This window comes from Ornithodoros turicata, unplaced genomic scaffold, assembly GCF_037126465.1.
Source record: "Ornithodoros turicata isolate Travis unplaced genomic scaffold, ASM3712646v1 ctg00000838.1, whole genome shotgun sequence".
NCBI classification, from domain to species: Eukaryota; Metazoa; Arthropoda; class Arachnida; order Ixodida; family Argasidae; genus Ornithodoros; species Ornithodoros turicata.
The window spans coordinates 350787-594579 of NW_026999403.1; the positions used below are offsets into that span (position 1 = coordinate 350787).

Here is a 243793-nt window from a genome sequence, read left to right on the forward strand (position 1 = left end):
TCAGATTTGGCATTTCTTCCTCATTCCCAATATGTTGGGGAACAGTCTGAAAGAAGTTTGGAACAACATGTCCAGGCACTTCGAGTTAGACAAAGCATGTAATATCCGTTCAAATGGAAATCCCAGCGCCATGCACCTGTCAGCCAAAACTCAGTTAAACGCAGCTGCTTATCAATTACATATTTTGGTTAGCTAGTGTCCTAGATTGAATCCTGTGGTGTCTGCCCTCACCCTGCTTTGTGGAATCTATGGCTTTCCAGGATATGTAAAATGAGAGACCAGATGTGGTTGCTTGGGGTGAGGTGTCAGTCCTTGTCATCACAAAGAGGACACCACGTTCCCAGTTATCCACAGGTGCTCTCGAGTTACACAATCTGGTAGCCTGTGCTAGGCATAGAACCTTTAATTTCTAGTTGGATATCAATCCCACAAGCTCTGCAAGTACTAAGTCATCCAAAACAGTCCTGAGTATTCTGCCATTTAATCATGCAATTCATTCACTATAAAAGAAAAGGCAAAAGGCCAATATCACCACTTCAGCAGCATTCGTCAACGTTGAGCTTCGCTCTGTCAGGTCCACAGGTTCCCAAAACTCCACTGCAGCAGCAAGACTTTCCAAGCCATCTGTGCAAAGTTTGACCTAGAAGACTGACAGAAAAACTAGGCAGGAACAATATTACGTGTACCCCATTATTATAGACTTTCACTGTGCTTTTGTGTAATTACTTAAAGATTACTCAGCAACGAATCTGGAAAAAGTTTAAAACAACATGTCCAAGTACTTTGAGTTACACAAAACATCTAATAGAAGTCCCAGCGCTATTGCACCAGTCAGTCAGACCTCTGTTAACCACAGCTACTTATGAATTTCATGAACTGGTTAGCTAGTGTCCTGGATTGAATCCTGTGAAGTTCACCCTCACCCTGGTGTGTGAAATCTATGGCTTTCCAGGATATGTAAAATGAGAGACCGGATGTGGTTGCTTGGGGTGAGGTGTCAGTCCTTGTCATCACAGAGGACACCACGTTCCCAGTTATCCACAGGTGCTCTCGGGTTACACAATCTGGAAGCCTGTGTTCGGCTCTTAATTTCTAGTTGATGTCAATCCCATAAGCAAATTGCAAGTGTACTACCTCATCCAAAACAGTCCTGAATATCCTGCCATTTAATCGTGCAATTAACTCACACTAAACGTATACACTACAACTCTATACCGTTGGTTTCATCAGGCACAACCTGAAGCCTCACTCTGTCAGTCTTGAGCTAAGCCTACATTAGCCTAGTTCACCCTAACTGGAGTATGCATCTTCCATGTGGGACCCCACCCCATCAGTCATATCTCCATCACCTAATAAAAGCAATTCGGAAGAGGTAGACTCTTTGTTCTCTCAAACTATTAATAATTCTAACATCCCTGCTCTAAAGGCCTCAGTGAACGACCCCCCCCCCCCCCTTAATGTTGAAGATTCTTCCACAAGTCCATTTACTCATCCCTCCTTGTGAGGCACTTGCATCCTGGCTGCACCACATCTCTCACTATGTCTCAACCGTCCCATGAAAGTCAGCCGTCCCACTACTCGTGTACTTCATGTTATATTCGGAATCATTCTTTCCACCAAGTGGCAGACTGAAATGACCTTCCCGAAACCCTCGTTCTCATCTGTGATCCCATCATTTTATGCTAGCTTGTATTTTTTTTTTCTCTTCCGCTGAATCATGTGAATTGTACATTGCGTGTTTTATGTGCATATCCTGTTCCTTCAGTTGTCGTTGATTTCTTCTTTCTTTCGTCAAATAATATGTACCCTTCTTGTAATGCCCACTTGGGCACTTGAAGTCATAAATAAACAAAAAAATACTAACGAACACATCTACATCAGCATGCTCTTGCTACAGCAAGCCACTTGACGCTGAAAAATCCAAGCAGAACAATTAATATACCACATTACAGAAATATAGGAAGGCTGAAAAAGATCTGTAGGTTGGATTAGAACACACCACGCCCAACTACCCCCTAACCTAGACGTACGGTAAATATGTATTGATCGGCAATACGTAAGGCAAGTAAGCGCACCATCAACGCTCTCTCATTTCATTCTCTGCAATCATGACTGAAACCGCATCTTAAGATGGGGATGTTTGCGAATATTAATTGGCAACACATCAGGCGAATAAAATGACACAGACTCAATAATTCACACACACACATAATCATTATGGTTTCTACCTCGTTTCTACCTAGTTTTTTTTATTGCGTAAATGTTGGTCCTGGAAAAGAACGTGCGCGAGCTTAACTTCTGCCTCATTTGAGGTGAGGTTCAGAAACACGTGTGTCACTTTTGTTTTGTATGCAAAGAGTGACGGGCGCCTAGCAACGTGCTAAGCGACCCGCCGCGGCCACACGACTGCATAGGTTCCCCAAGCCAGGACCAGAAACTCGTTAATGACTTAGTCCAAGTCACGAGTGCCACAAAATGGCCGACAACATCTCGTGCTGACGTGGAGTGACCAGAGCAGCCGAGTGACCGAGTCCGACCTAGATGGCGCTACTATACAGCAGTTCCAGCGGCGGGTGGTCCGTCCCGCGGCGGCACGTCTGCGACGTCCTGTCCCACGACGTAGTGACTTACCGTTGCGTCACCCAGGCGTATACACCGCCAGAGGGGAGAGAGAGCGCACGAGTGGAATTGTGGGAGTTGTGTGCGGGGGGGGGGGATTAATCTTAATTCCGCTACACAATGGTGTAGTCTAATTGTACCGATAATTTAAATTAATCCAAATGCCACTCATTGCCCTCTCCTCCGATTAAAGTCTCGCTTTTCCTATACACAGAAAGAAAAACACCCTACACAAAATGTCCCTATCGGTTAATCCTATGAACGTTTCCTTCGGAGAAACGGGCGTAGAAAACGTTACACCTTATAACAGCCTGTAATCCATATGTACTCACGAACAAAGGACACCCCAGGACCGCCACCGCCGCGGCCTGTCTTTATACAATCATAAGAGCTAACCGGTCGCACCCGCCCACTCTCTTCACCAACCACCTCAGATTCCACTAACTATACCTGGTAGCGCACCTGACTATAACCCAACCCCAGTGGGCGGGCCCGGTGGTCAGCGATGGCGGTACTTTCCCAGCCCCGTACACACTCATTTCGAATACTTACCAAAGTAACGACTCGCGAAGGTGCTTCTGATCGGAGTACCACGCGGTGAAGCTATCAGAAGCTATATTAGGGGTTCCGCAACATCATTATACAAACAATATATGGACGCGTACATAACACAGATCTCCCCCACTATCCCCGTGCCGTGGCCTGTTCGTGCAAATGAGATGAGCTAAGATTAGATAAGCTATCCCTAACATTATGGCTTGATCATGGAGCGATGTCAATCGCGTATCAGCCTGAGCTCCAACCCAGCAAAGATACGCGCCTATATAAGTGCCTTAAAAAAAGCACACTGTAATTAATAGCTGAGCGAGACACGTACAGTCATCACACACCACGAGCCTTGCACGCCTATGAGATGGTTAAATTAAGTTTTTTTTAATAATCATTTTTGTTTAAATGAACACTGACAGATGGACGTTCTTTTGGTTGGCGTCAACATCATGCAAGTCGGCTTGACAGCACTTCCTACAATGTCTCACTGCAACAGTGACGTGAAGCCGCCTTGCAGAACGCGCTGATGTGAAACCAAAATGCCAGATAACGTTGACGTAATGACTGGAATTGGCACGTATTTTACTTCCGTGTTCAAAACTAATCAAAGCAACATACACGGAATGGTGCAAGGCTCGTGTTCACAACACTGTGCCCAAGGTGTTGCTGTTCTAAGCAACAGAATTCCTAAATTATGCGAAAAGTCCCTATAACAGCACCTTATTCATGGCTAAAGGTAACCCTCTCGACCCTACCTGATGACCCCTCAGTGGTAGCATTCATATAGCAAGCATCAGAAACACCCCTTTACCAGAGGTTCTGCTACATTATGGCTATAATGCATTACGCATGCTATTCAATCACTGCTGTGGCGCTAATAGTAACCATTACTAGTCAAAAGATTGCTTGTCTGCTTCAGTTCCTCCTATAGGTTACAACAGGACTGGAAACTTGTTCTCGTTCAGCAATGCAGCTCCTTGGACTCCAATGCACCATCGCGCCTAACTTGACTAAACTACCGCTCACAGCAGTGACACTGAATTAACTGCAACCACGTTAAAGTGATCTTATGGAGAATCTAAGGCATCTTCGTCGTAGCCTGCAGCACACCTGGGTCGCTGTCGTCGATGTGGAACCAATACGGACTATAGACTATATAGCCTATACCACGTTTTAGAACCATATAAGCTATTCTATTCTAAAGGCTATCCTATACACTAGTCTAAAAAATAGTTCCTTGGCTGTGCATTTCAAGAACCCAATAACCCCCATCGTAGTTATTTGGTTTTTTATGTAACAAGGGCAACTATCCGATCGTAGTTACCACTCGTATAACGTTATCACGAGACAGTTATTTTACGCAATTTGAGTAATTGATACATAGCCATTGAATACATCTTTCATTGAAAATTTAATTTACATCGAACTATTAGCAGACTAAAAGCTCACGGCGCCACTTGATAAACGCGCCAAGTAATCGCCAACAAGCTCCTAAAAATGCACAGCATAGAAACACACACAAGGGATGAAATAACGAAGTCCGCTAAGCTAAATGCTCGACACCTCAGGCACAGTGAAAAAGAAATGGAAGGGCTCCGATAGGTTAAACCTATCAGTGCCCTTCAAACACACACACACACACACTTGAACAATCCTGACAGTGGAGAGAACGCAGAGCCAGAGAGGTATTCCATTGTTAATTTAATCGTAATTTATTTAAGAAGCTGAAGTATTACATTTGAATTAAATGATATAAATATAGACGTTCCAAACTGTAACTCGCACAGACCGAAAGCTAAGATACCCACCCACAGATGTATTTCACGTCCACGGCAATCCCACCCTCACAAGCTAGACAAAACACTCCTATCACTTAAGCACAGAAGACAGTATGAAAGCTGACATACACCCTGAAAGGTGCGAGAAAGCCCGCAGTGTCTTTCAGCCTCCGCATCTCCACTAATGCTACGGCTAAGTACAAGACAAGGTCCACTTACCCAAAATTCTATGCGAGGCGAGGCGAGGCTCGTCAAAGTCAGCACTGCACTGCACTTCACTGCACCACACCACACCACACCACACCACAAAGCCAAAGTGCATAGTTCCTTAGCGTTTGTGCACTCTCACATCATTGTATTAGAACCACTGAAGACTCGAAGATCCCAATGTTGAAGTAGTCGGTGACAGCTGCTTGCAGTTCTGTGTCCTAGCTGTTGGGGAGCCCCTGGATGTATTTGCAGAGTTTAGCTCCTGCTTTCTTGCCACCATCCCGTAACACAGTTTCAATCTTTCTGCGGAACGGTCGGATCTTTTCCGCCACCATTTCATTTACTTTGTTTTCTGTAGGTATCTTCCGCTGTGCAGTCCTGCTTCTTCATCGCATTTCGCCGTTGTCTGTTGAGTCCTTCCCTTTCCTTAATTGCCACTTTAAGTTGGGCATCAAACGATGGCTTGTGTTTCCTCCTCTTACGTTTTCCAGAGGTCTTCTTGCCGCCGTGTTTTCCAATAACAAAATTATTCGTATGTGTGGGGTCGACTGCTTGAGAAATCCTCGAGCTTCTTCGTTGTGGTTTTTCCAGCGCGGGTCTGTTTTCTTCTCTTTCATTCAGCTAGTTGTCCAGGGGCGTAGGGGCGTTATCGTTAGCCTTACCCTGTTGCGCTAACTGTCACAACTGTACAAGCAGTCGTCAACGTCCATGCTCAGGCTATATCCCTTTGTTCGAAAAGAGGCTGCTGCTTACCAGAATGTAATAGACTGTAGAGGGCGCATTTCCCCTGAACCCTCTGTCTGTCCGCGGCAGAGGTTTTCCAGGTTGAAGATAGTAAGATGTTCGCTCAGGGCGCAGTGCTTATGCTGTTTCTTTCCAGTCCAATTCGTAATGGCGATTAAAATTGCCCATGAGTTCTACAATGTTTCTTGGGAGTTGTGTTTGTTCCATTTCGAGGGTGTCACTCTGGAGGCATTCGTATATGTCGTCATTCCAGGTCTCATTTCCTGTCGCCATATGAGCTACTCCTACTGGAAAGGTGGCTCCTGTTGTTGTTTCACGCCCAAAACTGGTGTGCATGACAAGGTTTTCAGTCAGCTCAATGTATAGTTTAGGGACCTCGCTTTATTGCTGTGTCTCGGTTTGGAGAGTGTTGTGCGGCCTTCTGACAGCGGTTTCCCCACTGTGGGACAAGCCGCGAGCAAGCCTTGGAAGCCCGGCGACACGCAGTGAAGGTCATCGTCACAGCCGCGACCTTTAGGATGGCTATCCACAAAGGCGAAAGTCGTTTTGATGCTCCACTGGACGAGGTCGTACGAGAGTCGTTCCCCGTTGAGGGAACAAAGGAAAGATGCCTTTAAAAAGCTGAAGTCAAGGACAAAAGGGCAGTCTGCCCTGGAATTGGGAGAGAGAGTGACGGACGGAGCAGAAAGCGATAGCGGAGAGCGGACGGAAGTGACCAAGACTCACTGTTCTTGGGGCCCTTTGTTTTGTTTGTGCTGTTCCTCCTCCGGGTTTTGCATCGTCGCATTGTTTGGAACTCAGCCCGCAGGCATTCATGGCACTGTTTCATCATGATAAGTTTTTTTTTTTTCTCCTCGGTACATGAAACCTACCCCACCTCCTTGTAAAAAAACGACGCCGACGAAGTTGTATCGCGGACCACACGCATCTTCCATTCGATTCATGGCCATTAAAGAAGCACAACGTCTGTGACCAGTTGTCCGATTGCTTACACTCCTCTTACTGCTCTTTTGACAAGCCTTGTTGTCCGTTGTTCCCAATACAGGGCCAATCATTACTTAGGTGTGGTATCTCTGGATTTCATAGACGCGATTCAATTAGTTCACATATGGCTATGTTCTCTGTTCGACCATTTAGCTGTAATCCTTCCAACTTCCTCAGGTTACCTCCTTGCAAATTTAGAGTTGCTACGTTTATCTCTTCTGTGCCCTTTAGTCTCCTATAGTTGCAGTTGCGTTTCTTTGCTGGTGGGAGGGGAAATTCCTTGCTGGTGCCTGTTTCAGTGTTTGTTACGATCTAGTGGCATCACAGGGGCTCTGGCTGCCACCGGTATTTCCATTGTGGGACATAGTAGTCCTCTCTATGGACTCTGCCCGACCTCGGGTTGGATTCTGTGGACTCCAGTTCCCAGTGGTAACTCCGTTGTTGGACATGGTAGTCCTCTCTGTGGGATGCGCATGTTGAGTGCCACGGAGCTACTGCTGTCCACCTTCTGTCCATCCGAGGGTTTTCTGCTGGTCTTCTATCGCCTCTGCATGTATGGCGTGTCGTGTAAAAAAAAAGGCCTACTCCAGTGGGTGAGGTGTTCTGTCACCATTTCGACACCTTCAGGTGAAATATGAACGTCCACTAAACCGAAGGCACGTGTGCTGCGAAGGATGTGGTAATTGTTCACGAACACGATTTGTGGGTTGGCTTTCGACGCTTTCATTAGCTCTAGGTTGAGCATCCTTATCCTCCGCCATATTTCCTCCCCTTTCCTTAACATGCGCAACAACAAATGGCATTTAACGAGCAAATGCCCAGTCTTCCGTTCACCACGTGCTCCGAAGCCGGTCTGTAGGAAGTTGTCCCGTACATAAAGGACACCTTGAACGTTCTTGCGGCCGAACCCACCTCCTCCTCCTCCTTCGCATTCAAGGTGCTGCGTAACAATACCACACTGGACAGGACTGTGTCCTCATTGCTCCGATGAGCTGCATGTGTTTGTGCAGATGACGCGAGCGATTATCGATGCAGTCTCATGTGGACTATGGTCCAATTGGTCCAATATATGGTGCAATTCAGATCGCAAATTGCTCTAAGGTCTTGTATGCCCAGGTATATTGGGGCAATAGCTTCTTTGCATGATGCCCCAAGGAATGACACTCCACAAGAAATCAAGATGCCCTTGTGGTGAACAACATGCTTTGGTGCAAAGGTAAGAGCCATCCTATGAGGACACAGGCAAATGGGGAGTTGTCAAGCTTGTTTGGTCCTTTGCACCTATAGCGCTCTGAACTCTCTCAGTAAGGGTGTCCTTTATCAAACGAGAATTCCTAAAGCTGTCTGGCTTTATCGACGGCTGCCATATTTCGATCAGTCAACTCAAAGTACTCTGCATTTCTGATGCATGTCCCAAATGCATTTGCAATCTCTGCTTAACAGAGACACTGTCGTGCATATCAGCAGCGCCACCAAAGAAGAAGTCCATGTTTGTATCTCGAGGAAGCTGCGATTGTTTCTTTGTGCTTGGGTGGCTCAGGCATTTTGCTGCTCACTTTACGACGGGCCTCCGGAGCACAGTCCAGGAGGACACAAACTCTTCCTCGCAAGCTTGGTGACACGCTCGGAAAAATACTGCCTCGCCTTCAGCTTCTTTCGTTCCAGATTTCTAAAGGCTCGCATTAGCACGTTTAAATAAGGTCCACGAATCAGGGAAGTCCCTTTATCTTCGTTACAATGAGATAAAGGTTCAGGGGAAGCCTGTGAAAGAAGCAAGTGTAGACGACATGCCATGTTAATTCTAGTTACTGAAATGACATAGCTTCTCAATCAAGACCTGGGCATCCATGTACGTGCAAGGTAAACCCCTGAAAGTCTTCCAACATGTACAGCACATGTTGGTATCTCGCTATACAAATTTTGAGGCTTTCCAGAGTACGCAGAACGCGAGACAGAATGTGGTTATTGGGAGCAGGGTCGATCCTTGCCATTACAAGGAGGACGCCACTTTCCCAGTCGACCACAGCCGTCCTGTGAATTACGCATCCTGGTCAGCTCGCACCCAGCGTTGAATCGTGGGGTATCTACCCAATGTTAACTCTGAATGTCCTGCACATTGTCCTGCACATTACTACTGTTTTGGGTATTGTCTGTGCATCTGCAAGCACTGCACTATCCTGTCCAATATTGTGATGAGCATTCTACAATTACTCTAATCATGAAACTGGACAGCTACAAGGAAGAGCAAAAACAGATATCACCACTTTTGAAGAATGTGTCCACGCGATGCTGCCCTTCGTACAATGCACAGCTTCCGAGAACATATCTGCAGCAGGATTAGAAAAGGGGATCATGGGTGTCGCTGCGCTTTGCAACTCGGGTATATCCTCCACCTCCTCATTCGAGATCCTGCCAAAGAACACCATCCCATTCGGGGAAGGCATATCCTCGTGGCTACTTGAGTAGTTTCATTTTGTGCAGAGGCCATGATTGATGACTAGTGCAGACCACAGCGTTTTCTGTACAGAACCTTCCTCAACATGGCTTAACCAAAGCATGTCCACAGAATGATGAGATACCCTGTGGTGGTACTTCAGTGACAGAGTGCGGCATGTGACAAGTTCTCAGACTTGTGCCCCTTTTGATGGTTGCAGCCAAGCAGGTATCTAGCCAGGGGGTCCCCGATCGGGGAAGGAGCGCATCGGTCCAGCACTGGCCATATTGAAACATGATGGAGAAAAACTTTTGTGTATCAATGCACAATGTTGGAAGCATATTTCGCAGACTGTTGAATGCTGTATGCACAAGCTGTCTCACACCGCCTCAACGAGGAGGAATCAGTTTTGCGGCGTGTTCTTGCTTTTTCAACATGTCCCTGATGATGGCAACAACTTGTCTCCAATCCACAGAATTACAGGCAGGAAACTGTTCCTCCCATGCACACTCAATGTTACGTACTTAATTCCGCTCTCGTGTAACAAACAATGCATGTACCAGTACAGGTCTGTCCGTAAGTGAATGGCTGTCACAGCACTGCTGCACTCTTTGTAGACTTCAAAACAGCATTGCCTCTCCTCTGCCAACTACTCTCCTCTTTCTAACCAGTCTTCATTCAAAAGGTGTCAAACAATGTTCAGCAAGGATCACCCAGCCTCCTTTTAAGTGAGGTCTCTTTTCCTTCACGATTTGGGGGACTAACTTCCTGGAGTGGAGGACCTGTAACACGAGCCAGTTGCAGTTGAACGACATGAGGTTGAGGTATGTCCATTTGTTCTTTGCTTTCTGTCATCATGCTTGTTCCTGTGATCGGCATATGTCACATTTGTAATGGTGCAATTCTGTTTTGTTAATCCATCTGTTGAGAAGTGCAGGTGGTTGCATTTGGTGCAGATAATGTGGGGCAGGGGCTTTTTAACAACTATTTCATGTGTTGTTGTTCTTGTCCACCTTCTCTGCTGCTTCTGTATCACCATGTCAGGGTACTGACTACTCCTTTCCACACTGGTGCAGGTGAGAAACAGTGCACACTGGTCACTGAGAATGGTCCATGATGTAAGGAAGTCGCATAGATCAGCAGTGATAATGTAGCGAGCCGCACCATCTGCAATGCTATCAGTGCTCGTTCGCTTTCTTGCGCCAATAAATGCAGGGCGCATGGGCCGGTTGGCCAGTTGTTCCCACGGATTATTCTGAAAGCAGTCTCTTTCGTGGAACACGCTATCTACAATACCACTTCTGGCGCTGTGCCAGATAAAAACTGTCACACAGAGATCCCCTCAGCTACCAGAGGACTCTGCAGATAATGCCCAATATATCGAATGTTGCTTCCAGGCAAAGCGGCAGAACTCTTGGCTTTACTTCATCCGACATGGCCTGTGGGAATCTTACATATTGCTCGATCATTTCACAATCCAGTCCTCTCTTCGGCAATAGCTTTACATGCCCAGGTTGGGTGGTCGTAGAATGCGGAGATATTAGTATATTTCTATGATGGTAGCATTCTGCATGGTACGACGCTTGTTACCGTGGTACTTGCTGAAGTTCATCCACAGTCCATGGAAGTCTTGCTACTGCTGTACTTATTCAGTGCTTAAACAAGTGACGTAACAGTGGGTCCAAAACAATGCTCCTGCACAACATTCCCAAGACCCGAGATAAGGCGACAACTGATGCTACTGCTACCAGCAACTGTGGCCAACATTTTGGCAAGCTATCAACACCTTTGTGCTTGGTGCCTGACTTGCTTGCTATGGTGCAGTCAGTGTTGAAGCTCAATGTCCCTACTGTAAGACAAACCAACCATCTGAAAGCACGTTGATTTGACCCTACACAGAACGGTCGATTGTCATGGTTGGAGTTTTTATATAGTCCAAAGTACGGCAATGCATCCTTTCCTCGGCTTGCAGCATCATATGTGATGGCCCATCGTTTAACACATGCCAGACCAGTACATCCTCATGTAATCAGCTGTAGGGTCATCCTGCACATGGAGAAGGCGTAGGGTTATGATCTCCGTAGTATGTTAGCTGTTACCGCAGTTTATATTTCAGAGTTTGATTTGGGATTTCCTGGCGCAAAGATATAACCGTAGTTTACATGCAGCTGTGCTTGCCATGAAATGCATGCTACTTTGCGATGTCTCCCTGTTTCTCGTGTCTGTGTTCGCTTGCTCTGTACAGCATGCTACCTTCATTGCTGCTTACTTTTCTGAAGAGTGTCGTAAGAGTATAGTCAAAGTGCTCCTCCTGCACAAAGTCAGTGATAGTTATGAGGCCAGGCAATAACTGTTGCCATTGATGGCAGCGACAGTAATTGACAATTTCCTCGAGTTGGACGACATCCATGTGCTAACAGCCGGACTTGTTGATCTGACGGGGAGGGCTGGGTTCTACGAATGGAAACTTGTTCGCTGCCTCCTATTGAAAGGAAAGTAGGACCGAAGGTCGTGTCCCTTTCAGGAACCATCGTAATCTCCCGAAGACCGTGGCTTTCGGGCGCCAACCTTGTTCGCCCACTAACTTCGAGAGTAGTTCAACCCTACTAAATTGGTGCCTCTGTTGAAGACTATGACGTCAGTTGTTTACAAACAAAGAGAGGTGCATCGGTTAATTGCGCTCTGGTTGCAAGAGCGACTTATTACGGTGAGGATTTCGATTTGCAGGGGAGCGGTAGAATGATCCCCTACACAACAGGGGCGGTGCAAGGCATAATCACTGGCATCTCCCAGAATGTGTGCTGAGCTGGCACATATGCAGCATCAGGGCAAAAGACCTGAAACCACAGAGACTAGTAATGGAGCATGTTGCACAATGAGGTCGTTGATGGCCAGGTGGCAAGAAAATGGTGATGAACTGGTAGTTGAACGTCGGCATTGATAGTACACGCGAGTGGTTGAAACAGGCTGAACTGAAAATTGCTCATTGTCTGCTTCACCGAACCGTAGTCGCTATCGTCGTTCCATAGTGGTTGCAACAGATGCATTTTCCGTGACTGTACCATGATTCTTCTGCACTGTGTGTAGACCACGTAGACATCAGTATGAATTCCTGTTCGTTTCGTTAAGCGTCCTGGGAAGCATAACTCAAAACTGATGCAAACTATTCGAAAGAGTGTTGTTGCAAGGGTTCCTTGCAAGGTTCTTCAGTCTTTTTTAGGGGGGCATTGCTGGGAGCACTGTCTTTGACTGCAACAATGGCACATTAAGTATTCGGTTGCCGACGAGCTACTTTCAAGCGAATCTTTTCGTTGACGATTAGGAGGCACGGATTAAGAGTGTGGTCGTGGATGTCCTGACCCTTCTATTTCTGTTGTCACACGGTGCTTCGATTGACAGTAGACAGTGCATATAGTGCGCTGCAAAAGACAGGACAGGCCACCCCTTCAGAAAAATTTCGAATTCATCCCGGCTGGTCGATGTGGTCCTGCATGGTCAGACCTCTACGGTGACTAACACTTCCTTCTCACTGTCGCAATTTGTCCACAGGTAGAACGGCTTTTCAATATGAAGTCCCATGAACAGCAGTCTATGGTGTCCTTGACCCTGGTAAGAGGGTACTGACTGTTCCCCTTTCAGTTACATCTAGTTTTTGGCTGTCGATGCAGAAACAAGCTGAAATTCTTGTTGGCAAGGACAATGAGTGTCAAGCACAGCATCGATGGCTTACGAATAATTCTTTTGGAACGCTTATCGATCATGGTGACGTTGAACTACCTGTGTTGTTCAGCATGAGGAACACTGAAATGCTTCCTGCATGTGGGAGACTGCACCATAGTTGTAATGCTGTGCTTCACAAAATTGCAGCAGCATAAAAGGTTTGCCAGTGACATAGATGTCTCTATTTCTCGTATAGGGTAATGAGAGAATTTCTTGGCATTCTAGAGCTTTGTCTTCTGGCAACAAGCATGACTGAGTAGGCGTCCTTTGTTGTTGCACTTTCAGCAGAGGAGTCTGGTTACTATGGTGCAGAGCTCAAAAAGGAAGCAGAGTACCTTTCCATACTACGTTGGTACTGCAGGTCCCACAAATTGTTTGCAAGGGCTCAGACACTGCGTCAAATTTGTAGAAGGCACCAGCATCGAATACTGTCTCCGTTACTCCCTGGAGGAATCGGTCGATCCTTTTTTGCCTCGACAGAGTCCGCTTTGCTGCAAGTCTGGTCTGTAGAATGTCCCGCAAGCAGTGGAAACTCTTGTAAATATAGCATCACATTTGGCATTTCTTCCTCATTCTCAGTACAGTCTGAAAGAAGTTTGAAACAACATGTCCAGGCACTTTGAGTTAGACAAAACATCTAATATCCGTTCAAATTGAAATCCCAGCGCCACGCACCCGGCAGTCCAAACCCTGGTAACCGAGGCTGCTTATGAGTTACAAAGTCTGGTTAGCTAGTGTCAAGGATTGAATCCTGTGTGTGTGGAATCTATGGCTTTCCAGGATATGTAAAATGGGAGACTGGATGTGGTTGCTTGGGGGGAGGTGTCAGTCCTTGTCATCACAAAGAGGACACCACGTTCCCAGTTATCCACAGCTGCTCTCGAGTTACACAATCTGGTAGCCTGTGTTCCGCATAGAACTCTTAATTTCTAGGTGATGTCAATCCCACAAGCAAATTGCATGCACAATGCAAGTGCTACCTCATTCAAAACAGTCCCGAATATTCTGCCAGTTAATGATGCAATTGATTTACTATAAAAAAGAGCAAAAAGCCAATATCACCGCTTCAGCAGCATTGATCGACATCAGCGGACCACGGGTTCCCAAAACTATCGCAACAGCAGCAGGACTTCCCATGCCACTACGTGTACCCGATTATTATAGACTTTCTCTGTATTTGTGTACTTACTTAAAGGATAGTTATTTTAGCAATGCACAAGACTGCACTGCCTAATTTTGGTATGCCTAGTGCCACAAAATAAGCAGCTGATTAAGTGTTTTTAATTGTGGCCAGGTTCACCACTGCTGAGGTCATCCTAAAAATATTAAGCAAAACAATGGTGGTGTAAGCCCACCATAGCAAAATCTTCATCTTCATCAGTGACCTGCCTAGCAATATTAGCTCATATCTAATTGTTTGCTGACGACTGTGTCTTAACACGTAAAGTCTCCCGCTGATTCCAATCCTCTGCAGGAAGACCTAAATGCTATGTCCTCATGGGGGCTTCAATCAGAAACTTCGCCTTAGCACTACTAAATGTTCTTATCTTCGTTTCTCCCAAAGTAAGCACTCTAACCAGAAATGTTAACCTTTCTCTGGCACTCTTATCGCTCTTGCAACTTCGTACACCTTGGTCTAATTTTAACGCAAGGTTTGTCCTGGAACGAGCCCATTAAACGTAGCCCTTCTCTGACAACTCTACCGTTGGTTTCATCAGGCACAACCTGAAGCTTCACTCTGTCAGTCTTAACTAAGCCTACATTACCCTAGTTCACCGTATACATCTTCCATGTGGGACCCTCACCCCATCAGTCATATCTCCACAACCTAATAGAAGCTATTCGGAACAGGTAGACACGCTTTGTTCTATCAAACTATTCAAATGTCTCTGCTCTAAAGGCCTCACTGAACGACCCCCCCTCTTGCTTTACGTCTAAGGTTCTTCCACTTGTGCCTCTTCCATGAGTTCATTTACCCATCCCTCCTTGTGTGGCACTTACATCCTAGGTGCACCACATCTCTCACTATGTCTCGACCGCCCCATGAAAGTCAGCCGTCCCACTACTCGTATACTTCAAATTATATTCGGAATCATTCTTTCCACTAAGTGGCAAACTGAAATGGCCTTCCTGAAACCCTCGTTCTCGTCTGTGATCCCATCATTTTATGCTACCTTGTATTTTTTTTTCTTTCCCACTGAGTCATGTGAGTTGTACATTGTGTGTTCTATGTGTATATCCTGTTCCTCCTTTTGTGGTTGATTTCTTCTTTCTTCTCTCAAATAATATGTACCCCCACGTAATGGCCACATGAAGTCATAAATAAACAAACAAGAATATTAATGAACACATCTACATCAGCAGGCTCCTGCGACAGCAACTACAGCCACTTGACGCTGAAAAATCCAAGCAGAACAATTAATATACCACATTACACAAATATAAGGAGGCTGAAAAAGATCTGTAGGTTGGGTTAGAAAAAAAAAAAAAACCACGCCCAACTACCCCCTAACCTAGACGTACGGTAAATATGTATTGATCGGCAATACGTAAGGCAAATAAACTCACCCTTAACGCTCTTCGATCTCATTCTGTGGAATCAGTAGGAAATATGACTGTGACAACGCATATCTTATAACATCTTAAGACGGGATGTGTTGCGAATATTCATCGGCAACACATGAGGCGAATAAAATGACACAGACTCAATAATTCACACAGACACATAATCATGGTTTCTACCTCGCTTCTACCTAATTTTTTTTATTGCGTAAATGTTGGTCCTGGAAAAGAACGTGCGCGAGATTAACTTCTGCCTCATTTGAGGTTAGGTTCAAAGACACGTTCGTTTTGTATGCAAAGAGTGACGGGCGCCTAGCAACGTGCTAAGCGACCCGCCGCGGCCACACGACTGCATAGGTTCCCCAGGCCAGGACCAGAAACTCGTTAATGACTTAGTCCAAGTCACGAGTGCCACAAAATGGCCGACGACATCTCGTGCTGACGCGGAGTGACCAGAACAGCCGTGTGACCGAGTCCGACCTAGATGGCGCTACTATACAGCAGTTCCAGCGGCGGGAGGTCCGTCCCGCGGCGGCACATCTGCGACGTCATGTCCCACGACGCAGTGACTTACCGTTGCGTCACCCAGGCGTATACACCGCCAGAGGGGAGAAAGAGCGCACGAGTGGAATTGTGGGAGTTGTGTGCAGAGGGGGGGATTAATCTTAATTCCGCTACACAATTGTGTCGTTTAATTGTACCGATAATTTAAATTAATCCAAATGCCACTCATTGCCCTCTCCTCCGATTAAAGTCTCGCTTTTCCTACACAGAAAGAAAAACGCCCTACACAAAACGTCCCTACCGCTTAATCCTATAAAAGTTTCCTTCGGAGAAACGGGGGTTAGAAAACGTTACACCCTATAACAGCCTGTAATCCCTACGTACTCACGAACAAAGGACACCCCAGGACCGCCACCGCCGCGGCCTGCCCTTATACAATCATAAGAGCTAACCGGTCGCACCCGCCCACTTTCTTCACCAACTACTTCCACTTAGTAGTTATAGTTAGATTCCACTAACTATACCTGGTAGTGCACCTGACTATATCCCAACCCCAGTGAGCGGGCCCGGTGGTCAGCGGTGGCGGTACTTTCCCAGCCCCGTACACACTCATTTCGAATACTTACCAAAGTAACGGCTCGCGAAGGTGCCTCTGATCGGAGTACCACGCGGTGAAGCTATCAGAAGCTATATTAGGGGTTTCGCAACATCATTATACAAACAAAATATGGACGCGTACACACACACACACATATCCCCACTATCCGCGTGCCGTGGCCTGTTTGTGCAAACGAGATAAGCTAAGATTAGATAAGCTATCCCTAACATTATGGCTTGATCAGCGATGCAAATCGCGTATCAGCCTGAGCTCCAACCCAATGATACGCGCCTGTAAGTGCTGTAAAAAAGCACACCGCAATAGCTGAGCGAGACACATACGGTCATCACACACCACGAGCCTTGCACGCCTATGAGATGGATAAATTTAAAGGCATCTTTCTTATTTATTCATTTTTTAAATGAACACTAAACAGATGGACGTTCTTTTTGTTGGCGTCAACATCATGCAAGTCGGCTTGACAGCACTTCCTGCAATGTCGCATCGCAGCAGTCACGTGAAGCAGACTTGCAGAACGCGCTGATGCGAATCAAAATACCAGATAACGTTGACATCATGAATGGAATGGTGCAAGGCTCATGTTCACAACACTGTGCCCAAGGTGTTCCTGTTCTAAGCAACAGAATTCCTACAATTATATGCGAAAAGCCACTATAACAGCGCCTTACTCGTGGCTAAAGGTAACCCACTCGAGCCTACCTGATAACCCCTCAGTGCTTGTAGCGTGCATAGCAAGCCCTTTACCAGAGGTTCTGCTATATTATGGCTATAATGCCTTACGCATGCTATCCAATCACTGCTGTGGCGCTAATGGTAACAATTATTAGTCATAAGATTGCTTGTCTGCTTCAGTTCCTCCTATAGGTTACGACAGGGCTGGAAACTTGTTCTCGTTCAGCAATGCAGCTCCTCGGACTCCAATGCACCATCGCGCCTAACTTGTCGAAGCTACCGCTCACAGCAGTGACACTGAATTAACTGCAACCACGTTAAAGTGATCTTATGGAGAATCTAAGGCATCTTCGTCGTAGCCTGCAGCACACCTGGGTCGTCGTCGATGTGGAACCAATACGGACTATACAGGCGTGCCTATACCACGTTTTAGAACAATATAAACTATTCTATTCGAAAGGCTATCCTATACACTATTCCGAACAATAGTTTCTTGGCTGTGCATTTCAAGGACCCAAAATACCCGATCGTAGTTCTTTGGTTTTTTATGGAACAAGGGCAACTATCCGATCGTAGTTACCGCTCGTGTAACGTTATTACGAGACAGTTATTTTACGCAATTTGAGTAATTGATACATAGCCATTGAATACTTTAATTGAAAATCCAATTAACGTTGAACTATTAGAAGCCTAAAAGCCCACAGCGCCACTTGATAAACGTGTCAAATAATCGCCAACGAGCTCCTAAAAATGCACAGCACAGAAACGCACACAAGATAGGACATAACGAAGTCCGCCAAGCTAAATGCTCGACACCTCAGGCACAGTGAAATGGAAGGGCTCCGATAGGTTAATCCTATCAGCGCCCTTCAAACCACACACACTTGAATACACATCTTCAACAATCCTGACAGTGGAGAGAACGCAGAGCCCGATAGGTATTCCACTGTTAATTTAATCGTGATTTAAGCAGCTGAAGTGTAGATTACATTTGAATTAAACGATATAAATACAGACGTTCCGAACGATAACTCGCACAGACCGAAAGCTAAAATACCAACCCACACACTTCCACGGCAATCCCCCCGCACGAGCTAAATAAAACACTCCTATCACTTAAACACATTAGACAGTATGAAAGCTGACATACACCCTGAAAGGTGCGAGAAAAGCCCGAAACGTCTTTTCAGCCTCTGCATCTCCACTAATGCTACGGCTAAGTATAAGACAAGGTCCACTTACCCAAAATTCTATGCGAGGCGAGGGTTGTCGTCGAAGTCAGCACTGCACCACACCACACAACACACCACCACACACAAACACAACGCCAAAGAGCATCTTCCCTCATCGTTTGTGCACTTGCACATCATTGTATTAAAACTATTGAAGACTCGAAGAACCCGATGTTGATGTAGTCGGTGACAGCTGCTTGAAAGGAAAAAAATCTCGTTAGCTAGGTGCAATAGACTTGACTACACGAATACGCGTAAGTGATTAGCACAAACTTGAAAAAAAATGAAAGCAAGCTACTATGTCATGCAGGAAGAAGTTTGCTAAAAAAAAAAGCAGAAAAAAAAAGCGCAAAGTACACGTGGCAGAGCGAGCAAAAAAAAGTTTCAGAAGCCAGCACATGTAAGTGTCATACATCCCAAACGGAATTCCAACCCCCTTCCTCCACCGAAATGAATAAAATAAAGCAATTGCCACGGAAGGGTAAATGACGAAGTTTACGAATTATACGCCAAATCCAACACGCCTCGGGAGGAAAAAAAAAAAAGAGCATGAAAAAAAAAAAACGAAAGGAGAGAGGGAGTTGAAAGAGATGAAGAGAAACTTTCGACCACTCAGCGTCGTTCTTCACCAAAGTCCGCCATCAAGTACAATCAAGGACGCCATGATGACGTATGTCTTTTGAAATGGTAACGGACAAGAAAAAGCGTCCATTGCCGCCTACAATGCAATCCCATGCATTGATAGTGCATTTGAAATGCGACGGGGAACATTTTCTGGGCATAAGTAGAAGAATTCAGAGGCACATCTTGTAGCAGAAACCAGGGTTCTCGAATGCGCGACCCGAACCTTCGAGAACTCAAAATCTACGCACGTTCGACAAGCGCAATGCAACGCGTTCGCAAATAAAATCCAACACGAAGTTCAATATTAATTGCTCCTTACTCTCATAAAACATCACCTGAAAGGGGTGTCGAAAGTTCTCTACCAAAAAAGAACAGGCGCAGTAGTATAAACTCAGCACTGTGAACCAAACACTTTACCTGAATAAGGCCGCACATCAGCAACGTCCGTCCGCGCGGTCAGCTCTCGGAAGATCATCAGATTGGGAGAGGGAAGTCAACGCTGTTTATATAGTTAAGGACTGCGTCATCTGGTGGCAAGCCGTGCAACTGACAAACAAAGATTTAACTAACGAACTATTCGTACTGTCATTGCTGTCATTACCTAATCCGTCAATAAAGGAGACAAACTATAGCTTTAGTTGAACAAGTGTTTTTGTATTTCGCAAAGCCTACAGCCAAAAACGGTGACGAACTGCCGGCTGGCTAGGGAAGAAAAAAAATCCCCATTACCAAAAAACAAGTGGCACAGCATACATAACAGGAAAACAATTATTTTGTGTCCAGGAAAGATTCCGGGCTTACGATTTCTTTTTCACAGAAATCCCAGATAATAAACGAACTTTATTTGATACAGACAACGACAAATTACGCATCAGATTAATCGCAGGAGCGACATAAATTTCCAACCGATCATACTCGGTCAAGTTCAATTCGTTGATAATTGTACTTCAAATTTCCTCTTCAAGGGCTAAAGGCAGACGGATAGTGCTCGTGAATGTTCCTCGGTTGTCTGTTGCGTGCCTTCCTGCACTGTAGCACCTTAGGACACTGTATTGGTGCAAAAATACATCATTTTAGTGCTTCATGTTTACAGCTCTGGCGGTACCCTACGCTAGGGAGTGATAGTTTTACGACATAACCCGTCGAAAGGGGCATTTACAACCATAGGCCGAGGAAGAAACACACCCCGTGACTTTATACCGAATGTTTCGACAACCAAGTGTCAGTGTATGACCAATTCGTTCACCGATCGAATAGCGGTGAGCAGGGGGCCCACCTTGGCATCTGGGGATCATCTAGGGGAAGCTAGCCAACGGCTCGCGATAGGACTTCAGTGTTTTGGTACTGTTCTGGAAGCGGCTGTACAGGACGTTGCGCTCGGGACGACAGCCCAAGAGATTAAGTAAAGTGAAAAGCAGGTAAGTCTTCTGCTGTGTATGTCATACACGTTGCTCTGAACATCCGAAACTACGTTCCGGCTGCACTCGCAATATGGCTACTTACCTTTACGAACAGAGACCATATCTACAAATACACACTTAGCATCGAATTGCTGAACAACAACAACTTTATTTAGACGATTGAAACATCGACTTGCTGCTTGCATTCGATATGTACAGGCGACCAGCTTCGATCAGCTGACAGTGCTACACACACACCACACGTATACAGTAGAAGCAGCACGTCTTTTCAGCCGAACGTTCATCAGCAGCACGAACGTATTAAACATGAACTGTGCAACTTATGTATATGGACCACACGCCATACATGTCCGTAACGGAAACACAAACAACAGCACTTCAAAAATTTCTAGCTCCGGCACATGGCGTTCGTCCTTCTCGTCCGCGCGTGTACCGTGGTCGTAGATCACGTGACACGCTCTAGGTGCGGAAACGGAAACATAAACAGCATGCCTAGGGCGAATTGTGCTTCACCTTTTCCGGCTAAACGTAGCTAAGCGGAGGCGCTGGGTTTTGGGGGAATTCTATTAACTTGCGGAAGTGTTATAGAAGCAATACTGCTTGGACGGCTGATCCAGTGGACGTTTGATGGGTTGTATATCACGAAGAAAGCGTTGGAAATATTACTGCTAGTATTACATAGGAATATGGGGACAAAGTGAAGCACCCCCCCAATGATCTCCTGTGATGCATGGAGATGGGCGGTGTGTCTGGCAGCGGTTTGGATCGTCTAGAATCGCAAGCATCCGATGAGGGGGAGTCATTATTCTAGTTACTTTGCAACATATTTATGCATAATTGATTTTTTTACAATGATTTTCACTCCGCAATACGTTCCACGAAGCATCTGTATGGCATTGAGCGGTGTACAGACGTGCACAGACGGAGAGAGGACAGCAGGAAGGAGTGGCAGACAGGGGGGGTTAGCATGCGTCCGATTTCAAGTCTGTAACCCGGTGGGGTGGGTCGCTCTTGAAGCATTGCGGGAAGCCGCGATGCCACCGTGATCATGAGAGGGGAGCAGACCTGATGGATATTTGGATTAGTACACGTCCTGGGCTGACTTCACTGGGAATTGTGCCCCAGAGGTCCCTTCAGCTCTCTTCAGGATGCACCCAAGGATATAACGTTGTGAGTGCGCATGTCAAGGATGCTGTCTGGATGCTGCGCGCTTCCTTGGCTATAAATCAGAGAGGGACAAAAAAAAAAAAAAAAAAACTTGGATCACGTAAGTATGGTTTCAACCGAGGGGTGGCATTGGCGGACATCGCGTGCCACTTTCTCGTTTTCGTGCGCGAAAGGGTGTCAGCTCTCTGGTGCAGCTCCTGAATTGCCCGGATGTATATTCTAGAAGGCTCTCGTCACTATGCTATACGTTCGGGCAAGGAAGACGTAAATTGGAAGTGTTGTTTTAAAGGGTTATTACTTTATTACAATATTGCTTTAAACTGGTAATTTGGGGTTCAATGACGTGAATTAGAAGACATTATTACATTAAAGAATTACTACTTTATTACATTAGTACCTTGAACTGGTAATATGGGGTTGGAAGACGTGAATTGGAAGAGATTAATACGTTAAAGGATTACTACTTTATTACGTTATTACTTTAAACTGGTAATTTGGGGTTCAAAGACGTGAATTAAAAGACATTCTTATTTTAAAGGGTTATTACTTTATTACATTATTACTTGAAACTGGGAATTTTGGGATTGGAAGACGTGAATTAGAAGACATTACATTAAAGGGTTACTACTTTATTGCATTATTACTTGTAAAAGGAACGTGAAGTTTGAGAAAACGAGTGAAAAAATAAATATAAATAATAAATAAAGATAAATAAATAAATAAAGACAGATTGGCTTTGTGTATCCTAAATGCGCGTATTAAAATCGTTCTCCACTTCGTAACTACGAATTACGTGAAGCTATGACGAAGGTGCTTTAATGAAATTACTAGCAACGGGTTGTCCTCAACTGTGACCGTAATCTTAGTAACTGGGAATTGTATTCGCTACTTTTTATTCGTCGCGATGTGATTGGTCGCTTTCCGGCGCAGGAAGTAATTGTATAAGGCGGAGCAAAGACGCTCCGCCCGACGGCGCGGTGCCAGTCGTCTGTGGAAGGGATGGAGGCGCACAGACAACGATCAAAGCCTCCACGCCTGCAAGCAACCAATAGGGAACACATAGCCTGTTGCTGCGCAGAGGGCTGACCACTCTAAATCCATAATAAGGAAGGAAGGAAGGCTGAACAATCGCGCGAGGTGGTTTTCACCGATGTTTTTCGATGGCTCCGATGTACGAGGCGATGCACACGGCGAAAAACGTTTTACGGTGCATTTTTTTAAAATATATATTTGCACATCGCACCGTCCCATGTAGGTGTAGGTACGATTTTACTGGAGATTATACTTCAAAACACTATAATTTATATCGAATATTTTAGTGAAATATGAATAGATAATATAATAGATATAGATAACAAATATTTTATCAAACATTTACGGTTATATACAAAGGAAAAATGGAGGAAGCTATATAGATCTGCGTGAATAATATGTTGATAACTTGAGGGATGGGCATGATCGCGTTATTAAGCGTAATATTTACGAGCTTTTATCTTTCATATTGTTGTTTTATACTATTATACTTCAAAACACTATAATTGATATGGAATATTTTAGTGAAATATGAATAGATAATATAATAGATATAAATAACAAATATTTTATCAAACATTTACGGTTATATACAAAGGAAAAATGGAGGAAGCTATATAGATCTGCGTGAATAATATGTTGATAACTTGAGGGATGGGCATGATCACGTTATTAAGCGTAATATTTACGAGCTTTTATCTTTCATATTATTGGTTTATGCTATTATACTTCAAAACACTATAATTTATATCAAATATTTTAGTCGAATATGAACAAATAATATAATAATAGATATAAATAATAAATATTGTATCAAACACAGTTATATACGAAAGAAAAATGGAGGAAGCTATATAGATCTCGTGAATAATATGTTTATAACTTGAGGGACGGGCGTGATCACGTTATTAAGCGTAATATTTACGAGTTTTTATTTTTGATATTAGTTATTTCTACGTAGTATTTATAATTTACATACGATCTCTGGGACTATATGCCTTACCGGCGGTCCATCACCCATCCTCCTCTGGGCCTCTCCAAGTTGGGGGGGGGGGGGGGGCGTAAGTCTGGGGAAGAGAAAACCTGCTTGCTCGGTTTCGGCGACTTCGTATTGTGAGTCACCGTCTGTCACTTCCCGTTCGTTTCCTCCTCGAGCTACCCCCCTCATACGTTAGCATAAGATAAACATAACATTAACATAAATGCGGAGTGTGACAAAAAGGCGTACGCCTCCCGTTTTCAACCAATCGTGCGAAGGAACGGTGATCATGGTTGTGTAGGAGCGTGCTGTGCGGTGAAGTTTCGATCTCGCACTGTGCGGGATCTGTACTGGAGGACGATGGAAGACCTCGTTGCGAAGAGCTGCATCCTTTGACCTTGACCTGTTCGGAATGATTTTCTTCCTATACGCTCAGTTCCCGGCCCTGAGATTTTTAAAAAAATATTTTGTGTCCCAGTCCATTCCTGAGTGCCATTCCCCCACAAGAGGTATCTCTGCGGGTCTTTGGGAACTGCAAATAAAAAAGAAAAGTCATCATGTATCAAGTCATCAGCAATCATACATTAATATTAAACGTGGAAAAGGGAGAAGGCGTAGGTTAGCTGGTGAAGCGTGATGATGGGAGGAACACCCCGAGCCACGGAAAGAAAGAAGACGACGAAACGTCAACACAAGCTTTCAGAATTTGTGTCGTCTCGTTCTTCGTTCCGTGTGTCAGGGTATTCCTCCATCATGGTATCTTAATAATATGTCATGTCAATGTTAATCAACACGAAAAGTAATCAGCTAGCTTCAGTGGCGGATCCAGGGAAAGAAAAAAAAAAAGAAGAAGAACGCTGGGTTACACCTCCCCTCCCCAGTTACGCGCTTCGACAAAGAAACTGCCCCCCCCCCCCCCCAAAGAAAACGAGGGTCTGTATTCACCACTGGCTAGCCTGTGTCTTACGTACACTCTTAAAAATGAACTTCACCGCGTAGCACGCTCTTAGCCAACCGTCATCTCGAATGATATCGTTATATGCCCTGATTTGTTGAAAACGGGGGGCGTACGCCTTTTTTGTGACAATTATGAACGGCATAAGTGTCACAAAAAAGGCGTACGCCTCCAGTTTTCAACAAATCGGGGCAGATAACGATATCATTCCAAATGATGATTGGCGATAGGAACGTGCTATGCGGTGAAGTTCATTTCTAAGAGTTTAGTAGTGTCTCCAACATGAAATCTTGTGTGTAATAAAGCCGGCTTCACCGCTGGTTTTCCATCAGCATTCCGTCAGCTTTTTGGACGTCGACTGTACACGGACACATCACATCAGATTAGGGTGTCGAACCAAAAAATCTACCGGTTCGGTTCAGGTTCCGAAGTTTTGGTTCGGTCCCGGTTTAGTTACGAAGCTAGAACTGGTTCGAACCGGTTTATTCGGGTTCATAACGGTTCAGCGCACTGCAGAAAAAGTCGCACCAATATTATCTGGTAATACGTCGGCGTGTGCAAGCATAGATTTATTTAAAACATACATTTGAGTTGAGGATAACGCAAGCAAGCACGCACGCACGCGCGTTGTTGAACGCAAAGTGGATGAAGTAAGAAAATGTTAGTAAAATAATTGTACATCTTTCGTAGTATAGTACCTGTGGTGGCCAGATCGCCATAGGCCAAAGTAGGCGAATCAAGGGCGCAAAAAAACAAAAAATAAGTTTTATACTACAAAGTGAGAAACACGCCAGTCACACCGGGACAAACCACCGTGAGGCAGTTTTTAGCTCTCGGTGTCCTTCACAACTTTCATATCATCCTTCTCCAAGTGCCTTACGAAATAAATAAATGAATAATATAAATAAATAAATAATAATTATAATAACGCTGAACCGGTTCGGAACAGCACTTTCAATTAATTCCGGTTCGGGAAAAAAATATGGTTCAGTTGCGATTTTCGGTTCGGTTCCGGTTACTTCTCTTTGATACGTCTTCAAGAAAAACTAGATGCATGGAACATCAGCGCACATAGCATTTCACTTGCACAAATCAAATTCAAATTGATACTCTCATCTTTCCTGTTGGGAATATAAGACACGAAGAAAGGGGCGAAATTGGCAATCAAAAGCATGATACACAGATTGTGCGAGTCCATGGCGTCCATGCAAATCGTGCGACCCCACTTGTCGGAGTCGTGACGTAAGAGAGCCATCGTACGTCATCGACTTTAGCGAGCCAGAGTAGAGTCGCTAGAAATTTAGAATGAGATTCGTGGTCCTGACTGTGAGGTCACGTGAGCCGCGCTGCGACCCTCGAGTTGATGGTGTACAATAAATGAGCGCACCCCGAAGCAAGAAGCCGAATCCAAAGCCTAAAATACGTCCAAAACAAGTCAGTTCTACGTCGGACGGTCATTTTATCCCTTTGGTCCATTTTGCCCTTTTGGAATTGCAGCTATGAGCATTGCTATGAATGACTTTCACAGATTGCATGGTAATATTCAGAATGTGTTTAAAGCATTTTGATGAAATGTAACGAAAGCATAGTGAACGTGAGCTGCAGTGTCCAAATGACGGCTGTAACCACGCGATCGTCATTTTCGTGCTCCGCTACGCTGCCTTGTTCCAGTGATTTCCCCAGAAATTCACTGCTGAGGGGGTGCCGAGCTTTCAAGGGGGGGGGGGGGGGGGGGGGGTATGCTTGGTGAAGGTTCCACTTACGAAATTTTTCTTAGACACGGAAAGAATTGTGGCACAATGGTGACATATCTGCGGAGCTTTGCCGTTTTATTTGTACATGCGTTACAACACAGTACAGTAGAACACAGATTCATTATGAGCGGCATTTCAACATTAAGATGCATAATCGCACGACCGACAAAGAAAAAAGACTTTCACCTTTGCTCACGAAACTCAATGAATACCTAGCAACCAACAGTGAAGACCTCAGACGAAAAAAGTAGAATACCTCGCTTGATTGAGTTGGGCGCAAATGATTCCTTGTGATCCACATTGAGTTTGCATGCCCGAACGCATTTTTTCTCGTATGCGCGTACTATATGAATGGAACAGTGATTTTCAGATGAATTTGGACAAATGCATGGTAGGATCATCTGCATCACTGTGGTCCTACAGCCCAAGGTTGATAGTACAGGATGTAATTCGCTGCGCCGGACTCACTACTAGAATGTGTTGGTGGCCGAGTTGGGTGGTGTCACCTGAGAAATTTCAGGGGGGGTGTTTCAAAAATGCAGGGAGGGTGTACACCCCCCCCCCCCCTGAGGGGGGTGTAGGGAAATCCCTGCCTTGTTCGCGTGTTATTGATAAATGACGATGAGGCAGGAAGTATGCAGTCCATAGTGATGGTATGTTCTATGTCATGCTGAAGACTTGCACTCTGTCTGGGGATTCCAATGGCTATGCTTTCCAAGCGGATGTCGGCATCGTTGTATACACACACTGAAGTCGCACAACAGCCTGCAGTCCCCCACTGGATCCCGTTACGATCTGCTCATGGCCACAGTTGCCTCGTGGTGCGAAAATTTATTCGTTCTATTTGCGTATTTCAGCATATCAGAAGAAACAGTCACTGATCCCGCCACAGAGTGTCCGAATGAGCAGAGTCCCAGGGAATTTGTTCACCTGGCAGCTGACAGAACCGTTGAAAGCCAAGCGGTATGTTTGGGGCTGCAGAAACTTGAGCTAGAATTTTACAGTGCTGCAGTGGCGTATCTAGAGGGGACAGCGCCCTTGTCAAGCTGCGCAATTACACCCCTGCCGCAGCATATCCCCATGATGTTGTTCGCGATAAACATGGAACACTGCTGGCTTGTCGCTTATTTTTTTTTTTATTAACCCAGAATACACGCAAAAACGACATGAAAAAGAAAAACAAATTGTCAAATTTGACGATTACAACACTATTTTCCGAGCCTTTGCTGCTGTGAGACTGTCTATCATATCATCGATGTCCATTTTTTCAGTGTGGTGCCTCTCTATGCTCAGTAGAGCAAAATCGCAGAGCCTTCTTTGACCCATGGTAGCTCTCAAATATGAAAGTATCAGTTCTAATTTACCGAAAGACCTCTCACAGCTGGCGAGTGGCCATAGAAACCGCTATCGTTAGCATCATCTGCATCGCGATACGAAGATTTCCGAAGTTGCTGTCGTCTCCACAACGAACAATAAATTCAGGAATGCCCTCAGGACCCGTTACCTGCGGGCTGGAACGACTTCACAGCAACATTCTGCAGTCTAAAATTTCTTCATGGAGTTGCCCCTGTGATGCGCACGCCTGCTCGCGTCACACTCACGATTAAATCTATCGACAAGAACTGTGTGGGTCCACGCTGAGGTGAGGAAAGACGAGACGGAACTGACAAACAATTACAAAATGTTTAATTCCTATCTATGAACATCGCATGTGCGTCGGGCTCACCACTACGATGCGGCGTGACCACTGCTTCATCGAGGCTGCTTGCTCTGGCGAAGGTAGGTAGTCGCTAACGTCGACATGTGGTGGCGAAGTTGGCCCAGGCTGGTTCCTGACGGGGGGACCGAGGATGCAACGGCGGAGTAGGCTGGCGAACAGCCGGCTCGGAGCACACCAGTCTGGAGATCTTTACTGTTCGCTGGATGCCGCTCTTCTCTTCTCTCAAGGGTCCTTTTCCTCGCTCGAAAGCTCGGTCCCTTTTGTTTCCTGGCCACCCACTTGTTTGTCCTTCGCTCTGTCCTCCCAGGTGGTTCTCATTTTCCATTCGTTTTGGGTGCCGCCGCCGTCGGGTTCCGTCGACTCACTCGAGGTGATGGTTCCGCCAATTTGTTTCAGACGCGGAGTCTCGGTGGCACGCCGTCCCGTCGCCTCACCAGGAAATTGTCGTCTGGCTTTCATTGTACCTGTCCCCATCTGAGCATTGTTCGAACGTATACGGCGTCACGTATACCCATGGGGTTCGTCACATAAGGGTTCGTCACATCCGCTCACTCTCAGAGAAGAATTTTGTTGTAACAGACAAAATTCGTTTTCCACCACATTATGTTCACGCCACAAAGTTCATCACATAATTCAAGCACACCTGTAGCTTCCCGTACGCATCTGCGATGTTTCTTTTGAGTGCAATGCCACTCTTAACTATACAACTATATATAATGACGCAACCGTGTGGCTTTCCCGGTCTGATCGCTAGAACTATCTAGAATAGCACACAGTAGCACTACTGACCAATGGCAGAATACAACTCATATCATACATACTAAACACAACTCAAATGACGTACAGTAAGTTGCGCTGTTCCGTTCCCGTACCTCCATCAGATTGACCGTTATGGGGCGTCAGGCACGGGGCCGTGGCTCCGAAGTGCATATCGCGGAGTTGGAGGCACTACAATAAGGGCCGTTCTAGGCACATTCTGCGTCTCTGTGATCAAAGCTTCTTCTAAAAGAGCCTGCGTCAGTATATCAGGGGCTATTTCAAGGGGAGTAAAACCATTGCCGCTAGAGGGAACCTGGTAAGAGCGCTGGGGAGGACTGTTTTCTGCTGCAGCGTTGTTACTCCAATGTGGGTCATTAAATGGATCGTGTGCGGGCTTCATCCTGTTTGCATGTACAACTTTATCGTCACCCCGCCTGACATCTCGGATTTTGAATGTCACGTCGGAACACTTTTCGATCACGCGATGTGGACCGGTCCATTTTGGTGCCAATTTCCCACTTACGCCCGGCGCAACGGCTTCCACCCGCAGGTACACGCGATCGCCCGGCTGGTAGCCCACGTTCCTCGCCCCCTTATCGTGTCTCTCCTTCCTTGTTCTCGAAGCGTCCGTGAGACACGATGCCGCAATTTTATGTGCGATTGACAGACGCTGTATCAACTCCGCTCGGTAGTCCTCTAGTGTACCGTAATGAACTCGAGTTGACTCGTAAGCGACGTCAGGCACCACTGCTTCTCTACCGTGCAACAAGAAGTACGGGCTTTCCTTCGTTCCCTCATGAATGGCTGAATTGTACGCAAAAAGAGCAAATGGAAGCCAAAGGTCCCAATCTCTTTGGTCATGGGACACGTAATGAGACAACATTTTAACGAGAGTTTGGTTCAAACGCTCAACCGCACCGTTGCACTCTGGGTGATAAGCGGTTGTCTGCAGTTTACTTACACCCAGCAGTGAGTATATTTCGTTCATCAGCCGCCCCGTGAAATTTGTGCCCTGGTCTGTGAGCAGCTGCCGGATCACTCCATGTCGCAGAATAATGCCTTCCACAAATACTCTGGCCACTGTTTCGGCCTTCTGGTCGACCATGGGGAAAGCTTCTGCATAACGGGTCAGGTGGTCAACAAAGACCAAGATGTACTTATTTCCAGATGTGGTCACTGGTAGGGGACCCACGATGTCCATGGCTGCTCGCTCAAAGGGGTACCGCACCTCCCCAAATACCTGCATCGGAGCACGTTTTTGGTTTTTCGGGTCCTTCCTTAAACTGCACGATTCGCACGCGCGACAATACCTCGCAATGTCACCCCTCATCCCAGACCAGAAATACTGTTTCTGAACCTTCCGTATCATCTTCTTTACCCCCGGGTGCGCTGCATAAGGAGCATCGTGATATAACCGCAGCAGCTCCCCCACCATTGACCTCGGCGCGACTAGACGACCTTCCGATTTGCCAGCAGGGTCTATTTTCCGAAGAACCCCTCCTCGGTCAAGACAAAATTTTCCGGATGTTTTGCTAGGTGACGACTCACACACGTCGATAATCGGCCGTAGCCCCCCGTCTTTTCTTTGTTCCTCTTTCAGGTGCATTTGCTCCGCAGTGGGGATGAATATCTCCGCTTGACGGACAATGGCTCGACTTAACGCGTCCGCGTTCTGGTTCTTTTTGCCCGCTCTGTGGACGATTTCGAATTCGTACTCCTGCAGTAGGAGATTCCAGCGAGCAAGTCTCGAGTTAGGGTCACGCGCGCTCATTAACCATTTGAGGGGTTGGCAGTCCGTAATTATGGTAAAATGGCGCCCGTACAGATAGCAACGGAAATGACGAACTGCCCACACGACGGCCAAACATTCTTGTTCGGTCGCTCCGTATTTTTGCTCAGCTTCATTTAGCTGCCGACTTGCGTACGCAACTGGGTGCTCTACGCCCTCAAAAACCTGAGAGAGGATAGCCCCTACTGCGTACTTTGAAGCGTCCGTTGTCAATGAAAATGGCCTGGAAAAATCTGGAAATTTTAGAACCGGTGCTTCGATCAGCTTTTGCTTGAGGCGGTCAAACGCGTCTTGAGCTTCTGTCCCCCAAAAGAATGGTCTCTTTGTCGTCAGCTGCGTTAGCGGGCGAGCGATCGCCGCAAATTCTGCAATATGCCGGCGATAATAGGTAAGTAAACCAAGAAACTGCCTCACCGTGGTTTTATCGGTAGGTGTTGGAAAGTTTCTGACACACTCCACCTTGTCAGGGTCGGGTCGGACCCCCTCTGCTGATACTATGTGGCCCAAATATTTAACCTCCCGTTTCAAAAACTGGCACTTGGAAGGTTTCAGTTTTAGTCCCGAGGACCTCAATCGACCAAAAATCGCTTCTACATCCTCCAAGTGCTTCTCAAATGAACCGCTGTATATGATTATGTCGTCGAGATAGACGTAACAAGATTTTCCGAGTAAGCCTGCAAGCACTACATCAGCTGTTCTCTGCCATACTGATGCACTGTTAACTAATCCCATAGGCATTCGCTTCCACTGATAGTGACCGGATGGGGTGTTGAAGGCCGTTTTTTCCTTGTCCCGTTCGTCCATATCAATCTGCCAATATCCGGACGCCATGTCCACCACCGTGAAATATTTAGCGTTCCCCAATTGCGCTAGAGTTTCCTGGATATTGGGAAGTGGGTATGGATCCACCCTTGTAACCTTGTTTAGGTCTCTGAAATCAACGACAAAGCGATAAGAACCGTCTGGTTTTTGTACGAGCAGCGCAGGAGCTCCCCATGGTGAAGTGGAGTGTTCGATCACGTCACCCTCCAGCAGCTCGTTTACCTGTCTTTCCATTTCCTCACGCTTGGCATAGGGTATACGGTACGCCCTACGGAATACCGGTCGGGCATCCTCTGTCGGTATCCGATGTTTTACCGCTTTGCAGTGACCGATATCTGTACTGCCCCACGAAAATACATCCCCGTAGGTTTTAATTAGTTCAGTCAGGCATTCCCGCTCCGTTCCGACGACGTGCCCCAAATCAAACTTTGCAGCGATGTCTACCGCGTTAACCGCGTTGCAGTCTGAACGTAAGGGAGTCGATATCTCACCAATCTCGACGTCGACAAGTCTTCCCACTACCTTTTTTCGCGGAAGTTTTATCTCTTGTAAGGTAGTGTTGGCTACTCGTATGGGAATCGTACCGTCTTTGCGTATCTTTACTATCCCTGTCGCGACCCATGCGCCGGCCTCTATTTCCACATCGGACGTCTCCACAACCGCCACCCGACCTGCCATCCCTGGCATGGCGACTCTCGCTGTCAGGAGCGACTCGCTCATGGGCGGTAAAGAGGAGGTGCCGACCAGCCGAACCTTCACGACAGTTTCCGCCACGCTCGAACGTGGGACAATCTCCCCGCACGTATGCGCCGTCCAATTCAAAATCGGGACCTCCCCGTCTTTCATCTGCAAAACGCCTCTGCTTAACAGCAGATCGGCTCCCTGGTCGCGAAGGATGTCTTGGCCAATCAGGGCCGCCGTAGGAAACGAAATTTGCTCCGTGCATACAAAACACAGGGAATTGAAACTGTGGTTACCAACTCTGAAGGGTATCTCGTAACAGCCTACCGTTTCAATCTTTTCCCCTGTTATGCCGACCAACGTTCGATCGCCATTGCCCTCGCGGAATTTGCTTCGCCATCTCCTGTCTATGCGGTCTAGGACACATTCTTTTACTAGGCTGACCTTCGATCCTGTGTCAATTAGACACCTTACTCTGACGCCCCCGAGCTGGCATTCAATGATGGGACTTGTTTCTCCGCAGAATTTCACGATAACTTCCTGCTCTTCCCCTTCGTCTCGGACACCCGAAGGGGACGCGACTAGTTTCCCGAGTGGGTGACCTCCCTATCTGTGTTGTTGCCTTCCGCGGTTTCACGTATCCCAATCGTAGGATTTCCCGTTGCCTGCGGGGTGTATCGTTGTGGACAGTTACGAGCAAAGTGTCCGACTTTACCGCAGACGTAACACTCTCCGCGTCTTTGCCGAGGTGCTGAACGTCGTTCCGCCCCGCGGCTCCGTAGTGAAATGGAGGCCTCGAACATTTTCTCCAAGCGATCGAGTCGCGCCCTGACATTGTCTCTCTCGGTGTCTTCGACGCGGCGTACGGAGGGTTGGCATTCGCCTATTGTTCGTTCGTGCATTTCTTCTTTAGCAGCAATCTCTACGGCTTCCTCAAAGCTTGCGGGGTCACGCGAAAGGGTGAAACGCCGCACTGGATCCCTTAGGCCCTTCAAAAAGTGCGTAAGCAACTGCTCTTTTAGTAATTGCCTAGAAATCTCAGCCTTTTGCTGAGCATCGTCACCTTCGTAACTCACCAAAGTGGCGTTTCCTAGGTTGCGAAGTCTCGCGGCGAATGCACGCACGTCCTCCCCTGCGTTCTGCCTCGCTCCCGTGAATTTCTCCAATTTTACGTGCACAGGCTCTGTGTCAAAGCGTTTCTTAGCCAAAGCCTTGAATTCGGTGAAAGTTTTGGCTGCACTGACTTCATCGTCCTGCCACGCGAAGTTATATGCCGCGCCTACCATTTTGCATCTGGCGATACCTACAAGTTGATTATCTTGCCAACCTCCCATAAAGCCAACCTGCTCGAGGATGTTAAGGAAGTCTGTCAAACTTGGTCCCATACTGTCCCCGGTAAAAGTGGGAACCATGCTGCCTAACGCTAGCACACCAGCACCTACACCTACACCCACCGGGTTAGCCACGGGTTGTGCCATAGCGTCTCGTTTTTCCTCTCGTGTGAGGGTACAATGATCTCACACTTTCCTCAGCGATTTCATCCACAGAGTATATCCCACCGCTGCCACCACTTAATGTGATGCGCACGCCTGCTCGCGTCACACTCACGATTAAATCTATCGACAAGAACTGTGTGGGTCCACGCTGAGGTGAGGAAAGACGAGACGGAACTGACAAACAATTACAAAATGTTTAATTCCTATCTATGAACATCGCATGTGCGTCGGGCTCACCACTACGATGCGGCGTGACCACTGCTTCATCGAGGCTGCTTGCTCTGGCGAAGGTAGGTAGTCGCTAACGTCGACATGTGGTGGCGAAGTTGGCCCAGGCTGGTTCCTGACGGGGGACCGAGGATGCAACGGCGGAGTAGGCTGGCGAACAGCCGGCTCGGAGCACACCAGTCTGGAGATCTTTACTGTTCGCTGGATGCCGCTCTTCTCTTCTCTCAAGGGTCCTTTTCCTCGCTCGAAAGCTCGGTCCCTTTTGTTTCCTGGCCACCCACTTGTTTGTCCTTCGCTCTGTCCTCCCAGGTGGTTCTCATTTTCCATTCGTTTTGGGTGCCGCCGCCGTCGGGTTCCGTCGACTCACTCGAGGTGATGGTTCCGCCAATTTGTTTCAGACGCGGAGTCTCGGTGGCACGCCGTCCCGTCGCCTCACCAGGAAATTGGCGTCTGGCTTTCATTGTACCTGTCCCCATCTGAGCATTGTTCGAACGTATACGGCGTCACGTATACCCATGGGGTTCGTCACATAAGGGTTCGTCACACCCCCCATCAACATTACAGTCTTAAAAACTACCGAAGCAGCTACACTTCTCCTTCAGACCATCTGTGTTTGTGCCGTAACGCAAACCCTCGATATCGAGAAGGCATCCGAACATGACGTCAGTGTCACGCAAACGGGTGAATCCATCTCCATCTAGTCCTTCTCTCATAGTCCATCTCAAGTCATAGTCCATCCCTCTGCGAAGACGGTCACTCACTCACCATTTTTACCACCTTAGTTAGCGCTATGGGCGCCCCCCATGAAAACGGCGCCCAGGGAAAGTGTTCCCACCTGCCCCACCCTAGATACGCCTCTGCAGTGCTGCCGCTGCAAGTTACGGTATGTCGTAAAACACGCACAGCGTTCTGAAATCTCTAGCACGAGTCGAAACTTTTTCAGCAACACAAAGAGTTTAGTGCCAGTATACTTCCGCGTTTCAGGTCTGCCGACGGTGCAGAAATAGGGCAACCTCAAGGTCTCTGCAGTCATGTGCTGTTCATTATGTGGAGCAGAATGTGACTCGAAAGACAAAAAATATAGGTACCTCGCTGTATGGTTTCTTTTCCAATAATTGCGCTTAGAGAGGTTTGTCTTCAGTTCCAGAGAACGTCCTATGAAAGTGGCTCCTGATAAACTGCTCTGTGAACGAAGCAGTCTTTCGAGCAATGCTAAGTTTCCTTTCATTGCTCCTTTAATATGAACTTCAAGGGAAAAGCCATCATATCGCTAGAATTTTCCTTTGTAAAAAAGAACAGTGAAGAACAGAACAGTGTTCTGAAGCAAATATGTAACCAAAGCACACAGGATGGAAGTGCCCGTACTAGCGGCATAGCCGAGTGGGTTAAAGCACCCCCCCACCCCCACCCCCCAAGCATCCGGAGAAACATTAGGGCTCCTCCTTCCCTCCCCTGCTATGTGCATCGACAAAAAAAAAAAAAAAGAACTGTTTTTTTCCCCGAAGAGAGGGTCTGGGCAGATATGAGGAATGAGGTGCAAGAGGCAAAAAGTAAATGCAGATACTGGTTCTGGGTTCACCCCTGATTGCACAGTGTTCAGACATCGGTTGGCATTGACTGGATGTTAAGAAATGTATGAGCAGTGGAAAAGCATAATAAAGCCATGATAAAGCTCAATACGACTGTCTTAGACACCTTGAGGCTTGAGCTGTGTTTGCCTGCTGTGTGTTTCGACCTCAGAACCCCCATTAAGAAAGCATTATAAATTACTAGTACGCTGCTCGTGTTATATTTCAGTCATAATTGAGTTTATATGTGAATGTCCACATCATATAGTCAGTTTTTTTTATTGAATTATCTGCTTCAGTGAACCTTTATCATCAGTTGATTGATGGAGTCAGCTTTTACAGTAAATTAGTCAGTAATCGGTTTTAGTGCATCGTACATTGTCGTCTCTGAATACGTAAGGGGTAGTGTCTCGTATAGTCGCTGTTCTTGTAGATCTGTTGCAGTTGACTATAAATGGCATACCTGCCAAGTCTTCCGGTTTATCCGGGAGACTTCCAGATTTAGACCGGTTTGTACAGTTGTACGAACGAGAATCAAACCTCCCAGAAAACACAGCTTCCCCCGTATCTCTCAAAACAGCCGCTTTTTATCTGGCCGCATAGACCTTCAATCCAATCTCAGCCCCGTTGTCACTGCTATTGCTGCCGCTTTCTGAACAGTCAGTACGGCTTTCTGTAGTTTCCGGCTACCAGTGCAGGCAGTGCTGTCTATGGTAAGCAGTACGCGTGTGCTTGGCAAACTATGCACAAGAACGCGTGGTAAGCCGTAATGCCGTATGTAACGTAAGATGTGGAGTAGTCGGGCCTGGTTGAGAGCCGACTGCTTTGTTTGAGCTCTCTGGAAAGTTCGGACGCATTGCCGTGGTAATGCTTGGGATTCTATTCATATAGTGCAGCAGTGCTAAGTGCTAGCAAAAGTTCACTGTCGTAGTACAAAAAATTTAAAAAAGCAAGAAGAGATTGAAAAAATGTTTTGGTGCCTCAACGTTTTCACAATGCTCCTTGGCAAGCTATTTTGACACAGTGTCAGAGGTTTGTGGAACATGTTACGGCAAGGCCTACCCACGTGGCTTTTAGTAATGGGCGAAGTCAGCTGCTACAAAATTTTTCCAGTAATAAGTTGTGCCTGATAAACTGCTGGGGCAGTGTAGACGAGCGATTCTCAACTTTTGTTGTTTGAGGAAACCGTTGATCATGTCAGCACAATCTCAAGGAACTTATTACACTGGGGCAGCTGTGTAGAAGGGAGTGAGCGAACTAAGGTTTTCCCGGTGATTTTAATCCAAGCGCCATCGAAATTAATCCACGTGCCATGCAAACTTTATGGGGCATGGATTAATTTAGCTGGAACTTGGATCAAAATCGCCGGGAAAACCTGTAGATGTCGTACAAGTAGCAATTTTTGTTCCAGTTTAATTAAACATTCAATTATTTAATTAAATAATTATTTAAAGCTGATTATTTATTGCTTAGTTTTACTATGCTTACTACTTGTTACTTTCAAATTGAATTGTTTAGTTATAATTTATTTAACTGTTTACTGTTTTGTTGCAAGATATCGATTGGGGTTTGTCAGATTCATTTGACTGTTTTGCAGCACCCCTCAGATGACGCGTTGTGGGTTGTCACTGATGCTTGTACACAGAGTTCGAGGTAACTCGTTACTGTAACTAAGTTCATTTTTTGGTGACTTGTAACTTAACTCGGCGCTTTTGCGGCATGATAACTTTCAGAGGAACTCGTTTCTTTTTCAGGTAACTTTACCAAAGTAACTTAAGCTGAGTTCCAAGTTACTTGTAATTCACTTTTCACTTGCGTCCACATATTTTCTCGCTTTCTCTCCGGTTTTTTCATGCCATTTTATGGCATAAAACGTGATATTCAATCAATGACAGTATTCTATTCAGGAAGTAAGAACCGCTGCCATTGAAATAGGGCTGAACCATTGTGCGCCCTCAGGGGGTAAGCGTGTTGCACTCCTCCACAGGCAACTCAAGGGCTAACTCAACTGCTCATGTGCTCTGTACCTGTGCAGTGCTATTTTGTGTCCGAAGTAACTTGGAAGTAACTCGTCCTTTTTTTTAAGTAACTCCATAACTGCGAGTTACATTTCAGACTGAAGAACTTCGTTATTAGCTTAGTTACATTTTTCACGCGGTAACTTAACTCGTAACGAGTTCCTTTTGACGGGTAACTTCTCGATCAATGCTTGTACATCCCAAGTACACGTAGGCAGGAGATTAGCTCCGAAGTTTCGTTGAAGTAACTACAACTTTTCAAGTGGTTGTAACATACATTGTTTCGAAACACGAGAGAAAAGCAAAAAAGCACAGATAAATTGCCGGGTTGAGCTGCTTGTTGAGCCAACGTCCGTCTTTGCAAAAGCGTTGGCAGTGACTGTGAGCTGCTGCAACCTGGTCCTGCGATCTCGATGTCAATCCCACTAAAGATACAATGTTGAGCACGGTCCCTTAACAAGGCTGTTCCGAAGCGAGTCTTTCGCGGCTGCCAAGTTACACGCTCGTGTGCCGAACAGTGCGCGGAAGAAGTACGTGGAACCTCGGGACAAGGCTCACGGAACCCCAGTTGAGAAACACTGGTGTAGATGAAAGCCTAACGACGTCGTTCTTGCCTTCTATAAAATATCGAGTCTATTTCTCTGCAAATGTAGTGCCTCCCGCAAGTTTTGAAACCTCCCTAATTTGGTTTCCCCAGTCCTCTCCTCCCCTCTCTAATTTTTGAAATTTTTTTTTAAATATGAAATTAGAGTTGCAATCAAGAGTACTGTCTGGCTTTTTTCGATGACAACGACGGGAGCACTTCTCAACTTTCAATTTTGTAGAATTTTTAGGCGTTTCATTGTGTATGGTGCTGATATGACTGGAAAGGTTAGCTTTGAATACAACGAGAGCATGTTCTGCGCCATCAACCGTGTCAAACTGCATTGTCAGAAGGAGAGCCGCCGAGAGGGTGGGACAGTCGGGGATGGGGCCCGGGCCACTTGAGGGGTCTGCAGGAGATTTGTGCCCTCCCCCACCCCCCGTATCATTGCTTCCCGAAAGGTGTCTTTTTTTTTTTGTGCCCCTTCAGGCGGGCTCAGGGGGCTGTCGCCCCCCCCCCCCCCCCCCCCCTAGGTGCCAGCCGTGGTGTCGGTCGTCAGCATCTGCTTTCACAGACTGTTTTTGCAAATTTGTTTGCGATCGCACAGCAAATATATGGGGCAGCGAATGGCGACTCCTGCTGGAGATCTTGGCGGAGGCAGGGTTTCGATCCACGTTAGATGTCGCCCCACTTTTACGTCAAAGGGCTAGTCCAACATTGCAGCTCGTGTGGCTGAAGCCAATGTTCCAAAGTTGCTCTATACATAAAAAAAAAAAAAAATAGAAGAAGGAAGAAAGTAAAATAAAAAACAGCACAGATTAGCTCGAGAAAAAATTGACAAAAAGAAGATAGCGATCACGGGATCTGCGTAAATCAGCACTCCTCCTGTGGTGGTGTGCGATTGGAAAGCTTTTCATCACGAAAATTGATTGTTGCATGTAGCGATCTCTCGATCGTTCGTACCCGTCCGCCTTCCCAGCTTCGAGCTTGCGCTTGATTATAACCTTTTCCTGTGCACGCGAGGGAATCACGCATGTTGTTTTACTATCTGAAAGGGGGAAACAAATAAAAAATAAAACGCACAGCAGATAAGAAGTACGACTTCAAAACCGAAACCAGCTTTCAACTTGTTTACTTTGTACCGTATCGACGCTATCGACACAAATTGTGACCTGCTCATGGCTGCCGAAGGCTACCACGGCAAATGTACAAGCAACGCGACTGAACTAGAACCGCTAGAACGCCAAACGTAACTCATGTAGTGACACATGTGTTGTGTACAGTTGTGTACGCGTCATGGCTTCTGTCGTTGTCATGGTCGCCATGGTCGTTGTGCAAATTACGTCATAGTGATCACCTGACTTTTGCTCGTGCGCTGCTAATGCATACGTGCGTACTTTGTTAGTTGAAGAAAAGTGAAGGCATGTTTTCACATGTCTGGCGGTTTTTCTGCACATACTTTCTGAATGTTTTCGTTTTGTGTGTAGCCGGCCGGTGCGTCCTCGTCAGTGGTCCTCGTTCTCGCAGTTCTCGTTGCCCTAGCGGCAAAGGTCGTTACTCGTCACTCTCCTCGTCCTGTCGTACGTGAGGTCGGCGTTGTTGATAATGGCAAACGGTGAGAAGCCAATTTTTGCATTTCCGGCAATGCTTGCATAAACAATATCTCGTTTTCGTTAGTATTGCTTATATTACAGCTTTCGTGGGTTCAAGAAGTTATTGTATACGCGAAGTTCACAGATCTGTAGTTGCAGACGGCACTCGTCGGAAGAAACTCCTCCTTATCGTCTGTCTCATCGATAAGCTTTACATTCTTGGGCAGTTTTTAAGATTGCTTTTGTATTATTTTACGTTAATATTCGAAGCAGTTGTGAACATAAGCGCGTAGGCCCCAGGGGAAAGCAAATGTATCGTCTTGTTTTGCTTATTGCGTGCTGTAAACAAATTACGAAATATTTTTCCTCCTTCCGTTTTGCTTCTTTGCCGCATCCTTCTGTCCAGTTTTTCTGGATCAACATTCAGACAACTTTTGAGAGAGGGATGTGCCTGTGACTTTTTATTTATTTGTTTTTCTTTCTTCCAGCAAACCCTTACAGTTCCCAGGTGAAGAAACTTATAGTTGATGGCCAAGAATACAGATACTTCAGTTTGCCTGACCTTGGGGATGCGAGATACGGTAATATGTGCAAACAATATTTTTGTCGCTTTTTCACACGTTCACATCATACACAGTACACAAATTTTTCACATTCTTCATCTGCTGGGAAATTCAGCAGGTACATAAAGCGGTGAAACCTTTTGTTGACCGATTGTTGCACTTCTACTTTTTGCTCGCATTTTTCCTGTAAAAGTAACATAAATGAACCTTGTATTGTTCCCAAAGGGTTCCACGTTGATGACAAAGAACGGGCTTGCATGGGCGACAGTGGAACAGTCCACTTACTTCCGTCTCTCCTAATCGTTGGCCGCATCAAGGAAATATTACCCCTCTTGAACACTCATTGGCTCATGCCTCCCTTATTTGTTGATCCCTCCCTGGGACCTTACTGATAAGATAGCCTGGCAGAGAGTGCAGGGTTCTACATCTCAATTGTATGTATGTACGCCCAAACAACTGCCAATACTTCGCAAAAGGTAACGGTAACCTAACAAAATGATCTCATCGTAGTCACAGGTGTATGCTGTGTGTCAATCATCAGACTGGTTCAACACGAAATCAAATTAGGCGCATGGTGGAATGAAAGGGCCCACACAGCGAACACTGACAGCATGTCATTTTTGTTTTGTGTGCTCCTTTATTCAACTGTAGACCCCAACCAACATGCCTGTCTTTACACACCTAGCGCAAATCGGGTGCCTTCTGGGTACAATGTGACCAGACGTCCCAATTTAGGTCGGACAGGTCCTGCTTTTACGGTCGCAGTCCTGTGCAGCCTGCTTGTGGGACTGTGTTTTTGTCCTGCTTTCGCTTATTTTGTTGACCGACGGTCCCTCTCATGTTCCGCCTCTGGCCTAGAGGTGTCGCTGCATCAAGTCGAAGGGTGTGATTCACATTTTTTGTGCACTTTTGAACTCCCTCGCCCTTTCCGCTCCCCAATGTCCACCGTGGTTTCCCCCCACCTAAGTAGAGAGAGTTAGAAAATGCACAACCAAACAGTACGCTACTGGAAGGCATCTAACCATTTCGTTCACACATATAACATAATTTATGTCGTGACAAATGAAGCACTGAAGCCGCAATCTCCAATGAGCGGAGGAGTAAGGCAAGTCGTCAAAAATGCCTCCTGCCTCGTTGTAAGGGAAACGCAATGTAGGAGGCTATGTGGAGAGGGTGTGAAGAGAGTGAGGGTATACATTACAAAAAGTGCTCTGGACTAGTGCAAGGAGGCTGCCAACAATGCATGCGAAAATGCACCAGAGCGGTGTGAGCTGGATTCCTGCCACTGTTGCTCACAAAGTTGTTGTGTAACTTCCTCCTCTTGGGAATACTGATATGCAGCTGGTTTCATTAGAATATAATTAGACCCTGAAGTTTTCGGGTTTTATTTTTTTCCAAATTCGGGGGGTAAAATTCGGGTCAATCACTTGATGTCGAAAATTCATGCAAATTCGGGCGGAAAAATTACCATCAGACTGAATTTGGGGATAAATCGAACAAACGTTCGTTGTACGGCCTATCCAGAGTATCAGACGTTGAGATCAACCGTGTATTTTGTGAAAAATTAGTATGTCATTGCCGTGAGGTGCCTAGCTTAGGTGCAGTTTTGCGGGTAGAAATCAGGTTTAACCCTAAACCGGTGAACCTCGATTCGGTGTGCAAATTCGGGGAAAAATCGGGTTTAACCCTAAAACTTCAGGGTCTAAATATAATGTGTCTGTATTTTATGCTAGTTCCAGTTATATTATGGTGTCTTGTGTCTTCACACGTGTTTCTTCTTTCTTTTTTTTTCCATCTGTGCAGAGAAACTTCCGTTCTCGGTCCGTATTCTGCTGGAGTCCGCTGTTCGCAACTGCGACAACTTCCAGGTGAAAGAGCATGATGTGGAGAACATCCTGTCCTGGCAGGCCCAGCAGGGTCCCGTCGAGATCGCCTTCAAGCCTGCCCGTGTCCTTCTTCAAGATTTCACGTGAGTGGTGACCATACAGTGTGACTCCACGAGGTGCACAGGTATCGGCTTCAGTATCTGCAAGTATAGGTATTTATGTAAAATGCCAAATGTCTCCATGGTTGGAGCCACAAGCCAGAGCTCTCGGAGAATCGAAAATGGTCCGTTGTGATGCTTAATATCAGTGCAGTGCTAAGATATCCTGAATACTTATTAATAAATGAATACATTAATAAATTATTAATGCTTATTAATTGATCAATTGATAAATAGCTACTACTTATTAATGGATGAATCAATAAATAATTAATGCGCTAAATACAGAAAGTGATGAAAGGAGGTGTCATAATTTTTTGCTCAAACTGTATAAATTTTCTGCTGTATTCATGACTTCTATTATGTCCCATGATAAGAAAAGCATGTTTGTGTGGAAGATGCCACAAACTTTCTGAGAGCTGTCTTTTGCTTCCCCCTTTTTTTTTTTTTTTTGCAGAAGTTACGTAAGTTTACTCTCATATTTGTATCTGTATCTCAGACACAACAATGTTCATTCTCGATAACAAAGATGACATTATATATGGAATGGTTCCTCTGCTCCCAAAGGATATGCAAGAGCTAGCACCACAGCATGATGTATGACACGGTAGTTATGTTAATCGCTGATGTGAGCACTAACTCAGAATATGTTTCAAGAAACAGCTTTCTGTATAGTACATGTAGCAGTATTGGACTGTATTCGATCGAGTATTATTTGAAAAAATAACTACTGGATTCGAACCAAGCTTCCACGATTCGCACCGCCCTAGCAAAAATGCACGTGCGTGCATTCGTTGCATCCGTGTTTTTCTAGGGACCGTAATTGCGCAGTTCTAACGTGCCCTATTTTATGATGCGCACACACGTTTAGTCAAGAGAATCCAAAGGCTAACTACAGGTTTTCCCGGTGATTTTAATCCAAGCACCATCGAAATTAATCCACGTGCCATGCAAACTTTATGGGGCATGGATTAATTTAGCTGGAACTTGGATTAAAATCGTCGGGAAAACCTGTAGATGCCAGTTCTAGTGTGTCCGTGCAATGTGTGAGTTGGAACAGCCATTCCTGTTGACATGCATTCTTTTTTTCCTCTTTGTGATGATTTGTAGCCCAGGTGATTCACCCTGACTGTATTTTTGTCAAATTAAATTTGCGTTACTGTTCATGCACTAAAATTGAAAAGCTCGTGGCATTGCGAAAAGCACGGGGTATGTCACACTGTAATCTTAGATTTTTTGTGGTAGAAGTGTTTAGAAACACTGAAGTAACTTAAATAGTTGCGCATAATATGCAGGGGTGTACCAGCCGTGGTTGACTTTGCGGCCATGCGCGATGCCGTGCAGCGCCTGGGCGGCGACCCGCGGAAGATCAATCCCCTCTGCCCCGCGGACTTGGTCATTGATCACTCAGTCCAGGTGGACTTCTCGCGCACGTGAGTTGGTCTGTCTCTCTTGTGGGTTCCTTGCAGACGCTTTCTTTCTTTTTCTTTTCTTTACGGTAATTCATATATATATATTTTTTTTTTGCAAAAGAACCATCTTGGAGGGGATTTTTGAACGTTTCTATGTGAGCAGTTCGGGTGATACCCCTGTCGCACGGGCAGTCTTCAATGATCATTGAAACCAATGACCATTGAAAATGCGTGTAGTGACACCAAGTGTGTGACGTGTCAACTTCCCAAAGGGTATTGGATTCAACGTTCCCCGACAGGTTGGCATGTTACACGCTAGGTGGCGCTACACACACGTTCAATGACTATTGGTTTCAATGATCATTGAAGACTGCCCGTGTGACAGGGGTATCAAACACACTGTTTCGCCACTGTTATCAGCGGCATGGGCAGCAGTGTCCGCTGAAGACTTCTGCCTTTCTGTATCAGCTGGCTAGAAAGAAACCCCCCCGAGACTGAAAAAGGGAACAGATAGTTTTTCTTTCAAGAACTCTTTGTCTTCCCAATTTTTTTTTTCCCTAGTCTCGGGTTTCTTTCTGGTCAGCATGTACAGGCTCCCCTTTTACCTTTTTGTCTTAGCATTTTGTTTCCCGTGCCTTTAGCTCTGCATGGCTTGCAGAAACTGAGTCATCACATCCGCTACGTAATTGCGTACTTCCTAGTGCAGTGGTTCTCAACTGGGATTCCGCAAAACCTAGGGTCTCTGCCAGCATTCCTTGAGGCTCCACGAATGTGATTCTGTCGAGATCCTGCAAGTGATACTTGAGTCGGTATCAAATCCTGCTTTTGCCAGAATTGGTATACTGTAAAACCCTTATTGTTCGTGCACCCCTAATTTTTGCAAACTGATAACTTCGCAACGGTTAAGGTCATGAAAAAATTCTAAGCAAAAATTGACACTTGAAAAACTGCGGTATAATCGGAAACTTTATTTTCACCTTTTTTTTGCAAGTCACGTCGCCGCCAGCAATGGGGTAGAGTATCGCCCTGGTGATGAAACTCCCCCATCACAATTAAAACGAAGTTGTTGTTGTTTTTGGTTGCAAGTAAGCATTTGAACTAATTTTCAGCAAAAGCATGGGCAGCACCGCCTTAATTAGATACGCCAAGGGCAATTGAAGGTGTATCAATGTAAGGTGTGTACAAAGTGAGGCAACCAAGCCACAAACTTTAGTATCTAGATTTCACGAATTTTACTGGCCACGAATATGTGCCCTTCGCAAAAAAATTTGTCTCTCAAAATTAACGGGTTTCACAGCATATCCAGCTGTATCTAACATCTCGTTGTTGGCCTGCCAGGTCTGGTTGGATCTGCTGACAACCTATAGCTCTGAAATAAAGAATAAAATATAATAACAATAAATCAACCAAAATCAATAATTCTCCACTTGTATGGCATTCATCTCACATGATCCACTTCTTCACAGTTATGTCTACCATTGTGTGGTATAGAAGGTTTAGAGAAATCATGCTGGTGGAATCAGGTGTTCCTTTGCATAACGTAAGTTGAGAACCACTGCCCTAGTGCATAACACTGAATGCTTACTAATGCTGTAACATCACTGACATTTGACTTAGGGGCAAAGTGGCTTTATGAGCTCCTTGGGGGGTACTTGACAAAAATAGCATATGGCAACCAAGCACCTTCAGGCCCCAATGAAATTCGGGGGTCGTCACTGTGCATGGTCGGAGCCCAATCTGCCCCTATTCCAAAGCTTCTTAGTACTATGTAACCCAGACAACACATACTCTATAAACTCAGTGTGTTGTGCTCTCTCATCATACAGAATAGGAATGCTGGTGTGCTACTGCTCCCATTGCCTTCGCATCTTTCCTAGTGCATATAAGAGTGCCACGAACAACCCTCAGAGTGAACATCACGACTGCCCTATGCCATCTCCTAATTAAAGCCCGGCACAGCAAAACAATTAGCAAAAAGCCATGACTTTGCATGGCTCCATACCGTGACTAGATGAACAGTGCATTGACAATGTGCAGCGGGGCATTACATGATAAATGTCTTCAAGTTACAAATTGTTTTTAATTTACAAATTAATAGAGAAAGTGAACAAGTAAATATAACTAATGTGTTCAGTGCACGTAAATCAATACGTGCCAAATAAGGTCAGGTTATGTAGATCCCACGCAAAGAAAATTGCGTTTGTTTCCATTAGTGGTTCTACATTTTTTTTATTATTTATTTCAGATACTACTGGCCTCCATCTAGAGGCCCAAGTAAGATGTCAAAATCTGCAACACTTTCACTTTTGTAATATTGTTTTTGTGTTGTGACTAGGTACTATATTCATTGGCATTGTGCATAAGAAAATGTGGGGGCTGTACTCTCACCAAAGAACAGTCAGACAATCCTTTCATGATGACCAACTTCAGAGAGCAAACTCATTCTTTACTGAATGCCATTGGACGCCCCTGCAGGACTGTTGTAAGACTAGTGCAGAGATGAGAAAGCAGCCCCTGCCATTTTGTGACGGTCTTGTGTTCTCTTTCCAACGAGTCTTGAAATCTCTCGCAATTGTTCCCCCCTGTATGTTTCAGCGTGTTACGAAATTCACCCAACCCGGGAGGCGGGAACGCTTGCTCTACGTGCCAGAGCTGCAGGGGCAGGGGTGTGCGGGCAACGCCAGCAGGGAGTGCGTGCGATGTAGCCTCGCAGCTACGCAATTCCCCCGTGCCCCTCAGGCAGCACACGGCCCGGTTGCCCTCCCACCACCCACCTCTGCAGTCGGAACTGTGCCCCTTCCATGGGCTCAGGGCCCTTGGGTGGGTAGCTCTCTGTGCTTGCTCTTTGGTTTTTGCATGACAGGGGCAGGGGTGTTGCGGGACGCTGTGTTTATCGACGTCCTGGAGCCGAGCGTAAAACACGATCTTTAGCAGTTAGATGTTGTCAGACTGGGAGCCCTACTGCGATACAGTTGAGCCCGTTTACTATGATAACCCGTACTTACCTGTTTATTACAATAACCCGTACTTACGATAACCCGTTTATTACGGTAGCCCGATAATCGGAGTTTCACGAGCCCGTGTAACCTAATGTTGGTGGAACTTGTCCTGGTATGTTCCGTCCACGTGTTCGGGATAAAATGGCGACTTGCCGTCTCCCAGTAGATCCGTCAAACTCTGAACTAATGAAGGCGACTGCGGAGCTTTCGCCCGTGTGCAATATCGCTTCAGGAGGTAGCAGCCGTAGAATATAGATGTACAGGGTAAATTTAGCGAAGGTTACACATTTCGGTCATGTCATAAAAATACGAGATACAGTCAAACTCCTTTACAACGAAACTCAGGGGACAGCAAAAAAAATTCGCAGTAAAGGTATTTTCGTTAAAAAGGATGTCCACTATTGGACCTATAGGGCTCCAGCGGGACCGCAAAAAAAATTTGCTGTAGTGGTATTTTCGTTAAAAAGGTGTTCGCTATAAAGGAGTTTGACTGTAATGTCTCTGGGGGTTCAAACCCAGACGGATCAGATGCAGGGCTTAGAGGCGGCGCCACCTATACGTGGTGATGTGAACGTGAAGCAGACAGAGGGGAAAATGGCGGTTTGCGGGCGTTATAGCTATAGGAAATGCATGGGGTGAGAATTTGCTTTGCTTCTGCGTTTTTTCTACAAAGTGACAACGTTTGAAAAAAATATGGATAAAACTTATGGTGAATGACTATCAGTCTGCAAAGTTTGAAGCCCCAGAGACATCATCTTGTGTTTTTACGATGCGATCGAAATGTGTAACCTTTGCTGAATTCACCCTGTAGATGGAAGTAGAGGCCGGCATGATCAGGCGAAGATGGAAGACTTGCCCGTTAATAATGCTTCGACAACTCTTTCCGGCCTATTAGTTCTTAATTAAGTCGTAGTAAGGAAGTCGAAGTAAAGGAGGTTGCTTGCTCCCTTTCCACATTGTTCTCTCGCCCTCAAGTTTTCTTCTGGCCTGCTGCATGCATACTGGTGGTGGATTTTGTACTTGCGTAAAACCCCGTTTCAAAGTACTGCACCCATTAAAATGTGAGTTGGCAAAAAGACGCATGCTGCCACCCACACACCCGTTGGCGAATTACCCGTGGATGAGGCGCGTTCTAATGTAGTTCTGACTGTGCGAATGGTGATGACTACGGCACTGGACAACGAGCGATGGACGAAGTCGTCAATTTCAAAAGCTGCGGAATCTCGCGTGTTATCGACGGTTACGGTGTCCTTGGGAAAAGCTTTCGACACAAAGCTGTGTCAATTTAGAGCTAGATGAAATGCTTTTGCCCTCTCACCAAATGTGCGCGTTCAACGGTGTTCTACTTGTACCGTTCCATTTCGTTGACGTGATCCCGACCGGCAGTTTTCATGAGAGCTCGTGTATAACGATAACCCTTCTTTTACCAATCACTCTGATATGACGATATATTGGCGTTCCCGCCAGTATCGTTATAAACGGGCTCGACTGTACCTCCCTGTCGTTGCCGCCAGACATTTGTGCTCTTTGTGGTCCATCGTTATATTATCTAGCTGTTTCAGTTTGTATTGCTCATTAATCGTTGTGCAAAACAAGCTCTTGTGTCATCCCTTCCAAAATACTTCAGTTAGGCTCTCCGGAATTTGAAATCGGTAGTGTTAAGTAGCGACTGAATGGGATCTGAGATTGACAGGGCTCTCTTTTCCGTAGTGGTCCAACATCAAGTTCTTGTTGAGCCGTTGCCCCTGTGCACTGTAAAATACGCGTCACAATCGCTTTCCCCCGTAGCAGAAAATATCCCTATTTGTTCCCTATATCCTTCCCCCCTTCCTCCCTCCTTCATCCTCCTACATCCCTACATCCCCTGTGTGGGGCGGTAAACTTCCATCCATCATTGTGTCGCCTCTTGTGATGAATGCCGTGATGCCGGAACTTTGCAAAATGTGCCTCCTTCCTAATCTTGTCACATCCTTGTGGCCCTCTGGCCAACTTTTCTCTTGGCGTAATTATTTTTTTTGTCAGAGTAATTTCTTTCGCCCGAATGAGCTACAAAAATGTGAAATGTCGCAGTGCACAGGCAATTAGGGATGAGGTCAGTTCTCGGTATGCATGCAGACATGTCAGTTGTCCGGGGAAATGCTAGTTTATCGGGAATTACTCACTGTGGCGGTACTAACACGGTGGAGGTGTGGTGGCTTGAATTTGGATGTGTCTGCGCCTCAGTTGAACCAGTGTGGTAGTATGTGGTAGCAGTTTTGATGAATTGTCTGAACGTACTACAATTAGTTATGTGTATGTGTGTAGAGGTACAGTATTGCAATGAATACGCTGTGTTTTGCTCCAGGGCTGACGCACTACAAAGGAACCAAGACCTGGAATTTGAACGAAACAAAGAGAGGTTTCTCTTCCTAAAGGTAATCCTCGTAGTTGCTCCCTGTCCTTGTAGTACCTCCTGTTTCTAACATTTACCAAAGCTGTAACAGGAAAAACTTGTACAGTGTACAAGTTTCTTAGCAGATTTCTTAGCAAAAGTGTTATGTGCACAAGATATGCCATAATTTCTTCTGCTAGGGCTTCGTTTTCCGTGTGCCATTTCCATTTTCCGTGTTCATTTTCCATGAGCTTTAACGTGCATGCCGAGTTTTGTCCCAAATTTTGAGTGGAGAGGTACACTGTAAAATTGAGTACATGAGTAGTCTCCAAGCTTGTTTCCTCCATTTGCTGTGATTCAATTCAATTCAACTTTTATTTTCATGGTGCCCGTGAACAACCATAGTCTGAGTAATGGTGCACTGCACTAGTAGAACAAAACCAAGAAAAACATAATCGAGCGTCACACGAAGCATGACTATGATAATGTTATAATCCTAACAGCAGATGAGAAAACTTTGTTACCTGTCATATTACCCGTACTACCCCTACTGCTATACTATTACCCGTATACCCTACTGTCGTATTGATGATGAACATCATTAAGGTCAGTCATAACTTGCGTTAAAGGCCTCTGATTGTGACACATTCCAACATAAAAAACAACATGATGATTCAAGAAGTGCAGTAACACACTATAGCTTCTCTTTTTTATTTATTTATTTATTTATTTATGCGTATACGCTACACCGCCTTATGGCATTACAGTAGCGGGGTAAATTAACCAACAAATCAAGAAAGTAACAATATTGACAATATTCTCTTTGTTGCAGTGGGGCTCAAAGGCCTTGCAGAACATGATGATCGTGCCTCCAGGGTCCGGTATTGTTCACCAAGTGAACTTGGAGTTCCTGGCACGTGTGGTGTTCCACAGTGATGGACTCCTGTACCCGGACAGCTTGGTTGGAGCTGATTCTCACACGACCATGATCAATGGCTTGGGTGTTGTCGGATGGGGTAAGTGCGTCGCGGGGTCCTCCTGCATACCGTGACTTACATTCTTCAAATTGTCGTTTCCCATCAGCTCTCCCATTGAAACACATGCAAACACACACAGTTTTTTTTTTTTTTGTTGTACAGTCATCAGTGGAATGCCTTGCTCATGTAAAACAGTGGAATTTTCTTCCGGTCGACCCCCAAAATAAGAAAAATTTCACTTTTATAAGGTCGCGAGCACGACCCACGGAACACTTCTACCTCACACTTCTAAGGTCACCGTCCCGAGCCTTTGGGGTTAGTCACGCGGAGCGGAAGGATTAGTGAGTCACTGGATGCAAGAGGGTCTTTTCCTCCTCCACTTTTTTTCTCCTCCGCTTTGGCAGTCGACACTGGTTGTTCACTTTGGCTACAGTGATGGTGTCCACTGTAGCCACTGGTGTCCACTGCGTCGGGACGCATCTAGACATTTTGGACAAATGACAAAAAGGGGTATCTAATGTGATAAACGCATATCAGAGTAAAAGTGGGCTTGGCCGAGTCTAACCAAGAAACCTTAAAGCTCTAAGTATGCACTACCCTGCTCCGAAGAACTGATATCTACATTTCCTCTCGATCACTAAGAAAGTTTATAAAAGTGCGTAGGATTTGGTTTGGAGAAGACTGGGACAGTATTAGGCTATGTTACACAGTAGAACCTCTTTATAGTAACTCCTCTTGTAGTAAAACTCTGCTTATAGTAAACGAGAACTGTGGTCCCGATAGAATCCCATACATTCAATGGCACACCTGATATAATAAAACTCCTGATCTAGTAAAATTTCATCATGGTCCCAGAGTGTTTACTACAAAAGGGTTCTACGGTACGTATATGTTCTATTTACTATAATTTTATTTATAATTTACAAAATACCGATTAACTTATTACATGTTGCGAGTTTATCTATCTCAGGTGTTGGAGGTATTGAAGCTGAAGCCGTAATGCTTGGCCAAGCCATCAGCATGGTGCTGCCTCAAGTGGTCGGCTACAGACTCAGTGGAACCCTCAGTCCTCTGGCCACTTCCACCGACTTGGTGCTCACTATTACCAAGGCAAGATCATTGTCATCATTATCATATTATCATCAAGGCAAGGTCATGACATAGTCGTGAGCAGTAGCATGAAAAATCATCGGCTATGAGAGCGTACGGCTGCTATCTCTTTCAAAGTTAACTTTTTTTTCAAATCATCATTAGGCTGAAGGACATTAATGAATGCCTTCAAAAGCTCCGTAGTTACTGTGTGGGTTTTGTGTGTGATGTCTTTGAATGCTGTTGTTATTTTATTGTTGTTCAGTATGCTGCTGAATCTGTTTTCATAGTGATGCTGCCAACATATTGTTTACTTCAGTCCCTTTACTCAGATTCTTTTTCTGTGGAGACCAACATAAGTGAGCGTACCTTTATACTTGAAACGATACCATGTGTATGCACCCTATCATTTAAATTTTGTGCAATAAATTTTTGTACCCAAAATTTTGTGGCTATGTGCTCCAGAGTGCTCCAAAATTGCAGATTTGCATGCTCCGAAGTCTTGTTGCTGCAAAAATTGCTCCAAATTACTTTTTGAGAGTGGCATTGCTGCTTGTGAAAGTAGCGCGCTCTTTAGTTATAGGTCGTAATGATTATTCTTAGATTTCATAATATATGAACCTCTGAACATGAGTGAACATGATCATTTGATGTGTAAATGCTGGTGCACTTGTTATGTTGCAAGTAACTAATAGTACACTAGCGGTACATCTTTTCAATCGGTTTCAGTTGAGTGAAGTTTTCATGGATTGAAAGGCTCACAGAGATTCAATATTCTGAAGGTGCTAGAAGTCCGAAAGTAAATGAAGAAGTCTTTATTTGCAACAGTAGAATTGCATACAGTGTAATTAACAGGATTGCTAGGTCAAGCCTGTGATGCAATACGCAGTCAGCAGTTCAGTAGACCGTAACAACAAGATAGTTACATCATGTGCTCTGAACATTAAATAAGGTTACAAGTACAATTCCAGCACATAGAAATAACCTTTAAGAAAAGCACGACATGCAGCTTGGGGTAAGAAACCATTTAAACAATTCGTTATTGCATTTTGTGCATAAGATATGGCTTAAGTTTAGTTTGGATGGACGGTATAATTGGGTTCTTTCCCTATCGTTATAGGTTAGGTATTCCATTCCTTACAAAAGTGCACGTCATTGCACTGGAAATGTGCATGCACAGCTTTTGAAAGTTTTTATTCCAACTTTGCAGCACTTACGACAAGTGGGTGTAGTGGGCAAGTTTGTAGAATTCTTCGGTCCCGGCGTAGCGCAATTATCTATTGCGGATCGTGCCACCGTCTCCAACATGTGCCCCGAGTACGGCGCCACCGTGGGGTTCTTCCCGGTCGACAGCAAGACCCTCGACTACCTCCGCCAAACAGGTGAGCCCCCGGTCGCGGAGTAATGGCGGCATTCCTGCCTTCTTTCTTAGTCTTGCTAGACGTAATTTTACAGCTCTATATAAAAGTTTAGGGAACACGGCACTGACGTGTTCCTCCATCGGAGCGGCCCCCTGCTAAATATCGGGAAGAGATCGGGTGAGAGACGGGTGGCCGGCTATTTTATTCGTCTCTCACCCTTTGTTGTTTGCTGCAGTTTCCAGATAGGGCCTCGCACCATACTGTTACATAAACTTTTGTCCCCCGAGCTGTACGTAGTTAGGGAGTGACTTTTTCGGGTTAAACCCGATTCCGCCCGGTTATTCCCCCCTGAACTGACCTCCGACCAGTTCAGGTTAAACCCGATTTCTCCCCGAATTCCAGTCACTGTGAAATCCTCAAGCGACGTTTCTACTGAAGACTAACAAAGCTCGTGACGTGTAACACATGTAAGAAAGGCTCACTTACGTTCCCAGCAACACACCCGTGTGTGTCAACACTGTCTATGCCTTCGGGGATTACCGCTGGAAGGTCACGATCCCACAAAAAAAGAAAAAAAAAGAGAGATTAGGAAAGGACTTAATAGACAAGAGGAGAAACAAAAACACCCAGTAACACCCGAAGGCACGATTATCGCCCGATTTCTCCCCAAATTACATATTTAAAAATTGCGCCCGATTTTTTTACTCCCCGAATCACGAGAAAGGCATTTAACCCGAAAAAGTCGCTCCCTATACATACCGTGGATAAACTACTCTGGTGGAGATGCCTACAGTGATATCAGGGCTGGATGAGCATCAGTGCTGGTGGGGCTGACTTTTCTGTGCACCTATTACCCCTTTACTATAAAACCTGCAATGAAGGTTAACATTGATGCAAATACTTGTCTCGCACATTTAACGTGGAACGAAATGTCGCAACCCCTCTAAGGTTTCCTCCAGTTTTTCGGCCAAATAGTTGTTTGTGGTCTTTGATGAATGCGGCGTTATTACTGAAGGCCATTCTCACGGTTCTGTTGTCAGTGAGGGACAATGGAACGCAACGGATTCTGGGTAGGTCATGTTCGACGGGGGCCGTCCTATTAAAGCTGTGGTGGCATCGCATTCTATGTTTTTATGCGTCATGTTGGTTCGTAGCACTTATCTCTTGAAAACTGACCTCTTTTAATGTTGTCCCTATCTACAAGTTGTGACAATTCGTGTCTCATAGGTCGCGAAGATAAGGTGGTGAAGTACATGGAGGCGTATCTGAAGGCACAGAAAATGCTGAGGGATTACTCTGACTCATCTCAGGACCCTGTCTTCTCACAAGTGCGTTATTCATAGTTTCTGTACTACTGCGTAGACTGCATGTCCTATTCCCAATATAGTCTGTACCCAAGCAGCACAATATCTTGGCCCAATACTGGACCAATATTGGCAATGTTGGCCCGACATTCGACCAAGATTGGGCCAGTATTGCCAATATTGGTTCAATATTGGTTCAAGGTGTTATGCTGCTTGGGTATGTGTTTGGTGGGGAGGGGAGCTAGAGCTGTGTTAGCCCCAGTCTGTTTCCTTATTACATGATGTAGATGGTGCACACACAGTGCAGTGCAGTTGTAGTGAATGGAGTATGTACTATAAGTGCTATACTAAAATAAGTGCTACTAAAAGTGCTATACTGTCCTATCGTTAACCTGCATGTGACACAAATTCTGAAGCATGCTTCTTTTGATGTACGTACGCTTATATAAAGACAACCTACAGTTAGGACAGCATGAGAACTACGTCGCTTTGACCAATAAACACCTTTCTTGTTGTAGCCGTACATACACATTTTTCAGTGCTAGCAGCAATCTTTGGCTTTTCAAAAGTATTGTCTTGCTTCCGCGATGTTCTTTACAATGGTTTCACGGATATGCCTCACATTCTTTGCAGCACATGTGGGGGTTATAACGAATGGATTATATTTTTATTTCAAAATGCAATGCGCTACATTGACGCGATGCCGGAAATGTAGGAGGCTCCTTCATTCCAAAATATTTATTTATGGGCAAGTGGTATCAACGTCTCAGAGCTGAAAATAATCTTCTACAAGCTTACATTCGCTTCTTCAGCCACTACTCAATCAACATAGTTTACATAGTTGAGCCCAACCCAATTTGAGACAATTCCGCCTGTCATTCACACCTTTCTGTGTAACGTGAGTTTTGCACGCATCCACTGTACAGGTTGTTGAGTTGGACCTAGCCACTGTGGTGCCATCCCTAAGTGGACCCAAGCGACCACAAGACAGAGTCCCTGTGGAGAGCATGAAGGAAGACTTCTTGCAGTGCCTCACAAACAAGGTAATGGAAGGAACAATATTGATCTGGTGTAGTTAGGTTTCTCCACTCCTGCACAGTATATAATTAGAGCCTGAAGTTTTCGGGAAATATTTTTTTTCTAAATTCGGGGGGTAAAAATCGGGTAAATAGACGTGTGCACTAAATTCGTGCGAATTCGGGTGAAAAAAACTGACGGTATGCTAAATTCGTGGAGAAATCGGGGCTCAGTTACTCAAACTAACTGTAGTGATTTGGTACAAACTGTGGTGTAACCGCATTTGCTTCGAAAAAAGCGAGTTAATGCATTCCTACAGGCATCCTAGTGAGGGGAATTTACCAGGCAAAAATCGGGGTTTCACCCTAAAGGGTGAACCTTCAATTTGGGGTGCAAATTCGGGGAAGAATCGGGTAAAACCCTAAAACTTCAGGCTCTAAGTACACTGCTTTTGGGAGACTTGTCAGAGAGATCACAATGTCTTCAGTCGGCCGTTCTTTGTGAAAACTGTGTGAGAAACAAACCCTCAGAATGATCAGTGTGTCTTTGCCTGTTGCTGTGTGAAGTCCTGACCTCTTGCCTTTTTTAGTTTATTTATTAATGATTAGGGAGCGAATTTTTCGGGTTAAATGCCTTTCTCAGATTTAGGGGATAAAAATCGGGCACTGTTTTTATATCTCTAATTCGGGGAGAAATCGGGCGGTAATTGTACCTTGGGGTGTTGCCGGGTGTTCTTGTTTCTCCTCCTGTCTGTTAAGTCCTTTCTTATTCTCTTTTTTTCTCTTTTGCGGGGTCGTGACCTTCCAGCGGTAATCCCCGAAGGCATTGACAGTGTTGTCACACATGGGTGTATTGCTGGGAACGTAAGAGATCCGTTTTTACATGTGTTACACGTGGCAACCTTTGTTCGTCTCCTGTGGAAACGTCACATGAGGATTTTGTAGTGACTGGAATTCGGGAAGAAATCGGGTTTAACCCGAATTGCTCGGAGGTCAGTTGGGGAGGGGGGGGGGAATAGCCGGGCGGAATCGGGTTTAACCCGAAAAAGTCGCGCCCTATTTATGATCAGTACCAATTACGTAGTCTACAGATCTATGCATAGTGTTGCATAGGTGCATAATCTATGCAGTATCGTTATGTACAGTAATACATTATTATAAATCCCATATTATTATTTACATTAATGTTAATACTTTTATTCACTATAATTTATTGCACTTTGGTTATTAATTTTACATTTTCATGCCCTGAGGGTAATGGCTTAGCTTTGAACAGAAGAGCTGCACGCTGAACATCTTATTGCTGACTAACGTGCTGGGACTAACGTGTACTGGGAACAGGTTGGCTTCAAGGGCTTTGGCCTGAAAGCAAACCAGCTGGACTCTAGCGGTGTGCCGTTCAAATACGGCGGAAAAGAATATCACCTGCAGCATGGCTCTGTGGTCATTTCTGCCATCACCAGCTGCACAAACACCAGCAACCCCTCTGTCATGCTTGGAGCTGGTGAGTGCTACCTAGATCTGGAGCAAGTGTATTATGCACAGTTAATGCCGGTGCAGTGCAGTTTAATACAGTCAGTCCTCGATTTTTGAACAGTTAATGTTCCTCGAAAAAATTTTTCATAAATTGAGGTTTGGAATGAGGAAGATTGTCTCAGAGTTCATAAAAGACAGCAAAGTTCACTGCACACCTTTCATGATGCTGTTGCACTTCCTGCAAAGTCTTTGTTTTTTGGAGGGTACTGCCTCAGCGATTGACCTTCATGGGTGAGATCTGATCCACAGTGGAATTGAATGTAGTACTCTCGAAATTGTCAGTAGTGTTGCAAATTTTTGTAAATTTTTGCAAAAGTTGTAGCTCCATGTTCAGAGTGATGCAACGACCATGGACTTACCAAAGCATGGTCAAGTTTGTCATCTAGGTACAGCAGGCATTCATCAACTTCATTTATTTAATATTATCAAGTTAAAAGCTCCCAGTGATTTCCCATGGATTTCCATACACAAGGAAGTTTGTTAGTTTGAATGCAGAAGCAGTCTAAATCAGGTAATTGGTGTGTGCACCTAACCAGTGTACGTGCAAGCATGTTTCACCGTAAAGGACAGCAAAATAAAATTTGGGCTAGGGGATTCCTACGTAAGAAAATTGCAGAAGCAGTGTCTGGACAACACCAAAACAGCTATCTGGTCATTGGCATTTAATCCACAGAAGCCAGAGTGAAGAGAGAAGCAGGACTTTCCCCCACAGCAGTCCTTGTCCACTTGTTTGTTGTCTCAGTGTAGCTGAGTAACAGCACTTCTCGAATGTGTCAGTTGTTCCTAAATAGGATTCTGCTGATACACATTGCAAGCAGGAACAACAACAACAACAGATTATCATAACATAATTTGGCAAACAGAAGTGACATTGAGTTGCAGCTTTCCTAACCATTTCTTTGATTCGGGATCGAATTGATGGAGGTCCGCTGTTGTGCTTTATCCTCACGTAGTGTGCTCATGTGGTACATATGTCCTATGGTATCTACATTACCATTTAATAATAGGGCTGCTGGCAAAGAACGCCGTGGAACGTGGGCTCACGGTGGCTCCCTATGTAAAAACTAGTGTATCCCCTGGCAGTGGAGTCGTTACCAACTATCTCAAAGCATCCGGAGTCACTCCTTACCTGGAGCAACTGGGGTAAGGTCACTCGTTAGTTATGTGATTTTTGAAAGCCATACTGCTGAACTGTAACCTCTCAAGAAAAGAGGGAAGTAGGTCATTGTACAGGTCCTTCTACACGAATGCATGTAGCCTTCTTGCTTCCAGGGATCGGAACCGGAACTGAACCCGAACCGGAAAAAAAAAATCGTTATTTTCTGACGAACCCGAACAACTTTTTTGCTTGTCCTGGACCGAAACAGAACTGAACCGGAAAAAATTCATACGGTTACTGGTTGGGGAATCGGTTAAGAGGTGAAATCATTGTGCTACTGACCGACCTTTTTTTTTTCACTCACCTGAAACGGTCATCTCACACCTTTCTCTTACAACCGTGTACGCTCTTTCTTACGCTTTCATGTAGCAAAATTACCGCCCATGAACCGGTTAAACCGGGACCGAAAAAAGTAACTGTTCCAATCCCCCGTAAATGTCCCGACCGCTGAACGATTTTTTTATTTTTTTTGCCTGTGTGTGTGCGGGGTGGCGGTGTTCTCCCTGAGCTGAACCCGATCCAAACCGATATTCCTGAATGGGTTCAAGCTGATAATTTTCAGTTCAGTGGAGCTAAACCCGAACCGAACCAATATGCATGAACCCGAACCAGATCCGGACCGAAAAAAATACCAGCCCCGATCCCTGCTTTCTCCTGGTCCAGTGACATATTTCCCTCAGTTCTTGACTTTGGAGCGCCATAGCTTTTCCTGTGCTCGCAGTAGGATAACACACGAGTGTTCTCTCAATCCAGCTTTGACATCGTGGGTTATGGCTGCATGACGTGCATTGGCAACAGTGGACCTCTACCGGAGCCTGTGGTGGAAGCCATCGAGAAGGTAACACTGACGGCAGTTTGAGACCGCTGTGTGTACATACTGATTTTCCTCTGTCGTCTGCAGGGAGACCTGGTTGCCGTCGGGGTGCTGTCTGGCAACCGTAATTTTGAGGGCCGGGTGCATCCGCAAACACGTGCAAACTATTTGGCCTCCCCTCTTCTGGTGGTTGCATACGCCATCGCTGGCACCGTGGACATCGACTTCAAGACACAACCCCTTGGTGAGTTGGCACTGCGTTTGCGAAGAGGGCGGTTGCGTGTCCAGGCATTTGGGGCACTTGGCAAGTTGTCAGGACGTGCTTGAAGCATGCCCAGCACAGTTGAATGGGAATTAGGAAGTATAAGTGTTCAGATCCCATCACTGTGTCTTTTTCAGTGACAATTTTATTTTGTTGTTGCTATGCATTGGAGACTTCGGTGTTGTGGCTGTCCATTCGTGTGGTTCTTTTGACTTTGTCACTTTCCATCTGTTATACAGTCAAACTCCTTTACAACGAAACTCAGGGGACAGCAAAAAAAAATCACAGTAAAGGTATTTTCGTTAAAAAGGATGTCTATTATTGGACCTATAGGCTCCAGCGGGACCGCAAAAAAAATTTGCTGTAGTGGTATTTTCGTTAAGAAGGTGTGCGCTATAAAGGAGTTTGACTGTATCTTGTACTGCATAGGAAATTATTTTCGCGGAAGTTGAGACTAATGGTGGAAGTTGTCTATGAAAAATGGAGAACCACTCCAGATAGTCTGCATCCGTATGCTTGCAAACGTCATTCTTTGAGTCTGTGAAGCACACTGGAGCTATTTGTTTTTGTCAGTTTACTGCGTGTAAAACCACAGTGGCAAGCGCCTCCATTTGAACTGCTTATGTTGTGTCCCTCGACATCCCGCTGTGGTAGCTCGCATTCCGTGCTTTGTAGTGTCCTAAAACGCACCACTACAGGCTTGTATTTCATGACAACATGACAACTCGAGCTCGGGTATCTCGACGTAATGGATGTGTCAACGGTTTCTTAGACCATGGAATAAACTCTGGATAAACTCCAGGCCAGGACCAGGATAAACTCTTGCGTTCGTGCCTGAATCATTACAAAGATGTCACAGCCCAACCAGTGCAAAACGTTGACAGTGGAATGGGAGTGAATGCCAAATGTGAAGCAAAACAGCTGACATTCATCATAATGTTAATCTATAATATATCAATATAATGTACAATAATGTGTAATATACAATATATCAATAATAATGTTTTAATCTACATGTTTTTAATTGCTAGAGTAAACTGCCTTTCCTTTCACAAGATATCACTTATTCTGAGCTTTGTTCTCCTTGTAGGAAAGGGTTCAAAGGGAGAGGATGTCTACCTATGGGACATCTGGCCAACTAGGGACCAGATCCAGGTGAGGAGAAAATATAACTCAGTTATATTATAGTTAGGGCCTGACTTTTTAGGGTTAAACCCGTATCCGCCCGATATTTACCCTCCGAACGAAATCTGTAAAATTCGGGTTTAACCCGAATCTACCCGAAAACAACCGGGTCGCGTGGCACACTCATAAGTGTGCGTTAAAATAAAGTTTGATAACATTGCTAAACATTAGTTCCATGTTAAGACAAATTTTTATTAAACAAAAAGCATCACCCGAATTCCTGACGACAGAATATGCCGTAACGGGATTTAACCCGAATACACCCGAATTTTCACATGAAAAATATCACCCGATATTTACCCCCCGAATTTGGCCAAAAATAAAACCCGAAAAAGTCGGGCCCTAATTATAGTACATATATAACTAAGTATCCTATGTAGTACCTATAGATTATGGGATCAACACTTGTCACAATTTTCGTGAACTTTTGTAAAACCTTTAGGGCCACGAAGATAATCATACATGCAATTCTATATTCAAAATTTGAATCAAAGTGATGTCTCATTCAAATAGAACATGTTGGGATAGTTCTGGAGCTGCACAGGGTATAAAATATATAGGGTGTGAGTACTGCTACATATAAAGATCCGTATTCATGTATCGTGTATGTGTGCTGCATATCCGTACATATGCTGGATACACGTTTGGTTGGGTGTACAGAACTATCAATGTGGTTAAAAGCGCTAAAAGAGGAAAAGATGAATCACAAACACAGAGTGCCAACTCTCAACTCTTTCATCTTTGGTTTCTCTTTGTCTCTTTTAGCGCCTTTAACCACGTCGATGTACCAACAGGCACAAAAAGGCAGTCTTAAATTTATAGAGCTATTCACTCCAGTTAACTATTTGCTTTATATTTGCTTCTGGAACATAACTGTTCGTTTCGTATTTGCTCGAGTTTTTAAAAATTACCATTCACATGACCCTAAAAAACTGCTCCATTGCTGCGTACGGCTGAAGGGAAACGATAGCAGAGACGAGCTGACCACGTAAGAGTGTTACGTCATTAAATGTGGCGTGTTATCCTTAGGGCCTGACTTTTTAGGGTTAAACCCGTATCCGCCCGATATTTACCCCCCGAACGAAATCTGTAAAATTCGGGTTTAACCCGAATCTACCCGAAAACATCCGGGTCGCGTGGCACACTCATAAGCGTGCATTAAAATAAAGTTTGATAACATTGCTAAACATTAGTTCCACGTTAAGACAAATTTTTATTAAACACCCAAATACACCCGAATTCCTGACGACAGAATATGCCGTAACGGGATTGAACCCGAACACACCCGAATTTTCAAATGAAAAATATCACCCGATATTTACCCCCCGAATTTGGCCAAAAATAAAACCCGAAAAAGTCAGGCCCTAGTTATCCTGTACGTGTCCTTGCAGGAAGTGGAGTCGAAATTCGTCATTCCGAGCATGTTCCGGGAGGTGTACTCCAAGATTGAGGTAGGTGTAAGCTCTGCAGACTTTGTCTTTGTTTGTTGCCGCCTTGTGAACGCTTTGTGGACCTTGCAGCAAGGCAGCAAGAACTGGCAGAGCCTGGACGCACCTGAGACATTGCTTTATCCGTGGGATAGCAGCTCCACTTACATCAAGTGTCCGCCTTTCTTTGATCCCATGGTAAGAAATTGAAACTGGTCATGTTGGAGAACTGTAGAGAAGGCGTTACTTGTGTTTTTACGTGTATTTATACATAGAGCCTGAAGTTTTCGGGAAATATTTTTTTCTATATTCGGGGGGTAAAAATCGGGTAAATAAATATGTGCACTAAATTCATGCAAATTCGGGTGAAGAAACTTCCAGTATGTTAAATTTGAGGAGAAATCGGGCTCACTTACTCAAACTAAGTGTAGTGGTTTGGTACAAACGGTTATGGAACTGCATTAGCTGCCAAATAAGTAAGTTTGTGCATTCCTACAGAGATCCCAGTGAGGGCAATTTGCCGGGTAAAAATCGGGTTTCACCCTAAAGCAGCACCCTTCAATTCGGGGTGCAAATTCGAGGAAGAATCGGGTAAAACCCTAAAACTTCAGGCTCTATTTATACAACAATACCGCAGGCCCTATGGGGGGTCGCCTCAGCAGGAGCATTTAAAAAAAAAAATCCGAAACCAATTAATTACTGCAACAAATGACCCGCTTGGGTGGCAGATTTTTTACTGGGGGGGGTACTTCCTTACCTCATAGTATCGCTCAGCATCACATTCCGTTCACAAGGGTTCAGCGAACCTCAGGAGCTTGAACTCCCGCAAATGAAACCTGACTGTGTACGAAACCTTGCCTTTGACTGGCCTCGGCATCCGACCATGCCCGGCTGCACTGGACATCGCTGGTTGGCTCAACCGACGACCCAACATCAAAATAAATAATCAAATAATATAGTAATAAACCAATCAATCAATCAATCAAAATCATTGATTCACTTCTTGTACGACATCTTGTTCGCCCGACCCACCTCTCTATGGTTGTGTCCACTATTGTGCCTTAGAAGGTTTCTGGAAGTCTTGCTGGCATGATCACAGGTTCCCCGAAGTAACATAAGTTGAGAACCATAGCCTCACTTCGGTACACCCATATCTCATAGCTCATAGCGACTCGTCGTCCGACATTGACATCACGTAACATCACCCCACCCATCATCGCATCACCTAGCCTCACAGATTCCGAGAATGGAACGTCATCAGTTGAATCTTCCACCGAGTTTAGAAAGCCTCGTTTCACTTCAGACACGGGAACTTCCCCCGGTGACGAGCATCCAGGACGCCTACGTACTGGTGAACGTGGGCGACTCTGTCACGACGGACCACATCTCCCCTGCCGGCAGCATCGCGCGCAACAGCCCCGCCGCACGTTACCTGGCTGCTCGCGGGTGAGTTCCAGAGAACATTCCGGGAGTCTGCTGTGACGCGGTTCCGTGGCTATAGCCGACCACGATCCGAGAACGTGCAGACCCACACAGCCGTTCTATTTGGTGTCCTTTGCAGGCTCACTCCGCGTGAATTCAACTCGTACGGAGCGCGGCGTGGCAACGATGACGTCATGGCCCGAGGAACTTTCGCAAACATCAGGCTCGTGAACAAATTCCTGCAGGAACCAGGACCGCGTACGCTACACATTCCTTCCGGCGAAGAAGTAGGTCGCCCTTCCCATACTCCGATGTGTCGAACGTGTGCAGGATTTACAGCGTTGACCTCTCTGCCTCGCAGATGGATATCTTCGATGCCGCGGAACGTTACAAGCAAGACGGCGTTCCCCTGATCGTGCTGGCGGGCAAGGAATACGGATCGGGGTCTTCGAGGGACTGGGCTGCTAAGGGACCTTACCTTTTGGTATAATTCCCTTTCGTCGTCCCATTGTGCCTATGTTCCTCGCTATCAGTATGCAAAATTGTCATTCTGTTCCAACGTGCTGAACCCTGGCGTTCATGAACGCTCGATCCGTGCCTTTTCAGGGTATTCGAGCGGTGATAGCTGAGAGCTACGAACGAATCCACCGTAGCAACCTCATCGGGATGGGCATTGTTCCCCTGCAGTACCTGCCCAACGAAACTGCCGAGACCCTGGGCCTTACCGGCAAGGAGCGTTTCAGCATTCCACTGACGGAGAGTCTGACACCGGGACAAACCCTCACAGTTCAAGTGAGCACTCTTTTTTTTATTGTGTTTTTCTTCTTCTTTTTTTTAGTTTATTCAAAATATTGCATTACACAATCTCTGAAAAGATGTTTTAGGAGCGTAGTAAAACCCAGATAACCTGATCTGAAATCATGCAGTTCGCCATGCCCCATGTAAAGTTTGCCATAGAGATGGTGTATTTTTCCTGCTTGACGCGTTCATCAGTGCGTGTCCTAAGCATGGTACTGCGGAGACCACTTATAATGCGGCTTTTTCCGACTGCCAATATTATTCCCATAGAATGTAATGTACCCCTTTGTAGTAAACTCTCTGGGACCATGATGAAATTTTACTAGATCAGGAGTTTTATTATATCAGGTGTGCCATTGAATGTATGGGATTCTATCGGGACCGCAGTTCTCGTTTACTTTAAGCAGAGTTTTACTACAAGAGGAGTTACTATAAAGAGGTTCTACTGTATAGGAATATTGCAAGCTTTGCGCTCAAACTACGAGCCGTCGAAAAAGTGGCAGAGCCAAGGGCTCGTTTCCACGGATTTTCAGCAAATTTATTTCGGCAATTGCCATTGCATTGCGAATGGGATTGTGTGCAATACTGAGTAAAATGACCACGGGGAACCCATTTCCGCAAGGAAAATGTTAGGTTGCCTCGGGAAATTTCGGAGTTCAATTCAAGAAATTAACTTTCCGTCAATTGAAATGAAATAAAAATGTTACCAATATGTGGCAAAAGTTACTGGCAGAAAAAAATTCCTTGAGCGCATGTCTCTCCGGGGCCTACGTTTTTTACTATGAATTTCTATCATGGTTGGTGGACCACCCTGTATAATGGACCATCCCAATGTGGGATACCGGTTATAGTGCGGTCACCGACATCCTCCTCGAAGTAGGTGAAGGGCCGAACACATTTGCCAGCGAATTCCGAAGCGTGAATAACCCATCACAAGGGACGCTTCTGTTATCTCCTCGCAAGATTTGTGGAACGATCTTGTAGACAACAACTTTGTTTCTTCAGCGGACACTGTTAACGGACACCGATGAAGCGATAGTGCACCGTGAGGCGTGCATGCCGGAAAACAACTCGGATGGTTATCGGTACTTTACGGCACCAAAGAGGCGATAGACTGTGTGCACAAATTGAGGCACTTCTGTACCGAGAATGGATTGAGCAATGAGGGATTAAGTTGCCGAGCCGTTGTTGAGGACGCTATGGTGCGAGACATGGTCAGGAAGTTACGCCAGACTAGAAACATGGCGTTTTCCCAGGCTCCCTGTGAATGTTGAATAAATTGTTTTCGCTGCAAGGAACCTTCAAGCTGTTCAGTCCGGTTCACAACATGGTGTAACAGATAGGTAGGTGCTCGATCTCGGGCATGTATTGGCCCAAAAGTGTGATATTTGGTTATAGACCTTGTCGCGTTACTCTCAAACCGCTAGTCTCCGTACGCTCCCTAGCCTCGTTCCCAGCGACGACACAACAGGGGTGGCTGCCAAAATCTATCTTCCTATTGGGATGAATACTTGGGATGGGCCGCCGTCTTTAATGACTATGACTGACGATAACGTATCATTCCATATAACTAGACATACGGTAAACACCTGAGTAGCGTATCAACGTTCGAAAGATCGAGTAAAAAGAAGATTACTTGCTTCCGCGTGCGATATGCACAGCTGTTCACGTGAGGAGTGCTGGCCGATGTGATAGCTGTTCTACACCGGTTCCTGAGCAGGAGAAAATGAACCGGCACAGTATGACCACGAACGGAAACGAAAATGAACGAAAACGCGCACGAAAAAATGAAGGAGCTCTGCATACGGCAATCCACATGTGTACAGTTCGTGTGACTACCACAGGGTGGCAGCACTAATGGCGGCGCCCATACCTTGGATCGCGTTCTTGGTGTATAATGCGGTACTGCTTATAGTGCAGATTTTCGGCGGTCTCCACTGTACAATTTTACTGTGGGAGCCAGTACATAGATATGCATTTTCGAACCTGCTATTTTTCACTGGTAATAACCAGAAATGCCCCGAAGTTCCTTTCTCACTGTTCTTCCCCTCTTGACACGCTCACCGACAAGTTGGACCATTATCTATGGCACGCTTTACCAGTGATGGCCAGTAGTTAACTACATGTAGTTAAACTACTAGTTAAACTACCTGATTGTAGTTAAAAAGTAGTTATCAACTACTTGCAGAAATGTAGTGGCAACTACTAGTTAAACTACTATTTTAAGTAGTTCACTACAGTAGTTAGGTTACTGAAGGCACCAACTACTTCCGATTTTGCCGCAAGCTTTACGGCACGACTGTGCTTCCGACTTTTACCTTGAACTACTTGTATGATGAGAACGGAGGTGCAGAGCAATTGTGTCGTGCATGTGTACTAAATCTTCCCTTTTAATGCCTGTCTAGTGAAGCCTGTGAAATAATTCAGCAACTTAGTTTATTGCGTAGTCACAGAAAGAATCCCACCGCAAGCTTTGTATTTAACGATCGTAGCAATGGCTTGAGCCAAAGTTTATCATTGGTTGTGATTCATATTTAGGTGTCCAAGAACACTACGAGGGATTGGTGTTGATGGACAACGTTAAGTAGTTATAGATGTAGTTTTAACTGCTCCCCTGAAAAGTAGTTGAACTACTAGTTAAACTACTCAGTGGCAAAGTAGTTAGTAGTTATAGTTAAACTACTGTAGAAGTAGTTAGGGGCCATCACTGCGCTTTACGTGACACAGAGGCAAAGCAAAGCCACTGTATCCCATTGAGTTTTGCTGTCACATATTGATGAGCACTATTGTAGACAAAAGCGAGATGCGTTACATTCCCATTCTGCTCGTAGGTGAATGACGGCCGGAGCTTCAACGTCCTGCTACGTTTCGATACAGAGGTGGAGCTGACGTATTTCCGTAACGGAGGAATCCTACAGTATGTAGTGAGACAGATGTTGCCTTGATGGCTGGCATGGCGAGAGGAGCAGTCAGTAAAAATGCTCTTTGTTGTTTTTCAATGTGTTTGCCGTTTCTTTGAAGTTCTGATCCATGTGCCATTAAATGGCCAGTGGCATCACTAGGGGACGCGTCATCCAGTGCCGGAGCTCTTTGCGTCCCCCCCATTGATACACACGATAACTAAATCTTATCCCACACGCAGAAAAAGAAGCCGCAGCGAGAGAGTGTAAGCGGCGGCGCGTCACCCGGAGCGGACCACACCCCTCACATCCCCTTAGTGACGCCACCGCGCATGGCAAAATGAGATGACGTTTAGGATAGCTGGAAACTTGTTTTATTCGTCAGGCTGTTCATCAGGAACCACCACGCAAAATATTTTCGCCCTGCGACGAATAGACATCTCCTTGTTTGTAAACAAATGACGTCATAGTATTTGACAGAGCCACCAATTTGGTAGAGTTGAACTACGCTTGCAGCTAGACGCGAACAAGGTCGCGCCCGAAAGCCACGGTCTTGGAAGAGATTACGATGGTCCCCGAGAGGGACGCGACCTTCGGTCCTACTTTTCTTTCAATAAACCTCTACCCAAGAAACGTCATACCAAACAGATACCAAAACAGATCGGAAGGGGAGGGCTGGGTTCCACGAATGGGCAATTGTTCACTGCCTCCTATTGAAAGAAAAAGTGGGACCGAAGGTCGCGTCCTTTTCAGAGACCATCGTAATCCCCTCAAGACCATCGCTTTCGGGCGCGACCTTGTTCACCACTAGCTTTGAACGTAGTTCAACTCCACCAAACTCGTGGCGCTGTCGAACATTATGGGGTCATTTGTTTACAAACAGTGCCCTCCCCTTCCGATTTGTTTCTGTTTCAGTCTGTCTACCGACGTCATGATGACGTTTCTCTGGTAGAGGTTTATTGTCATTGTACAGTCAAATTTACAAAAGCGCTCGAAAGAAGCAGCCACGGCCGGCCAGCACGATTGGTTCACGTGACGTCGCCACGTCCCTGTGCCTTTTTTTCTTTTCAGCTCACACTCTGCTAAAAGCAGCTTGAGCTGCTCCGGTGTACGTCACAGGACATGATCTCCCCTGCTGACGGGAGAGGTGACATCACGACGTACCCTCCTCCTTTCCTCGTTCTCCGATGCGCTCTTTCCAAGCACAATGTTCAGATGGTGCAGTGAGCAAATAAAATGAGCTCCTGCGAAGGAACGGCAAGCGCAGGGGCCTCTGTTCGGCGCACCCTCCAGAAACCCTCCACTTCAAAGTATACGTGTGAACGGAGGAAGTCAGACGCGTATGCTTGCAGACCTGCTGACGTAACGTAAATTATAAGCCTCACCAACTCGCAAGCAATTATCTTTCAGCCGATGGCTTTGATTGATTTGATTCCATAGTGACAATACGCCGCGATGCGAAAATATTGTGCAGGACGACTCATGATGGACTGCTTGATAAATGAAAGAGAATTTCGAGCTACGGTAAACGTCACTTTTTTGCTCTTTTCGAACTGTGAAAACTCCCTTCGTAATTTTTTTCTTGTTTTGTTTTTGGCTGTGGACATTGTTACAAATTATTGCGCAAGAACGCCACCACATGACTCGTACAGCGCACTAGAAGTCGAAGATCATGCTTTCTAGAATCAGATCTTATACGCAAATGTGTGACTTGACTCGACATCAGTGGGGTATAGCTAGGCAGTGACTTTTTCGGGTTAAACCCGATACCGGCCCGAATACCAGTCACTATTAAATCTTTAAGTGACGTTACTGTTGAAAACGAACAAAGGTCGCCACATGTAACACATGTATGAATGAGTCACTGTGAATCACTGAGTGAATGAGTCACTTACGTTCCCAGCAATACACCCATGTGTGTCAACACTGTCTATGCCTGCGGGGATTACCGCTGGAAGGTCACGATCCCGCAAAAAAAAGCACACACAAAAAAAGACCGACATTAGAAAGGACTTAATAGACAAGAGGAGAAACAAAAACACCCGAAGGCACAATTATCGCCCGATTTCTCCCCGAATTACAGATTTAAAAATAGCGCCCGATCTTTACCCCCCGAATCTAAGAAAGGCATTCAACCCGAAAAAGTCACTCTCTAGCAGTGTTGTACGTAGCGCCGTTACTAGTAGCGGCGCTACCGTATCCGTTACTTTTTTCGGTAGCGGAGTAGAGATCCCGCTACTTTTTTAAACTGGTAACGAAAGAAGTACTTCCGCTACAAATTTGCGGTAGCGCAATCTTTGAGCGCTACCGCTACTTTCCGAGCTGGGGTGCGCGACAACTCGACTTCGACCTATCATCAAACCTCCACTCTGCCTGCCTTCGATCCAGCTGCCCGATATCACAACTCATTCTGGGAGACCGTGCAAATAGCCGAAAGGAGGGCACAGAGGCCGTTATCTTACAAAGAGGGTGTGCCCTCCACGTGTTCCCTATTTGGGATGAACCTTCTTGAAGATTGTTGTCTGCAAACTGACGTCACTCCATTCTGGAGCCGTCCTCGCTAGCTATGAGTCATGACATTGCACCACGTGCGCTCAGGTGCTTGACAGTTGCAATTTCTTGTCCGCTGCAATGGAGGGACCATGGCCTGCTACAGTACAAAACAGTAGCGTGGTGTTCAGATGTCTACTATGCGCCTCAGTGGGGAAGCTTTATCTGTGCGTCAAGGAAGTCAACGTCCAATTTGAAAAAGCACACCATGGTATGTTTACTAAAATCTGGTTCCGGGCAATCAGAGTTCTTTTTGTGACAAAGCTGTTGAGCCTTTTATCGGTAGACTTGCTTTGTGCTTTATTTGCTTTAGAGGAAGAGAAAAAGATATGCAGGATACCGAGTAGGCTTTAGTAAATCTGTAAAAAAACGGTTTTCAAAATTTTAGCCTTCAGGCAACCTACGTGTAACCTCCATTGGTCGTCGATTTATTATTTTGAGATATTGTTTTATTTTATTATTTTAAGACGTTTGAAGTACGTCATCAACGATACTGTTTGTTTCTTTCCTAAAAAGTAGCGCATGAAGTATCGCGTTACTTTTTACGGGTAACGGTAGCGGTATTCCGCTACTTTTAGGTACGTGTAACGATATCGGGATATCGTTACTTTTTGCTCAGGTAGCGCGTATCGGTATTGCGCTACCTTTTTCGGGTAGCGGGTACAACACTGCGTATAGCAGACGACATAGTGGCGAGTGAAAACCTCATAGCCTAACTACGTCGCAGTATGTGCCGGGCTGCTACTCCAAGGTAAGACATATTTGGGCATTCCTAATTTTGGGGGGCATTTATTTCGTGGACTTGCCTCGCTGCTCGAGGGCTGTTAGCCTGGGTGTGTTGCCTCACTCTTACCACAGATGGCGCCACAATGCCGTAGCGTTCGACTTAATCGTATCGCTTGGAGAAAATGTAACTTTCGTCAGTGAACATTACTAGATGCCACGAATTTTCGAAAGAAGCTTCAAAGCTCCAAAGTTTTGGATTCCTCCGAGTGTAGAGAAAGTCATCGGGAGTTGGCGTTTCTCTCCTGGCAACAGCGTGAGCGTTTCCGCTCCTCGCCCAACGTTGGAAGTTTCCCCGCAGTTATGAGGCGGAGACGGAAATCGACCTTAAAGTAGAAATACTGCCAGACTCACTGCAGATTGCGCACCCCACAATGTCGTACTTCTCAAAACTACATAGAAAGTACAAGTCCCAGACGTCGCCACACCGCCGCTAGTGTGGCGACGTTTGGGACTTCTACACATAAGTTCAACGTGCAGCCAAAGAGCTTCTGTTACTTTTCTTCCCTTAGAAAGTACAAGGGTAGTTCAAGGTTGACCAACAGTTTTCGTTCGAGAAAAATCAGCGAGTAAACGTAATTGACTGAAACTTTGGGAGGACGACGTGCAATCCTTCTTGGGTCAGCTGCTCGTGCACGTGCAGCAGCTATCATTGCGGCGAGCAGCGTGTCTGTAACTGTGGAACAGCGATGCATAATCGAGTCCCTTGTGCTGTGAAGGAGGACGTCAAAACATTTGAGGTTTTGCAGATATTACGGGCACAGTATGGGGAACAAACGACGTCAAGGGGAACAGTTTATGAATGGTGCAGACAGTTTGGCGACCGACGGGATACTGTGACGAATGAACCACATGGACACATTCAACCGACTTGAAGTCAGTGAACGTCGCGGGCGTTGAGCAAGCCATCCTCGAGAACTGGCGGGACATTGCAGTCCAGCGTAATGTTAGTGCCGGCAGTGTCGAGACAATCATTCACGAGCACTTACTATTCCGCAAAGTCTGTGCAAGATGGGTTCCCCGACAGCCACTCACCACACAGCAGCTCACTTGTGACCAGCAGGGAGCGCGCATGGCAGTGTCTGAGCAGCTGCTGAACCGGTTTCAATCTGAGGGGGACGAATTTTTTGCAATCAATCATCACATGTGATGAAACCTAGATGCATAATTTCAGCCCAGAGACAAAAAGAAGCAGCATGGAATAGCGACATAAGGCTTCGCCGCTGCCAAAGAAAAGAAAAATGAAGCCGACCGCCGGGAGGTCAATGGGTACTGTCTTCTGGGACATGCAGGGTGTCATCCATGTGGATTTCTTGCCGCAAGGGGTCACGATTAATGTCCAGTACTACACCACGTTGATAAAGGGTGCCGTGCCAAACGCAATTCACAAGAAAAGGCCTGGGATGTTGTCCGGAAGGGTTATTCTTCTTCATGACAATGCCTGGCCTCACACGGCGAATTTGTCGGTAGCATCCCTGGCCAAAATGCGCTGGGAGGTATTGCCCCATGCCTCTTACAGCCCAGATTTAGCCACAAGCGATTACCATTTGTTTGCACCTTGGAGGAAAGACGTTCTACATCAGAGGAAGCCTTGCAGAAAGATGAAACCCTGCAGTGGCTACGACAGCAGCCTGCTACGCCAAAGGCATCAAAGAGTTGCCACAGTGATGGCAGCGATGTCTAGGTGGGCACGCTGAATAACTAAAAAAGAAAGAAAGAAGAAAAAAGAACTGACGTAGTTTGGTGCGAATTTGTTATAATGTGAACAACCCTCGTAATTTTGTAACACTTCCGCATTACGTATAGGGAAACAACATTTTGGGACAATACACCGTGAGACACGTTGATTGCGGAGAAAAGAAAAAAAAATCGGTCAGATTCTGAAGACACAATACCTGCGGTAGGTTATCGCTTCCCTTTTTTTTTTTTTTTCCTTTTTAGAAGCATAAAATCAGCGAGGAGGAGGAGGAGTGTCGTTGGGAGGAACCGAGAGGTCTGCCTGCCTGAATAGGCGGCATGTTTCTCGGGAAGGGAAAGGTGGTGGAGAGGAGGAGAGGAAAGGGTGAAGTGGATAGCTGCGTCCAGGGGCCGACTTCAGAGGAACTGTGCCGGCAAACGCCTATTACACATCTGAGGGAAACCCAGGAAAAACCCCAGACGGCACAGCCGGCCCACGGATTCGAACCGCGGACCTCCCAGTCTCCAAGCGCACGCGTTACCGCTGCGCCACCGGAGCTGGTCATAAAATCAGCCATCATGCTTTTGTCAGCATTGAATGTCCTGGTATATTCTATACCACAACGGTCTCACCGAACGTACATACACTCGGTAGGAAAATGGGGAACTTGAAAGGCTTTGGCATGGGGAAAAGAGGAAGAGGCTGAACTCCCATCTGCCCCGTACCACCACAGCTTATCCAAGCGGTATCGCTTGAGTGCGAGGAGGAAAAAAAAAAAACACTTGGCAGAACATTTTTTCAGGTCCGCGGTAGCATCACCGCCGCATCGAACTTTCTTGGCTTTGTGAAACAAAAGCCTCAGGTGGTGAGCCGCCGAGAAGAACAGTCTCTATTGAAAATATCGACGGCGGCTCCCGGTCTGATTTCAGACTGGATCTTCCACTTTCTTGGTGTTTGTATTACTTGATCAAGATGCGATAAAATTCTGTTCCTCGAGGAACACCCGTGCCCCCAGTGCACGAAAGTCTGGAAAGTCCTGGAACGTGCTGGAAGGGTCGAGTGCAAATAGGGGTGGCCAGGTATAGGTGAAAGGCATTGAACAGACTCGTGAAACTAAAGAACATTGGTAAGACACCTACCGTCCACCCCTATTGCAGTCGACTTTCAGTACATTGTGCTGCTTGGGGATCGTTGCAAAGAGAGGCACGCATGATGAAGCAGATGCCGAACAGGAACAGATCTCAACCTCCCTATTTCGCAGCAGACTTTATCAAAAACGGGTTTGCGCTCGTCTCGGACTTGGACACCAATACACAGCACATGCGCGTTTGTGGTGGTAGTGACGATAGAATTGCTTGCCGTAGTCGGCCACGCTTAGGCGGTTAACGTCACGACTATATCGCAGGGGTGATTGTGCGTACCGGGCCGACTTCATAGGGGACATGCCGCCATTTGTCTTGAAGCGTCTGCGGAAAACTCAGGGAAAACGCCCAGACAGCACAGGTGGCGCCAGGATTCGTATACCCTGCCAAGTGTCTAAGAACCATCTCCCGTGGCCGTGGCTACGATGGCGGCATTCTACGCCGAGGCTGGGGGGTGACACTAGCGTTTGTGTAGGGTAAAATGTAGCCGCAGTCCCAAGTGTTGTGCGCGTTGACCTTTCATGATGTTCTATACGGTCCAAATGCCTTGTGCGTCTGTGCCGGCGTAGTGGCCGCTTCTGTTCCACTCTTAGCCTTCTTCGGATTAATGCGAGCAGTGCGACAGTCAGCGTGGACATGGCCTGAACCTGACGAAAGTACTCTTTTGCTGTGGTTCATTCCTGGATGCACAAAAGGGGCATGCAGTCATCTGGTAGTTTACAATATCGGTAAGTACCACTGTTATATCTTATATTAAGAGGGGTGGGAGTGGGGTGATGTAAGGGGAAAGTGCGGTCAGCCTGCTCTCAAGTGGCGGCTCGTTGCACCACCCAGGGGAAGGAGAAGAGGGGAGGATGAAAGAGGGAGGGAGGGTGGGGAGAGATGATGGTGGCACAGGAGAAGGAGAGGTGTGCTAGCCCTCTTGCTCTGGGATTAGGGTTAGTTCAGGAGGGCTACCCACCACAGAAAACATGCGAGCGTCCCTCAGTAGTCTTCATTGGGATGTTCCCGGTACCACGGTAACCGCCAGGATTATTGGCGAAGTTACTGATACGGGGTAGGGTATACAAGGGGATCAATGCCAAATCATGCATTTGGGAAAGGGAAACGAGGTGAAATCCTCCTCCCCTATCCGTGTATTCACACGAGCGACATTCCCCCAGAAGCGGAAGATGCGAAAAACGTCATAGCTTTCTGCCGTCACGTGATCGCGAGCGCTCGACGTCGTGTCTTAATGAGCACTGCTAACCGTGGCGAATATCCTGCTACACAGCCACAAGATATTCCGTAGCAGACGACAGGAAAACACGCTGGCGGTGTCGTCTGCTTAGTGTCGTCTGCTAAATGCGCAGTACGCCACTCCCGATATTGCGCACCGTGTGAATGCTCAACATAACACTGGTCGGAACTTGGTCTATGTGAGCAGTGTTTTCGCTTTTTCTTCCACTAGAATATTCTGTCAGGATGTCGCTCGTGTGAATACACGGTGTATGTGTAAAGTTCTCATACTGGTGTCAGCATAACGAGCGCGGGGCTGAGTGGATGCGCAATTTGTTCGCTGAAGGTGGCTCCGAGGCCATCCTGCGGAAGAAAGACGAATTATATGGCTAAGAGCTTTTCCGCGTACTTTCCAAGAAGAAAATATGAAGAAACTTGTATGGACTTCGATGACCGTAGGAGTATCGAACAATATACCCCGTATAGAAGCCCACATCGCAACTCAAGAGGAAACGTTTTGGGAAAATTATGATATCTAAACACCTTTGCAGTTGAATAGGATGATGAAATATCTTGCCGCAAGTGCAAAAAATCTGCAAATGTTTTTGCTCCACAACGAGTTTTGTAGCCCAATCATTTAATAAATACTTATATCATCCTAGTTATCTCATCTCTCCAGAGAAGGCGAAAGGAAAATATCGGTGACGACGGTAGCAGACAAGGGCAATATGAACAAGAAAAAAAAAAAAAAAAGAATGGCGAAGAACTCCAGATAGCTTGCGTGCTGTTACTTTGCATGCCTCTCGAAACCTTCTCGGGCATTCAGATTACATTGGAATCATAGAGGCACGCATTATCGGTATCGCAGACCATTTATCCTGGGTGGTTCAGTCAACCGCGTCTGCAGCGGTGTCTGTCGCAGACAAAGGTCCGTCCGTTTGAAATGTTTGCTGAGCCGATGACAAGTTGTTTGTTTTGGCGCCTGTATATACCCTTGGAGCGTGCGATAGCACTCGTCGCATGAGTTATAACGCAGACTTCAAAGGATGAAAACGCAGACAGGCCGACTCCTGCATTCTATTCTGATCGTCTGCGAGCGTCAAGTCACTGTACACTATACGAGCAGCATATGTCAAAGCCTATCCCTTACAGGGGGCGCTTCCGAGATATGTTCTCGCTTTTTTTTTTTTTTTTTTGTCTACGGCTCCAATATTCGAACGGTCTACGGCCTCTTTCAACTAACATGGACCAAGGCTAAAGTAAAAAAAAAACTGGCCACTCTCAGTGACATGAGAAATACGTCTGCGATAAAACTCACTCAGCCGATGCGTTTAGACTTGGGAGGAGTGAGCTAGCATGTCAGTTGAATTGCACCGAAATAATTTGCATGATCGCTACTGAGAGACTGCTTGCTGTATGAAGCTTTATTCGACCAATCAAAAATGCCATTTCACTGCTCCTTTAACCAGTGGTGGGGAGTACCAGAAGTACCAAGTACTCAAGTACTATACTGTCCTGATTCCTTCTTAGTGAGACATCGGCTGCTACGGACGTTACGTCAGCGGAGCGCTACTTATTGTATAATCATCATATCGATAAATATCGATAGCATATCGAGACATTTCTCGCGGATGTCGATATACATAGATAAGTATCGATGCGAGACAACGAATAAAATCAGTCTCGGACGGAAGTACAGGAAAGTAAAAAAAAAAGCACCTTTTTTGAATTTTTAAAGGGGGGCTGCTGCATGACGCTGAAAGTACAACTGATTGTCGCAAAAATACTGTCGAGCTTTCCACAGCTTCTCCTCCCTCGGCACAGTATGCATACGTGTGATAAAATATCGGTATGCATCAATAGGCATAAATAAATATCGATCGTTTTCTCGCGAATATTGATATACATTGATAGCATATATCGACAGTTTTAAATCGATGTGTATCGATATTCTGTTGTTGTTATCGGTATTTGTTCACATTGTAAATTTCGATATCTTCAACTTGTAGTAACCACGCTAAAAATAGCGTGCGTCCCAATACCCAAATCACGGATTGGGCTCTGGGCGTGTGGCTCACACAGCGACCCACGTAACAACCCACCATATCATTGGGACCCCCAAAGCTCTCAGGTACTGTAACGTGCACTTCAGCACATGCTATAAGGAAGAGCTATCACCACCATCCCTTGGCCAGACTTGTACAAAATACTGCGCAAAAGTATTTAAAATAGAGTACAAAATACTCAAAACTGAAAGTAATTTGAGTAGAGTACTAAATACTCTAAGAAGTATTTAAGATACTCTTTAAAGTACTTTAGTATTAGCAGTAAGTGAAACGCGTATTCTGAACGTGGCCTTACAAATGAAGGGAATAAACTTCATCAGCGATTCATATATTTCATTGGCAACGTCTTGGTGTCAAGTAATGTTTGGTGAACTTTGGTGAACCCAAGTGAACTTTGTTGATATGTTCTGACCCAAAACTTCGTAATCCCTCCTGTATGTCGGTTCGGGTCTTTCAACCTCTGGCACATGTTTATTGCTTTGATGACCAGTGAAATAAATGCCGGGATTATCGTGTACCTAATCCCCTGGTGATTCACCTGGCAATATGGATAGGAACGGTTTTCTGACGAAGTTGGCTATTGACAAGCAAGGCCAGGCTTGGGATCAGCCTATTGTACAAGAGGATAAATGACAGATTCGCGAATTCCCGAAAAAGGAAAAAAAAGAAGAAAAAGGGGGTTAAATTCCAGTGAGCTGAAAATCTCGGCACGGCGGGAAGCGTGCTGGATATGGCTTGACGAGGAAGGAAAGTATTTTGAGTACTGAGTAGCGAATACCGAAAAAAGTATTTTAAATACATTAAAAATACTTGTCGCAAAAAAGTATTGAGTAGAGTACTAAAATACCGGAAAAAGTATTTAAAATACTGTATTTCTATTTTGAGTACGTACTCAAGATACGTACAAGTCCGCCCTTGGCGTCTTTCGTCTTCGCGCTGTTCAAATGAAAACGTGTATCCGCGCCAACAGGACCCGAAAAATGAAGTTCTTCTCGAATCTCGTTACCCCCCCCCCCCCCTTTCGCGTTCTTCCTTAGCCTCCATGGGACTTTCATCCTTTATACATCCCCACCAGCAATGGGGCAGAGTATATCGCCCCCTGGCGACGAAACTCCCCATTCATCATCTAAAATAAAGTTGTTATTTTCCCGTTATCCTCTTCAACGTTCATCCCAACTCTCCTCATCCCTGTTTATGTCATGACGCTGTCCACGCGTGACCTCTAAAAACAGAAGAATCTCACCGTATACACCGAGAACTTCCATTCAGATCTTTCTCTTTCCTGGCTTGTTCCAAATGGGAGGCATACGTCTTTTTGTAGCAATTTGGGTACACGTTGATCGCCACAAAAAAAGGCGTTCGCCCGGCTTCGTCCTCAAATCTGAAGCGACAACGGTATTTTCCGGCGTCGGTGGTTCGTTGGTCGAGGGCGGGTGTTAGCCTATATAGCGACCTCATAGTAACGTGTCCAAACTCGGCAGCGAGTGCTCAGACAGCACCGTGGCAGAGTATACGGTTTGCTCCAGACATATCGTCCTTCGCGAGCGCTACTAAATTTAATATGCTTTTTTTTTTGTTCACACTGCGTTAGCGCCGCGAACCAACTGTGGCTATATATGAGCGGCGTACAAACGTGAACAAAAGGGGAGAGGAAATATGGGGGAGTTAATATGCGTCCTGGGCCAACTTCATGGGGTTAACTGCTCCTACATTCGTGTGGAAAATCTGCTTGAAAACCCAGGAAAAACCCTCAGACAGCACAGCCAGTGGTAGGGTTCGAACACACCACCACTTCACAGTCTTGAGCGCGGCCTTTTATTGGCTGCCACCAGCGAGCGGACGCTTTACCGTGTCTCGTGCTGAGTTTTAGCGGACCGTTGATAACGTGGATGGCGTCGAACCGTATCAACCGGAACCAATCAGTGGACAAGATTCTGAGTCACGCACCACTGCGATTGGTTCCGATAGGCACGATAACCTTATCAACGGTATACTAAAACTCACTACTATACAGCGCTGACGAACGATCACCCGTCAGGTGAGGAAACGGTCGTCTGACTGAACTTCGCGGAAGCCGCGGAAGGACATACGTCACATTGAGAGTGACGTCGTCGCGTGACGTGTTTCAGGATGCCGTGCGGATCATATTATGCTTCCTGCTCTCAACTCAACGTCCGTCGTTTATTACAATAGCGGTTACTTCAAATTTTCCGAAAATGACCCCGCTGTCCCGAATGAGAGTTTTTTGCAACTGCGTTTTCGTAATCACACTGTATACGCGACTGTCCTTTTGAGAAACAAAATGTGTAGCCATGCAGGCACAGTACACTCTTAAAAATGAACTTCACCGCATAGCACGCTCCTAGCCAAATATAATCTCGAATGATATCGTTATCTGCCCTGATTTGTTGAAAACAGGAGGCGTACGCCTTTTTTTGTAACAATTATGTACAACATAAGTGTCACAAAAAAAAAAAAGGCGTACGCCTCCCGTTTTCAACAAATCAGGGCAGATAACAATATCATTCGAGATGATGGTTGGCTAGGAGCGTGTTATGCGGTGAAACTCATTTTTAAGAGTGATATCACGTCACCATTGTTCGGGGTACACCTTTTGTGCTTCTGTCTTCTTTGCACGCATGCAGTCGACGATTTTTTTTTTTTTTTAAGTACCAAAAATGGCAGTTATCGCGTCCTCTTTGTCGTCGTGAAATTACGGAGTGAAGAATATGTATTACACTGTAATCACCGTCTTAGCGCCGTCCACCGCCACGATGTCTTCTGCATTCTTTATAAGAACCGACAGAACCGTTTTTTGGTGGCGCCCCCCACACATTGCGGGACGCTATTGCGCATGCTCCCGATAGGCGGGTCTTGTATGGCCGCATTAGGGATCCTGCGATTACCATTTGTTTTCGACGGATCCTCCCATGATGCTCAGGGAGACGCCTCCGGATCGATAGCACTCATGTCCGCTCCATTGGCTCGGCGAAGACGCCATGTTCGACTTTCTCGGAAAGCTCATGAATTCTTCCATCGCTTCTTTGTGGATCCCCGAACACGAAAGAGGCACGGGCGAGGAGGAAAGAATTCTGGCGTGATTCCTAAAGACCTTCAATGGCGTGATTCTTCAGCCGAGTTGAAGACTGCGAGAAAAAAACCCGGAGCACGTTCCAATGCTTATTCTTTCCGTCATATATGCAGTTTGGGTTATTGTGTAGAGGCTAATAAAAGCAGTCGTTAAAGGCTGCGGAGATAGTGAGATGCCCCCTAGCGTATTTTTTTTATTTGTTTTATATTTTTTTTCTGTTTCAGGAAACGGTATTGAAATGTGGGTAAGGAAAGAATGTTTGTTTGTTTGTTTGTAAAAAGAAAAAAAAACAAGGAGAAATTGAACTCGTCTCCCGACTTGTTCTGCTACTCCTAACAAAAATTATCACCCCACCCCACCCCCCAAAACTACTTCCCAGGTCCTCTACTCTCAAGTTCGCTATTCACTGTTCAGAAGTCCACTATCCACATGTTCACTAGAAGTCCACAATTAAACACTATTCACAATTATCCCAAGATCATGCACACAGGATGCTAGAGGGTTGTATCCATCCCACAGCTCTGGACAAATTTCACAAGTGCCGCCAAGGCAGCATCCCTCGTGTTCGGTGCCCAAAGTCCCAACACCTTCACTATATCGAAGACCCTGCTGTCTAGCCGATCAAGTGTAGCTTTCAGTGTAGCTCTTTGAGATGCATACCTAGTGCAGTGCATTATAATATGCTCACTATCCTCCACTGTTGCACAAACTGAACATAAAGTTGTTCATAAAGTTGTAAGGAAAGAATCTTTTCTAGATGTCCGAGGTTTCAAGCTGGGAATGGTAACGGTATTTTACCGATAATGGAGTGAGTGACGTTAGCAAAAACAGAGAGGCATTCTACCTTCCTTCATCACCCGAAACAGAAAGGAATCCAGTTATTACTGCGTCTGTTTTCTTGTCTAGTGCCCGTAGACTCCAAACATTCCTTGTAGACGCCAGAGAGGGGGGGGGGGGGGTGTCGAGGTAGCTTGCCGTTGTTGGCCGCACTCAAGTGGGCATCGTCACGACTATAGCCAAAAAAAAAAAGGAAAAGAAGGTGGGAGAAAGGGGAGTTGAGGACTTCAAAGTGATGTAGAAGCAGGATGACCGGTACTGATGGGACGGAAGCACACTGTAGGTGAGGGGTGCACTAGAGTGGTCTCTCCGCTAGGCCCGTTGCTTGGAGAAAGCGCACGAGGCCGCGAGTTTTTGAAAGTCGTTCCGCACAAGAACCTTCGGGGAAGAGGACGTCCGTCAGTATACCAGGCCTGGCGTGGGGAAGATGGGTTTCCCGCATGGCATGGTATGCACGGCATTCTGTCAGGATATGCGCAATTGTCTCCGGATGATTACAGTGTCCGCAACTGGAGTCCTCCCTGGAGCCGATCTTGCACAGTTGCGAGTTCGTGAACGCAGATCCTGTGCGTAATCGATGGAGCATTGTCTGCATACCACGGGGAAGATCTTTCGTGGGAAGAGAGGGTCGGTGATTCTGCATGAATCACCGATCCCAGACGCCAGAGAACTTGACCGCAAACCCCTCTCAGCGCCAACCACTGCTGATATTGATACAGTTATTGATACGGAAGGTTGGTAGTATGGGTAATGAACAGGAATGTTCTAGATGAACTAATGTAGCATCCTGATGAGAGTGTTTCGTGGCATGCGGAAAGCGAGCTCTGGATCAACTCTGCTCAGCATGGAGGGGGGGGGGGGGAGAATGTCAGTTGTCCATTGGCGGGAAATCATGGGTGTCACGAGGCGTCGAAGAACGGAACGACGGTCTCCTCTCAGCGCAATACTCATCAGTCTCCGAGACGAGAGAGCTGCTTCTGCTTCGCTGTCGGCCTGTTAATTCCCGACGATACCACGATGGTCTGCAACCTACTGGAGAACCCGCCTGAGACCTGAGAGAAGCCTGTGCCGTGCTTCATACACAAGTCGGTAAGCCATTAACAGATTCGTCACTAGGGGTGCTGATGAGCCTCGTATGCCAGAATTTTCAATAGCTTGCAGTGCAGATTTTGAGTCAGTGAAGACTGCCCATTCCCGCGGGGTAAAATCAACGATGTGTCGCAGAAAGAAAAGGATGGCATAGACTTCCGCAGCTGTTGATGAGGTTGGATGCGAAAGGCGTCGTCCTTGCACTACGTCTTCGGGTAGTATGACGAATGAAGGAGGACTTGTCATTTCTGGATGCGCCATCTGTGTACGCTGCTACAAACGTAGAAAACTGCTCGTCTACCAGAGCATAAAAATGGGCTCGAAGGACTTGAGGGGGAACCTGATCTCTTCGTTCCAGAAGGTTCCGAAGACTTACGAAGGTGGGTGGTACCGGCAGAGACCAGGGGGCTTCCAGTGGTGTTAAATCCTTAGCGAGGCCAGTGAGACTCTTTCGTGTCCTCTGCGCTACTCGATAGAAGTCACTTTCAGGACGGTATCAAATTTTCCTGAAGAGGGGGGTGACGGGGAATGTGCGCACGCAAACGGAGGAAGTTCACGTTTCACGTTCACGTAGAACCTCAACCGGGAGTTCACCAGCTTCAGCCAGGACTTGCCGCGTTTCAGCCATTCTTCACTCTTAGAAATGAACTTCACCGCTCCTAGCCAACCATATTCTCGAATGATATCGTTATCGGCCTTGATTTGTTGAAAACGGGAGGCGCACGCCTTTTTTGTGACACTTATGCGGTTCATAATTGTCACAAAAAAGGCGTACCCGTTTTCAACAAATCAGGGCAGACGACGGTATCATTCGAGATGATGGTTGGCTAGGACCGTGCTATGCGGTGAAGTTCATTTTTAAGAGTGTTGGAACTGCAAGGCAGCGACGAAGGCTTCGAGCAAACAGGGTCCGAAGGGCATTCAATGATGTTGCGTTTGTTGTGGAAATCCTGTGTGCAGGATTGGAAGGCTGTAAAGCACAGTCGTTCTCACCGAAGCCAGGTGGACTGCTAGAAGGCAGCGCTGATCACAGCCCCATCCTCTAAGCCAGGAAGATGTTGAATTGCTGGGAGCCGTGGCTGCGCTTTGGTTTCGAAGGTGCTGAATGTGGCGAGTCCAGCGCAGGTTCGTGTCCACCGCCAAGGAAGCGATGGAAACCTACAGTCTCTTCTTTGCACCAACCCGAAGAGAGAAATTTGTCATAGCCTTTGCGCGTGAAAGGGAGCTCGATGCACTTTTCTTGCGAAAGGTCCATCCCCAAATTGCGTGAGGTACAGATGTATATTATTTAAAGTCAGCTGCAAGCGGCGCTGAAGATTTTCCTTCAAATCCGTCGGAAGAGGTACGATTTCACCGAAGCCAAATTTTTTGTGTACACTCTTAAAAATGAACTTCACCGCATAGCACGCTCCTAGCCAACCATCATTGCGAATGATATCGTTATCTGCCCTGATTGGTTGAAAACGGGAGGCGTACGCCTTTTCTGTGACAATTATGAACAGCATAAGTGTCACAAAAAAGGCGAACGCCTCCCGTTTTCAACAAATCAAGACAGATAACGATATCATTCGAGATTATGGTTGGCTAGGAGCGCGCTATGCGCTGAAGTTCATTTTTAAGAGTGTACGTGTTAGGTACGCTGAAGTCAAAAATAGCAGAGCTGAAAGTTGCGCCTTTGCAGCTGCATTAGAGCAGTTTCTTTACCTGAGACGATAACGAAGATGGAATTTAAACGCTGGGATCAGAAACGGAAATAGAAATATCGGGTCTATATAGGGCATTTCGGAGCACGTATACATCTTGAAGCACGGACATTTCGGTGTTCTTTCTTCTCGGCGGAAGAATTCTTCGCGGGGTCATTTCCTGGGGTAGTTGGTTTCGGTTCATACTGTAACACTTTTCGCAGTAGCACTATAGTATGCGCATGAATGAAAAATTTGAATTAAACCGTGAGAAAGAAAGAACAACAATTTCTTACTCTGCACTCTTAAAAATGAACTTCACCGCATAGCACGCTCCTAGCCAACCATAACCTCGAATGATATCGTTACCTGCACTGGTTTGTTGAAAACGGAAGGCGTACGCCTTTTTTGTGACACTTATGCTGTTCATAATTGTCACAAAAAAGGCGTACGCCTCCCGATTTCAACAAATCAGGGCTGATAACGATATCATTCGAGATGATGGTTGGCTAGGAGCGTGCTATGTGGTGAAGATCATTTTTAAGAGAATGAACTTCACCGCATAGCACGCTCTTAGCCAACCATCATCTCGAATGATATCGTTATCAGCCCTGATTTGTTGAAATCGGGAGGCGTACGCCTTTTTTGTGACAATTATGAACAGCATAAGTGTCACAAAAAATGTGTACGCCCCACGTTTTCAACAAATCAGGGCAGACGACGGTATCATTGGAGATGATGGTTGGCTAGGAGCGTGCTATGCGGTGAAGTTCATTTTTAAGAGTGTTGGAACTGCAAGGCAGCGACGAAGGCTTCGAGCAAACAGGGTCCGAAGGGCATTCAATGATGTTGCGTTTGTTGTGGAAATCCTGTGTGCAGGATTGGAAGGCTGTAAAGCACAGTCGTTCTCACCGAAGCCAGGTGGACTGCTAGAAGGCAGCGCTGATCACAGCCCCATCCTCTAAGCCAGGAAGATGTTGAATTGCTGGGAGCCGTGGCTGCGCTTTGGTTTCGAAGGTGCTGAATGTGGCGAGTCCAGCGCAGGTTCGTGTCCACCGCCAAGGAAGCGATGGAAACCTACAGTCTCTTCTTTGCACCAACCCGAAGAGAGAAATTTGTCATAGCCTTTGCGCGTGAAAGGGAGCTCGATGCACTTTTCTTGCGAAAGGTCCATCCCCAAATTGCGTGAGGTACAGATGTATATTATTTAAAGTCAGCTGCAAGCGGCGCTGAAGATTTTCCTTCAAATCCGTCGGAAGAGGTACGATTTCACCGAAGCCAAATTTTTTGTGTACACTCTTAAAAATGAACTTCACCGCATAGCACGCTCCTAGCCAACCATCATTGCGAATGATATCGTTATCTGCCCTGATTGGTTGAAAACGGGAGGCGTACGCCTTTTCTGTGACAATTATGAACAGCATAAGTGTCACAAAAAAGGCGAACGCCTCCCGTTTTCAACAAATCAAGACAGATAACGATATCATTCGAGATTATGGTTGGCTAGGAGCGCGCTATGCGCTGAAGTTCATTTTTAAGAGTGTACGTGTTAGGTACGCTGAAGTCAAAAATAGCAGAGCTGAAAGTTGCGCCTTTGCAGCTGCATTAGAGCAGTTTCTTTACCTGAGACGATAACGAAGATGGAATTTAAACGCTGGGATCAGAAACGGAAATAGAAATATCGGGTCTATATAGGGCATTTCGGAGCACGTATACATCTTGAAGCACGGACATTTCGGTGTTCTTTCTTCTCGGCGGAAGAATTCTTCGCGGGGTCATTTCCTGGGGTAGTTGGTTTCGGTTCATACTGTAACACTTTTCGCAGTAGCACTATAGTATGCGCATGAATGAAAAATTTGAATTAAACCGTGAGAAAGAAAGAACAACAATTTCTTACTCTGCACTCTTAAAAATGAACTTCACCGCATAGCACGCTCCTAGCCAACCATAACCTCGAATGATATCGTTACCTGCACTGGTTTGTTGAAAACGGAAGGCGTACGCCTTTTTTGTGACACTTATGCTGTTCATAATTGTCACAAAAAAGGCGTACGCCTCCCGATTTCAACAAATCAGGGCTGATAACGATATCATTCGAGATGATGGTTGGCTAGGAGCGTGCTATGTGGTGAAGATCATTTTTAAGAGAATGAACTTCACCGCATAGCACGCTCTTAGCCAACCATCATCTCGAATGATATCGTTATCAGCCCTGATTTGTTGAAATCGGGAGGCGTACGCCTTTTTTGTGACAATTATGAACAGCATAAGTGTCACAAAAAATGTGTACGCCCCACGTTTTCAACAAATCAGGGCATATAACGATATCATTGGAGATGATGGTTGGCTAGGAGCGTGCTATGCGGTGAAGTTCATTTTTAAGAGTGTATGTGGGCAAAAAGTTGAGTGATTATGCACTCTAAAAAGGGGACTTCACCGCATAGCACGATGTGCGCCAACCATTGCCACGAATGATTAGGGTTATAACTTCTGATTCGAAGAGATCGAGAGGGAGGGCGTACACTTTTTTGTGGTATTTGAATAAATGATAATTGACACAAAAAGGCGTACGTCCCAGCTGTCTTCAAATCACAAGCCATAATCACAGCATTCGTGACAATGATTGGCGCACAGCGCGTTTTGCAGTGAAGTTCTGTTTTGTAGAGTGCATTACGCATTAGAGGCGTACGCCTTTTTTGTGACACGTATGCTGTTCATAATTGTCACAAAAATGGCGTACGGTTCCCGTTTTCAACAAATCAGGGTAGATAACGATATCATTCGAGATTATGGTTGGCTAGGAGCGTGCTATGCGGTGAAGTTCATTTTTAAGAGTGCAAGATATCAAATAGTTACGAACTTTTGCAAATGGTCACCTGAATGCTACAATCTACGTAAACACGTGATCTTTGCGAATTTGATGGGAGAAGGCGTAATGCACTCTAAAAAACAAAACTTCACTGCAAAACGCGCTGTGCGCCAATCATTGTCACGAATGCTGTGATTATGGCTTGTGATTTAAAGACAGCTGGGACGTACGCCTTTTTGTGTCAATTATCATTTATTCAAATGCCACAAAAAAGCTCGAGTCGTGACGTTGCCCACATACGTGAGGCCGACAACGGCAAGCCCTATCACCACCACCACCACCATTTTTAAGAGTGTGGGGAGTAAATTTCAGGGCCAGGGGACTAAAATGGGGGGTAATTGCAATCTACAAGGAACTAAAAGCTGGAATTACCCCCCGTGCAGTTACTCATTTTTTCTTAGTCCTCTCTATCTCACTCACTTAATTCAGGTGATAGTGGTGCTGATTTTGAGCAGATGGTGGCGGTCTTTATGCCACTGGTTGGTTGATGAGCAGAGCATCACCGTTTAGTATGCTCTGGACCAATCACTAGCTCCATACCAGCTCGCGTGGCTCAGTGATTGCTGGCCATATTACTTCGAAACTGGGAGGTACCCGGGTTCGAATCCCGGTGCCGGCTGTGCTGTCTGGGTTTTCCTCAGGCGCTTTCAGACATATGTCGGCACAGTTCCCTTAGAAGTCTGCCCAGAACGCACATTCCCCTAGGGTCAACGGCGAGCCCTTCCACGAGCATCACCACCACCACCACTACTCTAAAAGCAGAACTCCTTGTTCTTCTTCTTCTTCGAATAACTGGTTTCTGGACCTGGTCTCCCTGGTGGGCACATCCAGCTCCATTTCTTTTAAGCATCAGCGAAGACGTGTCTTGAACGTGCGACGCACTCACCCCAGCGATGAAAATAAGCAGCATGGAATGGGGACATAAGGCCTCCCGTCACCAAAGAAAAGTGAGATGCAGCCGTCTGCTGGAAAGTTCATGTGAACTGTCTTCTGGGCATGCGGGGTGTAATTCATGTGGACTTCTTGGAGCAAGGAGTCAGGACTAATGCCTAGTACTACTGCACGTTGACAAAATGGTGCCGCGCGAAACGCAATACGAAAGAAAAGGGACGGGATGTTGTCCGGAACTTGGTCATTCTTCTTCATGATAATGCCCGGACTCACACGGCGAACTAGACGGCAGTATCCGTGGCCGAAATGCACTGAGAGGTTTTGCCCAATGCCTCTCGCTGCAGGGATTTAGCCTCAATCGATTACAATTTGCTTGAGGGCTCCTTGGAGGGAAGACGTTCCACACAGATGAAGTCCTCCAGAGGGATGTCCTGGAGTTGCTCAGCAGCCCACTTCTTTCTACGCCAAGGGCATCAAAGAGTTGCCACAGCGATGGTAGCGGTGTCTAGATGCCCATGGTGAATACTTTGGAAAACCATCACCACCACCACCACCACCACCACCACCACCACCACCACCACCAGCAGCGTGACACCATAATCATACCATAATAAATCGCATGAAAACCTGGTGTGTATTACCTGATACGCGGGAGAAACGAACATGCATTCACGAGAGAACTGATGTTCTGAGGCTGGGAACAACATAGAAGGAGACAATCACATACAAGGCCTCAAGGTTCCTAAGAAATTAACGATGAAAGATGAAAGTCACTGAAAAGGTTAGCCAGCTGTAGGACTCGAACCCACATCTTCTGGATTACGCAGATGACGCACCCTGGAAGCGGCTGAGAAGGCTTGTTAGCTTAGCTCAATTGGTAGAGGCCTGGACCGGTAATCCAGAAGATGTGGGTTTGAGTCCTACAGCTGGCTAACCTTTTCAGTGACTTTCATCTTTCATGCATTCAAGTTTTTACTAAAAAGCGTTAGCACCTGTTTACATCTTACGATGATCGCATCACAGGTTTGTAGGTCCTGTACATGGCATCTGAGAGACGCAGGTCCAGCGACTGCGAGGTTTCCTCGTACGTCGCCTGAGGACCTGCCTTTGCCGTCCCCAGAGACGCGGAAACCCGGGGGGCGATGGCCGCAGCTCATTAAATTCAAATTCAAGTACTCTGGTCGAGGGAAGACCGTGCGTCACTACTTGCGCCCCGTCACCGTCATAACCCATTGGTAGCGAAACTTAGGTTGCCGAAGCAGAGAAACATCTACGTATATGTGTCGCGGTTTCTTTCTTCACAGTAAAGCCAACAGTGTCTTCGTCTCCCCCGTGGTCGCTCCCAATGCCATCTATCACCTCCTGCATTCCGGGACACCAGCGGCATGGCCGGGTGGGCTAAGGCGTCCGTTTGTTGGTGATAACCAAGGTCGTGCTCTAGACTGCGAGGTGGCGGGTTCGAATCCTACCGCCGGCTGTGTTGTCTGAGGTTTTCCCTGGGTTTTCCGAAGACTTTCCAGACGAATGTCAGCACAGTTCCCCCTGAAGTCGGCCCAGGACGCATACTAATCCCCCTGTCACCCCACTCCTTCCTGCTGTCCTCTCTCCATCTGTCCACATCTGTATGCCGCTCATAGCCACAGTTGCCTCGCGGCGCTAACACGCAATTTAAAAAAAAATGCATTCCGGGACTCAACGTTAAAGGAAACTGCGATGGACATGACGCTCAGCAGATACGCTCAGGGTACTGTTGTCTATACACTAACGGGTCCTTTACCCCTGACAAGTTATCATCTGCCTTCTTTATTTCGTCGGCCTCGCTGTCCCACGGATATCGCCTGCCACATCGCACATCTTCTACGTAGCCATCTTGTTGTTCCTGTGGTATGCACTGCGCGTGACTCCGCGCATGTGGACGGTGTACATCGTAGTGTAAGCCACACTGAAGGCAAGTCTGTGCATAAAGGGGCATAAACAGCGGGGCAAACTTCCTGGGAGTGAAAACGGCACTGTTGGATCCACGGAATACAACCAGGCCCTGTCCGTGATGTCCTGACGTTATTGATGCACCGCCATAGATTGAATCATCGCCGACAAGAAGGCTTCCTGTTACCTCGGGTTAACATATTTAGGCGCAACAGTCTGGAATTGCAGGGCAGCGGCTTCCGCTCTGTCAGCCTCTACATTTCCGCTTAATCCGCAATAAGAAAAACAGGACCTTCGGAAAAATAAAGGCAAACAAAAAGAAAAACAAAGGAAAAGGAAAACAAATAAATAAAAATAAAAACAAAAGAACAAAGAGGAAAACAAACATGAAACTGGTCACAGTTCACCCAGAAGGCCACAGGACCGCAGAAACTGGGCAAGTACCTTTGTCACCTGACTGTATTGTGTGGGGCCGAGCAGCGTAGCTAGAGATAAGTCCGAAACCGTCAGGCGAGCGATGCGCGACCGTAGGAGGGGACGATGTTGGTGGTAACGAGAGCAGTAGAGGAGTAAGTGCGGGATGTCTCCTTCAACATGACAGGTGGGGCAGTTGGGCGACGAAAGGTGGCCCATCTTAAAGAGGAGCAGTGGAGTCCGCGCCACATTCAATCGCAGCCTATGAAGCAGGGGGAAGCGATGCAGTTGCAGTTGCTGTGGGCTACAATTGTCAACTACTGTTAGAAAGTCCATGGAGCTGTCATTGGAAATCGTGTCATCGACCGCAGGCATAGACAGAGGGACCAATGAATGCTGTTACTAGACCTCCGTACGCAAGGTCCAGACGTGTATTCCTGGAACAGAAAGCTCTCGTCGCTGAGAAAGATCTCTTTGTCGATGCTTGGGGCAACAGTTTCCTGGCATACGCCTGTCTGCACGCGTCGCAGCTATTGCAACTGGCGCCCAACTCGTCAAGCCTCAAACCTTACCTCTCACGCATCGCCACTAACATACCAGAAACATTCCAGACGTGTCTTCTTTACAATCCATAGAGGGACCTTTAATTCCAATCAATGAAAAGGATCAATAAAGACAAAGAAGGTTACTTGCTGGTTTTGGAGTCTTCACTTTCACTGTAGTGCCTTCGTAGTTCCTTGAAGGGCCATAGGAGTTTACAACCCTTTTTGTCTGTGTTGTAATTTAATCGAATAAAAAATCGGTCTCACAGTTTGATCGATCGGTCAACTAATATAATTCAAGTCGTGTTTCTAGAGTACGGTGCATTAATCCAGCAGATCACGCTAAAGATCACCCTATACTGGCGTTTGGAGCAGCAGTGACCAAGAAGACGTCCCGTTTGCGGTCATGAAAACAGTCATGTCATGTCATAAATCATTTTGTTCCAGCACCTGAATCAGCAGTATGAATAGAAAGTATGGGCACGAAGGGTATCGTAGAAATATTTAAAAAAATATGTCATCATGTCTAGCGGTTCTCATAACTTTTCCTGCTGTAGTGTTATGCAATATATGAGCATCAGTAGTCATAGAAAGAAAAGTCGTAACTGGATTCAGTAAGTAGTCAAGAAAGGAGGAGTACTTCAAAGCACTAGTAGTCATTCGAGTCCTGCATGGTTGTGTTCACGAAAATAGTCATGACATCCCTAATACCCAGCAGTATATAGTGACGGATCACCATCGCATTAGTGATTGAATTTGCGGTACTTACATAAAGTCAAGTCATCGTTGGAAGCATGAAAGTAGTTATGAAATGTCGTAATGTCCAGCAGAAGTCACGAACGACCATTTATTGTAGTGCTCGAAGCAGTAGTCGTAAAACGTCACGTCATTGATGGGAGAATAGTCATGAAACGTCAGTTTCTGAGGGCAGATATCATGGTATATCTAGCCAACGCTGTCATAGGAGGCCAAGGCATGGTTACAATTACAGAGACCGGCATTTTGTATTGAATCTCATGGTCACGACAAACTGCATTATGAATGCCGCAGTTTCGATTAAATTGGACAATACTCGATTAAAATACGTGCGAACCTGTGCAGTTTTCTTTCCTCATGTGCAACGCAGTTCCAGACGCTCTGTGGGCTATGTATTGTCCATAGAAACGAATTTACTTAAAAAATTAATCTCGTCGTACTGCTTTTATCAGATAACGAAGACCCCTCCAGTATACTGACCCTCGAAGGGTAATAGACATTGCCGAAGGCCAAGAAAGAACTGTGAAGTCCATCTTTAGGCACCCTGTATAGTTTAAGCCTTCGTACCAGAAGACTGATTATGGTATATTCTTGTATTTTCTCTGGCGTGCCGTGCTCCTTCCTGTATGCTTCTCTGCCTTTGCGGGAAGAATATGCGCTAAATAAATCGTCCTTTCTCGACGTCTACTCCTTCCCTTCGAGTGCATTACCACGCATCGCGAACGGGACACTTACCCATGTCCCCCCCTTTTTTTTCTTTCTCTTCTTTCTCTCGTTCTCTTTCACTGTATCAAAGCGATGGGGGATGCGAAGAAGTTTCTCTTTTGCGTACATCGCGATCGATCGCCTTCGCTGGCGCCAGCGGTCGTCGCTGACGACGGCGTGGCGACGCCAACAGGACGCCGCCGCTCTTCGGGGGGAAGAAGAGCAATCTTTGGCCATAGGACATTAGCGCTCCGTTCTGTGCTGGCCAAGATCATGGTCACGTGGGTTCGTCAGAGATCTTTCTGTCCGGGTCGCGTTACTACCTGCGTCACAGGAAAAGTGCCTGCCGACCTTTCGATTTTCTGGTAGCGCAGATCGACGTATCGCTCACAGGAAGAGCTGCGGTAGAGCTGTTGCACCGCCACCTAGATAAGGAAAGCCTGATCGCTTAAAACACTTGACGATAGGTCGTTAAGAGTCCGCAAATCACGGCTGTGCTTTCGACGGCCGTATAGCCAGTGGGGAGCCACAATCAGCCGAACTGGCAGCCACTGGTAGCCAATGGAAAGCCGTGCTTGAAATCGTCTGCGGCGATTGACCGAAGCAGAAGACACGGCGACTTTATATGTTCGCGTGCCGAAGTGCGTGAAGGAGGCATTCAGCAGGTCTTTTGCATTCTGGGTATCTCTGGGTGGCGATGATTGTGGATTAATTTTACTAGTACACAGATTGGTGTACTCCACTTGTGTACTTAGTTCTGTTTCTCTCACATATTACAACACAACTTACTCGTCGCGCAGAACATACATGCACCTTAGAATGCCCTTCCCAAGAACTAATTTTGGTATATATAGATTTAGTTATTGCGGACCAAAAGCATGGAATGAATTACCAAACGAGCTTCGGCAATTAAATAACTTTTTCTTATTTAGAAAGCGACTACGAGCACATTTATTATTGTGACTGTTTTACTGTTTGATACTGTTGTCTCTAGTGATGCACGTCATTTAGTATTATTAAGGCTAGTCATTTTACTTTAGGTGTTAGCATTGTAGTTGAGATAACTATTACTGATGCTGTTAACTTGTCGTACATCTATTATTTACCTGTGGTTTCATTTTATTACACTTGTGCTGATAGGCTGACCCACAAGACATGTAACATAGTTTTCATATTGTTTGCTCACACGGGACTACATAACAGGCTGCGGCCTCGTAGTCCCACATTTCATCAGTGTAAGCAATGTGTCAGTAAATAAATAATAATAATTAATCTTGCTCTTTAACGGTAATCGAATCCGGAGCACGCGACAAACCGTATTTATCGTCACTCGCTGCGTGAGGAGGACGAGTACAGACAGCTTGTATGCTGCCACCAAGTTTCTGGTATCCTCGGCTTCAAATTGAAATTTTCGTGCATGAGTATTGGAATCTTCGAGGTTCCTTTTAGTCTTCAACGTTAGCACTCGCAAGAATCCGGACCAAAATGTAAAACAGGCCTCACACACGGAGACGTTTGGCGAAGAGCACCTTTGACCACTGCTCCGCGAATAACTTGATTTTCGTACGAGGACTATAATAGGTATTCCCTGTAGCCTATTATGAAATAACCTATATACTGGATACGTTCATAAACTTATAAGCGCATACAAATAGTTGTCCTTTTACAGGGGTCTCAGTGGAATTGACTTCTTCAATATGCCTGTCATAAACTGTGACTGTTATTACGTTGCGCAGTCCATCGACATCGCCACCATTCTGGACCGGTACCGAGCTCCCTTACAGCAGCTAAGTGAATAATTTTCGGCGTAAGCTTTCCATGGAGGAACCTTCAGTCTTTGTGGTCTTCTGTAATGCATTGGAGGTTATCCTGAGCCTGATTAACCGAGGACCTAGATGAGCCCCACCTTTGACCTACCCGCAAGCACCACTCGTTCCGTGCACTACTTCACGAATAACTGTCCGTATTTCGGTATTTCCGTAACTTTCGGATTTCTGGAACAGCAATAGTTTCCGTGACGCGTGAAATAGTCTATTCAGTGTGTTCGTTCCAAGGGACTACTTTTCTAATGCCTATACGTCTTATGGGAAGATTGAGCCGAACGCGCCCGCGCAGGAAGCCTTGAGGTATGCGTGTAGAAACAAACAACTTCGCCGAATAACCCATCTTTGTGTGTTGTGCGAGAAACCCAGACGACATCTTGACATGTCTATTGAATATTAGACCTAGAGGGTTGCAGACACCGCGTTTGGAGGAACATTTGCGCAAGCGCGGCGGAGGGAGTCTACAGACATCTACCGTAGAGGGCTCGCTGCATGACCCACAAATGTGGCAGGGGTGGGCAGTATTTAAATACATTGTAATGAAAATACTATTTAAAATATAAATAAACGTATTTATATTTTGTATTTCAATACAGACTCGAAAAGTGTATTTATGATTATATTTAAATACCAATTTTGGGGTGTTTATTTTTGTAAATACTGCATAAATACTCACTGACTCGTATCTTAAAGTTGCCTTGCATTTGACCTTTCGGGAAAAAGGGTGAGTTTGGGACGCAACTATGCCGTGCTTGCGCCAGCATGCGCATGCGACAAACCATTATAGATGGCAAGTTTCTCACTGTTCTTGCGGACAACGGTCGTGACTAGCTTGCTGTGCAAAGCATCTTCGTCAAATTTAATACGAGCATTTGTTCATCGGCACCTGCGGAGATGCTGTTCTCCTTTGCGAATCCGATTCGACGGCCGACAAGAAGATGCCTAAAAGATGCAGTCTTCGAGAAACTTCTCATATTAAAATCCATGATAATCTAACAAATAAATGCAATTGTCCGTTCCTGATTTGTTATGATCATCGTTATTTCTGTAATTCCAGATGACATTTTCTTTGCGGTATTTATGGTAGTAGTTACGGTATCTAAATACTGTATTTATATTTTGTATTTAAATACTCATGTTGAAAAGTATTTATGAAGAATATTTAAATACCCCTTTCAACAAAGTATTTTGTATTTATATTTAAATACTCAAAAAATGTATTTATGCCCATCCTGATGGGCATGTCAATGGACTGCGCAATGTAACAACTCCACAGTTTATGACAGGCGTAGTGAAGAAGCCAATTCTAGCAACCATTGAAACTTACGTACAAACGACGAGAGCTATACGTTCGTAATACATGGCGCCTGTGCGTGAAGCAGAGGTGGGCTTCACCAAACGCCTCCGTGAATAAGGTGAAGCCAGCTTTACATTTGGCCCGGATTCTTGGGAATGCTAACTTTGGAACCTAAAAGTAACCTCGAAAAATCCGATTATCCGTGCGCAAAATTCAATCTAAAGAGTGGCTGTGACACAATCAACGGTCAGTTATGACGCAGTTCAGAAGCGCGCATAGTAACACACCCATACTCCGGCTTATTGAACGTGTACGTTTGTAATCAGCTGTCACGTGAGCTACATTCAAGCTACAGTCATAAAAAATATTTTAAAATTAATTTAAATTATTACATTATTTAAAAATTATTCAAAAATGCGGCGGGTTAAACTGGTGTCTGGGCACCTTCATTTTGCTAGGGATGATGCCGATATTTGCGTTCTGCAATAATTCACGCTCGAGTATTGGAAAATACTTGAAAAGGTCAACAGCGGCAACATGCGCGGCGAGTTCCTCCAGGCTATCGGACTTTAAGAACAACTAGATCTGTTTCTAACATTACGCGTGGAGACATATCACCCGGTCATGTTCGTTGTTTCTACTTGCACGTATATTCAGATTCCCTCCGCCGTAACCCGGTAACTGACTTTTTTTTCTTTATTGTCCGTTTCCCATCTACAAGATGGCGGTGGCCCCAGGAAAAATGCTACATTTCTGTGACTTGAGAACAGCCTGGGGTCCGCAATATTACATGGCAGTGATGGCGAGAACACATGTTTTACGGCGATATGATGTATCAAAGAGGACAAAAAAGGAAAAGCACTTTTTAACACTGAGCATGAATAACACTATAAATAGGATTCACATGTATAGAAACGTATGGAAGCACTGACCTCAAAAATAGTAACAATAGCAGTAATAACAACGCAATAACACAATTTATGCCTCTACGTGCTGTGCCCAATACATGCGTAGCCGTTTCTTAGTGATCTTATTGAACTCGGGGCTTTCGAAATTGAAAACTATTGAACGGACGTACCCTATTGCGGTCTGGGTTTCTAATATTACACACAAAGGTGGATTATTCTGCTAAGTTACTTGCTTATCTACAAGCATAAAAACCGTATATCTATACTTTTCCAGCGCAGGCTCTTCATTTTCCCACAGGGCGTATGCGTTAGACTCCAGTGGAGCAAAGAAAACTAGTTCTCTAAGCTTCCAATTGTGTCTGTGTGTGTACTGTACGGGCTATATCACCAATACCAGATAGCATTCCTGTTACTCGAATGGAAACCAAGTTATTCGCGAAGCAGTGTTCGGAATACATGAAAACCCTTACAAAAATGGTTTTGGAGTTTCTGATGAGCCTGTGATGAGTTCATAATGAATCATCAAAAATACAACAGAAATGCAAGGTCTAATGTATTTTGACATCACATTATCATCAACAACTTTACAGAATTTTTACATTAACTTTTTAATGAGTGATGTACGTACAATTTTTATTGTGTCCGTGATGCGTGCAGTGTAGGCAATATCGCCAGACAACATGAAGTCATCAGAAATACTGCACGTAGACTAATCAGAAACCTATCATATACTAATTGGGAAAGCATTCAAAGCTTAGCAGAAAAACATCATAAACCAATGAGAAACTCACTCATCAAGTATGCATCAGAGAAGACCGACCAATTCTAAACATAAATTCATCAGAAATTCGTCACAAGATTCATCAGAAATTCTGATGGCTCTGATGCCAAAAGTCATTGACTTTTCAACAAAAAATCATTAAACATTTTTGTAAGGGAGAGGGCTTCACCTATCTCCTCTGTGACTTAGGCGAAGCCCGCTTGACATTTTCGCATGAATCCCCGTGAATGCTAACTTTGGGACCTTTGGAACGGTACACGCAACCAGATTACAAAGATGGTGATCAGGTGATGATGAGGAAATGTTGAGCTGACGGGAAGTCTGTAAGGACGACTCTTATTTTGTCCCTGGGGCGCGTTCCTGGCAGCGTGTGAGCACCGCTACATCTTGCAGGCTTCCCCTAATTAGGTGCACTCCGATAGAGTCCCGCAGAATGGCCTGTGGTGAATGCGCCTGCATCCTATATGATTAGGTGCTGCTCTCGGTAGCTTCGGTATAGTCCTTTCTGGCACACGGTACTGTCCTCAACGGTCCTCTTTCTTAGGGCACTGGCAAAGCTACCGAGGGCAGCGCTAAGGAATTGTTAGTGTTCGGAAAGTTCGTGCAAGCGGGTCCAGTCACAAGGCGGTGCCCGCTTGGCCAACAGCACGGCCATCTAAACCAGCCGACCACATAAATATATTGGCTGGTTGGTTGGTGGCGTGCTGAGCAGTCAGCTTGCCGGTGTGGCGCCATGTTCCTCGATGGGGGAGCGTGTTCCTTGGGCCGACTTCACAGGGAATTGCGCCGGGCGTCTGAGGAAGACCCACACTCTAAAAAACAGAACTTCACCGCATAGCACGCTGTGCGCCAACCCTTGCCACGAATGAGTGTGTTATCGCTGGTGACTGGAAGACAGGGGGGGGGGGGGGGCGTACGCCGGGGGATATATGAAAATTGACACAAAAAGGCGTACGCCCCTTGATGTGTTGAAAACGGAGGCGTACGCCTTTTCTGTGACACTTATACTGTTCATAATTGACACAGAAAAGGCGCATGTGAACTCTGATGTTTGTATAAGTATGGCCAATGCGAGCTGCTTTTTCATTGTGCTATGAACGTTTAATTTTATTTTATTAATACATTCCTATGTTGTGTGTTTTTATTGTGTACTGCTGGTAAGGCTTTAGGCTGTTAGTAGACACATATAAATAAATAAATAAATAAATGATGGTTGGCTAGGAGCGTGCTATGCGGTGAAGTTCATTTTGAAGAGTGCAGGACCACTCCCACTCTTAAAGCAGAACTTCACCACACAGCAGGGTGAACGCCAATCATTGCACAGAATGATACCGCTATCACTTCACTCACGATTTGTGGAAAGCGCGGTAGCGTACGCCATTTTTTTGAATTGCCGCCGTTGTGGCCAATGATGATGTTATTGCCGATAAAGACATTAACCTCCTCTCCCCCTTTGTGAACTGCCGGCCAAGCCGGTCTCATCACCACCACCATTACCACCTCCTTGTGAATTGCCTATTAACATAAGTTCATAAGCGTCACAAAAGGCGTGCGCCTCCCGTTTTTAGCCATTCAGGGGGTAGAACGATGTCATTCGGGATGGTGGTTGGCTAGTTCTTAGTTCTTAGAAGCCGGCCCAGGATGCACATTCCCCCAGGGCGCTAGTCATGACGTCGACCACCTCTGTGAGGCCGAAAAGGGCGAGCCTTTTCACCGCCAGCACCACCACCACTGGTACATACTCTAAATCAGGGTTGCGGAATGGGGCCACCAATTCCATTCCATTTCCATTCCGAGGAATGAAAATGTATGGTCAATTCCCATTCCTGGAATGGCTTAGCAACCCCATTCCATTCCTTTAATTCCACCAATAAAAGCATTAGGACCGGTAACAGTACTAGCTAGCCCAGCAGGAGATTGACATTACCCAGCACGGAAAAAGATACAAGGTTCTTCTTCTTCTTCTTCGTCCCGCGGAGAATGGCCATTAGCCCCAAGGGAGGTCGGCCAGGGCTATGAGGATGTCCAACTGTACTATGACTTGACGGTGACAATTTGGGTGGGGAATGTGAAGGTTGGTCGAGAATGTAATGGTTGAAGTGGTGGAGGTGCTGAAGTTCGCTTGTTTTGGCTCCATGGCACAAGGGCAAGCATCGTGCATGTCGTGGTTATTTGCATAATTGACATGTAGAGGCATTGCAGTATTCATTAGCAGTAGACATTGTAGTAGAGTCATTGTGTAGTAGTCAGCGTAGATGCGTGGCTGTGTGTTTGGCCGTAGGTTATTTCGCCCTCCTCCTCTCCTCCTCCTCCTCTTCATTGACATCATCATTACAGGAGTTTTCCACTAAAGTAACTCGTGCAAGTGATGTAGGGTTGCGGGCCTCACACTATAGTGAAGCCAAAACCTCCATTTTATTTTTTTCTTAAAACCAAACCAAACCATCGCCCTTGACCGTGTGGCACCCAGAGACCATTACATTCCAATTCCATTCCGCCTGCGAAAAAAAAAATGCCTAATTCCTTTCCCATTCCATTCCCAGGACAGTTTCCGCCATTCCATTCCGATTCCATTCCGGGCTTTGATAAATCTGGAATGATTCCGGAATCATTCCAACCCCGGAGTGGCAACTCCGGAACCCTGCTCTAAATCAGGGGTGCCGAAGTGGCGGCCCGCCTGGTGTTGCCATGCGGCCCTCGTGGCCCCCAAGCAAAAAAAAAAAAAAATAAATAAATAAAAATACAAAATTCGTCCCCACTTCTATGGACGGTCGCGGCGTTCTACTGAATACTGATATCAGTAGAACGCGGCGCGACCGTCCATAGAGCTTGGGACGAAGAAACCAATGGTGGCGAGCTACGAATCTCGAGTTCACGCAAACGTTATAGACCCAACATTAGAAAAGTTTCGCTCTCTCTGTACAGAACTCCTTTAATGGGTTTTAAACAGAAAAAAAAAAAAAAGAATGGCCCTAGTCACAACCCGGGTCCGGTAGGCCTGGTGTTAACCCGACCCACATCGACCAATGCCAGGTTCGCGTTTGGTCCGCGAACTAAACCTGACTAGCTCGTACTGGCCTGATCAAGACCTGCGTGTTCCGGAATCCGGGACATTCCGGTTTTCTTCAGGCAGGATAAAGGCAGATCCAGCCCGGAACCAACTGAAAGAGACCTGAACGACCCCGGATTCGTCTTGATCCGGCCTGATTAAAACCAGATCCGGGCTGATCAAGTTTGATCCGGAATTTTCGTACGGGGAGCTTTGTTTGGGCTCTGTACCCGTGCAATTTGTCTTGCATCGGTTAGTCATAGAAAATTGTTGCCGATGCGACCTGTAACAGCCGATGACTCCGATGTAACGAACGAGCCGATGACGAACGGGGCAGGTTGGTACATGACAAGAGCGAAGACGACGAAAGTAACACAATAACAACAACAAGTAAGTGATGTTTTTGCAGTGGGATGGACAGGGCGCCGCTGAGGCGGCACCCTGTCCCATTGCTTGCGGGGGAAAGACAGAGAGACAGACAGGGAACGTCGAAATTTCAGCTTGTAATCATAACCGTTCATCGCATGATTATTGGTTGAAAGTTCGACGTTCTCTGTCTGTGTCTCTGTGGTACTTTCGTTGTTTCCGCTGATGACTCTCTAACCCTGCCCCCTGCGTGGCTGATTTTTACTCGGTTGATATTACTAGTACATCCCTATACCAAAATTTCTGAGCACAACCTACATGTCCAATTTGTAATAGTGGTGCCTTCAATGCCACCAGAAACGGACCTGTTCAGTCGCACGCCTTGGTGATCTCCCGAGTGAAAGAAAGATTCTTCCAGTTCAGGATACTCAGTGAAACGGGGTTTTTTTTTGGTCGCCGTTTTCTGCAGCTGTGGACAACGTTCCTGATGATTTACAAATGGAACTGATTGACCTGCAGTGCGACGTAGCGATATATGAACAAATTCGCTGAAGCTGGTGCGGCTTCGTTTTATTGTTACGTTGGACGGAAGTATCCGGAGATACGTATGTTGTCGCAGAGAACAATGTCCATGTTCGGTACAACAAACTTCTAATAATAATAATAATAATAATAATTCGTGGTCTTACGTCGCAATACAACTGTATCAACATAGGTCTCCGAACAGTTGTTTTCTGTTGTGATGAATCTGATTAAGTCGAAGTTACGTTCTCAACTCCTCATATTCCTCCTCATACCCCTATTAACAATAGTTAATAACAATAGGTGCCAAGTTTCCTCAGCACACACAGCAAGTAAAAAGGAGTGCTGACCATGTGAATGAGTTTCGGTATTCGCGGAGCCCATTATCTCCACTTCTATTATTATCTACCCTCTTCGCTGTGAAACTTTCAGTGCAGGTTCACATACGGGCAAAGCACAGTTTTTTTTGTTCTTTTTTCACGTTTATTTGGGATGATAACTATAGGGAAGTTCAGCATGTAAATAAGGTATCAAGACGCAATTCTTACCGGATGGTACCCGATTAAGCGGGAAAGTCTGAGGCCAGCAGATCTCTCCTTAGATAAGCGCCAAACGACACAACCGTTGTGTCCGGCATCGTTTTGTTTCATCGCTGCAACGTCATCTATGGAAATCAGGATCGAGACCTTGCTTCTCCATCTCGAAATGAACGCGGGAGGATACGAGACATAATTCAGTTATGCTTGCTCGTAAAGTGGGGTTCTCTCTGTTCCCCTCCACTGTCTGTAACCCCCGTATGGGACCCCGTTTGTCCCCCCTCCCCCTCGTATGATTCCCCATTTCGCTTCAATACGCTAAGTGCGTTCGTTCTCAAAGAGGGGGCGCTGTGCCACTTCCGGAAATATGACAGCGCCTCGGCATGAAAAGAATAACGGAGCAGACGACAATGTGGAGGAAGGCGATTTATTTTTTTCAACGACTCCGGATTCCTGGGGTGACCGTCCTGTATAATGACTTTCAGTACTGTTCTAACGACTCGTTGGTGGTGAGGATGTTACAGTGTTGAAAGAGGGATAATAGCGAGGAGGAAAGTTCTAAGGCGTATTGGTTGAAAGTGTTTGGACCATTCAAGGAAAGCAAGGAATGAACTGTGAGAAAAGTGAAGAGACGAATCATGCCGAAAAATTAATACAGAGAGTACATAACGCCAGCAGCATTGACCTGCAGCAATGCTGTACGGCAGTGAGTCTTTTAGTAAGTGAGTTAATCGAAATATCCGAAATTAACTTAATGCTATTAACTTAACTAACATCTATTGCCGCATTCCGATCTCAGTAATAATTCGGTTGCAGTGACTGTATAGACCATATTTCCACGCTTTTTGGAGATATCCGCCCGGAGACGTCCTCAGGACATCATGCTTCTACATCAGCTCCACCGGCAGGCAGGCTCCTCGGCAGTAACACGTCACTAGAGAGAGATGGTGGTGATGGTGATAGGGCTTGCCGTTGTCGGGCTCACGTATATGGGCAACGTCACGACTGACGCCCTGGGGGAATGTGCGTCCTGGGCCGACTTCTGAGGGAACTGTGCCGACATATGTCTGAAAGCGTCTGAGGAAAACCCAGGAAAAACCCCAGATAGCACAGCCGGCACCGGGATTCGAACCCGGGTACCTCCCAGTCTCGACGTGACACTAGAGAGAGATGCTTCGTCATGGTGCTCATGGTCAGCGAATGCGGATGGCTTTCTTTCCCTCAAACAGGAACATGTCGCGCCTGTTCTGTCGTCCAAATGTCTTCGTCGTCTCACTAGCCTCAGCCCAACTGCACGGCTCTCCGAATGTTTCAACCAGGGATGGGTAACGGGCATGTTTTCATTACTGTTTCCATCTTTGTTACCGAAGTATTTCCCTTATGTAGATATTTTGCATATAATAGGAGTTGATGTTTCTGCCACTAGGAGACGTTCCACAGGTGTTCCTATCGAGCAGGAACTATTCGGATAACCTCGTCGACGCACACTATAAACTTGCTGTGGGGGAGGTCACCGCGATATGCGTCTCATGCGACACATGTGTCTGTCGTTTTCATCTTTTCGGGGTCCCTATATCGGTGGGAACACGTACGCACAACACTTACAAAAACGGCTGTTAACCTTTTGTTTGCATTCTACAGAATTCATTCAACAGGGAAAACAGGCATTCAGTAGACTTTCTATTGACCTCGTGTTTTTTTAAGTAGATTTTTTATTTTTTTTATTATGATTGCTTAGAAATGGTACGGTACAAGTACATAAAAAATTGGGCTGAGAGGGCAAGCCCTGTCGAACAGGCCAGGAAGAAACATGGGTATATAACAATGTTACATGAGTCTTGTGAGGATTGTTCAGACAAAAAAAAGACGAAGGTGGAGGTTAAGCAGCAGACGAAAAACGGAAATACGTGTTACAGTCAAACTCCTTTATAGCGAACACCTTTTTAACGAAAATACCACTACAGCAAATTTTTTTGCGGTCCCGCTGGAGCCCTATAGGTCCAATAAAGGACATCCTTTTTAACGAAAATACCTTTACTGCAAATTTTTTTTTCTGTCCCCTGAGTTTCGTTGTAAAGGAGTTTGACTGGTGATAATAACAAAGTAGTCAAACCGAAAGCAGAGAGTAAGAACATATGTCATTCAGCAAAAAGGGAGTTGATACCTATATAAAACGAGCTATTTGTACGTGTTTCATCACGTACATTCATCACGTTCAATCAATACGTGTTTATATCACGTATTGATTTTATGTTGTCTTATGGAACTTTAAGGCTCGTAGACAATTATTCGCAGGAAGGGAATAGGTCTTTCTGTATAGACTCTGCATAGGCTTTACACAAATTGGAAGCATCTCACAGTCGTCGTAAAATCAGTGTCGATAATTTTCGGGGAATCAGTCCTCACGAATATACCCATTTGAAACATGGATTAGCAACTGGAGCGAACATACTCAGAGATCAATGAATTCCTACAGCGGCGGCTAGAAGTCTAGTAATGGAAACCACGTCCGCCATGATACACGCTCAACATGGATGACTACACCCAAACAATGCTCGCACATGTGAACTTGACGCTAAGTAACTAACGTCGGATTGCAGAAGCGAATTATACATGGTGTGTGCAGAAAAACATGACCCGCATTTTTACGTGTAACTCGTTGTCTACTTAGCCGAGGAACTTCCGGTGGCGCACGACGGCGTATTTATGCGTGCGAAAGCTACAAAAAAATCCTGGAAGGCATACTCAGTGTAAAAAAATAAACAGAGCGCGAAAACATGGGCTTCCATGCATTAGAATAGGGCGGTCATGACAGTGCATGGTAGTGTATTTCCGTCTCAGGAGAATTATGTGCAGGCACCGCTAGGGGTACTGCCGATGAGCATCCATATGGGACATCGTTTCGATTTATGCACGGATAGCTCCCCTAGCGGTACTTGAACACAACTCTCCTACGTCCACCGTGTTGCCCTTTCACATACACCCTGGTGTCCACCATGTTGGCCTATTCTGATGCACGGAAGCCGACGTTTTCGTTGTTCCGTTTATTTTTTAAGCCTGAGTATGGCTTCCACAATTTTTCTGCAGATTTCGCACGCATAAATGCGCCATCGTGCGCCACCGGAAGTTCGTTAGGTAGGTAGGCAACAAGCTATGTGCCTAAATGCGGGTCATGTTTTTCTGCACACACCCTGTATAACGGTCCAAACATACGGCGGCACAATTAGTACGTTAAAGGAACGCTTCCTCCAGAATGTACACCGTTTACAGCACACACAGCAGCCCAGATGAGCCAGACGTAAGCGTCGCAAACGACCTGTCTCACACCAAAATCAGATACCGCACCATGTGGTCGTAATTTATCTTAAGAATATTTATGAATTTGGTTTTCTTCGCAATGAGCTACGTTTCTTTTTAATAATGTTCGTGCGCGCAGCTATACTTCAAGAGAACCAGGCTTGTACGCATTTGGAGTATTGTATTTAAAATACTGTATTTTAAATACAATTTGCGGTATTTTGGTACTCTACTCAATACTTTTTGTTTCGTGTGTTTGTACTCTATTTAAAATACATTTTATGGTATTTTCTACTCAATACTACAATTACATATTTTGGATCTCCCCCTCAAACTTACCACCACCATAAAGAACCAACCACCCTCTTCGCTTTTTTTCTGCCACTGCACGCAGCTATTACAAAAACATAACAACCGGAAGTGACGTTCTCTTACAGCGTTCGCACATAGTATGATAAGAGAAACTACGCTGGTGGAACAAGGGAAAATGTCTTGACGCTTGTAATAAGTGCATTAAGTCCATTAGTTATAAGTAGGGCCTGACTTTTTAGGGTTAAACCCGTATCCGCCCAATATTTACCCCCCGAACGAAATCTGTAAAATTCGGGTTTAACCCGAATCTACCCGAAAACATCCGGGACGCGTGGCACACTCGTAAGCGTGCATTAAAATAAAGTTTGATAACATTGCTAAACATTAGTTCCATGTTAAGACACATTTTTATTAAACAAAAAAAATCACCCGAATACACCGTAACGGGGTTTAACCCGAATACACCCGAATTTTCGAATGAAAAATATCACCGCATTTGGCCAAAAATAAAACCAGAAAAAGTCAGGCCCTAGTTATAAGTTATAACGATGAAACAAATGCCGACAAAATCCCCATTTGTAATGGTTTATAAATACATTAAAACACGCATAAACCTTTACGCGAAACAAGAAGTAATAAGTACAAAACTTTTAGACCTAAAAGAAAAAAACGAAAAAATCGACCCCTCTCTGACCTTTCAGATTTTAAAGCGATAGATAATGGGCCAACCAGCGTCAACAGCCGTGTCGGTCCGTCCATAACTGTTGTAGAGGTGCAAGAAGGAGAAGTAGAAGAGAAAATAAGTTATAATGGGGGGGGGGGGGTGCACCAAAACGACAACAGACTCCCGGAGATCAGGAAGGTGACCCCCCATGCGTTTGAATGGTTGTGATGGTGATGGTGCGATGTTATGGACCTCACTCCTCTTCCTTATAACATAACACCACCCCCACCATTCAAACGCATTTTGCAGAATGCCCAGAGATGCAGCCAGTTCCTTTATGATGTGTCACCTTTCGTCCAGTGCTCAGACATGAAGGCACATAACTATAATTATACTTGAATGATTTTGTGGTACTGTTTATGAATCGCTCCTGCACATGCACACACTCTTAAAAATGAACTTCACCACATAGCACGCTCCTAGCCAACCATCACCCCGAATGACAACGTTCTCGCCCCTGATTTGTTGAAAACGGGAGGAGGAGCCTATTTTGTGCCGTGCATAATGGCACAAAATAGGCTCCTCCTCCCGTTTTCAGCAAATCAGGGACGAGAACGTTGTCATTCGGGATGATGGTTGGCTAGGAGCGTGCTATGTGGTGAAGTTCATTTTTAAGAGTGCAGTCTTATAAGCGTAGTTGTCGTTTGATAGATCTTCACTTTCAATTGAGTTAAGTTAAGCAAATAGTAAGTCTTTTTTTTAATAACGTATAGTCAGGGAGTGATCTTTTCGGGTTAAATGCCTTTCTCAGAGTCGCGGGGTAAAAATCGGGCGCTATTTTTAAATCTGTAATTCGGGGAGAAATCGGGCGATAATTGTGCCTTCGGGTGTTATCGGGTGCTTTTGTTTCTCCTCTCGTCTATTAAAACCTTTCTAATCTCTGTTTTTTTTTTGTTCTTGTTGTTTTTTTGCGGGATCGTGACCTTCCAGCAGTAATCCCCGAAGGCATAGACAGTGATGACACACATGGGTTGTATTGCTGGGAACATAAGTGATCCATTCTTGCGTGTGCTACACGTGGCGACCTTTGTTCGTCTTCAGTGGAAACGTCACTCGAGGATTTCATAGTGAATGGAATTCGGGGAGAAATCGGGTTTAACCCGAATTGGTCGGAGGTCAGTTCGGGGAGAATAACCGGGCGGAATCGGGTTTAACCCGAAAAAGTCGCTCCCTACGTATAGTCCCTCACTAGCTTCTGTTATATATACTATGCAGGGCGATGCCATAATACGGCCTCAGCATATCTCTGATACGGCCACACTCTTAGAAATGAACTTCACCGTATACCACGCTCGTAGCCAACCATCACCTCGAATGATATCGTTATCTGCCCTGATTTGTTGAAAACGGGAGGCGTACGCCTTTTTTGTGACAATTATGAACAGCATAAGTGTCACAAAAAAGGCGTACGCCTCCCGTTTTCAACAAATCAGGGCAGAGAACGATATCATTCGAGATGATGGTTGGCTAGGAGCATGCTATGCGGTGAAGTTCATTTTTAAGAGTGCATGGGACAAGAGCCTCCTGTGCGAGTTTTGATGAATCAAATTTCACTTATAAGTTATAACCTATACGAAATCGCTCTGAGCAGCATTTTTGTTGCATGCAATTAACCCTTTTTGATTTTTTTCTTGCGCTTCTCACTGTAATTAAACTGTTCACACTGGTGGACGTGGTATAGTAAAGGAGGGGGCGTTGATATCTCATATAGCACAAGACTCGGGATTAATCCGTCCACTATTTCGCCAAAACTTACTCGCGAGATTTCCAAAGCTTGCAGCGTTATTTGACCGCCGCTCTATTATAACGGGCATCGATATGGAGCCTCAAGAGAAGACGTCCCGTGTCGGAATCTCCTCTATGACTCGATCGATAGCGAGAGCAATGCGAGAGCCTCGGATGAGTGCATCTGATGAATCAGCGGCGCCAAACCTCCCCTCATCTGTGAGCACAAAAAAGCCCCGTCCTACAGAAGCCACGGAAATAACAACCCGCCATTCATGAAGCGGATGAAGAAATGAGCAGTTAGTTCGGGCACCGAGAAAGTGTTCACAAGACGCTGTTTGGAGCCGCATTTGTGTGAATAAGAGCTCAGGAGACATTTTCTGGACATTTTCTGGACATTTTCTCTATGAACACAGCGGCATCAATCTCTTCAAACGTGTCTCCCTGCGGCAATTTTGACGCACCGTATATAAAGTTTGAATTGGAAATGTAGCCTTTACCGAAAGGAAAGTTAGGTAGCAAGCGAGCTGGTGGTGAGGATCCATGACGTGAAAACCCGAGACGAGGTACGGACGATAACAGACAAACACCGTGTTTGTTTGTTATCGTCCCTACCTCGTCTCGGGGTCATGGATAGCCTTTACCGTCTGCGATAATCCAGAAGTCATTCGGTTCTTTCACAAGCATTGGATTGGAAGCATTCTTTCACAAATTGGATTGGACAAGGATTGGATTGGATTGGATAGGCTAAAGGATGTGTGTTGTATCGAAAGTAACTTAAGATTGGGTGGCCTATATAGACCGAACGTGGAATGAACAAGCACGCCACTGTAGGCCCGTCCAGCAACAACACTTAAGTGGCACTTAAGTAACACTTAAGGTGGCGCTATAGACTGCCAGTCGAAGGCCAGACGAAGGCGCTTCCTCTACACGATGTAATAGCGACCCTCAACACACCAAGCCTCGCCAAGATACAGCACCATACAAACTCGTCCTCGCACTCGCTAAGGAAGCACATGATAAAGGAAGCAAGCCTCACAATCCTCAATACACCAATCCTCGCTTAGATGCAGAGGGATACATATTCGTCCTTGTACTCGCAAGGACGCGTAGGATAGAGGAAACAAGACTCACGACCTTCAACACACCAAGCCTCACTTAGATGCAGAGCGATAGACACCCGTCCTTGTACGCGCTAAGTAAGTATAGGATAAAGGAAGCATGCCTCACGACCCTCAACATACCACTCCTCGCTTAGGCACTAAGGGATGGACACTCGTCCTTGTACTCTCTAAGCAAGCATAGGATAAAAGAAGCAAGCCTCACTACCTTCAACACACCAAGCCTCGCTTGGATGCAGACAGATAGGCGCTCGTCCCTGTACCCGCTAAGGAAGCATAGGATAAAGGAAACAAGCCTCACTACCCTCAACACACCGAGCCTCGCTTAGATACCGAAATACAGACACTCGTCCTATTACTCCCTAAGGAAGCATAGGATAAAGGAAGCAAGCCTCACGACCCTCAATACACCAAGCCTCGTTAGATGCAGGGAGATAGACGCTTGTCCTTGTACTCGCTAAGGAAGCATAGGATAAAGGAAGCAAGCCTCACTACCCTCAACCAGCGTTGTACGTAGCGCCGTTACTAGTAGCGGCGCTATCGTATCCGTTACCTTTTTCGGTAGCGGAGTAGAGATCGCGCTACTTTTTTAAACTGGTAACGAAAGAAGTATTTCCGCTACCAATTTGCGGTAGCGCAATCTTTGAGCGCTACCGCTACTTTCCGAGCTGGGGTTCGCGACAACACGACTTCGACCTATCATCAAACCTCCACTCTGCCTGCCTTCGATCAACCTGCCCGATATTACAACTCATTCTGGGAAGAGCGGGCAAATAGCCGAAAGGAGGGCACAGAGGCCGTTATCTTACAAAGAGGGTGTGTCCTCCACGTGTTCCCTATTTGGGATGAACCTTCTTGAAGATTTGGTGCATTGTCGGAGTCATCTGCAAACTGACGTCACTCCATTCTGGAGCCGTCCTCGCTAGCTATGAGTCATGACATTCCACATGACATTGCACCACGTACGCTTAGGTGCTTGACAGTTGCCATTTCTTGTCCGCTGCAATGGAGCTGCTACAGTACAAAACAGTAGCGTGGTGTTCAGATGTCTACTATGCGCCTCGGTGGGAAAGCTTTATCTGTGCGTCAAGGAAGTCAACGTCCAATTTGAAAAAGCACACCATGGTATGTTTACCAACTTCTCGTTCCGGGCAATCCGAGTTCTTTTTGTGACAAAGCTGTTGAGCCTTTTATCGGTAGACTTGCTTTGTGCTTTATTTGCTTTAGAGGAAGAGAAAAAGATATGCAGGATACCGAGTAGGCTTTAGTAAATCTGTAAAAAAAACGATTTTCAAAATTTTAGCCTTCAGGCAACCTACGTGTAACCTCCATTGGACGTCGATTTATTATTTTGAGATATTGTTTTATTTTATTATGTATTATTTTAAGACGTTTGAAGTACGTCATCAACGATACTGTTTCTTTCTTTCCTAAAAAGTAGCGGATGAAGTATCGCGTTACTTTTTACGGGTGACGGTAGCGGTACTCCGCTACTTTTAGGTACGTGTAACGATATCGGGATTTCGTTACTTTTTGCTCAGGTAGCGCGTATCGGTATTGCGCTACCTTTTTCGGGTAGCGGGTACAACACTGCCCTTAACACACCAAGCCTCCCTTAGATACCGAGATTTAGACACTCGTCCTTGTACTCGCCAAGGAAACAGGATAAATGAAGTCTCACGATCCTCAACACACCAAGCCTCGCCTAGATACTGAGTGATGGACAGTCCAGTGATGGATAGTCCTTGTACACCGTTGAGGAAACATAGGATAAAGGAATCAATCCTCACGACCCTCAATACACCAATCTTGGCTTAAATGATGAGTGATAGACACTGGTCCTTGTACTCGCTAAGCAACCATAGGATAAAGGAAGCAAGCCTCACGACCCTCAACACACCAATCCTCGTTTAGATGCAGGGAGATAGACACCCGTCCTTGTACTCGGTAAGGCAGCATAGGATAGACGAAGCAAGCCTCACAGCACTCAACACATGAATCCTGACTCAGATGCAGAGGGATGAACAGTCGTCCTTGGACTCCCTAAGGAAGCATTGGCTTAAGGAAGCAAGCAAGCCTCACCACCCTCAACACACCAAACCTCGTTTAGATGCAGAGGGATAGACACTCGCATTCTACTCGCTAGTGAAGTATAGGATAAAGGAAACATGCCTCACGACCCTCAACATATCAAGCCTCGCCTAGATACAGAAGGATGGACACTCGTCCTAGTACTCCCTAAGGAAGCATAGGATAAAGGAAGCAAGGAAGCCTCGTTAGATGCATGGAGATAGACACGCGTCCTTGTACTCGGTAAGGCAGCAGAGGATAGAGGAAGCAAGCCTCACAGCCCTCAACACATGAATCCTTGCTTAGATGCAGAGGGATGGACAGTCGTCCTTGGACTCCCTAAGGAAGCATAGGATAAAGGAAGCAAGCCTCACGACCCTCAATACACCAAACCTCACCCAGATAAAGAGGGATAGACACTCGTCCTTGCACTCAATAAGGAAGCATTGGCTTAAGGAAGCAAGCAAGCCTCACGACCCTCAACACACCACACCTCGTTTAGATGCAGAGGGATAGACACTCGCCTTCTACTCGCTAGTGAAGTATAGGATAAAAGAAACATGCCTCACGACCCTCAACATATCAAGCCTCGCCTATAGATACAGGAGGATGGACACTCGTCCTTGCACTCACTAATGAAGCATTGGATTGAGGTACAGCCCCCGCGAAACTCGCCACTCAGCGTACCTCGCCGAGTTTTGCACCGACATTCGGCAGATTAAAGGCACCGCCAATAGATGTGTGGACCTCGATCGAGGGCGTAAAAGGAAGAGGTCCGGAGCCGCCAGCTGATCAGAACAAAGTGAATGATTTTATTTCGCGCGCCCCGCGCACCTAAAGTATAGCCGTCACGGTACGAGAGCGTCGTCGTCGGTGGAGCCACAGGAGCTCCCCCCTCGGAGAGCGGCGGAGGTCACAGAACGGTCCGAGTGTGTGGGCGAGGTGAGAGTGACGGCCCACGTCACGGACTTGCTGGGAGGCTTAGAGGATATGTCTGGCGTCGATGAGCGGACGGGGGTGATGATGCGTGAAGGTGGCGAAGAATCTACCTACTTCTCTTAAGGAGGCGCTTACGTTCCGAAGCCATTGTGCGTTCAATAATGGTCGCTTTGAGCTGGTTGTATAGGGCGCAGAACGAGGCGGAGCACAGACGGTGTCGGCGAGGTCAGCGGCAAGCTCGGGTGGTAAAATGGACACGTCATGATTGTAGCGTGTGATCTGCGACGTAATTCCGGCGAGGTGGAATTGGCGTACTCCTTGAGAGAACCACACGCTCGGGTCGGCGTGCCAGAACGGCGGAAGCTTCACGGATACATGGCCAACGTGAAGACGAGACTCGGCGTTGCTTCCCTCCGGGGCGCTGGCGCCATTAATTGTTCGGATCACCAGATGTGTGGTCCTCGATCGAGATTGTAATCGCCACAGGGGCGCCAATCTCCAGTCCGTTTAGGCACCATATGCAATGGCGTAGCCGAGTCGCTTTGAGACAGACGGGCAATACCAATGTCGATCATGTGTTGGAATTCCGCCTTCGCGCTGGTAAGCTTCTCTGGAGCCAGTCGGCGCGGACGAAAATGCACAGGCGCTCACGAGGTCTCAATGTGGTGCACAACATCATGCCGCACAGGTTTCGTCCAGTCAGGAGGCTTTGACAGCGAAGGGAAAACGGCCGCAAAGGGCGAGTGGAGGGAGGCAATCGCAACGCTAGGTGTTGGGCAACGAAGAGCGGAACCAGAACTTAAGACACACAAGCCGGTAGTAGGGTCTAAGTGTCCGGCAATGAACGTCCACGACGATCCCGAAGCGGCGGAGAAAATCGGCTCCTATGATACAGTGAGGGGTAGCAGCGATTCGGAAGGTCCAGAACAAGGAGCGGCGGAGTCCCAGTGACAGAGTAAGGGAGCGTTCACCGTGGACGGCAATACCGCTGTTTGTTCGGAGCCGCAAGATAGCAGCGGGGAAGTCCCAGTTGTTCACCCTTGGACGTTGGGATTAAATTGACTTCGGCGCCCGTGTCTATCAGGAAACGGCGCCGGCACACAGGGTCATGAATGAAGAGAAGACAGCACGTAGAAATGGTTGCCGAAGGAGGTCTGCACGCCGCCGGCAGTGACCGCCCGAGCGTTTTCGCGGCCACGCGCATGGAGGTTTGCAGTTTCGCGCGCTGGCGCCGAACGACCAGTGAAACTGACAAGATGGCGTATATGCAGGCAAGCTGGTGGAAGAACTATTATTATGTAAAGGCCCGAGTTCGTGTCGTCCCTCTGTGTGCCCAGACGCAGGCTTTTACATAATGGGGCACCAGTGAAAGCAGCAGAAATCCGTGGGATTTTCGTGTTCACGGGCTGAGGAGGTGCGACGAGGGCGTCTGGGGACTAAGAGCGGCGCCGACGGTGCTGCTGCGCGGAGTTCGCTCTTCAGAGATGGTTCCGTCTGCTGGGTAGAACGGCAGCCAAAAGAGCGGTCATGCGGTGAACATCCGATCGCAACTAGCCAAGCGCGTGCGGAGAGGTTGAAGGGCTAGGAGAAGGGGTAGGAACGCTGAGTGGATCAGGTTGTCACACTGTGGCAATGGTCGGCACAGCGACTTCCATAATTTTGTCCGCATGAGCAGCAAGTTCGATAATCGACAGGTTGGTAGCGGTGGATAGCAGCATCTGAACCGTTGCAAGAAGGCGCTGAAGGGGGAGTTCCTTGAGAAGCGGTTCGTCGATGGACGCAGCTCGGGCTCTCAAAAGGTTCTGCATACGCCGAAGAAACTGCGACGGCCTCCCGTCGCCGTGGTCTGCAGCGGAAAGAAGCTGTTGGAGGCGCTTACGTTCCGAAGCCATATTGTGCGTTCAATAATGGTCGCTTTGAGCTGGTCTTATGGCGCACAACGAGGCGGAGCACAGACGGTGTCGGCGAGCTCAGCAGCAAGCTCGGGTAGTAAAATGGACACGACATGATAGTAGCGTGTGAGCTGCGACGTAATTCCACATGATAACCACACATTCGGATTGGTGTGCCAGAACGGCGGAAGCTTCACGGATACATGGCCAAACATGAAGACGAGACTCGGCATTGCTTCCCTCCGAGGCGCTGGCGTCAACCATTGTTCGGGTCACCAGATGTGTGGTCCTCGATCGAGGGCGTGAAAGGAAAAGGTCCAGAGCCGCCAACTGATCAGAACAAAGTGACAGCACAGTATAAAAGAAGCAAGCCTCACGACCGTCAACACAGCAAGCCTCCTCCTATATACCATACTAACTCAACTATGTTTCCATCGTGACGGTCCACCTCCTGTGGAAAGCACCTTACTTACTGTTACTAACACGTTTACCTTGTGGCCCAAGTACTCATAAAAGCGACATTGGTACGCCGCCCAGTCCAGTTGCGGTGACTGTGGGCACATTTTTAATTGCCCTATCCCATTCTATATATACGACCTGAGATGATGAATTCCTCAGACCTTACGAGAAGGTGCTCTGAAGAAGGTGCTCTTTAGTTTCGCCTGTCTTCATCTTTCTGAAAAGCCTTTGCAATCTTTTCCTGCAGGTGAGTCACTGCCCGTTCCTCAATAAGCCTAGTTCCATCGTCCTCGACAAGGTATTGTTGTCTGCTCTTAGTCTGTTCCGCGCCACTGATCTGTCCTTTTTTTTGTTTCGAATTCTTTTTAACCAGACCGATCCCATTTTAGTAATTTTTTTTTCCTGTACTAGCCTGGTCGTCTTTTATTGCGTTCGATAGGTGTTGCGCCCACTTTTCTTCAATCTCGTCTGACGGAGTTAATCCCTTTAACTTTCCTATGCTCTCTTGCTGCTGGTTTTCGTTTGGTGTACGGCTTCTCGTACCTCGTCATCCCACCACTTCTTTTTGGACCCTCTCTGCCCCCCCCCCCCCTTATGTTAGTATATCGGGGTATACACAGCCTCGCACCGTGTCGATTCGTATATATAGCGGACGAATTCTCAGTGAGTGAATGCTGATGTCGCGTCATACTGATCTGATTAAGTCATATCGGGAGATTAGGCCGGGCCTCCATGGTTACGCCACACTGCTAATGGTTGCTTTTTGAGGGCGTTCTATTTTTTTTTTCTTTTTTTGCGCAGCGACGAATCAGCGGTGAGCGAAAGTATTTTGCACGGTGATTCCTGATAGGCTGCTCGACGAATGAAGCGTGGTTCCATGTAATGGTGATTTCATTGCTTCTTTAATGTGTCCATCGCTCAGGCTTGCCTATCATGGAAGGTGAACAACATGTGCAGGATAATTCCACATATCCGTATACTGTACACAACTCTTGCCTCATATTGCCTTATACGCTCAATAAAGGAAATACATCCTTGAACACATAGCGCATATATACCGTTGCCGCGTTGCTTTGTCCAACGAGGGCGGTAATCGGTTGACACGAATACATAATTTCCTGTACGGTTTTGCAACTTCACGCATAATGTCGCCGCTACGAGGCCTGAACAATACTTTGAAGTGACCTTTGTTTGGAGTGGATTTGCGACAAACTTTCAATTGAAATCTTTTTTAGCTTTATTTCGTCGATTTCGCACATTATATTTAGGGAGTGACTTTTTCGGGTTAAATGCCCTTCTCAGATTCGAGGGGCAAAAATCGGGCGCTATTTTTAAATCTGTAACTCGGGGAGAAATCGGGCAATAATTGCGCCTTCGCGTGTTATCGGGTGTTTTTGTTTCTCCTCTTGTCTATTAAGTCCTCTCCTAATCTATCTTTTTCCGTTTTTTTTTCTTTTTCTTTTTTTTTTACGGGATCGTGATCTTCCAGCGGTAATCCCCGAAGGCATAGACAGTGTTGACACGCATGGGTGTGTTGCTGGGAACGTAAGTGACCCATTCGTACATGTGTTACACATGGCGGCGTTTGTTCGTCTTCAGTGGAAACGTCACTTTAGGATTTCATAGTGACTGGAATTCGGGGAGAAATCGGGTTTAACCCGAATTGGTCGGAGGTCATTTCGTGGGGGAATAACCGGACGGAATCGGGTTTAACCCGAAAAAGTCACTCCCTAATTATATTTACTAAATTGCGCCGGATTATCTACTAAATTATACACTCTTTTAAAAAAGATCGTGGTGGTGGTGGTAATCAATAGAGGGGAGGGGGAATATGTTTATTAAGAAAAAAGAAAGGAAATGTCAGCCAGACGGGGGTCGGCTTGCTATTCAAAAAAAAAAAAAAATGAAAAATGGGGGAAGAAAAGAAAAGGAACAGAAAAAGAAGAAAAGAAAAAGAGAAGCTTCCTCTGTTCGGTGTTCAAGGGCACTCGGGCCATACAATAGCTGATCGCCGGCCGCGTGTTTCTGACCCCTGGTGTAAATCATGATGGCGACGGATATGCTTTAGTGACGTCGTCCAGTATATCACATGTAGCAATAGCGTTATAAATGAATGTTTGTTTTCCGTAGTTAGCGTTTACAATCTGCTGGCGTATATTGCTACGTGATAATAAAGTCTGTTGGATGTCGAGTAGTTCCCCACAACGGCCCTATCGTTCTGCGTAAAAGTGGAACGATTGACTTATATATATATATATATATATATAGAAGTTCAAAAAAAGACGCGGAAACAGATTTTAGGGAAGTTAAAAACACTAGTTTATTACATGGGGAGACGTTAAAAAGAAAAATGTGCAAGGGGTCGACGTTTCGACAGTGGCACTGTCTTCGTCAGGACAAAAGATGCGTAGCTGATTACACATTTCTTAAATAGGTTTGCTACATGACGTCATAATCGGTACGGGCACGCCACAGGCGTTTGTCAGTGAGTCAGATTCGGGAATATTCCAGAAGGTCAAGTCCGGGTGGTGATGTCATTTGCCGTAGGTCACTGTCCGCTTTGGGGAAAATTCCGGGCAGAGTGAGGGCTGCTTCGAACTTTGCTGAAAAAAAGAAAGAAAGAAAGAAAAACAGAAGGGAAACGAAAAGGGAGGAATGTGTAGCTCATCTAGGCGGCCAAATTTCTTACCGTTGAAAGTGCTCCCAGATCTTCGTTAATGGTTGATTGGAATTTGTAAATGAGATAAGATTCGCGTTGTTCCCTGCACCGATCTGAGCTAAAATTTGACTGGAGAATATAAAGTGAGACGTTATTTAGTGAATGACCTGGTTGTTTGAAATGGCGAGAGACCGGGAGGTTTGGCTTTTTGGTAACGTCAGATCGGTGGTTGTTGAACCTGATCCGAAATGATCTTTTAGTCTGACCTACGTATTGTGCTTGGCACATGCCGCACTGAATGACATAAATGACGTTAGATGAATTACAGTCGAAGTCACCATTAATTTTGACGGAAAAATTGGAATTAGTACTTTTAAGTACTTGGGTGCTTTGCATTAATTTGCATATTTGACACCTTCGACCATCGCACGGGTGACAGCCGTTTCCTGGATGCGCTGCTTTGCTAACTTTAGAGCTAACTAGATTATCGTGCAGGTTGCGCGCGCGCCTGTAGGTTACCCGCGGTGGCTGAGGGAAAATTTGTCCCATGCGCTCTGATTGGAGAAGGATACTATGATGACGGTTTAGTATATTGTTAACGCTTGGAATATTGCTGCTAAATGTTAAGATGAGGTTTACGGAACCATTATCTAACACGCGTTTGTGGTTTTCGAACAGGGATTTGCGATCTGCTTTGCGGGCTTTGTTTAGAGCGTCGTCAACTAAGCTAGGTGGAAATTGACGACCGATGAATGTTTCCCTAAGTTGAGCTAGATTTCTGTCCAAGTCATCGTCACTGGAACAGATTCGCCTGTATCGAAGTGCTTGGCTGTAAGGGATGGCAAGTTTAGTATGACGCGGGTGACAACTGTTAAATGCTAGATACTGTTGAGAGTCCGTAGGTTTACGGAACAGGTTTGTGGACAAGGCCCCGTTGGTTAACTTTACTTGGACATCGAGAAAGTTAACAGTTAAAGGGGAATAAGAATGGGTGAACTTGATGGCCGGATGTGCTTTGTATATATATTGTATATATATATATATATATATATATATATATATATTTACATGTCAAGCGTGCCACAATCCCAGCTGTGGACGGCCGTTTCGAGCTAGTTGGCTCTCATCGGCACAGCGTAGGGATGTGACACGCTCTTGGGTCGGCACAAACACTGTGTCTCTGCGAGATATCAATGTTGCAGGGTGTTAGCAACACCTCTGGCGGCCGCAGTGCAAAGCCAGCAAGTACAGACACAAATATAAAAATGAGCGAATGCTCCATGGCTGCACGTGAGGCATATGTTTACATGTCAAGCGTGCCACAATCCCAGCTGTGGACGGCCGTTTCGAGCTAGTTGGCTCTCATCGGCACAGCGTAGGGATGTGACACGCTCTTGGGTCGGCACAAACACTGTGTCTCTGCGAGATATCAATGTTGCAGGGTGTTAGCAACACCTCTGGCGGCCGCAGTGCAAAGCCAGCAAGTACAGACACAAATATAAAAATGAGCGAATGCTCCATGGCTGCACGTGAGGCATATGTTTACATGTCAAGCGTGCCACAATCCCAGCTGTGGACGGCCGTTTCGAGCTAGTTGGCTCTCATCGGCACAGCGTAGGGATGTGACACGCTCTTGGGTCGGCACAAACACTGTGTCTCTGCGAGATATCAATGTTGCAGGGTGTTAGCAACACCTCTGGCGGCCGCAGTGCAAAGCCAGCAAGTACAGACACAAATATAAAAATGAGCGAATGCTCCATGGCTGCACGTGAGGCATATGTTTACATGTCAAGCGTGCCACAATCCCAGCTGTGGACGGCCGTTTCGAGCTAGTTGGCTCTCATCGGCACAGCGTAGGGATGTGACACGCTCTTGGGTCGGCACAAACACTGTGTCTCTGCGAGATATCAATGTTGCAGGGTGTTAGCAACACCTCTGGCGGCCGCAGTGCAAAGCCAGCAAGTACAGACACAAATATAAAAATGAGCGAATGCTCCATGGCTGCACGTGAGGCATATGTTTACATGTCAAGCGTGCCACAATCCCAGCTGTGGACGGCCGTTTCGAGCTAGTTGGCTCTCATCGGCACAGCGTAGGGATGTGACACGCTCTTGGGTCGGCACAAACACTGTGTCTCTGCGAGATATCAATGTTGCAGGGTGTTAGCAACACCTCTGGCGGCCGCAGTGCAAAGCCAGCAAGTACAGACACAAATATAAAAATGAGCGAATGCTCCATGGCTGCACGTGAGGCATATGTTTACATGTCAAGCGTGCCACAATCCCAGCTGTGTATATATATATATATATATATATATATATGTATATATATATATATATATATATATATACTCACTACTCGACAAAAGAAAAGAAAACCGCTTAGAGGAAAAATAGGTAGAGCAACAAATGCCTCAATACGTCGCTCGATAACTGAACCATGTATATCGAATAACTAATTTTTGTACACGCTCGATCTTTTCCGTGGCTCATTATTTTTTTTTACTTGCGTCTGCCCATACATGCATCTACATACGCAGTCAAACCAAATAAAACCTACAGTTCGACGTCATGCAGTCCTCAAAGTCAACTGTCACCTACCATGACACTGAGGGAAGGTAAAACGGGTAGGAACACTTCATTACAATTAAGATGAACAAAAGGCTTTCGTGCAGAGCCTGCACTTCATCAGGCTCTGCATCAGGCCTTGTTCATCTTAATTGTAATAAAGTGTTCCTACCCGTTTTACCTTCCCTCAGTGTCATCACAGTTAATTGCACTGTGGCGTTGCTTTTTACTTTGTATTGTATTGTCACCTACCAACTAATAATTACCACCGTGACTAGAAGCCGACCGCAGCTTGCCCCTTTTAATCTTTTAATCGATTTACTATGACATAAATCCTTTCCTTTCCGTGACATTTTGTCAACCAAACCTACACTCTTAAAAATGAACTTCAACGCATAGCACGCTCCTAGCCAACCATTATCTCGAATGATATCGCTCTGTGCCCTCATTTGTTCAAAACGGTAGGCGTACGCCTTTTTTGTGACACTTATGCGGTTCATAATTGTCACAAAAATGGCGTACGCCTCCCGTTTTCAGCAAATCGGGGCAGATAACGATATCATTCGAGATGCTGGTTGGCTAGGAGCGTGCTATGCGGTGAAGTTCATTTCTAAGAGTGTACCACACTACACAAAGGCAAAAAAAAAAAAAAAAAGCCCAATACGAATGTACTAACATCACTTTCTGCTCTCAACAGATAACACAGACAGCACACAAACCTGCACAGAGTGAAGCCCATTGAGGGCCACTCGTACGGAGCATCCCACTCGTGCATATGCGCTGCAAGGAAGCGTAGGCACATCCAGAGGCCCATACCTAGACAGCATCCCACGTGCCGCACCTACGGAGGCCCTACTCATTCACAAACAAGTTGCGCTACCAACAACATCGACAGCTGTGATTTCCTCGCCCCGGATACTAAGATTGGATTGGGCAGCGGCCATTTTGGGATTACCGCGGTTGGGGTTGTGGAAGAGAAAGAAGCGTGCTCCGTGGTGTGACCGAAGTTTGGCCGCCGACGAACTGGTGCTACAATGATGGTTCAGCAAAGGGCGAACGGAGGGCACCTGCTGGATGGTATGCCGCGGTACTCCTACTACGGACCGCCATTACCGCAAAGGAGGTAAAAATGTTTGTTTCCGGTCGGTGTTGGACGGGTTGGTTTCGGGATGTTCTGACAGCGAGTGTGAAAATGAGTAGAGAGATCAAATATAAAGTTGTGTAAGAAGCGAGGAGAAAGATAAAGAGAGAGAGAGAGAAAATAGCGAAACATGTTGAAACGAATGTGCATTGGACGAATGACCTAGTCATTTTACTTTACTGTAATTTGAAGCACTTATTTTGACGAGTAAGGCAAAACATAGTGAGCAGTCCAGTCAGGGACAGCGGTGCGGTTAGTGCATCTCATTAGTCTCCCGCAGACGACTGTTATGCGTCCTTGTAATGCCTTAGCTAGTTATATTGTTTTGCTTTCATCTTGTTCCCGCTTAAGTATTTGTGAGGAGTCCAGAAAGAAATATTCGTCGGCTCAAGCTGTAAAAAGAAAAGCAAACCAAAGAAGACATTCTGCAAATATGTTGCAAAGACATCCGATGGCTGCGTAACTAGAACAACGCTCAAACAATTTCAGGGTTTCCTATTTCTTGTATACGTATCCTTAAAACAGAGCACATGCAGTGAACGTGTTCATCACACCGACAGTATTTGTGCGCAGACGCCCCGGATATTGATTAGGTTTCGGTTTCGGTCTCCGCTGCCGAAGCAGACGACTTTCTTTCCGAACCCATTTCGAGCGAAGAACGCGTCGCCGCCTTTCCCTCTCAAATTGTTCAACCGTATTAGCAGATTGCCAACGCAAGCTGACACACTCACACGCACACTACTCATCTCTATTTCGTTTAATTGAAGCATATTCACAATATAGGCCAAAAAGAGCAAGAGCGTTTTCCTTATATGGCGAGCGCAAACATAACGGTATCGGGTGTTGCCAATCCTTCCTTCACTGTTGCGGCTGGACAGATATATAAAAAAATAACATATTTCTTACGATACAAATGAAACACCAGAGATGAATAATTTCACAGAACTGTTGAAGTCCGGGAAGAATGTTCTTTAGCACGTTTCCGATGACTCCGCGTACGACGCGCAGGCAGAACAAACACACATAGAAAAAAAAAGTCACTTCCGCTGACGTCACGGTCCGCCATATTGAGTTTGGGGTGTTGCCGTGAGAGGGCTATCGCCAGTGCGAAAATAACGGTGAGCCATTTATACCTTCCTTATTTCCTAATTATTCTGACACATTACAACTTTGGAACATCAGTAGATCAAAGTGAACCGTTCACCACCTCCAAATTGGCACTACACTTCGCCGCCAGGTCGATAACGAACTCGAGAGATCTCGAAACAGCTGCAGTATCCTCGCGGTATGGGCCCCAAGCTGATTTTCTTGTGAGGTTTGCCGGAGTTTAGAAACGCGTTGAAGCTGTACAGTCATCCTTGAACGACGGTAGGTTGTGTAAATTGTCCGTACGTGTGTATTTTACGTAGCTGCGTCGGAGTCACAACACCCAAAGGGAAGTGTTCGCTTGGGAAGACTTCTATGTATAGGGTTACAGCCTCGCGCGCACGATGTTTTTAACACTTCAGGCACCATAATACGCTACTATCGGTATTTACTGATGTTCTCACAAAGGTTACCGTCAAATTATATACCAACTTTCACTTTTATGTACCGTGCTTCGGCGGAGACGTCGAAACTAGGCGAGAGATTTGCGGGTAGGTCTTTTCTGAAGAAACGTTCCTCGAGTGTATGCTAAATAGCGCGCTGTTGGTCCTTGGAGGCTGGAACGAATCGTCTGCAATTAACAGTTGCAACAGACGACCTCGGCATGGTAAATTTTGATGCGGCCAAATCGTTGAAAGTGTTACCAAGGTTACGTGCGCCGTAGCCGCACTTAAAAATGTCACTGAAGTTACAAGGAAGGTATGACTTCGAGCGGAATGAAAAATTTAAATTTTAAAACTAGCACTTGTTGCTGCTGCGCAGGTGAGCATTGGTTGTGTGCAGGGCGGATTCATTTGACTGACTTTGCAGGATATGTCGCATTCGACATCCAAAATTTCAGCGGTTATATATCCATGTCATCGATTGCAGTTGATTTATTGCAGACGATGTGGTTGTAATCTGTTATTGATGGAGTAACAGACGAACGTGTCAGGGTAGGGTTTCACGGCAGCCGTTCCCTGTTACTTCAGCGCATCTGTCTTGCCGCGACCTACACTTGAGTTTGGAAAGCTACCAAAGGCGAGGGCGGAGGCTTTTCAAAACAGTCGTGCGCGGAGCGGCGCCCGATGTGCATGTTTTTCTTTTGAACACTTTTTCGTTTTCACTTTCCGAAGAGTTCAAAGTATGAAATCTATTATTGTGCACACAAAAACTAGCAGCTTGGATCCTACGAGTCATACTTTTCCTCTTTTTATGTGTGGGGTAATGGAGGGAATGATATGCACTTGAACATGTACACATGCGGAAACGAACTACATAAATAATAATAGTTATTATTACATAGATTGCAAATATTTGAATGAAGATCGTGCTTCCTTAAAACAATTTCAGCAGAGACATGTTCAGACCAGTGTTTGGGGGTAATCCGTTACTGTAACTAAGGTACTTTTTTTTTTTGGTAGTTTTTATCTTAACTCGTTGATTTTGAGCTCCAGTAACTTCTCGAGGAGCTCGTTAGTTTTTAGGCAACTTGGTCAAAGTGGCTTGGGGAAAGTTTCAAGTTCCTTTTGTGCGATTGTTAAGCGGTGAACGGTACAAATTCTGTTTAGGCCGTACGCTAGGAGACTCAGGTGTCTCTGATCTTAGTGGCGAGCAATGTACTTATAATGACATAGGGCATTGTTTACTAAAGTTAAAACTTGGCGCGGTTGTACGATATGTGCGTAGGAACTCATGGAACATAAACCTGCTTTGCGCTCCATTCAGGACCCTTATTACGAGATCAAAAGCATCAAATTCCTCCCTAGAGAAACACACAAATGTATGCTTCTTTCGTCTTATCAGATATTGATATACCTTTTGTATATCAAAACTATTTTGAAATGTTTTGCGTCGCCCATTGTGAGGTCAAGATCTGAATTAACTATAGAAAGGTCAAGAACTAAAAATTATATATTGGGTGGTGAGTAACTTCAATATAACTCGTTACTTTTCTAAAAGAGCTTAGGAACTTTAAGTTCATTTTCATTACGTGTAACTTCATCATCTCTGGTTTAGACATTCCTACATGGTTTTGTGTAGCAGACTGCCGTGCGTATTCAGATAAGATATAGTCACACACAGGGCTGACGCCTCCAGGGGGCAGCCCCCCTGAGCCCGCCAGGGCCGATGCCTCCAGGGGCAGCCCTCCCTGGGCCCGTCTAAAGAGCGCCGAAAAGACAGTTGAGGCAGCAAGAATGCGGGGGGGGGGGGGGGGGGGGTGCAAATTTTCCTCTTGTCTCCCCCCAAGGCAAAAAGTGGACCAGTCCTTGTCACACAAGAAAATTTTGTGTGTGTGTTCAGAAAATTCCTGGACGAGTTCGTGGCAAACGTAAACAAAAATTTTGGGTTGGAAGGTTGCAAATTTACCGCTAGTATTTGCACGTTCTTTTATATCCTTCTCATAGCGGTCGTACCTGTCTCTTTTCGTGCCTTCATCTGGTATTTTGCGCTACACAGTACCTTATGGCGTGGTAAAACTAGTTTATATACATTCCAGCACTGTTGAAAACAATTTTTTGTAGATCTGTGAGATATTTCCGGGCTTGTTATATATATTATTATTAAAACTGTTATAGAAAAGTAACTCCTTATTCTAACTATATATAGTTACCACCTTTGGTGAAAGCGACTGTCATATACAACTGTACTTACGTTAAGGCAAGGCCACATCTTTGCCCTATCTATGCATACTTTAAATAATTTTCTCATTGTGATAATGATATTTGTGAAATTCGATATGTTAATTTGTTCCAGCATTGCTCCTTACTTTGCAGACTACTTTTTGTACTATAGCTTTTTGCTTCACAGACCAAAAAAGTGACTAAAATACTGACAACTTTTTGTTGTGGGAAGGGATGTGTTTGCACTGAACTAATGGAGGGATACAATGGAAACTTCAGTAATCTAGTTGGTTATATTTGCAACCTGCAGTTTACGCTACATTACAATGGTTACTCTCAAACAAACATTTTCTTCAAGCTCTACATTGTTCACGTGCACGTTGTCGTGCTGTGCGCCGCTACCTGCGGAACCTGCAAATGAACATTTTCTTCGTGAGCAATCAAGTATAGGCACACTCTTGAGCGATTCGCTAGCATGCACGTACTAAGCAAAATAACACCACTGTACGCATAGCATTATACCGAGCAACATATGCTGTGTAAATATGTAGCAGTCATCGAGATTAGCCGTTGTTTGTAGTCGTTATTTCTAGGTGTTCAGGACATGCGGCTGTTTGCCCATTGTTCTGGTTTCGAATCAGTGTTTTCGTTTTTCTTCCTGCAAAATTACCGACTTCCTCCACAATACAACGAATGCATTTGTGCAGTTATTGTTGGCGATAAGATTGTTCTGATAGGGTACAACAAAATCACAAACACTGTGGTCAGACTTAGTCATATCCTAGTTTTATACGGATGACAAGCTGAAGGGCACGAGAGCGAAGCAGAGATTAAAGATTAGTGGAGCGAAGATAATCGGGAGGGACAGTATTTTACCCCTCGGCTGATGCCGAGATCATGTTCAACTGTGAGTCACATGTAGATGCAGTATGCACACATTTGCAGGAGTCGCAAGGTTATATGGCCTTATATGCTTGAGGGGACACTTCAAGATGCTCTAAAACATAATAACTACAGGGTTATTCTAGCAAACGTTACACATTTCGACCGCACTGTAAAAATAGAAGGCTAGATCTGGCCCATCCCAAACTTTGCAGACTGATAGCCATTTATCTGAAGTTTCATTCGAATTTTTGTAAGCACTACGTTCATGTAGAAAGAAAATTAAAAATAAAGCAAAATCTTGCCCCATGCATTTTCAATGGCCTATCCCACACAAACACCGCCATTTTTTCTTGTGTGTGCTTCATGTTCACGTCACTTCACACAGGTAGCGCTGCCTACAACGATGTGACATGCCAATTCTGACGTTATGCACCAATCCTCTTGTTCTGTATGCTGGTGCCATCTGTGTGTGGTGAAATGAAAGTAAAGCGCAAACAGCAGAAAATGGCGACTTTTGAGCGAGATGCGCCATAGAAAATGCACAGAGTGAGATTTTGCTTGTTTTTTTAATTTTTCTTTTACGGGACCATAATGCTCACAAAAAATTCCAACAAAACTTCAGACCAATGGCTACCAGTCTGCAAAGTTTGGTGTTGGACAAACCCAGTCTTCTATTTTTAAGATGCGATCAGAATGAGTAACGTTTGCTAGAATAACCCTGTAGGTTTTATTTGGAATCTGAAGCTTTGTGATGCTTCTCAGAGCAGGCAGGCTGCTCACATGACAGTGATGTCAAGGCAGCAGACGCTTAATGTCCCGTGTGGTGTTAACGCCAGTTTTAGTTTCCTCAGGAGGAAGTTGATAGCGAAGATGATGTTGCCTGTCATTGCCAACTATTGCTGCTGTAGTATGTCCGTCTTACACTAGAGATTAGCTGTGCGTACACAAGCACCGAGCATTCGTTCTACCACATCTTCTTCTGCATGAGAATTACTCGTTACCTCCTTTTACCATTTTTATTTCCCTGCTAAGGATTTATCGAGTAAGGAAATTTTCAAAGTGAAACGTTCATGCTAGTGCTCGTATCAAAGTTAACGCTTTCTGCCACGTGGATATGTCGACAGTGTTCCATACGGCAACAATGAACACAGTGAGCAGTTGCTTTGCGGTGCTAGCATGGAATCGAGAAAAATACAAAACAAATGGCGCAACAAAAGCCATAGCGTTTCAAATTTTCCGTTATCATAGCACGCATTTTAACTGTCGTGGAGTTGTGGGTGTTGCAGAGTATGCATGAACGTGAGTTTTAAATTGCATTAAAAACATTAAAATTTATTAAATTAACATTAAAATTAAATTATTAAAAACATTCTCTGGGGGGGACTTTCAAAATGTGCTGTTATATGCACTGCGTTATATGCCAGCCAGTTCCAAACCATGTTCAAACGTACAATTTGAAAGATAGAAGGTCAAGTACACTAACCATTATGATCACAGATCGAGAAGTTACCCGTCAAAAAGAACTAGTTACGAGTCAAGTTAGCGTGTGAAAAATGTAACGAAGTCAATAACGAAGTTCTTCAGCCTGAAATGTAACTTGCAGTTACGGAGTTACTTAAAAAAAGAACGAGTTACTTCCAAGTTACCTCGTACACAAAATAGCACGAGCAGTTGAGTTCGACCTTGAGTTGCCTGCAGAGGAGTGCAACACGCTTAGATCGTTTTCGTTAATGTCCAATAATTCGAATGCTTTGCGTCTTAGTCCCTGGTTCAGCTTCATTTCAATGGCAGCGGTTCTCACCTCCTGAATAGAATACAGTCATTGATTGAATGACATGTTTTATGGTCTAAAATACCACGAAAGAACTGGAGAGAAAGCAAGAAAATAAGTGGACGTGAGCGAAAAACAAATTAAAAGTAACTTGGAACTTAGCTTAAGTTACTTTGGCAAAGTTACCTGAAAAAGAAACGAGTCCCTCTGAAAGTTACCACGGTACAAAAGCACCGAGTTAAGTTACAACTTACCAAAAAAAGAACTTAGTTACGGTAACGAGTTACCTCAAACTCTGATCATGATACGCTGGCACAGCATAGCGATGACTTGCCAGGTTGGCCTCATTCAGTGAGCAGGACACACATTCATTGTCTTAGCATTCCCTCATACATGTTTTCTCAAATACAACGTAGGACAAGCGTACATACAACACAGGACAAGGCAATCTTCCACGTTCATGAGCACCTTGAGGCTCATGTTGTGTCATGCAGTTTGTGGTGTTCCCGCCTTGGAACGGATACTTTCCATCATGTTCAAATGTGCCGTCAAATGTATCGGGGTAGTATTTACAGAAATATTTTTCTCAGTAAAGACAGCTTCGTTATGCATCACGTTTTTTTTTTTTCTTTTTTCAAGGACAATGGCCTTGATATGCATTTTGCTGACTTTTCTTGACATACATTTGCTGCATATTTCTTTTTGTATATTGTTATTTTAGTTTTACCTGTGCTCATCTGTGTGCAATGACCATCGCAGTACCCACAGATATTGCAGGAAGTTCCATGCATGGGAGTTACATTCGGATTGAGAACAGGAAATCGGAGTATCAGCTCGAGAAGTATAGAATAGTGTTGAGTTTCTCAGTAGCAAGTGAATAGTAGGGGTATAATAATAATATATAATAATTAGTAGAATAATAAAAATAAGGAATAAGAGCAAAATACAAGAATAATAGTTTATGCTCGATGGTCTACAGCGTAGGAGATGGGAATTGGTTCAGAATAAGAAGTCGTGAGACATGACCAAGGGAGTTTATCTATATCTGTTGAGTTATCGTTTAGGGCTTTGGTCGAGTTAGAACGAACGGTCGGTTTCAATGTTTGCCTGTAAGAGCTGCTGTGATGCTTTCTCATCCGGTTGGTCACCACACACACATATAAACACAGACTTTTGGATCACCACCCGTTGCTTGGTCAGTATGAGAAACTGTGATAAACATTAGTAGTGGTACATAGGAATAGGAATTTATTTAACGTTATTTAACATAAGATACACAGAGGTTTGCCTAAGCCTCAAGGGCTTGTGGGCAGAACCCGGCAGATAAGTGACAGGCACAGTAAGTTCAATATAACCAAACATATTCCTAGATTAGTATTATACAATTCAAATATTACATATTCCATGCAGTTCAAAACTAAAGAAAATTAAACAAGCAAAGGTTTCTCTATTAACAGAGAAGTGAATCAAGAGCACTTTTAACGGAACAAATGGACATTAAATTCAAAGCATCTGACGGCAATAAATTAAATATAGTGGGAACATAATAGGAACGTAATCCCTTGCCATAATTTGTAAAAATTCTTGGAATTATATTATCTTGGGATTACATGAAGCAAATTATACAGACATTTGGTTGTTGCAGCATGGTACTTGCTAATTTGCAGCATTCATGGATTACTGTCCATTTTTATTTACTTTTTTTTTTAATTGAACAAGTGGGCAGAGTATATTGTCTCACAATAGAGAGCAACTCTCTTTGTTATTCAACCTAGTCGTTTTGTGATGCAACACGATTACAGTCCTGACTTGAGATATATGCTGCGCAAAACTAGGACCATACTGTACTATCTCAAAGCGTGTTTCGGACGCTGAAAGAGGATTATACGTTCAGCACGTACTCTGTTTGCTCGACAATACAAATCGCAGATGAGCTTTTTGCTTGCACTGACACGCACTAGCGGGGTCTCTCGATATTTTTCGGACCATCATAAAATACTGAGGTTCGGCGCACGTGACTTGTAACGAGAAAGCAATTTCATAATGATAATGATAATAATAATTTTTATTAGTGCCCAAGAACGGCCGCTAAGGCCTTGGTGTTGGCGCACACAATACACATAACTCACAGTGGATACAATACAGACATAAACGCACAAATAATTATGTACAGACATATATATAATACATATACAGTGGGACACAAACAGATGTACATTACAAACATAACAGGCACTACAGAACCAAACTCGTTAATAATGCAGTGCTCCAGAAAGTGTGTCTCAAGAGGTACAGGTTGTTTCCTGAAATGATGTAACACAAGGGATAACGCTGTACGTGCGAGATGAGTAGTTGGTTGCTTCCGGGAGGGGGGGGGGGGGGTGCACCTGGCGCATCACTCTTCCTCCCGCGTTTTTTTCCCGCGTGAATGGAGGACCAAGAATAGTGTATGCCGCTGCCCCCCCCATGTCTTCGAAGTGGCACTGTGCCATCCAAGCTGGGATCCAAGGGCGGTCTTTTTGCCTGACACTTTTCTCTTCTCAGCTTATCCCACTTTGTCGGTCTGTGTACTTTCGATTTGTCTGTTAGTAATCACATGACATGCTTGCGGTGACATGGTATAAGGAAGAAGGGGAGGGGGGGTTGCCTCGTGGGCGTAGGGATATTTACAGCGAGCCCTCGTTAATATGACCCCCGATAATCTGACATACGCGCTTTACGACCATACTCCTGGGGAACAATGCAGTGAAACCTCTGCAAATCTCCCCCGTTAATGTGACAATTTCCCATTATGACCAACATTTTCGAGAACGACCATGGTCATAATAACGAGGGTTCACTGTATAGCGAACCCTCGTTAATATGACCCCCGATAATCTGACATACGCGCTTTACGACCTGGGGAGCAATGCAGTGAACCCTCTGCAAATCCCCCCCCTCCCGTTAATATGACAATATCAATTCCGCGTTATTATGACCAAAATTTTCGGGAACCACCGTGGTCATAATAACGAGGGTTCACTGTAAACGAATTTAGTTTTAATCAGTAAAATTATGGTTATAAAAATTTGCTGTGAGGTTTGGATTTTAACTTGTCCTTGTTTGCAGAATGTGATGTATGCATTTTGTAACTGCATGACGAAGCTTTTGGTGTTGTAGTTTGCTATTTGGTGGAGGTATGAAGACAATATATCATGAAGTAGCTGCATTTTTTTTTTCTTTCTGATATTGTATCACTGAAAGAACAGGTTGAATTGATCAGTTTCGTATCTCCATGTAGGGACGGGGTGCGTAACTTCCGATTTTATAAATACTGCAAATTATTCTTTTTATTATTTTGCAGGGTTATTTAATCACAGTTTACTTTTTATTTCGTTAGCAGAATTAGAGCTTAAAAATTTTTAACGAAAATTCTTGATTGTGGAACCACTCGGTGAAGATTCAAGGACACGTCGCGGCGTCCTCGTAAGTCTTTGCGCTTGCTCTGGTGAGTTAAAAATGCGAGTGGATATGATCTCTTATACTCGATGTTAATAAAAATAAATAAAGGAACAAATAAGGACGTTTTCCAAGCTGATAAGGTGTTGCACATCGATGACACGGTGTAACAGTGTATGGAAGGAATGCCTCAAAGGCGGGAACACTCTCCGATAAGTGTCTCTGGAGTAAGTTTTGCGGGCCTCGCGGGGAAACGTTTGCGGAAGGCAGCGAAGAAATCGATATCCTGGCTCCGCGACTCCGTGGCTCTCGCGTCGTCTTGGCGGACGTTGTCGCCACGTATTTCCATTGGTAATGAGTGAGGTGGCCTTTCGCGTGGCCTTTTCTTAAAAGCGGGGTCGGTCTTTCGGAGACGCCAGTTTTTTTTTTCTCTCTTCTTTTTACTTTCGTGCTGGACACGTCCAGCGAAAGTAAACTTTCGTTGCGCGGAAAAGTCGGGCATGTCATGTTACCGCGTATCCTACGAGCGGCATTCCTGCATATCCTTCACTACAGATATTCTGTAGCAGACGACAAGAAACGCGTTGGCGGTGTCGTCTGCGAAGTGTCGTCTGCTGTGTGCGCAGTTCGCCACTACCGATATTCCGTAACCGTGTGAACTCTGTAAGCTTTTGCTCAGTGCTTTTGCTTTTTCTTCCACTAGAATCTTCCGTAAGGATGTCGCTCGTGTGAATACATAATAAGAGGAATTGGGAGCTGTTGACGTGCGACGACTTGCTATTGCGGGTTTAGAGGTACCATTACACAGTGTGTCAAACCAGCTCCCGTGGTCTTGTGTGCACCACGATATGGCATTCCACGCCGCGAGTGGGAGGTGACCCGGGTTCGAACCCTGGCACTAGCTGTGCTGTGTGTTTTCCCTGGGTTTTCCTCGTGCGCTTTGAGGCAGATGTCGGCGCAGTTCTCAGCGAAGTCGGACCAGGATGCACTCCCCCCCCCCCGCTATAGTCGTGACGATACCCGCTTTAGCGAGCGTTCCATCTACATGGAGCTTCGTGTTTTAGGGTAAATCCCGGTTTTACCACCGATTTGCATCATCTTCACGTTGGGTAAGACCCGAAAAACTCCGAAAACTAACTTGGCAAAGTGATAATTCAGCCATCAATACGGACACTGCAGAATGCTAAGCACTGTACACTCAGCATGGTTGTTTCGTAGCTTTGTGTTCATCGATATGTGAGAAGCGCTTTTTTTTTTTTGTAATTTCGACGCGAAAATCTGCTTTCCCACCCGCCATCGCTCGATTTCACCCTGTTTGACGGCTCCTGAATGAAAACACGATTTTTACTCCCAATTTTCAGAACATAAATAATAACAATATAACAATAATAATAATACTTTATTCTGAACGGCGTCAATCAATAACCGTGAGGTCTACCGGATGGTACACCAACAAGGTCAGTGGCAGTTTAAACATGGCAGGAGCAATACAAAAAGTAAAACAAAAATAGCAAAACACAACATCAAGAATATAAAGCAAACGTCGGGAAAGTGTAGGAATGTGGAAGAAGTCAAAAGTGTTAATGTGATTGCGCATTAATGTTAAGAAGGGATGATCTAAAAGAGGAATAAGGCGAAAAGATGTCAGCGTCCTGGTTATGGCGAAGTGCGTTCATATGGAGCAATAAACGAGGTACCGGAGCACAGTTATGTGAAATATTAACATGTGCTCTTATAACATGAAAGCTGAAAACACAAGGCCCTACCTATACAGTGTGTCAGCTATATGCAGAGGGTTTTATGAAATAGGGAAATGCCCTCCCCCCTTTATTTATTTATTTATTTATTGTATGTACGTCAAAGGCCCGCAGAGCGGGTACAACATGACGGAGTGGAACATAACAGAACAAAGGAGGCAAATGAACATAAGAAAAAGTCAGACACGTGATACATCCTATAAAATACAAAAAAAAATACAATGGGCAAAAATATCTTTCACAGTAAATACGCAGTTACAGTACTACACAGCAAATGTGTACTACAGTCCATGAATGTGAGAATCTGGGTTTATTGGTAAGGGTAAGGTCATTTCACCGCTTTTTAATTATGAATGTACTACAGTGGCCTTTTCTCCCTGGAGGGAGGAAGCACTTTTTGGCGGGAGCGACAAAAATGACCACCAGATCGGTCATTATTTCCGGGGCACTTTCTTGGCGCTATATATAGACGACCCTCTGTTTACAAACATGTGACGTCACAAGAAAACTGGTTCGAGGTTATATTTTGCTGCGGTGGCCAAGAAGCGGGAAAAACGCGGCGTCTGATAGGCTGATAAAGCTGATAGTGCCCACCAGTATGCTTTGCGCTGCGGCGCTACGTAATCAGTGACGCAGGGGTGCAGGTCGTCTATTGGCTGGAGCCTTTGTCTGAAAACGGCAACGTCGTCAACGCTCCCAAAAGACTGGATGTTACCATTGCGCACATCTCTCCTACGTGTTAAAAAGTTGATTGGTCAAAATTAATGAGGACAATTCGCCCCAGAAGGCTGCTAATGAGGTCATAAGGTGGCCCACTGACCAAGAATATATGACCACTTATTATTGATTATTGATAAAAAAATTGATAAAACTTTGTCCACAGTTAGCGTGGACACCCTGTATATGTGCTCAAGAGTCAAGATCACGGTGCTCAAGGTGCTCAGAGTATGACAGGTTGAACTCTTTCTACAGCACACAACAAAAATAGTTGTCGATTTTTTTTTTTTTATCTTGCAATTCCGTCTCGTTTTATTCGCAGTGTTTATGGGAACGTAAGATAATTTATTCTCGTCCCGAATTCGCTGCGATCTAAAGTCGAGGATGCGGTAGCACACAGCTTTGATAACGGTAGCGGAACTTCTTCTGCCGACTTCCGCACATTTCCATTGCTAGGATTCCCTTCGTATGTTCTTTTTTTTTGTATTTCTTTCTTTTTTTTGTGAAGACGAGAACGAGGCGCACAAGGTCGACGTGGCGTGATCAATCCAGCCAACAACCAACAACACTGTTTTGCAATCCAATCCAATCCAATCCCCGTAGAGCGTTGTTGCACGGTCGAGCTGCCGAAGCAGACGACACAGGCAACAGTAGAATGCTGAACTTACAAGACGAACTATTGCTATTTGTTAGATGCATTTTTTTTTAAATTTTCTGCGTTTTGAATTTACAGGGTCAAAATTACCGTTACGTGGCGTCGTCTGCAAATTGTTGAAGCGACACTTGGCCCTCGCACACACCAGTCGGGGACGTGTACTGAATGTCACAGACGGCGTACAGGATCCCTCTATACTAATAAACAAAGAGAGATCTCCTGAGACGAATTTCACCGTGTTTATAATGCATTTCGCCCCATCAATTTGCACTGCCTGAGAGGACTCGTCGTTTTGCGATCGCTTGCGCTCGACAAACATTTGGTGCCGATAAATCACAAAATGGAAACGTCAGGAAGTGCGTCACTTGTAGTTTGTTTTGGCACTGGAGCCGCTGGCTGCAATTTTCGGAGTAAAACTTGAATGCTTTTGCAACGGTTTGGTTAATTTTAGGTCCGCTCTCAAATGCTTACTTTGTTTCCTATCTCGCTTGTACAACCACTATAGTACATAGTGGTTTCATGTGTGCACTTTATCTCTTCATATCTTTTCTTTGCGTTCTTAGTATGTTTTTATATTAAATATCACGAAACTGATATCCTATTCGTCTTCGCGCGCAAGAGTTCAGAATATATCACTTGACAAAACTAAAAGGAACGGTAGGTTTCTGAATACTCTTACAGCAGAAAATAAAATATGGATGCGCGAATGACGGCACCAACATGAAATCCATTTTATATGGTGTATTCTCTGCAGGAGCAGATACCCCAAGTAATCCTTCTGTCCCGTACGTTTTCTTGCTCCAACCCCTTGACCCTGTAAAGACTGGAATCATTTTCATATTTCTCGGCGCATTTTTAATCTAATAATCGCACCCTTCCCCACTCGGTCCTACACACACACACACACACACACACACACGTTCGGGCTTCACGGATCGTTATGCGAAATAAATTGATTCCATTTTAACATAACAGAATTAGTCCTCGTTTTCAAGAGACGCCGTGCATCTTTGTCAAAGCAAACATGAACGCATCAGACGGGAGAGTGTGGATAGGATAGCCATTTTTAGAAAGTCATTGCTTTTCTCCCTCGCTCTCCTTTCTTCCTCCTTTCCCGTCACGCGCCATTTGTCCCTCCCCCGCTGTGGGCATCCGGTTGTAGCTCCTTGGGATGTTGAGGAGGAAGCTCCCGCTCCCGATTCGGGATGCGGACGCTTTTCTTCGGGGGGAGCGGTGGGGATGCGATCGTTTGTGACGCGATGTCCCGATGCGTCAGTCTCGGCCGGGTTCGGAAGTTTGGGGATTGTGCGTCGTTTTTCGTGGCCGCTTTTTTGACGTGCCGTGGCACTGCGTTCGCGTTGTGTGGAGTCGGTTGCTGTAAACACGAGTTATAATGGAATTAGGGAAGCGCTCAAAGAAAAGTCGCTGCGGCGTAAATTTTTTGTATATTGTTGACTCATTAGATGGGTCACAGAATTAGTGAGCCCATCTTCCTTATCGCTTTAGCCGACCATTCCCTACATTATATATCCCATCCCATATATCCCATGTTATTATATAGCCCATATCCCTATATTATATATATATATATATATATATATATATGCTGAAAGAAAGGGGTTCGGGCGACCGCGAAATTAAATAGGTACTAACAAAATATGAGGCAGACAACGAAGATGTAGGAAGTAGAAACTTCCTTTCTACTTCCTACATCTTCGTTGTCTGCCTCATATTTTGTTAGTACCTATATATATATATATATATAATGAAAAAAATAGCCGGGGCTCTTTGGCTGCACGTATAGCATATGTTTGTAACTCAAACGTCGCCATGCCAGTACTGGACAGCTGTTTCGGCCTTGTTGGGCCTCATCAACAGTACGCAGGCAGGCAACGTTTGAGTGGATGGCGTCAGAAGGTCACGTAACACGTGAGTCCTCCCGTCAGGGTGAGATAACTCACTCACTGAAAGCCCAGTGCAAAGCCAGTGAAGTATAAAATGAAAAAAAATAGCCGGAGCTCTTTGGCTGCACGTATAGCATATGTTTGTAACTCAAACGCCGCCATGCCAGTACTGGACAGCTGTTTCGGCCTTGTTGGGCCTCATCAACAGTACGCAGGAAGGCAACGTGTGAGTGGATGGCGTCAGAAGGTCACGTGATTAGCGTGACGTAGCACACGATACAGCGTTACACTCAAGTGCAAAAGCAATGGCTTTTGCCCCATTGCTTTTGCACTTGAGTGTAACGCTGTATCGTGTGCTTCAGAAGAGTGCCAACACTCCTGTGCTTTGCGATTAACTCACCCCCAAATTTCCGACTGATTTCCCTCCCTGTGTTGCGGCGTTAGCATATTCTAAATTCATTAAACTAATCTGGTAATTTAAATTTCATAATACCCTCCACTACCCTGAGGCCTGCTGAAGCGTAAATTTTAATGAGGCGAAATACATGCAGAAATGATAAAAAACACACACACACACACAATATCGAGGTAGATAATGCAGCTAATATAAATTACGTTATCGTGTATGCTATTTTGCTGGGCTATTTTAACGATGTCTTACGTTGCCTTCAGTCCTGTACTGAAACATCCCAAGAACTCGTGTTTTTGGCACTGCCCAGAAACAGGGAAATTATATTAACACTACCGTTCCTTTTGGCTTATTGTAATGGCTAGGATGTCTTCTGTACCCGCATCGTCGTGTAAACTCCGAGGGTACTGGTTAGGTGCTTTTGTGGTTTATTTGCGATTCGCGCGAAGCACGTGCATTTGTAAACGCGTAAGGGATGGTTCTCGAGCCATGTCAATTTCCAGTGCACCGAAGAAATACGACGCTGAACCTTACAGGGCTCATGCTTTGTAACTATTCCACAATTTCTGTGACGGTTCATCGCACTTCTTTCTGACGACGTCGTCGCGCGGAAATAAGATAAAACACATATACTATATATCATATCGAATTTAAGCGAACGGTGCTCTGTACGAGTCAAATTATCTTCTCCGTCACGGCCAACACAGTGAACGAACCATTAATAAAAAAAAGAAAGGTATCTGAAAAAGGTGAAGAAGAAAGAAAAAGACGCGATAAAGTATAATATGCAGAACTGCACCGTGTACGAAATTGCGAGCTTCTCCACTGTATTAGTCACGGGCGCTGCAGGACGCGTCGAACCAGAGCATCGAACCTTTCGGATACAAAAAAAATCATTTATGAGTCAAGCGTATGAACCTCGATATTGTTGCCTTAAACAGCACAGAGGTCGTGGACGTCGCTAAATGTGCATCCCCGCATCCACTATACTATGGTGCTTATACGACTTCACTTGCGGAAAGAGCTATCCCGTATATTCCCCCTCATTTCCTTTTATTCCCTCTTTCATTCCATGTTTCCTATGGGGCGGTTGATGGCACCCCATCACTGTGTTTGCCAACTCTCAAACAAGCCGTGTCCAACATGCTCGCGTAAAAGAACAACAGGACGAGGAGGGCGTTGCGTCACCCTTGAGGGAATGGTTTGCTTTTATGCTTTTCGTTATTTTTATTTTTTTTGAGTTCGTCTGTGAGACGGTTTGATGCGGTCCACGCTCTTCCCCGCGTCTCCATGTCATGCTGATGTCTGTTATGCGTTTGTTTTTTGGGTGCGAGTATAAGATTACGGGCGTGTCTGCGGAATATTGTATAGCAGACATCGAATAGTGTTAACAACTGGGCGGTTCGGTAGTTCATATTTTAAAATCGCACTAAAATCGCACTGGGGGATTTTAGCGATTTTAAATGATAAAGCGAGAGAGAGAGAGATTATGTGTTTAATGGCTCAAATGCGGAAATTATAAAGCAGTTTGTAGCATTGCAATAAAGCAATGAGTCATCAAAGCAGACGACGGTGCAAAAGCACCGTCGTCTGCTGCAAATCATAACGCAATTTGTAGCAGACGACAGTGCTTTTGCACCGTCGTCTGCTTTGATGACTCATTGCTCGATGACCAGTCGTTGACCTTCCGCCGTCTAGTGAATTTCGAGCATAAAGTTACGTTTATTGCGGTCACAGTCACGTAATTCTCTTTTAAGAGATCTACTCTAACTGCAGCCACTTTTTGTTTTCTTCTGGTGCGTGGCGAAGATTCTGGGTGTGCCTGCAGAAAAATGCTGCAGCAGTTGATGTATACGGTGTAGTACGTACGGATACTCATAGAGGGCAACACGTTGACCTTCCTCCGTCCGGTGCATTCTGAACGTAGTGTAGCAGTCGCGATTATAGCGTATAGCTACTTTTGATCCAAACCGAACACATTCAGTAAGTTGATTTTTTTTTCGCGTCTTATCAGAGTTGGTCGTAACATCCTCAAAAATGTAACACGTTGGACTGCATATACCACATACCATGCACGCACATATGCTCGTTAATTTCAGGTAATAAAATTTCAGTGCCGCTGCGCGCACAAGTACCCACGTATTTCGATCCGTCTTCACATGAGAGCGAGCTTAGGAAGGTTAATCTCGGCCAAATTGTTCAACCGCCAACGTCTTGACGGGCCGCCTGCGGGGGAACTTCACTGCAGGGCTGCGAAGCTGTACAGTCAAAGCACGCTTTGCAGGGCTCGGCTTGCGTTCATTCGCGCTCACTGACCAACTACTTTTGCCGTATTATTTTCCAAGTATCGCGGTGTCCATCTTTAAAGATATTGGGATTGTAAGTGTCTCTTTTTCTTTGATACTAAAATTATGATATACTTATGATATGATATAATCATATGATACATGCGGACGTTAGTGAACGAGTAGCAACGTAAAACCCAAGACTTGAAATGTTCTCGTCGAAAACTTCTACGACCATCTAGTATACCGCTTACGATTCCCGCTGAGCTCTGGCCGAATTTGAGGCGCCCAAAAGTCTGGGAGGGAGGCGTGGTATATACGTGCACATTAATATCGCGTGAAGGGGGCGTGGTTTGTTTTCGATCCCTCCCCTTCGGGGCCGCAGTGCAGCCGCGCGTGCGTCGAGGGGCCCGCGCCCAGTCGTCGTCCGAACCGGGGACCGAGCGAGTGGACCTTTTTGTCGGCCCCCCTCAGTGGCCCGCGTCCCCGGCCCGCGGGGGGCTGGGCCCGCGCAGGTGAGATGGTGACGATCATTGGGATGTGTGCTGGAATGTCCTCGATAAGGATATATATGCCACGACGCGGTGTCGGAGGTTGACGGAGCAGGTATGATTTTTATAGAGTTCACGTCCCTCACTTTTCTTAATTTTCAGATTTTATTCATTTTTTTTTAAATCTACAGTGCGCTAGTGTATAATGACTGTGGCTCGTCCGTTAATTTTTTTTCTTCTCGAACTAAATTGCGAGAACTAAGACAATCTATGCCATAGTAGCACGCACAATTTGGTGCCTCTAGTAGTGTACTTGATGCACAAGACGCTCCCACTTTCGTTTCTTTCATTTTGAAGGCTACGTATGAGGCTAGATATGTTCCGAAGCTTTTTCTTAGCATAGATATTTCTACTCGTTGAAGTATGCGTGGTTCTAAAGTACTCTTAATGCCACGGTTTGCATGAACATCGTCATCTGGTGGTAGATTGCAGTCGTCGTCTTCGTCTTCTTCGTTTTTTTTTGTGTGTGTTTTCTTTCTAATGCTATATCTGTTCTACTTATGTGTAGTAAGTCATAGGCTTGTTGCTGGTTGTACTCTTAAAACGAACGGTAGTGATAATACAAAAAAAGATTAGTAGAGATAATGATCCCTATTTTTGATGTCACACGACTACTGTGACCCTAATCAGAGGTACGGCCAGTGTATTTGCCCTGCTGAGGGTTCTCCAACCCTGTTTTAAAATCGCTTAACATCGCATGCGTTGTTTACTGCGCGGTGGATTATGTAACCGAACAAGTTGCACTGTGCCGACAACTTTCTCACCGGGTTCCAGATTGCAACTTGGGAACACCGATGGTGCTCCTGGAAGGACAGAAACCATAGTTGTCAGACCGACCAGTCACTTGACTGGGTGCATTCGATTCAGTGCTGAAAGTTCCTAAAGCAGTTGTGGCGCTTCGCTTCTAAGCTGGATAAGTGAGAAAGATTGTTACTTGCAGCGATGCGGACCTACATTTCAACTTTGACAGAAAAAAAGGTAGCAGATGTGTAGAAAATTGACACTGTGAACACCATGGTATTGCGGCAGGCATATCCACCAATGAGGCGACAGTGTGGCTTAGGTCACATGCTCACGGAAACCAATAAGTATGATAGGGGCTTTTGTCCCTGTTACGTCAAAGCTCGGCGTTTGTTTAGGGGTTTGTATCTTGACAACTATGTCGAGTAGGGTAATTCTAGCTCCTTTTCCCTCCATATCTGACATGTAGTACAATGCATGCCTGATGCAATGAGCTGCGAATATGGAAGTATTACAACCCCTTAATGGTCTCAAAGTAGTTAACATCAATGATGTCTTACACCTGCAAATTCTTTGGCTGCGTTAGTGACAAGCATGCATATCTGCTGAAGTTCTGTTAATTCTGCTTCCACGTATGAGATCTGAACTGGACTGAAAAGTTGCGCTCACCTGTTACAAGAATACTGCGGCACATGAATCTTTGTGGTCACATTACCCCAACCTTGTTGTCATGTACAGGTATTCCAAAAAGGATTTAATGACTGTTGTGCTAGGAAGCTCTAGTATAGTCATAAAAACTACAGTTATTGAGGCTTAGATGCAAGAGCTTGGTCTTTGTAAATGTTAGAGGTTTGCTCGAATGACTAAGGCAGATCTGTGTTAAGTAGTTCTCAGAAGTAAAGTAACACTATATTTGATTAGTATATTCTCAGTTTGAATGGAAGTACAATGGCAAGGTTCATGTGCTGCCCTTTCTGTTAACGTTTCTTTCTGGAGAAGTTTTGTTAGTCATCTAGTAGGATGTCTCAGTGCATTTGATAATAAAACGAGCTGTATTGTACAGAATGGGGCTGTATGGCGCATTTATGAGGAAATGTTAATCATTAGGCTTTTCGTGCCAATGGCTTCTTTAATTTTAAAAAAATTCATTGCCCCCTGCTAACTGCTAACATGTATTCTACTGTCCCCACATGGCCGTGGACAACTTGGACGAATGATTCGTGGTTTTGAAGTGTCCGATCATGCGCATACATTTTGTTTGAAGGCCTTGTATCCCACAGCCAAAATTTTGGCAGCTGCGAACTTCCTAGGGTTCTGTACTTGCATTACTCATGAGAATAATAATAACGATAACTAATCTGTAGATGAGGTCCTGTGGTAACTTGAGTGAATGACGAGAGTTTTTGGAACTTTTTCTCACTGCAGGAATTTTACCCTCATGCCCTCGCATATTCCCATATTTGGTTGGCAAATTTCACTTCCTCTCCAGAAAGACCACCTTTGAAGGACAAAAAGTTGCGTTTCCCACGAATGACGATGTTCTTTTGAGGGCATGAGATGCAATAATTGAATAACGAGATTGCCTAAATGTCGAGTTTAAGAGCCACTGAATTTTCTCTCGTAAAAAAAAAAAAAAAAAAACGAAAACCTTTTCTACTGTAACTTTATATAGCTATGCAAAGTGATTGTCCTGGCCAGTAAAAGCAACAAAGTTACCTGGTTAGCTTCTACTGTTAAAGAAAAAGGAGAGAAAAATGCTTGCTGAAGTTGGAAACTTGCGTCAAAAAAAGGAATAAGGTGCTACACATACACAAAAGGAAAACAAATGTTACGGGTACCTTTATTGCTTTACGGGAAGTGAAGTCGCCTTTCAGAGCTAACTCGAAACTGGCTCCTTGCCTTATCTGGCTGGGCTCAACCTAGACATGTTTATTCTATTGCATTTCAGACTCATAGCTATTCGTTGTGATATAGTGTTACTTCTGCCCATTACACTCTCTTGTTATGAACCCTGATTCATTGGCAAGACCACTGTCTTGTATAGTGTTTGCATACCGTATTATTGCTGCTGACACAGCAGAGCCACGCCTCACAAAGCATTTCTTCCCCAGCAGTGTACTCTTGGTATGCCCCGCCAACATTTTTATACTGATCCTTACTCTTTGCTCCCCTCTCTTTACCCAGGGTGTTAGTGAGCAACGGGATACCCCCAGCAGCGACCATGGCGACGCTGTCCCTCAAGATTAGTGTCCCTGAAAATAAAGTGATCAAGACAATCCAGTTTGATCCGAGCACGGTCGTCTACGATGCCTGTCGTGTTATCCGGGACAAGGTGCCAGATCAGGGACTGGGAGACAGTGAGTGCCATATATCTGTCACAAATGTGGTGCTAGCTCACATGGCACAACACAGCGCAGAATTGTCTGCCACAGTGTATTTTTTTTTTTGCTAGCTTGGAAGGGTGTAGTAAAATCTGACAAGTTTCCATGTTGTCCATTGTAGCTGGCAGGAACTGTGTCTGCATTACTTACAGCATACCAATGCATTAGCTTTCTTTTTCTTAAATCTTATTGACGTGAACTTTGCTGTACAAAGTAAGTAGAAGAAATTGTACGCATGTTATGGTGTACGTGTGAATCAGATTGTTCATGCTGGTAGAAAATCTGAGTTCAAGCATACATATGAATCAGATAGAACGATAAGATAACAGGTGAGCCGGTGGTGATGACTGTCCCTACGTAAAGCAGGACTCTGAAGGCTATGGTATATCCGTAACCTTTGGGATGTCTTGAACGCGTACGAACTACCTCGTTCCAAAACTGCGGAGATTCTATTCGAACAAATTTATTACGAAGCGAGCGCTTCGCCACTGTGAAGCGAGAGGGCGCTGAAAGCAGCACACTGCCGACATCATCCGGCATCCTTTCCCGGCTCTTCATTTGACCCGCTCATGTTTTGGAAGGACCTTTTTCCAAAACACACTCGCTTCTATCCCGTTGCAGTCGACACCATAATGGTCGGCTCAACACGTTGCATGAGCGGTTGCGGATAGAGATCTCTCTACACGACGGAAGCGGAAACTACATGGGGCATCTTTTTTTTGTTTCCTTCAAAAAGCGAGGGAGCATGCAGGTTTCGAAGCAGACGATGATGCTGGGTGACGTCACGGTATCCTCCTTTCGACATACCATCGTTGTATGGAGGTCTGGTTTCTGCTCTTCGCATTTCGGTTTAGGTTTGCTATTGTCGTCATTTACGAATTAATTACTCGCGCAATATGAATGCGGATGTTGTATTCAGTGTAGAGGGGGTGGTTGGTTTGGGTATGATGCTCACCCAAAATTTTTTCGAATCCTCACAAAGTCTCACTTTAAAGGGGCAGTGAGGTGACACTTAATGTGGCCCAAAAATCCTGTCTCATTTTGTCAAGCTGATCATCAGGAGTCACCATGCGAAATATTTTAGCTCTACGATGTGTTGTCACTACGCAATGAAATTTACAAAGAACAGTCAAAATTAGCCGCAGACAGCCGTCACGATCCTCGCATGACGTTGAAACGTCTCCGTGCCTTTCTTTTTTGTGTCAGCGCCAGTCTACGTCACGAGTGACGTGCTGGGGGAATACCCTCCTCCTTTCATCATTCTCCGATTTGCTCTTTCCAAGAGTGGAGGATTTTTTAAAGGTGTCCGGTGTCTCTAGCGCATGAACAGTAGGAAGGTCGCGCTTTCCTACGACATGGGGGCACTATGCGCTGTACTGAAATAAACGACAGGGGGAAAAGGAGGGAAAAGCGTGGCGCATAGGTGTAAATGTGTATTGCAATTAATGTGATGTGGTTACATTCTGTTCACTGTGGAATAACCTTCACGTGCATGGACTGCGAAACATTGCGCATTTCGCCACGCTGTTGGCAGTCACGCCACATTGGGAGTCCGGTGGCGCCACCCTGTAGGCTATGCACTCTACGTGCACATATCGCACGTCGGCACAAATTTCTCCTTCGCGATACAACTTACAACCTTCCGCTTCCGGCGAGAACACGCGGAAGGGCGGCCTCGCTGTGACATGGGCACTCCGATAGAGCGCAAAGATTGCAGGATCAAGGGCTCGGCTATTGGTTGAGGGCGCGTGGCATACACCTCTGTCCTTCAGGCCTTCTTCGCGTAATGACCAATGACGGGCGAGACACAAAGTGATCGAGTTCGATTACTTTTGATGAGGATAGGGCCCCAGCTGGGATGCTGAGTCCGGGAAGGCAAGGAAGCATGAGGAGGTTGTGCCGCATGGTTGGTGGCTGGGAAAGGGAAGTAAGCAAAGCAGGCGCGTTGTTTTTATGGCAGGTCGTTGCGTGGGTTGGAATCCGATGTGTAGATGATGGAGTTCAGTGCGAAACTTGCGAATTGAGCGGGATACGGGTCAGTTTTCTTCAAATTATGCAGTCAGATTGCAAGGAGTGAAGATGAACTGCAGTAATCCATCAAATTAACCGGAATTTCGAATTAACGAGGTCACATTAGCGAGGTCCTACTGTAGTTGATGTTAGTGTGGTAGCTGCCACGAGTGGATGCCGATGGTAGATGATGGAGTTCGGTGCGAAACTTACAAATTGAGCGGGATACTAGTCAGTTTTCTTCAAATTATGCAGTCAGATTGCGATGAGTAAAGTGAAACTTCAGTAATCCTTCAAATTAACCGGAATTTTGAATTAGCGAGGTTCTACTCTAGTTGATGTTAGTGTGGTAGCAACCACAAGTAAAAAACAAGTTTTAGCTAGTGTCTACTATCAAGTGGAAGGCCTTAAATGTTGAATTTTTCACCTCACTTCATTTGTGTAACTCCCATCTGAATTATTGAAGGGTCCAACAGTTTGTGAAATCTTATGGGCACTAATGAAATGTTTCAGGTAAAGAGTACGGTCTTTTCTTGACTGATGATGATCCCAAGAAGTCTGGTTGTTGGCTGGAAAATGGGAAGTCCCTGGGATACTACCTTCTTAAGTCCGGGGTATGTTGTCCTACTGATGTGTTCTACAGTGGTCTACTGTACTGTTATGCATTGCTCGGCCCTCATGTTTTGATATTTTATGTTTCAAATCTAGTGATAAACATTCGGTTTTGTGCTAGAAGCTATAAAATCTGGTGATATCATGTAAAAGAGCACATTCCTCCAGCGGAAAAGTAAAAAGTGACCAGAAAAACTCTCAAGAAAGTGAGAGGCAATGCTGTGTGTGAAGTATTTAGTTCCCCCCCCCCCCTCCAGTATAAGCGGCTGTGTTTACACTTTGTCGCATTCTGTTCACAGGCTTTTGTTACCCAAAGTGAGTAATGGAAATCAGGGAGTAAAAACGTTTTTTTTCTTTCCGATTTTAACTCTAAAACAGAAGGCTCTATGCATAACGGATTTATTGTCAGAGACGCTCAGAAATGCAGGCATTTTTTTTCACTGTGGGTTTGCTACTCTATCTTATGATAAGCATAAGCATTCTGCATCCTAAGTGCTACGTTATTAAAGGGTTTGTCTTTTCGAATATGCTGCAAAATTTTAACACATGCGTATCATTGGAGGAAATGTTTCCATAGGATCCACAACAATGCATTAGCAGAGAACAGTGCTTTTATCCAGAGTTTTTTGCCCAGTCCTTTTTGCCGTAGAAGTAGTATGTACTATGCTTATCCTATATTCGTATCAAGGACACCTTGGAGTACCGCAAGAAGCTTCGACCACTAAGGGTGAAAATGCTCGATGGGTCGGTGAAGACTGTTTTGGTTGACGACAGTCAGCCCATCGCCAACCTCATGGTTGTCATCTGCACAAAGATTGGTAAGCATGACCCCTTGCCCCAATCATGCCCTATGACAGAATGACGCACTTGTGTTTGTTGCGTAGATTGAGAAGTTACCCGTCAAAAAGAACTTGTCACGAGTTAAGTTATCGTGTGCAAAATGTACCTAAGTTAATAACGAAGTTCTTCAGCATGAAATGTAACTCGCAGTTACTGAGTTACTTAAAAAAAAAAGAACGAGTTACTTCCAAGTTACTTCGGACACAAAATAGCATTACGCAGGCGCAGCGCGCGTGAGCAGTTGAGTTAGACCTTGAGTTGCCTGCAGAGGAGTGCAACACGCTTGAATCGTTTTCGTTTATGTCCAACAATAGACCTCTCCCTGTTTGTAAACAAATTATGTCATAGTGTTCGACAGCGCCAAAATTTGGTAGAATTGAACTATGCTCGAAGCTAGAGGTGAAAAAGGTCGCGCCCGAAAGCCACGATCTTGAGGGGATTACGACATGGTCCCTTAAAGGGACGCGACCCTCAGTCCTACTTTTCTTCTAATGGTAGACAGCGAACAAGTGCCCGTTCGTGGAACCCAGCCCTCCTTCCGATTTGTTTCGGTTTCAGTCTGTCTACCAATGTCATGATGACGTTTCTCTGGTAGAGGTCTATTCGAACGCTTTGCATCATACCCCCTGTGGGCGCACAATGGTTCAGCTTCTTTTCAATGGCAGAGGTTCTTACTTCCTGAATAAAATACTGTAATTGATTGAATATCACATTTTATGGCAAAAAATACCATGAAGGAACTGGACAGAAAGCAAGAAAATATGTGGATATGAGTGAAAAGCAAGTTAAAAGTAACTTGGAACTTAACTTAAGTCACTTTTGCAAAGTTACCTGAAAAAGGAACGAGCAGGCTGCTCATGCAGCACCTATGTATAGATGAAGCTGCGTTGCAGTTGATTGTATTGCTAGAGCTGCGGTGAAGCAAATTGTCAATGCTCGTCCTGTGCATAATTTTTTTTGCTTAACAGCTGGTGAATGTGTGCTGGGGAGTGTTTCTCTTCCCTTTTATCATTTTTCTAGTTTAATTATTGTGCGTCCTCATAGCAAGGTCCTGTCGCACTGCTCACCGAGACATTGCGGAGGGTCCATATTTCGCAGGAAACTGCAAGAGTGGCAACGTGGAAGTCAAGCTTTGCTTTTTTGCTTTCCAGGCATCACAAACCACGATGAGTTTTCACTGGTGCGAGACCTTCCTGAGGAGAACGTAGAACCCAACACTGGGACACTAACTCTACGTAGGGTGAGTTCCGTTACTTGAGCTGCTTAAAAGGGCGGTAAAAAGAGGCTAACCATTCCTAGACGCAACCACCTTTGGTCAGGTGCATACTTATCACTACAGTGCAGTCCCGTTAATTTGAAACTCCGGATAATTAGACGAGCCTCTGTATTTCCGGCATCGCGTGACCTTCATTTCTCCTTCGGTTTATAAATTACGACCCTGCGAGTCTCGGGACAGGAGCTTGTACGTCAACTTCCTGACGTGATAACCAAAGAGAGCTGAAGAATAAGCACGTAGGCTGAATTAGATTTATTGATTTTGAGCCTGCAGCTTTCATACTGGCTCAGTAGTTTGAGCTTACAATAGTTAGGAAATTTGTACTGATATGGAGTTTTCAATGCCTTCTCGACACTTGAAGGTATTTATACGGTACTTTTACGTTTCTACGTTATTTCAGTTTTCTAGGCATTATGATGAGAAACTGAAGGCTCTGATTATACTGCTACTTTCATGCGGTGCTCTAAATTATTTTGTTGCACATTTCATTTTTTTTAGTTCTACAAACAAATAGGTGTACTGTGCTAGCTGCAATTAGTCCTCATATACTAGGCTTTCTTGGCTCCCCTACCCACTTAACACATTCTGCTTTGCTTCACTTGCTTCATTTACTTCATTTCCAATTTGCTTTACAGGAAAAGAAAGACAAAGATCGAGACCAAAAGATGGAACAGCTGAAGAAAAAGCTAAAGACGGATGACGACAGTTAGTAGAAACGTTTTTCATAGTGGATGGAGTCTTAGTTACACTAGCTCTCATGACGAAATCTTCTCTGAGCAGCATAACTTTTGTATGCAACCAAAAGTTTGCCTTGAGAAATCTATCTTCATGTTCGAATGTTATGGGAATACCATTCCCGTTAAAGTCTGTTGGGTGTAATCGAGTCAGTTATTAAATCGACGACTGTTCATTTCCAGTGAACTGGGTGGACCACTCCAAGACTCTGCGCGAACTAGGAATCGATGAAGACGAAATGCTGACGCTGCGACGAAAGTACTTTTTCTCCGACTCCAATGTGGATTCGAGGGATCCTGTCCAACTTAACCTCCTCTACGTTCAGGTGTGTTGACGTGACAACTTTCTTGCAATTTCCTGAACCACATCCCATCTTTGAGTGTTTACCTGCTTCTTTTGAATTCTTTTAACCAGTGATGGCCAGTGGTTAACTACATGTAGTTAAACTACTAGTTAAACTACCTGATTGTAGTTAAAAACTAGTTATCAACTACTTGCAGAAATGTAGTGGCAACTACTAGTTAAACTACTATTTTAAGTAGTTAACTACAGTAGTTAGGTTACTAAAGGCGCCAACTACTTCCGATCTTGCCGCAAGCTTTACGGCACGATTGTGCTTCCGACTTTTACCTTGAGCTACTTGTTTGATGAGAAAACAGAGCTGCAGAGCAATTGTGTTGTGCATGTGTACTAAATCTTTAATGTTAATGCTTGTCTAGTGAAGCCTCATTTGCTGTGAAATAATTTTGCAACTTAGTTTAGGCACAGAAAGAATCCCGCCGCAAGCTTTGTATTTGACGATCGTAGCAATGGCTTCAGCCAAAGTTTATTATTGCTTGTGATTCATATTTAGGTGTCCAAGAACACTACAAGGAATTGGTGTTGGTAGACAACGTTAAGTAGTTATAGATGTAGTTAAACTATATTGCAGTAGTTAAAAAGTAGTTTTAACTACTTCCCTGAAAAGTAGTTGATCTACTAGTTAAACTACTCAATCACAAAGTAGTTAGTAGTTATAGTTAAACTACTGTAGAAGTAGTTAATGGCCATCACTGCTTTTAACACTACTTGTGTTCCTTAAGATGCAGAAAATACGGTGTACGTTATCTGCTTCAGCTTCAATAATGAGCTAGTAAATCTACGCTACTTACTAGTCATCGATGATTGATAGCCATTTTGTTAATATCTGTAATTTCATAATTGTTAGACATCGGGACAACATCTCCTTTAGTGTGTTCGCGTACACTTCTCTCGAGGCTTTCCACGCTATTCTTCACATTGTTCTTCTCACCACCACCACCACCACCACATTATTTGTGTTAATTATTCTGTTAACGTTAATTGCTATCAATGATAATTTGAGGGTACTTACTACTTTGCCTTGGTTCTGTGCTATAGGCCCGTGATGCCATTTTGAACACAACACATCCTGTGACCGTGGATGAAGCTTGCAAATTTGCTGGGCTTCAGTGCCAGATCCAATTTGGGGATCACAATGAAACAAAGCACAAGCCGGGGTTTCTAGAGTGAGTTGTCGGCATCTGTTTCTTCAGCCGCATTTTTGCTTTGACGATGAATATGTGTACTGTGTCTTTTCATTTAGCATTCCAAATGATATAAATGTACGTTTTTTTTCTCATAGTTTAAAGGAATTCCTGCCCAAGGAGTTTTGCAAGATCAAAGGCATTGAGAAGAAAGTATTTGCTGTAAGTATTCTGTAACATATCAATCCAGTTATCCAGAAGACGCAACGATAATTGAAATTTCTTTTAAATTATAAGTTGTTGTTGCATGACATTGCATGTGTCCCACAGTTACGGAAATTGTCATGTGTGCAATGGGGACGTTATTGCTTTTCAGGAACACAGAAAGCACATAGGAACATCTGAACTGGACGCTAAAGTGAAATACGTGGCCCAGGCACGATCACTGAAGACTTACGGAGTGACCTTCTTCCTCGTTAAGGTGCCAACTCCACCTATACATACTAGCTGCTCTGTGTATGGACTTACTTCTAGAGGTTTTCTTAGAAAATATGACTTTTGTACTAAACACTATGTGATATAGTCTGTAATTTTGTGGATGTGGTGAATTTTTCGCATCTCTGGAGAGTTTTTATTGACAGTATTGCCTGATACAGAATACTTCCGTTAATTTGAATTTTGGTTAATTAGATGGCATTCAGGGGTACTGGTGCACACTCGTACATTCGTAGCGAATAAAAAGCTTAATTATCACAAGGCAGCACTTTGCATTGGATAATTGTACGAAAGTGCATTGGTAACTACTTTGGCAACGAAAATGACCTTGCGTTACACAGTTTCCCCCACCATATCTTTAATTCGATGTTAAAACCATTTGCATGATTTTGTGGTCATGTCAGGGTAGAAAGAACTGAAGCCTACTTTACAACAAAACTGTCTACTTTGTGCAGCACTGTTATAAACAGGCTGGACTGTAACACAGTTGATGAATGCATTGATGGAAGTTGTGGTTTGCAGGAAAAAATGAAGGGCAAAAATAAGTTAGTTCCCCGTCTCCTCGGAGTTACCAAGGACAGCGTCATGAGGCTGGACGAAAGGACGAAGGAGGTAAAGTAAAGTTTTCTCTCAATATAAATTGAACATAAAATATTGCATTGGCTTATTTATGGGACCCTTCTGTTGTAGGTGATTAAAGTGTGGCCTCTGACTACAGTGAGAAGGTGGGCTGCATCACCAAACAGTTTTACTCTGGTAGGTTATGTTTTTTATTACGGAAGGGTGGATTGTTTGTAAAAGGGATGGTCTATGAAATTAATTAAAGTAATTGGTGTAGGAAACGAGGGCTGATATTGAGGCCTTGGGGCTGAAGGGATTTGAATTGGGATATTAAAAATGATTCCCTATCTTTGTGCTTCATGGCATTGCTGAACCCAGACTCTAAGATGATAATTTTGAAATCAGTTTCAAAATTATGGTTCGGTAGGTTGAAATGAATAGAAATTGGGGATTGGACGTTGTTATAAATGTCAAATTTATGGCCATAGAATCTGTCTCTGTCATTGCGTTGGAAGTTTCATCAATGTATTGCAAATTGCACTTCCTGCATGTGATTGGGTAACAGACATTGGCTGAATTGCAGTGAAGGGACTGACGAATTTTCAGTATAAAATTAATTAACTCCAAAAGTGGCATGATAGCAGAGGTGGGCATAATTTCCGATGAGTGATCATTCAGGAGTGACTGAACAGCCGAAATACTCTCATCGTATGGGATGTTTGTGGGATGCGAACCACATTCATAGTTCAAAACTATTTTGAAAAGCTAATTTTCGAAAGCAAACCTCAACCTTAAAAGGTGAAAATATGCTACTGAGTGTGAACATTGTTTTCAATGAAGAGAGTGCCTCAAAATTTTCTTACCATCAAAATTTGATTACAATGAAGTTGTGCAAAGAAGTAAGAAACAAGCAGGCTGCTGTATTGAACTTGTAAGTAAGATTTTCTTGTGTGTTAGGGGAAGACACAAAGTGTCTTTTGTCGTCGTGTCTTCTCCTCATACTAAAGGAAATGTTTCCTACAAGTACAATGAAGTCTTTATCACTCCATGATTTCAGAGGTACCAGGTGAACTTAATTCTTACACAGGGGTGCAGCTTGGGTGGTTGCTAGCTATTATTTCTTTTGCTTCAATTGGCACACTCGTAATCGAGGGCAACTATGTAGTAGTTCGGAGGCACAGAGTTCGCTAACCGGCATGACTACTCTTGTGTAGTCTATGGCATGTTTCCTAAACCTCTATAATTGGGTCTAGGATGTCGTGCAACGTCTGTTCATCCTTTAACCACAAAGCATTTCGGCCTAGAGTTGCATGTCTCCCTCGACTGTTTTGTTCTTCGATTGCTGCTCAACTTTCTGTCCTTGTGCAGGACTTTGGTGACTACTCTGAATCCTACTACTCGGTGCAGACGACAGAAGGAGAGCAGATTTCACAGCTCATCGCCGGCTACATCGATATCATCCTCAAGAAGGTACACCTTTTGTCCCCGTATTTACTCGAGGCTGCTTTATGGTTGTTGACTGGCAATGTTCTGCAAGGCTCATTGTGCATATGCCAGTTGCCGTCCATTGGTTATGTGTCATGGCTCTGCATTTATTTGAATGCTTTATGTAATGTGCCCAATATTATTCATGAAGGGTAATTACGTATGTGTTCAGAGTACAGGACTGCTCTTCATGATACGCAAAACTTGGTTTCCTTTTGCGAATAAATTTTAGCATTGCATTATCAAGATCACTTTTCATCTGTGGGCACTGAATGAATTGGCATTGTTGCAATGAGACATGTGGCAAAAATTCAAATAACAGAAAAATATGATTTGAAAACCGAAGACAGTCACTAGACAATTTTTGGGACTCAACAGGAACAGGAACTTGGCTAAAAAAACAAAAAAACTTTATTCACTTAAGTGGTAAGAACAACTGGTCATTATTACATTGACAAAGGCTCTTCCGTTTCCACACGATCGTGTCCATTTATTTTCACTGAGGGACGTTTTGTCACTGCATCCCAATGAAAGCACTGCCAGTCCATTCACCAGTTCTGAGCTTGACGACAGTACAGTATTACGTTGGGCCCGTTGCCCTCGAAGTTGATCTCGCTGTCCGCGCAATGTCGGCTCGGGATCAGCCACTTTCTTTTGCTAGTATTTGCTGCGTTCCTTGGACTATTGTTGGAGTCGGCAATCACAGTACTGGTGCCATTTTGCGTAACCTTTTTAAAGTGTATCAGATAAAATAGCTTAATTACTGCAGGCCAAGAAAGAGGCCATGCCTTGTGTCGGGAAGCGCTCTCACTGAAAGGACAGGCGGGTGGCGCCCTGTGACCGCAGAACTTATCTGCATCAGCAGTTTGATGTCGCAGGATGCTGGGGACGAGCCACATAAAAAAAATTGAGTGATTTGGCTGTATGGCGTCTGAAATTTTCTGCGCTGCTGTACATTAACTCTAAGTGATGGGTGATCATTCCCTGACGATGCCCAAATGATCACGCATGCCCCGAAAAAATCGGTCTGCGGCTAGTCCGTATCGAAGCGAGATACTAAATGAAAATTGTGTACATGCAGTAAGTTCATCTCTCTTGTGACAAACAACTCGACAGAGACTGATTGGACTGCATCTTTCAGATCGTGGCTTGTACGTAGTATTCCCAAAATTAATTCTGTTCTTTGCATCAACAGAAAAAGGCAAAGGACCACTTTGGCATTGATGGCGATGAAGGCTCCACCATGGTGGAGGACAGTGTGTCTCCTGCCAAGTGAGTACCGCGTAACACGTTGCTGGTCTTGCACATTTTACGTGTGAGTACACTGACAGATGTCTCTTTCAGGGCGACCATATGGCAGCATACTCCTGCAGCAAAGCCTTCACTGCCGAACACAGAATCAGTGGCACTCCCTGCAGTCATACGTCCAGGCGCTACTGGTACGAGACCATAAACGTCTTACAGCCGAACCTCGATATAACAAAATTCGCGGGGATTGTGATGTCTTTAGGTGTACTGGATACCGTAAACGTATTTTTATTCACGACGTATTAATTTTCGCTATTTTTGTGCCCGCTAAAAAAAAAAAACACATGGAAAATTGTACTTGCGAACATAGCATGACGGTTATCCCCCGAAAGGGGAACAGTCCCGGAATCACGAAATTAAATACTCGCGAGTTACCTTGCAAATAACTGAACGCGCTATTCGCAAAAATTAGTAAATTGCGAATAAAGATGTGTTCAGGGTATTTAATTGTACTGAAATGGAAAAAATTTGAAAATAATTATGCCCCGAATTGTGAGGAGGTTTAGAAACATAAACATGCATGTGCAGTGGTATCGGGATGGTATGATTCCAGAATTTTCTAAATGTTCATGCTAGGAAACCTTATGCATAGCATGTTTACATTTTGGGATAGTATGAACACTTTTCTAGGTCGCCGTGAATGATGGGAACAGGCGAGCTAAGAATAGCTAAATTTATATAAAGATTCCACGGGCATATTGTTCTTTCGTCTTACATGCACAGGCTAAATGTGTGAGCTTTCCAAAGCTTCTGTTGCTGCCATTGAAGCCAGCAGACTAGACTGCCCGGCTTTTGTCAAAGAATCGAACAAATCAAAGAAAGCGCAGTTCATATTAAAAAGAAAATACGCAGACAAAACATCCCCCAAAGCATTGTTGTGCACAAAATCTATCCAGGCCCACAAGTAGGCCTGCCTGGACACATGCCAGCACCGCACCAACAGGCTGAGATGGGGATCGCTGTCAACACACACACGGCCTCAAAGGTAAGCATTCAGCTCTTTCTATGCCATTCAGCGCCAATTACTGGCGTAACTGAGTCTGGTGATGGATGGGATGAACTTTATGGGTGTGTTCGTGCAATGTCATCTCCACACGTCTATGGTTCATAAAGACATATAATTTGTTAACTTTCTCTTTGAATTGTGTGCAGTCTCAAAGGCGTCAGAATGTCGTAGAAGTGCGAAGCGCTAGAACGTAATGTGGATCACGCGATTTTAGCCTGGGAATAACGGTACATAAAAGCAACCCAACAGGATGGTCTTTAAAAGACTTGAACAAAACGTCTCTATATCAAAGCACATTCTGTGCACACATTAAAAGAAAATAAAAAAAGCAGCTTTGCAAGCATAAAACAAAAAACAAAAAAAAACATAAGTTGTCTCAATGGTGGCCGTATGCTGTCATCTCCTATTCCATTTGGACTGATATACTAGTAACCTTTAGTCACATTTCAAGTTGCTCTGTCAAAACTAAAGCATTATTTAGCTTTCACTCAGCGCAGAAGTTGTGCTGTAATTACTGTGTGCAGTGTATTGAACGCATGAGTCTTTATGGATGGGCTGCCTTGTAATTCCTCTCCAGGATGGTTCATGTATCATCGTGTACGCTTTGGTTGTATAGTGATTGAAAACTCCTGCTGAACAAAGTACTGCTACCATATAACTGCTACAGTCGGGCCCATTTATAACAATTTTGACGGGAACGCAAAATCAGATAGTTATATCAGAGTATATGTCATCAATGAAAAGGTGGAATCTTGCTTTTCAATTTTCACACACTTTACTGTCTGCTGGGAGAGTTCTGATCGCTATACGTGAGCAAACGCTTTTGCGGCGATCGTTATATCGATGTCTCGTTTCATGTACTTCAATGGATAAGCTGAGGTGAATGAAGATTATTACGTCTATTACGAAGATTGTAATAGACGGGCTCTACTGTATTATTACTAAAATTTGTAGGAAAATTTGGCATGTACAGACACAGTCGGACATAACTACAGCTCGTGAGGTCTTGGCACACAAGTATGCCAGTGCCCCAGAGCGGTGGCTGCTAGGTTTTAGGTTAGGTCCCGATGCGCACGTGACGCCGCCAGTGGCGGGGGCAAGTGAGCAGTCGAGAATGGCTCTGGGTGAGATAATAGCACAAGCAACCATGCAGAGTTGTTGACCCAGTATCAAACACTGCAGTAAATGCTATGTGGCACTGGTATCTGCATAGCCACGCTGTCTTGCGTTGCATTTAAGCCTGATGGTGGGTGTACAACTACATGGGCTATGTAATAATTTAGTAACTATTGGCATACTGTGAAACCCTTCAACTTTGTGACTTCAATTTTTCATGTATAAAGCGCAGGGCACATATTCATGTCTACTATATACATTTCACGAAATCTGGATGCTAAAATTTGAGTTTCATTGGCTTTCTTTGTGATCCCTTGCCTCTTCTAATAAAAGTGGCACTGTACATGCTTGTTCTGCAAAGCAGCTCAAATCCCTACGAATAACCTGTAAAGCCATAGCAAAAATAAACTTTGCGATTGTAGCACTTAGTGTAAATTTTTGTTTTAAATTTTCATGTGACTTTAAAATTCGCATATTTTTCAATTCACGACGCTCGCGAAGATCATGAACTCGCAGACATTAAGCACGAAAAGTTTTACGGCGAACTGCGATTTCAGAATCTGTTTTTGTAAGCTACAACAGAAGCTAGTAGCTGTTCTTATGCTTTGTACCGCATGCTAGCAGAATAAAACAGAGTGCAGGTTTTTTCTCCCCAAATGCTGCCAGAAATTTTGCAGGATAGAGGTAGGTAGCAGTAGCAGTGGTGTTAATGTCTTAGTACATTGTCATCAACTTTTGAATTACCGTAATTTCACGCGTATTAGCCGCGGCTTATGCACGTTTTTTTTTTTCTCATGGGCGCTGTGCGGCTTATCCACCGGTGCGGCTTATCTGATGACTTTTTTTTTAGGTATTTTCCCCATACACTGATTTTACACACACAAGGGTCGACAGTGTCTCTGGAATAGCACTGCCCTGCTGATGCACGAACAGTGCCTAACAGGGATGGGTCCACATTCGAGTAGGTTGCCCCCATGCAGCTTTAACGAAAGTGGTGACAGTGATTCATGCATTCTGGGAGACCACTGACCCTTCAATGCATGAAGAGCGCCCAACAAGGGCACAATCCGGTCTTGGTAGAACTGTAGAACTGACCTCCTCTGTTGTACACTATGCCGATCCCGGAGTATGGACCACAGGGTTTATGGCATTACTCTATGGTCTCCTTTGTCGCACATAGGAGTCGTCTCGTATTGCCTGCGGCTTATCTGCGAGTGCGGCTTATCTGCCGGAAAATTTTCAAAACGTTCCTAAAAACGAGTCCTGCGGCTTATCTCCGGTGCGGCTTATACGCGTGAAAATACGGTATGTTTCCATTATTGTTATGCTTGTTGGACTGTTTTATGGTAGTCTGCAAAAGTTGTTTCACATGCATGTTAGTTTGAGTACAAGTACAGGTGCTAGAGCGCTAACATGCAGCAAGCTGATCATCTGCACCGTACCTTGTTTACCACAAAAGCATATTTGTCTATTTGCAACCTTAATTGTGTGAGATAAAATGTGAAATTATGCTGAATTCTCTATGTGTATTGTTTTGTGTACACGTCAAGTCCCATGTTTGAGTTGTGTACATTAATGTGAATTTCCATAATTTTTGCGGATCATTTGTGAAGATGACGTGTGCTAAAATTTTTTTAATACATTGATTTTTATCATTGGCTTCTATTTGTGTATTTCCTGGAAAAAGTAAAGTAGTGCAACCCCAAATTGTTACTTACAGCTTCGAACACCATCGCCTAATTTATGTACTCAGATAGATACAGCTTGGGACAAAAGTTTACGGAACACGTCACTGGCGTATTCCTTCATCCCACCAGCCCCCTGTTAGCTATAAGGAAGACATCGAATAAGAAACGGGTGACCGGCTGTGTTATCCACCTCCCAGTATGTGTGTCCGCTCGTGTTTGCTGCTAGGGCGTCTCTCCAATGGAAAAATATGACCCCCTAGTGTTCCGTAAACTTTTGTCCCAAGCTGTACCATTTTCACCATCATTTTGCTTTGCCTGCCTAAAAGATAAGCCTGCATGGTGTTCATGCGCAGAATTGAGCAAAAGTTACACCCTAAATTGGGGCCCTCGTAAAGAAAAATAAATAAAAAAATGAAGCATGATGTCAGAGTAACTATTTAATACGTAAGATTTCTGGCAGAGCCCGCCCGAAAGCGTACATATTAAATAGTTACTCTGATTTCGTGCTTCATTCTTTCGTTATTATTTTTCTTGATTACGTTTCAACGAGCTTGACTGTGTATTTTTTTACCTTCTTGACTTTTTTTACTCCGGTCACTCGTTGCTGTTTTTAGTTTAATGTGTCATAAACCCAAGCCACAATTTCTGCTCACAGCCTCCACAGAAGCCCCGGGTGCAGAGCTTGTCATCCGATCCGCAACGCGCCCTCGTGAGCAGCATCGACGCCGGACGCAATGCAATTGACATATCACTGAGAGAGCTTCAGGTATGCTACACTTACAATATGGCTGCCTCCCAAGCAAAGTGGAACCTGTCAAGGCCTCGTGTATCTCTTCAATAGGTTCCCGAACAGCGTCCTCAGCTGGGCACAGACCCAGCGTCTCTGCAATGGAAGCAGAACAACCTGGACACCCGCAAGCAGAACCTCACTTCCCAATTGGCCGCGATGAATGCTGCCACTGCACAGGTGGTCAGCCTGACCGCAGGTAATTACACCTTTTCTTTCCCCCCTGGGTGGTGACATGCGAGTCATCGTGTGCTTTGTCAACACAGATGTGTGTGTAAATATTCTTAGAGCAAGTCTCGATGTCTCTGCAGGTCCTCCTGAAGATGTTGACAGCCCAGCCGTCGGACAGGCCATCAGCACGATGTGAGTATGCATTTTTTTCATTGCTTTGGTTGATGGAAGGTCACAGTGAAATCCACGAAATCATCAGACTTGTAAGATCATAACAAAAAGGCTGTTGTTATCATGTACCACATGTTGAACTTGAACTTGAACCGCATGAACTCTTTGTGTAGCAGTTGTGTAGCTGTGAATAGCTTTTTGTGTAGCTGTGAATCTTGTGTGGATTGACATCCACTGTGAAGAAACATATGTGCTCCAACCAAAGACAAGCTTTACTATACTTCACAATAGGAACAATAGTTGGTATAGGTTCGTGATGACGAATAGCAGCAGAAGACGAGGACTTGTCTTCTGCTGCTATTCGTCATCATTTACTATACTTCACAGAGAGGGCGCTGCATTGTGCTGCTTCACCAAACACTCCCTAGATGGCGATACACTACATTTTGCGCTCACTTCTTGAGCGTTCACTGGTGTTACGATGTGCCATTACAGTGCAGACCTTTATTTAATAATCACGCATGTCGTGGAATACTGGATACGACAAATCTTTTGGTCTACTGGCGGTATATATGTTCTAACATGCGCGACACGCGTTACATTATTCCTGCGAGCTGTGGAAGCCAGTCGTAAAAAATGTGCACGATGATCCAGTTAAATGTTGACTTTAGGATACAACTTCGTGCGATAAAGGACCTTTTGGTAGCAATTTTAACGTTTTCACATGAGAACTTCTGCTGAAGAACATGCACAGAACTTTCAATGGAGAAAATGTGAACGAGTATATTTCATTTACACTCAAAATTGCTCATACACTAGTATTATGCAGTATTTTGACTAGTTCTATATGCAGTCGCCGACCCATATTTCGGATTCCAAATATTCAGACTTTCCAATGTTTCGGACAAAACTAGTGGCTTCATCAAACACCCCATAGGGACCACTGTGTTTCCACTTCCAATATTTTGGACAGTTTCTTAAAAGTACAGCTTGATTTTTTTACATGCGTTTACCACTTTTTTAGTGTTTCGAATAAAGACTTTAAAACAGTGGAAACGAGTGGATTTTTGCAATTCATTAAAAATTTTGACTTATTCTGTGATCCCTAGAAGTAAAAAAAAACGGTCCGTGACTGTATTAGTATTTTGGCTCGTGAATGATATTATTTTCTGACTCATGGGGATAACCACGTTCTACATTATTTCCCACTGATGTCTATCACGAGTCACCAGTACGAGTTGCAGTATTCATTTCTTTATCAAATTTTTGGACATAACTACAGGTTTTCCCGCCAATTTTAATCAAGCGGCATCGAAATTAATCCATGTGCCATGCAAACTTTATGGGGCATGGATTAATTTAGCTGGCACTTGGATTAAAATCGCCGGGAAAACCTGTAGTGACATCATTAAACACCCCAAGGACCACTGTGTTTCTACTTCCAATGTTTTGGACCATTTCTTAAAAGTACAGCTTGATTTTTCGTGCGCGTCAACCGCTCTTTTTAGCGCTCCGAATTAAAAACAGTGGAAACAAGTGGAGTATTGCAATTGACTAAAAACTTGGACTTATTCTGTGGCACCTAGAAGTCCAAAAAATCGGTCTGTGACTGTAGTAGTAGTCTGGCTCGTGAACGATATTATTTTCTGACTCGTGAGGATAACCATGTTCTATGATGTCTATCACGCGCCACCAGTACGAGTTGCAGTATTCATTTCTTCATCAGTACTTTCTGTATTCAGTATCTGTATATCAGTATCATTCTCATTAAATTGAGTTCTCACACAGCACCACCAACCTGCCGGAAATGTCGAAGGACGTGAAGATGATCGCTGCGCTCATGGACGACGAAGATGCGGGAGATAAACTTATGGATGCTGCACGCAAGCTCTGCAATGCCTTCTCGGACCTCCTGAAGGCAGCAGAACCGCAGAACCGGGCTATAGAGGTGAGCCTAGACCGCCCACGGGCTTGAAAACCGACGGACAGTCGTTTAACTGAAAATCCGCCACGCAGCCACGGCAGAACTTCCTGAACGTGGCAAGCCGGGTTGGAGATGCGAGCCGTGCTGTCCTCTACACCATTGGTGAAGAAGATGAAGTCGACAGTGAACTCCAGGTATTTTTTCTCGAAACAGGATCATACTCATAATGTAACAGGCAAAAAAAAAAAAGAAAAAAAAAACAAGACCTGAAAGGTTAAAAGGTGAGATTAGTAAATAATTAGAGCCAGAAGTTTTTGGGAAATATTTTTTTTTCTAAATTCGGGGGGTAAAAATCGGGTAAATAAACATGTGCACTAAATTCCTGTGAATTTGGGGGGGGGAAAACTTCCAGTATGCTAAATCCAGGGTGAAATAGGGCTCAGTTGCTCAAACTAACTGTAGTGGTTTGCTACAAATGGTGATGTAACTGAATTTTTCTGCCAAACAAGTAAATTAGGGCGTTCCTGCAGGCATCCGAGTAAGGGCAATTTGCCAGGTAAGAATCCGGTTTCACCCTAAAGAGACAACCTTCAATTCGGGGTGCAAATTCGGGGAAGAATCGGGTAAAACCCTAGAACCTCAGGCTATATAAATATTGTATGCTTTGCAGGTGTTTTCCCCATCAAATTTTACTATGTATTTAAAGCCCCTTACCAGATAATGCCTACTGATCGTGTGTAGTTTTGAATCTTTGCACAAGGCCATGACCCTGCCATCGATCTGCAATTCCTGTAATAGCCGTGCGTATTTGACGTGACGCAGGATCAACTTCTAAGCGCTGCCAAGCAAGTAGCCAATGCAACGGCTGCACTGGTACTGGAGGCCAAGAATGTGGCATCAACCTGCGACGAGCAAGATCAGCAAAACAAAGTGATCGGTGCTGCCACCCAGGGGGCCTTGGCTACATCTCAGCTGGTAGCTTGCGCGAAGGTGAGAGATTACAGACGGCCGTCCCCGGTGCACTGAAGCATTATTAAGGGCTCGTAAATCTAATCAAACTGAAAAATCACAACGTTAGCATGCATAATGTTATTAGCTAATTAATTAATGTTATTTTCCTGCACCACGACAGATCGTTGCGCCAACCATCACCAACCACAGCTGCCAAGAGCAACTCACCGAGGCTGCTAAAGAAGTTGGCAAGAGTGTCAACAACATCGTCTACACTTGCCAGGTAATCGTCATGCTTCACGTTGTTTCTGCACCGTAAGGGCACAAACGGTTTTCATGTCGCAATCTCGTGAGTCTTGCGTTTGTATTTGTGGGAAGCCAAGCTAGGCTACAGTGTGGTACGTTTTAAGTAGGGGTGTGCGAATATTCGAATTCTCGAATTCGAATCGAATACCAAACGCTCGAACTATTCGATTCGCGAATCGAATATCCAATATTCGATGTTTCGAATATTCGACTATTCCACGAATATGAGCGACACAACCCGAAAGTGGGCTTCACCTGATGCTTCCGTGCATAGGTGAAGCCTCCTTTACGAAATTGCCCTTGCTGCAGGACCAACACAGGCCGGATGGTGTTTAGTTTAAGATAACGTTATCCAAAGTTAGTTTTGTAGACATCGTCTGTGGAAGGGGCGGCGCCCCTCCCACATGCAGTTTAGCGGTGCCGACGAGGGACTTTGATTTGATGTCTGTGAGGTTGCCTTTAAAAAGTTAGGACTCTCGAATAATGACTACAGCCCACGAACAAGAAGGGTGTCTTAAAGATGTCCTTTACATCTAAAATTTCAGTAGTGCAACTTCCTAGGACGAGTGCGAAGGAACTAAAGTGTGTTCATGGCAAAGCTGAGGCAGGATGCCAATTAGTTTGTTTCACAAATGGCCTGTAGTTGTCTGAAACAATTACAGCCTCATCCGTATAACATGCTACTGCCTGACAAAATTTTGAAATGAAGGTAACCACTCCAGTACTCCAGTAAGTGTAGGCTCACCTGAAAAGCAGGAAGCACTCTCATGTGAAATTAAAGATTAGGGGCTTTAAACAGAAGAATCGCATGTCTCTCTTGTGACAGTTAATGCCAGAAAAATTACACTAAAGCCATGGGCTACAAAATGGAAACTTTTAGTGCGAAAGTCACATATTGTAAGTTTTGCACGAATATTCGATATTCGATTCGGTATTCGGAATTTTTTCCCTCATTCGATTCGATATTTGATTCGACTTAAAATATTCGGATTCGCACAGCCCTAGTTTTAAGTAGAGGTGTGCGAATGTTCGAAATTTCGAATAATTATTCGAATAATTCATAATTCGAAGTGCATTTCGAATAGAATAGTCATATTCGAAAAGTATTCGAAAGTTTGAATAATTTTTTCGAATAGTACTGAAGCGAGGTATCTCGATCGCCATTCTGCAAGTGGGCTTCGCCTCATTGCATCCAAGAGTTAGGTGAAGCCCACTTCATGTTACCGCCATTGTTTATTTGGCTCAGTAGTAGTTTGGAGCAGAACATCATCGAATGAGCGCAACACCACAAAATATTTCATCATGAGGTATTCGGAATTATTCAAATTGTGCCTTTTCTGATTATTCAAATTGGATTTGCCTTCTGAAGAAATTATTCAGATTTGATTCGCCATGGAAATTTTGCTATTCACGCAGCTCTACTGTTTTCTATTTGTGGCCTTACTGTGTCCACAAGACGGCAGTCTTTGTAGCCTGAAGACGTTGAACAGTTGGTGTTCCTGCATGAAGACCTGAAGTAATAAAGCCTATGCCTCACCAGTTCTTGCAGCATCTCATTTAAGACTGAAATTTAAGAAGCACGACTATGCTGCTGTGGCACTGCATTTGTGGACTTGTTGGTGCAGGCAAAATAATTATTCGTTAATTATTTGAAAAATATTATTTGAATTCTATTCAATTCGATTCGACAGTGGAACTATTCGATTCCTATTCGATTCGGTCCTGAAAACCACTATCCGCACACCTCTAGTTTTAAGTGGTAGTGGGCCTCTGTGAAGACACAGCCTTTACATAAAAAAGTCATATTGGTATGTTGATCCTTGTTGTATTTGTGCCAGCCTATGTTGATCAGTTGGGAGTGCATCTGCTTACCAGTCCTAATACTGCGGGATTGAGGATACCAGCACATTAAAGCGACAGACCTGTCCCAAACCGAAGTCTTGTGAGCCCTGTAACATTGCTTGCTTATAATGCTCACAGTCGCTGAGCAAAATATTGCGATTAAATTTTGCAGCCAACTATTTACAATTCAATGTTTTAGCCGATGCTTTCGCTGCTGTGATGCCACTGTTTCTGGTTTCTGTTCTGCCAAGCAGTCGAACCACTGATCTGAGACGAAACTTAGTGATTGACATTTATCTTAATCACACGCCATTATGACGTCAGCGGAAGTACGCCCTTCTTCAACGTCACGCTTACTTCAACGTCAAGCCGAAACAGGATGTGAACGTGCCGTCCATTCTTCTTGCCAAAAGCTATGCCATTCTGCTGGATGAGATTTTACATTTGGCATTTACATTTAACTGTAATCACAAAACCAGGTGGCAGCTCCTAACTGCTACTTTTAGCACACGATACAGTGTGCCGAGATATATCGGTACACGTTAAGAAACACGCATGTGGACAAAATTAATCCACCGACAGACCACTTCGGTATCGCTCATAATTAGAGCCTGCAGTTTTCGGGAAATACTTTTTTGTAAAATTCGGGGAGTAAAAATCTGGTAAATAAACATGTGCTCTAAATTCGTGCGAATTTGGGTGGAAAAACTTTCAGTACGCTAAATTCGGGGAGAAATCGGGCTCAGTTACTCAAACGAACGGAACTGGTTCGGTACAAATGGTTGTGCAACTGCGTTTGCTGCCAAACAAGTTAGTGTGCATTCCTACAGATGTCTCAGCGAGGGCAATTTGACGGGTAAAAATTTTCACCCTAAAAAAAAGTTTCACCCTAAAGAGGCAACCTTCAATTTGGGGTGCAAATTCGGGGAAGAATCCTAAAACTTAACCCTAAAACTTCACGGTCTACTCATAATTAGAGCCTGAAGTTTTTGGGAAATATTTTTTTTCTAGATTTGGGGGGTAAAGGTCGGGTAAATAAACATGTGCACTAAATTCATGCAAATTCGGGTGAAAAAACTTCCAGTAGGCTAACTTCGGGGGGAAATCGGGCTCAGTTACTCATAGTAACTATAGTGGTTTGGTACAAACGGTGATGTAGCTGCATTTGCTGCCAAACAAGTAAGTTAGTGCATTCCTACAGACATCCAAGTGAAGGCAATTTGCCGGATAAAAAGTTTCACCCTAAAAAAAGTTTCACCCTAAAAAAAGTTTCACCCTAAAAAAAAGTTTCACCCTAAAAAAAAGTTTCACCCCAAAAAAAAGTTTCACCCCCAAAAAAAGTTTCACCCTAAAAAAAAGTTTCACCCTAAAAAAAAGTTTCACCCTAAAAAAAGTTTCACCCTAAAAAAGTTTCACCCTAAACAGGCAACCTTCAATTTGGGGTGCAAATTTGGGGAAGAATCCTAAAACTTAACCCTAAAACTTCACTGTCTACTCATAATCATAGCTGCTTTGTAACATGTAACCCAAGCACAACAAACACAAATTGTCATTATTGTTCTATCCGTCACCCTTGGCAGGAGTCGACGGGCGACGACAGGCTATTGGCCGACCTCCGGGGAGCTGCTGCGAGCGTGACCCAAGCCCTGAGCGAGCTGCTGCTTCTGATCCGTACGGCACCAGAGAGGCGGGCCCGTGTCTCCCAGCACGACGAGCCCCTGGACACCATCCTGGATGCCACAGACCGTCTGGTTTCCAGCACGGGCGACGCTCCCGAGATGGTCCGCCAGGCCAAGGTGCTGGCCAACGCTACGGCGCAGCTCATTCAAGCCATCAAGGGTGAAGCCCAGCAGCAGCCCGACTCGGACGTCCAGAAGAGGCTCCTGGCGGCTGCGAAGGTGCTGGCGGATGCCACCGCGCGCATGATCGAAGCAGCAAAGGTGAGTCTGTACTGGGCACTGTGGAGCCGACCGGCAGTGTACCAAATGGAGCTGCGTTTCTGTGTTACAGTCGCCGACCGATTTTTTGGACCCCGATTTTTCGGACATGCTCGATTATTCGGACTCGTTCGCGGAACGGCTGCGGGTCCCATAGAGGTGACGTATAGGAACGTCCAAAATTTCGGACGCCGTGCAGCTCCGTCGCTCGATATTTCGGACTCTGTTTGCCCAACCCGCGAATTTCTCTCATGGGGTGACGGAAAACATTGGTATCATCTGAAATTCGTATCCAAAGAAATCAACTAACTAAAATATTGAGGCAAAAAAATAGGCAGTGATGATTGTTGATTTTCCATACCTCTGAGTAGAAGAGGTCCGTCGTAGCGCTTTTGCGTCTTCGTTTTTGGCCAAGGCCCAGCACGTGCTGCAGGCCCGCGAGTTGCGCGACAGCGCTGTAAAGCGAGCTTCACCTAAAGCACGCGTGCGTTAGGTGAAGCCGACTTGCGGACTTGATGACGGCAGTGCCTCTGTCAGTGTACTTACAGTGACGAAATGTCGCTTTGGGAAATAGAAGCTGATGTTATCAGGCAGAGCTGGAAACGCGTTAGGAAAGCATCAACAAATTTTTCCAGCCTACTAGGGCTTAGTAAAGTTTATTTTGAAGTGAAATTGGTTTTTTCGGACTGCTCGATTATTCGGACTTTTGCGCGATCCCCGCCGAGTCCGAAAAATTGGACGGCGACTGTATGCCAATCATCGCAGATGGTATCCCTCTGTCTCCCGATAAGCTGAGAAAGGGGGCGCGCGCCCCGTTTTATGTATCAAGATTCCTTCCAGTCGGAAGATAAAAAAACACTGCTCTGAAGGTTGATTGGCCTAGAATGATTTATCCGACGAAGAGCGCCATCTCTTAGTGCCTAAAAATCCGGGCCCTAGTTATGTCGTAAAGGACCTTGCGAGGTAGTTACCTGTTAACTGATAGAGCGTTGTGTCTTACGGTTAAACCCAGTTGGACTCTTTTTTATTCCCCACTTGCACTGTCCTTGCTTAGGGTAAAACTCATATCAAATAGAGCTGCGTTTCTGCGTGATATCGTCAAGAACCTTGCGAGGTAGTTACTTGTTAATTAATGGAGCCCTGTGTTTTATGGTTAAACCCAGTTGGACTACTTTTAATCCCCACTTGCATTGTCCTCGTTTAGGATAAAACTCAAAAACAACGTTAGGCACGCCGGGATAGGCCGCCGGAATAGGCATTCCGGCAGGGACCGGAAAATAATTCGTATCATCCATGATCGTATCATTGAGATTCTACTGTAATTGAATTTAAATTGACGGGATTGCACTGTATTACATGTAAAATACATGTATTTTGATCGAATTTTATGAAGGAAGTTTCACGTTCTGGGAGACGGTGTTGAGTGTTCTACAAACGGACTCCTTCTCAAACAATTGAGTTTGCGTAAACATTGTGGTACCGCACACTTTCAGGGATGTGCCAAGAACCCGCACGACTCGGAGACCCAAGCAGCACTGCGCAAAGCTGCAGAAGACTTACGCAGTGCTACTAACGTTGCTGCAAGCAATGCTCTCAAGAGGAAGCTCGTGCTTCGCCTTGAGGTAACGTCCTTCTAAAGCTGAAGATATTCTGTGCGCGTAGTACTAACGTGGCTGCCTACCAACAGAACGCAGCACGACATGCAGCTGCTGCAGCAACGCAGAATATTGCAGCTGCCCAGGGTGTAGCTGCATACAACGAAAATCCTCAGCTGCAGGACGAACTCACGGAAAGCTGTCGGGTAAGAGTAAGGCCATTGAATTGGATGTGGTTACACGTTGCCATCAGTAGTGATAAGCAGGCGTGAAAATATGTGTGGTTTATTGCGTGTCATGTTGTTATGCTGTCATCGCCGATTTAATGTTCGGGGGTGTCTCCGTTTGTATTCCGCCGTCGTCGAGCTCGCGGAGAGTTAGCTGCATCATTAGGACTGGCAGCTTCATCCTGTATATTCTGTACATGACAATATTGCCACGTTTTGTGCCAGTATGTTGGTACTGCCCTTGTCCTTGTCTCCGTGTTACAATTAAAAAAGCTAGTAAGATTACCAGTTATATAACGTGCAATAGTAGGTTATATAAAGAGAACTGAGTCTTCCATAATGTGGATAGATGAATGTGGGAAATTGTCCACAGTTGAGGTGAGTGATTTTGGGGTACAAAAAGAGCAAGTGATGCTGAGAATGTTATCATCTGAGCACTTGTATTCCTACTATGCATTTCTTACTCTTTGAGTGGCAGTTAGTATGAAATAAAATACTAATCAGTGATGTCACAAACTGGTCAAGGTTCAAGTTCCAAAATGTTTACAGAAGTTGGACTTTCTTTGGTCGTGCGTATACTGGCTATGAAGGCACGTTTTATGACTTGAAAAGCCCCATGTATTGGAATTATGTTTGGACATGATGCTGCGAATCTTTCTGTGCGTTATGAGTTTATTTGCTGGCCAAATGGAAACTTTGGGAAATACCTGTTGTGAACACCACCTAGAGAGCTCTGCTGGAGCGCCAGAGAGACAATGTTGCGCAAACATTTGTATTGTCCTGTGTGATTTATATTCGTAACATTTGACTTCAAACTCTTTTTTTTAAATAATGAAAACGAAATCAACGTTGTTTTAAAACTTGATTAGAAAGTTAATGGTTTCAAACGTTTGCGAATCTGACTGGGGGCTCTAAAGTTCATAATCTGCATGAACCAACAGGTTTGGCTATGAACCGGAAGACATCACTAAGTATAAGTTAATTGTTTAGTTCAGAATGTAACGTGATGCAAATTTGTGGATGTAGTGTGTGTCCCAAAACGCAAATGTCATTGTACGACATCCCATAGAGATCCTGTGGATGTCCGGACCTTGTAGGGATGTCCCTGGGACATTAACAGTTTGCTGGGGCGCAAACTTATCAACCTTTCTGCTGTACAGGATGTGGCTGGCGTGATCCCACGAGTCGTACAGGGCATTAAGGGCACTGTGGCAGAGCCAGACAGCGCTGCCAACCAACTTAGGCTCATCTCTTCCTGTGAGGACATGATTGTGGTGAGTTTCGTCCATCGTCTCGTTTTTATCTCAGTATATCCATTCTACGGTAAAACCTCGTTAATTTGGGTCGCACGGGACACTCGAAAATTTAGGAGCTATCCGAACGTCAAAATATTGAACGGACAACAAAATATGCAGTATAAGTAGGGCCTGACTTTTTCGGGTTTTACTTTTGGCCAAATTCGGGGGGTAAATATCGGGTGATATTTTTCATTCGAGAATTCGGGTGTATTCGGGTTAAATCCCGTTACGGCATATTCTGTCGTCAGGAATTCGGGTGATTTTTTTTGTTTAATAAAAATTTGTCTTAACACGGAACTAATGTTTAGCAATGTTATCAAACTTTATTTTAATGCACGCTTATGAGTGTGCCACGCGACCCGGATGTTTTCGGGTAGATTCGGGTTAAACCCAAATTTTACAGATTTCGTTCGGGGGGTAAATATCGGGCGGATACGGGTTTAACCCTAAAAAGTCAGGCCCTAAGTATAAGCAGGGAGTGACTTTTTCGAGTTAAACCTGATTCCGCCCGGTTATTCCCCCCTGAATTGACCTCCGACCAATTCGGGTTAAACCTGGTTTCTCCCTGAATTCCAGTCACTATGAAATCCTCAGGTGACGTTTCCACTGAAGACGAACAAAAGTCGCCACGTGTAACGCATGTAAGAATGGGTCACTTGCGTTCCCAGCAATACCCCCCATGTGTGTCAACACTGCCTGTGCCTTCGGGGGTTACCGTTGGAAGGTCACGATCCCGCAAAAAAAAACAAAAAAAAACAGAAAAGAGAGATTAGGAAAGGACTGAATAGACGAGAGGGGGAAACAAGAACACCGGATAACACCCGAAGGCACAATTATCGCCCAATTTCTCCCCGAATAACAGATTTAAAAATAGTGCCCGATTTTTACGCCCCCGAATCTGAGAAAGGCATTTAACCCCCAAAAAATTCACTCCTTAAGTATAAGATATACTTGCAGTTATGAAGGTACTTTTAGTTTTTAAAAAATTGGAAGAGTTGTTTGCTTTTGAGAGTGGAAATGTGCCGTTAAAGGTGCTGTAAGGCAGTAGACAAGCATGATGTGCATATATGTGATGTGACTAGAGACTTTGTTGCTTCTAAATACCATATGCGGAACCATGCGACCGACAACGCGCTATAAATATTTTTAATTTGCCATGAACAATGCGGCGTAGTGGAGCGGTGCGACGCCTGGTGTCAAACAAACCCCTGTACAGCGGGCAACACTGAAAATTGGTATTACACACTATTACATCGGAACTTCATTATTTTAGTAACCATATTTTTAGTTTCCCTGTTTACCTGTGCATTCTGAAAACCCTGTTAACAGTGTTTTTTGTGAAGTAACCCAGCGCTGGCCGCTGTTCGATGGAGGCTCTCCCTACTTCTCTACTGCGCCTGCACGCTCCTTCTGTTCGCGGCCTCTTTCGAACGAACGAACTAACTCTCTGTGAACCTCTGTGAACAAACAAGTCCCGACGCTGTCTGGCTTCTTGAACGTCTGACACATTTTTTTTTCAACGGCTCAGCATTTCATTTCAGTTCGCTTATCCGTTTATCCTCAGATGTGGATCGTTGTATGAATTGCAGGGACGGATTTTACGGTGGATTGTTATGTCGGGCCCAGTGTTATACGCATGCAATGTGGTTGCCGCCGTATGTGGCAGGAGTATGGAATCATTTCGAATACCTAGTACAGTGTTGCCCGTAATCTGTAATTATAATTTCCTAAGTAATCGCACCGTTGATTGGAACGAAACTTGCACAGTTTTTTGTCCTGGTGGCTTGGACTATTGAATAGACGCACTAAATGACATTTGGTCGGTGCTGCTTTACAGTACCTTTAAAGCAAGTTCTCTTACTGGTGTCAAGTACTCTACTCTCATCCGATGCAACCTCGGTCTTTACGTACTCCTGAATTGCTTGGTGATGAGGCAATAATCCCTTTTAAAAGGGTTTTTCAGTTTTTAACAGACATTGGAATTTTAAACGTTCTGTAGTTTTATATTGGCAGTTTCGGACATCGTCATATTTTATCTCACTGGTTGTATTTAATTCTATGTAATCATATTACTGTCATCGTTTTGGCGCATTATGACCTTTGTTGTCGATGCGCCAGTAAAACTGGAATCATCATCATCATCAACGTACTCCTGATCACGCCATATTTTTTCATTACTTCTTGATGCCATCCTTCGGGGCTTTCAGTAAGTCCACTTTTATGGCGAGGTCCTTAGTTTCATACTTCGTGCACCTCTGAGGTGTTGCCTTGGCACTGGCAGCAATAGCGATGCATACTGCGTGCCAGCTCGCTTTAATTGTAAAGTGGCGCCACCCTTTGCCCTTTTTCAGATCGTTCCCGATGCTCGCTGTTTGTGCGGATGCACTTCTATCGAGCCGTGACCATCTGAATTACACAGTGCGCACCCGACTGTTTCCAAATTAACCAGTGTTGATTGCCGTAGACTAATATGGAAGTCTTCCGGGACCGCGCAGGTAGTCCAAATTATCCGAATTTGCCTATTAACGGGGGCTCAAATTAGCGAGGTTTTACTGTAGATTTGTTTCTTAAATAGTAAATAGTAAAGTAAATAGTAAACTTCCCTGCAATATGTTGACATAATGCCTTTACTCTACCTTTCAGCCTACCTCGAAGCTGGTGACTGCATCCAAGGCGTGTGTTCCAACCGTCTCTGACCCAGCGCACTCCACACAGCTGAACAACGCGCAAAAACAGACCGCCGCTGCACTCACGGACCTTCGCAGTGCACTGGGCAAGGTAGGAATATTGTTCGGGAATGTCCTACAACACTTTCCGTCCAGGTGCATGCTGTCCTGTGTTCCTAAGTATGTTGCGATCACCACTGCAGGCTCAGGAAGCATGTGGAAGAAAACATGAGGAGATTGATGCCGCTTTGGACTTGATCAAGGAGCTAGACAAGGAACTGGAAGAGTTCCGTAAAGCTGCCCTTGCTCTGGAGCTCCGACCACTCCCTGGTGAAAATGTGAGTCTCCTAACAGAGTTGCAGACAGTCAGATGGCATCTGAAAATGGCATGGCATGAAAACAAGGCATGGACAGTGACGCGTAAGACAATCGAAAAGTGGAAGATTCAGCGGGTGAGGGTAGATTGGAGCAAAAGCTTCAGTTCAAGTGCTGCCAGTATTGCTAGAAGAACAGTCTCGGTTTGAAATATTTGCTATTCCTGCGATGAGGTTTTCAGGCTTCAGTACGTACCGTCAAAGTACAGTCGTCCTCGTATTTCTTCCGTGCATTGCTATGTCCATAATACTTAGACCCTGAAGTTTTAGGGTTAAACCCGATTTTTCCCCGAATTTGCACCCTGAATCGAGGTTCACCGTTTTTAGGGTTAAACCCGATTTCTACCCGCAAAACTGCACCTAAGCTAGGCGCCTCATGGCAATGACATACTAATTTTTCACAAATTACACGGTTGATCTCAACGTCTGATACTCTGGATAGGCTGTACAACGAACGTTTGTTCGACAATAGAGCCCGATTTATCCCCAAATTCAGTCTGATGGTAATTTTTCCGCCCGAATTTGCATGAATTTTCGACATCAAGTGATTGACCCGAATTTTACCCCCCGAATTTGCAAAAAAATAAAACCTGAAAACTTCAGGGGGTCTAATAATACTGCTCTGTATGTGCATTATCGTAGTTGCCATCATGCCTTGTCACAGTGCCCACATGGGTGACTTACATGAAAAATACGGTGCAATTTTTGTTGACTCGATGTCTTAGTTTGTTTGATGGTGCCGCTACTTGGATACATACAGTATTTCAGTTATTTCAACGGTCCTGCAAATGACTCGATGTGACGTCTCTTGCTTGAAAGGTTCCCCTAGTTTGAAAGTAATGCACTTTGAGATTGACTTTGACATGACTAGTTCACTCTTGTTGTAGAGTGACCTGTGTGCCCTGAAGTTGGGAGCCACTTCCAAGATCGTGGGATCATCCATGGCTCAACTCCTTACAGCTTCTTCCCAGGTGTGTGTGCACTTTCTGGCCGCATTGTGTGAATAGACAATTTCAGAAAATCCAAGTGCTCCTTGCGCGCACATTGCATCCTGGGCGCTTACTGAAGGGGGGGAACAAAGAATAATCCTTCAGGTTTCGCTTTCACTGACGTTGACACGTCGTGGACAGTGGACCCCGGTAGGGGGAAATAAACAGTTTGGAGGCCACCCATTTCTTTCGTATTAGTAAACTCCCACAGTTCAAAGCGGCGCTTGGATTTTCTTGGATTTCTTGACAATCTTGGATAATCTAGGACAATCTTGGATTTTCTGAAGTCGTCTATTGCCGGAGAAGAACGTCAGACGACAGAGAACCTCTGTCTGCACGCTATTTTTGTGCCAGCAGTGCTACAATGGCACTTTTGTTGACTTGCAAGACGTGGAAATTCTTTTCTGAAGCTGCAGATTTCTGAGCTCACTTTTTCAAAAGATTTTTTTTTCTTCTCTGCAACAGCTAGGGGCACGAATGAGTGAGACCCCCCCCCGCGTAGCTTGGCACAGTTCTCTCAGTAAAACGTTTGTTATTACAGGGTAACGAAAGCTACACGGGCATAGCTGCACGCGACACAGCCAATGCTCTCAAGGACTTGACAAGTGCAGTTCGTGGTGTCGCTGCTACCACTGATGACCGTGATGTGCAGACGAGAATAATTGGTCATGCTCGAGAGGTGCTGGACCGGTCGGGCCACCTGCTCGAGGAATCTCGGCACGCCGTGCTTAACCCGAGCGACCCCGGCAACCAGCAGCGGCTCACCCAGGTGAGTCAACACGGCGTGCTGTTGTCCTGCTTCCAGCTTCCACTTCCAGCTTCAGTGATGTGAGATGAGTCCTCTGCTTGAATTTCAGGTGGCCAAGTCCGTGTCCACAGCTCTCAACAACTGCATCAGCTGCCTGCCTGGTCAAAAGGATGTGGACGACACAATACGCTCCATCACGGAAAGTACGCAGGCTCTCAACAACCAGGACGTGAGTATCATTAAATGTTCAATCCCGTTCTGATAACCGATCGCAATATAGGGATGAACCTGAGTACGAGAAACGAGGTTATAACCAGGGCCTTGTTGTTTTAGGGCTAAACCAGATAAAGCCAGTTTTTACCCCCAATTTGCGTCATTGTCACTTAAGGTGAAACCCAAAAATCCCCAAAAATGAACTTGCCCAAAGTGCAAAATCAGCCACCAATACATGCACTGGACAATGCTTAGAGCCTGAAGTTTTCGGGAAATATTTTGTCAAAATTCGGGGGGTAAAAATCGGGTAAATAAATGTCTGCACTAAATTCATGCAAATTTGGGTGAAAAAAACAGCCGGTATGCTAAATTCAGGGAGAAATCGGGTTCAGTTACTCAAACTAACTGTGGTGGTTTGGTACAAACGGTGATGTAACTGCATTTGCTGCAAAAAAGCAAGTTAATGCATTCCTACAGACATCCCAGTGAGGGGAATTTGCCGGGTAAAAATCGGGTTTCACCCTAAAGGGTGAACCTTCAATTCGGGGTGCAAATTCGGGGAAGAATCGGGTAAAACCCTAAAACTTCAGGCTCTAACAATGCTAAGCACCGTTCAATTGGCGCAGCTGCAAGACTTCTCACCATTCGTCTGAAATGAGAGACGCACACTTAATGTGTTCTTTGCCCGAGATACAGTCGGCAGTCGTTAATTCAACCACAGATATTTGTTTGAATTATCGAAACTTTGAAGTGACAATATTTCGCCTGCATATATGCTGGACAAAATTATGGTTTCTTATGGTTGTATCTCCACATATAAATAGGGCCTGACTTTTTCGGGTTTTATTTCTGGCTAAATTCGGGGGGTAAATATCGGGTGATATTTTTCATTTGAAAATTCGGGTGTATTCGGGTTAAATCCCGTTACGGCATATTCTGTCGTCAGGAATTCGGGTGTATTCGGGTGATTTTTTTTTGTTTAATAAAAATTTGTCTTAACATGGAACTAATGTTTAGCAATGTTATCAAACTTTATTTTAATGCACGCTTATGAGTGTGCCACGCGACCCGGATGTTTTCGGGTAGATTCGGGTTAAACCCAAATTTTACAGATTTTGTTCGGGGGGTAAATATCGGGCGGATACGGGTTTAACCCTAAAAAGTCAGGCCCTACATATAAAGCACATTTTTTTATGTTTCCCCGTCGACATCCTCACTTAAAGCTGAGGACAACATTTCCAATACTCGAAGATACTCCTTGTCGAAGACACGCGTGTTGAAAGATTACCTCTTGCAAGAAGTCTGAAGCGGAGCGTTCAGTTCGGCCTCTGTCGTCTGCAAAAAAGCTCAGCCTTTCAGAACGCGCACGCGTCCTGTCGGGAATGCCCTCCGTTTCAACGCGGTATAAAATTTCGGGGCGTTGGGCGCTCGGGAGATGGGAAGTTCCAAAAACCACGAAGGTTTGAGGCAAGATGAGTGCGGTCTGTATTATTGGACTGGGAAATACTTTGGTTCTGTGGGGCGTTTGACGGTGCCAACAGTTTTGTCAGAGAAATTGGAAAGTCCGAATTATTGGTCGGCAACTGCAACTCCCCCACAAAAGCATTACGTGCGGCACATTTTGAAGTAACTCACATTCAGGCAGCAGCTCAACCAGCAGCAACTCAAGCAGCTGAAGTTTCATTTTGTGCACACATTTTGTCTCTCACTAAAATCTCAGTTTCACAAATTTTTGTGCAAAACGGATTACTCCATTACGAAGAGGTCACACGAGTATCGTACATTCATCGTATGGCACAATAACAGCACAGCACGCAAAAAATTAATTGAAGAAGAGTTAATTAGATTAATTGAAGAACAACGCCAAAGCAGTACCTACATTTAATGTGGATGCACAGCGACTATAAGAAGCTATGTGACTATGCATCATTATTAGAGACTGAAGTTTTAGGGTTTAACCCGATTCTTCCCCGAATTTGCACCCCGTATAGAAGGTTGCCTCTTTAGGGTGAAACCCGATTTTTACCAGGCAAATTGCCCTCACTGAGACGTCTGTAGGAATGCACAGTAAATTGTTTGGCAGCAAACGCAGTTACGTCACCATTTGTACCGAACCAGTTCAGTTCGTTTGAGTAACTGAGCCAGATTTCTCCCCGAATTTAGCATACTGGAAGTGTTTCCACACGAATTTGCATGTTTCACATAGAGTACGTGTTTATTTAGCCGATTTTTACCCCCCGAATTTTGAAAAAAAAAAAATTCCCGAAAACTTCAGGCTCTAATCTTTATCCACGTTCAGAAGAAGGGAATTTGCGTACTGTAATTAAGTAGATTTGAAATTATTAATAACTTCAAAATTCAATGCTGCCATCACTTCCTCCGCATCCTGAAGAGTTTAAACGCTCGTGAAAACCCACAACATCTACCGTGCACAGTTCCCAGTGAGTAACAAGTCCTACGGCGAACTGCAATCGCACCTCAACGAGGCTGCCGCGAACCTCAACGAGGCAACCAGCCACGTCGTCCAGTCTTCGAGGGGCAACCACGTGCAGCTCGCGTCCTCGGTGAAGCGTTTCGGCAACGCCTTCGGCGACCTGCTGGGATGCGGCATGGAAATGGCGGGCCAGACCAAGGACCAAGAGGTGCGGGGCCAGATGGTGGTCAGCATGAAGAACGTCTCCATGGTGTCCAGCAAGTTGCTGGTGACCGCCAAGTCGGTGGCCGCCGACCCGAGCGCTCCGAACGCCAAGACGCAGCTGGCCGCCGCAGCGAGGGCCGTCACGGACAGCATCAACCACCTCGTGGACGTCTGCACGTCCGCGGCTCCGGGGCAAAAGGAGTGCGACAGTGCTGTGAGAGCCATACAAGTAAGGGTCAGGAGCTTATCTCGCAGGGAAAGAAGTTCTAAATTTTATTAATTTATGTACTCTCAGGGCATAGTACAGTACATAGTACAGTAGTAGGGCACAGTACTGGGGGAGTGAGTTATCAATAAGTACACAAAAACAGTAGGAAAGTCATGCTAGTAACAATAACTCATTGGGTCGTGAAATATTCGCACTTTAACGTGAACATCTTCGATGCAAGTGTGTCTGGTTGGGCAAAAACAACAATAGTAATGAAAACACTGTAAACTATCATAAATGGCACTTTTTGAAGTTGAGGTTTGAAGTTGAAGTTTATTTTGAACTGAAGATAGCAAAATCATATATACATATGAAACGGAGGACCCAGTTATCTTAATACATTAGTGAACGAAATTGGTGTCAAACAACGCCTTAACATGGAGATAGAATGGAGAAAATATCACCTGTAACATTAGAGAGGAACATAGCGCAGGAATTTAGTGCGAATTAGTGCCTGTTTTTTTAGTGCAGTAAGCAATGAATTGAGTCTGGATTGTTCATCAAAGCATTGTCTAACAAGATCTCTAAATTTATCGTCAGAAGCTGTTTTTTGTTATTAACTCGCACAACTGTATTGTGCACATCTAAAGGTGTAATTCTATTCCTAGTATCACCAGTCGTGTTAATACATAGCGTTCAATTGCATTTGTGCACATTCTAATGAAGTGCCGTGACCCACATTGTTAAAAATATTTTGTATTGGGTACACCTGTCAGTGGCGCCAGCAGCTTATCAGTGTTGACACTCATAAATAATTCATTAAATTAATAAATAAATATACAGATGATGCGGCCTCTGCTTGACCAGCCAAATGAACCGATCAACGACCTTACGTACTTCGACTGCCTGGATGCCGTGGTGGACAAATCTCGTGTAAGTTTGAAAATACCTGACCTCCTGCAATAAAAATGGATTTAGTTGTTTAGACTTTCTATTTACGTTGCTCTTTTGAACATAAACAAGTGTACCGTTTTTTAAGCAGTTAAGGTTCGCGCCCCCGCCCATACATAGATGAAATTTTATGTGTGCAGGTCTTGGGCGATGCCATGACTGGCATAGGAAATCATGCGAAACGCAGTGAACATGAACGCTTTGGTGATTCTGTCAAGGAAGTTTCCGGCGCCATCTGTGGCTTGGTGGAGGCCTCAGCACAGGTCAGTATCCTTTCTTAGAGTGCACTTGGGGTGTCCTTGGGGTGCACTGCCGGCGGCTAGCCGATGTCACATTGGGCTGGCCATGCAAACCCGATCAGTTGTGATCATCCCCAGGCGATGATCGTTTGCTTTGCTGGCAAAGGTTGGTTGAGGAGAGTGACAGAACGGAAGGCACTGCAAAAAAGAGCATGAGTTTGTGCGCTGAAACAGCATGTACTTGCACCTTTTCTTCGAAAACTATTTTTCGAAAACTGTGAATTGTCAAAATTTCCTGCGAATACTGTTTGAATACCTATTCAATTCAACTTTGAAGTTTTGAATATTCGTATAGCTCTTCTGATTTCCGCCACTGTCACTTTAGATAAAGCTCGGGAAAATACCAAAAACCAACACTCTACAAAGCGCAAATTCGGCCACTCATGCAGGCTCTGGGAGACACTGAATGCTTCTGGTGTGGCGTTGCCTTTCACCATATTGTGTGTTCTTCTATTTTTTTCCTTCTGTTCCACCTGAAAACCTCACTGTTCATGTAATGTCACCGTATTTTACTGTTTTATAGCTTCTAACATAGTACTCGATTTTTACCCCCATTTGAAAAAAAGAAAAATAGATCTAGAGCTGAGGGTTTATGTATATTCTCATTGCAATATGTTCCCATATATATATATATATACTAGTCAAAGTAAAAAGCAATGCCTAAGTCCAATTAACTGCGATTACACTGAGTGAAGGAAAAACGGGTAGGAACACTTTATTACAATTAAGATGAGCTCTGCACGGAAGTCTTGTTCATCTTAATTGTAACAAAGTGTTCCTACCCGTTTTTCCTTCACTCATTATATATACTAGTCCCACAACATATTCAATGATGCACTCCGTGAGAATATGTTTTCGATTAAATTCGTCCAGGCTGCATACCTTGTGGGAGCTTCGGACCCAACTAGCGTTGTGGGTAAGCAAGGTCTCGTGGACCTAGCTCATTTTGCACGAGCCAGCCAAGCCATCCAGATGGCTTGTCAGCAACTCTCCAACCCAGCCTCCTCACAGCAGCAGGTAAGTAAACAGAACAGCGACTATGGCAATGAAAATTTCCTGATTCCAGAGAGTGACGTTTTCAAGAATTGTCATTATGTTTAACCCCCTAGATTTGGTATGTAGCACTCAAGAAGTGCTTGGTGTAAACTAACGGCTTCAGATGTGAGCATACGCGAAAGAAAGGATAATAGAGTTTCCATAATCAATAGAAGCATTGATCTTGTGTCCATACTGGCATACTCCTGGCATACCTGATGCTGTGTCATACCTGGCATACTTGTGTCCATCCTGGCATCTTGTGTCCATCCTGACTACTGGCATACTGGCATAACTGTGTGTCTACCACATGTGTGAACCCATTGGAGCCATCAAATTTCCCTAAATTATTACCTGAACACTTTTGCACGTACAGTGCAATCCTGTTAATTGTATCTCAAAAGGGACCGAAAATATTCCAAGATTCCTTTGAATAAAGTAGAGTTTGAATTAAAGGAAATTGCTCTTTAGTCCCCCCTTCTCCTTTCCATCACTATGCCCCTGACGGTGATTTATTCCTCTTTCCTCCTGCACAAGTGTTACCTTTACAAGTATCCTACTCGAAGTGTTACCTTTACAAGTATTCTACCCGTGTTTTACCCGATTCTTCCCCGAATGGCACCTTCAGTGATTCGAGTAAAACGCGATTTCTCCCCGAATCAGCTTTTCGTCGCGCGACCCGGAAACCGCGACGCACAACTGCGGTAATGGGAGAGACGGAGAGATTTAGGACCCGGGCGTCAGTTCGAATTAATGGGTTTGCGCTGTACTTTAGCAGCAAATCTGTTGTTGTTGTTGTTGAATTAATGGTGAAGAAGGAGCTTGTATCAACATGACTGCTGTCTCATCTACAGATTCTCTCCGCGGCTACAGTAATAGCCAAGCACACGTCCTCGCTGTGCAATGCTTGTCGGGTGGCTTCTTCGAAGACGACAAACCCTGTGGCCAAACGTCACTTTGTACAGTCTGCCAAGGACGTAGCCAGTGCAACGGCTAGTCTGGTAAAAGAGATTAAGGTTAGCGCAGTTTATTTTCTTTAAGTTCATTTACTGGCACATTGGCTCTGTAGAAAGTCAATTCAACGTTTCAGCCACTGTCAGCCAATTTACATAAAAAAAATCAAAAACATCTTGCAGGTGCTGGATCAGGATCCAAGCGACTCTAACCGACACAAGTGCAGCGAGGCAACTCGACCACTTGTGGACGCTGTCGAGAGCCTCACCACATTCGCAAGTTCCCCAGAGTTTGCTGGCATTCCCGCACGCATCAGCTCTAAGGTATGTGGGCATCTTCAACATCACCTTTTTAGAGCGCAGGCTCGCAAAAAGCCCGAGGGCCCGAGAAGGGGCGAGGGGAACACACACAACGCACTGATTTTAAGATGTGTGACCTACCTGGCCACCTTTTAATGCGGTATACTTTCGTTGGTGTACAGTGAGGAAATGTCCCACGATGAATTACAAGCAGATGGGATCGTACGGAAACTGGAGAGTGTTCGTCAACGAAACGTTGACAAGTTCTTCTGATCACTGAACTTAATAAAGTAGTGTTTTCAGTCAGGTTCGTTTTTTTTGGATTGCTCGATTGTTTGGACTCTGTAGAGATGCTGTCCAGTCCGAAAAATCGGTTGTTGTCTTTTCTTTGAATAGGAAGTTATATATGTAATAGAAAGTTACATATATAAATATCTACGCAAGCATACCATTCTTCAACTGCAAGTGTTTCAGTTGCAAACATTGTGTTCGATTCTAGGCCAGGGCTTCCCAGGAACCGATCACATCTGCTGGTAAAAGCGTGATCGATGGGTCTTGCAACATGATCATGTCGGCCAAGTCGTTAGCCCTGAATCCCAAGGACCCGCCCACATGGCAGAGTCTGTCCAACCACAGCAAGGGCGTCTCCGATGGTATAAAACGCCTGGTGTCCGCAATCAGGTAGGCCAAGCTTATTTTGGCGTTCCAAGAAACCGTTTTACGAAGGCAAGCGCCACCTGTGTCACGCAATTGCTCATGGGAACTTTGAGCGCCTTAGAGTATTACGCGACTCCCAGGGCCGGAGGTAGAAGAAGAACAACAACGTTCTCGATGTGCTCGCAGCAGCGTCGTCAGCCGGGGTGAACCATAACCGAAGCAGACGACGGAGCAGTGTTCCTCGAAGTTCCCATGCTGCTTTGCGCCGCGCGCTTGGTGGCGCCCTCGTCTTTGTAAAACCGTCTATTGGAGGATGTTCCTATGTATTTTAGAGTTTCAGATTCTTCATTGCCTGTCACCTCACAGTGCAAAAATTTTAATGAAATACTGACGACATAGTGTTTCTTCTCTAATATTGGGTTTGAAATATTCCCCTGAAACCTTCTAAGAATTCTGTGCTTCCACAAAACAAATGTCGTTCCATCATCATTTTTCATTCTGCATTATTCATACATGTCTTCCCCTTTGTCTTTTATAGTTTGTTTCCTTTGCTGTTTTTTTTTTTTTCTGTCACTTACCACTATTTTTATAGTTACGCGCTTATTTATGTCGTTATAAGGTGCAATCCCATTAATCCGGACTTGAAGGGAACCGAAGATTTGTTCGAATAGTGCAGAGTTCAAACTAAAGGGGGTCGCTGAGAAGGAGGGCTTGATATGTTGGCAGCGCATGCTAGCTGCTTCGAAGATGAGTCATCGCTAGCTAGGCCTTGCAGCACGTTCGCGGTCAAGTGGTGGCGGAAATATATCCTTAACCACAATGCACAATGTCTTGATCTGCACTGGTGCCAGCGCTGTGGAGTTTTTGGCTTTGGGTTTGAGGCTGTGTATGAGACATAGGCCTGAGACTGGGTTAGAGGCACACCCTGCCTCTGACTGGGGCCTTGGCATGCTTCGGTGGGTACCTACTGCACCTGCAATCAACATCTGCTTTGCGCTCGTGCCCACTATGTGCTGCAATTTGGTCTCAAACCCAGCACACAATGCTCTGAGGTGCTGATGTCCTTGTGAGGCTGTGGTTACGGTTAAGTCCTTTGGAACCTTGTGCATAGTGTGACATGTATTGTGACCTTCCAGAGACCGCGCACCTGGCCAAAAGGAATGCGACGAAGCCATAGACAAGTTGAATGCCTGTATCCGCGAGCTAGACCAGGCCTCTCTCAACATCCTCAGCCAGAATGTGCTTCCACATGCAGACAGTACTCTCAAGGTATCGTTGAAATGATATCTCAAAGACGCAAATTTGTCGCTTCGTTTGCCGTTGTCCATTGCGCTGTTGAGCCATATTTTTTATGTTTTGTGTGTACCGTATTTGCACGATTCTAACGCACCTCCAGTTGTAACATGTGGGTATATCTGACTCACAAAAATCCAAAACTGGACTAGGTCCCAATTATACCGTGCAGATAAAAATTTGAGAGGCCGAACAACACGAACCTTATGAAACACATTTCATGGAATATGCATACTCGAGGAGGCTGGCGAATGATTGAATTGTGGCTCATAGGCAAGTTGTGCTTGCGAATTTTCTAGTTCAGGAAAGCGCACGTGCTTAGGATCATTAGGGCCCTTACTTGAAACTTTGTAGGCAGAAATCTTGTCCTTTAGCTTACTCCTGTCGTGCCCACGTGTCTGAGACTGTCACCGTGATCGCTCTTCACTTGAGACGTGCATCGTGTCAAAACCATTTTTGCTGCGTTATGAAACCCCTGCAGAAGCTGATGCTGAAACTGTCTGAAAGAAATCCGTGTGCAAGAAGCGCGTCCCGAAACTCACAAGCACAACAATAATCATGTGATAACTTTAGCCACCTTAAACCGAATTCTTTTTTTTGGGACTGATTGTAAATGACTGGGACATGTTTTGATAAAAAGAGTACGCGTTACAATCATGCAAATATGCTTTGGGACGTTTTATGTATCTTTAATACGTTTATTGGTATGGCGTCACTGGTTATTGTGAGGAACCGATTTTCGAGTTCGTAGGAGCCACAAAATTGGTTTGAATTATGGGGCAGTCCGAGTTTTTAGCGAATGGCATAAATCCACTTTATTCCGAGCGGCTTTGCTGCGAACATTCAAGGTGATTTTTAAGCTCCGCTGTGCTTTCGTGCATGTGTCATGTCATGTGTCGTGCATGTGTCATGTCGGGAATGGCCATCGTTTTGTAACACAGTACGAACTATTTCTGCGTGGGAGCACATTGTGCTGCTTTATTTCTGGTTCTCGGGAGACAAGTCCCCAAAATCCAGGTTTGTAGTGAGATGAGTGCGAATTATCAACCATGCCTTCCGAGGAACAGTCCTAATTATTGGACATGGAAACACTTTGTTTCTGTGGGGTGTTTGACGGTGCCAAGAGTTTTGTTTGAAAAAATTGGAAAGTCCAAATTCTTGGAGTCCAAATCATCGGCCAGCGACCGTACATCATCTTCGCCCCCATTCCCGTTCACAGGATCAGTCGACCATGATGCTAGTCGTTTGGTCACAGTTCTACATTTCTGACTTATTAATCTCCTGGTCTCCTCGACAATATACAAATATGTATCACATATCGAAGTGTGTTTGTTTGATGCACGTTGAAGAACCCCCAGGTGGGCAAAACTGATCCACAAACAGACCACCGTGGCATCAATCACGCATTGCATTGCGACATTAAGCTACAAATTTTATACCTAATGGTCTTTCCTTGTCACCAGCAAACACTTGCTGCATTTATGGAAGTTTCTGCGAATCATTTGTAGTCTCTAAGACCACAGTCACCATAGTTATGCACCTCATAGTCCTAAGGAACTGCGTGTCGTTGAATTGGGCTTCTAACGTGTGTCTGCTTCCTACTCCTGTTAGGCCTACCAAGAGCAGATGGAGAACAGTGCTACGGCCATCTTGGAAAACATAGAGCCTTTCAGACAAGCCGCAAAGGGCGAAGCTGAAAAACTGGGACATTCGGTACGGAAACTCTTCCTTGGTGATGTGCGGGAATAGGATGAGTTGTAACAAACTATTGCACAACATTTCTAGCAGCTTGTAAATTACGACAAATTATTGATATCTACATCTTCACCAGTGCAGAGTGCTTTCCATTGTCGTTAACATCAAGTGTCCTTTTTGTGAATGCAGGTCAGCCAAACAGTGGGCTACTTAGGACCTCTTGTTCAAAATGCCATCATCGGAGCCTCGCACACACTCAATTCTAAGCAACAGATGGCGCTGCTTGACCAAACAAAGTCCGTGGCTGAGAGCACCCTGCAGCTTGTTTACGCTGCCAAGGAATCTGGAGGCAATCCCAAGGTGCGTCAAAGTCTCAAGGGTGATTGAAACAGTTTGAAATGGCAGATGCGTCCCTGCAGACTTGCCAAACCTCTTTGGATGAGTTAGATCTGAAGGCTGTAAAGTACATAAATTAAGAAATTATTTAATAAAAAGTAGGCACAGTAGATGAGTCAGTTGCACAGACTTCTCATCAATCTGCTTACTCGTATACTGTTTATGTATAGGGCCTGACTTTTTAGGGTTAAACCAGTATCCGCCCGATATTTCCCCCCCGAACGAAATCTGTAAAATTCGGGTTTAACCCGAATCTACCCGAAAACATCCAGGTCGCGTGGCACACTCATAAGCGTGCATTAAAATAAAGTTTGATAACACTGCTAAACATTAGTTCCATGTTAAGGCAAATTTTTATTAAACAAAAAAAAATCACCCGAATACACCTGAATTCCTGACGACTGAATATGCCGTAACGGGATTTAACCCGAACACACCCGAATTTTCAAATGAAAAATATCACCCGATATTTACCCCCCGAATTTGGCCAAAAATAAAACCCGAAAAAGTCAGGCCCTATTTATGTACGGCTTATGTATTGCCGCCGTGAGCTTGTCATAATTATTTTTCCGACATAATCCCCACACTGTTCCATTTTGACAGGCCGTACATGCCCACGGGGATGTTGATGAGACCGCAGACACCACCCGCGTCGCACTGCAGGATCTCTTGCGCACTCTCGAGACAGCTGCCACCGAGGCTGGAGTCGTCACCGGTTTGGTTGAGTCCGTCAGCAAAGCAATGACCCGTCTGGACGAACGCACCGTCACCACGACCATCATCACGGAACAGTCTTTTGTCGACTACCAGACCCGCATGGTGAACTCGGCCAAGGAAGTTGCACGTGTGGCCCAGGACATGGTGGCACGCTCGGGGCACGAACCGCAGCGGCTTACCCCGCTGGCTGCGGACCTGTCCCACCACTACGGGGCGCTAGCCGCTGATGCTCGGGGTGCCGTGGCTGCTACGGCTAATCCGGATGTGAGTCATCTTGCTGACTTATTAAAGAAGCGGCAAAAGGTTCCATCTATCAATTTTTCGTTTTTGGCTGTGTTGTGCTGTGCAACAATAACATGTATACTGTCAAGCAGGGACGTGCATAAACCGTATTTTGCGAGAATACGGTGTAGACCAGGGTTGGTTACCGAAAATATTGTTTCCGTTTCCGGTAACTCAAAAACTCGTCGCTTCGTTTCCGTTTCTGTTTCTGGGTGATTTTGGGTAGTGGTTTCTGTTTCCGTTTCCTCTTAAGAATTTCGTTACCGTTTCAGTTTCCGAGGTAATTTCGGTACTGGTTTCTCATCCGGAGCTCGTACTGTCTGGTTTTGGCTTTTTCATGTCAGGTATTCTAGTTACATAGTTGATGCAAAAGGACAGCCACACCAAACGCAAACAGTAAAGACTAATACAAAGTTCGTTACGAATTTTATACGCCTCAAGTAGATGCCTCTTTCGGTTGTGGAAATACATGCCTTTAAGTTTCAAAAGTCTCCGCTCAATAAAACGTCATCCAAAACTTCCGCGTCCATCTTGCAGCACAGTGGACTCAACATGAATGAAAGTCCCGAAAATAAACGAATGAATGAATGAAGGAATGAATGAATGACTAGAAGAATAGTGCAGCTATATATAATTTTCATATTAACGCGAAAACACTGAGGGAGACGTGCTGCAAACTTGGTTTCCGTTAAAGTTACCACTTTTGAATTTCGTTTCCGTTTCTGTTTCCGGTAATGGTAACTAAAACAATTTTGCTTCCGTTTCTATTTTCGTTTCCTGTTGAATTTCGGTAATTACCATTTCTCGTTTCCGCTTCCGGTAGCCAACCCTGGTGTAGACATGTGGGTCTGAAAGGAACAAAGTAGTCTGTTGACTGAAGATTTAATCTGCAGTCGCACTTTAATTCCTCACTAACTGATGTCCGCTTTGGTCAAGTGACCTTTCTGACTGCTGTGAAGTTAGTAGTAATACTGTAGCACTTCACAGCTGTGTGTCTCTGTTGCAGTCATAATTATTATGGTATAAATTTATCCACAGGTATCTGCACGCATCCGTAATGGAGTGCACGAGCTGGGCCGTGCGTGCATCGAACTGACCAAGTCAGCAGGCTCTTGCCAGAGCAACCCTGGGGACATGTATGCACAGAGGGAGGTCGCCGATAATGCCAGGGTGGTTTCCGAAAAGGCAAGCCAACTTTGTGCTTAATAAATATTTGCTGTATTTGCACATGGGCCACCAGTGCCGCCATAAGTTTAGACCTCAACAACCCTCAAGTAATGATTTGATTTTCCAAAGAAGGTTAGTGTGCGTTCCTAGATACGTCTCGGTGACGGCAATTTGCCGGGTAAAAGACGGATTCCACCCTAAAGAGGGAACCTTCAATTTGGGGCACAAATTTGGGGAAGAATCGGTTTAAACCCCAAAACTTGTATAACTAGAGCCTGAAGTTTCAGGGTTTAACCCAATTCTTCCCCAAATTTGCACCCTAAAAAGGGAACCTTCAAGTCGGGGTGCAAATTTGGGGAAGAATGTGGTTAAACCCTAAAACTTCAGGCTCTATGTTTAACTGGAGCCTGAAGTTCTAGGGTTCAACCCAATTCTTTCCCAAATTTGCACCCTAAAGGGGGAAAATTCAATTCGTGGTGCAAATTTGGGGAAGAATCTGGTTAAACCCTGAAACTTCAGGCTCTAGTTATACAAGTTTTGGGGTTTAACCCGATTCTTCCCCAAATTTGCACCCTAAAGAGGGAAACTTCAATTCAGGGTGCAAATTTGGGAAAGAATCGGGTTAAACCCTAAAACTTCAAGCTCTATGTATAACTATGTATAAGATTGCCTCTTTGTGGTGAAAATCCGATTTTTACCCGGCAAATTGCCCTCACCGAGACGTCTGCAGGAATGCACACCAACTTGTTTGGCAGCAAACGCAGTTGCACAACGATTTGCACCAAACCAGCACAGTTTGAGAAACTAAGTCTGATTTCTCCAAGAATTTAGCATATTGGAAGTTTTTCCACCCAAATTCGAACGAATTTAGAGCTTATATTTATTATCCGATTTTTACCCCCAAATTCACAAAAAAATATTTCCCGAAAGCATCACGGTCTAGTTATACACAACCATATCACGCACTAATGAAGAGGAGGCTGTGTTATGGTGCAGGTGTCTCATATCCTGGCAGCCCTTCAGGCCGGATCTCGAGGCACCCAAGCGTGTATCAACGCAGCATCAACCGTGAGCGGCATCATCGGGGACCTCGACACCACCATCATGTTCGCTACGGCCGGGACACTGCATTCGGAGAACGACGAAAAGTTTACCGATCATAGGTACATTGCATAACAGAAGTGTTACTATATAGAAAGTGGTCTTTCAACATTATTCGCCGATAGAGCCTCGTGTTTTAGGTAGAACCAGTCTTTGCATCATTTGCACTAGATTTGCGATCATCATCACTAAGAGGGTGAACCCCCAAAAAACCAACTTGCCAAAGTATAAATCCAGATTAGTGCTTTCTCGTTAATTAGAACTTCTGGATAATTTGAACTGATGAGGTCCTGTAAAAGCCACGTATTTCAGTGATGGGGAAGCACTATACCGGGTGTTTCAGTTAAATCCCAGGCTAAATAATTCGCGAATGGGTGCACCAATCGACAAACTTTCTTTTTTACGAGTATCTGCGCGATACCACCTACGAGCCGCGCACCGTGTGAATGAATGGCAGGCGCTCATTATTTAAATAAAAATTCAAATGAGTTTCGTAATAAAACATAACTTCTTCTAAAGCAGGGCGCTGTCGACATTAAAATGGGTACTACCCCTTTTGGGACCCTCAGTGGACACCTTTTAGAGAAACACATCAGGCGAAGCCTAGTTTACACTTCTGCCAGTGCCGCGGGATTGCAGGCATGGTTTAAAAGTGCGATTTGAGGGATCACTGAAAATTGCCACCTTTGAGAAATATTTTAGCAAATGTTGGCAAGGATGTTTAAGTTAGTTTAATTATTTTGAGCTTTGGCTGGACCAGCTATGACGCCATGGAAAGAGGGATTTAATCACACAGCCAGCTACTTTATGTCTGGAATTACAATTTTCCGGACAATTCTAGCACAAACGTATTAATCAATGAAATATGTGTATATAGTTCGCAGTCAGCCTCACAAACTACAACTGAGCCCCATGTTTCAATGCAAGCTTTTGCTTACTATTCAACAATAAGCACACATTTTTGTACGGTATTCGACATTATTCGATTCGCTACTATTCGAAGATTTTACTATTTGATTCGTACTCGATTCGAACCCAAAAGTCACTATTCGCACAGCCCTAAATTGGTGATACATAAAACGAGACGAAATATCAGTTTGCCAAAGATGCCCAGAACTGACTGAATCACTGCACGTTCTCAGAGAGAACATACTGAAGACTGCCAAGGCGCTGGTAGAAGACACCAAGACCCTGGTGGCGGGAGCCGCGTCGAGCCAGGAGCAGCTCGCCGTGGCCGCTCAGAATGCCGTCACAACGATCCTGCAGCTCTCCGAAGTCGTCAAGCGTGGCGCCGCCTCCCTGGGGGTCCACAACCCCGAGGCGCAGGTGCTGCTCATCAACGCGGTGAAAGACGTTGCGTCGGCCCTGGGAGACCTCATCCACGCCACCAAGGCCGCCTCTGGCAAGAACGTTAACGACCCTGCCATGGTCTACCTTAAGGAATCTGCAAAGGTAGGAGCCATGCTTCACACATCTGTAAAGTCTAGGGAACGTCTGATGTTCTCGAATTGAAGTTAGGAGCTTAAGCCAACGACGCCATCTCGACTAAAGAAAGCTTCGATATGTATACAGTCAAACTCCTTTATAACTTTTTAACGAAAATACCACTACAGCGAATTTTTTTGCGGTCCCGCTGGAGCCCTATAGGTCCAATAATGAACGTCCTTTTTAACAAAAATACCTTTACTGCAAATTTTTTTTTTTCTGTCCCCTGAGTTTCGTTGTGAAGGGAGTTTGACTGTAGACGCGTGGTCACGGCATCGTTCGTTTTAGTATGTTGTGCAGACTGTTTTCACACAGCCTGTGTCTAAGAGTGGCTGCATGTGCAGCAAAAGGTGGCTTGTTTCTGTGGCTTAAGCCACTACAAGCAAGTTGAGACACCGTCACTTAGATAGAGAAAGCCAGCTCAATGCCCTTCTCTCACGCGTTTGCCACATTGATGTATAAGACATGTCGACGACTTAATCTGCTTCAGCCAGTCACTGCAGACAATTTCGAGCATAGGGTTTTCACGGGGTAGTTGCCCATGCAGCTTTTGATGGTTCATCTAAAGCATGTCGTGGGTGGCAGGTTGGCTGGCAGACTCTTAGCGATGTCACATCGTTTATCTGATCAGGCATTCTTTATCTAATTGTGTTGGCAGAGTTCAGGCCTCGTCTAGCCTAAAAAAGTTCAGCTCGTTGACCTACGAACGTCCTTCGGACAGCTGGAGTATGTACCAGTGTTCAAATTTTATCGTATTTACCTAACCTATTTATGCGCATCCTTTTTCCTAAAAATTTAGCCTCAAAATGTAATTTTGGTACAGTTGGATACATTATTAGGTCTTTTGTCTTAATATTAGTAACTTCCAGCTCTGAGAAACGATGCAGCGCAAAAATCAAAATGTTGAACAATGGTTGCCAAGGTCTTGAAACAGTTTTTTTCTTTTTTTGTTTTTTTCATTTTGAGTGTGCATGCCTCATTGCCTCACTTATTTGTGCCTGACGGTTTTGAATGCCTGGACTGTAATCCTCTCTGCCTTGGGGTGACTCTCTGCTCTCCTCTTAAACATCATACAAATTGCCTGCCTGCCCTCGTAGCCTAACCAAGGAGAACAGGTTAACTGTTGTCTGTAGCTGTTGCACTTTCCCATAGTTTTGAGCCACATGTGCATTGGAGGCTGTGTAGTGGTTAATACCTTTGTCGTAGTATGTATGTTCATAGCAGTAGCATTTCTTGGTGAGCCTGCTTGTGGTTCTGTACTCTGATGGGGCAGCCGTGTTACTTTTAAATGGCAAGCTTTAATGTCACTGCCTCCTGTATGTAATAGCAGAAAGAATGCAAACGTAAGAAAGTGATGTGGAGCTCTCTGTTGGATTCCATCCACTATGAACATGCTATGGTCCTTGCCCACTGATCTTCAGTTAGGTTCAGCATCTGCATGGTATCACAGTTGAAGATGTCAGCAGTGTATTGCTACATCCATTATGTGGGGTGTTTTTATTCGACACAGATTTTTATCAAAAAGGCAGTGAGAGCAGCACATATACAGGGTGCTTGCTCTAACGTGTCCAGAAATCATACTTAAAGCGAGCGATAAAAGAAAACCAAGTGGTACTTTCCTGCTGCTTGAGTAAGAAACAAGTACTGCTTCACAAGTAGCAGCTGTTTCTTAGTCAAGTAGCTGAAAAGGTAGCGCTCATTTCTCTTTTATCGCTCGCTTTAAATAAAATTTCTGGACACGTTAGAGCAGACGCCCTGTATACTACAGGTTTTCCCGCCGATTTTAATCCAAGTGCCATCGAAATTAATCCATGTGGCATGCAAACTTTATGGGACATGGATTAATTTAGCTGGCACTTGGATTAAAATCGCCGGGAAAACCTGTAGTTTTGCAAGTGGGGTATGCAGCGGGCCAGACGTTCTGTTCAAACAACTACCAGGTTGCTTAAAATTTAATGGCCGAAAGGTGAAGAAGGTAATTTTAGGTAATGAAAGAAGAGTATGCAGGAAAATCTCTATTTAAAAAGTTCATTTCTTTTTAATGAGGCATTCTCCGGCATACTGTTTTTCCTAGTGCAGTAGAACCTTGCTATAGTGAACCCACGTATAGTGAAGAAACGGATATAGCGAAGAAAGATCGCGGTCCCGATTGAGCGTCCGTAGACGCCCACGTATTTTCAACACCTTTATAGCGCAGACGTCGAAAACCGGATATAGTGAAGAAAAATCTTCAAAAATTTCAAAATTTTCAGAGAAAAGTCTGCGATCCGCACGAAAACGAAATCGTGGTGTGCCTTCACCTCTCGGATCTTGGGGACACCGTCGCCTTTTTGTACTTTGCCTCGTCGGACAACGTGTGTGTGGTGCGTAGGGCTGCAGTGCAGCTTTGGAAACAAAGAGCATTGCAAGCATCTCGAAGAAGAAAGTGCTAACGAAAATCGAAAAACACAAAATTGCTTCACGACGTGGACGCTGGGACACTGAAGTTTCAGAAGCGACAGTGTCCGGCATTGTCAAGAAACGATGAGCTGTCGAAAAACGTGGTCGCAGGTGGGCGCAATGCAAAGAGACGAAAAGTGATGACCTCCACGTACGATGCCATCGATACTGCACTATTAAAGTGGCTTAATCGAGCTAGGGCAATGAACGTCCCTGTATGCGGCCCATTGATGAAAGAAAAGGTTTTGGGAACTGGCTTTGAAGCTGGGATACGATGACTTTAAGGCCTCGTTAGAACCAATATTCTGTTAGAACCAATCTCTGCTGTTTATGAGGCATTTTGTGGGTTATACATTGTAAAACAGGTCCATAGTGAAGACCCTGATATATGTAAAGATTTTTTTTCTGGTCCGGACGTCTTCACTATAAAGAAGTTCTACTGTATCGCTTTGTGGTCAGTTTCAGTTTTTGGAAAAAAAAAAGTGCATTGCATAAAGACAAGCACTCCTCATACTATCGCGAAACAAAAGAAAAAAGGACTGTGTGCCACTGTCCGTGTTCCACCACCTATTGTGTGGTGTACCACCCATAGAGATGCAGGACTATCGACAAATTGACTATCCGTACTACAGGTCTTTTTTTTTTTACCACCAATACCTAGATTTGGTGCTCACTATCGATACTCTTGCTCCCGTCTTGGTTTTCACACTGGCACAGTGAGAACAAAAACAGAATCACATGCGACACCAAGTTCTTTCCATTTAACTGTAATGCATGAACGATGCACTGCAAGCAGCGAATGAAGATGCTCATCATCAAGTCGTACTCGCTCATGAGACTACAATGCCAGCCAATCCATCTTAGGGAGTATCACGTGACGTTGCGGTTGGTTTGAGCAGCGTGAGAATAGCAGACTGCAATAGTTTACTATAGATAGTTTTCTATCGACAGCCAACTACTGATAGCAGACTATCGATTGTGATTACTTTCGCCAGGTTTAATTCTTATATGACTATCGATAGAGCAATCGATAGTTAAGGCCTCTGGTTATCTGCTGCGGCAAATTCAAAATTCTGCGGCACCGGCTCGTAAATTCTGCGATTTTCCGCGGCAAGCAGTCAATGACTGCTTGAAATGGGAAATGCTTTATTTTCTTGGGTAATGTGGGAACAAAAAGTATTTTGTAAAATTAAAGATTCGAAGAACTGTTGTGGCTCAGCATTACATCCATGATATGTTGCGACATCTAGAGGTTTTATAGGAACTTTATAGGAAGGAGCTTACAATACATGCCCTGTGGAAGTTACATCTTTACGACACCCTTTTTGTTTCTGGGCTGTAAGCATTATTTAATAGTCTTTAAAGGCAAACTCCCAAACATCAAATCAAAATCCCCCCCCACTGCCACCCCTAAACTGCACACGAGAGGGGCGCCGCCCCTTCCTCAGGCGGAGTATGCACAACAAACTTAGGCTAACGTTATCTTAAGCTAAGCTACAATCTGTCTGTGTTGGTTCTGCAGCATGAGCAATGTCGTAAAGCAGGCTTCACCTCATGCAGGGAAGCGTCAGGTGAAGCCCACTTTCGGGAGGTGTCGTTCATATTCCGCGAATAGTCGGAATATTCGGAAATCCGAATATTGAGTATTCGATTCGCGAATGGAATACTTCGAGTGATTGATATTTGATTCGAATTCGAGAACTCTAATATCAGCACACCCCTAAAAATGGGGGATTTCGTAAAATTCCCTGTCAAAGGAAGGATTCCGCTATGAATTCCCAGATCCCACGATATTTCGCGGAATCGCGGAAAACCCAGGGCCTTATCGATAGTTTTGCAACGCAAGAGGTGGTGGCACATGGGTCTGCAGATGACTGTGATTCTGCAAAGCTGGTTAATGTACTTGCCACATCGAGTAAACCGATTTTTAAACTTTACTTTGTGTTTTGTAAATGAAGATTTTTTTTATATTTCACGCTGCATTGCTGACATTTATGCGTGTCACTGCAGAGATTTATATTCATATGCAGCCGCTTGAAATTGCTGCAGCCTGCAGCAAATTCTTGGACTCCCATAAGTGTCACTTCCTGTACGTGTTGAGTTTACACAAATCATACACTATTAGTTCAGGCAGTTGTCCACATCCACACAAGGCCTGTGCTGTGGCTTTACTGCAGTGGAGTTCTGTGGCCTACTTCATTGAAACAGCACTGGTGAAAATTGTCTGTTGATTACGTACTAAATACACTCAATTTGCAAAGTAAATAAATGGCAGACAGGCTAATGAAACACGGGAGGATAATCCTGACACGCAACCATTCAAGAATGGCAGTTCATGAGAAGGCCAGTGAATGCCAGCAGTGGGACTCAAACTAATTTGATATTTGTAGTTGAGGAAGTTAACAGCATGGCTTGAAGGACAATCCGAGCAATGCACATTTGAGTTGCGTTGCTGGTACTTGCTGGCATTTTTGTCAACTGCCATTCTTGTGTCCATTCAAAAAAAAAAAAAAATTACATTTCAGGTGTTAGACATGAATCATGCATGACCCCACCTTGCAAGGAATGATGTTTAATCCATTCAGTCCTTTGTATACATCCATGGTAGATGCCCTTTGGAAAGTGTCACACTGCATGAATCACTGAGGCAGAATCATGTCAAGGGAAACAGAAGGATGAAGTCCAGGGTCAAAACACAAAGGCATTTTGTAGAGTCATATTTTTCAAAAAAAAAAATCCAGCAATGAAGCAATGACTCATGCACTCTGCTTCTTCTGCTGAGCGTTAGACAGGGGTGTGTAGTCTTCACTACCTATAAGTAGTCCTGTGTTTTTGGGTTAATCCAGGTAAATCCTGCATTACCACCCCCACAGAAAAGAAAAAAAAACTATCTTGAAAAAAAAATAATGACAGGTACTGGCATTTAGCATAGCCACTGAACACCTTGTGTTAATCTTAAACGAGAGAAGCACTCTTGTTTATTTCCCACCTGAAAATATGATAGCCCACCCGGTATTTCCTGATTTTACCCTATTTTGAGGGTCTCAAAAAAACAAAGACCTAATATTTGCCCCTGATTTAAAAAAACAAAAAAGAAAAACAACATAAAACCCGGAAATACAAGGGTCTACCCATAAGTCATGGACTGAAGGAACGTGATGAGTGTGCCTCATTACTATGTGGTAAAAACAGGTATGCGTACATTGTCGTACCCTTGCTGAGGCACAGGAAGGCAGTAGTAAGATAGTGTAATGAGCAGCATACCAGACCAGGGTTCTGGTCTGACCCTTGATCCTCGCAGAAGTTCCCTTTTCGTAATACTTCGGCATACTGTTATTATTGTTGCTTTCAATCAGTTTCGTACATTCAACTATAAGACTGCCACAACGATGCGACTTCAAAAGTTCCAAGAATTGTAGGTGTAAATATGAGCACTTCATCGATGATTCTACATAATAATTGAATTTTGGAAATTTTGTGTTTTAGTTGAGAGTATTGACTGAAGGGGTCCGTGCTGCATCTTTCATAAACGCAAAGTACCTTTACCATACTTTTTCACTGGATGCAAAAAGTGTTTAGCAAGCTACGTCAGATACAGCTGTTCACTGAAATTCACTATGTAGTACCATTATTGCTGATATTAAGATTGTTTCGTGAGAGTAGTAGTGTATTTGCCCACTGGTCTGCTCTACATTGAGAGTCAGGAACTTATTTCACACAAAATTGTAACAAGATGTTTATGTAACCACCGTATGCGACCTTGAAGCATAAGCAAAGATAATAAGACTGCAGATGGCAGTGCTGTATTAAAATGTTTGTTTTCACTGAGACACATCTCATCGTGTGTTCCCAGTAATAGTGAAGGCGAGACAGGCCCTACGTACTGACAGTTGATAGGCTTAAACATTCCTCGATAATGGGCCGGTCCATGATTCTGAGCAGAGCGTCGAACTGAACCGGAACCGAAACCGTAAACCGTAATTAACGGTAATTTTTAGCTGGAACTGAACCGTAATTACTAGTGCCATCTTGGAGCTGAACTGGAACCGAACCGGTATAAAAACTTCGGTTATCGGTTCGGGATTGGCATAGATTGTCAGCACGTTTCTCGGGGAAGGGGGTCCTGTTGGTCGAAAAACAGGAAAAAAAAATGCATAAAAAATGTAACCAAGAGATCTTGTATCATCTTTAGTGGGTACCCATAATTCTGTAGCACGTGTGAACCTCGAATCGTTTCCAAACTGGTTTTACAGCTTCTGAACCGGTTAATCGAACCGATATTATGTGAACTCCAGTGCCGAACCAGAACCTGAACCAAACCGAAAAAACATTTCGGTTCGACGCTCTAAGACCAATATTATACCCCTGTCGCATGGGCAGCTTCCAATGATGATCGAAACCAACGGCCATTGAACATGCGCATAGCGCCACCTAGTGTGTAACGTGTGGACTCCTCAAACAGCATTGGATGCAATGCTCTCTGACAGGTTGGCGCATTGCGCTCTAGATGGCGCTGCGCGCATGTTCAGTGGCCGTTGGTTTCGATGATCATTGAAGACTGCCCGTGTCACGGGGGTGTTACATGTACACGCTTTATCAAGGTACGCGTGAGTATCTTTAAAAATACTGGCCCCCATCTGCTCTGTGCGGCAGGTAGGAGACACCACGGACACAGAAGGACTGGCCTCCGATCAGGAAGAGGAGCTCATTCGTTTGCTCTCGGTTGAAAATCTAGGAGAGCTTCGCGGGGATGCTCACCTGCACTAGCGTTGCTGAACTGATTTTAAATGTAGTTCCTTCGTTATTTAAAAAAAGATATTCGAGTCTGCTTTGAAATGCAGGACATTTTGAACCGCAGTAATATTTGTATTAAATAAATGGTAACATCGTCCGAAGCACCTTGCTGTCCTACACAGTTAGTCAACCGTCTTTGGGTAATAAAAGTTCCTGCGTGTCTTTCTCGGGGTCTTCATGTGTCACCCATTTCGATTCAGAAAATTTATGAGCCATACTTACTTTTCGAGACAGTTCTTAGAAATATGACGAATCTTACATCTGCTTCAATCCAGTCGGACCTGCATCACCGCTTATTAAATTTTTTTCTTGATAGTCACAGTTAAAGTCACATGTACATACAAACTAGCAAAAGGATTCTACATGACACCTCCATAACTACATCGAGCACTCATGTGCGAGCAAAGTAATGCTGTAGGATATCTTGAACCTCGAAAATTTCGCGGAAGATCTCTCAACGTCTGCTGCTTCTGTCGCCTTTTCTCGTCGTTCTGAACTTCATCTACCAAGGTCAAGCAAATTTTCTTCTTGGGCCTGATGGATTTTGTGATGCCTGAGTTGTGCTTGCCTAAGTTACAGGACCTTGCCAGGACCTCATGCTTTGAATGGACACAGTGTGTGTAACACGATTAATCAACCTAACATCCAGCAGTTGAAGCTGCATGTCTTTTCCACTACTACTCCGCACAAGTTTTTATGTGGTGTGCGTGCATCTGTGTGGTAGCCTGTCTAGTCATGCACATTGGACTATGAACTCTTGGACTATTGGACTATGAACTAACCAACTAAGGCACTTTGTTGTGCTGCACCCAATCCATATTTCTTGATCATCTTGGGAATTTCTGTATCCTTGCAGGTGATGGTGACCAACGTGACATCGTTGCTGAAGACAGTAAGAGCCGTAGAGGACGAACACGCCCGCGGAACACGAGCGCTTGAGTCGACGATAGAGGCGATCTTCCAAGAAGTTCGGGTAAGTGTGGCGAAAAAACGTGATGGTGTCTAGTTTGCTTTGCATGTTGATGTTATCCTGCCCGTGCACTCCTTTGAAAAATCTCTGATGCGCAGGCGTTTGAGTCGAGCGACCCGCCGATGCGGAAGGTGACCGCGGAAGACTTGGTACGCGTGACGAAACCTGTCACGCTAGCCACCGCGAAGGCAGTTGCCGCCGGCAACAGTGTCAAGCAGGACGACATAATTGTGGCTGCCAACATGGGAAGGAAAGCCATGTTTGACCTCCTCACCACTTCCAAGGTACGGGAGCAACTCTGAATCGAAAGAAGCGCGAGTTTGCCATGCATTCTTATTGATGAAATTTTTTTTGTGTGTGGTTACTCTGCTGCTACGAAGCTTTCTTTCTCACTTAAAGTAGCACAGAAGTCATTTTTAACACCCAGTTTTCTTCCTATAAAACTGTTAAGTAGGCCAGTAAGATGTGCCATGCGAAGTAATTTACACCACAGAGTCATAATTATCGCGGAAATTGAATTTAAAATACGCCGCAAAAAGCGACCGTGCGCAACGGTGGTGAAGAGCAGTACCAGCCTGTGATCTGCCTGGAACCTCGCGCTGACGCTATAAGGAGAACGCTCGCTGATTGGCCTAGAGAAACGTTGTCTGCTACTCCGCTGTCGTCTGCTATTCGGCTGTTCGGGGTTCTGATAAAGCCTTTCTCCTTGCTCGGTAATACTTCGGCCGCTCCCTCTATCCCCAATTCTCCGGGAGAACTGGCAAAACAGGTTTACGGCGGCAAAGGGACAAGGCACTGACCCCCACTGACCGGCAAACCAGAACGAGTTCTCCTTATACCGTCATCGGTGACGTGCCATTATACCTCCTCATCCTCGTTATAGCTGGAGTGGCAAGTTAAGGGTGAATGCGCAAAGCTACGTTTATGTGAGTTTTTTTTTCTGGGAAACAAATTGCACACATCAAAACCTTTCGCGCTATTCGGTATAATGACACACACACTTTCATCAGATGTCTTAATCTGAAATTTTTTTGGATGGCCCTCTGTACTCCTTTAACCGTGGTTTTCATTCATTGTTTTCAAAATTGAGCTAGAATCAAGAAACCACTTATCGAAAAATGTTCAAAAAAAAAAAAAAAACAGTGTCATTATGCTTTTCTTATGTTTGCTAAAACAGGCAGCGTCATACCTGGCAGAGACCAATGAACTGAAGGTACGAGTGACTTCTTCCAGCCGAGACTGTGCTGTTCGCTACAGAGAGTTACTGCAGATGGTGCTTCAGGTCAGTCAAACGAAGCTTTTACCAAACTTTTACCGCCGGTTTGATGATGATGTAATGGAAGGTGCAGCCTCGTTGAATCTGTCAGAGCTTGAGCCGTGCTCTTAATTTCGAAACCAGGTCGTCCAGAAGCCGACCCAGGAGGGCAAGCAGTCGCTGGTGACGTGCTCGCGGAACATAGCAACGGCCGTGACCGACATCGTGTCCGCTGCTGAGGCCCTCAAGGGTAAACATTGATTTTTTTGTCACTTTTTTGACGTGCAAAAGAGGCTGATAATTTGAAGTGACGTAAGGCAGACATGTCATTTACGTGATACGGAAGTACGCAACATGCAAAGCATTTTCCAACATCATTCACTTGGCCATGAAGAAAACTCAGGTCAAATGTACATTTATTTATTTTCAATATCGTCAGCTTTAATGCTTCGCTGTTGCCTTCCAATCTGTCGTTATCTTCCGCTGTCAAGAGCTTCTGCCTGTGAATCGCACATGCATGAAATTAATCGTGTGTTAGCACGATGTTGAAGGTGATTACGTGTGCTGAGAACAGTGATAATTAATGATGAATGGGCAAGGGCGGTCCTAATTTGCTATCAGGGTAGCAGTGTATGGCTATCAATTATTGATTCAGTCGATAGGAGGTTTTGCACCACCACAAGGCCTTGTACAGGACAAGCTAAACACTCTTTTCACATTCTCTCCTATATTCTCTCTCTCTCTCACACGTACGTACGCACACACAACAAGTATGATGCAGCGCCATCTGGTGCACATGAGGGAAGTAACTGTTCTGAGGCTGGAACACACAGCATATAAGTAGGGCCTGACTTTTTATGGTTAAACCCGTATCCGCCCGATATTTACCCCCCGAACGAAATCTGTAAAATTCGGGTTTAACCCGAATCTACCCGAAAACATCCGGGTCGCGTGGCACACTCATAAGCGTGCGTTAAAATAAAGTTTGATAACATTGCTAAACATTAGTTCCATGTTAAGACAAATTTTTATTAAACAAAAAGAAATCACCCGAATTCCTGATGACAGAATATGCCGTAACGGGATTTAACCCGAATCCACCCGAATTTTTGAATGAAAAATATCACCCGATATTTACCCCCCGAATTTGGCCAAAAATAAAACCCGAAAAAGTCAGGCCCTACATATAAGTCTCGAGGTCCCGAAGAACATGAACAGCTTCTCACATCCCAATGAGTGACTCACAATGAGCGTGTGAACATGTATTTATTGTAGAACACAATTGTGTGAGCATGTCACTTTCCAGGCGGTGACTGGGCAGATCCTGACGACCCCACAGTAATTGCGGAGACCGAACTCCTCGGCGCAGCCTCTTCCATTGAGGCAGCTGCACGCAAGTTAGCCAATCTTCAACCTCGACGAGTTAGCATTAAGGTATATGTTACTTCTTTCTTCTGACGTAAGATCATAATCATCACCGACAGAATGCATTTTACCATGCCAGAGTTTGACATGCTTTCCTTTTTTTTTTTTAAATATGCAAACATGTTCCGTTGGTAATGACTCCATTCTGGGAGCTCGAGTAAGAAAAGGTCAAAGAGGCTTCTCGAGAAAGTCTGATGATCGATTGAAAACATTGTACGGGATGTTTTGAGAGGTGTTCTCATAATGGCAGTGCACCTTTAATATTCCCTATTCAGTCAACTATAGTAGTTAAACCTGCCTTTTTGTAACCCGTTGCCCACTCAAAGGCCAAAGCAGCTTCTCAAGAAGGTCTAATGATTGGTTAAAAACATTTTATGTCATATTCGGAGAGATGCACTCATAAGGGCAAAGCACCTTTTGTATTGCCTTTTCGGTTGAATGTAGTTAAACCAGCAGTTTTTGGGTCATGTTGGAGAAATACTCTAGTCTGTCTTAAGTTTCATCAATGTTTGACTGATTGTGCAGTATGATGTTTGCAACAATGCTCATCTACTGTAATTCTTTGTACATACCCTGTTGTAATTGAGAGATGGCAACTCTGAAAGCATGGAGAAGAGACCTAACCCTCTGTGTGCGAGATATGTTTGATATTCTTGGTTGTACCAATGCACCAACCAAGAATCAGACATATGCTCGCAGCAGGGGGAACCTTCTTCGCTGGATCAACATTCTTCGCTAGACCGTCACTACGAAGCGTCAGCTGTGTTTACAACCTCCCCTAAATACGGCTCGACTTTGCTCCAGTCAGTGTTTTCACGTTTTATCACGTCCTCTGTTTTTATGTGTACTCCACTGGTTTGCTGTAACGGGTGTGTGATGGAACATAAACGCTGTTGCACAGAAAAGCAGTAAGAAGTGAATGAAAGGTTATTCAATATCTAAATGTAACTTCAGTCTGTGTAACAACGAGAGGAAAAACGAGAGTTGATTTGAGTGTAAGTGTGTACAGACTGTTTACACTTCCTTCGGGAACCTTCAAAAATCTGGAAATGAGTGAGTGCGACGATTAAACGTGAGGTCACGACTGAGTACAGGGTTATTCTAGCAAACGTTACACATTTCGATCACACTAGACTAGATTTGGCCCATCCCAAACTTTGCAGACTGATAACCATTTATCTGAAGTTTCATTCGAATTTTTTGTAAGCGCTACGGCCATGTAGAAAGAAAATTAAAAATAAAAGAAAATCTCGCCCCATGCATTTTCAGTGGCCTATCCCACACAAACACCGCCATTTTTTCTTGAGTCTCCTTCACATTCACATCACTTCACACAGGTAGCGCTGCCTACAACGATGTGGCATGCCGATTCTGACGTTACGCACCAATCCTCTTGTTCCAGTCTGGTTCTGTATGCTGGTGCCACCCGTGTGTGTGGTGAAATGAAACTGAAGCGCACACAGCAGAAAATGGCGGCCTTTGAGTGAGATAGGTCATAGAAAATGCATAGAGTGAAATTTTGCTCGATTTTTAATTTTTCTTCTACAGGACCACAATGCCCACAAAAAATTCCAACAAAACTTCAGACCAATGGCTACCAGTGTGCAAAGTTTGGCGCTGGATAAACCCCGTCTCCTATTTTTACGACGCTATCAAAATGTGTAACGTTTGCTAGACTAACCCTGCACATTGCTGTGACGGTAACTCGGCACTTTCCGTTAAGGTAACGGACTGTTTATTCGTAGACGGAACTCAGCGTAGTCGCTTCTGTCACATCTTCTCACGCCCTTCTCTCGCTTGTGCATTTTATCCTGAGGGAACTTTTTTGACTAAGCTCCTTTTTATAACACACCATTCCGAAACAAATTTTTGGTCATGCAGAACGTCTTACCGACGCGTTTGCCATCCGCTTCTGTAACCGTCGTCTGCAATATAGTTGGGCAGCAAGAGGTGTGAAATAACTTGTGTTGTATACGAAAGAACACCCACGAGATTTTTCTGTATGTTTTATGGGAAAACTTATTCTATAAAAGTGTATTGACTTCGGATGTCTGTTCCGACCTCTTCATTGAGTGTTTTACGCTCGATTGTAGCAAATTTTGAAAAAGGTGCGTACTTCCCCTGTTTTTCTTGCAATGGCTACGGAAGTTACGCGCCTCACGATTTTTTTCCTGTTGAAGTGTGTCGTGAGAACTTGGAACAAAAAAAATATATTCATTAAAATTTAATGGGTTGATTTTCCACAAAAAAAAAATCGCGAAATAAGAGGAAAGTTGCGAAACTTCCGGCCCGTGTGCACGAATTACAGCGTGACAACAGGGCTTCGCGACACTGTGCTGAGCATGGTTTCCTCTATCATAAAAGAAAACCGCACATTTCTAGGTGCTTTCTAGTGCATTTCTAGGATTTCTAGGTGCTTTCTAGGGCATTTCTAGGATTTCTAGGTGCTTTCTAGGGCATTTCTAGGATTTCTAGGTGCTTTCTAGGGCATATCTAGGATTTCTAGGTGCTTTCTAGGGCATTTCTAGGATTTCTAGGTGCTTTCTAGTGCATTTCTAGGATTTCTAGGTGCTTTCTAGGGCATTTCTAGGATTTCTAGGTGCTTTCTATGAGCTGCAGCTGCCTTTCACGCCAGGCACAGTTTTCCCCATCTCTGCGTCCTTCGAGCGTGTCTAGCATTCTCCACATTGAGCTCTGGGAAGAAAACATTTCATGGAATATCGTTTTGCACTACGTATTAGAAACTGCAAAAAAAAAAAAGAAAGAAAATCGTAAAAGTTCGTGGAGGTCTTGTGAGGGCCTAGCAGGGGCCGTTCCATTGTTTCGCGTGGAACCGCCCGACTGCTATGTTATACCATATTTTGTCATTTCACGTGTATTTAGATGAGAGCCTGATGATTCAAACTCGCGATAATTCAAAACAAAGATCCTTTGGTCTCCAGGAGTTTATAATAACGAGAGTCCGCTGTATTTTGTGTAATTTTTTATCTTTGTTTTTCTGGTAACTAACCTTATTAATTAATTAATTAATTTTAGGAAGCAGACGAGAACCTCAACTTTGACGAAATGATTTTGGAAGCTGCCAAGTCCATTACCGCGGCGACATCTGCTTTGGTGCGCGCAGCTTCGGCCGCGCAGAGGGAGCTTGTCGCTGAAGGAAAGGTACGGAATTACCTGCATTGGTTTGTGTGGTGTATTTGAAGGAATTCTACCGTTTCAGCTTGGAGCACGTCCCCTGTACAGGTCGGATGATGGCCAGTGGTCTGAAGGACTCATTTCAGCGGTATGTAGCCCGCATACTTGGCTAGCAGGTTTTTGCAACTACATATAACATGCAGTATTTATGGTGGGAAGGGACCAGAATGTGAAAAATGAACAGAATTTGCTCACCTCAATGACATTCTACAGTCATTCGTGCACTCGGCAATTGATCAGTTGCTGTGAGGTCCAGGGAAGGATAACGGACGTAGTTTGGTTACCTTTTCCGTTTTCGTTACTGCTGTATCTTCCGTTTCCGTTACCCGTTTCTGATACCGGCCTTTCAGTTTCGTTTCCGTTACTGTTTCCGTTACTGTTTCCGTTACTGTTTCCGTTACTGTTTCCGTTACTGTTTTGGGTAATGGAAAGGTTGTTACAAAGCTCTGGGAGGACAGCCCGTCTGGCTTTATCAGCACCCTCTTTTGCCCAAGTGCTGCCCCTGTATCGTGTGTACACACTACACAAGTAATTTTACGTCGTTTGGATGCGCACATCTTGCAAGATAAAAAAAAAAGAAAATGTGGGGTCATGTCTTCAGTCACTCTGAGTTCAGCAACACAAGATGGGTGTAACCTGCATCCAATGTCGCATTCATAAGCAGACTCTCTCAGTAGTAAATACTAATACTGCCATAGCCACAGTGAAATGATTAAAACAAAAAGCACAAAATAAGTAACTAAAAATCGTAGGCTGTCAAGTTTGTGCTAAGGTGGAGAATAGTCATGTGTTGATGTCATGGAGCTATGAGGACTGGGACGAGGTAAGCGACGGATGCGCCCTCGAGATGCAATACTGCGGTTTCTTTCCATGCCATGCTCTCATGTAGTAAGAGCATTACATGGAATGGTGTCATCAAAACAAAAACAAAAAATAGAAAGTCACTCAAATGTCGTCGCACAACAGGAATAGCCATTACCCGAATTCAGTACCGGACTATAAATTCGTTTCCGTTTCTGTTTCCGGTAATGGAAGAGTGTGGTACGCGTTTTCGTTTCCATTATCGTTACCATCTCCAATTTCGGTAATGTACCGTTTCTGCTTCCGTTACCATTACCGTTACCTTTCCCTGGTGAGGTAATAGCAACCATGTCATATGGACCCCTTCCCAGCGCCGCATTTGGAGGCTAACGGTGGCGCTACCCATCAGCCCGTTTATTGCTTCCTCAATTTCTATAGTACTCTGTACCTTAGCTTACCTTAACATTTTTGTACACAAGGTGAATGTCCCATGAGAGGTGCTTTCTTCTAAAGTTGATTATCATCATCCTTCCACACGTTTTCATAGGTACAGTTGCTGTCGTCTGCTACGGTAATTGTGCATCCGCCTCTGCACGTTCAAAATTCAAATTTCCATAGTCCAATCACGAGGCAGATTTCGCGGGCCGATGAGTAGCGCCCCCTAGTGGATCGTGCGGACGGGCTCCTCATTGCGTTTGCCGATCATGACGTGGTTGCTATAATCCAGTAGGTCGTAATTCATACCCACACACTTGTTTTATCGTAGACTGTGACTTATTCTAACTTCTACGCGAGGGTGGGAGACTTGTATCATGTGACATACCTTCATGAACTATCACATTACAGGCACGGCTGGTTGCCGCTGCAACGCACAGCCTCGTGGAGGCAGCCAACTGGCTGGTGCAGGGCCAGGCTTCCGAAGAGAAGCTGATCTCTTCAGCGAAGCAGGTTGCCAGCTCAACAGCCCAGCTGCTCGTGGCCTGCAAGGTGAAGGCCGATCCCGACTCAAAGTCGATGCAACGCCTGCAAGCAGCGGGCAACGCAGTGAAGCAGGCGACGGACCACCTCGTCCGCTCGGCTCAACAGTCCATAGAGCACGAGGAGGAGTTCCGGCTCGTGATCAACCGCCGCATGGTCGGCGGAATCGCGCAAGAGATCATCGCTCGCGAAGAGATACTCCGGAAAGAGCGCGAGCTCGAGGAGGCCCGCGTCAAACTGGCCCAGTTGAGACGCGCCAAGTACGGCAATGCGGAGGATGCGCCCTATTGAGGCGGTGTCTTAACAGCGTTGATGTCTTAACAGGATTTGAGAGCGGCTTCGAAGCCAGAGTCACGAGCCGTCGGCTGAATCGCTACCATACAATGTACATACGTAAGAGTGCAGGTGCAATGGAGTGATGTGGTACGATTTGAAAAAAAAAAAAAAAATCATCATATCAAAATACTGTTTTTTTTTTCCTAGAGCTTATAAGACTAGAGCGTCACAAATCGTGAGATGTTCATACACTGGGTAGAGCCGTACTACATTAGGCGCCACTACTTAAAGCAAGAAGTGAACACTTGGGGCGCTTTTCAAATTTGTGTGCAGAAATTATTTATGGGCGTAATTTACGCGTCGCTTCGATTTGATGGTGCATTTTTTGGTTGTCGCTCAGATGAGCCACATGCACCATAAAAATTTTTGAGACCAACATGAGAAGTGGCACAGAATGTTGTTCACGCTCTCCCGTTTCTGATTCGCTCAGATGAGCGCATGGACGAGCAAAACAGAGTGTGCAGCCTAGTGCTATTTCCTTCCACTAGGCTATTTGTTAATTGTTACGGAGTGCTTTTAACCCAGTTTCAGCCAAAACTGACAGCAACGATAACAGAACATTTTACGTACCTGCAGCAAAGTTGGACCTACGTGTCTACGTTGTCATAGTACCAGGCCAGGAAGAAGTGCAGAGGCACGTTGTTGGAACCTTGTGTAGAGGGCTGTTGGTGCTGTTTTGACGTTGTTGCTTCCTGGACGATTTACTGTATTAACCGCTGCAGGACGCTGCGGCAAAAAGTGCCAATGTTACGAGAAGGAAGGTCCAACGGTGACTGCATTTACACGTCGAACGAAGCAGATTTTTCGATCTTTTTTTTTTTTTTTAGTAGTGTTGCTGGGTGTCTAATATTTTAAACGTTTTTTATACGCGTCATTCCTAGCAAAACGCCAGCACTTTCTGGCATTGTTAGGGTCCCGTTTTTTTAGCATCTCACACCTAACAGGAGAGAGAGAGAGATTTGTTGCATCATCAGAGTTTGTATACGTCAGCATCGTTCTGCATGCAGCTGCTGAGATCGACCATTATTTTGCTAACCCCTTTTTTTTTATGGAGGAAGCATAGTGTAGTGAACAGTGTGCAGAGGTGTAGAAAGAGTTTTGCGCTAGCTTGCTACTCGGGCAAAGAATATTTGGTGAAAGTGCAAAGTCAAGTGCCTTAGGTTGTTTTCGTCTTGTTGATCCTCGCCATTTTTCGTACGTCAACAACAACTCGTTGACGCACTGGTGCTTCTGGATGACGATGTGCCCAAATGAAATAAATATCTGCCTTCCAAGCTTTTTTTCTTTCTCTTTTGTTTCAATTGAATCGGGATTGAAGGGAGGAAACATGTGGGACTCTGTGTTTGTCACACTTATCCACACGTGAGAGGGTGAAAGGCCAGAAGAAATGCTGGAAAAAGAAAGAAATGGGTGGGGGGGGGGAAAACGAGTAGCAGTAAGACCTCGTTATAACAAAAAACACTTTTTTTTTTCTCTTCCTCAAATTATCCCTTTGTTAGAAGAAGAGAACAAAGTTGAATGAATAATGAACAGTTTGAAGAACAAAATGAGTGCTTTCTAACATAATTATTCTCAGTTCACTCCGCTTAATGCAAAGGGCGAGAGGGAAGGAAGTCTGCATGGCAATCCCAGCTCAGTTTTTTTCACTTAATAAATTAACGAATTAGAATTAATTTAAATTAAATTAATTAGAATTTTAATTAGAGTAATTAATTAATTTAAATTAGAATACTGTAAAGGTGTTGACTGCCCAGGTTTGTTTGCATGCTCTCATACCCTTTTTAATGCTGCCACAGGCTACTGTCACTGTTTTGCTGCACCTCTGCATTTTTCAATATTTTCTATCAACTTATTTTTTCTGGTTTCATTGACTTCGTTATAATGAGGGTTTATGACGAGGGTTAACGCGGGCTGTATATGTAAAGTAGTGTTTTCTCAGTTTATTGGTTTGGAAACTGCCATGACTTGGCCACTAAAGATAGCAGGGCTTCGGAAAAGCAATGTTTTGGGATCCCCCAATCTAATCCAAATGAAATTGTGTTTTTTCTATAGATCCCATGTGTGAGCTATATTTGTCATTTCTCCTGCCGGCTGATTTTCTCCCTCGCCCTTAAATACGAGGAAGAACACGAGTTACCACCTTTTCTCCCTGGTATTTAACTGCACAAAAAAAAAAAAAAAAAAAAAAAAAACAGAAAAAGGTTATTTGTCAGAGAGACGGAATGAACTCCTAATCTGCAGAGTTTTCCCCGAGGCCATTCCCTGCTGCTCTACAGGTTCGATAACTTTTCTGAAAACTGCAATAGCGTCAGCGCGCCAAAAGGAACAAATGCTGTCTAACTTCTTTCTGTCTTTCATGACAAAGAGGTTAAATGGATCAAAACTGATGAGACAACGTGCCAGCAGGTTAAAGTGCGACTGTAAAGGGGCACACTTGACCGAGGTAAGAGTCACTAAATAAGCTGCGCTTCAGAGTGTCGACACTGAGGTCCAAGGGAGAGCAGGAGCGCCATCTTGTTTCCGCACCACGCCGGTATAACATCCCCAGTTGAGGATCAAAGATGGCTAACATAATGCTCACTGTGGGATAGAGTAGGATAGAGAAGCTTGTGTAATTGTCCATGTATTGTCCATGATAATCCATGTATTGTCCACCAGAGCGTCCCGAAGATGAGCCCAAGGCAGTCAACCTCTGCTTGTAAACGAAAGGAACATTTTATCCGCGCATGATAGATGGCATCGTGCGTAGCGCGGCGCAGAAACAAGATGGCGCATGCTCGCTCTTGGAACTCAGTGTCGGTACTCTGAAGCTTAGCTTATTTATTGACTCTAGACCGAGGATATATCGCCATTTAATCGTAATTGTGGAAAGGCCCTTCCGTGCTTTTGTAAAATTCTGTCCACAGTCTCTGGTTGCAGGGTAGTACTCCGGGAAAAAAGTGCCAGTGTTACGAGAAGGAAGGTCCAACGGTGCCTGCTTCACGTGTAGCAGATTTTCAGTCTGTTTTTTTTTGCATGCTGGGTGTTTAATATTTTAAATGCTTTTATGAGCGTCATTCGTTACAACCATAACCCCATATATGTTATCGACGAAAGATGGAGGTCACTGCAACGGTTAGCCAGCTGTAGGACTCGAACCCACATCTTCTTTTCGGTGACTTCAATCTCTCATCGTTAATTTCTTAGGCAGTTTGAGGCTTTGTACGTGTTTGTCCTTTCTATGTTGTTCCAGCCGCAGAACTTCACTTCTCCCATGCATCTTGTCTGACTTACTTCTTTGTGTGTATCTTCTGCTTACACATTCATGCCTCCTTTATCTAGACGCCTTAGTACCCATCCTCTATGATCGGGATAGATAATTTCTGTCGGAGTACGACAACGTGCAGTTTCATCAAACCAGCTTTTTTTTTACTCACAGAGAGAGAGGGTTATCTTGTAGGACTTTTGTTTTAGAACTGTTTTTTTAGAAATTTCGGAAATTTTAAATTTTTCTTTCCCTCAGAATATCGGTCTTCCCGACATCAATGGCCAGTGCTTCTTTAGCCTGTGCTTGAAGGATAGAACTAATTTCACGTAGTTTGGATAGTTGAAGCCAGCGTATTATGTGACCAGTGCAAGCCCGAAACCTCTCGTGCTTGTCCGCACCAGTCTCCAGCGACACCTCTGACCAAAAATGGAAAGGGTAAAAGAGAAGTGTTAACAAAGGAGATTGCGTTTTTCGGAGTCAATGCCAATGCCGCCACATTCAAAGGAAGGAGGAAAATGACACATTTCCGTAAGTGAATCACAATGACGCTGGTTCGGGAGCATTGTTTCCAATACTACACGTTTGGATCGGAATCACGAATTCCGGACAACCGGACAAAAAATCGGCGTTAGCAAATTAATTCCAGACCACACGTGCACCAAATAACGAGCATTCCAGTTAACTGAGTTACGGATTACCGACACATGATTGTACATACCGTTCAGTTCTGACGAAAAAATGCATGTTGCACGAATGACTGTCCTAGAGCACCGCATGAGTCTGAATATACCCTCCCATACCTGATGCCACGGAGGCTTACCCGACCCGAGCCCGACACGAGCCCGACCCAGCTGAGGCCCAGCGCAGCTTTTGATGTGGCGTGTGCTTGTAGAAACACGTGGATGCTGAGTCTGCTGCATGGATCGCGAAGTTACCCGTCAAAAAAGAACTCGTTACCAGTTAAGTTACCGCGTGAAAAATGTAATTAAGTTAATAACGAAAGTTCTTCAGCCTGAAATGTAACTCGTGGTTACGGAGTTACTTAGGAAAAAAGAACGAGTTAGTTCCAAGTTACTTCGTACGCAAAATAGCGCTACGCAGGTGCTTGGCGCGTGTGCGGTTGAGTTCGACCTCGAGTTGCCTGCGGAGGAGTGCAACACACTTGGATTGTTTTCGTTTATGTCCAACACGCTTTGCATCTTAGTCCCCGTGGGCGCACAGTGGTTCAGCTTCATTTCAGTGGCAGCGGTTCTTACGTCTTGAATACTTCCTGAATAGAATAAAGTGAATCCTCGTTATTATGACCACTCCCGTTCCAGTTCGATTTGATCATAGAGTGAATTGTCGTATTAACGAGAAACGCTCCCTCCGTGGACTGGACAGACCGCTGCGCACGACAAAGGCCTACGTAAGTAAGACTCATTTTCTGAAAAATCTGCCAACAACGTCTGCTTCAAACAATTTTTCGGTAATCAGTTTTTCTAGATGCACACTAGCACCATCAAATCGTGAACGCGTTATCAACGTCCGTCCTTTGCTGAAAAAATAACTAGGCAACCTGTAGGGAAGATACAAAGGTTTAGTGAAGAGAAAAGGAGAGGTCAGCCCGAGGCAGGCTTGCTATTCCAAAAAATAAAAATGAATAATGAAAAGGAGGGAAACCCGTAGGGGCTTCGCTTGCCTCCGTCAAGTAACGCCACTCTTCATTCTGCCAAATCGCACCTCTTCCGCGCTTTGTTCCAGCCGTCCTAATGTGACGTAAACAGCACGATGTAACCTGGTTCCCGTGGTCACCGCTTTTTTTAAGTGCTGCGGTGGTTCGAAAAGCGATAAGAGTATAAATACGGGGGTCAACGACGAGGGGGGTTCACCCCAAACCTTGACGCCTTACTCTAACGCACGTCACTCTCTGATCCAGGTACGTGGTACTATACGCTCTCCCGGGGGCTAATCTAAAGGTCACGTGATGGGGTCATAATAACGAGAAAGATAATGCCCGTGTTTGACCCCACTTGTGACAAAAATCTCGGTCATTGTCCGATTAACGGATTGTCACATTAACGAGAGGGATTTACGTGCCCGCGGAACGGTTCCTGAGAAAAACGGTCGTAAAGCGAGTACGTCAAATTAACTAGAGTCATATTAACGAGGGTTCACCGTCGGGTTCACAGAGTTCATTGGTTGAATATGACATTTTATGGCCTAGAATGCCATTAAGGAACCCGGAAGAAAGCAAGAAAATAAGTCGACGAGAATGAAAAGCAAATTAAAAGTAACTTGGAACTCGGCTTAAGTGACTTTGGCAAAGTTACCTGACAAAGAAACGAGTTCCTCTGGAAGGTACCACGGCGCGAAAGTGCTGAGTTGAGTTAAAAGGTAAAAAAAAAGGAACTTAGTTACAGTAACGAGTTACTTATTACGAGTTACCTCAAACTCTGGTCTGCTGTGCCTGTCCATGATGCACGCTGCATTGAGGGAGAGTAGAAAACAACTTGATGCCCATGTTGTAGCGTTCTAGCAGAAAGACTGCTACATGGTTGCTTCATTTTCAAAACATACGTTGAGGATGAAGTAGTGCGAATTAATGGCTCACAGAAGCTCCGCCCGCCTGAGGCCTGAGGACTCTCGGACTGAACCTGAGCCTGCGGTCAAAAACGGTTTCGAAGCCTGATCTAGGTCTGCAGGGAGGGCCGGACTGGGCTACATGATCCACTACACTCATATATAAAATGGATGTCGCCTTGCCTTCAGTTTTCAAATATCCTGGTAAAATAAAGGGCTAACCCATTCCTTGACATCATGACAGTGTATTTTGTCTTGTCATTCCTGAGGATGGCACACTTCATAAATAGAGCCTGAAGTTTCCGGGAAATATTTTTTTTCTAAGTTCGGGGAGTAAAAATGGGGTAAATAAACATGCGCACTAAATTCGTGCGAATTCGGGTGAAAAAAACTTCCAGTATGCTAAATTCGGGGAGAAATCGGGCTCAGTTACTTAATAAACTAACTGTTGTGGTTTGGTACGAGCGGTGATTTAACTGAATTTTTCTACCATACAAGTAAATTAGCGCATTCCTACAGATGTCCCAGTGAGGGGAATTTGCCGGGTAAAAATCGGGTGTTTCACCCTAAAGAGGCAACCTTCAATTCGGGGTGCAAATTCGGGGAAGAATCGGGTTAAACCCTAAAACCTCAGGCTCTATTTATAAATAGGGAGTGTCTTTTTCGGGTTAAATGCCTTCCTGAGATTCCGGGAGGGGGGGGGGGGGTAAAAATCGGGCCCCATTTTTAAATCCGTAACTCGGGGAGAAATCTAGCGATAACTGTGCCGTTGGGTGTTATCGTTTCTCCTCTTGTCTATTAAGTCCTTTCCTAATCTCTTTTATTCGTTTTCCTTTTTTCCCTTTTTTTTTGCGGGATCGTGACCTTCCAGCGGTAATCCCCGAAGGCATAGACAGTGTTGTCACACAAGGGTGTACTGCTGGGAACGTAAGTGACCCATTCTTACACGTGTTACACGTGGCGACCTCTGTTCGTCTCCAGTGGAAACGTCACTTGAGGATCTCATAGCGACTGGAATTCGGGGAGGAATCGGATTTAACCCAAATTGGTCGGTGGCCAGTTTGGGGGGGGGGGGGGGGGAATAACTGGGCAGAATCGGGTTCAACCCGAAAAAGTTTCTCCCTATTTATAAAGTGGCTTCCTAATTTTGTGCAGATCACTAACACAACGCTGTGCACCCTCTTACGTTCTGGCTGTCACATGCCACAGTGTGACCTCGACCATACTTGTACTGGGGCTGTTTGAGCATCCTGGACATTGTGTCAAACGAAAACTTGACAGAGTGGCACGCGTGTTTTTCCGTAACTCCCCCCCCCCCAACCACCCCCCCTCAACGCACCATTCAAAAAGCTTATCAGTATCATCATCTGAAACGACAAACAAGTTCAAAGCAAACAACTCGTAACATTTAATCAAAAGCACAGCTACGTACTACAGCGTTCATTCCCTGTCTCGAGGTAGTGGGGCGTACGCCTTAGTTAACAGGTTTCGACTGAACCACGGTGGCCTCTGTCGAGGTATTTCGACGATTCTGTCTTCACTGTGCTTCTCGTCTCTTGGGTCGTCGTTGTACAACACCACGACCTCCTTCTCCACAGGGTCCAGCTTGAGTTCTTTCTCTATCGCCTCCTTCATGAGTTCTGTCTCTTGCTTCACCTTCTCGTAACAGTTTCCTAAAAGGTTCCATATATATCCCACGGTCAAAGGGCCTGGAGATTTGTAAAGATAAAAAAAGCGACAAGAAACCCACCTTGTGGCCACTTCACAAAGTTTACTAGCTTCGTAAAACCGTCAGGCAAAAATGGGAAGAGTCTAGCACTCGCAAGCGAATAATGATAAGTATTCACTTAAATTCGATTGAAGTATTTAAGGAGATCGAAACATTTAAGTAGTTTATTTTAATAAAGAAATGGATTTCGGACTTGCTTATCTTGCTTCATAAAACTAAGTAAAGTTTGCGAAGTGGCGACAACTTTTTCAAATTTTGACGATAAATTGTTTTGTCGTTGAGACGATTACTTTTCTGGACTACACTTCCCTTTCCAAAAAAAATGTCCCCTCCTCCCCAATTACTCCGCAGAGGTACAGGGTGTCCAGAAGCAAACTTGCAGATTTTGGAAAATTTAGCAAGTTTTTCAAGTTCAGTATTTTACTTTAGGAAGTTTGGAATTAAGCAAGCATTGCGCCCTCATGTGACCCCCATGTGAACAACGTATGTGGATCATTACCGCATATTGTGTGCGTCAGATGGAAGTGGCCGCACTTATCGCAAGTGCGAATGTTTGTCTTCTGCTTGACGATGTAGTAGGGATGGCCGATACGTCTCCAGGCGCGTCGCTCTACAGTACGTCTTTTGTGCGGTACAGCCCAAAGAAACCCATCATCACACTCGGGAAGATTTTGACTGCGGTCACTTCGGGGCTGCAGGCCATCCAGACCGCATAGAGCCGGAACTGCAACGATCAAACAACCGGTTAGATTGTGTTTTGTGCGCGGAAACGCAAGGATACACCACGGTTCAAATGTTAACACACTTTCGCGAGCTCGGAACGCCTATATTGAACAATCCTTACCGGGATGGTGTACAGGGAAAGTTAAGGTACGCAGAATATTTGCTGTAGCGTCTGATAGTTTCGACAGCTTTGATAGGAGTAAAGAAAATGCCATGCTATAAACGGCTGCAAACCCAGCCTCATGTGAAGAGCGGGAGGTTTAAATAGCGTAGAAGGGCACACTACGCTGCTACAGCTACCGCTATCCCAAAGCATGGCACAGTGTGTGCAGACTGCACGAATTCTTTGCCCTGCATTGGGTTTCTTTCTTTCCTCTTCCAACTGAGGACAACGAAGTGAGGAGAAATATTTCGAATGAACTATTCCAGCTAATGGTAAATCAATGCAGCCTTTGGCAACACAATGTAGGTAGAGGGTAGAGAAGACCAATAGTTGCCCGTAGAAAATGCGTTGGAAGCGTGCAGGTTCTTTATTTCAGTAGTGCAACTTGACCCAAGGCGTTTTTGTGATACGTAATGTTGAATATATCCCAGAACGGGGATCCCTTAGCTGCACATTTATTTTCAAGACAGTCTTGAAGTGCAACGACTGAAACGAAGGAACGGACGAAAACTTGGCCGGAACCTGCTAAACTAATACTAAGTTTGTAAATTGCCACCTGACAGTGACAGATGAGAAAATGTTCAAGGCTCTTGCACAAACCGAACCCCAAACCATTGTGACCACTCGCGTCATTCTTTTTGCAATTCGATCGGTCGGCGCTCTATACGTGTACTTGAGATTCACAATATTAGAATTATCTCAGTTGAAGATATTATGATGCTCAATAGTGCCACAACTTCAGGATTTTTGATGGACAGAAATAATCAGATCAGATAAGGACGTTGAGAAACAAAGCTCACCTCTGCTTAGAGCATTGCACGGGTCTAATTTTCAGACTCGTGCCCGGCCCAGGACCGGCTGCTGCGGCCCGCACCCGGCCCGGGCCCAGCCCGTACCCGATTATTTCCATCCTCAGGCCCGGTCCCATCCCGCCCGTGCTCTATCTGTTCTCGAGGTTCGGAGGCGTATTTAGATTTACTAAAGACCACCGTGCAGCAAATAAAAGGACGAAGCTAATTGGTGGAGAGTCAGGAGGTACACTCGAACGCAGCAGCGGCTGTGTTTCTCTGCCGGCAAGCCGCTCTGTGCTTGGTGCTTGCTTACTTTGGGAACGCAGTGCGCAGCGGCGCGTGGGCATGTATACATCGCGGTTCAAGAGAGACGCATCGCTGCTCTATTGCACATGCTCGGGTGTTAGTTCTCCTTTCTCGAACTCTCACGCGAACGAAATATATGTCAGAACACCTAACCTAACCGACTCTCTTGCCGGACTCTCATAAAAACGAAATCATTGACCCTCGTGCCGGACCCTCACGAGAACGAAATACGTCCCAACACCTAATCTGACTGATGCTCGTGCAGGACCCTGAGCGCGCCCGCCACACCAATCGTGTCCAAACGTGTGAGTGCACGCGTGAAATCCAGACCCATTTACGAAATAAGCATGATGACGTGTAAAAAAGTGATAGTTCTCAGATGAGAATACCTGGTAGCCCATACCCAATGTGGGGGGGGGGGGGAAGTAACGTCCGCATACATGCCCGACCATGGCTGGCGTTGTCAAGCCCGTACCCGGCCCGGGCTCGGTGGCTGAAACCTGAGCCCGGCCCACGGCACGGGCCGGGCTCGGACTTTCGCGTAAGCCCTGGCCCGTGCAGTGTTCTACCTCTGCTCCTCTGTCAACCGAAAACCAGTTGGCCGTGCTCCAGCAGTGACAAAGAAGGAGGGACCATTGTTGGGCCAGAGTCATAGACCCTCAAATTTTCCGACCAAGAGAAAGGGTGAGCGCACTTGATGACCTTCTCTGTTGACACTATTCCACAAGAGAAAATACTTTCTTCATGATCGTCATTTGCAGCTCTATTAGCGGTTAGGGTTGTGATGCCATTAAGGTGTTATAACGTCATCCAGAGACCCTTTCTCCGATACCCTTGTAGACTTCAATCACGAGCTTCGAAAACGAGCTACAAACGCAGTTGAAAAGCAGCATTCAAACTAATGAATAGGGCCCAGGACTTTATGCACGCAAGTCTCACAAAATATACATACAAACAGAGCCATAGAGATGAGGGGCAGTCCTCGCCAGAGAGGGCGCTGCACGGCAGGGGCCGTGGCAGGTTGTTTGTTACAAATACCGATTCACGAATTTAAGGTCTCTGCAGTGCGAATGAGTGTTTTCTTTTGTTTGTTTACAGAGCTTCACATGGCAGTAAGAGAGAGGGGGATTGCAACAGAGTAAACACTTCAAGTTTACCCTGCCCCGAGCGCAAACTCGCCTTGCGACGACCGACTCTGCATGCAGGTATGCAAAAAAAAAAAAAAAAAAAAGGTCAAGTATGCTCGGGATATGCAAAGCAAAATTCTCGCTTCAAGCATGAGATGCAGTGAGTATAGCACAAAATCTTATTGTATAACCATGAACCTCTATGTGCGGCAAAGTAATGAACAGCAATGGGTCATAGAATATCAAATGTACATTTTTTATTGAAACCAACTCTGAACTATGACATTACAGTATGCAGCCAAAGCGATTTTTAAGTTTTCAAATTTGAAAGACGTCCCGTTGTCGGACACCAGCCTTCACTATATAAAGAGCTGCGCCCATAACAAAAAGCAGCACGTCATTTGCATCCACGTACCCGTTGAGCATCTGAACACAGTCTACATGAAGAGCAGTGCCACTGTCGGATGATTGACTTTTAAAGCTCCTCGACCGTCAATACAGGTAGCTCATTTCACATGTGTCCAGTCCAAGTGGTCCGACGACAACAGAGGCTATGCAGCTTCTGAAGCGTCCGTTGCTTCGTCAGTGGATATCCACATCTTCCGAGACTTCAGGTTCTCAAGGATGTTTTGTAGGGCAGCCAGATGACAACGATGCTGGTAGCTTTTTCGCTTTGTCGATTCGTGAGGGATTTGCCAGCCGGTGTACTTCTAAAGAAATACCCGTAGCTCAGCATTTTCCAGCTTTCAAAACGGGATTATTTGCAGCACATCAGAATGCCGTACAAAGGTCCATTGCAAAATCAGAACGTTTCAAATGTACAAGGTGCACTTTATAGTGCAACCTGTCTTTCGTTGACCGGCCCTCTGGTGCTTCGCTGTCCTCAAGTGCTCGAGAGAATGTCTGTCAGCATTTACAGCTTTCTCGCATGCCAGGCAAGACAATACGAGTGCGTCCGTCTTGAATGTGCCTTTGAACTCAGCTGCCAACTGGCCTCAGACCTGAAGCAATTCTTTTCAGCATTGCCGCACCTTACGTAGGCGGCACGAACCAACAGAAGGTAACTCTTCCGTATTCTACGTGTGCGCACCCAACCTGTGTGAAATGAACCAGAAAGTGTGAACGGGAAAGAAAGACATGCTGGCAGCGTCTGTCCCCCGGAGTGTTGCCTGCCATTATGAAATTCAGCGTAACAGCTAAGAAGCAAACAGCGAGCAACAGTTATAACGAAAGCATTGTGGCGAAGTATTAGCATCACCTGCAGACTGTTTAAAACCAGAGGCGCTCTCCAGGTTACTTGTGCAGAAACGACACAGCATGTGTGTCCATAAGATCGCCTAGAAAAGTGAGTGTGTCGGAGCTCAACCTGGCAGGAAACCTGTGAAGGCACACCAGGGTAGAAAATTCGAAGTAGAAACATGTAAACATGCACGAAGACATACAGATCTATGCTCTCCTACACACTTTTAGAAATTCGGCAAACATATGCGTAACGAAACATATTTTTTAGTGCTCTCCGCGGAAACGTGTGGGGAAACATCATAGTTACCTGTATAGATGCCTAAAAAAATTCACTTGCATGACGTCTCGGGCTGTACTAATGAACGATAGGGTAGATGCAAGATCTGTCTCTAGTGAAAAAGGTTGTAAATTGCCACCTGACAATGACAGATGAGAAAATGTTGAAGCACATGTTGCACAAACCAAACTTCAAACAAAAGTGGCCCATGATATCTCACGTCATTCTTTTCAAATTCGATCGGTCGGTGATCCACGTTTACTTCAGATGCACAACACTAAAATGATCTCAACTAAAGATGTTTGATTTCTGTCACAACCATCTTTTCTGTGTGGTACTGGACTGCTGTTCATGGACTCGCTGATTCTTACATCATGTTGCTGGACAGTGCCACAACTTGGAGCTCGTTGATGGATAAAAATAAAAACTGGAGAAAGCGATGGGTTTGACACACCTTTTTAACCACATCACCGCATTGAGCGCCATACATCTGGGGAAATGCCTACTGGTTACACAGGGTATCCATCAGTGATGGCCAGTAGTTAACTATGTAGTTAAACTACTAGTTAAACTATCTCATTGTAGTTAAAAAGTAGTTATCAACACTTGCAGAAATGTAGTGTGCAACTACTAGTTAAACTACTATTTCGAGTAGTTAACTGCAGTAGTTAGGTTACTGCAGGCGCCAACTACTTCACTTTTTTGCCGCAAGTTTTACGGCAGGATTGTGCTTCCGACTTTTACCTTGACCTACTTGTTGGATGAGAACGGAGGTGCAGAGCGATTGTGCCGGGCATGTGTACTAAATCTTCACTTTTATTACTGCTTATGATTCATATTTAGGTGTCCAAGAACACTATAGGATGGGATTGGTGTTGATGGACAAAGTTAAGTAGTTAGAGATGTAGTTAAAATACATTGCAGTAGTTAAAGATGTAGTTTTAACTACCTCCCCTGAAATGTGGTTGAACTACTAGTTAAACTACTCCATCGCGAAGTAGTTAGTAGTTATAGTTAAACTACTGTAGGAGTAGTTAGTGGCCATCACTGGTATCCATGGCAGTATTTTCGGAGCACAACTGCCAGGAGTCGAGAACTGATGCTTACAGGAGTGACGTCTAACGGCGAGCGGCGCCCCCCAGACCCTCCCAATCTGTAGAACCTAACTTAACGGAACCTCACTAAAGTGAGGTGATTTAGCTCATTTCAACGGCCCTACCTTTCGCAAGATGACAAGTTTCATCCGTTAGGCTTAGCATTCCCGTGTTTCTCCAGCGCTAGAAGCGCATCAGATGGGTTGTTCAGATGCATATAAAAAAAAAACGTCTAGACCACATATTCTTGTAATTCTTGTTTTATATATATATATATATATATATTCGCTATATAGTCTTCTCTCACTTAAGTGCATTATTTCGCTCTTGAACATTCCGGCTAATTAGAAAAACTCATAAGCCTATTTAAATAATATTGATCGATAATGCACTCATGCTAAAAACAATTATGGATAATTGTGAAAAATAAGAACATATCAGTTCCTGACCAATAAATTCTCGACGACAGAAATGCACGCCATCCTATTCCTGAATGACTATAAGGCCACGTGTTGCCCGAGCAGTCTGATTGTGGTGATAGGAGGACAAGATAAGAGCGTGTGGTAAATAGCGGCATATCAAAGGAGAACTCAAAGATGCAGAAAGAGAGTTCGCCTTGTGCATTTCAGCGAGTTAATAGTGCTGTTTCCTTTAAATGGACATTCGGTGAACTCGTGCCGATGACGTTACGCAGGGCCATAGCCTCCTATATACTGATCAGTATATAGGAGGCTATGGCAGGGCAGAGTCATGGGCAGACTCGAGGCAGGCCAAACACAGATGGCGGTGTCCCAGGAGCCGCACATCCCTCAAAGGTCATTTCTAGAGTTTGCCAACGTTTCCAACATGCTGGAAATGTGTCCTGGCATTTCAAAGTTGAGGACGTCTGCGGATTTCGACTCCGCGCAAGACCACTTCTGTCACTGAATGCAGGACGGCGCAGAAGGAGCACAGCAGGAGGATTAGCCAGAGACCTTTCAGCTGCTGCAGGGACTACAATTTTCAGGCATACTGTATACGGACGATTGAGTGAGCACAGCCTTTACGCCCGCAAGCCTGCCAGATGTGCTTCGTTAACCCCGGCCCGTCGTACAGCCCGGGCAGCGAGGCGGAGAGAACACATTCATTGGACAACTCAACAATGCGCACGTGGATCCAGGTTTAGTCTGCAGACTGATACACGACGTGTGTTCTTCTCAAGAGCTCCTGGAACTCGCTTTGATGCCTCCAACATCCTTGAGCACCATCACTTTGGTGGAGATGGAGTTCTATAGTGTGGGGAGGGATATTGTTGGGTTCACGCACACTCTATATGCTTGAACAAGGAACTGTGAACGGTCGGAGATACCAACAGTCTTCAACAGTATGTCCTACTATTCAGAGTGCCATGGGACCTTGACAACGGCCGAGCAGCTCTTGTGGTGGAGTACCTAGAACGTCGGGGAATCAACAGTTTACAATGGCCAGCTCGCTCTCCGGACTTAAACCCAATTGAGCATGCATGAGACGCTCTCGGAAAACGCACTGCACAGCGTCATCAGCCCCCCAGAGCAATCCTGGACTTCCGAACAGCTCTGGTGCAAAAGCAGGATGCTATATACCTCAACCACTTCTTGATAATCTTGTTCTGAGTACTACACACACTGTACTGCATGGGTGTCACTAACGGGTAAATATACAGCATATTGAAATATCTTCTATCATAAAACGAACATTCTTACGGGATGCCCATGGATATGTTTTCTCCATGGAGCTACTGATTGTATATCTTTTCACCATCACAAATCCGTCACTATATTCTTTTTTTCTTTCTGGAACACCGTATATCACCACAATTCACATATTTAACGCTTCAGTTGGAAATTCCTGTGGTGGAACAGTCCAAACTGCCATTGTCCTTAATTTCCGAGCATGAGTGTATAAAAAGTCATACCAGACCAAAATGCAAAATGTACAAGTATTTCGAAATGGAGCTGTATACCATCCCGAAAACAACTTCCGGAACTACATTATCATTCCACGCTTGAGAGGTACACAATAAAGGCCATTCCTGATTTGCCCAGTATGAAAAACAAAGAACGCAAAATGGCTCGGCTTGTGTAACTTCTCTCCCCATGTACCTTACGTCCAATTTTTACTGATTGTACATGTAGTGGATACTTGTTGCAAGAAGGACGAACCGAGCAAGGTAATGAATCTTAGTTGTGCGTACTTGTAACTTGTTGTCAGGAATCAACCAACGAAGCAGTAAAAAAACCAACTACAATGTATACACCTACCCGCTCCTAATACTTTTTTTAGAACCGTTTTAGCGCCGCGAAGCAACCGTGGCTATGAGCGACGCCATTCCTAATTGAAAGTGCAGTTGTGAAGTAAAAACGTTTTGCAGAAACAGGTTCAGGTGAGACGAGGCAAAATATTATAACAAGTAGGTGAACATATTTTAGTAAGAAAGTTGAGGTGAGGTGAGTAATACCTCTGTCACACGGGCAGTCTTCAATGATCATCGAAACCAATCGCCATTGAAAATGCGTGTAGCGCCACCTTGCGTGTAACGTGTCAACCTGTCCGGGAACATTGAATCCAGAACATCCAGGGGAACATCGGGGAATCCAGTACTCTTTGGGAAGTTGACACGTCACACGCTTGGTGTCACTAAACGCATTTTCAATGGTCATTGGTTTCAATGATCATTGAAGACTGCCCGTGTGACAGGGGTGTAAGATACTTTAGAATGATGCTTGGGGTGAGATGAGGAAAATACTTCAGAAAGAAGGAGAAATTGTTGTGGAAAATCATTGTGGTGAGGCGAGGAATATAATTTCAAAAGGAGGTTGAGGTGAGGTGAGGTGAGGAACGAAGTCACATGCACGATGCTTTCCCTTGTGCCATGGAGCCAAAACAAGCGAACTTCAGCACCTCCACCACTTCAACCATTACATTATCCACCAACCTTCACATTGTCCACCCAAATTGTCACCGTCAAGTCATAGTACAGTTGGACATCCTCATAGCCCTGGCCGATCTCCCTTGGGGCTAATGGCCATTCTCCGTGGGACGAAGAAGAAGAAGAAAAAGAAGAAGTCCCCCACAAATGAGGTGAGGTGAGGAAAAACGTGTGGGACAAAACTTGAGGTGAGGGCAAAGGCCGTTAGGGCATTTGCCCATCTCTTGTGGCGACATCTCTAGTGGGGGTGACATGCTGCATGTGCCGTAGGGTAGGACTGCGGACAATTTCAAAACCACCTGGATATTTTTTTTTTTTACGTACGCCGAAAATCTTCGACACAGGGTGCTGGAAGCAATGTTTGCTTCTCCTATACGGATGCCGCCCTGGGCAGGGATGGAACCCGCGAACTTGGTCTCAGCAAGGCAACACGTGGCTGATTGAGCTGCCGAGGAGGGCCAACAGCTCAATCATGCCTCGTAGCTATAATATAGCTTAGCCTTGAGCAATCTCCCCTGGTGGATAACGGTCAGCGTCTGAGGTAGAAGGAGAAGAAGCTCACGATGGGGCCTCCCGCACGTATGAGGAGGATAACGGCCATTTCCCCGAGGATGAAGAAGAAGAAGATGAGGAGGAGGAAGTAGAGGCCACTGCCCTCCTGGCTGAAGAAGTAGAAGTAGTTCGAACCATCTGGTTCCTCGCGAAAGTCGCCCACGGAAATAGCCGACGAAATATTCTTTCTCCATGGCTGGAAACTTGCGCAAGCAGGTGTGCGCCGTTATCACCTGCATCTGGTTGAGCTTCGTCATGGGCATCATCTGCACTTTGCTCGGGTTAAAGCTCAAGGTACAGACCGAGTCTTCGCTGAAGGCCGTGGCACAGTTCATCCGCCAGCAACAGGAACTCGAGACCCAGATCGCTTTCCCGGACGACTCAAAGAACAGCGGCTGCACCGACGCGCTCTGCGGGTTCGTCTTTTTCAGGAACCGGTCATCAGTCGTCCGGGTTAACGAAAAAAATGTCGGCTATATTACGCAGGTGGCACACCGATCACCTGTGGAGACGTCTCAACCTTTCCGTTGACCCCTGCGAGGATTTCTACTCGTTCGTCTGTTCCACCTCGTGGTTCCAAGGCGCAAAACTCGAAGATCAGCCATACGCGCAGTTTTCGTCGGCGCAGCTCATGGCGGACGTCGAAAGCGCCCTATCACGGTACTTGGCAGTAGCAGGCGAGGAGTCGACCACCTGGAGCTTCATACACCAGGCTGCCAAGTTCCTGGAAGTTTGCACCGATTCCATGAGGTTTGGGTTCTCCTGGGAAGACGTGAAAGAGGTGTTGAGCGACTTCGGCATTGCAGGTACGGGTGATGTTAAAATAAGCTTCCATTTTCGGAATTTATTTCACCGCGCTGAAATACGAGGGTTGTTAGAAGCACTTTTAAAAATTACCTGAGTTAAGGTTAAAAGGCTACGAAGGTTACAGAAAGTTATGAAAAAGTAGTCGGCACTCTCGTAGTTACTTTCCTGCAACGTCAAAATTTTACTTAGCTAGTGTTTTGAGTAATACGTTTCTTACTTGCGCATGAATGTTGGAAAATTTTCTAAATATTCTACACTCATCTCAGTGAAGAATAATGACACTATTTTTATCGACAACGGAACTGTCCTTAACAGTCTTCCTGTCCTGAACTTCAGCTGCCAAACTACCGGCCCCAATTCCAGTTCGGTTGCAATACTCTACGCAAGCAGGTCAGCTGTGTGCGCAACTCCTCAGTGTCACACTCTCACACACGTGGGTCGACCTCATTAGGTCCCCTACAAAATAAGGGGTGACATTTCAAGGTTGAGGCGCGCGTTGTTTCTTCTATGAACTCATGCCGGTCGACGAATAAGCCGGCCCTATATTGCTGCCTTGCGATCGGACAGACACTTCGTCACGTGGTTTCTCCAACATTTTCTCTCCCCTCGCGTAGAGACAGGCTGCCGCATGGTGTAGTAGATCGGCTCGCGGGCCCGCTTCATATGAAACTGTGCCGACAAAGTCTGGAAAAAAATCCCTGGAGAATACCCAGACAGTTGAGCAGGTGCGAAGATCTGAACCCAAGTTACCTCCCTAAAGGCAGTCTGCGCTGGATGCCCGCGTATTGCATTGCATTCGATAAGAATTTCACATAACTTGCCGCTCTGCCGATGTGGGTTGTTGGTGAAAAAGAGGATACGAGATACTGAGAAAAGGAACTTCAAAAGGATACGAAGTATACGTACGAAAATGTGAAATATAAACCCAAAAAGTGTGTAGATACACGTACTCGGGTACTTTTATTCAGCTACTTTAGTAGAACTACTAAGATGTACTTTTGAAGCAGGTGTACAACCACAGCAAATGTTTGAAAACTAGCAGGCATCGTTATTCAAACGGAATGACTTAATCTATAACATCTCTTGTTGGCTTACCTGATGTTGGTCATGTCTTGCCGTTGATATCCATTATGTTGCTGTCCTACATAGATAAACACTAGCCACGACTTGAGCATAGCCCGTTCTATCCAGAACAATCAAACAATAATGCGCAAATTTGAATGGTGCAAGCGAGTTGGTGTTCTCTAGAAAGAAGTAACATTTCCTTGAGTTTGAGGAACACACAATACGAAGAGGACAATACAAGACTATTCGTTCTGTTGTCTTGTTGTCCTCCTCGTATTGTGTGTTCCTGAAACTCAAGGAAATATTACATGTTTCATCAAACAATATCCGCTCCATCTTGCTGCCGATGTACACTGGTGAAGTGGTGAGCGCCATTTTGTCGCCTACACCCGTAGCGGCTAATACGAAGTCAGTCAGAGCCGGGTGGACGCGTAACGAGCTGCTCGCTGAATTCTGCTCGGTCACTCTGTCTGGACTCTAAATAGCGTTGTTGCACGTGTTGTCGTGCGCGTTGATATACAATGATCTTATGATCAGAAAAGCCTGCATGCCTCAATTTCAGGTTGGCCGTACACAACTAACCCCAAAGACGTCGACCTCGTCTCCCTCGCCGGCAAGATGGAAAGGGATATGGGATTCAGTCCGTTCGCTGACGTCACCCTATACAACTATTCCGTCATATCTGGCTACCACGTCCAAATCTCACCTCCCACCACCCTCTTACGGAGATTCATCCTGCATCGGAACTCAAGTGGGCTTCCCGTTGCGGTTTACGAGGCTGAATTACGGAAAGTATTCGACCAGTTTTTATCTGATAAGAACGACGGCGCTCGACTTGCGAACGACATCTTTGCATTCGAAAAACACATGGAAGCGATTTGCACAGTGGTAGCTGTTCCGGTGAACGAGAGGTTCGTCCACGTACGCGAACTGGGCAAAGTCTCCAAGTGGGACTGGAAGAAATTTCTCGCCGTCGTGTTCGACGGTGTCCGAAACCAGACGGACGATATCGTTATATGCGTCCGATGTTCCTTCTTCAAGAAGTTAACCGTAGTAATCGAACAAACTCCACCCGACACACTCATAAACTACATCGGCCTTCGTATATTAGTGACCCTGGCACCTTTACTACCGGAAGGGCACCCGTTTCTGATAATGCTGAGCCAGAAGATAGCGGGACTCGGCGGTGTTACTGAGCGTCTACATTCTTGCATGAACCTCCTGGAAAGGGCCTACCATTACGGAACTGCCATGATAGCTCGCATGTCGTTGTCGAGGAACTTCTTAAACATTTACAAGACCCACTATGACAGAGAAGTGACCCGGCTGATCCAGTCGCTCACGCGCGCAGTGATCCGAAGGACGAGTAAGATAGGCTGGATGTCTGGAGACCACGAGCGAACGATCGCTGCCGCCAAGTTCCAGACTGTCGTTCACGAGGTCTTCGGCACTGCCCCCAGTCTCTACTGGCCGGCCTTGTATTATGGCGTCTCTTCGCCGCGATTCAACGACAGCGACGCCCTACGGAGTTACGTGAAGCTACTGCGACACACTAAGCGAACTTACCTGGCTTCGAGCTCCCCCAACTTGGACTTTGACGCCAAGTACGCCGGGAGCGTATTTGTACCGGAGACTGCCTACTTCCACTCCAGAAGCGTCCTCTTCGTACCTCAAGCTGTAGTTGGGTTTTTGAACCACGTCTCTAATACGATCGATAGCAGTTTTATTCCCGTCGTTGGGAGAACAATCCTGGAGGGACTGATGAGGGTCCTGGACGGTGTTGGAGCCCATATTGACGACAAGCACGTCTTGAGGGTCTGGTGGACTGCCAATACATCGTCCAATATCAACGCCTTGAAGAACTGTCTCATTGGTCAGTATGCGACGATGTATTGGCCTAACGCTGATATGAAGCAGTGGGAGAGCTACGTTGACATCAACAGATTGCTCCGCGAGACGGCGCTACTGCCTCCCCTGTACGATGCGTTCGTGGCCAGTGGTCCGTCGCCGATGAGTGTAAAGATCGCCGACAACAGCGTGTTGGATTCGAGCAAGCTGTTTTTCGTCAACTACGCGTTGTCCTTATGCGATCATTACCGACGCAATGACATAGTGCGCTTGCAGAGGAAGTTGAGGATTGTACCCGGCGACGTTTTGGTTAACCTGGCGCTCATGAACTCGAATGCGTTCTCGCAGGTATATAAGTGCGATGCAGGTTCCGCCATGAATCCCGTGAAACGGTGCGTGTTCTGGTGAGCCGTGCTGCTGAATAATAATAGTGTAGCCCCTGAGTATGTTGTGGACTATGGAAGCATCCCACTATATATAAGGCTTATAAAATATTTCTAGCCTCTCTTGCTTTCTGCTGTCTGAATGGGGCCGGGAAAACTTTCTCATTAGCGATTTTCTCATACCACGAATAGTAGTACATAGTAGTAGTAGTTGCTGCCGTAGCAAAATTTTCTTCAGGTCATTGGCGCCGAATTCAGAGGTACTTGTGGGGCTTGAACGCCAATTAGCGGACGTTATTCGAGGGATAAATATGTGTAAGCTAGGGGAACAGGCGAGCAAGCGCCTCCCCTATGGAACTCAGTCTGCTAGGAGCGGTCGCACATAGTCACTAAATAGGGGACAGAGTATGGCATTCCTTTTCCGCGCGGAAGCCGCCGTTCGATGTCCGCGATTGGGCCGACCGTGTCACGTGGTTTCTCTTTCCAAGAACCCGTCGTCATGTTGAGTCCCCTCCATCCAAAACCGGTTTCCTCTGTTGCGAGCTGGCTCGCCTGCGCGCTGTTCACCGGCGGAGAAGGGGGCGCGGTTGCCGTCCCGTTGCTAGGCGACGCAGCCGCGCCGGAGCCAAGATGGCGATCTCGCTCACCGGCGTGGCTCAGTGTTGCTACTCTGCTCCCTATTTAGTGGCTCTAGACGCACTGAAACAAGCAGCGCTCGGAATAGGACGAACCTTTCCCCAGAATCGACTAGAGGTGTGTGCCGATGCTGTTTTTGTTGGCGGCGGCGTTGGGCCCATTTTTTGTCAGCGGCGGCGGGATGAATCGAGCGAAACGACGTGGAGAGGGTTTCGTCGTCGTCGTCGTCGTCACTGTAAATACCCGAAATATCTGTGGACCTCATAACGGTATGCATTTCTACTTCTTTTCTCTGTAGGTGATAAATTACTTATCACCTACAGATAGGTGTAGTGATTGAATGCTTAGAAAGGCAGCAATGGGGCTAGACTTTGAACTTTTCGCTATCCCGTAACGCTTGCTAAACGCTCGTGCTCCCCGGTTGACGGCCAATGCGCGTGACGGAATGAGCGCGCAAATTTTGAAAAATAGCTATAACGATCGCTATGTGCACATCAAGATTGAGCCCATGGTACCATCGTACAACCTGGAAAAAAGGAAGTTCCGAAACTAGGAACGCGAAAGAAGCACTCGGACAAGACCTCTTCTTTGTAACTTCAACGTGAACACTGTTGATGGTGAACTAGCACGTTTGAACACTCTTTGCTCCAGCTATCCAAATTACGGATTTGCTATGCAAACACGACAGTCGGATGTAGGTGCTGAACATTTCGCAACAAAATAGTGTGCAAAAGCAACTATACAGGGTGCCTTAGATATCGTGGAAAAATATTCAACACAAACAAGCTGGGGAAAATACGTGATGAGTGATACAATTACACGGTCACGGACTACAATTAGTTTTGTCAAACTTTAATTGAAATTTAATCGTGTCAATTGAACCCCAAGTTTGCCGTGGCAACGTAACTTTTTTTTTTTTTGCGTCAGAAAAAGCACGTTCTACCCCATTCTATTAGTAAATACATTCCCCTACCCTAGTAGAATATCGCTGAAAAAAAATGCAAAAACAGTCGTCCTGAGACAGACAGAGTAATTTTATTTTGATGATAGTGTTCAGGAGTTCCATCGATCATCTTCACTTGACGCGAGCTGCAGAGCCTTCGACCCGATCAGATTTCACTCAATCGGTTCTCGCTTGAGTGAAATCTGATCGGGTCGAAGGCTCTGCAGCTCACGTCAAGTGAAGAGGATCGATGGATTTCACTCAATCGGTTCTCGCTACCAGCTCCCGTGGCTCAGTGGTTAGCATGCTGGCCATGTCACGTCGAGACTGGGAGGTACCCGGGTTCGAATCCCGGTGCCGGCTGTGCTGTCTGGGGTTTTTCCTGGGTTTTCCTCAGACGCTTTCAGACATATGTCGGCACAGTTCCCTTAGAAGTCGGCCCAGGACGCACATTTCCCCAGGGCGTGAGTCGTGACGTTGCCCACATACGTGAGGCCGACAACGGCAAGCCCTATCACCACCACCACCACCGGTTCTCGCTAATTCTCGCACCGTGAAGGTTGTCCTGTCACCTTCATATTGGTGACCCGAACGTGATCCAATCGAACTGCAACCATGGCCAACCCTTCAGTACCTCCAGGACTTCCCACAACCCTAGTTCGCATGCAAGCTCCGGGGATTCCCCGGGCTCGTTAACTTTTACAGGAGTTTAGTTCCTGACTGTGCAACAACCTCTCCCTCTGGAATCTCTGCTTGCTACCACCAAAGGCCACACCGCCTTACTCACCTTGACGCAAGCCGCCATCGATGCCTTTGAGAAAATTAAGCCTGACTTGGCTACTGCTACCCTTCTGGCGCACTCAGACCACGTCGCTCCGACCATTCTGCTGGTCGACGCTTTGGAGCCTGCCGTCGTCGCAAGTCGCCAACCAATGGCAACCGCTAACATTCTTCTCCAGCAAGCTGAAAGCCAGGGAAGTGCGTTACAGCAGCACATTTTCCCGCGAGCTCCTTGCAGTCTACCTCGCGGTGAAGCATTTTCGACTCTCAAAGGCCGCACGTTCACCATCTGCACGGACCACAAGCCGTTCACCTATACGCTTTCGTATCCTCCGGCGACATCTACGCCCCTCGAGAAGTTCGTCAGCTCTCGTACATCTTAGAGTTTTCGACTGACATCGGGTACCTTTGCGGCAGACACAACACGGTAGCCGACACCCGTAGCCGTGTCAGCACTCTCTCTCAGGTCGTACACATGCCATTTAGTGCTAGTTTCACACTGGACGCTTTGGCCGAGCAGCAATGCACGGTCCAGGAATTGGCCAAGGTGCGCGCCGATGCACGCTCAGATCGCACAGCAGAGAGAAAAGAAAAGAGAATTTCGGTTGAAGTATACTAGCCGAACACGAAGAGGAACACAGACAAACGCATGTACTGTAGATGTACGCATCGTATGTTTTTTTAAACAGCAAAAAAAGACACCCGCACTTCACATGTAAACAAAGCTAGCTACCCGGCGGCTATCACGCAAGGTACTTTCCCCGGAGGCCGCATCGCGGCGCCACCAGTTTGTCGCACACTCCCTATACCATCCATGGTGTCGTAGCGAACCGAAAACCGAAAGAAACCGCTATTTTGGTGCGAACCGGCACGGGATCGAAACCGTTTTTTTTTCGCTCAGGGGGGGAAAGCAAAAAATTTATTGAAGGCCAGTGAAACTGACGTCGTGTGTTGTAAAGTCATGTCATGGATACTTTACGAGGGTTACGGTCACCGTGGAATGAATGTCTGTATACTATGGCGTTTAGGCTCCTTTTGTAACGTTTTATCGTTCGCGCACATAGACTTAGAGGTACATGTGACCGGTTGGACTCTCTACCAATCCTACCAATGTGCCGTAGTGTTCGTTTTAATATCATCCGCCCAAACTATCATCAACTAAACAAAGACTAAAAGGGGCTGCGAAACGGCTTCTCTATCGGTAATGTCGCGCAACGCGTCCCTTGTCTGAGAGCAGCGAAGTATCCGCGAGGGCAAGCGCTTGCGAAGTGGCGCCTCTTTTGTGGACAGGACACGAAGAAAAAGAAAACGGAGCTGTCGAGCGCGTTTTATGAGTGGAGTTGTTCCTCGATTGGTGTCGTACTCGTGCGGTGGTGCTTGTTGGCTAGGCAGCAGCGACAGACACTCGGATGGGACGCAAAGAAAGCACTTTACGTATGACACTACGACAAACAAGTCCGTCTGTATGATGCGCTTCAACAAAGGAGAAAGCCTATTTGAACAGACACTCACGGACAGGAACCAGAAGCTACCAATTTCGCAGCTGCCCATTAATATTAAATACCACGTATGCGGAATAGACGGGCTTACGTTTACTAACATTGCTTTTTTTTTCTGGGAATGAACATACACACCAGAAGCGGAACCGGTTTAAAACCGGTATGAACCGTTATTTTTTTGCTCCGTAGCAGAACCGGTACCGGACCGTTTATGATAGAACTGGAACGAAAACCGGAACGAAAAACGTTTCGCTACGACACCCTGGTACCATCATCGCCGGTCGGGGATCAGGTAGAGAGACACGACCACCTCGTCTGCACATGAAATTGCGCAAAAAAAAAGAGGGAAAAACATCATTATCCGCTTCGTATTATTGGTGCTATTCTCGGAGATCTATGAAGTGTAAAACGGCAATGTAGTTTCAGCACTGTAGTTAAAGGGACTATGAAATTTCCCGAACCCCCATACTTTTTTTCGATGGAAACTGTTCTTCCCGCAGAGAAACTAATATGCCACAAATTTTTCCGGACGAAATCGCTCCACTCTGCGAGGAGCGCGCGCTGGAAATGTCTCTTCCGCGTTCCTCCTCTCCCGCGCATATTTCCCTGCCGATGGTGTAACTGTACGGACCGCTCTTCGGTTCCCCGTTACGTCACCGGTGTTGCACAATGGCAAGTAATGCCGCGAGCTCGCGCTGTGGCTGCCGCCACTGCCGAAATCTGCCGATCGCGCGAAAGCTGCTCTCATGGAGATTTCCACTCCCGATGAACGCATACGCGGGATCCTACGGCGCATGCTCCTGGCGGGATTCCTCGGCTCGGCAACACGTCACGATGACGTGTTGCTGAGCCGGCCGTGGTCGCGTCAAGTTACCCGTTGTGTCTCCGCTCGGCAGCTCGTCACGACGCGGCGCCAGCTGTCCTCCCTTCGCCGCTCCGTTTAAATTCGCTCCCGAGAAATCCGCTCGCGCGACGAAAGTAAAATTTCGGTTCTAGACTCAGAAAAATGTCTTCTTTCGAACGAAACGAAGAAAAAAATCGTTTCATAGTCCCTTTAAGCACGCTGTCAAAGAAAAAAAAAAGAAGAAAATAGTAATACTTGGCTTCACGGAAATACTGTCATTTAATGAGCGGGTTTCTATTGCAGCACCATCCACAAAGCAAGAACTGGCCCAACTATTTGAAGGCACAAACTGACACTGGCAGTTCGGAGGATCGGATAAAAGAAGACCCCAAGAACGTTGTTGCTGCAGTGACGCGCCACGTTAACAAACGTGGAATGTGTTTCATGTGCAGAATTGTCTGCGGTCTTGCCTATGATCCTCCCAGTTGTTACAGAGCGTGTAAATCACACTGTTGGTGAGGAAGTAGAAAACAAGGTGTGATTCTGCGTTATTCGTCCAAAGGCGAACGATACGCGAACGATACGCGAACGATACGCGACAGGCTGCCCTAAACTAATTATGTGTACGACTTTAACGCTGTGGCTGATCTATACAAGTATTAAAATGACTAGTAACTGCTTTACTCGAGCGATCAACATGTATTGCTTCAAGTGCTCGAACACTCAATTGAAATGCTGTGAATTCAGTTTCAAGAAATAAAAGACTCGAATGTCTTGTATGCTTCCATGTCATGGCGACTGCTGCTGCAAAAAACATGGCTTCTGTGCAAACAGGTCGAGCGATGGACCCGGACTTCTTCATCATGTACATACAGGGCATTGCATTGCAGTGCAGTGCTAGTACATCGCAGAAAAGATAATGACTCGCCTCGCAGTGACTATGCATCATGAAGAGGAAAAAGAGGAACATGTAGAAAGATGGGGAAGTAGAATCAGACACAAGCACACAATCATAGCAACAATTATCATCAGTCAGCACTGGCAATATTTACCTTAAAGAGGAACAAGCAGAATTTTGGAACATGTAGATAGATGAAAAAAGTATGGAGGTGTACAATGACACACGCAGAATCGTAGCAACAATTATCAGTAGTCAATGCTTAAAGATATAATAATTCTCTACTTATGTTAATCGATGGCTACCAAATATAAATCTACCAAGTGAAGTGCAAAACAGAGCAACACGTAGATAGATGGAGAAGTAGAATAAGACACATGCACACAATCATAGCAACAATTACCATCAGTGAGCACTAGCAATATTTATCTTAAAGAGGAACAAGCAGAATTTAAGAACATGTAGATACACATAGTATGGAGGTGTATAATCAGACACGCAGAATCGTAGCAACAATTATCAGTAGTCAATGCTTAAAGAAATGATAATTCTGTACTTATGATAATCGAAGGCTATCAAATACGAATCTACCAAGTGATGAGGAAAACACAGGAACATGTAAATGGGTGGAGAGAGTATGGACTCTAGAATCAAACCAGGAGAATCATAGCCACTATTATCAATTGTCAATGTTAGAAATACCATACTAACAGAAGAACGTCAAAGAATCATTAACGGGGTAGAATCATGGCGACCAGTCATAGAAGTAATTAAAATAATCAATAGTCAGTGCAAAAAAATGTCAAAATGATATCATTAACGCAACTTTTAATTGAAGAGTTAACTTCTAAGCATGCTGTGATTGCGACCTGAACTAGGGTAAACATCAAGGAGCACGAATTTCAATAGTAGGACAGTTTTTGTCAATCTGAAAGAGGCTACAAAGCTTACATTCTTTTGCGTTTGAGGAATATTACATATGCACACATTGAACGCAATTTTGACTCATATTCTCGGATTTTGTCGAATATTTCCATGAGAAGAACACAAGAACACTCAGGCACACAGAAACATGTTCACTGGCCCCCCAGCCCCTTCAGAACCGGGTTTTCACGGTCTTTCCCTTTCCACACTTTTCTGGAAACGTGCGACGGGTGGTCCCCCACCGCGCCCCACAGTTTCCCCATAAGGCCGAAATCCACGTTGCATGGCAATATCAGGGGACGGAAGGATGATATCAACGCACAATTAACATAGTAGAAATTTCAACATTGCAATGGGGAACCGCAAACGACATGCTTTAATTGAGCGTCGAATCACCAAGTGAAGAAGTTGTAACACAAAGAAAACGTATTATCTATTTCTTTACTTTTTCTCCCTTTAGCATTCATTATCACTACAAATTTTAGATATACTCATAACGTTTTTAAGGTTATGGAGAAACAACTCCTGCACATGTATCGAAACATTATTATTTCCTAAATCACGAGCACGAATTTGAAAATGAAAGAAGATATGGTAATACATCTATAAGCTCACTCCTCAAGGCAGTTTGCAAAAGTTTCATGGCTTCGTAAACTATCTTAAGACGACTGCAAAATAGTCCAATGCCTAATTGAAAGAATCACTATGACTTCAATACTACGTCAATATATAATGTAAGGATTACTGTACCAAATTTACAGCACACTGTTTACGTGTGATGTTTATGCGTGATGTTTTTAATTAACATCACATAACTCCGTCTTGCTTGAATGAGTTTTCACACTTTTCTGCTCGGTGGTTGATGAGAAAAATGAAATTTTTTACGTTGGAGTACATTGCATCCCCAGCCTTCCACAGTGCAGGGAACCACTGCACTAACGAAATGAAAACGAAACTGTTTTCGTCGATGACAACACATATCTCGCTGTTTATATGTCTATTTAACGGGTACCCACTAACAGCCAAGGCCTAAGTGCGTGGAGCACTCTACATGATAAAATAGAAGTGGTGGCGAAGGCGAATCAAGTGGCCCACAACGAATACTACGAATAATACGACGAAGCACTGACGACGAGCAACCAAGCTTGACATCCATTTATTTAAAAACGAAACCGCAACTACAGACGGCCGAAGCTTGAAAACTAGAGGGCGCTTGGTGGGAACCGAAACCAAAACTACCTGGCGATCTGACGCGGCAACCAACCTAGGTGACGGACGGATGGTGACGTCAACACGATCGGGAAAATGCTATTAAACGTCATCGGATGTTATTGCCTGTTATTACATGTCATTTTTGTGTTATTACACGTCATTGCGTGTTATAACATGTCATTCCGTGTTATTAAATGTAATTAAATGTGCTTCCAGGTGCCTATCAAACACTATCGACACGTGAGTTCCCATTGTTTACCTGAGTTAACCGTTACCTTATCCTGGAGGCGCATGTTATTGAAACCTGCGAACCTATTGTACACACTATCGATACATCATTTCCATTGTTTTCTGAGATATCTTATCGTGCGTGTCGCATGTAACCTGAGCAGCCCATTGTTACGAGATGTTATATATACCACTATTTAGGCCCTCTTTTAGTTCTCATTTTCATTGATGACATCTTTTCGCGGACAATTGCGTCACCTTCCGGTACCTTCCACCCTAGACTGTGATGCACTCCGAGAGGACCTTGTACGTATATCATCTTGGTGCTGGGCTCCAAGTTCCATGTCCAGCAAGGCACTATACAACATGCACTTATGCAAAACTCCGTGCAGTCTATGACTATAGGAATAATGCATAGAGAGTATGTATCATTGTTCATATAAGGAATTTATGTTGCGTGCCAGATATGGTCTGAGGAAAACCAAGCCGTATAACACTGCGGGAAATAAAGTGAGGAACCACAATTTGCCATAAACCATTCTCTACCAAAAGCGACATTTCTCTGACGGATTCATGGGTGACCCAGGTGGGCAGTTGAAGACTCGACTGAAGTGGTCAGAGTTCATGAGTTGGACGTTGCACCTTTCGTCAAAGTCGGGGTGGGTTACCGAAACCTGTAAGCTTGGAATACCACACCATGTAATGCCATAGGACACATAGAACAATTGGTCTCTCGTGAAGCCTCTAACATATCCAAGTGTAACGCTTGTGCTTTCCGCTGCTTTTCTCCATGCTCTCTCAAGTGATTGTATTCCCAACGCATCGGCGAGGTATTCCTTCTCGCGTTCCTCGAACGTTCTGGCTCTGGGTGCTTTGTGGATAACCGACTGGAGACATCCGACTAATTTCTTGTAAGCAGCCAGGCTATTCTTTGTGACTCCCTCGGTGCTGTTGTCGGAAAACATACGTTCGTTGTCATAGCTGTGCATAAATTCGTGGGTAATAGTTGCTCCAAGACCCGCGTAGTTCACTTCTGGAGGCCCATGGAATATGAAGAATGGTGCGTACATAATGGGTGGAGGTATGACAATTGCGCTGTATTGAGCGAGATTGAAGGCATTCACAACTTCATTAATGCCTATCAAGTCCAATACAGTGTTTATCGCATTAATGTAACCATCCTGCTGTCGAAACCGTTTCCAGAATATTCGAGCTCCGCCCTGCCTTGTCAGCACAATATTTTTTGCGAAATTGTCAGGCGTCAAGTCCTGCATTGGCTCCAGATACCTATCGACCGCTTCTCCTGACGACAAATTAAACGGGTAGCCGATTATTCTTGACGTCAGTGATAGTTTTTTTTAGTGCTGCTTCCCTCGTAGGATTGTCTAGCCACTGGGACGTCTTAAATGATGCAGCAATTTCTTTAAAAATGTAATCAGCCATTTCTCTGACAGCGTCCACTCTGGATTGATTGACGATTTGATGCAACACCTTAAGAGTCGCTACCGACGGGAAGGTCCTCTTAGCGGATTCGTAGCACCACACCCGGACAGTGTGAGGTTGTCTTGCTGATTCCAGGAAACCAGACAGCTCATACAGGTCGTAAGTTATTATCCAGGCAAATAACGTCTGCAGAAGATGTTTATCGATAAGAGGAGTGCTCCCGAAGATGTTGTGAAGAAGGGAAACGTGAGATCTTCGCATCTGAAGGGTAATCGTATCAATATCCCCGAGCAAAGATCTGTGTTCTTCCAGTGCTTGGATCCACCGTGATGACATGTTTTCATCGCTGCCTTCCGTGAATCCTACTTGAGACATTGGAAACGTGATAGATGTTGACTCTGTTTGATCGTCCGTCAGCTGCGATATTTTGTCTTCGGCCTCCAGAATGGAATTTACAGTCTGTTCGTCTATGGTGTCAACAGAAAACACAAATTTTAAAATTTTTTCCACAATGGATTTTCGTTCATCGACTGGACGTGGCTCGCCTGCCATAGTCTTAGCCGCGCCCTCTTTGTATTGCAATAAAATATAGGCTTGACCGGCCGCACTGTAAGACACCATATTATATTCAAACAGTATCGATAACCCAATCAACATGAATTCTATTTGCTTCTTCAACGGGTCAAAATCTAAGCGCTCGATCAACGCCAACTTTCGTTTCCTAAGAAATGTCTCCATGTAGTTTTTCTCTGATGTGATGTGTCTTGTATCGACGCAGGAGGCATAAAAAGCGAGTACTTTCTGGTATCCACTTTGTTTCCCTGGTCGTATTATTCCATTGATCATCCATTGTTCCGCACTCTTCTGTAGATTCGCATATACGTATTCGTGAAATCCGTAAGCCAGACCTTGCATACTTCGAACGGCACCGTTGCAAACGTATGTGAAGAAGTTGTCACAAGGATTAAGCTTTTTGTCGACAGACAGGTCAATCAAGCGACGCATGAAATGACAGTCCTCAGTGTCACACACATTTTCAGGCCTCGTATGGCCGTTATTCTCGCCCGTAGATTCGTGATTATTGACCGGAGTCGTGCGCCCCGTCTTGCTGTCTTTTGTTGCGTGCAGTGTTGTCGCGTTGGCGTGGGTTGTTGTGACTGATGTTTGTGATTGGTCGATGAAATACCACGTGGCTAGTACCACAACAGAGGCGGCAACGATGAACGTCGCTGTCTTCACGAGCTTCTGGAAGCGGTTGACTCTTTCTTGCGCCTCCTCGAATTCCTAGAGGAAAGGGGGAATAGTACCGTCTGTCAAGAATTTTCGCTTCGACTCCACGTTAGCGCCGCGAAGAAACTGTGGCTATCAGCGACTGCCAGAAGGCGTGGACAGAATGGGAGAAGCCTGCAAAGTATACAGGGTGAACCCGAGCGCAGCCCGTAGCGAGATTTCTTAACATAATTTTTGATGAAAGCTGTAGGACTCGAACCCCCATCTTCTGGATTGCCTGTCCAGGGCTCTACCAATAGAGCTAAGCTAACACGCCTCCCCTGCGACTTTCAGGGTACGTCATCTGAAGGGACAAACCTGCCACTCTCTCTCACTCAACCTTCTTTCACTCTTACTTGCTCACTGGAACAACATAGAAGGGATAAATACATACATTAGGCACATTGAGGCCCTTTATGTATTTGTCCCTTCTATGTTGTTCCAGCCTCAGAACATCAGTTCTCTCATGTTCATAATTTTTTCGGACGCATTCGCTCTCTTCGCCGTAGATCAGGGAGAGAGTTTGGGGGGTAAAAAAGGATGTTTTTTTTTATCTTGGAGTATTTAATTGCTTTCGATGTACATGGGTCTTGCTCGGAGCAATGCAGTCAACTACGCGGCTCTCAACTGCACGTTCATCAACGATTTTTTTAAACACTGGGTTGACAGGAGATGAGAGCCACAAGGCATCCTTTTCTACGCGGGATAGCTGAGCCAGATGTCCCATTGTTCTGGTGCTTCGCGCAATAATAAAGCGAAACGAATTAGTCACTAAAAAATCACTAAATGTGATCATTTTCTTGCTAAGGTGTCGCAACTGGTATATCGGAGGTACTGATACCGTCCGATATCACCAGACAGCACGTAGACGACGTCTCAAAGAGTGTTTGCTAAACAGGAACTTCTTCAATAGCGTAAGCCGTTTGCAGATTATTCGCAAAGAAAATGTTTGTGAAATATCCGGCATATGTCACAACCATCGGCAAGGGATCTAATGTGCACGCCTGTAAAAAAAAAATAAACGTTTGAACGGCCGGTGATATATAAGCGCACGCGATGTACCACTATGAGGCGCTCTGAAAAAAATTAATACAACATCGGGTGACATCATGGTGGCAATACCAAGAACACGCAATCCCTCTTATTCCAAGACAGAGAAAACACTTTCAGTCAGGAAAACTATCTCACGATCTATAGCCATATCGACATGAACTGCCGAACACAGCTAATCGAAATGTCCTTCCTTTCAGAAGACGAGCGTAGGTTCCGTGAAAGCTAAGCGGAATGGATACGATTGCATATTGCCAGTGTACTTCGTTGGATAAAGGACGGGACGGGGACGCATGCGCAGTTGTAGTTCTGTGTCGGGACCACTCGTTTTCAAAAATTAGTGAATACGTTAGGAAAGTAAATATCGCATAGAAGTGGAAGTACGTCATATACTGAATCTAAAAATGTGAGAATTATAAAATTCTGCGGTGTAGAATTTTTTTTATACGCATTTCAGCAACCCCCATCTGATTCACTTTTACAGGAGGAAAAGCACGGGAATGCTAAGCCTAACAAACTCGAAACATGCCATCTTGCAAGAGGTAGGATCGCCTCAGATGAGGTTCTGCAGACTGCCTGCAGAGGGTCTGCCTCTCCCCTCCCCCCCGGCTCACACTAGGCGTGGCGGGCGTCGAGACTATGCCTCGGGTTAGATCAGGAGGTCCTCAGTAAAGATGGCGGATCGCCTTCAAGAAACGGGCGATAAAATTTAATTTTTATACGTTTTACGCGATATACGAGGGTCATCCCTGTTTAATTTCGATACTAACTAGCTTCTCTTTCACGTAAAACCGTTAGACTTTTACTTTTATTCTTTTTCTACTTTTAAAAAACGCTAGTGGTCCCGACACGGAACTATACATCCGCATACGCTGGTGTTATATGGTATGCCATTCCACATCTCCAAGTAACCGGAAGAAGGTTTTAGCGCTTTATGCTAGCCTGCACTACTGGTACAAGGAGTTGTAGTATTAGTACTCCGTAGCGTGTACTAGTCTAAGAAGACTCGACTCACCGATGGGTTGCAGATCACCCCAGAGGACGGAGAGGGATAGGAATTCATTTGTAATATTTGTTCCGACAAAAGCCTTAAGCAAACTTCCCTAATCCAGTGGATCAATGGAAAGTTCTAGCTTCCTCCTTCTCGACCTTCGACGAGGCTCTTCTTCGTCTTCTTCTTCTCCTCCCCAGGAAGATGGCCGCGATCCGCAAGGGAGATTGGCCAGGGCTAATACATTATGATATGAGTGTGACAGTGACACTAAGGACCAGAACCGGTTGGAGCCAGCCACGAATGAAATGAGATTATCTGCGATGATGGGATTCCATTTGCCGGTATGGGACGCTCCGAACGAGAGTAATGCGCATAATGAGAGAGGCACGCTGAACCTTAGCAGTGGAAGGGTGAGGGACTGTAGGCGAAGGCGGCGGTAGGTACTACAGTCGAGAACAAAATGTTGGAGGGTTTCGTCGTGACCGCATTCGGGACACCCTGGGGAAGGATGCAACTCTCTGCGATGGAGGTAAAAGTTAAGCGGGAGGGCAAGACACTGAACTCGCGTCAGACAGACTTCTGCACGACGAGAGCGGCAATAGCTCGGGTTCCAAGCGAAAGACAGGTGTTCATAGCCGAGCTGAGGAGGCCGAGCAAGGGATAGATAACGTCTGTAACGGGCGCGGACAACGGCAGCAACCGGCGGGAGGATAGGAAGCACGGGGCCGGACAGGGACATCTTCGCCAGGGTGTCAGCAGCCTCGTTGAGCGGGAGCCCACAATGGCCTGGAACCCAATGTGGTGTGATGTGTGAGAGGGGGCGAGTGAGGCCAGGACTGGGAACAACGAGCGATCGCGACAGTCCAAGGCCGATACCACAGATGAGGAGTCGGATATGAGAAGTGCCTTACAGAAAAGCGGGGGCACTTTGAGTAGTGCGAGGACCATTGCCAGGAACTCGCTCTCGTAAACAGGTGTATAGTCGGGCAAGCGGATAGGAAAACGGGCGTCAAGTTGTGGGATGACAATGCCCACACCGGCCCGCTCGTCCGAGACAGATGCATCAGTTGCGATGATGCGGTGATCGGAGAACCGAGAAAAATGGCAATTCAACACAGTCTGCAGATGATTCAAGGAGGTGTGCTTCGCGCCGGGACGAAATATATCGAGAACCTGGACGGAAATTGGCACTGGCGGGGGCATAGGTGGGGCAATGTCTACAAGCGAGACGCCCAACGGAGTTAGCAGAAGCTGAGCAAAGAGGAGTTGAGGGATGTTTGATTTCCGCCATCGTCTACACATCCAGGATCGCATATATTTGAGAGAGTCATTATGCTCTAAAGCAAGGGGATTCTGCAACAATGAGAGCAGAGTGTTCACGGTTAGCAGGCGGAAGCGATCCTTCAGCGGCAGGACATGGGACTCAAGGTACAGAGCATCGTTGGCAGTGAACTTACGAAGGCCCACGCATAAGCGTATCGCCTTCCCCCGGAGATAAATAATTTCCTCAGCCGGTAGTCAGGAAGATGGGAGAAGATGACACATCCATGCTCCAGCATAGGGCGAACGTAACATTTGTATACATAGAGCAACGCATTCCGACGCATACCCACACGGACGCTAGCGCACCGTTGAAGACAGCCTAAGGCAACAGAGGCCCTCTTACTGATGTAATCAACGTGGTCAACGGTCACGGTCAATCAACCAGGTCAAACGGTCGTCGTACCATACACCTAAGTACTTCAGTGTGGTAGTCTGGTCGATGCTCTGGTTGCCGATCATCAGCTCAATGTGGGGCGTCGCGCCGCGATTGCCAGGAGGAGGGATCAGGAGCACCGCACACTTTAGGATTTTGAGACAGAGGTGGACTTCACAAGTCCACGCTAGTATACGATCAACATGTCCCTGGAGCTTAGTGTAGAGAATGTGCAAGGAGTGTGCCGAGGCAAAAAAGGCGACATCATCGGCGTAGGCGATAGTCAAGATGCCCGGGTCCAGAGGGAGGGAGCTCATGAGGATGATAAAGAGTAATGGTGACAGAACAGCCCCCTGAGGCACTCCCCTGTGCAGGGCCTGGGACGATGAGACAAGGTGTTGGTCTGAGCACTGAAGTGACCTTTCAAAGAGAAAGTTCCTGACCCATGAGAAGATATACATCGGGGTACCAACAGACGTCAACTTTTGCAGCACAATGCTCCTACCTTAATCGCTCGTCCTCTTCCTCCACCTTCTTGGTGCGCTCGGCCTATTAGATTACAACGACCATGTCATAATCGGCAACCTCTATGGGGAGCCTGACCGCACGATCCGCTAGGTGCGCTACACATCGGTCCGCGAGATTTGCATCATGACTGGACAATGGAGATTTGAACGTTGAACGCGCAGAAGGGGACGCACGACGACGGCGAGCCTGCTAGCCATGTCACGTCGAGACTGGGAGGTACCCGGGTTCGAATCCCGGTGCCGGCTGTGCTGTCTGAGGTTTTTCCTGGGTTTTCCTCAGAGGATTTTCAGACATATGTCGGCACAGTTCCCCTTGAAGTCGGCCCAGGACGCACATTTCCCCAGGGCGTCAGTCGTGACGTTGCCCACATACGTGAGGCCGACAACGGCAAGCCCTTTCAACATCACCACCACCACCGACGGCGAGCCCTTTCACTGTTTTCACCGCCACCACCACCGTAGCAGACGACAGCAACAGCTCTTATGCGAACACGTAGTATGATGATGATAATGTACTTCAGAAAGAAGCATCTCCCGTGGGGTACCACGGCTTGTACAAAAACGCTAAGGTAAGCTGAAGTAAAATGTATTGTAGTAATGGAGGAAGTAAGAAAGTAATACCGGGGCCGATGGGTAGCGCCAGCGCTAGCCTCCAAGGCGGAAGGGGTGTCTGACATGGTCGTTGCAATGCCTCCTCTATACTATAGATGGCTGTCACTTTCTAGCTCACCATGCGTGTCACGTCGAGCGCGCTCTCATACTTCTGCGTGTGCCGCGTGTTTTCCGATATGAGCGCGGGATGGCGCTGGCTTCTGGCACTACCGCCCGCTCGCCCGCTACAGTCTTCTTGTAGATCCCGTATAGGATGCGAGACGTTTCAGTGCATTGGATACTTCTTCCACTCAATGAATATTTATTGTGAGCCTAACTGTAACTGACTTGGGCCACCCCAGCTGTTTTGAAGGAGCTTGAGCACCATGTAGCAAAGAAGCAAGCGAATATATATATATACGGGGTGTTCAAAATTAAGCTTACACTAGCACTTTATAAATACGCGAACAAAACAAAACTAGTGCTATTTTTTTTTCTGGTCCTTGAGTAAGAAACAGGTGGTACATAATTTGGAGCACCTGTTTCTTACACAAGTAGCGTAAAGTTATCATCCGGTTTCCTGTCATCGCTGTGTTTGCGTAGCGCTCGTGAAAGCTTAATTTTGAACACCCTGTATATAGACCCACTCATGTTCCTTGGGAGGCACCAGCACACATACATTTGCAAGCTGATACACATCCGAAAGAGTGACTCAGTAGAAGTGCTGTTTCCCTACGCCCCCCGGAGCTGTGCAGAACGACACACACACACACACACGATTCACCGCGGACGGCCACATGAAACATGAAAATTGAAGAGAAGAAGCTGCGGTTGCGGAGAACACACAGGCTGCCTGATCATCCGCGCGGCATATCCGCCATCCAAGTGGCATTCTTCTTTGAGCGTATCCTTTTCTTTTTTGTAGGCGTTTAGTTACACCGCAGCCTTGCGTATCGTGCTTTCCGGGTACAAGCTCTCTCACGCCGTTTTTTTCCCCTTTAAATCGAAGTGCCAAATGGAGATTCGCTCTTCACTTTGCACGCCAAGGGACCACATGATGTACACTATCACTATGAGCACTATCAGATTCACTATCAGCTACAATCGTCTCACTTGGCCTGGTGCACAGATGGTTCAGTAGGGACACATAACGTCTGTAGGCGCGGATAATAGCATGGACGTAAATAAACCGCTCATAATGTTCAAGGGTTCTTTTTTTTAATGCTCGCTGTTCTTACGTTGCTACTGCTTGCTCCAAGTCTTATATAGGTCTCGTATAGGTCTTGCTCCAGGTCGAAATATTCTCGGCACTGCCAGTGGGCTTGAACATAAGCCTCTTCTGTTGGTTCCAAAGAAACCAGGTAAGTCACCTGTGTTACAGCATAGCACAGACACCGGTAACGCAAGGCCCTCGAGTTGTAGTCCAAGACCATTGAGTGCACATAAGCGTGCCTTATTAGACGCTGCTCTTGACGTAAGGGCCGGGTCCCATAGCTTTATGCGAGCAGCAGCAGCAAAGCAGCAGCGGTGCGGCAGCAGCAACACGGCAACATGGCAGCAGAGCAGCTTTCTGCTGCCGCTGCTCTGCTGGTGGAGGCGTCCCATAGCTTCGTTTTGAATTAGCGGCAGCAGCGGCTTAGGAAACACAAAGCGTGTTAGCAACTGTGGCATTGTTTACATTTCGCACATTCCGAAGGCGTACGCAGCGGCTAAGCCTTTTAGTACACACACCTAGGAACGCAATCCTAGGTGAAAGGCGTTTGTGTGAGAGATATATTGTGGATTTGGAGCTCATAAGTGAATTTTGAGATGAGTGTGGTGGTGGTCTGAGCCTCGTATTACCTGATTGACTCTTCGTTGATGTGTAGTCGGCTGTGCTTTTGCATCGATCCCGAAGCGCACGGATGGATGTAAGTTTAGCAGGAGTACGCTACGGTCATTGTTGCCAGACGATACGTGTGAATCGTGTGAATACCGACATTCATCTTCTTTTGAAACGAAAGGTAGAGCAGGGTTATTAGAATAGTTAAAGCTCCTAGGGCCAACTGTGATGTAAAACAGAAAACTGCATGCGTGGTTTGTTTGTAGATGTCTGGAATACAGCATTTAATATTGAAATGTATTGAATATAACATTGAAATTTATTATTGAACGTTATTAGCAGCATTTAATATTGAAATGTATTGAAATTTAATATTGAAAGTTTAATATTGAAAGTTATTAGCAGAGGCACAAATGAATCAGAGGAAATGGGTGTGGTTGAGGTTAGGTCAGGTCAGCTGAGTTCGTATTCCATGTGTGGAGAAAGCCCATGTAGACTGTGATCCGGCGTGACTGAGGTTAGGTTGGGTCTGGTGAACACGTATTCCATGTGTCGAGAGGGCCCATGTAGACTGTGATCCGGCGTGACTGAGGTTAGGTTGGGTCTGGTGAACACGTATTCCATGTGTCGAGAGGGCCCATGTAGACTGTGATCCGGCGTGACTGAGGTTAGGTTAGGTCTGGTGAACACGTATTCCATGTGTCGAGAGGGCCCATGTAGACTGTGATCCGGCGTGACTGAGGTTAGGTTAGGTCTGGTGAACACGTATTCCATGTGTCGGAGGGCCCATGTAGACTGTGATCCGGCGTGACTGAGGTTAGGTTAGGTCTGGTGAACACGTATTCCATGTGTCGAGAGGGCCCATGTAGACTGTGATCCGGCGTGACTGAGGTTAGGTTAGCTCTGGTGAACACGTATTCCATGTGTCGAGAGGGCCCATGTAGACTGTGATCCGGCGTGACTGAGGTTAGGTTAGGTCTGGTGAACACGTATTCCATGTGTCGAGAGGGCCCATGTAGACTGTGATCCGGCGTGACTGAGGTTAGGTTAGGTCTGGTGAACACGTATTCCGTGTGTCGAGAGGGCCCATGTAGACTGTGATCCGGCGTGACTGAGGTTAGGTTAGGTCTGGTGAACACGTATTCTGTGTGTCGAGAGGGCCCATGTAGACTGTGATCCGGCGTGACTGAGGTTAGGTTAGGTCTGGTGAACACGTATTCCATGTGTCGGAGGGCCCATGTAGACTGTGATCCGGCGTGACTGAGGTTAGGTTAGGTCTGGTGAACACGTATTCCATGTGTCGAGAGGGCCCATGTAGACTGTGATCCGGCGTGACTGAGGTTAGGTTAGGTCTGGTGAACACGTATTCCATGTGTCGAGAGGGCCCATGTAGACTGTGATCCGGCGTGACTGAGGTTAGGTTAGGTCTGGTGAACACGTATTCCATGTGTCGAGAGGGCCCATGTAGACTGTGATCCGGCGTGACTGAGGTTAGGTTAGGTCTGGTGAACACGTATTCCATGTGTCGAGAGGGCCCATGTAGACTGTGATCCGGCGTGACTGAGGTTAGGTTAGGTCTGGTGAACACGTATTCCATGTGTCGGAGGGCCCATGTAGACTGTGATCCGGCGTGACTGAGGTTAGGTTAGGTCTGGTGAACACGTATTCCATGTGTCGAGAGGGCCCATGTAGACTGTGATCCGGCGTGACTGAGGTTAGGTTAGGTCTGGTGAACACGTATTCCATGTGTCGAGAGGGCCCATGTAGGCTGTGATCCGGCGTGACTGAGGTTAGGTTGGGTCTGGTGAACACGTATTCCATGTGTCGAGAGGGCCCATGTAGACTGTGATCCGCCGTGACTGAGGTTAGGTTAGGTTAGGTTTTTGCGTATTTCACACGTTGGAGAGTCAGTCAGTTTGTGAAGAATGTGCTCAAGTCAAGACTGACCAAGGTTGGGTTAGGTTTTTATGTATCTCACACGTTGAAAGAGTGGCTTTAGGGTGACCGTTTCACCCTAATTGGGGCTCATCAGTGCGGTGCAGGGTAGTACCCAACCGCATACGGTCACCCGAAAGGGGTCCGTCAAATATGTACAAATATTTACAAGTATTTACAAATATTTACAGTGTCACTTCTAGGCTTCAGTGCGATGTCCAGGTGTGTACAGGCGCTTAATGTCACTGAGCATCCTGTCGAAAGGGTCTTCATGTTTGTTTGTACAGTCCAATCTCCAGAGGTATTCGGTGAGGTGGTGTGCCATGTTGTCGCTGGTCACTCCTCCTCTGGCAAGCCTGTGTCGGAGTGGCCTCCATTGTGACTCGATGTGGTTTGTGGTCACACCGGTGTCTGGGTCCACAAACTGGTACTGATGGTTGACGGTCATATGCTGGAAGCCTTCAGCAGATAGTCCACAGTAGCCCTTCCAGCAGTCAGTGCATATTGTGGTCCCCTTTTCCACATTGGCATCGATGAGGGCAAGGAGCGTGTTTTTGTCCCTTTTGTTGTCAGGACAAATGGCAAGTCGGAGCTCCTTTGTGTCCACATCGATAAGGCCCAGGATCCAGGTTCCCTCCACAACACGACCACGTTGATATTTGCGTCGGCCTATTTTGCATTCGTCGATTTCTACGACGTGGTTTGTGCCTCCGATTTTTCCCCTGTGTACGTCTGAAAGGGAGTCAGTACACACTTCCCTGCAATACGAATACCAGTCCGTGACTGTCGCCTCGGACATGGTACTGTCCAGGGATGCTTCTTTGACTGCTTGCCGGAAGGTCATTTTTGTTGCGAAGCAGTAGGTGAGTACGAGTACTTGCTCCGGCGCCAATCGAGTGTTCTCAAACCAGGTCCCGATAGTGGTGGACTGGCAAAATTCCGGGTGGTTGCGGCGGCACCGAAAGCGACCGAAAGTGCGCTGGCACGGCTTGGACACTAGTTGGTGGCCACAACGGGGGCATATCATGGTGGTAGGGACCAATCCTTTCTCGTGAATCCATGTCACTGTTTTTTCAGTGTCCGTAAGTATTCGTCCGAGAGTGAAGAGGTTCATGACGGACATTTGCGGAGCTTCTCGAGATGTGTCGTCTGCTTTACTGTCGCTATGGTTAGAAAAGTTATAAAAGTGTGATTTTCTGTGAAATATTGCTGTTGTTTTGTGTAATATATGTTGATTTAGTGGTTACGATGTAAAATACGTCCCAAAAATACGAAGTTTTTAGATAATAAACTCGAAAATTTGTATACTTTTCTTTTTTTCCCCGATAGTGGCGCTGAAGTAGTGAGGAAGGGGTGAGAAATAGATGCCAGGATTACTGTTGTTTGGTCT

General features: G+C 45.3%; 7 protein-coding genes across 7 annotated transcripts; 3 read left to right on the forward strand and 4 right to left on the reverse strand.

Moving 5' to 3' along the window:
* Positions 1-39742: 39742 nt before the first annotated feature.
* Positions 39743-66489, forward strand: LOC135375169 (cytoplasmic aconitate hydratase-like). Its single transcript, XM_064607891.1, has 23 exons — positions 39743-39838; positions 40304-40396; positions 42182-42347; positions 43658-43795; positions 46370-46594; positions 49118-49187; positions 49977-50160; positions 51092-51231; positions 52421-52592; positions 53799-53899; positions 54802-54918; positions 56233-56395; positions 57435-57570; positions 58340-58424; positions 58488-58644; positions 59753-59817; positions 61239-61298; positions 61368-61472; positions 62578-62720; positions 62836-62983; positions 63058-63180; positions 63303-63488; positions 66326-66489. The coding sequence occupies exons 1-23, from the start codon at positions 39829-39831 to the stop codon at positions 66437-66439; spliced, it is 2901 nt and encodes a 966-aa protein (XP_064463961.1). The 5' UTR covers positions 39743-39828; the 3' UTR covers positions 66440-66489.
* Positions 66490-119860: 53371 nt separating this feature from the next.
* LOC135375168 (talin-2-like) lies at positions 119861-203528 on the forward strand. Its single transcript, XM_064607890.1, has 54 exons — positions 119861-119939; positions 139868-140040; positions 142588-142688; positions 143375-143504; positions 144678-144766; positions 145438-145507; positions 145720-145862; positions 146936-147063; positions 147180-147243; positions 147398-147502; positions 148039-148128; positions 148207-148272; positions 149446-149547; positions 150758-150834; positions 150907-151001; positions 151767-151855; positions 155336-155446; positions 155522-155666; positions 155779-155830; positions 157598-157757; positions 157826-157927; positions 158556-158723; positions 158866-158967; positions 162413-162772; positions 164263-164391; positions 164457-164570; positions 165752-165865; positions 168533-168667; positions 168759-168893; positions 169817-169900; positions 170460-170687; positions 170776-170895; positions 173315-173746; positions 174569-174658; positions 174817-174939; positions 175849-175992; positions 176865-177026; positions 177147-177287; positions 177763-177944; positions 179057-179189; positions 180825-180926; positions 181098-181268; positions 181908-182285; positions 183342-183488; positions 184467-184633; positions 185714-186023; positions 194146-194262; positions 194358-194543; positions 195437-195541; positions 195659-195764; positions 196821-196948; positions 199976-200101; positions 200160-200222; positions 201782-203528. The coding sequence occupies exons 2-54, from the start codon at positions 139905-139907 to the stop codon at positions 202202-202204; spliced, it is 7680 nt and encodes a 2559-aa protein (XP_064463960.1). The 5' UTR covers positions 119861-119939; positions 139868-139904; the 3' UTR covers positions 202205-203528.
* Positions 203529-209448: 5920 nt separating this feature from the next.
* On the reverse strand, positions 209449-210742 carry LOC135375198 (large ribosomal subunit protein bL32m-like). The gene is made up of 3 exons (XM_064607917.1): positions 210632-210742; positions 210287-210511; positions 209449-209731 (listed from the first exon to the last, which is right to left on the reverse strand). The coding sequence occupies exons 1-3, from the start codon at positions 210723-210725 to the stop codon at positions 209499-209501; spliced, it is 552 nt and encodes a 183-aa protein (XP_064463987.1). The 5' UTR covers positions 210726-210742; the 3' UTR covers positions 209449-209498.
* Positions 210743-219089: 8347 nt separating this feature from the next.
* Positions 219090-223137, forward strand: LOC135375181 (neprilysin-1-like). Its single transcript, XM_064607899.1, has 3 exons — positions 219090-219425; positions 219496-219815; positions 221444-223137. The coding sequence occupies exons 1-3, from the start codon at positions 219202-219204 to the stop codon at positions 223135-223137; spliced, it is 2238 nt and encodes a 745-aa protein (XP_064463969.1). The 5' UTR covers positions 219090-219201.
* An 8481-nt stretch (positions 223138-231618) lies between these two features.
* On the reverse strand, positions 231619-232350 carry LOC135375182 (endothelin-converting enzyme 1-like). The gene has a single exon (XM_064607900.1). It carries the CDS (start codon positions 232348-232350, stop codon positions 231619-231621), a length of 732 nt encoding a protein of 243 aa, XP_064463970.1.
* On the reverse strand, positions 232340-235986 carry LOC135375200 (uncharacterized). Its single transcript, XM_064607919.1, has 2 exons — positions 235854-235986; positions 232340-233803 (listed from the first exon to the last, which is right to left on the reverse strand). The coding sequence occupies exons 1-2, from the start codon at positions 235899-235901 to the stop codon at positions 232391-232393; spliced, it is 1461 nt and encodes a 486-aa protein (XP_064463989.1). The 5' UTR covers positions 235902-235986; the 3' UTR covers positions 232340-232390.
* Positions 235987-242602: 6616 nt separating this feature from the next.
* On the reverse strand, positions 242603-243517 carry LOC135375183 (uncharacterized). Its single transcript, XM_064607901.1, has one exon. The coding sequence runs from the start codon at positions 243515-243517 to the stop codon at positions 242603-242605; it is 915 nt and encodes a 304-aa protein (XP_064463971.1).
* Positions 243518-243793: the final 276 nt, after the last annotated feature.

What these genes read in the sequence shown, in the direction of transcription:
- LOC135375183 (XM_064607901.1), bottom strand. Translation starts at nt 243,517, where the DNA reads ATGAACCTCTTCACTCTCGGACGAATACTTACGGACACTGAAAAAACA.
- LOC135375168 (XM_064607890.1), top strand. Translation starts at nt 139,905, where the DNA reads ATGGCGACGCTGTCCCTCAAGATTAGTGTCCCTGAAAATAAAGTGATC. An exon ending in AGCTGGTAGCTTGCGCGAAG is followed by an intron (nt 158,724 to 158,865) that starts GTGAGAGATTAC and finishes GCACCACGACAG; the next exon opens with ATCGTTGCGCCAACCATCAC. An exon ending in ATGCAGACAGTACTCTCAAG is followed by an intron (nt 179,190 to 180,824) that starts GTATCGTTGAAA and finishes TACTCCTGTTAG; the next exon opens with GCCTACCAAGAGCAGATGGA.
- LOC135375182 (XM_064607900.1), bottom strand. Translation starts at nt 232,350, where the DNA reads ATGCAGGACTTGACGCCTGACAATTTCGCAAAAAATATTGTGCTGACA.
- LOC135375169 (XM_064607891.1), top strand. An exon ending in AGGACCCTGTCTTCTCACAA is followed by an intron (nt 53,900 to 54,801) that starts GTGCGTTATTCA and finishes TCCACTGTACAG; the next exon opens with GTTGTTGAGTTGGACCTAGC. An exon ending in GACAAACCCTCACAGTTCAA is followed by an intron (nt 63,489 to 66,325) that starts GTGAGCACTCTT and finishes TTCTGCTCGTAG; the next exon opens with GTGAATGACGGCCGGAGCTT.
- LOC135375181 (XM_064607899.1), top strand. Translation starts at nt 219,202, where the DNA reads ATGGCTGGAAACTTGCGCAAGCAGGTGTGCGCCGTTATCACCTGCATC. An exon ending in TGCACCGACGCGCTCTGCGG is followed by an intron (nt 219,426 to 219,495) that starts GTTCGTCTTTTT and finishes TATATTACGCAG; the next exon opens with GTGGCACACCGATCACCTGT. An exon ending in GAGCGACTTCGGCATTGCAG is followed by an intron (nt 219,816 to 221,443) that starts GTACGGGTGATG and finishes CCTCAATTTCAG; the next exon opens with GTTGGCCGTACACAACTAAC.
- LOC135375200 (XM_064607919.1), bottom strand. Translation starts at nt 235,901, where the DNA reads ATGAATTCCTATCCCTCTCCGTCCTCTGGGGTGATCTGCAACCCATCG. An exon ending in GGGTGATCTGCAACCCATCG is followed by an intron (nt 233,804 to 235,853) that starts GTGAGTCGAGTC and finishes CCTTTCCTCTAG; the next exon opens with GAATTCGAGGAGGCGCAAGA.
- LOC135375198 (XM_064607917.1), bottom strand. Translation starts at nt 210,725, where the DNA reads ATGGCATTTTCTTTACTCCTATCAAAGCTGTCGAAACTATCAGACGCT. An exon ending in TTTCCCTGTACACCATCCCG is followed by an intron (nt 210,512 to 210,631) that starts GTAAGGATTGTT and finishes TGATCGTTGCAG; the next exon opens with TTCCGGCTCTATGCGGTCTG. An exon ending in TCTGACGCACACAATATGCG is followed by an intron (nt 209,732 to 210,286) that starts GTAATGATCCAC and finishes GGAACCTTTTAG; the next exon opens with GAAACTGTTACGAGAAGGTG.